Source organism: Anabrus simplex, chromosome 4 (genome assembly GCF_040414725.1).
Source record: "Anabrus simplex isolate iqAnaSimp1 chromosome 4, ASM4041472v1, whole genome shotgun sequence".
NCBI classification, from domain to species: Eukaryota; Metazoa; Arthropoda; class Insecta; order Orthoptera; family Tettigoniidae; genus Anabrus; species Anabrus simplex.
In genome coordinates this window covers 152,921,799-153,210,156 of record NC_090268.1, presented here as the reverse complement: position 1 = coordinate 153,210,156, position 288,358 = coordinate 152,921,799, and the positions used below count along the sequence as shown (strand labels likewise).

Here is a 288,358-nt window from a genome sequence, read left to right as displayed (position 1 = left end):
AGCCAATGCTCCAGATGTTGAGGAGAGACCCGGCAGACCTCTGCATGTTCGAAGATCTCCACACTACCTCGAAGACTATGATTGTGCTTAATAAGTGGAGGAAATTGTTATGACATCATGAACTTCTGTTTTCTTTGTAATATTTGATCTCTTTGTACCTATGCTATCTATATATTGTTCTTATGTTCTTTGTACAAAAGTTAATACATTATGAGTCCTACCTTTATATTAGCAATTCAATAACTCAAAATTCCTTAGATCACAACAGTTAATATTTTACAACAATCAACAAAGTTAACATAACCTCAGCAAAATGTTTCAAGGCCATTGAGGCAACAAGGTACTGTATATGATGTACTAGTAGATCCAATCCAAATCGATCAGATACATTTCTTCTGAAAAATTATGAGTGTTGAATTAAGGAGCTTAACTGCATGATTATCAGCCTATGTTATGGAAGTGGTAATGGAGAATAATTCTTAAAGTACAAAGAAATATAGAAGAATCGAAATGATCCCACGTGAAGAGAAGAGGGCCTGAGTAAGAGAAGACAACAAAGTGAAGGCATGATAATAGAAAGAGATGGATTGGTGGTAGATAGCATTTTTTTCATTGTTGGGAATAAATCAATGAGATAATCAGCACTTTATAACTTTTAGTGAAGGAGAAAAAGGAAGTTATTTAGTCCCTAGAAAATGAGTGTAGGTCTATGAATTGAAAAGAAAGACAGGTACAATAATAGAAAATCTGACTGTAACAAATATTATACTATAGACACTATACTATATAAACTGAGCATCGTTAGGTTCAGAAAATAACCTATATCGACCAGAAGTTGACAGGCAAGAAAGAAGAATGGATATGAGACTGGCACAACTGCCAGAGTTTATTTAAGAACTCCCTCTGCAGCAATCGCATTTTCGTTCAGTGTTGTATTCTTTTTGGAAAACGTCAACACATTATTTGAAGTTGATGCACTTTGAACATTAGCTTTATGTTTGCCCGTTGTAATGTGACTTTCAAAATCCATAGCTCCACGATTAGCCACAGAAACGTATATTCCTGGTTTACATACTAGACACATGGCTTCTTCATCGGTGCGGCCCTTTTTGAAGCATTTATATCTTTTCTCCAGTTCAGCAGTGAACTTACACTTTCTTTTCCCCATAATACATTTAATGTACCAACAGGTCACAACAGATATTGTAGAGTAGATCACAAGGATTGTGGCACAACTAAGCAGCAATATGGACAAAACTTATTTGTCTTTAGCTTTTGTTTCCATATGCTATCGCCAACTTCGACTATATTAGTCAAAGACTACAGGAATTTAAAAAGTTCAAGCTGCAGCTGAAGTCAAAGGTTATGGAATAAGCGAGTCTAAGTTTATGAAAATGGGTTTCCAGTTGGAAAAAGTTCATTTTAACATTATTAGACGAAAATACGGACAATCAGCAAATAATTAAAAAATAAATACGGACGCCAAGACAGATGCTAAAAATAAGGCCATGTCCTGGTAAATACGGATGTCTAGTAACCCTAAGTCTGGTACAAGTAAGAGCAATGAAGTTTTGGGCTCCTGGGTTCCATAATTGGCCATATGGAGACATATACACTGCACCAAAGGCACAGCTCATTCTTGCAAAGAATGTCCTAGAATAAAATTCTGATACTACCGGTACTGTTGTCTTATGATGACCAAATATAAGATCATCTTTATACAAATGTTTTGAACAACTAATGTAGGCCTACAGAACCCTGGTTAAATGAAACTGATTCTGACAGAGATATAGTGATAGATAGTGATCATGCTTATTGTTTTAAGAAAACAAATAGACCTTCTTAAATGTTAACTGAAAGAGGAAGAGGTGTGACACATCAAGAAATGAAGGTTTCGGCTTAAAAACATATTGGCAATAAAAGGCAAAGAATTGAAAGATATCCTACATATCACAAACCTAATATAGATGGTATTAGGAACAGAAAAGTTGAAATATAGGAGTCTTGTACATGTAAGTGTAATTTACATCAGACTCTGTTGGGACCCTGTGAGTGCTATACACATTGCACATGATGCAAGGCCATAGGGAAGGGGAAGAAGTTTGAAAAATGGCACAATATGAGAGGTATAAGAATATTACAAACTATCCACTTCATTGCCATATTGATAATGTAATCTAGTCAATATATGAAAAATGTTTCCACCTAATCGATTACATAAGGTCGAGGACAGCAGAATCAGACCCACACCCATAATTACAGGAAGTAAAGGAAGTAAACTGGACAGGGATCATACAACAAGCTATCCGACTTGACGAATTTATGAATACAAAAATTGTTTAATTCAACCAACAGCGGACACACCCTTTCCACTTAGAAAAAGGATAAGCAAGAGAATCACACTTCATAGTACAGTACAAAAGTGACGCAGAAGAAACAAGAAGTCAAGTAAAGAAGAAACAGATTCTAGCAAAAAAAAAATTTCTTCAGGATCAAAATACTACAAAATCTTTGAGTTTTTTAAACAACAAGTGATTTTATTAAGCCTTCGGGACTTAAAATGAAACCAAGACATTCTAGTCCATAGATAGGATTTTGTAATTTAGTTTAAGTTTAACGTAGTAGTAACAACCGCCCCCTCCACACAATACCTCCCGCCCCCCATCTCCAACCCATACGTCCCTTACTAACACCAGTTTTTTAATGTCAGGTATGTGATTGTTGTATGCTGTTTTTATCTAAGCTTTTATGTAAGCAGCTGTTGATGATCGCAAAGCGATTGAAACATGTCCTGATATTATTAATGTTTTTATAAGTAGCCAAAGGCTAAATAAAAAGAAAGGTGTCAATTAGGTGGAAACATTTTTCATATATTGAGTAGGTATAAGAGTGTTATAATCTAAAGAGGTGACCAAGAGAGAGCAATTAAAAGAGGATGGTCTGGTGCTAGTAAGAGGTAGAAATGAGCACCATGGAGATATACAGTCACTCCCATAAATATTCAGCCACTGATAAAATGCGAAAAAGTTATGACAATAACGCAACCATGAGCAGAATGTGAAACCAAATGTGTCCAAGTAATGGAACTACATGTGGTTGCTTATGCCGAAGAGGAATCACGGAGTATTGATGTACAGTATTCTGTAAAAGAAAGGACATTGCGCATATGGGTGAAATGACATGCCTCAAAAATATTCGGTTATCCAGAAAGGCTGCGACTGCCGTTGTGTTCATTGACAGAGACAGGGCAGATAGCGTCGTAAAACATTCAGTTCAGGAGTGCGGGGCCGCAAGACACGTGCCGAAGTCATTTGCTGTAGTGTTTGCGGATTGATATCAAATGGGGTGCAAAAGACAACACAATACCACATTTGAAGAACGCCAGCTCGTGATATTACATCATGCTCGAGATAAATCGCATAGAAAGATATCGCAGATGCTTAACATAAGCAGAAAAACAGTTGGATATATAATAAGACGATTCAAAAATGAAGACTGAATTGACTCAGTTCACCATACAGGCAGACAAAGAAAACTGACAAAATGAGAGGAGCAGTTTGTGCTTCGGAATGTGAAACGAAATCCAAAATTTAGTGCTCCAAAACTGGCAGCAGCTGTTTTAGAGGAGTGTGAAAAGAAAGTGGGTAGTGAAATGGTGCGAAAAGCACTGCGAAGGAATGAGTTCTTTGGGAGAAGAGCTAGGAGGAAACCAGAAATTAGTCCGGTAAATGAAAAGAAGCGGCTATAGTTCGCAAAAATCTACATAAGCAAACCCAGTCTTTGGTGGGAGGATGTGTTTTTTGTTGATGAGTTAAAGTTCAACGTCTTCGGGTCCGATGGAAAACAATTGGTGTGGCGGAAACCTCACGAGGAACTGAAAACAAGCAATTTACAAGCAATGGTAAAATATGGTGGAGGAAGTCTGATGTGGGGATGTGTTGCATCGAACGGGTTTGCTGCACTAAGTTTCATTGAACATACTTTGGCAAAAGAGGGCTATTTGTCTACCATCAAAAAAATTTTTGCGACAATTTGCGGAACAACTTGGCCAAGCAGGCATCAATTTTTGGTAAAGAGACAAAGTCTCTCATAGTGTATTGGCACTGCCAGTGGCTACTAGTAGCCTATGCAGTGGCCTCCACGGTATGCACTAGCCAGCGTATTGGTAGGTGAGCTAGGTACCAACTGATGAGCCCAACCTAGATCACGAGGGCAAAACGCTGGCAATCAGGAATGAGTTAGCTGGAAAATTTATAATGTCCAATAACGGACCATTTATATTGGTATTACTTTCAAGTTCTACCAAGCACAAGTCGTAACTTGTCAGGGAGTGGCTGCTGTACAACTGCCCGAAAGTTTTCGAGACTCCACCACAATCACCCTGCCTGAACCCCATCGAGAATGTGTGGAGTCAAATGAAGGCAGCTCTACGATTGTGGCCAGCAAGTTCCCTCACAGACTTAAAGAGGAGACTGCTACAAGAATGGGCGGCATTAAGCCCTGAATTATATCAAGAAAGTTATCACCAGTGCCAAATCAAACTGGAAGAGGCCATAAAACATCAAGGTGAACCTACAAAGTACTGTATGTGTAACAGGGTTGTGAATTATGCGAGTTTATGTTGCTTTTTGTATAGTGGCCGAATATTTTTGATGCGGCACTAGAATTATTGCTTTTATTTATTGGTCGACAGATGCTGTACCAGTGACAGTCAGAAGAGTTTGACGTACATCACAATGTTTGTATAATATGTTGTTATGTTTTCCTACATGTTTTGTTTTATTATACCTTATTGTTGTAGTGCAGGCATAACTACTCAATAAAAGTGTCTCAAAAATCAGAGTGACCGAATATTTATGGGAGTATCTGTATACACTGCAATAAAGGTCATCCACGAACTGTTTAGTTCCTTCTTGCAAAGTATGTCCTAGAATAAATGATTGAAAGTATGTTGCTCATATTGTGTCTATCCTTAATATTGTCTTAAGTGCAAAAACTGGCATACAGAGCCCTGTTTAAATGAAGTTGATTCTAAAGATGGAATACCAAGATAGCTACTGGTGGTGCTCATTGTTTTAAGGATAAAATAGCCCTTCTTAATATTAACTGAAAGAGAAGGAGAGGTGTCCAACTAAAAACTGAGGATATTTATAACTTAATGGCTACAGAGGGGAAGATACTGAAAGACTCCCATAACCTCACAAACCTAACACAGATGGTGTGAGGAAATGTAAAGAGTTGGTAAAGGGAGTTCAGACAGGAAAATTGAAATACAAGGGTGTGGTACAAGTAAGTAGAATATGGGTTTGACTCCATTGGGACCCTATGAGTGCTATACAGTACAGGTCACACATGATGCAAGACTATGGGGGGCAAAAGGAAATCTGAAAATTGCAGAATATGAGAGATACATTGTTCAGGTCATAAATGATGAACTGACTGTGAGAGATCAGGGAAGAAAGAGTTGAAAGAGAAGAGTCTGATACAAATAAGAAATAACAATGATAGTTTGAACTGGTGGGCACCTAAATGAGCCACATGGAAAGATATACATTGCAACAAAGGTCAGTCACTAATTGCTTAAGTTACTCTTGCAAAAAAAAAAAAATGTGCTAGAAGAAACTTTTGGCACAACTATTGCCATATGATGAGTGAAGTTAAGTGTCTTTTAATCAGTCTAACAACTAGTGTATAGATCTCTGGCTAAATTAAGATATTTCTGAAGATGAAGTTCAGCGATATATATGGTGGCGGTACTTATTGTTTCAACTGAAGGGAAAGGGAGGTGATCAATCTAAAACGAGGATATTGTATTAAGTACATAATGGCCATAGAAGAAAAGTTTTTGTTAGACCTCACAAACCTAGTACAGAGAGTGAGAAATGACAAGAAGTTGGTAAAGCAAGTGCAGACTGGAAAGTTGAAATGCAAGTGTCTGGTACAAGTACAGTAAATGGAATCTATGTTGGACTCCATTGGGACCCCATGAATGCTATACATTACATGTCACACTTGGTGCAAGTCTTTGGAGGGGCAAAAATTAAATCTGAAAAGGGCAGAATATGAGAGATCAGGTCACAAATGATGAAAAACTGACCAGGAGAGATCAGAGGAGAAAGACTTAAAAGAGAAGAGTCTGATAAAAATAAGAGATAGCAATGATAATTTAAGCTCGTGGACTCCTTAATCAGCCACATGGAGACATACAAGCTGCAACAAAGGTCAGCCATTAACTGCTCAGGCTATTGTTGCAAAGAATGTCCTAGAATAAAGATTTGGCAGTACTCAGCTCCTATGATGTCTATAAGATCGCCCTCAGACATGGGTTTTAATGAGTGTAACAACTTGTATATAAATTCCTTCTGAAGATGAAATTCCAAGATGATAGTAATGGTACTTATTGTAATGTAGAAATCAAAAGATTAGCATGGGACAGGGTGGCATGGAGAACAGCATCAAATCAGTGTATGGACTGATTATGCAAAACATCAACAGCATTAAGTTTTAAAAAAAAGAAGAATGACCTATCAAATAATGAGTATTGGCTTAAGAAATTGATGGGTGTAAATGCCAGGATATTGAAAGATGTCCACACCTATGTTTCTCAATCTTTTAACAGAGTGGCCCCACTTTCTTTTACATTACAAGCCCCTGAAGTGGAATCTATGTCAGATTCCATTGTGATCCCATGACTGACTTCACATCTCAGAATGTGTAAAATCCAAAAAGGGTTGAAAATGAGAGGTGTACTGTTAAAGTTCAAAAAATCCATGTTAAAAATTATTGTAGCTTGATCTTTATTGCTTTGGTAACCTACAACAGGCCAGGGTCCTCCAGTTAGGAAATATTGTACTAGGTCACACAAACCTCACAAAGAAATTCCTAGAATAAATCTCTTGCACTACTCTGCTCGCATGGTGTATATCTTTAGGAATGTCCTCCGACAAATGTGTTTTAATAAGTTTATCAAATAGTGTATGGACACTGGTTCAAATAAGTTGATTATAAACATGAAATTATTTTAGGAATAGAAATAGGTAATGATGGTGCTTATTGTTTTAAATAAAAATATAAAAATATATATATAATGTTAAAACATTAACTGAATGAGGAAGAGTGTGACCCAACAAAAGATATGAGACTACTTGCTTAAGGAAATAATGGGTAAGATACTATAGATACTGAAAAATGTTCCAGACCTCACAAACCTACTAACTTACAGAAAGTGTGAGGAAAGGTAGTTCAGACAAGAAAGTTGAAATAGAGGAGTCTGGTACAGTAAGTGGAATCTATGTCAGACTCCACTGGGATCCCATGAGTGGTATTCACATCTCACAAGATGCAAGACTTCAGTGGAGGAGGAGTAAAAAGAAAGCCAATAAGGAAAAAAGTGAGAGTTGTGGAACTTATTAGTGGACCTACAAGATTTTGAAGGGAAGAAGAAATCCTAATAAGGGCAGAAAGTGAGAGTAGGGTTGTTAAATTTATAAAAGAAGAAGAAAGAGCTCAAAGAGGTGAGTCTTGTACAAGTACGATGCAACAGTGATGCCTTGGGCTCCCTTCGTGGGCCAAATGGAGACACATATATTGCAACAAAGGTCAGCCATTAACTGCTTAAATTATTCCTAGAATAAATGTTTGGCAGAACTCTGGTGTTCCTCTTTAAGATGAAGAGCTGACCAAGAGAGATCAGAGAGAGAAAAAAAAGAAAAGTTTAAAGAGGAGAATCTGGTTCAAGTAAGAGGTAGAAACGGGTCACATGGAGATATGCACACTGCAATAAAGGTCATCTATTTACTGTTTAGTTTATTCTTGCAAAGAAAGTCCTAGAATAAATGTTTGGCAGTACTCTGCTCCTATGGTGTCTATCGTTAACCCTAAATGAATTGAGCAGCTGAAAAGCAACATACTTCATTTTACTGGATATCTTAGATAGAGTTAAATCTTTTTGATAAACATGTAGTGTTGCTACTTAATTATGTTGTTCTGCTGTCACTTAAACAAGAGAAACCAAGCAATGAAATGGAAAAACAGGTCCAAGTTAAGACGATTAACTGACCTGCAGTCTATGACCCTCCACAAGATGTAAGGTAGGACCAAGTATGCTACCTACCATCATTTTTTGGAGTGACACAATGATGCAAAGGGCTTTCCTGCAGTGGCGTATTCTAAGGGCTACCAAGGCTATCAGTGAAGCCCTAGCCTCAAATAAGAATGATGGAAATCCAAAGCACATTATATTGTAAGCATGTGGAACATTGTTCCGTTTACCAAACTTGAACACAGTGAGATAAAACGTCACTCGCATTTCTGAGTGCAAGGCATCGGAGAAAGATATTGCAGTCCAGGCACTGCGTCCCTCTCCCCTCGCCTCAGTTCCCACGGCTTGCTGCTAAGTGCCTGCCAGGTGTAGGGACCAGAGGGATAGGTGTGCTAGGCTTCGGTCCGTCAGATCACCACTGCTAGCCAAGAAGAGATAGCTTAAAGGCTCGAAGTTCTCCAGAAGTTTCCGAAATTGACACATGCATTCCTCATCGTATATCCTTCCTCACCTCATACTTCTGATTTAATTATATAGATAAGAGAGTGCTGGTATTTCACTCCTGTTTGCTTCTACATCTGTCCAGGAGGACACTGCAAGGCTATTATTGAAGGAGTAGTATAGTTTTCTTTTTATAGGTAGATCTGCTAAAATGAAATGCACTCTTTCAGGTTTAGTGTTCTCTTTGGTTGGTTGGAATCGAACCTGTGATGATGGGTCGGACACCACCACTGATCTCCCGAGGAAGCTAATAAATCAGTGAATGTTGGGTACAAGTGCTAGTAATGCTCTAAAATCCAAACATTTAATAATAATAATAATAATAATAATAATAATAATAATAATAATAATAATAATAATAATAATAATAATAATAATAATAATAATAATAATAATAATAATGGTGTATGGCATCTGTATAGATTTGGTGGCGACCTAATGAGGATGAAATGAATGGCGAAGATGTCAAACATCCAGTCCCCAACCCAGGAAAATTAAGAATATGAGGGGGTTGATTCTGAGAATTGAACCGGGCCTATGGGAGCAAAGGCAAGCATTCTATCCTTTTCGCCACAATGCCGGACTTTAATTTGCTAAACCTTAGGCTACCATCTCCACTGATCAGATGTTGATTATTGACAGTAGCAGAGGCCAGGGCTTGTGAAACAGCACTGAAAACACAACTGGCTACTCTGCTGGCTATTGGCTGCAGCTCAGAATGCTTAGGGCTTGACATTCACTAAACCAACTATCAAAAAGGGGTAACCTAAATCTAGTGGTAGCCCGCATCTTGATCCCAGCATATGCTATTGCTTTCCTGGGTGAAATTTTACAAGTGATTGGTTGAATGATGTTTTCACAAGAACAAGAAATGCTTGAGAACATTCTATTTTTGTGTCAGTCAAATGAATGTAAGGAATGTGCAAGTTCCTTTCACTACAGAGTGAATAAAAAGTTCTGTGTGTGTCTTCAATGCCTTTCTTGATATTAGTGTCTATTTATTTTGATTTTCAACTGTTTTAGTATAATTTGCCGGAATTTGCCGGTTGTACCTGTTTGTAAATGGACAGTTTCAAGATTTATGTTGTGGCACCAATGAAACAATGTAGGGCATGTCTTAGTTATGCAGATGTTGCTGTTGGGCCACATAAAATTAATTGTTAATTACACTTTAAATTTAAATTCAAATTTATATTTAGCTGTGAAGGCCCTTCAGGAACTCTGAAAAGTGGTGGCAAAAGGGGCTCTGGTTAAGGCGGAGCAGGTCGTTATGCTACTTAGGTTCCAAAATGGGTAAAAAATAAATAAATAAATGCAATGTAAATTTTAATCTTATACCAGTTGTATAGCGTTATTTGAAGTAATTCTGCATACTGTATATGAGTTGACTATGTTTGTAAGTACAGGAGATATTATAAGTAGAATTTTGTAAACAATATAAATTTATTAAGAATGAGCTGTGTGTTTAATAGAAAAAATTGTTAGCATAAATTGTATAATATTGTATTCTAGGAAAATTTTCTTCTTCTCTTGTTAATTTAAAATTCAGTGCTTGAAAATAACGTATTTTGGTGTACCATTTGCCACTGAGGTAGCATGCCTGAAAAAAGGAGAAAATTCTGATCCTTCAAAAAATGAAGCAATCAGATGATGAAACAATCTTAGAAAATGCGGAAAATATGATTCCTAAATCCAGTATTGACGCAAGTGCTGGCAATGAACAAGAATTTTTTTAAAAAGCAATTTGCTTCATGTCACACAGACACAGATTGGTCTTAAGGTGACGAATGAACAAGAATTGACCAAGGTAGATAAGAGAGAAAAGGTGAGAAAGAAGTAAGTGTACCAGATTAGTCAGAGCCAGGTAGTTGTCAGACATGTCTCATAAATATAAGGCCCTGAAAATTGGGAAAATAAGAATGTCAGGGATTAGAAAAGTGGGGCATGATAGACCCGCTAGGAGTCAGATATTGTCTTTGGGGTCAGGGGAGAGTACTAGCAGACCAAATAAAAATGTTACAAGAGAACATTCTGACACAAACTAGTGAATATGGATCCATCCTAAGGTCATATGATTGTAATTTATGCCTCCAAACCTAATACCATCAGAGAACAAAAAAGGACCAAGAGAAGTCAAGTAGGAGAGATTCTATCCCCTATTTACAGTCATGTAGACATAAAAGATGTTGGAGTTGCAATTGCAAGAAGCAAAACAAAAGGATTATCAGTCCTTTACAATATTAAACATATGAGGAAAAGTTCCAACCCTCTGAAGGAAAAGTATATCAGCCAGAGAAATAAAAGACAGCCTTCATGAAGACAGGAAAAATAATCACTTCTTAGTCCTCAGAAACCTCAGCCTGGAAGAGAACAAGAGGGGACCAGAAGACATATGCTTGCAGAGATAAAAGAAAAATGACTTCTACATACAAGTGGAAGAAATGTCAGACTCCATTTAGGATCTTTTGTTAGTCGCATCAACATATAGAAAATTGTTGCTCAGAGGAAAGAAACGTATTACAGAATGCATCCCTTACTTTCACTAGATAATACTCTGGTGGTACTCTGGTTATTGTTTTAATATAAACTTATTCTTTCATAATATAAATCATAGGAGAAAGAGGGAATGGCCCAACACATCAAAGATTGAAGATATTAGCAAATGGAAGAGACTGAAAAGGCCAGAAAATGTAACAATCCCAGATCTTGCAAACCCAATACCAATAAGGGCGCCATGAAAGACTCTCTTTGCCTTAGAAATCTAATAACATCAGGTTGGAAGAAAATAACAGGTGACTGAGGGAGGGAGCGATGAAGAGTTAAAAGAAGTGAAAGTGTTATATATAGCCTAGTGGAAGCAAGGTCAATCTCCGTCACATACATATCTCACAAATTCTTGAAAATAGAAAAGAAACATATTAGAGGTTATTTCCCTTACTCATGCTAGTTGGTGGTGGTCGTGGTGATGGTGTTATCGCTTAAAGGGAAAATATGACAAATATTATCCCCTCCTAATATGAATTGTGCGATAAAGAAGAATTCAGACATTTCAAAGAATGAAGGTATCAGCAAAAGAATTAGAAATCCCAGGGCCCCACAAACTTGACATTGTTGGGGTCAGACAAGTAGAATACTTTTCGGCAAAGCGCAGTCAGATAGGAAACATAAAAGTTAGAAATCTGGACCAAGTCAGCAGATGCAATGCCCGAGCAATTAAGGTCCCATGATGTTTGCCATCCACAGGGGTGTAAAGTTGTTTTGGTGGTAACTGGGTTACCATCTTCTAATAACATCAATCAGAGAGAAAATTGGAAGTGGTCTGACACTTCAAAAATGATGGTATCTGTAAAAGAAAGGAAAAAGCCAGGAAAGAATGAAAATTAAAGACTTCCCAGGGGGTGGTGATGGTGTTTATTATTTTAAGAGGAAGTACAACTAGGCAACCATCCTGTACATAACACTAGTCAGAGAGAAAAAAATGGAAGGGATCCCACACTTTCAAAAATGAAGCTATCGGCCAAAGGAAGACAAGGGCTATGAAGGACTTGAAAATGAAAGACTCCCTAGATCTTGAGTGCTCTAATACCGTTGGGGTCAGAAAAGCACAAAAGTTGACCAAGGGAGGTCGGATAGGATAGATGAAAGTGAGGAGCCTGGCACAAGTATGTGGAAGCAATGCCAGGACTCAGCTAAGGGCCTTGTAGTCACCAACCCATGCTCCCCATGTTGAGAGTCCCAGGGGCCAGAATCTCCAAGCCTCAAAAACATAATAACATTGGGATGGGAATAAAACAAGAGTTGACCAAGGGAGGTCATATGGGAAAGATGAAGGTGAGGAACCTGAGACAATTATGTGGAAACCAGGTCAGACTCAGCTCAGGGAACCATGGTTGCCAACCCAGCTTCCAAACTGAGGGACAACTGAAGGGAATAGCGTTGATGTTATTCTACCATCCCAACCCAAAAGAGCCCACAAGGGTATAGAGATAAAAGGGCTAGTCCTTCTGTAGAAGGAGTAAAACAATATGGGATTGCTATTTTAAGGAGCAAAATAATAGACATATCAATCCTTTACAACACTAATTATACAAGAGGCACCAGCCTCTAAGAGAATGAAAGTAGCTTCTAAAGGAATGAAAGAATTGTGAAGATAGAAAAATCAAAGATTTCTTAGGCCTCAGAAAAATAAAATCAGAACAGAATAGTTGGGACAAAGTGAGACTTGATAGGAGAGCTCGACGTGAGAAACCTTTCATAGGTGAGTGGAAGCAATGCCAGAACCAGTTAGGGCTCCATACTTGTCAACCCACACTCCCAAATTGAAGCCTCTGAGGATACCCATTTCATCGTCTCTTATGATAAACAGGAGATACCTTGGATGTATTTTGTTCACCATCCACAGAAGTATAGAGACAAGAGAGTTAGTGATTGCTATTTTATTGAGCAAAACAACAGGATTATCAGTTCTGAACAACATAAACATAAAGGAAGAGGATCCAATACCCCTGAGAAGGAGAATATCACCTAAAGAAATGATAGGTACATGAAGACAGGAAAATAAAAGGTTTCTTTGGTCTCAAAATCCTCAAAGTTGGAAGAAATAACAAGTGATAAAGGGAGGTGAGGTTAGAGAGATACACAGAACTAGAAGCAATGTCAGATTTTAGATAGGGTTCCATGGCTGTCACATCAGTGTCTCACAGCTAGTTGCACAGAGGAAAGGAACATAATTAGAGAATGTATCCTTTACTTTCACTAGTTAATAATCTGGTGGCACTCTCATTATTGTTTTAAGAAAATACAATATAAAATTATTCCTTCTTAATATAAATCATATGAGAAACAGGGAATGGTCCAACACATCAAAGTGGAAGGGTGAGAAACTGCAACATTCCCTATGTCTCGCAAACATACCTTTATCAGGGTTGGAATAGAACGAGAGTTGACTAAGGAAGGTTGGACATCCATGCTCCCAAATTGAAGCTCCTGGGCATATTACTTTTAATTGTCTGTTATGACGTGCGGGGTATATCGTGGAGGTGTTGTGTTCACCATATACAAGGGGTGTAGAGCCAAGACCACTAATAACGGTACCGGTAACAAAACGATTACAGATATGTGTCATTACTATTTTACGTAGCAAGACAACAGGTTTATCAGTTCTTTACAATACTAATTGCATGAGAAAGGATGCTATGTAAGACTCCTTTGGCCTTAGAAATCTAAAAACATCAAGTTGGAAGAGGGTATTAGTAGAGGTAGGGATGAAATAAAAGAGATGAATGTGTAACACATAGCCTAGGTGGAAGCAAGTTCAGAACCACCTACATCAAATTCTCTCAAATTGTTGAAAGTAGGAAAGGAAGATATTAAGGATGTTTGTCTTGTTCTCACATGGTGGTGGTGGTTATTGTTTAAACAGAAAATACAACAAATATTGTCTCCTCATTATATGATAAGGAACAAGAGTTCCGAGACTTCAAACAATGAAGGTATATCGGCAAAAGACAAGGAAGATTCTGCAATGTAATAAAAAATCCCAGGGCCACACAAACTTGATGCTAGTGAGGTCAGAACAGAACAAGTATTGACTGCTGGTGGTCAGATAGGAAATATGAAACTATGTAACTAGGGCCAATTCACATACAGCTAAGGTCCCATAGTTACCAACCCTATGCTCTCAATATGATACCATCCAGAGATCACTTTTTCATTCACCTCTTAGGACAAGCAAATTATATCGTGGATATTCTGTTTGCCATTTATGGGGGTGTAGAGTGAAGAGTGCTAGTCCTCCTGTAAAAGGATTAAAATAAAGATGGATTTCTATTTTAAGGAGCAAAATAACAATATTATTGATTCTTTACAACACAAGCTTTCAAGAATTGGCACCAAACTCTCAGAGAATGAAAATATCTTCTACAGGAATAAAAGGTTCATGAAGATAGGGAAACTAAACCTTTCCGTCCTCAAAATCCTAACAACTTCAGGTTGGAAGAGAATAAGGACAGACTAATGGGACCAGGATGCAGAGATAAAAGACAGACCTGCCACTTGCAATCAGAAGCAATGTCAGACCCCAGCCACATTAATATCAAGCAAGTTGTACCACACAGGAAAGAAATACATCAGAGAATATATGCCTTACAACTCAGGTAGTAGTTGTGGTTTTTGATTTAAGGAATATACAAAATAAATTTATCCTTCTTCGTATATGAGTTTCATGAAGAAAATGAAGATGTCTGACACTTCAAAGAATGAAGGTATCAGCTAAAGGAAGAGAAGAATCAAAAAGGAAATGAAAATAAAAGTCTTCTAGGTCTCACAAATCTTAAATCATTGGAATCATGTAAGAGGAAGACTTAGAACCCAGTGAGGTTGGATAGGAGAGCCCAAAATGAGAAGCCTGGGACAAGTGAATGGTTGCAATGTCACACTCAGTAGGGCCCCATACTTGCCAACCCATACTCACAAATTTTAGCTTTTGGGGATCATCCTTTTTGTCGTCTTTCACGCCAGGCAGGAGATTCTGTGAATATATTTTGTCCACATAGATGTAGAGACAAGAAAGGAAGTGACTGCTATTTTAAACAGCAAAACAACAGAATTATCAGTTCTCAGCATAAAAGAACAGAATAAAACCTCTCTATGAATAAGGGGTAACAGATAAAGAAATGAAAGGTTTATGAAGACAGGAAAATTAAAGTTTCCTTAGGCATAAAAAACTCAAACTTAGAAGAGAGCAAGAGGTGAAAAATGGGCATCATTCAAGGGAGGTAAAAGAGACATTCCTGGCACATACAAGTAGATCCAATGTCAAACTCCAGCTAGGTTCCTGCGGTAATCATATCAGCATCTCACAAGTTGTTGCACAGAGGAAAGAAATGTATTTGAGAATGTAATCCTTACTGTCACTAGTTAATACACCTGCTGGTGCTTGTGACAGGGTTGATTATTGTTTTAAGATTATACAACATAAAATTATTAGGTACAAAATCATAGGAGAAAGAGGGAGATGTCCAACATTTCAATGAGTGAAGCTATCAGCAAAGGATGGGAAAAGGGAGAGAAAAGATAAAACCTACTAGTTCTTGCAAACCCAATACCATCAGAGTTAGGAGACTGGACCAAGAAAGATCAGGCAGGAAAAATGTAAATGAGTAGCCTGCCACAAGTAAGTGGAGTAAATACCAGATCCAATTACGGCCCCAAAATTGTCAACCAACAGTCTCGAATAGAGTGGTGATGGTAGTGGTGATTGTTGTTTTAAGATGAAGTACAACTGGGCAACCATCCTCTAGGTCCCAAACAGAAGCCTCTATGGATACCCATTTTAGTCACCTATTATGACAGGCAGGAGATAGCATAGATGTGTTCTGTTTACCATAGAGAAAGGGTGTAGAGACAAGAGCATTGATAATGGTAACAGTACGATAAAAACTGTGTGATTGCTATTTTAAAGAGTAAAACAACAGGGTTATCAGTCCCATACAACACTAACTGCACAAGAAAGGGTGCCATGAAAGACTCCCTTAACTTCAGAAATATAATAACATCAGGTTGGAAGAAAATATGAGGTGACTGAGGGAAGTAGAGTTTAAGAGAGAAAAGAGGTGAAAGTGTTATTATGTAGTCTAAGTGGAAGCAAGGTCAGACACAGCTGCATCAAATTCTCTCAAATTGTTGAAAATAGGAAATAAACATATTAGAGGATATTTCCCTTACTCTCACTTGGTGATGGTAGTTATCGCTTAATGGGAAAGTGCGACAAATATTGTCCCTTCCTAATATGAATTATAAGATAAAGAAGAGATTGGATACTGCAAAGAATGAAATTGTCAGCAAAAGAAATGGAAGTTTTGCAAGGGAATTAAAAATCCCATGGACCACAAACTTGATGCTATTGGGGTCAGAAAAGAACAATTGTTGACTAAGGGAGGTCAGATAGGTAACATGAAAGTGAGTAATCTGGACCACTTCAGACACAGTTGACATTAATTGTCAACCCATGCTCTCTTGGTGATAATATCTGGGAATCACTCCTTCAGTCACCTTTTACTCAAGCAGGGGATATCGTTGATATTCTGTTTGCCACTCATAGGGGTGTAGAGGTAATAGGGCTAGTTCTTCAATGTGAGACTGTTATTTTAAGGAGCAAAACAACATGATTATCAATTCTGTACAACAGTAATTATAGAAGAAATTGCATCGACCTCTTGAAGAATGAACATATCCTCTATAGGAATGAAAAGATCATGAAGATAAGAAAATAAAAGATTTCCTAATCTTCAGTAACCAAATAACGTCAGGTTGGAAGAGAATAAAGAGTGACTAACGGAACCAGGGTTGGGGAGATAAAAGATACAAACTTGTCACATACAATTTGAAGCAATGTCAGGCCCCAGCCACATCAATGTCTCACAATTTGTTGTGCTCAAGAAAGAAATACATCAGAGCATAAATCACTTAATACTCAGGTGATGAAAGTTATCATTTTAAGAGAAGATACAAAATAAATTTATCCCCCTTCATATGAATTGTAGGAGAACGAGTAAAGTTCTGACACTTTGAAGAATTAAGATATTGGCTACAGAAAGAAGAGTTTATAAGGGAATGAAAATAAAAGACTTCTTAGGCCTCACAAACCTAATATCATAGGAATCAGAAAAGAACTAGTGTTGGCATCAAGTGAGGTTGGATAGGAGAGCCTGCCACAGGCAAATGCAAGCATTGCCACAGTGAATGATGGTCCCATACTTGCCAGACCATGCTCCCAAATTGAAGCTTCTGGGGATCCCCTATTTTGTCATCTCTTACGGCAGGCAAGATAAACTGAGAATGTATTTTGTCCATGGGGGTGTAGAGACAAGACAGGAAGTGATTCCTATTTTAAGGAACAAAACAACAGGATTGTTACATAAACATAAAAAGAGAGGATCTGACCTCTCTATGAATGAGGGTAACAGCTGAAGTAATGAAAGGTCCATGAAGACAGGAAAATGAAATTTTTTTAGGTCTCATAAACCTCAAGCTTGGAACAGAGCAAGAGGTGACAAACGGGCTTATATTTACAGAAATAAAAGAGACATTCCAGGTGTACAGAAATGGATGCAATGTCAGACTCCAGCTAGGGTGCTGCTGGCAGTAACATCTGCATCTGAGAAGTTGCTGCACAGAAGAAAGAAACATATAAGGGAATGTATCCCTTAATTTCAATAGTTAAAGCTCTGATGCCGGTGATGGTTATCATTTTAAGAAAATACAGCATATAATGATTTGTTAGTATGAATCAGATAGGAATGCAAAAGAATTCCATCACTTCAAAGAGTGAAGATATCGGCAAATAAAAGAGGAGAGTTTGGAATAGTAAGAACATATAAGTCTCCCTAAAAGCATAGGGTTAGAGGTGAACGAGAGTTGACCCATAAAGGTCAGATAGGAATGGTGAATGTGAGTAGTATGCCACAAATACGTTGAAATAATACGAGATTCAATTATGTCCTCATATTTTCAACCCACGTTACCAAGTTGTAGCCCTGGGGATCCCCTTTCAGGCATGTCTTATGGCGGGCAGGAAATACTGTTGTTATGTTTTGTTCCCCATCCACAGGGATGTAGAGACAACAGAGTTAGTGATTGCTATTTTAAAGAGCAAAACAACAGGTTGAGCAGTCCTTTACATAATTAAGGATATGAGAAAATGTTCCAGTCCCTCGAACAATGAGAGTATCAGTTCATGGAAGTTGGGGAAATTAAATGATTCCTTTGGGCAAAAAGGCTGATAATTTGACGTTCAAAGAGAACAAGTTTTGACCGAGGGAGGTAGAATTTCAAAGGTTAAAGATAAAAAGCCTGGCACACACAAGTGAAAACAATATCGCATTCCAGGTAAAGTTCTGGGCTAGCCACATAATCTCACAAATTGTAACCCACTGTGGACAAGAAAGAAACTTTTAGAAAATATATCCTGTAGTCTTATGTGTTACTGCCAACACAATATGAATACAGGAAGAAGTCCAACACTTCAAAGAATAAAGGCATTGGTAAAAGAATGATGAGAGTGGTGGTGGTGGTGATTGTTGTTTTATGAGGAAATACAACTGAGCAGTCATCCTCTATCAACACAAATCAGAGGGAAAAGTTGGAAGAAGTCTGACACTTCGAAAAATGAAGGTATTGGTAAAAGGAAGGGAAGGAAGAAGTCCGGCACTTCGAAGAATGAAGGCCTCGGTAATAGAACGGGAAGAGAGGTGGTGATGTTGGTATTGGTGATGATTGTTGTCTGATGAGGAATACGACTGAGCAATCGTCTTCTATTAACACAAGTGAGTAATCTGGACCACTTCAGGCACAGTGGCATTAATTGTCAACCCATGCTCTCTTGGTGATAATATCTGGGAATCACTCCTTCAGTCACCTTTTACTCAAGCAGGGGATATCGTTGATATTCTGTTTGCCACTCATAGGGGTGTAGAGTAATAGGGCTAGTTCTTCAATGTGAGACTGTTATTTTAAGGAGCAAAACAACATGATTATCAATTCTGTATAACAGTAAATATAGAAGAAATTGCATCGACCTCTTGAAGAATGAACATATCCTCTATAGGAATGAAAAGATCATGAAGATAAGAAAATAAAAGATTTCCTAATCTTCAGTAACCAAATAACGTCAGGTTGGAAGAGAATAAAGAGTGACTAACGGAACCAGGGTTGGGGAGATAAAAGATACAAACTTGTCACATACAATTTGAAGCAATGTCAGGCCCCAGCCACATCAATGTCTCACAATTTGTTGTGCTCAAGAAAGAAATACATCAGAGCATAAATCACTTAATACTCAGGTGATGAAAGTTATCATTTTAAGAGAAGATACAAAATAAATTTATCCCCCTTCATATGAATTGTAGGAGAATGAGTAAAAGTCTGACACTTTGAAGAATTAAGATATTGGCTACAGAAAGAAGAGTTTATAAGGGAATGAAAATAAAAGACTTCTTAGGCCTCACAAACCTAATATCATAGGAATCAGAAAAGAACTAGTGTTGGCATCAAGTGAGGTTGGATAGGAGAGCCTGCCACAGGCAAATGCAAGCATTGCCACAGTGAATGATGGTCCCATACTTGCCAGACCATGCTCCCAAATTGAAGCTTCTGGGGATCCCCCATTTTGTCATCTCTTACGGCAGGCAAGATAAACTGAGAATGTATTTTGTCCGTGGGGGTGTAGAGACAAGACAGGAAGTGATTCCTATTTTAAGGAACAAAACAACAGGATTGTTACATAAACATAAAAGGAGAGGATCTGACCTCTCTATGAATGAGGGTAACAGCTGAAGTAATGAAAGGTCCATGAAGACAGGAAAATGAAATTTTTTTAGGTCTCATAAACTTCAAGCTTGGAACAGAGCAAGAGGTGACAAAAGGGCTTATATTTACAGAAATAAAAGAGACATTCCAGGTGTACAGAAATGGATGCAATGTCAGACTCCAGCTAGGGTGCTGCTGGCAGTAACATCTGCATCTGACAAGTTGCTGCACAGAAGAAAGAAACATATAAGGGAATGTATCCCTTAATTTCAATAGTTAAAGCTCTGATGCCGGTGATGGTTATCATTTTAAGAAAATACAGCATATAATGATTTGTTAGTATGAATCATATAGGAATGCAAAAGAATTCCATCACTTCAAAGAGTGAAGATACCGGCAAATAAAAGGGGAGAATTTGGAATAGTGATAAATATCAGTCTCCCTAAAAGCATAGGGTTAGAGGTGAACGAGTGTGGACCAAGAAAGGTCAGATAGGAATGGTGAATGTGAGTAGTATGCCACAAGTACGTTGAAATAATACGAGATTCAATTATGTCCTCATATTTTCAACCCACGTTACCAAGTTGTAGCCCTGGGGATCCCCTTTCAGGCATGTCTTAAGACGGGCAGGAAATACTGTTGTTATGTTTTGTTCCCCATCCACAGGGATGTAGAGACAACAGAGTTAGTGATTGCTATTTTAAAGAGCAAAACAACAGGTTGAGCAGTCCTTTACATAATTAAGGATATGAGAAAATGTTCCAGTCCCTCGAACAATGAGAGTATCAGTTCATGGAAGTTGGGGAAATGAAATGATTCCTTTGGGCAAAGATGCTGATAATTTGACGTTCAAAGAGAACAAGTTTTGACCGAGGGAGGTAGAATTTCAAAGGTTAAAGATAAAAAGCCTGGCACACACAAGTGAAAACAATATCGCATTCCAGGTAAAGTTCTAGGCTAGCCACATAATCTCACAAGTTGTAACCCACTGTGGACAAGAAAGAAACTTTTAGAAAATATATCCTGTAGTCTTATGTGTTACTGCCAACACAATATGAATACAGGAAGAAGTCCGACACTTCGAAAAATAAAGGCATTGGTAAAAGAATGGGAAGAGTGGTGGTGGTGGTGGTGGCTGTTGTTTCATGAGGAAATTCAACTGAGCAGTCATCCTCTATCAACACAAATCAGAGGGTAAAATGGAAAGAGGTCCGACACATCGAGAAATGAAGGTACCAGTAAAAGGGAAGGAAGAAGTCCGACACTTCGAAGAATGAAGGCATCGGTAAAAGAATGGGAAGAGTGGTGGTGGTGGTGCTGGTGATTATTGTTTTATAAGGAAATACAACTGAGCAATCTTCCTCTACTAACACAAATTAGGGGGGAAAATGTGAAGAGGTCCGACACTTCGAAAAATGAAGGTATCGGTAAAAGTGAAGGAAGATGTCAGACACTTCAAAAAGATGAAGGCATTGGTAAAAGAATGAGAAGAGTCGTGGTGGTGGTATTGATGGTGGTGATTGTTTTTTATGAGGAAATACAACTGAGCAATCATCCTCTACTAACACAAATAAGAGGGAAAAAAGGAAGAGGTCTGACACTTCGAAAAACGAAGGTATCTGTAAAAGGGAAGGAAGAAGTCCGACACTTCGAAGAATGAAGGCATCGGTAAAACGAAGGGAAGGAATATGTCCGACACTTCAAAAATGAAGGTATCGGTAAAAGGAAGGGAAGGAAGAAGTCCGACACTTCGAAAATTGTATCATTAAAAGGAAGGTAAGGAAGAGGTCCGACACTTCGAAGAATGAAGGCATCGGTAAAAGAATAGGAAGAGTGGTGGTGGTGGTGGTGGTGGTGGTGGTGGTGGTGGTGGTGGTGGTGGTGATTATTGTTTGATGAGGAAATACAACTGAGCAATCATCCTCTACTTACACGAATCAGAGGGGAAAATGGGAAGAGGTCCGACACTTCAAAAAATGAAGGTATTGGTAAAAGGAAGGGAAGGAAGAAATCTGACACTTCGAAGAATGAAGGCATCTGTAAAAGGAAGGGAAGGAAGAAGTCCGACACTTCGAAGAATGAAGGTGTCGGTAAAACGAAGGGAAGGAATATGTCCGACACTTCGAAAAATGAAGGTATCGATAAAAAGAAGGGAAGGAAGAAGTCCGACACTTCGAAAAATGAAGGTATCGTTAAAAGGAAGGTAAGGAAGAAGTCCGACACTTCGAAGAATGAAGGCCTCGGTAACAGAAGGGGAAGAGTGGTATGATTGTTGTTTGATGAGGAAATACAACTGAGCAATCGTCTTCTATTAACACGAATCAGAGGAAAAAATTGTCCGACACTTCGAAAAATGAAGGTATCGGTAAATGAAAAGGAAGGAAGAAGTCCGACACTTCGAATAACGAAGGTATTGGTAAAAGGACGGGGAGGAAGAGGTCCGACACCTCGAAAAATGAAGGTATCGGAAAAAGGAAGGGAAGGAAGGAGTCCGACACTTCGAAGAATGAAGGCATCGCTGGTGGTGGAGATTGTTGTTTTAAGAGGAAATACAACTGTATTAACACAATCAGAGAGAAAAACGGAAGGGATCCGATACTTCGAAAAATGAAGGTATCGGCCAAATGAAGACAAGGGCCACGAAGGCGTGAAAATGAAAGACTCCCTAGGCCTCCATACGTAATACCATCGGGGTCGGAAAAGAACAGGAGTTGACCAAGAGAGGTCGGATAGGATAGATGAAAGTAAGGAGCCTGGCACAAGTAAGTGGAAGCAATGCCAGGACTCAGCTAAGGGCCCCGTGGTCGCCAACCCACGCTCCGAAGTTCAGAGCCCCTGGGGCCCCTTTTAGTCGCCTCTTACGACAGGCAGGGGATACCGTGGATGTTAATCTACCGCCCCTACCCACAGGGGGAGTCTGGCATAAGTAAGCTCTCCTTAATTCTCTGGATTGGCTGGATCGGTGCGATGATCCCTCTCGGGTTTGCTTGTGCTGAAGATGATGCAGTCTGATGATACATAGTGTTAGCTGGCCTAAGACGTACAGTATTCACATCTGAAGGCTGATTTCTTCCACAGATGTAGATAAGGAAATAATTCATTGAACCATTTGTCTGAGTCCAAAACCTCCTTGCATTGATACCAGTGGGTAGCAGTATCTTTCGGTTCAGCATAACACAGCAAGGCTGCTGGCTTATTGCAGCTTCATCCCATATAGTTCCTGCAACACAAACATTAAATCCTATCATGATTTTTGAACATTTCCTTTATACCAGGATAATAGCACTGAACAATAACAATATACATATAAGACGCCTCTAATATCAATCACTGTACCATGCTTCTCTTTATACTAATGGGAAACAGTTCATAGGTGTCCACTTTTGATTTTGTTGCTGAGTCACTGATATTCTTCCTCAGGGTGGCAAATACGTAAATGCCTGCAGTATTCCTGAATGTATATTCCACTACAGTGCGTAATACAGTTTCATTATGGAAAGGGAAGAATTTATACACTCTCTTTCTTCCACCCAGTTCCATCCACCAGTTAGTAACCAAACTCGTATGCTACTTACAAACTATTAATACCAGTAGTTGGTCTAAGAACAAACAAACCTAATTCTACTGGGATAACATCTGTCGTATGTAGGCCTATTCGTTAGTGTTTCCGTTTAACTTTAACTATTTGATAGTCATTTGATACTCTGCCACCGACGCACTTCACTGCACGAAGTAAAAGCTTACAGTGCTTATATTCTGTATGACCTACCGGTACTGTAATTTATTGAAATCCGCAAATAAGTCACGCCTTGATAACCACTAATGAATTTTAGTAGGTACATACTGAGACAATGGACCCGTAGGTCCTTAGTCTATTATTAAACCTCACTTCCGGCTCCAATCACTGCACAGTAGGTAGGCTAAACTACTTGCTGGGAATCACACACACACTTTGATACTGGCAAGTTGTACGTTAGATACACCGCACACATTTCCACAGTAATACAAGAGAATATGTCACGTGCTGAAACTGAAGGGTACTTTACTGTGCGTTACGCTCTCCGATTACATAGCCCGCTGGGGTCAGCGATTCCTGACGACAGCAAAATTGTCAACATGTTTCACCGAAATGCGAATAATTTCAAGTGATATAAAAAGGTTATGAAAAGTCTATACACTCCAGAATAACGTTTTAGTTAATTTCAAAGACAGGAGACCTCTAGAAAGAACAAGTATTTATGAATCACAACCTCCACTCACCCCAGGCAAAATGGCTGACTCATCAGGAAGAAAACAACCGATGATTTCGAACGATACCGGTGTAGTTTATTGAAAAAGTATGTTATTCACTGCTTGAACGATGTTTAATACACGGTGAGAGTAGTAAACGACCGAACAACATCTTATGAATGCGCACTTCACGAGTTAGGTATAGTCGCGACAGGGCGTTGGTTGGGAATCACAACTTTCAAGTACTGACAACTTAAATTCGATTAGGTTGTCACAATCTGCATGAAGCATTTCGAACTATTATAACACATATAATATTTTTACATTCCTGATTTTCTTCAAAAGTGAAATATTAAATCCTACCTTTAGCAGTTTGAAGACCGTCTTCTTCGCACGTCTACCTCTGGCGAGAGCTACTGAGCGAGAGGCGGAGCCAAGTTTTTTTACGAGGGCTGCAAGGAGTTGAATCCAAGGAGAAAACAAAAGGTAGGTGCTTTTCATTGAGCACCATTTCTATGTGAAGATTACTGGAGCTGTTCATTCCCATAGTGTGGCATTCTGTTAAGGCTCCAATTGATAACGCCTTAAATGGTAGCCTAATTAAACTTCAGTTAGGTTTTTAGTAAACAGTATGAATGCACAAAGTACAAGTTAAAATAGTCTAAAAAATAAAAGAAATTGAAGGACGCTGTTGGCTCGTGGCAAAGATTCTCCTTTTACTCCTAGAGAATGGAATCAGAGGTAGCTGAAACAAATGACAAGTGCAGAAACGGGCTCAGCCTGAACTCAATATAAATCAAAGGGCGAAACACTCCCTGATACAGTGGCGAATATAGAATATATTTTTTTTGAGGGGGGGGGGGGCAAGATTGATGTAAGGTTAGATTAAGTAATTTTTAAGAGGTCAGACGATTTCAAACACTTTAGAAAGGAAAAAGGAAACATTGATTTGGGCTGATACATACATACATACATACATACATACATACATACATACATACATACATACATACACCAACCGTTACAAAACGAAGTCCAGGTTTCTTGGTACACTTGCAAACTTATCAAAGACTTCTTCATCACTAACTATAATGTCTCTGTGGATAGAGAGTAAAGCAAGCCCGTTAAGCCTCCTTTCAGATGTGCTGTTCCTTAAGTAAGTCGTCAGTCTCCTTAGGCTAGAGAAAGTTCTTTCTATGGTTGCGATAGAAATAGGAAGAACGGCGAGTAATTTGAGAAGGGTATAAATGTTGGGGAAGAAAGTCTTGTCACATTTTTCTAGAGAACTTACAGCCATTCTGGGAAGATTTGAAGGATTTTCCTGACTCCACTTTTCTTTCCACAACATAAACTCACTTTGCACAATCTCTTTATGTGACCGATTTCCTTCGTAGAAACTAAAAGCAGCCTCCAATGAACCGAAATCTGTTACGATACACAATTGTAGAAGGATGTTTTGTAAGGATGCAACTATTTCCTTGTGAGATTCAAAGCATTATTTTAGTGAGTTACAAAAATCGTCCAGGTATGGCACATAAACTGCTAACTGTTGGCTCGGAATCTCAACAACGATCGAAAATTCCCATCATTTTGGTCCGGTTCTTCAAGACTTATACATTTTTTCGGGGGGGGGGGGGCAGGCCCCCTGCCCCCCCCCCTTATATACGCCCCTGCCCTGATATCAAATGATATCTCTGAAAAAAAGAAAAAACCGTTACAGGCTTGTCTATTTTCTAAATGATTCTATTGTATATCTTTAGAGTATTAATATTAATACATTCTGTTTTCTCTAATTATAGGCTGTCAGAGATAAAGCATACGGTACATAACATACGTTAAGATATACATTCCACAGAAACAAGCTCAAAACTGAATTTATATGCCTACCTACACTAAAGTTTACAACATGCATTACAACTTTAAAATGTATAACAAAGTTCTCAAAGAATCGAAGTATTTTCTCCTGTATATCAACCGTCAGTCCAACCACCGTTTATCTTTCCCTTCAATGAGGAATATGAATTATATTAATGAACTCTCAAAATAAATCAACTAGAAGTGTTGAGTGACTGTTGATGTCCTAATCATTGCCACCGAATTGCAGGTTAGAAAAAATGTATTTTATCCTGAATAAAATCTATTGGCAAGCCAGACATGTTGTTTGGAGGAAAGATCGTGATAATTCGGCTCACTTACTTCGATCGTATTAACACATTCAGATTCCCTGGATGAGACAATGGTGCTTAGGGTGGTCAGTGAAATAAGAAGATCAGGCCCCCTAAGGTCACGTTGAGTGGGCATAATCAATGCAGACACGGGCATAAGCATGGAACAACTGAAGGAGGAAATTTGGAACGTTAGGAAAAGCACAGTTCTGACCCATAACATCGCCGAATGTTGAGCGCATCTAAAACTGATGGCACCACAACCATCTAAATCTACAGCGCACCTGAAATACTGGTGTGTTACCGTCTGAAATAAAACGCATACAGCAGCAGTCTTTAAACAAGTGGTCAGCGTATGTCAGTTGTTTCACGACAAAGTACCTAATGGAATGAAATATCGTATGGCTTTTAGTGCCGGGATATCCCAGGACGGGTTTGGCTCGCCAGGTGCAGGTCTTTCTACTTGACTCCCGTAGGCGACCTGCGCGTCGTGATGAGGATGAAATGATGATGAAGACAACATATACACCCAGCCCCCGTGCCATTGGAATTAACCAATTAAGGTTAAAATCCCCGACCCGGCCGGGAAGGGAACCCGGGACCCTCTGAACCGAAGGCCAATACGCTGACCGTTCAGCCAACGAGTCGGACACGACAAAGTAATGTAACGTTTCCAATACGCCAGCCTCGTGTCGGTAGATTTACGGCCACATAAAAGAACTCCTGAAGGATAAAAATTCCAGCACCTTGGCGTCCCTGAAAACCGTAAAGTTGTTAGAGGGACGTGAAATAATGTTTGTTTGTTTGTTTGTTTGTTTGCTTGTTTGTTTGTCCCTTGTCCCGTTTCTCTACGGAGTCAGGTATGAGGTGAGATGAATCTGTTGTGGCGGTTTTTTTGAATGACCGGACGCCCTTCCTAGCGTCAAGCCCATCAGACGAGCTAATGAGATGAAATGAATGACGTGATATATGATAGTAGGAAAAGAGAGGGTGAAACTCAATGCCGGCACACAGCCTACTCCTGTCGAATAGCACCAAGGGGTCTGCTCAAGGCTTAACGACGCCATCCGACGGACGAATCACCATCACAGCGTCATATGCCCTAATTCCATATGAACACTGCGGAGAGGTTTGGAATTTAATCCAGGCATTTGGCACGCAATCTAGTGATTATACAGTAAATTGTATACCACCACCTCCCCTACCCTACCGGCCAACATTCTAATGGTGAAAATGTTTTCGACCAAAGAGACTCGAACCGGCTAACCACGGTGTCAGACTCTTTAGACTTCCTACTGAATGCCTTAACGATCATGGCCACCAGGCGGCTGGGACGTAAAATAATATATTTTTAATTTTTTTAATAGGTTGCTTTACGTCGTACCGACACGGATAGGTCTTATTGCGACGATGGGATAGGAAAGGACTAGGAGTGGAAAAGAAGCGGCCGTGGCCTTAATTAACCCATATATGCCCAACTTTTTTTTTCGTTTTGAATATCTTCCATCTTCACATAAAATGGTCAAATGGATGCACTGATGTTGTAAAAAATGAAAAATAAATTGTTTCCTATTCCAGTCGTGAGGAAAGTGCCGCCCCATAAATGGGGCGGTGGGCATGGGAGGGTACATGTAAAGCAAATTACTTTCCCTTTTGACTAGAAGTTTACTACGTTCACACATTCAATTACATCACAAGAAATACAAATACAAAATATAAAACTCGTCAAATAAACAAAGAATAATGTTCCAAGTTAGAGAGATTGTTAAATTATTTCCATTTGTTACCATTATACACGTAAAAACATAAGATCGTTTGATGGAAATCACTTGCTTTATGTCACTTAACAATGGAACTTCTCAAAGCAATTAGCATGGCAGCCCACATCACATTTTCTATATTTCTTGGTAGTGTTCTTATGGCATTCTGCGCATCGAATCTGGGTTGGGTTTGATATTATTACATGCCCAACCCCATCCAACCGCACTTCATTTTGCACGCGCCGTTTCACAGATTTCAGAGGTCTACCAATTGCAGGACAATTGGTGTATTTTCCTAGGTAACATTGGACAATATAACGTATGAAGCCCAAAAAATCACAAGTGCCTTTATCCATTCCTGCAGGAGTCATCCTATACAGCTGGTATGCATTATTGATACTGCAGCTCAACGGGAACAGTATAAGCTGCCAGTACCATTTTTTCATCCTTATACCAGGCCGATAAGCTGACACATTTTGGTCCAGCCGGTCCACTCCTCCCATATATAGATTATACTGAGCAGCAAGCGCTACCTGTTTTACGGATATCCTCTTTCTTTCCTTGGAACTCCAACGACTGCATGTGCCCATTGGCGAAACACCTGTTCTGTTGGATGCCAGAGTTACAATATTATTGTCGTTAAACCTTACGAGAGTTATTCCTGAGTTTACATCTATGACTTGGTCATAAGCACCTCGTGGAAGCTTTTTCATTACAGCAGGGTCCTGGAGAGGGGCATTTTCAATACAATTATTACGAATCGTGCCAGTGCAGTCATGACCACTTCTTCCTAGTTTTGATAAGAGAGGCAGGGATGTAAAGTAGTTATCAGTAAATATACTATATGCCGAACCTTGAGGCAGTTTATTCACCATGTCTACAACTACTGATCCTCCAACACCAAGGTCAGGGTTTGTGTTACCTGTAGAGGCACCTTGATAAGGCTCAGCTTGAACAAGATACCCTAATCGCGAACACATAGACCACACTTTGAAGCCGAACCTTACCGGTTTATTTTGGATGTGCTGTTTGGTTCCATGTCTTCTAAAGTATGGGACCATGGTTTCATCAATGCTCAAGTACGCGTCTTTAGGAAAGAATTTTAACCATTTCCCATTTACATGATCCCAAAGTGGGCGCACTTTTGCGAATTTATCATTTGGATTTAGAGTGTTATTATCAGAAATGTGTAAGTAGCGAAGTAATTCTTCAAATCTATTCCTTGAAATAGCACCTGTGACCGCGGGATGTAAGTATCAGCACCTGAATCCCAGTAGAGACGATGCCTAGCAACAGTACAAAATCCACTCAAAAGTAATATGGCAATAAGTAACCTGATTTCATTAACGTCAACATAAAAATGATGGTTACCTTTGAACATGGCATAGGATAGGGAATCTGTAACTCGTGTATATCTACATATCATAACACAAATTATTTTAGTCAGTAGAACATATGCTGCCGTAATGATTGTACTATAAAATAAGGTGTACCCGCCCATGCCCATTGCCCCATTTTTGGGGCATTGAAAGAAATGACTGGAAACAGTACTCAAATTACAAATAACCAGCTATATTCTATTACAGCAACATTATGCAAGTTATATACCATAAGGAATCACACAAACATACTAATAATTATCAATAATAATTAAAATAATTACTTGTTCTGAGAGGTCATGTTGCATGTTCACAATGAGCTGTAGTCAACAATGAATAACTGTTATGTTGAAGCAGCTGTGTGTTGGCAGGGACCCAGGTCTTATCCACCAATGCCAACCCTCTTGAAATATAACATCAAACTTACCTCAGGAAGAAATTCCTTGAAATATAAAAATAAAATTCCAGCTGCCCCAAAAATGGGGCGGTGGGCATATATGGGTTAAGATACAGCCCCAGCATTTGCCCGGGGTTAAAATGAAAAACCACGGAATCATTTGCAGGGCTGCCGAGAGCGTGGTTCGAACCAACTTTCTCCCGAATACAAGCTCACAGCTGAGCGCTCCTAACCGCAACGCCAACTCGCTCAGTATTATTATTATTATTATTATTATTATTATTATTATTATTATTATTATTATTATTATTATTCCGGGGTAATCTGCGGAACGCAGAGATAAAAGAAGGTGCGGGCTGGACTGGGTCTATCTTCGATAGTCAAAAATTAATTTAAAACTTTAAAATAAAGGTTATATTTCTTTTCAGATCTTAAATTTTAACAAACAATTTGCTAGGCAAAAGAAGAAAACAAGATGTCAGGTACAGGGGTAGTTTGTACAAAATAGAAAATAGAAAAACCTAGAAAGGTTAGTTACAATTGAGCTCCCTATTTACAGAAGTCCTTTCATCACCAATCTAGCGTTCAGACAGAGAGTCCAGGAGACGAATCTCCCCATTTCTTTTGCATGATATTATTTAAAATACAATTATCAAGAACGGTTAAAGGTTACGGCCTTCCAAATTCACTACTCAATCTTTACACAAATGAATTTTACATTTGAAGAAAAGAGCCTCAATGGTCTACAATTCAACCACGGAGCCTGCACTCCCAAACCCTTACAGCCTACTCAAGGCGTCCTTTAAGTTTTGCTCACTAAAATTCAGAATTTTCAGGCCTTTCCAAGGGCGCCCATACCCGGGGGTAAGCTCCCAGCTCTCAGGGAAAGGAGAAAATCTAATGTAGTCAGGTGTTTTTCTTTCAAGAAAATGATTTAAAAGTCGGTATTTCGTAAACGTGGTAGGGGATACCGTGGGCGGTATTCTACCGTGGAATAGAAGTCGCCATTCATCTTCCAAAATATTAAAATTACTACATACCCCCAGGTCTAGGCCCCCTCCCCTACAAACTTTCCTACGGGCGCCCTTGGGCCTCTCTAGGCACAACCTACAATTTGCAATACCATATCAATGACCTTTAAAGTTTACACAGAGGTATCGAGTACTCATACTACCGTGCCTTCGAGAAAAAGAACAGGTTAAATTACTGGCCCAAAGACAAAAATGTAGGCCTATGGAGGCGTACACTTGCGCTCCTCGAAATCAGAAATTAAAACCCTACTTGGGCTTGTGGCCCGATGATGCAGAGGCTAACCCCAAGCTATTGAGGTGACTAAATGGACAAGTTAATTTAAAATTTACAAGAGAAAAGCAGTTACAAAATCGTAGTCGCCTCAAGATTAATTGAAGGGGAATTCGAGAGAGTAGCGCACTCTCTATCCTCAATTTACAGTTGAAGTCCTTAGGACTTACATGACATTTTACATGAGAAGGAAGAAAGTTTACATTTTAGGAAATTGACTGTTATATAGTTAACGATTGGAACCTTCCCCTCGAGTTCAGCTTGCGGAGATAACTACTGAGATAGAAAACTGGTGGCCATTACCTTGGCTGGTGTTCTGCCTGCCCAAGAATGAGGACCCCGCCTCCTCTCTTAAAACGCACTCAGTAATACGACGATCAATAAAACAAGTTAGCTCCAAAAGGCGTCATTTTTTATACCCGAGAGAAAGTTTCGAGAAGGCTCTGGACTAAATCCGGACTCATTTTATTGGACAGACAAAAGTTACAAGAAGCCCATGCTTGGCTAAAAACTAAATACACAAAATTTCTGATTGGTCAGAAACTAACGCTGGCGGGATGAGTAAGAAGTGTTACAAACCTTGAAGTATCAGACACAAAGAAGGTAAATTCAGTTCAGAAAACCTAAAACACAAATTTTTCTTTACATTCCTAGTTATTCCACTTTGCACCAGAGTTCATGACCTCAGTTTTTGAATCGAGACCTCTATGGAGAAAAGTCCAAACTTCTTGAAATATTAGTTACACACACACACACACACACACACACACACACACACACACACACACACACACACACACACACACACAAATCAGTCAGTTTATAAAACCTTAAAAGAACACATTACTCAATCACTTTAGTAGTGACATCTGGTGACTAACGTCCCAACTTCTTGTACTAGCTGTTTCAAGTAAATAGAGAGCGTTCTTCAAGGTGCTTCTTTTAAATGCGCGAGGTTGAGGTGTACCTCCCGGTACTATTATTATTATTATTATTATTATTATTATTATTATTATTATTATTATTATTATTATTATTATTATTATTATTACCGTGGTTGGTGGATCAGCAGAGGTGAAAGAAGGTGCCGGGATGAATGGGTCTAACTACAGAGTCAAAGTTAATTTAAACCAAGGTTATATTTTCCAGAAAACAATAGAAATTTGATAGCTTTTCACTTTAGGGAAATTACAAAGACATAGCAATCTAAAAACAAAACTTAGAAGGATCCAACAATTTTAACTCTCTTGGGCTACAAGCCCCTAGTTTTACAATTTCGAGCTCCTAGCTCATCGCACACATTTGTTCAAGGGCAGAAATCCCCTAATAACATGGAGCACTTGCTCCCACCTTACATTGTCAAGCCTCCCAGAGACCTTCTTACAACACTAGAAAAGAGCTGACACGATCTCAGTTTTGCAAGCCTGTTCAAGGCAATATCAGACTTTACAATAACTTGCCATCAAGGCACAACTTACACAAATGAAACGGGGGTATCTCGTACCCAACCTACTGGGTCTTAGCAGAAAAAGATCAGGTTAAGTAAATGGCCCGGAACACAAAGTTGAATGGAGGCGTGTACTTGCACTCCTAAATATGCATTCATAAAACCTAAAAGGCGCTAGGCCGATGAAACAGGGGCTATTCCCAAACTATGGAGGTGACTCGTATAATTTAAGACATTACAGAAAGGAAGAAAAGCAGTTATAAAACGTAGTCACCTCAAACCAATATGAAGGGGAGCTCGAGAGGGTAAATCACTCTCTATCCCCGAATTACAGTTGCAGATTTTATGAAGTTTTTACATAAGCCGGCAGAAAATTACATGTTTAGAAAAGTAGGTTACATGGTAAAGTTTCGGACCTTTCCCGCGGGTTAACCTGCTGAGCTAGCAAGAAATAAAGATGTTAAACGGCCATTACCTTGCTGAAGAACTGCTGCCTGATGAAAGAAGCACCACCCGCCTCCTGCTTCACGTACACACACACTTAGATGTTGATCAAATGGCCAAGCGCCATGAAAATCCGCAGTTTATAAACCCTCGGGGAAAGTTCGAGACCTTTCATGAATAATCAAGCCACACCCTCTTACTTTATTGGCGGATACAAGGTTGCACACAAAATCGAAGAAGAAACCCGTGATTGGTTAGAAATTAATTACAGAAATTAGGGATTGGCTGAATTCAAAACTGGCGGAAAGAAGAGATCAATATTGCCAACCCAAAAATGAATGAATATAGTTTAGTAAAGAACAAACTTATGAATACAAAATTTCTTCAAATAAAGTTCCTTCACTTCGCACCAGGGTGCATGATCATAGTTTTTGTAGTGACATCTGTTGCAGAAAGCCCAAACTTATTGATAAATGGTAAACAAAACGCGTAGAATTGTGTACAGTACTGGACACTTCACAATCACCAAATTAAGGTAGTGACATCTTGTGAGTAAAAGTTTAAGTAGATCTAATTCCAAATTCAGTGTTTCTCCTGTAGAGGAGTTCAAACTGGCGCAAGATTTAAATGTGCGGCGTAGAGGTGTACCGCCCGGTACAATTATTATTATTATTATTATTATTATTATTATTATTATTATTATTATTATTATTATAACTTAGCCGTTCTTTTCTGGTGATTTAAAAATGATTTTTCACTTAACGGTAGTGTTAAATACCCACATGCTATATTCGTGGTAAATTTATTGAATTAAATTTTATGATTTTTGTTATTTGCATTTCACGAGCGATGGATATTCCATATAGGACACCCCACGTATTCTGGTGGGGATACTTACTTTTGCGTTGGAGGAATAACACACAGAATTAAACAAAGAAATCCCTTGAATCTTTGACGTGTCACAAATAGAATATCACATTTTTCGGATTTCGTTGAAGACGAGGTGTCAGAATTTTGTCCCGCAGGATTTATTTGACGACACGATGCTGGCATATTCGAACATCTTCAAATACCAGTATATTAAGCCAGGATCAGACCATCAATTTGGGCTCAGAAAGTCAGTTCTCTACCGTCTGAGCCACGCAGCGCGACCCCTCGAATCTTATTTCCTGTAATCTCCTTTCGGAAAAAATCTATTTTAGTAAGACTTGCATATTTGACTGATTATGTTGATTTATTAGATATCTTATTTAAAGGTTTAGGACAGGGGTGTACCGTGCCGTCTGGAATGAAGCTGTCGCACAACTATTTGTAGTAATACAACGAACTGAGCCAGAATCAAACCCACCAGCTTAAGCTAAGAGGCTGCCGCCTGAGATACCCAGCCCGGCGATTTCCCTTCCAATAATAATAATAATAATAATAATAATAATAATAATAATAATAATAATAATAATAATAATGTTATAGCTGCCTCTGTGGATCCGTGGTAGAGTGTGGGCCTCCGGATCCCAAGATAGCGGGTTCAAACCTGGCAGAGGTAGTCGGATGTTTGAAGGGCGGAAAAAATTCCATTCCATACTCCATGTAGTACGATGTCGGCATGTAAAAGATCTCTGGTGATACATTTGGTATTTACCCGACAAAATTCATTAAATCTCAGCCATAGACGCCGAAGAGAGATCCGGTTTACTCGGTCTGCCATCTAGTGGGCCTAGAGTAAAACGGAACGTCGAAATTGACGAGCAGACAGCCAGATGGCGTCAAATCGAAATGTCTGCACACGGTAGCTGAGGCCATACGATTATTATTATTATTATTATTATTTATAATAATGTTATTGTTTTTACATCCCACTAACTACTTTTACGCTTTTAGGAGATGCCGAGGTGCCAGAATTTAGTCCCGCGGGAGTTCTTTTACGTAAATCTACTGACACGAGGCTGAATGTATCTGAACACCTTCAAATACAACCGGACTGAGCCAGGAAGAACCTGCCAAGTTGGGATCAGAAGGCCAGCGCCTTAACAGTCTGAGCCTGTCAGCCCGGCGGATTTCTTTCCGGACGCCAACCCTATGTGGAGGGTTGTAATGACTATTGCGTGTTTCTGTGGAGGTTGGTAGGGTGGTGTGTTGTGTTTAAGTGAAGTATATATTAAGACGAACACAAACATCCAGTCCACGAGACAAAATGTTAATCAGACGCGACTAAAATCCCCTACCTGGTTGGGTGGTGGATTATTGTTTTAAGAGGAAGCACAACTAGACAACCATCCTCTATATAACACTAATCAGAGAGAAAAATGGAAGGGGTCCAACACTTCGAAAAATATGAAGCTATCGGCCAAAGAATGAGAAGGGCCATGAAGAGCGTGAAAATAAAAAGACTCGCTAGGCCTCGGAAACCTAATACCGTCGGGGTCGGAAAATAACAAGAATCGACCAAGGGAGGTCGGATAGGACAGATTTAAGTGGGACAAGTAAGTGAAAATAAAGCCAGGACTCAGCTAAGGACCCCGTGGTCGCAACCCACGGTCCTAAGAGCCCCTGCGCCACTTTTAGTCGTCACTTACGACAGGCAGGGGTTACCACGGGTGTTACTTTACAACCCCTACCCACAGGGAGACCAACCCGGTTGGGAATCGAACCCAGGGCCCTCTGAACCCTGTAGAGAGAGTCAACGGAAATATTAGTGCACGTAGTATAACTGATATTGGTTTGAAATGTAAGTAACCTGCTGTTATGAACTTAGTCGCACTTTGCACGGTTATGGAGGAAAGTGGAAAGTACACTGCAACACTGGATTGTATTCACTATAGTAGCATCAACAGATGATTGGCTGACTACAAACCTGCGTGGAGCCATAATCTTGGAGGGGAAGGAAGTTAGAGGACGGGGTAGCTACTGCTGTGACGTTCACTTTAGATTAGAGGCGGCAAACTATCGATAGTAATCGCCATCGATATTTTCCGATATTATGAACTCTACTATCGATAGTAATCGATAGTTTTCAAAAAGTGGAACGAATAATATCATTATGCTTGAAAATAGAATATTTATTGAACACAATACACAAAAAATCAATAGAAAGCACAACTATTTCATTGCTATGAAATTTCTGAAATTCAAATCGGAATCACTCATAAATCTCTCCAGTGACACGCGCGAGAAATTCTCGTTCAGCTGCAGTGTTCATTTTGCGATCGCCCGACATTTTCTCAGGTATTGTAATATATTTGGAAAACTGTTTTACAGCAATGGCAGGAGAGTTTTCAGTTGCTTTCATGATGTCTGTGACCTAAAATGTGCCTTATATTCTCTCGCCTACATACAATCTCTGACAACATATAATATTAGGTTTTGTCCCGTATTTTCACCAACTCAACTAAGGTTAGGTTGAATGGAGAATCCCACCTTCCAAAATGCTAAATAGTATTTCTGCCGGCACTAGGTACACAGAGATTTTTAAATGCAAACCTATGAATTGGAACAAACTCCTCACCAGTTAATTGCAAACAGCTGCACAATTTCTGTTAGCGCGAGAAATAAGCCAATGAAGAAAAAAAAAAAAAAAAAAAAAAAAAATCTATCGTTGACTATCGATAGTAGACAACTGACTATCGATGCCAGATGATAGTGATCGCTATCGATAACTATCGATAGAACTATCGATAGTTTTCAGCCTCTACTTTAGATCTTAACCCGCAATACAGTTACGAGAGGCCGAAGTGAACACACTCGTAGCAAGTAGGATGGTGAACGTTCCTTCCCTCTCACTCACGCTGCAGCACAGTAGCGGCGATTGGGAATTAAAAATGAGGGGGCACAAAAATATGTAGACAACAGGAACTACCCGGTCCAATGGATATAGCCGGGGGGTTGGGGGGTAGACATCAAAATTGAAAAAAAGAAAAAAAATTGATGCTCTCCTAGCGAATTTCGATAGAGACGTAAAGGTTGACAGTCTTCTAACTTAAGTGCGGTAATAAAAGTACTCTACAATAAAACTTTCACCAAAGGAACAATAATTACGCATATATTACAATTAAATAGAAGTACGGCGTGATTATATAACAGTAAAAAAGTAATTTTGTATGTGGCTACACACCAATAAGGTAACAGACACATTGACTAAGTGAGACTGCCAGATTGACGATCGCGGGTAACCTTGGTAAAAAATATACCCCTGCTATCCTTCGTCGCAGAACATGGTACACAATGCTCCGCGGGTCTCCACTACTTGCTGTAATGCTGTACAATTCGCTTAGCCGCGACGAACGACGTTTTGTGCCCGTTTCCGCTAAATATTTTTCTTAATAATAAAAGAAATTAAAGGAAAGAGTTAGCTGAAAAGAAAACAGGGTTTACATACATATATTACCGTTATAGACTGTTATGCCTTTCACCGTACAGTCTGCAAGCCTCTGTGAATTTACTAAACGTCGCCACAATCCTCTATTTGCAACTAGTGCTGTGGCCTCATTTAGTTTTATACCTCTTATCTTTAAATCGTTAGAAACTGAGTCTAAACATCGTCGTCTTGGTCTCCCTCCACTTCTCTTACCCTCCATAACAGAGTCCATTACTCTCCTACGTAACCTATCCTCCTCCATTCGCCTCACATGTCCCCACCGCCGAAGCCGGTTTATGCGTAGAGCTTCATCCATTGAGTTCATTCCTAAATTAGCCTTTATCTCCTCATTCCGAGTACCCTCCTGCCATTGTTCCTCCCTGTTTGTACCAGCAGTCATTCTCGCTACTTTCATGTCTGTTACTTCTAACTTATGAATAAGATATCCTGAGTCCACCCAGCTTTCGCTCCGTAAAGCGAAGTTGGTCTGAAAACAGACCGATGTAAAAATAGCTTCGTCGAGGAGCTGACTTCCTCCTTACAGAATACTGTTGATGAGGGACACTTGACAACACTTTGTTCGATCTCGAATTGCAGAGGCTTTAAAAGAGGCGCAGTGGGAAGTATAAGAATAGTTCTATTGCCTGGCGGAGGAAGGCAGCAATAGAAGTGCATATTGTAGTGCATAGACCATTGAAGAGAGCAATGATTCTGGACCCCTCAATTCGATTTGAGAAGGATATTCAACAGGCTACAGAAGTTGATGACGATAAGCAGGCCACTATCCCCCATGTATTCCTCACTTAAGTGAGAGTTATAATGCAACTGATTATACACTACATGGGAAGTAAGAGGTCTCCTCTTCGGTGCACGTGGGACATAAGTTTCTTCGGACAAAGACCTTGAACGACTTGTTTTGTGTGTCCAGCAATATACAAAAATTGTCAAGGGTATTCCATACATCATTCACATCTCTATTTATATAAAAATGTATGAAATTTCCTATTGTTTTGTTTCGTTATATTATAATTATATCTTAATTTAACGCTTATTGTTTTATAGTACAGTACCTCAATGGTCAACTTATTTGTACGGCAGGCGCCGATTTTAGCTTATAATAAAATACTATGCAGTATGCATAGAAAGGTATTTTGGGCTCGGAAAAGCGGGCTTTAAAATGGCTTTGAAAATTGTAAAGTAATTTAATCATTGTTCAGTTATTTTAATTTCTTTCTCGGAGAGCTAAACTTGTTTGTTTTAAAAAACAATATATTGTTATAGTGTTATAATAAATATCTGCATTTTGTAATAAAGTGAAACGAATCATCGTAATGTTTTAGCTGCATTATATACATTAACGAAACTATTAACCTTGGAAATACCATTTCTTCAACGTAAAGAACAAGCGTATACAATATGTACTCAAGTTACGTCTTCTACGTATGATTACATGATCTATCGAGACTATTTCATTTGGAAAGAATGTTACACAAATTGAAAAGATGGGAGAGTTATTTTGTTATCTGATGAATGTGATAGAACTGATATACTATGATTATCTGCTATAAAACAAATATAATTAAGATGTAGTTTTTATCACAAATTAATCCAATTCAGGGAATTCAATTTCGACGTTAACCTATTTAAAGTCATCCTCAGCCTACAAATACAACAGAAGCACATGCTTCGATTGTGTTACGTAAGTACAGACTCCACAGTGGTGGTGGTGATTATTGTTTTAAAAGAAAGGACAACTAGGCAACCATCCTCTATATGGCACTAATCAGAGTGAAAAAATGGAAGAGGTCCGACACTTCGAAAAATGAAGGTATCGGCCAAAGAAAGACAAGGGCCGTGAAGGGCGTGAAAATGAAAGACTCCCTAACCCTCGGAAACCTAATAGCGTCGGGGTCGGGAAAGAACAAGAGTTGACCAAGGAAGGTGGGATAGGATAGATGCAAGTGAGAAGCCTGGCACAAGTAAGTGGAAGCAATGTCAAGACTCAGCTAAGGGCCCCATGCTCGCCAATCCACGCTCCAACGTTCATAATCCCTGGGGCTCCTTTCAGTCCCCTCTTACGAAAGACAGGGGATACCGTAGGTGTCATTCTACTGCCCCCATCCTCAGACTCCACATATTTAGTTTTTCAAACGAAGGTACATTAATAGTTATTTCTGTCTCTAAGTACAGCCGTGACGTTATTCTATGTTAAGGTCCTCCTAGTTCTAACATATGGATTAGAGCTAATTTGAGAACACCTAACTCTATCTGACCTCAGAATTATTAAGAATGTCAAGGCTAGATTCTTGAAAAGAACCTTACGGATCTCCAAAATGTCACCCTCAAGACTAGCATATGAACTAGCCAGAGAAACCTTACTACAGAAGAGATAAGAATCCGAATGCAAATTGCCTTCTACACGATAAGAAATGGAAATACGTCAGATGAGACAAACGAAGCGAGCGGAAATCGACTAGAATTTTATAGAACAGATGCGATGATTAATCGAAGCTTGACTGAACCGAGCAAAGAAATGAGGAGTGCTCTGAACAGACTGGGACTGGCTATACACGGTTTCCATCACAAACTGTGCATGCAACCTGGCTTTCGCGACCCATCTGTGCAGTGCGTGTGCGTGTTATGTGATAAGCGGAGTGAACAATACCATTTTAGAGAACAATGTCCTATTGGATTACTCCAAAATGTAAAGCACATTTGTGCGCACTTCTCCTATTCTTCTTCTTCTTCTTCTTCTTCTTCTTATTATTATTATTATTTGCAAAAGCCACGGAAATTGATCCTTTACGTTACGAGTAAGATGTTTACGCCGAACCGCAGACGAGGGCGGAATTTCGAAACGAGTAACATAAACTTCTCACTTTAGTGGCTGTTGCGTACAATATTTCATACTATGGTGAATTTATATACTTTGAATTTAATTATAAATAATTTTGATACTTCGCGACGCATCTCGTCCATGTTTGATCCATCCATTGACGTTTTCTTGTTTTATTGTTCGTGTCTTGCTAACAGAGTGGTGGTGATTATTGTTTTAAGAGTAAGTACAGCTAGGCAACCATCCTCTATATAACACAAATCAGAGAGTAAACATGGAAGGGATCCGACACTTCGGAAAATGAAGGTATCGGCCAAAGAAAGACAAAGGCCCTCGGAAACCTAATAGCGTCGGGGTCGGAAAATAACAAGAGTTGACCAAGGAAGGTCGGATAGGATAGATGAAAGTGAGGAGGCTGGCACAAGTAAGTGAAAGCAATGCCAGGATCCAAGGGCCCCGTGCTCGCCAACCCACGCTTCAAAGTTCAGAGCCCCTGGGGCCCCTTTTAGTCACCTCTTACGACATGTAGGGGATACCGTGTGTGTTATTCTACCGCCCCCACACACAGGGTATTTGCTATGAGTGATACGTGTGTACTTGGGCTTATGCGGTAATAAAAAAATCAAGATTAATGTTATTTGAAGCAGCGAACAGTCCACAAAGCTACCAGAGTCGTAAACATGGTCATCCGGTCCTGGATTAATGAAGGTAATATATATATATTATACTGTAATATATGTGATATTTATCGGAAATGGATTAACACATTCGTCAAAAATATGATAGTGGCAGATTACTTGAGTTGGGAATACACAGACGGTATTTTTGGTTTAGGTAGATGATCTCTGATTCATAATTACTCTGACTCTTTGTATTTACATAACTGTGACTATCCGTGTACACGACATGGCGGTCATCTCTGTTGCCTGCATAGCTCATTGGAAGCAAAATAAAACACACACGGCCTAAAAGACCGTGTGCGACTAGTTAATCACCTCCTACCACTGGACTGAGTTCGAGCTTAGAAGACCAGCGCTCTACCATCTGCCCTACTCAGCCCGGCACCGTAATTTCTGAATTTGGCCTGATAGGAGAGAAATTTGGATTAATGTGTCTTCTAGCATAACCTGAACGTTATGTCCTTTAATCGATGACTGCCTTTTTGTTTATGTTTAGGGTCAGTCTCAACTTAGTGGGTACCTGAACTTCTGGCTCTTCTGATATGGCTGGTCTTCATTTTAGAGGTTAAATCTTTAGCATTTATCTTTTCAGAAGATAAGTTATCTGTAATCCTATTTTTTTTGTAGTTTTCTGGACTTCTGTTTGTTTGGTTGCAGTCTACTTGTAAAGAATAGTATGTCGTATGCAAAAGTGAAATAAAATGTTAGACCAATCTTTCGGTGGCCTAATCTGATTCCATTTGCGATGTTGTGCTAACTCGTTTAGTTCCTCCATTCCCTGATCACTGATGATCTTCTCTATTATACAGTTGAACGGAACCGGGGAGAGACTGTCTCCTTGTCCCACACCTGTTTCGATTTCAAAAAGGTTCTGATAGTTCTCCTAAGAACGTAAAATATAATTGGATGGTCGTTTGTATTATTATTATTACCACTATATGAGCGACACCGTGGGTCTGCGTTGCCTGTAATTAGTACCCACCATATGAGGAACACCACTGGAATACCGGCACCCGTGATTAATACACCTAGGTGAGGAACACCATGGATTTGCGTTGCCTATGAGTGGTGCCATTATGTGAGAAACACCAGATGTCTGCGTTACCTGTACGACGTACAATACTTGTGAGTAGTACCATAATGTGTGGAACACCGTGAGTGTACGCTACTTTTGATTAATACGGCAACATGACAAATACCATGGTTCTACTTTACTAGGGATAAGTACCATTATGAGGGGCCGTTGCCCAGGATTTTGGACCCCGTTAGACAACAAGCATCCACGATTCAGGACTGTGCTTTAGAAGCAGTCCCTTGGTCAGTAATGCTATTGTTTATGTTGGTTTCTGGGCCAGATCCACTGATTGTTTTAAATTCATACCCATCCATTCATTCTTCATCACATTTTTTATTCTGGTCAGTGGAAGATTTTGAACTTTACAATTGTCATTACATTTCGTACCATTAGGGGCCGATGACCTAGATGTTAGGCCATTTTAAACAACAAGCGTCATCATCGTCGTCATTATTATTATTATTATTATTATTATTATTATTATTATTATTATTATTATTATTGCCAAGTTATATGTTACGACCTGTTGCCATTTTCTAATGGATTCAGTATCTTGCATCTGGCTCTTAGCACAGAATAGAGCAAAGTGTAGCATCCACCGAAATCCCAGACTCATCCATGGCTGTGACAATATGGAAAATACTGAGATATCGGTGGTGCTGAGTACGACATTCGGAGCACGTCCAGTGCGTCTGAGGGTTATGAACAGTGTTGCTCATAGGGTCAGTTATGCTGCAATAGCGCTGGACAGATGAACAGAGGCAGATAGACAAGTTATGTCCAACTCCTATATGAAAAAATGAACCACTACCACTCGCATACATACCTACGAAGATCGGACTGAAAATCAAATTACCCCAACTCTGAAATCACACAATCACGACCGTAAAATAGAGTCACAACAGTTCATTCTGCATACCAGAACCAACTTTGTACACTGTGCCTAACATTAAGGAGAACATCTTGTGACTGCTTTAGTGTGAGGAACCACGCAGAGTGGAGCAATGGTGCCCTCCGCATACCAAACATTGGAATTAGCCGGGCCGCCTTCAACCGGTGTTATTTACTCTCATCTTCCTGTCGAAACTAAAAAAAAACTTCCAGACTTCTCCACCACCCTCAGAAGAAGCGTATGATGCACGTGCTTTTTGTCTGCTCCGTTAAAAGTGAGAAGAAATCTCCTATCCTCTAGAGTTAAGACGCTCAGGTATTCATTGTTCGATAGTAAACACACTTTATCGGTTTGGAAAGGAATTTTCGGAAGTTGCCGACAAAAACATGCCCTGGAGAGTAGACCAGACCACCCATCATATTAAGGTAAGGTGAAAGATGTTAAGAAAATAAAGTAGGCTGTAATGAAATGTGTAAACGTGTCGAAATGAAGGCTTTTCAGCCACGCAGGTTAGGGTTCACATGCCTAGACGCGACAGCCATTCCATTCCGCGGAGTCATCTCTCTGCAAACACAGCGTTGCCATATTTCGTACAATGGTGTTAGTAGAATGTAGCATCAAAGCGTTAGCACCCAACCTTAATCCACATTATACTGTACATAAAAGGCAATGTGCTCACTGATTGTGAATCAGCGCCAAGGCAAAACTATTGGACATAAAGACATGCAATTTTGGGGATACATTTCTACTACAGTGTAGATGCTCACTAAGGAAGTAATTTAAAAAAAATCCACCCCTAAGGAGATGAAATGTGAGTAAACCCTAAAAAACCAAAGTATTCATTCCTCCGAAACCATTCAACGGACAAAGTTGAAAGTTCACTCATTGATTGCTCTTTTATGTACTAGATGTTAAATAAGACAAGTTTAGAAAAAATCAGCTCTTAAGGGTAAAATGAGGGTAATATTGTAAAATAAAAATATTGATTTCTCTGAAACTGTTTGACACACGAGGTTGAAATTTCCCACGATGGTTGCTCCTCTGTGTTTACATTTTAAATAAGAAGTTGTTTTAAAACAATACACCCTTAAGGTGTTTTGACTGGGAGGTGAAGCATGATGACAAAAGTATTTCTCTGAAACCGTTTGACATTAGAGGCTGACATTTTAGATGATGCTTGTTTTTATATGTTTTAAATTTTAAGTAAGAAGTGATTAAACATACACCCCAAAGGGTTTTGACTGGAATGAGCGTTGAGATCTGATGAAGAAGATTTAATTCCTCCAAAGCCCATTAACGTACAAAATCAAAATTCCAAATGACAGAAAATGTTTTAAAACCTAGCCTTAAGGGGTTGAATGGAGTTTGCTCTGGAAACGAAAAATGTATTTTTTACCCCCCCCCCCCCCCGGCCCCTCCAAATCGTTCAACATACGAAATTGTAATTTTACAAGAAGGTTGTTCTTTTATACGCTAGGTGTTAAATGGGCCTATCGTATACTTTAATATATCTATACCCTGGGGGAATTATATGGGGCTTGACTCTGAAAATCACCAAATTATTTCTTCCTAAACAGATTCACGTACGAATTTATTGTACATGAGGGTTGGTCTTCTCTGTCCTAGATGTTTGTTTGTACAACCCTTGTCCCGTTTTCTCTACTTGGTCGAGTATGAGGTGAGATGAATCTGTCGTGGCGGGTTTTTATGACCGGATGCTCTACCTGACGTCAACTCCATCAGAGGAGTTAATGAGATGAAATAAATGACGTGGCATATGATACTAAGAAGGGAGAGGGTGAAGCCCGGTGTCGGCAGATAGCCTACTCCTGTCGAATAGCATCAAGGCTTTTGGCACGCGATCTAGTGATTAGAAAGTGTATACCACCACCTCCTCTAATTATTTTGACCAACGGGACTCGAACCGGATAACCACGGTGTCAGACCTTTTAGACTGCAATAAGCCCAGGCGGGCTTCTATGTCCTAGATGTTAAATAAGAAATATTTTAAAACTATTATATCCGTAAACCAAAACATTCCTCCATTAGTATTCGACGTGCGAAGTCAAAATTTCATAGGTTGGTCACTTTTACGACCTAGATGTTAAATGATGTAGGGTTCTAAAACATCAAATCCTATGGGATTCAAATGAGTGTTAGATCCGAAAATAAATAAGTATTCCTCTAAAATCCTTTGACGTATCAACCGAGGGTGCACTTTACAGGCACAGCCAACACCCTTCAAAAATTAAAAATTTGAAAGATAAATTTAAGCTTAAAACCGTAGCAAAGCACGGGTATCTTGCTAGTATATTATAGTTTGCGTTCCACTAACGATTAGCAAAAAGCGATATAATTATAATAATAATAATAATAATAATAATAATAATAATAATAATAATAATAATAATAATAATAATAATAATAATAATAATAATAATAATAATAATAATAATAATCGTAATAATAATCCAACGAAATTAGACAATACAAAACAATAAATGTATTTAAAGACAAACACTTTATACTCTATAGTAGGACAATTAAACCACAATATCTCTACGGATCGGAAACCTTAATTTTGAACAAGAAAAGCATACATCGAAAACATTGCGAAGAAGAAGAGCGAAGTCACGAGGCTCCAAACTCACAGGAGAACAGTACAGACTGAGAAACAAAGAGGAAATCAAACGATACACAGATATTCACAGTGTGCATGTCCAATCCTTGTCCCGTTTCCCTACGGGGTCGGGAATGAAGTGAGGTGAATCTTCGGAACGGGTTTTTACGACCGGATGCCCTTCCTGGCATCAACCTAATGATAGCAATTAATGAGATAAAATGAAAATTGTGATATATTATAGTACAGGGAGAGGGAAAGGGTGAAACCCGGTGCCGGCACATAGCCTACTCCCGTCGAATAACACCAAAGTGTCTGCTTAAGGCTTAACATTGTCATCCGATGGACGGATCATCATCAACAGCGTCATATGCCCTCACTCCATATGAACACTGCGGAGAGGTTTGGAATTGAATCCAGGCTTTTGGCACGCAAATTAGCGATTGGAAATTGAGTACTACCACCTTTCCGATCCTGCCGGCCAAAATTCTGGTGGTGAAATTTTTCGACCAACGTGACTCGAATCGGCTAACCACGGTGTCAGACCATATCTACTTGGCGCAATCAGTTAATCAGGGGATGCCTCGCCCAGGTAGCAAAGGCGTGCTCGGTTCGCCCGGAAGGACATGGGTTCGAATCCCCGTCAGGAAGTCGTAAAATTTAAGAAACGAGATTTCCACTTCCGGAGGTGCATATGGCCCCGAGGTTCACTCAGCCTACACCAAAAATGAGTATCAGGTTAATTCCTGGGGGCAAAGGTGGACGGGCGTAACCACTACCGACTCTACCCCATCAAGTGCCGAGGTTACGGATAGTGGAAGCCTTTACTTTCCATCCCTCCAAGAGCCTTCATGGTCTGTACGAAGATGACTTTGCTTTGCTTTTTGCAATCAGTTAATGGTCACTTATCTGCATTTAAGGCTGTCGTCCACGAAGCAGGCTCCCTATCGTTTGTTTGCCTATTCTTGTCTTAAATGATATCAAAGAAGTTGGAAATTTATTCAACATCTCCCTTGGAAAGTTATTCCAATCCCTAATCCCTCATCCTACAGACGAGCACGGTTTTTTCCCCAATTTGTTCTCCTGAATTCTAACATTATCTTCATATTATTATTACTATAAAATGTGTTGGATGACGGATGAAAGCCAACTGTTATATCGTACAAGCTTCTAAGGAGCCTCCTTTGTAATTCTTAATCAATGATTCTGTAAACAGATGCTGATTCCTGCAGGGGAGCAAAACATGGAAGAAAGCTATTCATCAGAACTCAGAATGACGTTTTGTGAGAGAAGCAACTTATTCCCTCTCTCTTCTCCTTCCGCAGTGACACTTTACTGGGACAAAATATGGCAGTAGCTTATTTCTCTTCGCATCTGTTGATACCCCAAACAGAGATGCGTACGTTTACCCAGACGCTTGTAGATTACCACGTATTTTCTCTATTGAGTGATTCACTGCGGGATATCAGTGGATCCCATGGAGTCTTTCATCCTTTGCAGGACCACAATAGTCATCGTTATATCGGCTGTGCGTCCTATTGTAATGAATACAGTCACAAGATGGCTTTTGTAATTTATATCAGATACAAGGTAGATAAATTTGTGAGCCATTCAAGTCGCAACATATTTTCACTCGTATTTATTGGTTTTTTAGGAAGCTGATTGCTATTTCTTGATGGGTGCAGTACTTTGACATCTGTTTCTTGGCACAGGCCATATTTTGCTCCACCCAAGTCTCTGTTTTCTTAAACAATTCGTTTTACGTCGCACCGACACCATTGGGTCTAATGGCGACGAAGGGGCCTGGAGTGCTGGTGGTGATTATTTTTTAACAGGAAATGCAACTAGGCAACCATTCTCTATGTAACACTAATAAGGTAGAAAGAACGGAAGGGATCTGACATTTAGGAAAAGGAAGGTATCGTCAAAAAAAGACAAGAGACACGAAGAGTGTGAAAATGAAAGACTCCCTAGGCCTCGAATGCTCTAATACCGCCGGGATCTGAAAAGAACAAGAGTTGACCAAGGGAGGTCGGATAGGATAGTCGAAAGTGAGGAGCCTGGCACAAGTGGAAGCAATGCCAGAACTCAGGTGATTGACCTGTGGTCGCCAACCCCATGGTCGCTCACAAGTTAAGAGCTACTGGGGCCCCTTTCAGTCGCCTTTTATGACAGGCAGGGGATACCATGGGTGTTATTCTACCGCCCCATCAACAGGGGGACTGGGGGAGGCTAGCAGTGGGAAGGAAGCGGCCGTAGCCTTTATTAAGGTACGGCTCCAGCATTCGTCTGGTATAAAAATGGGAAACGACGGAAAAACCATCTTCAGGGCTGTCGACAGTGGAGTTCGAACCCACTATTTCCCGAATGCAAGCTCACAGCTGCGCGCTCCTAGCCGCGCTGCTATCTTGCTCGCTCAACCCACAATCTCCCGACTGGAAGGTCTCACTTGTTAGTCTTATTTATGGCTGTGACTGTAGAGAAACTGCTGAGGAATGGGTGGTGCTGAAGAGCACGACTACAGGGTCTGGATGTAATGAAAGGTGCTACTCATAGGGTCAGTCGTGCTGCAGTAGCACTTTCTGGTTCAATGAGAAAAACAGTCACAAACTACCACGCTCCTCATCATGCTTTCTCTGTAACATTGGTGGAGCTCTTTCAGAATCCAACAAACCTCCACGCTGAAGAGGTAACAGACAGACAGACAGACAGACAGACAGACAGACAGACAGACAGACAGACAGACAGACAGACAGACAGACAGACAGACAGACAGACAGACAGACAGACAGACAGACAGGAAACTGATAGGAGGTATAGATGTTTTATTCCGTGACGAGCTAGTATTTTTGATCGAGTTGTAGGGAACAAATTTGAAGTCCCCTATGGGTGGGGGCGGTGGAACACATCTGCCTGTGTTGAGACCTCCTTCGATCAACTCCTATTCCCTCCCAATCCCGACGGTATCAGGTTCGTGAGGGCTATGGAGTCTTATTCTCATGCTCTTCATGGACATTCGCTTTCTTTTACCGATATCTTCATTCTTAGAAGAATTGGACTTCTTCCTTTTTTCAATTCTGATTACTACTACGAGAGGTTGGTTACCCAGTTGTACTTCCTCTTAAAACGATAATCACCATCACCGCTTCTCTATGTATGGCGCTTGAAACTTTCTGTGAGATCTTTAGATGCGCAATCGGACTGAATCCCCAGGCAATACTATCACCAAGGAGCAATCATCCCATATGAGTAGGTATGCATAAAGCTACTCCACTTTGTCTTTCCCTTGGGAATGTGTTCGTGAGACTGAATGATCTTCGTCCTGGACCCTCTCAGCAGTCTTGATGATGATGATGACGATGATGATGATGACGACGATAGTTGTTGTTGTTGATTACAAGGGCCTATCGTCTAATCCCTAATCCCTAACGGGATGTGAACTCTGATCAATTGTGCCACGTCAATGGACTAACACAAAACGACAAGTACACGTTCCTTTAATTCATTCGTTCATTCATTCATTCATTCATTCATTCATTCATTAAAATCTACTTTCGACAGAGTTGGACCACTCTGAGTGTAGAATAGAATAGATCCACATTATCCCCTTCCTATCGTAAAAGACAACTAAAAGGAAAAATCACTTGGAGTTAGCATTGGTCGTATTGTAGGGTGCATAATGAAAGTTCCTCTCAAAGTACGGCACTTGACACGTTTTGCGAGATGTTGGTAGCAGCTCAATCGACCTGAAATCCCAGGCAACCCCATTGCTAGGACACTTTCACAAAATCCCACATGAGTATGGCATGCGGAACGTTCCTCATTTTATCTCTTCATTTCGTATGTGTACGTGAGATTGAATGAACCTAAGTCTTAAATTCGTAGCATAAATTGTAATTATGCAATGGACTCACGTAAAGCGACTAATTTATTATTATTTTTTATTTATTTATTTATTTTAATTAACCTACCTTATTTATAAGAAACTACTCTCCACATAAGTTAGTCGGATCAATCTAGGTGGGGAATGGAATAAGTTCACTTTAACTCTTGTCTGTCATAAGATGTGACTTAAAGGGAGAGTCACCTGCCTAACGCACGCGTTCCAAAGCGAATAATATATTCTCAGTCGAAGGATCGTCAACGTTGTCAAGGACAGCAGAATCAATACAATATCTGTACATCGGAAGTAAAGGGCACAATGTTCCGTCTTTACAAAACTGAGTAGTTGACATTGTTGTATTGTATTTTTCGCGTTCGTTCCTAGGGTGCAAAGCACTATGTCCTGCACTTAATAACAAGCACTTTAGCCGGTAGGAGAAAGCACTACGCGGCATCATAGCATGTAGTCAAAGAATTCTAAGTGGACTTTGTATCCCTTTACAAGTTTTTGCCAACGTAATATCATCCCTTTTACAGACGCCTACGACACACGAGTTGTGACACACTTTCCAGTCGAAGAGGACGAACGTTGATATTTTCATTTTGTGTAATGTGTAATAAAGCATTAACATCAGAAGTAATCAAATAGCAAAGATGTTAAAATTTCATTGTCCATTATTGTATTCTGTTGTCCATTGGTAAAGTAATTTTTGAATTTTAAAAAAATTAACGACACAATTTTATATGATTGTTATTATACTTCGAGGATTGTATTTCGTATCATGTGCGTATGCTTTTAATTTTTTTTATTGTTTTTGTTCATTGGTTCTTTTAATTGTGCACTTCTACGGTGTCTTTCAGTGTAAAGAATGTTTCTGAATCTGTTTTCATTACGGTGTACAAAGTCTTCTTTCGGTAATAGAAAATAATCATAATAATAACAATAATACCGGGCGAGTTAGCCGTGCGGTTAGGGGCGCGCAGCTGTGAGCTTGCATCCGGGAGATAGTGGATTCGAACCCCGCTGTCGGAAGCCCTGAAGATGGTTTTCTGTGGTTTCCCATTTTTACACCAGACTGTGCCTTAATTAAGGTCTCCTTCCTACTCCTAGGCCTTCCCTATCCCATTGTCGCCATAAGACCCATCTATGTCAGTGCGATGTAAAGCAAAATTGTAAATCATAATAATGATAACTAGAGGACCCTCGCTGCTCCGCAACATTCCTTATAAATAGGGTCTTGATATGCCTGTTGTAGTGATATTGTTTTGCTTGCCCTTTTCAATGGTTTTATGAACATTGAATGAGAAACGCGTTATGGTATGCCGCATTCCGTAGTCAGAATTCATCCGTTCTGACGTCATCATGTCGTCTGTTTGGAAAAAGATCTATCCACATATTCGCTTTTTTTATCCTGCAGTTCTTGATGTAAAGCTTGGTATTGTTCGTAGAAAGCAATGTTATTTTTAATCGCAGTTCTTCTATATAGAACGGTCGTCTTGTGAACACATAGGTTAGTCTCGAAGGAGCGTTTTTTGCCAGGTGGAGAACTTTTTAAAAGATACATTGCCTTCACTCCTTCTAGTGTAGCTAGGTTATCCTTCAATAGGTGTTCCCAGATAATGTCGAAGGCGTATGTCGTGATGGGATGTTTGTACGTAGACTTTCTCCTCTTAACGGCATCTAAGTTATTAGGAACGCTCTGCCATCTGTTGAACACATGTGGAAGCTGGGAAAGGTTAGAGAATCAAAGAGTGTATAGCAGAGAATAGCATTTTTCTGTAATAAGAGGAAGTGTATGCTCTTGGCTTGACGGGTAGTAACCAAATATGGCTATACGCAATGCCATTACTAAGGATGAAAATCACATATAGGCTATCAGAATATTAATGAAAACGTTAGTCGCTACGTACAGAATGTATTGCGGGTTAGGGTAAGCCTTCGCCTGCAATTATTGGAGTGATAATTTAATGATTTGATTTTATGATTTCTCAAAGTTGGCCGAACTCAAAGACCTATCAATGTCCCGCGATTCACCGCCAAGTAATTCCGGAGGGAATAAAACAAAACTGAAGCAAATTGGTCCAGTAGAAGGGACGGACGGATTTGCCAAAACTGTTTTTGGTATATTTTAATATATAGATAATAACAATATATCAATATAAAATCAACAGTTGCATGCAGGCAGAAAGCAGTTTTAATTTTAGCCTGAAGTTCTCATGAGCTCCATAACAAGCCGAATATTTTACGGCTGTGATAATCCAGTAATGAGAAAAAGGTGTTTCATAATATTTACAAGAACCTTGTTCACACATCAGATGAAATTAAAACTTGATGCACAGACCAACAGTAAGTTTCTTTAAATTGCATTAAAGTTTACTAACGATCAAATTAATACTTTTAAACTTATGAATTTTCTAAGTGAGCGCTGATTTGGAAATGGAAAAAATACTGGCAATTTTTTTGTTCAGCTTGCGTTAAAATGTTAATTAGTTACGTTAAAAACATATTATCCACATAATTAAACGTAGAATAAAGTAAGCTAAATTTAATTTTAATTTTGGTGTATTAATTCAGGTGCGTACAAGTTTTTACCACGACAGTAGATCACAATAAAACATGACAAAAATGCTAGGTCATTAAAGTACACACACGAGCATTCCTACTCAGTCACACATCACATGTAAAGAGTTGTATGTATTTTCCGCTGTTGTGACGTCTCTGAAACAGTGTTTCTTCTTACGAAAAATAAAAAAGTGTTGCAAAGTATACCCATTGTACGGGCCTAAACTTAAGTAGGTTAAGAAAATCCTTGACACACACACCGACGAGTTTTAAATTTGCGTTGGAGATCGTCACTTCAGCTGGTTCGCTCTTCAATTGTAAGCAACCTATCAGAAACTTGTAAATATTTTCTCTAGCCACTTTAAAATTGGGAGTATGTACAGGAATCCAGCCTATCAGTAAAGAGTTCTGGAAGCTTCCTCTTAAAAATACTATAAAAGTAGGGTGCTTTAGGACCGTATTGTCTTAATTACTCCAGTGATTTGAGTGCTGCGTGTCCTAAGGGAGGCAGGGGCGTGGCCTGCGTGAGGAAGGCCCATCGACTCAAGGTAATGACAGAATTTTCATAGATGTGATAGCTCCTGCGCATAATGTGAGGGGAAGATTTCAACCTCGTTTATTGAATGTACATTTATAAATTACCGAGCTCGATAGCTGCAGTCGCTTAAGTGCGGCCAGTATCCAGTATTCGGGAGATAGTAGGTTCGAACCCCACTGTCGGCAGCCCTGAAGATGCCTTTCCGTGGTTTCCCATTCTCATACCAGGCAAATGCTGGGGCTGTACCTTAATTAAGGCCACGGCCGCTTCCTTCCCACTCCTAGCCCTTCCCTGTCCCATCGTCGCCATAAGACCTATCTGTGTCGGTGCGACGTAAAGCAAGTAGCAACATTTATAAATTTGATGGTTTAAGTGTAGAATTTGAGAACTCTGTTCTATTTCCTACTGGGAAATATGTAATATAAGGGAACAAAGAGTGATTACCCTCTGTTGGTTCCCATCCAACTTGTATGGGGTGACTAAAGTGTCAAACCTCTAAATTTCAGAAAACTGATTTGGCATTAACGTTTTGCATGTGGTCACCCCTGTGTAGTATAGGTCTAGTCTCCATATCTTTGGACCATAAGCCCACTTAGGATTTTAACTATTTCTAGAAGGAGTGCAGGTGTTTCGCCTCCTTGTATTTTGTTTATGGCCAGTTACAACCAACCTTTATTTCTTTTGTCATTAAGGCCACTTAGTATGGGCAATCGTGCCCCTGTTTATTCGGTAATTGTTTCTGGTGTTAGTTCATTTTGGGAACCGTGAATTATATAACTGTTGAACAAAAGATAAGCCCACATAGGGCAACTGTGAACAAATACTTTAATTGAGACCGACCGATAAGTTATAAGGCGGAATTGGAGTGCGCCATAAAAAACTACTGCCTCTGCGAGGCGGAACTATGGTATATTTGTAGCGCAGACTCCTATGTTGTGTAAATGATCGGAGCAAAACACGCTCTTGTAAAATATTGTTCCTGTCAAGGGCAATAAGGCTTTTTCCTATGTAAGTCAACAAATTGATAATGATCGCAAGTTTTGTGTCTGATGTTCGGACTTCTAAGTCCCCTATATTGTTAGAGCTGACGAGCTCATTAATATTGTTGTTATTCATTCAGATTTTATATTTTTCAAATTTTAAATTGGGAAAAAGGAAAGAAATAAAATTTCAAAATTTGTTGTGTTAATTGTGTTAATTCCTTGTCGACCCATTCAACCCTCACGCTTCTTATCCATCTGCGAGCCACGATATTCCCTTAATAATAATAATAATAATAATAATAATAATAATAATAATAATAATAATTTCGTGTGACTATTGCTAGTCTGGATCAGACCGTCCCGACGTGGGTGAGTGACGTCTGTATTGTACAGTACTTTCACTTTGCGAGGAAATTTTGCTTTATTCTGCCGCCGGCCGACTTTCCGCTTTCCCGAACACGGCATGGAAAACCAGGTGTACAGAACATCCTAACCATTAGTTGTTCTAGCCCACCTGGTGACATGTCCTCGGACACTCCCATCACTGCGAAGAGACATTACGCTGAATAGCCTACATAAGTTGCTTCGGAAAATTGTACCGGAATGTGTGTGACTTGCTTGTGTATTATGAAATCGATTGGAAAATGAAATATACAGGTTAACAGTGGATTTATTTGGTGGTATGTTACTTGAAGGCCGGAGGCCCCGGGTTCGATTCCCGGCCAGGTCAGCGATTTTTCTCTCGACCTGAAGGCTGGTTCGTGGTTCACTCAGCCTACGTGATTAGAATTGAGGAGCTATCTGACGGTGAGATGGTGGCCCCGGTCTCGAAAGCCCAGAATAACGGCTGACATGATGCGTCGTGCTGACCACACGACCCCTCGTAATCTGTAGGCCTTCGGGCTGAGTAGCGGTGGCTGGGCATCCCAAGGCCCTTTCAAGGGCGTTAAGTGCCGTGGGCTTTGGTTGGTATGTTACTAGAAGAAAAAAGAAAAGGTAACTATAGAAGAAGTGATTCGCTCGTAGATATCCTGACCAGCATTCCTAACAAAAGCTTGCGTTTCGAAGTTTATGAAAATGGGGCTTGAAGCAGGTACAGTACTTTTAATAATAATATTTAATGAATATTGAATTTTCACGACCGCATTTTAATTAGCTCGTGTTACGTACATTTAGTACGTGTAGATAAGATGTTATATATAGAAAAATGGCCAACCGGACACCGGTGGGATCCGACCCACAAGAGAATTAAACATTTAAAAATAAAATCCATGACCCGACCGGAAGTTGAACCTGGGACCCTCTGAACTGATACTCTGATCATTCAACGTAGGAGCTGGAAAACTGAAGGATCAAAACATTAAAACAAAGAAACACTCTACATGCGTTCCCCTTACGAAAGGAAGTGAAATGCAGCTCGCAGGTGGGCTGTTCACAGCAGACGCGTTATGAAAGTATACTGTAGGTACAGAATGTGCGTTGAACAGCCCCTGTCTGGACCTGGCCTTATTTTCTCTGCTCATACCAGGCACCTCACACAAAGTATGTATTATTTACACTGGAAAGTTCTTCTGAATTTTGTTATGTTCAGGGAAACACATTTTGATGGGATCCACTTGGAAATTTTCGCTCACCAAATGCTTCTGCACCTTTAGAGGTTAGGGGGCCATTCCCATACAAACTTATAGCTTCTTAGGCCTTCTAGTCTTTGAGAATAAATATGCTTTCCTAGGCCCCCACCCCATTCTTCCCCTTTTCGTTGTTGCCCCTTTGACCGGATGTGCTAGAATACATCCACGGTATCAGTTGCCTGTCGTATGAGGCGACTGAAAGTGGACCCAGGGGCGTAGGGGTAGCGTAGGTTGGCGTCCACGGGTGCCTTAGCTGAGTCTAGCATTGTTTTCACTTTATTGTATCAGGCTTCACACTTTCATCTTTTCTGTCCGGCTTCCCTTAGTCAACTCTTGTTCTCTTCTTACACCGGTGGTAGGTATTCGGTTTGCGAGACCTAGGGCATCTTTCATTTTCTCACCCTTCGTGGCCCGTCGCTTTCTTTTGCTCATACCTTCATTTATCCAAGTATCGGAACTCTTCCATTTACATGTTTGATTAGTGGAAAGAGAGCATGGTTGCCCAGCTGCGAAACAGTAATCACACCGTCCTTCCCCCCAGCGAAATTTTTTATTCAAACTGCTGAGGTGTTTTTTTTAAAAGGAAGGCAATGAATACTAAGTGCAAACAATTTGCGGTAACGGAGAGGACTTCTTTTGCAATTTTAAATTTATTTCGGACCCTCCCACTGCGTTTTGAAACCTCACAGGAATTTTCGGTCAGCAAATATTCCTACATCCTTTATGGTTAGCGGCTAAGACCGGGGAACTTGCAGCTTATTATCTTTCTACTTGATATTGTACCTGACAGGGACATGAACTAAGGACTAGGGATCAAGTGAACGCGCATTTCTTTGTCTGGGAGCGAGTTCGTGAGATCTCGAAGCTTGGAACGCCACGGGCGAGGCTAGAATGTATTTTCCCCAAGCAGAGCTAGGGAATCCCTGGATGAAAAGAAGGGAAAAGTCATCCCCACCACAAGTCGTTGGTGAGTAGGAGAGGTAAAAATTTTAGCATCGTAATTTTAGAACCATTTTTAAAACAGCTTGGCCAACTTCGTCTTCTACATTAAAGGAATTAACGATTTTGAAAACACTGCACTGTATAAAGATTCAAAAGAGCAGTTCGTGATTTGTGAATTTATTTAGGGTGTGTAACGTCCTTTAGGGCAATAATCTCCTGTTAACGGAAGGAATATATGATTACATAACAGTGGAAAGTTACAGAGGCCATGTGTTAAATGTCTTCATACCCACTTGACAAGGGGAGTCCCATGAGCGAGATGAAAATTGAATACAGTTATCTATTCATTACCGGGGATTCTGCGATCAGATTTCGTACGGGCGAGTCTTAACCAAAATATAAGACCACTGGTCACCTGATTATTGCACTATTGCGCCTCTAAGATACCAATAATATGGTGTATGGGAAATTTGAGAGGGGGAAACTTTTCAGCTAATATAAGGTTTGGGAAGCGTCATCCCTAGTCTGTCTGCATTTTGGTCTCACAAGAAAAAGACGCCTGAGCGTCTCGAGTAACAGTATCCTTTGTATGTGAACTTTTATTTTAAAGAACAATAGTTAGTGTCTTAAACAATTTGTGTATGAGAAGAAGTGATATCGGTGATATATGAGAGTGCGCATTCGGGTTATTCTGTCACAATAAGCAACGATAATATGAAGGCCGTGAAGGCAGATTAAAGATATATTTCAGAGTGAAGTTATGCGCCCGAGTTAAGATATGTGTCGGCTGACCGACTTGAGCAGCGATATATTTGTGTGACAGGGACACGCCCACCAGAGGGACTCATGCAGAAGGAAGAGTAAGCGTTGTGCGGCGAAACATAGCCAGGGTTGTAGATAGTTGGGTCCCGTTTCCAAGACATGTGATTTATGTGTTACGTGACTCATTAAGAAGGTTACCTTTTCTTTAAAGTACTTTTATCAGAGATAGACTCAATTAGCTAGAATAATGCAGCCATTTTTGACTGAATATGATAGTTAGGGTTTTCAGTGCCCATCTGTGGAGTCCAGTGATCACTTGTTCGAACCTCACACTGTGGAGATCCGTGTTCATTTGTATCCATTGTATTATGTTTTGTTTCATTGTGGCGAGTGCATTTTATTTTGATTTGTCAACACAGGTTCCAATCCTGGGGTTGAGTGTGTGTATGCTGTGTTTGATTCCGAAACAGAGCATTTCGTGTTGAAGTATCCTGTGTGTTTAGTACGTATTATTTTAAATGGGTTTATTTTATCAAGTTGGATCTAGGTTAGGATTCACTCAGACTTGTTATGTAAACATACCCCAGTGTTAATGGGGATAGTTTGAATGATTTTATTTGTTTAGGATTCCGTATATGCGAGGTCATGTTTATATTTCGTATCGATGATACTTAGTCTCGTCCTCAAAACATATTTAAACAACCCTCAACATGTTAGCTGCGAAGTTTGTAATTATTTATGTACGGTATATTCATACGATTATTTTGCATCGGATTTCGCAATCATCAGGAGGATAATAAACCATTTGGTATTAATATTTTAAAATAGTGTTCTCATTTGATTTTAGTTATATGACACCCGTATTCTCCTACACTTTATGCCGCTAAGTTATTTTTGTATACATTTATGATACCTACTTGTTTTTAACCCAGATAACGACCCTGTAGATTTATCGCCGGAGGGGTGGGTGCAATATATTTTTGTTTAGACAGAGGAATAATAACGACAAGAATTAAGTGAATGTATATACTGTATTATAAGTAGGCCAAGTGCGTGGCGTATGGAGTCCATATTCACATCCTTCATGGCCCTTCTTTCTTTTGCCGTTATCTTCAATCTCCGAAAGGTCAGGATATCGACCACTTACATTTTTTCCTCTGATTAAAGTTAAGAAGGGATGATTATGATTTTGTATTTCCCCTAATTAATAATCACTACCATCATCACCTGCAATTAGAATTAAGTTAGAATTAGGAGGGGATGAGTATTTAGTTGTCTTGCCTCTTAAAACAATATCACAACCTCCAAAATCACAATTTAATATTGGAAATACTTGCACTGGAAAGTTACATTTTCGCTTTCTCACAGTTACGAGGAACGCTGTCATCAGATTCTGTAAAAGTTGTGTAGGCGGAACGATTGCAAGAGATCTCGAGTTCTAGCTAGATGCGTTGAATCTAGTGTTAGATTTACATTTGTTTAGCTTGTATGGATGTATTTCACATATATTATCCAGTACACAACCTGTGACAGTTACTTTTTTAGTTCATGGTTGTTGTCTGAACTACAGTATGCAAGAAGTTTCACGGTTACAAAGGATGTTCCCGTTCGCTATGGGCTTTACGTCGCACCGACACAGATAGGTCTTATGGCGACGATGGGATAGGAAAGGCCTAGGAGTTGGAAGGAAGCGGCCGTGGCCTTAATTAAGGTACAGCCCCAGCATTTGCCTGGTGTGAAAATGGGAAACCACGGAAAACCATCTTCAGGGCTGCCGATAGTGGGATTCGAACCTACTATCTCCCGGATGCAAGCTCACAGCCGCGGGCCTCTACGCGCACGGCCAACTCGCCCGGTACAAAGGATGTTAACAAGAAACATATGTTATTAACATTTCATGATAAAATAGGTTCTTATTTCAAAGGAGGGATTTTAGGCTTCATAAAAGCTACGCTACAATTTTCAAAAATATATTAAACGTATTAATATAATTTAACTTAAAATTATTTTCTTATGAACCTAATTTTTAATGAAAACCGATATATATACAACGAATTAACTTAACCGCAGAGAACTAAGTACACATACATTCCTCCAGATGAAATACATCTGACAAGAGAAGTAATTTTTCTGTTCTACTTTATCTCTTTTCTTGCATCTAAAACTAACAGTGAATATCTTCCTAAGTAAGCTTTTTAAATGTTTTAAAGGAAGATAGATAGCTCGTTTGCATTTGTACGCCTGGACCACTGTTTAGTAAAATTACAGTGGAGAAAGAACGAGAGAGGAAAGTAACTTGTCCTGCCAGGAGGCCATCCTTCCTGAATCTTCTCTTACTTAGTGGTAAGAGTCCCTTAACTCCTCAAACGCGTCGTAATTAGCAGAACAGTGAAGTTAAGAAAACGGTAATGCAAGCATATGAAGAAATTGTCCTTGTTCTTTTGTGTTTTCATGTTTTTCCTTATCTCTTTCTGCAGCTTCCTATTCCCACTCTGACCTGCGACTGTGTTTATCCTGTTGTGTGCTCATATTCACATTCCTCTTTTCCTATTTATGACTTGATTATTCACTCGTTTGCCGGCCCCGTGGTGTAGGGGTAGCGTGCCAGCCTCTTATCCGGAAACCCCGGGTTCGATTCCCGGCGAGGCCAGGGATTTTTACCTGGACCTGAGGGCTGGTTCGAGGTCTACTCAGCCTACGTGATTAGAATTGAGGAGCTATCTGACGGTGAGATAGCGGCCCCGGTCTAGAAAGCCAAGAATAACGACCGAGAGGATCCGTCGTGGTGACCACACAACACCTCGTAATCTGTAGGCCTTCGGGCTGAGCAGCGGTCACTTGTTAGGCCAAAGCCCTTCAAGGGCTGTAGTTTGGTTTGGTTAGTCATTTGTTTGTTCCTTACTATTGGTTACGCATACGGACCGGGCTAGTCTAACATGGAACGTTCAAAGGCTGTGGTCAGGCACGTGTCAGCTACAGCTGTTCGTTGGGGTGAGAGTACATGAGTTGGTGGTTGAGAGCGAGAAACTTTGCACAACTGCGTATGAAAGACCATCCCGCTGCGGTTAATTCCCTCTCATCGTATTGATTAGCACATATGTGTCGTTGGTCTGCTTAAAACGTACTTCTCATTACTCTAAGATCGTTTTCCGTAATTATAAACCAGCAGCTTTACGTCGCACCGACACACATATGTCTTATGGTGACGATGGGACAGGAAAGGGCTAGGAGTGGGAAGGAAGCGGCCGTGGCCTTAATTAAGGTACAGCCCCAGCATTTGCCTCGTGTGGAAATGGGAAACTACGGAAAACCATTTTCAGGGCTGCCGACAGTGGGGTTCGAACCTACTATCTCCCGAATACTGGATACTGGCCGCACTTAAGCGACTGCAACTATCGAGCTCGGTAATTATAAACCAAACCAGACAGTATCTTAGAACTCTTTAAACGATAACGTCACTGGTTTTAAATCGTTTATTTCAGAAACTATCTAAGTGACTCTTTTATCAAAATTGAGTTTTTGACGGGATGTTACTATTCGGAGATAAATACATTGTTTTTTCAGAAATAACCTATTTTCCTTATAAGCAATGCTGTTAGGCAGCTGTGTAAATAATCTGTTTATTTCAGAAAGAACCCAAGCGCCGTTGCTTAGGTTCTTTCTGCGGTAAATTCATTCTTCCACTCAGGACGGTTGTGGCCCTGTTAGGTTAACCTGTTTTGTGACTGTTGTTTTGTTTTCACTGAGTTTGTTGTTGTGACAGTAAGTACGGAGTGGTCGAGTGTGTGTTTGTAATGGAAATAATAGTGTATTTAGTGATTATTAAGTAGTGTTTAGTTCTTAAACCATGTCTGACAGTTCAGAAGAAGAACCTAATCCTAAGCGTAAACGTGGAGTGAGACATGAAGAAACATACAAGTGGATCGTTGTCCGGAGAGCTAGAGTACAAGGACTGAGATACGTGTCCCATAAAGGAAAAGAGGTCCCCCAGAAAGCCCCGCCGAACAATATAAACTGTATGTGTAACTTTAAATGTCATTTAAAACTTACTGACAAATCTATACACGATCTCTGGAATAAGTTTTGTTGTTTGGACAAACTTTGCTTGAGGTTATGTTAGTAAAACGTAGGCGTAAAAGAACCTAACGTAAAGGAACAAGCTCAAGATGAAATTCAACAAAACCCTGACATGCCTATTGATGAATTGCCTAACAACAAAAAATTACACTCTTTATTATTACAACTTAACACTGAGTGGTGTTCTAACTCAAGTACTGTATTTAGAAATATTTTCTTGGAGGTTTTAGGCATTTCGACAACAGAATTAAGAGAATCAATAAATGTTCTCTTCTTCATAAAATCCCAGTGGACATGAGGGACGAGTCAAAAAGTGGGAACTGTGTTCCAGGTGAAATATGTGATGATGATGATGATGATGATGATGATGCTTGTTGTTTAAAGGGGCCTAACATCGAGGTCATCGGTCCCTAATGGTACGAAATGAAATAACAAAAATTCAGATTCATCCACTGACCAAAATGAAATTAAAAATGTCATGAAGAATGAATGGATGGACATGAACCCTACAAAAAAAGCAAAAACAAACAAACAAACAAACAAACAAACAAACAAACAAACAAAAACAGTGGATCAGACACAAAGAAAGATCGTAAATAATAGTATTACTGACCAAGGGACCACTTATAAAGCACAATGATGCTTGATGTCAATAGGGGTGCAAAATCCACGACTAAGGCCCCACAGAATGGTACATGTCGCAAGTAAAGTAGAACCATGGTATTTGTCATTTTGGGGTACTAATCAAAAGTTGCAAAGACTCACGGTGTTCCACACAAGATGGTACTACTCACAAGTATTGTACTTCGTACAGGGAACGCAGACATATGGTGTTTCGCACACAATGGCGCCACTTACAGCCAACGCAAACCGATGAGTTTCCTCACCTAGGTGTACTAGTCACGGGTGCCGGTCCCAAGGGCCCCGTGGTGTTCCTCACATAGTGAGTACTAATCACAGGCAACGCAGACCCACGGTGTCGCTCATATAGTGGTACAACTCACAGGCTCTGCCCAGACCCGCGGTGTTGCGCACATGGGTACAACGCACGGGTACTGGAATCCACCAGGCCAGGCTTTTTACTGCAACTAATCACAAACCTATTTCGTACCAAGTTAGTGATACTACTCGCAAGTACATGCAACCCATGGTATTCCCCGCATGATGGTACGAATCAAGAGTAGTTTCATGGTTCTAATTCAGTCATCCCTTGGTCGCCCCTTGTAGTCGCCTCTTACGACAGGCAGGGGATACCGCGGGTGTATTCTACATGTGCGTCCCCCACCCGCAGGGGGTAGTGTGTTTGGTCCGCGAGAGGTATTTTATTCCCCTCAAGTCCGCTGGCAAGCCGGTTAGGACCCCCCTATCCGCTACCTGGGACGCGCCACGTGGGAGTATCACCTCTCCCCCTGCTACGCCTGCGCAGCAGGTTCGTGGGGTGAAATATGTGTACGCATTCATATACGTATTGAGAAGTTTGATGTGAAAGTAACCCATTATGGGGGAAAAGCCAAACAATGCCATTGATGCACGACTTGATGTAAAAATACACAATATGTTTATTCTATATAACCCTGATCTAAAAGACAAAGTTAAGTAGTTTCTACCAAAAATACTTCAAAGGTAACTTTTCATATTCTTCTCGTCAGCCACAACTCGACGTTTGCTCAACTTATGAGAGATTATCTGTAAAATTGAAAGACAAAGGTTTAAGTAGAAACGCTAAGCAGAATGTAGCAGCTGAAATGGTTGTGCATAACAGAAGATCCAAAAAAATATTATTCAGTTATGAAAGAAGCGACACAGAACAAAGACGCTGACACTGTGGGTTTGGCATTTGACTTTATGGAAAACCTACCTTTGCCTAATATACCTGTACAGGAGGTGTTTTATATGAGGGAGCTCTGGTTAAATGTTCTTTTCAATACATGACTTAAACACTAATCGTTCGAAACTGTATGTATACCATGAGGGAGAAGCGAACAAAAGACCAAATGAAGTCTGTTCTATGCTGCTACATTATTTTGACACTGAAATTCCATCTAATTTCAAGCACCTCATATTGATTTGTGATAGGCTAACGGGCCAAAATAAGAATCATACAGTTGTGCGTTTATTACTGAATATCTGTGACAGAGGTCGGTTTGAGACGATTACGCGACATTCCTACTGACGTCATTGTAATGACCTATGTTGATTTCAGTTGGGAAAACAACTAAAGCAGTCTTCCTGAGGATGTAAAAAGGCAGGTGGAGAGTGAGTGTCTCCCATTATAATGAAAAATCCCCAACTTGATTATCTGTTTAGTTGTAACGAACATCTATACCATTACAGTATACTATTCTCATGAAGGATTGTTTTGAGTGCAGTAAACATCGAAGTATATCATTACCGTGATTGTGTTGTTATAAAATATCTGGTTTCGCGACACTCTTTCTTAAGCTGTGATCGATACTATGCTCAAATTGGAAAACGTATACGTAAATCAGGTACCATTATATCTAGTGAAAGTTATTTTCTCAAGAAATTCCCATCAATTTGTTGTAAGTATAATGGATCCATCTGACTTCTATGACTTTAAAACTGCTTCTAAATAAACTCTTTTAACAGCTAAACATCACATCTCAAAGCCTCAGTAGATCAGAATGACTAAGGACAAACCTGGAATAGTGATGACTCCCACAACTTTGGGCCGAGAATGATTTTTTAAGTCAATTTGAAAAATATTGCCTCCTTTCTGCAGCCTCTGTATTGCATGAGCAAACTTTCAACTGAGAAGAAAAGGGACTTGCAACATAAGATGAATTACCTGAAGGAAGAAAGTAAAATTTTTACGAACACTTTTTGCAATAATATTACTCCAGTTATAGTACTTTTGTCAGAATAATGGTGCAGTAGAAAACTTGACTGCATGTTATTTGCTTTATTTGCTTTTATAAACAGTTTAATATTGATTAATTAAAAGTATAGTTTGTTAAGTGTTGCATTGTACGTAGCAGGCTGGCCCCGTGGTTTAGGGGTTCTTGCCCAGAGGCCCCGGGTTCGATTCCCGGCCAGGTCGTGGATTTTTACCTGGATCTGAGGGCTTGTTCGAGGTCCACTCAGCCTACGTGATTAGAATTGAGGAGTTATCTGACGGTGGGATAGCGGACCCGGTCCAGAAATCCAAGAATAACGGCTGAGAGGATTCGTCGTGCTGACCACACGACATCTCGTAATCTGCAGGCATTCAAGCTGAGCAGCGGTCGCTTGGTAGGCCAAGACTCTTCAAGGGCTGTAGTGCCAAGGGGTTAGGCTTTTTTGTACGTAGGAGAAAATAATGTTTCTATTATTATTCATTTCCATCCAATGTTCTAATCATGACATAGCCATATTTCGGAGTCCTGTAGCACAAAAACACATTTCATACTATTTGGTGTTAGATAGTATGTTTCATGGTTTTGTATGTGTGCTGAATAAAAACTAACATGATAAATATGTCAAATATTTAATAAAATTTTGAAAATTATATCCTGAGAGTATAAAACGTGTTACACAGAAAGGCTCATTCTTTTCAATAACTTCTTTTGTCGCTTCAAATAATCTGCTAGCACATTGTTTTCGCCATTCAGAAGTGAAGAAACTTCCGTTCGAACTTCAAGTAAACAGGTCAACGCTTTACCTCATGACAATCGTCGTACTTCTGTGTGTAACAAAAATGACTTATGTATACTTCTCATACTATTACACAATATTTTTAGCAGCCTACACCGCAAAGCTCGTGCCGTAAAAAATGGATAAATTTGACGGCTTTGTCCGGAACCTGCTTTAATAAAGCTGGCATTTTTTAATTCGTTGCAAGGGAGTGTCTGTGTAGTACACAATAACTGTACTGTACTTGTGCAATTTTTGGAAGCTTTCTTTATTCTTCTAACAACGCCAGCAACGTGATCGACCCTGACATTTTGCCATCTGTGCACACATCAATGTAATTGCCCCATGGTATCGAGATTTCAGTGAAGAAGGTATCAAATAGGGAAACCATTTCATTACTGCTTGTAAAGAATGGAAATGGTTTAAAGAACAGAATATCTACACGAAAAGAATATGAAAAATTGAACCGCAGATACGTTATAAACACAGCTTACCCGGCAACTTCCGTGGATTCATCCGGTTATAGCGAAAATTTCGTTCGACGGATACGGGAAATTATGATATCTTTAACATCGTTTGATGGATACAGAATTCGATTACGTTCAGTGCTGTCTTTTAAGGGCACGATGGAGATCAAATTTAAAGTTTTTGTCCTCCATGCACTTCACTACCTTCACTAACAGTGGTTTCTTACATGTTTTAGCAAGGATGTGAGGTTTGCCTACAAGAGCAAGGTCATGACTTACCAATTACGATGCTTTTGGTGCTTTATCGTAATTTGTCTTGGCATGAGATACAAATTGTGTCTGAACTGCATGGAGTGCCTCACTTTTTATTTTGAAATAGATCTACCTATTATTACTGCTATCATTTTGCGACAAGAACGCCGACTATTCTGAGAAAATACTTTTCGCTTGATGGAAGTAGTTTCGTATTTCCCGCGAGAGGCAAACCGCAATTTCATTTTTGTCATCTTCATTACAGCCGTGGTCGGAGCCCTAAGGGATCCGCAGGGCATAGTTTGGGAAACGCTGGTTTCATTGGCTACATTAGGGACAAAATGTGGTCTGTCTGCTGTGCTGGATTGTATGCAATATGTCTTGATTCCTCTAAATTATTTCTACAGCCAAATACGAGCTCCAAATGGATGTGCATAATTTATGCATGTTGGTTCTAAAGGGCTTAATACCATTTCATAGCTATGCAGCCTTCATTTGTCCTGTACAGATCCCTTCAAGTGAACTAATATACCTTGTTCTTCTTTCTTATAGTTCAACCTCTACTTAATGACACAGCATTTCCCATTGCCATTTTCTTTTTTGCCGGCTGTTTAACGTCGCACTAACACATTACACTGATTCTGGCATTGTTTCCACTTACTTGTACCATGCTCCTAAGGATTTTATATTTCCTATCCGACCTTCCTTGATGAAATTGTTCTCTTTCAACCATGCCGGTATTAGGTTTGCAAGGCCTGGGGAGTCTCTCATTTTCACGCGCTTTGCCCATACCTTCATTAATTGGAAAGTGGGACTTTTTTCTCTCAACATGTATATATTTTTTGGCTTGGAGTCTCTCTGGAATTAGCGTCATCAATTTCCCCGACACCAATGTAACCATGACAACTAGTGTTCATCTATGTATACTAGGCCAGTAGCGTCATCTAAGCGGGTGGGAAGTAACTCCCTATTGTAATATGCTAATAAATCTCTTAATATTTATTTTATTTGACCACAACAAGTTTTGCTGTTTAGTTTGACATCAGAGAAATCCTATGGATTAACACTTAACACTTAAAACTAAAAATTAAAATTTCACATTGAACCCATAATGCTACGATGAAAAATAATTGCAGATATATATTTCAGCTACAAATAACTTTTTTGAGAGTAGCCGTGTTTTATTTCGAGATTATCGCTCCCTCCCGGTTCGATGCTTTTTGTTAAAATGGTGGAGGTTTCTGACAAAATATGGAACGCACACCGATCGCCATATCCGAAAGCGATGTCCAACCATGCATTTTCGGACATGGGCCCCAAGTTGAAAAATTATCAGTTTGCCTTCTCGCACAGCATACTAAGCGTTGTCGCATTCATTCCGAATCACTTTGAATGATTTACTTCACCGAGTAATTTTTGTTTTGATGTAAATGGAACGATATTTTTGTGACTCCTGCTCATGGTGTAAATCAGGCTGTCAAGGACATTGGCCAGTACGAGAAGGTTTCGGAAAGCTTAGCAGTCATGAGAAATGACTGATGGTGACCTGATCTTCCCTGAGCCAGTGTGCTGTACACATAGACATTTCTAAAGTATAAACAGATCTCTATAAGTAGTGACTGTAGCGTCAAGATTCAAGGAGAAAGAATAATCACGCTTCGCTTTGCAGACGATATCGCAGTCCTGGCAGAAAAACGAAGAATACCTGAATGATGCCTTAGCAGAAATCCGCCTTTAGCACGTATAACATGAAGATGAGGAAACAAAAGCCTAATTCCTTCTCGGCAGCCGATGGAACGCACTGCCTCACTCTACTTTAAAATAATCAACAGTTGGAAAGTGTACAAGAGTTCACTTGTTTCGGCAGCAAAATAACAACAGATAGAAGAAGTAGAAGAGAATGCCAGTAGCATCAATCAAGCCAAAATAGCTTTCAACAAGGAAAGATAGCTCTTTACATCCAATAGCATCAGCACGAGTCTCAGGAAATGCCCGGTGAAGATATATGTATGTGGAGTGCACTGCTGTATTTAAGCGGAACCTGGACCCGTGGGTGATAAGAGACGGGTGGATGTTTTCGAAATGTACTGCTACAGGAGCATAGAGAAAATTTCATGGGCGGATAAAATTACAAACAAAGGAGCGCTGTAAATGATTGAAGAGAAGCCATGCTTGCGGGATAAACATTCATAGAACAGAGAGTTGGATCAGGCATATCTTGAAGAGCGAAAGGCTTTTGTACACGATACTGGTGGGCAGTGTGAAAGGAAGAAGTACAAGAGGCAGACCACGACTATCGAATATCAACCAAATAATGCAGGACAAAGATTGTCATAATTATTGAAGAGATAAGCTCCAGAACGGAATTTTTGGAAAGCAGTTACAAACCTATCTATGGATTGAACACCGCAGAAGAATAACCCTGGAAAACTTAAAAATGATTGCTCTTACGTTCGAAAAATGTTGCATGCAAAACTAAAAACAATGTGTTCGTTCATGTTTAAATATATTACACATAACGGAGAAACTGTGTAATAGACATTCTTGTTGCATAAATAATTTCCCCCAAAACAATTACGAATACGTATAAATAATAAATAATTGTCATATTTTTGTGGAAAGAGAGTTGGGGAGGGGAGAACTTGTGTACATCGATACCGGAACATTTTTAAGTAATTGAAATTACGTATTGATCGTACATCAGTAACATACATATTTTACTTAACGTACATTCATAAGAGAATATTTGACATTTCCCGATGCTTCTCCTGATAATAAATCCCATTTATGCCCAGTATTTTTTATTTACGATTTTGATAATTTTTTAAAGTTTGAATACTTAGTTAAGGATAAATATAAATAACTCAAAATTAGACAGTAATATTCCATGTGTTCAAAATGACATGTTGTGGAAACGAAACACTGGGCAGATCCAGAACCTCAATGATGTTCATGTATGGAATATAAAATTAACATTTTACACGCAATCAACTATTAGTAAAACTGACATTTTCAGTGAAAATGATGAAAAATGTCTGTGTGGAGATTTTTACAAAACAATGAATATGTATATTCACAAATAAATACAAACAATGCCAAAAACTTGCTGGAAGGGAGTGATTTTTTTTACTGTCCCTTCTGGAAGTGAAATTCTCTAAAACAAATTATTGTGAAGAGCTACCCTGCATTTCACAAATCGATTGTTAGTAGTTGACTTGCAAAAGGCACACCGCGTACTCTTGCAGTGACTCTCCCTTGGAAGACTTTCGGTGAATTTTAGAAGTACACTGCCACCTAAACCGAAATTTTTCTAGTAACAGTTTTCAGGTTCTTTTGCTCAGATATCCCAGGGGTTGACTGGGGCAGCAAACTTTATACCCAAAGCGGATGGGTTTGATTTTTATATGCTGCTTCAAACCGTAGCGCCTGTAATAGAGAATCATTGCTTCATCACATCTAGATTCATTTTGCCAAATGGTGTACGCTAGAAATGAGGTTGTAAGTTAGTCTAGGTATTGCCTGAGTTTTCATATTTTGTCCCTCAGCGCAATTGCATTAAGTAAGTTAAAAATACAATTTTAAAACATGTTGGAATGTTCGCTGGAGAATGGTCGTGGGTACTACCCAAAGATCGACGACTGAGTTACGTATGTATGTATGAAGCTGGACGTATTGTCATTCAATTGGAGATAACGCATAACCTCCTCAAACCGATTTCGTCTCATAGGATTAATCACAGCGTCGTTTCTTGTGTCGGGCCGTTCATCCTAATACTGTACATCCTCCTTCGAGGTGCCTATACATAACCGCTCAGAATTAAAATCCCAAAACACACTTTAAGTTCCTCAATGGAAAGCCGAAAGTTTGTCTTTCCCTTCTGACAGCATACTTCACACTTTCATTTACAATAATGTCAAGAAGTTCGTCTGTAAAAAGTAACTGGAACATTTCGAGTAGAGTATATGGCTGATCAATAAACTGGGGTCTGTGAATTAGAGGTTCATTTTGTAGAACTTTATTTCTTATGCAATTCTGATGTGGCAGGTACTCATTCTGCCATTTCCGATAATTGCTCGTAGTCTCAACTGTCTTTATTTCTTTGCGGTTTCGTGATCAAAGTAAGAGTATTATTATAATTAGCAGAAGCATGAAATTTAGGAATTTCTCTGTCATTGTTTACCTTTCCGCTCATGGCACTAGAATCACTGTACGACAGTTTGAACACATTGTCCCTGCACTCATCACCTATAACAATGGCCTCATCTGCATCTCTAAGAATAGTTTCGGTCTCTGCAGTTAGCTGTCTTCCAGTAAGTTTATCGCATGTCCCACCAAAGTCTTCGCCGCCGCTATCTTCATTGGTATCTTCATTTACGCCAGGTGGAGCAATTAACATATCAGTGCTATAAGCCTTGTCAACATCTTCATTTTCTTCCAATAGGGAGGTAATTTCATGGACACTCAAATTTCTATGAAATAAAAAAATATATATTTAGTTTAAAATGAGTATCGTATCAGCCCAGTGTTGTGCAAACGCAACGCTCGTGTTCTAAGCAAATTTGTGAGCAGAAGAATACAAATACAAATCTCACAAGCTGTATATATGTTAACTTAAATTTCGTTATACACTACAGAGGGGTCCAGAAAAATGTAGACACTCTTTGATAGTCAATATTAATGGAACAAAATGACATGCCGTTACAATTCTTGCACGGGCGGGGGGGAGGTTATTTTATGTATTCAACGTGACCCCCTTTAGCAGCCAAACAACTTCAATGCCGTTGAACTGCTGACCGAACAAAGGCTGTCAGTGTTGCCGGTGTGATAGCCGCACAGGGCGCCTCGATCTTTTCTCGCAGCACGTTCAGTGTAGCTGGCTTCTGTCGATAAACTTCATTTTTCAAGGTCCCCCACAGGTAGAAGTCAAGAGGTATAAGGTCTGGAGACCGTGGTGGGTATTCAACAGCTCCTCTTCGATCTATCCCTCGTCCAGGTGGATTTTCATCCAAGTAGGCTCTGACATCTCTGTGGTAGTAAGGCGGAGCGCCATCTTGTTGGAGGTAAAACATTTCTTTTCCAAACATCTCTCAGATGGTAGGTACAATCGATGTTTGCAGCATATGAAGATACACCTCATCAGTTACGGTACCTTCAAAGAAGAATGGGCTAATTAAACCGCGTGATGACAGTCCACACCACACATTAACACCGGGTAGATTAACATGTTTGTCTACGTGAACGTGAGGATTTTCAGGAGCCCAGTACACTCAGTTGTGGCGATTGACAGTACGATTCAGTTTGAATTGAACCTCGTCAGACCAGATAGCCATCCCTGAAAACCGCTCATCCTCGCGAAGCATGCCCTCATACCACTCGCAGTACTCCATCCTTCGATCCGGGTCGTCCTCGTTCATAACGTGCGGCGATCTTGGAATTCCACTTCTTACCCTTCAGAATTCGTCGTACGGTTGATCGGTTTAGCGCGCTTTTACCTGCACCCTGATTCACAGATTTTTGAGGTGACCTAGTAAAATGTTGCAACACAGCAGCGCTGGAAGCTGGACTTGTTGATGTTTTTGGTCGGCCAGACCTTTTCTAATGTGCGCCCTGAGCAGTACCGTCGGCTTCAAATTTATCCCGAATGCGATAAATTGTTCTACATGTTGGTGGCTGAGTTCCGTACACATTACGCCATTGTCGTTTTACCTCCATCAGGTTTTCGTACTTTCAGTACCACTTCAATTCGGCCTTGCGTTGCTGAAACGACAATCTTACTTCACTCATTGCTGCACTGTCATCTGCTGGAAAATGCGCGCCAAGATTGTCGCGCCATTCACGTGAACTTCATCTGTTGGAAAAACAATGGACTAAGTTACCGCGCAAGATTGCAACGATATGTCATTTTGTTCCAAAGATATTAACTATCAAAAAAGTCCACATTTTTCTGGACCCCTCTGTATTTGTGAATTTCAACGAATTACTTACGTTTATAAGGAGATAACTTACCGTTTTTTTTTAACAGCGCGCGCTTACTACCTTCCATCTTCTTATACACCTGTTACAACAGTCCACTGCCACTTCGATTGTTACACTGGATTCCCAATTCACTGCCTGCAATGTTGAATCGACATTCAAATTGTAGTTGGAACGGATAGATCCTATTTTTCTTTATTATATTACTGGCTACATGCTGTCACACGGACATAATGGCATAAATGGGATAAATTAATAATACATAAATAGGACCCTCTGTGGATCAGTGGTAAAATGTCGGTATTTGGATCCCAAGATGGTGGGTTGTTTCGATTGTTTTGACTCCAAATTTCTTTGAATTTTTGGCTCTATATTGATTTAAATACAGCTACCACAACATACAATCTTCTTATAGTACTTCTCACTATGTTGTGCAGTTTACCTACCATCCAGACACACTTGAAGGGCAGAAAAAAGTCCAATTGGCACTCCATATTGTCGGCATGCAAAAGATCTAGAGTGATACATTTGGCGTTTATCCAATAAAATTAATTAAAATTCAGCTATAGATCGCCCAAGAGAGATCCAGTTTGCTCTGTCAATTGATTAGAGTAAGAAGCGCAGGTAGTCTGGATGGCGACACATTAAAATGCCTGCTCACCGTAGTTAATGCCTTACGATTGCCATTATTAATAAAAGACTTTCCAAAACCAAACCAAAACCCCATGGCACAACAGCCTCGAAGGGCCATGGCTTACTAGGCAACCACTACTCAGCCCGAAGGCCGGCAGATTACGAGGTGACGTGTGGTCAGCATGATGAATCCTCTAAGCCGTTATTCTTGGCTTTATAGACCGGGGCCGCTATCTCACAGTCAGATAGCTCCTCAATAGAAATCACGTATGCTGAATGAACCTCAAATCAGCCCTCAGATCCAGGTAAAAATTCCTGACCTGGCCGGGATTCGAATCCGGGGCCTCGGGGTAAGAGGCAGGCACGTTGCGGTACCCTTACACCGCGGGACCGGCTACAAATGGCCTTCAGTTATCTGGCCCGATTTTGCATCCGAATGCCCTTCCCGACGCCAATCCCATGTGGAGGGGTGTATTTATTAACTATTACGTGTATCTGTCGTGTTGATAGTGTGGTGCGTTTTGTTAATATGAAGAGGAAAGTGTTGGGATAAAAATATAGAACATAATATTATGTATTGTGAGACCGAGTGGACCAGCCGTGCGTGTCCTATGGAGCCAAGATCTGCATTCGGGAGACGAGTGGGTTCGAATCCCACCTTCGGATGTCCTGAGAATGGTTTTCTATGGTTTTCTTATTTTCGCTTCGAGGCAAATGTCGGGACAGTTCCTATTATCGGCTACAGCCAACTTCTCCCACCTCCTTTTCCGATTTCATTCACCATGATTTAATTTTATCTCCATTACCTCCAGGACTGAGGTTAGCGTCAGGAAGGGAATCCGGCCGTAAACATCTACAACCCCGTATCATGAAAAAGTACCAAGGGGGGGGGGGCATACATTGCGAGAATGAAAAAGAAAAAGAAAACCACAAAACTCTTCCCTTGTGTGTATTTTAAATGTACTCTTCTTCTTATTTATCTGTTAATCCTCCAGGGTCGGTTTTCCTTCGGACTTAGTGAGGGATCCCATCTCTACCGCCTCAAGGGCAGTGTCCTGGAGCTTCAGACTCTGGGTCGGGGATACAACTGGGGAGGTGACTACTACCTCGCTCAGGCGGCCTCACCTGCTATGCTGAACAGGGGCCTTGCGGGGGGATGGGAAGATTGGAAGGGATAGACAAGGAAGAGGAAAGAAAGTGGCCGTGGCCTTAAGTTAGGTACCATCCCGGCATTTACCTGGAGGAGAAATGGGAAACCACTGAAAACCACCCCCAGGATGGCTGAGATGGGAATCGAACCCACCTCTACTCAGTTGACCTCCCGAGGCTGAGTGGACCCCGTTCCAGCCACCGTACCACTTTTCAAATTTCGTGGGAATCGAACCCGGGCCTCCGGGGGTGGCAGCTAATCACACTAACCACTACACCACAGAGACGGCGTAAATGTACTAATTGTGTTTCAATTGTTTTGATTCCACAGTCTTTTAAATATTTGATTCTTCTTCTTTTCTATGTCGCGGGTGCAAACTGTGACCTACATGTGCATCTGGCCCTATTTTACGTCCGAATGCCCTTCCTGACACCAATCCCATGTGGAGGGATGTATTTATTAACTTACTATTACATATACATGTCGTGTTGGTAGTGTGTTGCGGTTTTTTAATATGAAGAGGAAAGTGTTGGGATAAACAAAAATACCCAGTCGCCGAGCCATAGGAATTAACCATAAAACCCGAAGGGCCTTGGCCACAAAGCGACAGCTGCTCAGCTCGAACGTCTGCAGATTAGGAGGAGTCATGTGGTCGGCACGACGAATCCATTCGGCCGTTATTCGTCGCTTTCTAGACCGGGGCCGCTACCTCACCGTCATATTTCCTGAACTGTAATCACGTAGGCTGAGTGGACCCGGAACCAACCCTCAGTTCCAGGTAAAATTCCTTGACCTGGCCAAGGAATCGAACCCCGGATCTCCATGGTAAGAGGCAGGCACGCTACCCCTACACTGCGGAGGAATTAACCACACGCAGTTAAAAATCTTCGGCCCGGCCTGGAATCGAACCCGGGATTTTTTGAACCGAAAGCTAGTAGGATGACTATTCTGCTTTGGAGCCGGACTTGGTTCTATATTGATTCAAACGCAGCCATCACAACATGCGACCTTCTTATCCCACATTTCACTGTGGTGTGCACGTTATGGCGTATCACCCAGCCACTGTAGAACAGTCTGGTCACGACTGTCACAAGCTAACATGCTCATGGGTCAGATTCAATCATTAAATTTGATCATACTATCATATTCTGTTTTACTAAAATTACATAAGCATACTCGCAATCTTTTACAACTTGACCACAGTTGGATCATGAGAAAACACGATGTGGAAACTACAACTCTCGGCACTTATTAGGTTGCGAACACGTAAGCCTATGTAACATTTTAAAAGAGGCTTTTCTTTATTATTTACGTGCTCGAAACTTGCTGACTTTAAATTTCTTTGGAGTCTACAACGACGCCCAAATTATCGGACAAATTCTTGAAGAAGCGTAGCATAAACCTAACAAATTGATGATGAACACAACATAATATTCGTTTCAACCTCTGGATCGTCCTACTCCATGGTTAAATGGTTAGTGTGCTGGCTTTTGGTCCTGTGGGTCCCGGGTTCGATTCCCGTCCGGATCGGGGATTTTAACCTTCTTTGGTTAATTCCAATGGCTCGATGGTTGGGTGTAGGTAGGGCCCCATCCTCATAGACGCGCAGGTCGCCTATACGGCGTCAACTCGAAAGACCTGCACCAGACCACTTCGGAGGGCACACCACGCCATTATTATTATTATTATTATTATTATTATTATTATTATTATTATTATTATTATTATTATTATTATTATTATTGTTGTACCGGCTGGTACACCTTTACGCCGCACATTTGAATTTTCCGCCTTAAAGTACTCCTCTACAGGATAAACTCTGAACTTTAAAAACTGGATCAACTCATTAGTTTCTCAGAAGATGTCACTACAGTAAATTTTGTGATCACGAAGTTGTCAATACTGTGTGGAGTTCAACTTGTTTTGTTTTCCATTGATCAAGAAGTGTGGACATTCTCTTATAGATGTCTCTACAAAAAAACTATGATCATGCACCCTGGTGCGAAGTGAAGGAACTTTTCTTGAAGATATTTTGTACTCATAAGTTTTCCTATAACTAAATTTCGTTCTTTCATTTGTGGGTTGGTAGTATTAATATTTTCTTTCCGCCAGTTTTGAAGTTAGCCAATCAATTATTTCTGTAATTAATTTTTGGCCAATCGTGTCTTTCTTCTTCAATTTTGATGTGTAACTTTCAGCCAGCCAATAAAAGCCTGTGGGTGTAGCTCTTTTATTCATGAAAGGTTTCTAATTTTCCTCGAGGGTATAAAAACTGCTGATTTTCTTGTCTCTGGGCCACATCATCAGCAGTTAACTTAGTGTCTGGACGTGTAGCAGGAGGCGGGAAGCGCCTCTTTCTTCAGGCAGCAGTCTTCAGTAAGGTAATGGCCACTTAACATCTTTATTTCTTGCTAGCTCAGCAGTTTAACCCGCGGGGAAGGTCTGAAACCTTTAGCATGTAACCTATCGCTTAAACATGTAGAATTCTGTAAAAACTTCATTTATCTTTAACTGTAAATAGGGGATAGAGAGTGCTTTACCCTCTCGAGCTCCCCTTCATTTTGGATTTGAGGTGACTACGTTTTCGTAACCGTTTTTCTACTCTTCCTTAGTGTGTTAAATTTATTCTGTATACGAGTCACCTCCATTGTTTGGGAATAGCCCCTGTTTCATCGGCCTAGTGCCTCGTAAGTTTTAAGAAGTTTCATGTAGGAGTGCAAATTCTCGCCTCCATTAATTTTGAATTTTGGGCCATTAACTTAACCTGTTGTTTTTCTACTAAGGCCCAGTAGGTTGGGTACAAGATACCCCTGCTTCTTTCTAAGTGTGCCTTGAGGGCAGTTAATGGTAAAGTCTGTTGTGGTCTTTGATAGGCTCAGGACATTGAGAGCGGGTCAGCTCTTTTATTTGTGGTAAAAGTGCCTCAGAAAGGCTTGATATTCAAAGGTTCGAGCAAGTGCTCCATGTTACTAGGGGTTTTCTGCCCTTTGGTAAATATGTGGTTGTGAGCTGAGAGCTCAGAAATTGTAAAAATTAGGGCTTGAGGCCCAGATTGTTAAATTGTCACTAAATCTTGGCTTTCCTGGTCTTGTATCTGATTTGACTTGTTGTTATTTGTTGAAATTTTATGTGAAAATTGTTAAGTTTTGATATTTTCGAAAATATAACCTTTAATGCAATTTTAATTCATATCTCAGCTTTGTGGATAGACCCATTCTAGCCTGCACCTTCTTTCACCTCTGCATTCCACGGGTAACCCGTAAGAATTATTATTATTATTATTATTATTATTATTATTATTATTATTATTATTATTATTCCTATAATAATAATAATAATAATAATAATAATAATAATAATAATAATAATATCATTTGCTTTACGTCCCACTAACTAATTTTACGGTTTCTGGAGACACCGAGGTGCAGGAATTTAGTCCAGTAAATCTACCGACACGAGGCTGACGTATTTGAGCACGTTCAAATACCATCGGACTAAGCCAAGATCGAACTTGTGTAGTTGGGGGTCAGAAGGCCAGCGCCTCAACCATCTGAACTACTCAACCCGGCCTCCGCTCTTATATTCTAAGAAATCCCTTAATGCCATTTATTACCATATGTACTTCCGTCGTTTGATTTTGTCAATGCAGGTACGAAGGGTTGGTAGATTTATAACGGCATTCTGGTTCAGGTAAGATAAATAAAGTGACCATAGAATCAGTGGCAAAGATGGGGTAATCAACGACTCTCGCGGTGCTATGTTATCTTTCACAAAGTAAAGAATGAATGCAATAGCGTAATCTTTATCACGTAGTTTAATATGTTATATTAATTAGGACTATAATAAAGGAATAACGAACGATTATCCTTTTACCCTCCAGGGTTGCTTTCTCCCACGGACTCAGCGAGGGATCCCACCTCTACCACCTCAAGGTCAGTGCCCTGGAGTGTGAGACATTGGATAGGAGAATACAACTCGGGAGAAGGACCAGTACTCTCCCAGGCGGCCTCACCTTGCTACGCTGAACAGAGACCTTGTAGTGGGGGGGGGGGAGATCGGAAGGGTAGATAAGGAAGAGGGAAGGAAGTGGCCGTGGCCTTAAGCTAGGTACCATCCCGGCATTTGCCTGGAGGAGAAATGGGAAACCACTGAAAACCACTTCGAGGATGGCTGAGGAGGGAATCGAACCCCACTCTACTCAGTTGACCTCCGAGGCTGAGTGGATTCCGTTCGAGCCCTCGTACAACTTTTCAAATTTCGTGGCAGAGTCGAGAATCGAACTCAGTCCTCCCGGGGTGGCAGCTAATCACACTAATCACTAGACCACAGAGGCGGACGATCTACATTTCACATAAATAATTCACAAATCACACTAATGAACCTTTTTCATGAAATTCAAGTGATGGAGCAAGATCTATTTCGCGAAATAAAACGACATATTGTTTCCCTTTCGTGAATTCATACATGAATGTATATGAAAAATATCATGCCTTTACCTATATGTATCAATCAGCTAACACTGTCCTGACCCCAGTCTGTCTACAGCTCACTAATTCTTTATTCCAGTTTATGACAAATTCTTCATTCACATTAATGATTAAATAGCATACATATCTGATGCATGAGGGTGTAGTGTGTTTCATGCAATGTCAATTATTTTCTGTAATGGATGCTGTTATTGCTATTAAAGTGAATGTAATGGAAAAGGGGTGAGCGAGCTGGCGCAAGCGTGGTGCTTGCTACCTTGGTGGAGACGCGTCTTGTATTCATTCACCCGCAGTTCTGTTGACCTTTTCAGAGGGAGGAGACTGCAGCCCCGCTGTTGACGATCAGAAAGGTAAGTATTGAATGTGGATCTAGTTTCCATTAGTTAAGAGTGTGGAATTAAGTAAATCGAGACCGCGGTGGCATTATCCTGTCTTGAAAATGAATGTCACATACATGATGAACAAGACTAATTTGGTTTCAAAACACGTACCCTATCAAGGGAAATATTTTAAATACCTATGTTACAAAATGTTTCTTGACATTCAGATGAGTACTGAAGAAACTTGATATTAAATGTGATGTATGTGCAAAGCAGGTATAAAATGGTTTCAGTAATGAACTCGATAGATCGCAGATTTAAAAAAAGAATATTGGGCCAGTTTTACCGTACCCAAGTGAATAAATAAATACATAAATAAATAAATAAATAAATAAATAAATAAATAAATAAATAAATAAATAAATAAATAAATAAATAAATAAATAAATAAATAAATAAATAAATCGTACCTCTCCATGAAGTCAGGTTTGACGTCATAACCTCTAAGTCACCCTGTAAATACTGACACGTGCTCTTGACAAGTTCTATATACTCGTAGACCACTATTCATTGTCCTTTACCTCTGGTAATTGTCCTAGCGCACAGTACTTTCCGACCTAAACTCGTTCCTATTATACTTAAAAGTACCTACAGTAAAAGTAAATTGGCAATGATCGAGTTCTTTATGGGCACCTGAACATTTATACTACCAAGCCTTGAAAAGATGTTTCTAGGTCCAATTCTCGGTTCTAGTAATTGGATTATTCTTCAGGAGTCTTTCTATGTTTGGGATTTTAAGCAAAGTGTTTGGCATAGTACCTGTTTCTAACCGATTATGATAAAAATGAGCGTGCTAATTATTGGTATTATCACTGGCTTCTCACCTGGCGGCTGCAGGATTATTGAAATGCCATATATTTGGGTTGCACATAATGACGTTGTCAAAAGTCACATGTACTGTAGCGTCAAACTTGTTCCTTTTGTGTGTTGACTGTTAGTGAATTGTATCTGTATGATGCGTATATGTGTTAATCGGGAAAGGAACAGAATAGAATAGATTAGAATGGACATGACTAGGACGTTGAGAAATAATGTCTCGACTTTATCATTCTGTAGTTGAAATAGGGTCAGATGAAGAGTCCTCTCAAAGTTTAATGCTACAAGGCTTACTTATCCTAATAGGCATGATGGTGTTGTGACAATGTGTCTATCTTCTCGTAATTATCCACTGATCGAATTCTTGTCAATGTCAGTTAAATTTTCAAAGTGACAGGTCGCTATTCTGTGATACAGATTCCACATAACGTTGTAATTCTCATGATTTACGATTTTAGGATTAACTGTTGCGTTAGACATTTATAGTGTGCTTCCTTCTTTCTTACGAGATGCTGGTGGTGGTGACTGCTTTAAGAGGAAGTGCGATCGGGCAAACATTCCCTCTTAACTTTAATGAGAAGAAAACAATGGAGGAACGAAGGTAGCCCATCTGCAAAAGAAAGTATGAGAGTAATGGTTCGTTTACTACTTGTTTTAACGTCGTACTAACACATCGAAGGTTTTCGGTGACGGTAGGATGGGCCAGGGCTAGGATTGGGAAGGTAACTTGCAATTTGTTTTACTGGCACAGACAGGTCTTATGGCGACGATGGGATAGGAAAGGGCTAGGAGTGGAAAGGACGCGACCGTGACCTTAATTAAGCTACAGTGGCTCAAAAAAGTATTGATCTGTCGAGATATGCTATATATGAGGACGAGGAATCTAAGAGAATGATGATAAAAATTGACATATACTAGAATCCCTGATTATTTATCATCTTGTGTAACATGTACATTGTAAGAAAAACACATTTTTTCCATGTCCATATAACTAAAAAGCTTAACTTAAAACAATCATTTTCACTTGGCACCAAAAAAGTATTGGTCTGAATTAACACAACGAAATTTCTTGATCCTTATTGAACGTTTCAGTAGTTGGTAGGTCCTCCTTTCCTCTTTATAATCTCAGCTAACCTATTTGGCATCGATCGTACCGATTTTTCCGTAGTTTTCGTTGGTATGTTATTCCATTCGGTGAATAAGGCTTCTTTCAGGTCAGCTTTGTTTGGTAGTGCATGCTTCCTCATGTTTTGCTCCAAATTGTGCCACAAATTCTCGATGGGATAGATGTCGGGAGATTGTGGTGGAGTTTCCATCCAATGCGGTGTATTATATAGCAGCCATAGCTTCGTATTCAGGCCGGTGTGTTTGGGGTCGTTATCTTGCGTAAACGTGTACTTTGCTGAGAGTCCCATTTTTTGTACACTTGGTGGAAGATGTGTCTTAAGGATGTTAATGTATGCTTTGTGATCCATACTTCCTTCAGAAAAGGCTAATTCACCTACACCATTCGCACTCATGCAACCCCACACCATCAGGGAACCACCTCCATGTTTCACAGTAGCTATCAGGGTCCTCTCTTCAAGTTCAGAATTCGTCTTCCTCCACACATTCACTCGTCTGTCTGACCTGAAGAGGGTAAATTTACTCTCATCAGTAAAAACGAGTCTTCCAATCCTTATAGCTGTCATTTCTGTGCTCTTTAGCGTACGCAAGTCTCTTCTTTTTGTTAATAATAATAATAATGTTATTTGTTTTACTCCCACTAACTACTCTTTTACGGTTTTCGGAGACGCCGAGGTGCCGGAATTTAGTCCCGTAGGAGTTCTTTTACGTGCCAGTAAATCTACCGACACGAGGCTGACGTATTTGAGCACCTTCAAATACCACCGGACTGTGCCCGGATCGAACCTGCCAAGTTGGGGCCAGAAGGCCAGCGCTTAACCGTCTGAGCCACTCAGCCCGGCTCTTCTTTCTGTTAGCCTTGCTGATGTACGGCTTTCTACGGGCTGTTGTGCCCTCATATCCTCTTTCGCGTAGCACATTTCGGACGGTTTAAGATGACACTTGCACTCCTACATATTGTTGTAACGCAACTGCTATCTTGGCGCACTTAGCTGAGGATTTTGGGCCACTTCATGTACAACTTGCCGTTTGTCTTGTACTGATAACTTTGAGGGACGGCCACTTGTTAGTCTATTTTCTATTGACTTTTCTTTTGTACCTGTACACAATATTTTTAACAGTTGTAACAGCTCTTCCACTAATTTAATTTATGCTCTTCAAAGATTTACCTTCCTGAAATAGTCGCACTACAATCCTCCTTTCTTCCACGGTTGTTTCTTTCATTTTCCTTCCCATTGCTAGCTGAAGACGGAAACAGTGCTGAATATTACCTTCCGACATTTCAGCACAGACACAATGAGCCAGATGCAGCAGACAGCACGATGTCACGATGATATTGTGTACTAGACCAATACTTGTTTGGCGTGTAATGACGCACGCCGTTGTATTATTGGTCCGTTTGCAAACAGCGTGAATCTCCTTGGCTCTACATTCAACCTACTGATGTACTTGACTGTCTTACATATCTGCATATGTATAATTCCATTGTATGCACCATTATTTGTACCATACAGTTCCGTTCATACCACGGCTATGGGCAGACCAATACTTTTTTGAGCCACTGTATATCCCCAATGTTTGCCTGGTGTGAAAATGGGAAACCATGGAAAATCATCTTTAGGGCTGCCGACGGTGGGATTCGAACCCACTATTTCACTAATGCAAGCTCACACCTGCGCCACCCTAACCGCACGGCCAACTCACTCAGTATTTTTTTCTACTAGTAGTTCAACATCGTACTAACTCATCGATGTTTGGCAACGGAAGGATAGGAAAAGGTTACGATTGGGAAGGTAGCGGCCACGCTTTTAGTTAAAGAATAATCCCACCATTTGTCTGGTGTGAACAGATAACCACAGCAACAATCTTCAGGGTTGTCGACAGTGGAATCCGAAACCACCCTTTCCCGAATGTAAGCTCACTGTGAAACGACTCGAACCGCGCAGCCAGGTTGCTCGGTACTAGCACAAGTGAGCGGAAGAAATGTCAGACTCGGCTATGGGCCAACCCACGCTCTAAAGTTGAGGGCCCCTGAGAGTTGCCCCTTTTGTTCATCTCGTATGACAGACAGACAGGATACCGTGGAGATTTTCTACCACCCTTTCCCAGTGGGAATTCTGGCGAGACTATGGATTGTTCTTTGTGATCTGTTTCCTTTTCTGTTCAGCTTATTCCGATCGTGGAAACTGGCAACATTGTGGATGTATTATTCACATTTTCATCGTAACATCTGGGCTGCCGTCGTTCAGTTGATTGAACTAACTCGTGGCTGCTACCTTTACGGATTTCTTTCTTATACGTCAAAGTTCGTGTATCAAGAATAAGAGTTTATTAAATGTCACGTTAAAGAAACCCTCGAGGACAAAAACTGACAAATCCGGAGACCTGTATCCTTTTAAGGACAAGTTTTAAAACATCTGAAATTCTCCCAACTCCTGAAATACTTTTTCCATGTTTTGTGAAACTCATTTCTCTGCGTCTAAACATCTTGCAATCAATTTGGTCCCAATATCTGTATTCTGAAAGACACAAAATTAGAATTTCGGTCGCCGGCTGAGTACTGTAGCTCGGACAGTAGAGTGCTGGCCTTCTGAGCACGTCTTGGCAGGTTCACTCCTGGCTCAGTCCAGTGGTATTTGAAGGTGCTCAAATATGTCAGGCTCGTGTCGATACATTTAATGGCACCCAAAATAATTCATGCGGGACAAAATTCCGGCACCTCAGCGTCTCCGAAACCATAAAAATGTAGTTAGTGGGACTTAAAACTATTATAATCTTAATAATAATAATAGATATTAATATTATGTCTGACTCGTTGACTGAAAGGTCAGCGTACTGGCCTTCGGTTCAGAGGGTCCAGGATTCGATTCCCGACTGGGTGGGTGATTTTAACCTTCATTGGTTAACTCGAATGGCCCGTTGGCTGGGTGTTTGTGCTGTCCCCAACATCCCTGCAACTCACACACCAAATATAACACTATCCTTCATCACAATAATCCGCAGTTACCTACTCATGGCAGATGCAGCCCACCCTCATCGGAGGGTCTGCTCTACAAGGGCTGCGCTCGGCTAGAAATAGCCACACGAAATTATTATTATTATTATTATTATTCTTGTTTTCGAATAGGTCTACTATGGACCACGTTAAGTATCATTCATTTACGGTTCTTCCTCTTTCGATCGGCCCAGTACTTCTTCATCCTTTCGGAGTGGGCTTCTTTACGTTCTCGTGACCAGTTGTTGCCGGTCCGTTTTTTTCTACTTTGATCTTTGAATCCCTTAATTTTGTTGATGATTTTTCTGTATTCCTGTCTGTTGTACACTGCCTGCTGTGATATATTATTTTCCTCCATATCCTCCTTGACCCCTTTAAGCCAGCTAGTTTGTGTCTTCCTGTTCTCCATGTATTCCAGAATTCGCTTGGCTGTTCTCTCTGGTGGCATTCTTTTAATGTGTCCGTAGAAGCAGAGTCTTCTCTTCTTGAAGGATGTTGTGATTTTTTCGGTCCTTTTGTATAGTTCCTCATTTGGTCGCAGTCTAAATTCTTGACCCACTTTCCTGGGCCCTAGTATCTTCCTCAAGATCTTCCTTTCTGTCTTTTCAATGTTTTCTAGTAAGCCCTTCCTGTTCAGTGGAATACATTCGATCGCATATAGACTCTCTGGTTTGATGACAGTGTTGTAATGTCTGATTTTTGCAGTGAATGAAACTGATTTTTTATTGTAGACATTTCGACATAACTGGTATGCTGCTTCCATCTTTCTTGCCCTTTCCTGTAATGCTATTCCTGGTAGTCCTGTTGGGGTTATCCATTCCCCTAGATATTTAAACTTCTGTACTCTTTTAATTGTTCCATATTTGGTGACAATATTTTGTGTCGGATCCTTTTTGTCCTGAATCATTAGTTCCGTCTTTTCGAAGGATATCTGAAGTCCCGTCTTTACAGCAGTCTCTTGAAGTGTTTCAATTTGTACCTTGGCTGTTTCAGTGTCTTCTGCCAGTATTGCCATATCATCTGCGAATGCTAGACAGTCAATTTTGACTCCAGATCTTCCCAGTGATATTCCATTTTTCACCCCTAATTCCATCAGTCTCTTCCTCCACTCTCTGACCACTTTTTCAAGTATAACATTAAACAGAAGTGGTGACATCCCGTCCCCTTGTCGGACACCTGTTTCGATCTTGAATGGTTTTGACAACATACCCATAAACTTAACCTGTGATGTAGTGTCAGTGATGGTTTCTTTGATTAAATTTCTAGTTTTTTTATCTATCCCAAACTCTTCTAACGTGCTTATCAAGGTTGCTCTGTCGACTGAATCATAGGCTTTCTTAAAATCCACAAATATAATCACTAGATTTTTGGCTGTGAGTGCACGTAGTTGTATTATGGAGATTAGGTTGAAAATTTGCTCGCTGCATGATCTCCCTTTCCGGAATCCTGCCTGGTATTCACCAAGTTCTTTTTCTATTATCCCTTCAGTCCTGTTTTGTAGTGCCTTGGATAGAATTTTAGAGGCAACTGGTGGCAATGATATTCCTCTGTAATTGTTAACGTTTGTTCTGTCTCCTTTTTTGTGCAGCGGGTGTATTAATGATGTCTTCCATTCCTTTGGGATGCTCTCCGTTTGCCAAATCTCCTCAAACAGTGCTTCTAGCTGAGTCACTAAGTGTTCTCCAGCATATTTCAATAACTCTGCAACTATTGAATCTTCACCTGACGTCTTATTGTTCTTCAGTCCTGTTATTATTCCCCTGATTTCTTCTTTATTAGGTGGTTCTGAGTCCGGTGTCTGGTTCTTGGGTTTCTCAAACATTAGAGTTTCCTCAGGTTTTTTACAGTTCAGTAGTTTCTGGAAATAATTTGCAAGGTGTTGGCAATTCTGTTCATTTCCAGTGATTAGATTTCCTTCGTCATCTTTGAAGCATAGGGTTGGCGGTTTGTATCTTGTTAAGTTCCTCCTGAATGTCTGGTAGAAATTACGTGTATTGTTTTTCACGAAATCTTCTTCTAGTTTCTTTAGTTGCTGTGTGTCATAATGTTTTCGTTCACCTCTTATGGTTTTAGCTGTTGTTTTCCTTTGTGCTTTGAATGACTCCCAGTCTTCTGGTTTCTTAGTTGAGTTCCATTTCTTCCATGTCTGAGCCCTTCTTTGTAGTGCTTCTTCGCAAACTTCATTCCACCACGGATGTTTCTTCTTTTTACTTCGTAGGATTGTTTGTTCCGCTGCTTGTTGTATTGATGTTGCCATCTCAGTCCAACTGTGACTTTGAATCTTATTTATCCTGTTCTGGTATTCATTCACAGTCTGCTGATTGAACTTCATATCTTCTATTCTGTATCTTGTAATTTTTGTACCACTACTTTTTCTCCTTTCTGGTGTTAATTTCATCTTAATTTTTGTCAGATAGTGGTCAGAGTCGAAGTTTGCTCCCCTAGCTACATGTACATCTTGAATTTCTCTGGAGTTTTCATAACTGATTGCAACATGGTCAATCTGAAATTCGCCCAATAACTTGTTAGGTGATATCCATGTTGTTTGTTTCTTTGGCTTCTTCTGGAACTTGGTGGTCATGATGTTCAAATTGAATTTTTCACACAACTCTATCAACCTCTTACCATTCATGTTTGTCTTGCTGTGAGCCGTGAATTTTCCTGTGGTTCTTGATGGTTCATTCCTTCCAATTTGTGCATTGAAGTCTCCTAGCAGAATTACAACATTTTTCTCTGGAGTATTTCCTAGAATTTTTTCCAGACCTTCCCAAAATTTTTCTACTTTCTGTGGATTTTGTTGGTTGTCCTTATTTATTGGTGCATGTGCATTTATTATTGTGTATTTCTTGTTCTTGTTTTTGAAAGTTAGTGTTGACATCCTTGGTGAGGTGGATTTGAATTCCGTTATCTTGTCTGCCATTGAATTGTGTACTACAAATGCTGTTCCAAACATCCAGAGACCTTTAGTGTTTTGTATTTTCTCTGCTGGTTTACCTTTATAAATCCTGTAGTTGTGTGTTTGTACCGTATTTTCATCTTGGTATCTTGTTTCTTGTATAGCTAATATTTTCATCTCTTGTTCATCCATCATTTTAGTCAGTTCCATTTGTTTCCCTATTTTCAACATCGAGTTTACATTCAGTGTCCCAATGAACGTTCTGTGTGTACATTTGTGATTTGTCTTTGGGATTCTAAGACCCTCCGACTGGTCTTGACTTGCGCAATGCTGCTGGACCCCCGGATCCGAATGCCCAGCTTCGGTAGCTTCGCCACCACGAGGATATGAGTTACTCATTGCACCTTTCATGACTGATACTTGTTTAGAGCTTGTGCTTCTAGAAATTTGCATTTCCATCTGCTACGACTTGGTTCGCTGCACCAAGAAGTTTTCCAGGCCGCCCCTAACATGGGGAACAGACGCTACGGGAATGGCAGAGTGCTTTTTAGGCGGCACTCACTCGCCTTGTCACATTGCCGTCACTGGATATATGTGGCATTTTTTAGAGACTATGGTGCCCTCCATAGTCCCACCACATCCTGGTGGCAATGCCGCTGTTGGTCCGGGACTGCTTATTTGTCAGGTTTCCCTGCTTATATCGCAGCTGCCCTCCATATCTGGAGGGATGCCCACTATCCGCCACCTGTGGACCCGCCTGGTCGCAGTCAGCTCTGCGTCCCATACACTGGGCAGGATTATTATTATTATTATTATTATTATTATTATTATTATTATTATTATTATTATTATTATTTCCAGTATACCGTCCAAAATTTCACCACTGTTTGCTGACAGAGTCATTGTCTAATACTCTGCGGTCATTTTCATCGATATCTGACTCGGCACGTAATAACTCGTAATATTTCTTCTTCATTCAGCGAACGACTTTACCCCAACCTTATTGTTTACAAAACACGATACTCAAAAAATAGGGTTGTTTTTTTTACAAAAAGTGACAAATTACGGATTGTATGTTATTTAGAAGAAATATACTTTCAATACCGACTGGCTTATCTTTTCTATGCTATTTACCTTTTACTTGTTATTGATTTACATTAACGTGTTAAAAGGTGCCTACAAGTGATACCAATTATTTTCATAGAGTATTCTAGACAAGGTCTTAACGGAACTGTGTTTCAATCTGTCTCTGTGCTCGAGACATTAGAACCTGCAAGGTGTTTTGCATTTACTGTTGTACTTTCTTCAACTCCTTTAGTTGTTATAAAGGACTTACATAAACACCGCATGCTTCGTTGACTCGGAGAGCAGCCAGTTTCCATCTTGTTCTCTTGAAGTGTGTGCGATAAAGATCCTTTTCCAGCTTCCAGTCAGTATTCACTATAAAATGGACGGTGTGTCCAATTATCCAGAGTGTAGAACTGTCTGTTGTCGTTGCGGTAATAGGATAATCTGGTCTTATAAAAATATCCTGTCTATTAATTGTGAAGTTTATCTGTTTATCTGTTGAAGGCATGTTTTTGCTTACATATATACCGGTCGGACCCTCAGACAAGTGGTCAGTGGCGGCGGTACTGGTGGTGATTACTGTTTCAAGAGGAAGCATAACTTAACAACCATTCTCTATGAGAAAATGAAAGGGATCCGACACTGCAGAAATGAAGGTATCGGTCAAAGAAAGACGAGGGACAGCAAGGTTGTAAAAATGAAAGACTCCCTAGGCCTCGAATGCCGTAATACCGCTGGGGTCGGAAAAGAACAAGAGTTGACCAAGGGAGGTCGGATAGGACAGATGAAATTGAGAAGCCTGGCATAAGTAGGTGGAAGATATGACAGGACACAGCTAAGGGCCCCATGGTCGCCAGCACACGCTCCCAAGTTCAGAGACACCTTTTAGTCACCTCTTACGTCAGGCAGGGGTACCATGGGTGTTATTCTTCCGCCTCCACCCACGGGGCGTTAGACAAGAGGTCAGTCTGTGAAGTATAAAGTCACCTTGAGCACAACATGAGCAAGAATCCGAATAACTCATTCGTATTCGATATAGCCGCTGTTTGGTTGGTAAAATGTCATGGACTACCCTATACTATGTAGATCGCAGTTTGGCTGGTAAGTGAGGACCACTCATGTTTTCCCAGAGTTGTTGAAAGTCAGTGTTTGGAGGGGCTTGTTGAAATAAACGCATATGCGGTGAAGCGGTTGAATGCAATAGATCAGCATAAACCCGTCGTGTTAATTGTCCTTCTGGTTTTAAGTCCACCTTTTCCAATCATGTTTCCGCTGCATGCCGGCACAACGGTGAGAAGATGCCTCAATTTAGCCCCGTAAGATAAAAACTTTTTGTTGTAGGTGTTCCTTGTCAGGTGAATTGCCATTTCAATTTTTCTCGCCCGCTCCTTAATGGCATTCTTTTCCGACCCATTCTCTTGTAATGTTTTTTGTCTCCTAACCTCAACAATTGAGGGGCCTTCTTAATGTTAGTCATGAACGCAGTCTTCTCAAAAAGAAATTGGAAGCCCAGGCTTCTTTGCTATCATTTGGAGTTCTTCAGTCCTTTTCTTACTATATCGTTGGAGAGTACGATTAAATCACCAGCGAATGCCAGACAATCTATATTTATACTCTCCTTATCTATCCCAATCTCGAAAGTTTTTGTTAGGAATTTCATTTTTCCATTCCCTAACGCAGTTGAAGTTGATTGGTGGGACTCCATCTCCTTCCCTTACGCCAGTTCTGATTTCGGAGGGTCCAGATATCTCCACTCTATACTTTAGTTTGGAGTAAGTGTTTCTGTTTGTCTGCCTGATTAAATTTCCTTTTTCTTTTTTTTTTTTTTTTTTGCTAGGGGCTTTACGTCGCACCGACACAGATAGGTCTTATGGCGACGATGGGATAGGAAAGGCCTAGGAGTTGGAAGGAAGCGGCCGTGGCCTTAATTAAGGTACAGCCCCAGCATTTGCCTGGTGTGAAAATAGGAAACCACGGAAAACCATTTTCATGGCTGCCGATAGTGGGATTCGAACCTACTATCTCCCGGATGCAAGCTCACAGCCGCGCGCCTCTACGCGCAAGGCCAACTCGCCCGGTGATTAAATTTCTTGTCACGTTGACTACTCCAAACTCTTCTAGAACTCCCATCAAGGTTTTCCTGTCAATGGAATTTTATGCCTTTCTGAAGTCCACAAAAACTGCCACATATTTGTTCTGCCCAAGCATCTTGTATTTTATGATACTCTTAGGTTAAAGATTTGTTCCGCGTATGATCTGCCTTTTCGGAAGCCTGCTTGATATTCACCCAATTCTTAATCCAGTATACCTTCTACCCTATTTAGCAATGATTTTGAAAAAAATATTGTATGGGACCGAAACTATAGATATTCCTTTGTAATTATTAACATCCAATTATCACCTTTCTTATGCAGCGGATGTATCAGAGCCATCTGCCAGTCTTTAGGGATCCTCTTCGTTTCCCATATGTTCCTAAGTAAGAGGTTTTATGACTTCAGTAGGCCCCTTTCTCACCCGCGCTTTGTTGTTCTCTTTTGAATAATCTGGGTCACTTCTTTTTCCTCAGGTGGTACTGAGTTAGATGTTGTCTTCGGTGACTCCATTTCCAACCATTCCCCCGGACCAGCACAGTTCAGCAGGTTTTTGAAATATCTAGCGAGAATTTCACAAGTTTCCAAGTCTCCATGTTGTTCATCCCTTATTTCCCTTCTTCATCTCTGAAGCAGAATCCTGGTGCCTGATAGCCTTTTAATTGTGATTTGAAGGTCTGATAGACGTTTCCGGCGTTATTCTTCTGGAAATCACCTTGCGTTTTCTTCAACTGATCATTTCGTATTGTCTCTTGATCCTTCGAAATACCCGGGCTATTAGTTTCGTCCGGGTTCTGAAGGACAATAGGTCTTCTTCCTTTCTGGCTGTGCTCCATTTCTTCTACGCCTCTATCCTATGTCTGAGTGCCCCATAGCACTCTTCATTCCACCACTCCCGTCTCCTTTGCTTTGCCTCTCAGTTGCACCATTGATCTTGTCTCGGATTTCCACGAACCTACTACGCTGGCGTAGCAGGGAGAGAGGTGATACTCCCACGTGGCGCGTCCAAGGTGGCGGATAGCGGGGTCCTAACCGGCTTGGCGGCGGACTTGAGCGAAATAAAAAATAACTCTCGCGGACCAAACACACAAATCCCTGGGGGTGGGGAACGCAGACGAAGAATACACCCACGATATTCAAAGCTGACGAAAGAGGCGACTGAAAGGGGCGACCAAGGGATGATTGAATTAGGACCATGAGACTACTTGTAAATAGTACCATCACGCAGGGAACACCATGGGTCGCCTTAACTTGCGAGTAGTACCACTATGTTAGGTACACAATAGGTTTGTGATTAGTAGCAACAGTGCGTGAATTAGGATGGGTTTTACAGTACCCTGTTTAGTACTGTTACGGAAATGTTGTGGATCACAGAGGTCTAAGAAGGTGTTGGAGTGAAGAGGCGGACAAGGAATTGACCGGAGCATAAGTTAATGCACTAAATTTTAAAATATTAGTGCTTATGCTTTCCTTCCTTTTAAAAAAATCTGATAGATAGAAAATCTGAATAAACAATAACAATTTGATAATGAGCCCGTCAGCTCCAACAACAATGACTTAAAGTCCAAAAATCAGATACAAAACTAGAGAGAATGATCAACATGATAATATACGAAGGGATGAGCATTGCAGCTCTGAAACAGGTACACTATTTTATAAGAGCATATTTGCTCCATTGACTTATAGAACCTTGGAGTCTGAGCTCCAAAATTAATACAGTCCAGCCTCCAGAGGCATAATTTCTTATAGCACACAAGGTTATACCTGACAAGCTTCAAATAAGATATTTACAGTCACTTAGCCCTATTTTGGACTTATCTTCTACTCAACAGTTTTTGACTTTCTGTTCCAAAACATAAACAGGGGGAATGAGTACCCATACTACATGGCCTTAATGTAAGAAGAAAAGGGTTGAACATGATTGGCCATGAACAAAAGGGTAGGAGGTGAAACTTTTGCACCCTTTCTAGAAGAAATTTTAGAACCCTAAGTGCGCTTATGGCCCAAAGATACAGGGCCGGGGTGACTAAAAGAGAAACATTTAAGACCGAAAGAGTGTTAAGACTTACAGTTGATTTGAAACTTTAGTCACCCCATACCAAATTGAATGGGAATCAACAGAGAGTAATCACTCTTTGTTCCCTTACAATACATGTTTCCCAGCAGGGATTTGAACAGAGTCCTCAGACTAGCCGAAAATCTACATTTAAACCACGAAATTAGAACTTTACATGTATAAAAGAAGTTTGAAACCTTCGCTTCAAGCTATCTGCCGGAGCTATCACATGTTAAAAAAATTCTACCATTACCTTGAGTTGCTGGGCCTTCCGAACACCGATCTGCAGCCCCCTTTAGTACACGCCCCACACGAACTGGAGCGATGGAGATGACGATACAGCCCTAAAGTGCCCAGATTTTATATTATTTTTAATGGATGTTTCCAGAACTCTTTACAGATAGGCTGGATGCCTGTACACAGTCCCAGTTTTAATTGGCTAGAGAAAATATTCACATAATTTCTGAATGGTTGATAGCTACAGGAGTTGGAGAGGGCCGAAGTGTTGACAAACTTGACACAAAACAAAAGAATCTTCATAAACTAAAGTTAGCTAACTGTGAAAATCAATTTTCCCTTAAGAATTAATTGTCCTTAATCCCGCCAGAGTGGAGACTTAGGCCGATGGTAGAGACATCTAACAGTTGAAAACCCAAGTATCTTGCATAACATGAGTCCCTGTAATTAGTGCACCTATGTGAGGAACACCCTAGGTTTGCGTTGCCTGTAAGTGGCGCTGCAATATAAGAAACACCATAGGTCTGCGTTACATGTGCGTATTACATTACTCTTGAGTAGTACCATAATGTGTGGAATACCGCGAGTCTACGCTACTTTTGATTAGTGCCGCACCATGACAAGTACCATGGTTCTACTTTACTAGCGATAAGTGCCATTATAAGGGGCCGATGACCTGGCTTTTGGAGCTCTTTAAACAACAAGCAGCATCGATTCAGAATTGTGCTTTAGAAGCGGTCCCTTGGTCAGTAATACTGTTGTTTTACACTGGTTTCTGGGAATGTGGGGCATTGCGGGTGGGATCCACTGATTGTTTTATATTCATGTTCATTCATTCTTTATCATCACGTTTTGAATTCTGGTCAGTGGATGGTTTTGGACTTCTAAATTGTCATTACATTTCGTCTCAATTCGTACCATTAGGGGCCGATGACCTAGATGATAGGCCCCTTTAAACAACAAGCATCGTCAACAATGTTGTCTCGGATTTCGTCCCATTTTCGTGATTCGAGATTATTTTTTCTTTGCATCCTCGGTGGAATTTTATTTGCCTACGTCATATCTTGGGAATGTTTGTCTTCTCGCTTGTTTTTTGGTTGGAAGAAACTTCATTTAAAATTTTGTCAGGCAGTCTGAGTCGATTTCTGCTACCCTTGCTACTTTCACATTCATGATTTCTTTCTTTGCTGACCTAGACATTGATACGTGATCAATCTGAAACTCTCCCAAGATTAGATTCGGAGATCTCAAAGTCTGTTTTCTTGGTAAATGCTTAAAATTTGTTGACATCAATCGAAGTTCAAAGGCACGACTCAGTTCAGTAAGTCTCTCACAAACCTAATTTGTCCATTTATGCGCTGGATATTCTCTTAGTATCTTTCTGTATTTCCTTTCTTTGCCAATCTGTGCGTTGAACTTGCCCATCAGTACCTTGGTATTCCACTCTGGAATCTTCGACAACTGGTATTCTATTTCTTCCCAGAACTTTTCAACTTTGCCTGGATCCTAGCGATTACTGTATCTTCATTTATCGGGCCATGGGCATTTATTAGAGTGTATATCTTGTTTCCACATCGTAAGTGCAGAAGTGAGAGTCTTTCCGAAGAACTTCCAAAGCCTATTACAGACTCTATTTAAACATTTGTCTACTACAAAAGCCGTCCTAAGAAGTGAGAGTGAATTTGTTCTAGCCACTCAGATAGCTGCTTTCCCTTTGTATAGCCTATACTTTCCACTCTCAAATTGATCCTCGTCTCTGTACCTTGTTTCATGGATGGCGAAAATCTTTATATTTTGTTCTTCCAATGTTCTTGTTAGCTCTTTGTGTTTCCCAACCCAAGCGAGTTCACATTCAGGGTCCTGACCAGTATCGTAGTTTCGCCTTGAGTTTGTGGTTTCCGGGGTACTCCGACTTTCCCTTGCGTTGTGGTGCAGGTTCTCCAGGACACTTAGGCCTGCTTGCGCCACTGGTTGTGGCGGTGAATTCCTCATTTGAGCTGCCACCTGGAGTAGTTTCATTCTCGAATTGGCTTTCCATAATGCATCTACTGTCTAATTATTAGATGGGGAAAGCATAATCATGTTTTGCTAACTCAGAACTAGGATTATAAGTCCTAGAGCCTTCACCCAGCCGTCTCTCACATGGGGAAACAGACGATGACCAGAATGCCGCCTGATGCGGAACACATGCATCTGAAATTTGAGAATCTTCCGCCTTGTCCACCATTAGTAATTTCTTTCTCATCCATTTTCTTGGCCGTTGCCCGTTTTCCCATTTGGGATGATACACTTATTGTCTGAACAATTATAGTAGACCAAGAGCCACGTTGTTGAACGGAAAGCATTTATTTACATAATAAATAAAGTTATTTTTGTGGCCTACAAGCGACCATAATGTTGGCCGTAAATACCTTTTGAAAATTAGTGAGGTGCAGGTGAAACGAAGATAACTAGTAGCCGTGTTCTTGGCTGTAAAACCTTAATTGACAAGTACATAATTGATATAGAAATATAATTACTGTATGAGGATACAACACTTTCCAGATGATGTTATTATGTTCTCTAACACTTCAACTAATAAATTTTGTTTGGTTAAAAATGTGACCAAATAGTTGAAATTAATAAACACGAATCTTTCAGGCGCTATCTTCTAACTTCTATGATGACTTGATTTTTCTCAATGAGGGAACGGAATACCAAATTACGGAACAAGCGAGAATCACACACAAAGCCACATATAAAAGTTAACCTCACTAACTCCTAACAGGAGTTTACACTACAAAACAAAGAAATAGAATAATTACACACACTTCCAGATGTTGAAAACAGCCGCACTCCACAAGCAAAAATCCGTAGAAGACATGTAAGAACAACACACTAAGCATACCTATACATATTTCCAGGAGCTCCCTCCATCACCACTTGGTCAAATTACTATTATTATCATTAATATGCCCTCATTCAATAATATATGAATTTCCGTTGCATTGCTATCACTTTCACTCTTATCAAAAAAGCAAAAAAAAAGCGAAGTCATCTCCGTACAGACCGTGAAGGCCCTTGGAGGGGTGGAAGGTAAAGGCTTCCACTATCCGTAACCTCGGCACTTGATGGGGTTGAGTGGTTAGCTCTACGCGCGGCCGCCTTTGCCCCCAGGAATTAACGTCGTACTCATTTTTGGTGTAAGGTGAATGAACCCCAGGGCCATGTGCACCTCCGGAAATGGAAATCTCGTTTCCTAAACTTTGCGACTTCCTGACGGGGATTAGAACCCACGCCTTTACCGCCTCGGCCAGGCAGCCCCTTTCACTCTTATCAGTAAATACATGGTATAAATTACGCTGAAGACATCCATACTAATATTTCCCCAAGTAAACCATGGTATAACTTATTGCCAGTAATAATAATAATAATAATAATAATAATAATAATAATAATAATAATAATAATAATAATAATAATAATAATAATAATAATTGACCGGGCGAATTGGCCGTGCGCGTAGAGGCGCGCGGCTGTGAGCTTTCATCCGGGAGATAGTAGGTTCGAATCCCGCTATCGGCAGCCCTGAAGATGGTTTTCCGTGGTTTCCCATTTTCACACCAGGCAAATGCTGGGGCTGTACCTTAATTAATGCCACGGCCGCTTCCTTCCAACTCCTAGGCCTTTCCTATCCCATCGTCGCCATAAGACCTATCTGTGTCGGTGTGATGTAAAACCCCTAGCAAAAAAAAAAAAAATAATAAATGGATTGGCGAAGTCAAAACTGATCTGAAACAGGCAGGAATTACACCAGCAGATGTCCAGAACCGGGTAATATTCAGATCCAAAATTCACAGTTATTATTATTATTATATTATTATTATTATTATTATTATTATTATTATTATTATTATTATTATTCGTGTGTATGCCCAATCGTTCTCCCGTTTCTGTACGGAATCGGGTATGAAACGAGATGAATCTTCGTAGCGAGATGCCCTTCCTGTAAAGGAAGAGGCATAAAAGGCTAAGGTAAGACCCCAGTTAGAGTATGGTTCCAACGTATGGGACCTTCACCTGCAATACTTCATTCGAGAAGTAGAAAAATCCAAAGAAAGGCAGATCGCTTTGTTCTGGGTGCTTTCCGACAAAAGAGTAGCGGTACGAAAATGTTGCAAAATTTGGGCTGGGAAGACCTGGAAGAAAGGAGCGGTATGTTCAGAGCTGTCAGTGGAGAGATGGCGTGGAATAGCATTAGCAGACGAATCAGTTTGAGTGATGTTTTAAAAGTAGGAAATATCACATTATGAAGATGAAGTCTGAAGAGGACAAACTAGGGCAAATATTCGTTTATAGCAGAGGAGTTAAGGATTGGAACAATTTACCAAGGGAAGTGTTCGTTATTTCCAAATCTTTGAAATTCTCTAAGAAAAGACTAAGTAAACAACTGATAGAAAATCTACCATCTGAGAGACTGATCTAAATGCTGATCAGTGGTGATTGGTTGATTGGTGATTGATCCGTCAAAGCCAATGTTGTTTTCAATGCATTAAATGCAAACAGTCAACTCTACAGCGGTCATGCAGAGTTTTAATGACTGCTGCTACAAGCTCTGGCCCTCAGGAGTACCAAAAGCAAAGTATTCTCCATACAGGCAATGGAGGCCCTTGGAGGGGTGGAAGGTAAGGGCTCCCACTATCCGTAACCTCGGCACTTGATGGGATAGAGTGGTTAGCTCTACGTCCAACCGCCTTTGGCCCCAGGAATTAATCTGGTACTCATTTTTGGTGTAGGCTGAATGAACCTCAAGGCCACATGCACCTCCGGAAGTGGAAATCTCATTTCTTAAATTTTACGACTTCCTCACGGGGATTCGAACCCACGTACTTCCGGGCGAACCGAGCACGCCTTTACCGCCTCGGTCACGCAGCCCCTCCTCAGGAGTACCGTACAAGAAAATATGACAAGCTTTTAGTGAGCAGGCACCATCCCATGGACTCCGCATTTGGACAGCTGAAACCTCTATATCGCAATCTCCATCTCGTAACCTGTCTGTTGCTCACCTCGTCAGAGGAGTTAATGAGACGAAATGAATGACGTGATATATGCAGGTAGGAAGAGGGAAGGTTGAAAGTCGATGCCAGCACATAGCCTACTCTCATATTGGCGAGCAGTAGTGATTAGAAATTCTATACCACTATCTCTCCTAACCTATCAAGCAACATTCTGAAGGTAATATTTTCAACCAACGGGATTCGAACCGGCTAACCGCGGTGTCAGGTCTTACAAACTTGATCCTTTAACGATTGTGTTTTTTGGGATTTCAAGTTCGGACTACCGTTTCCACAGTGACGTTTTGGAGAATCTGAGAACATGCTGCACATGTTTCCTGTCCTGTGGTTGGTTATCCTGTCCTCGACTTATCCTTAAATTGGTCCTGTCGGAAATAGCTTGTGTTTCCACCGCAGTAATGTCCTTTCAGGAGGCATTACTTTCTTAAATCTTCTCGTATTTATTTAATCATGTGATTACACAGAATAGATTAAACTAATAACATCGACACATTCAAAAGCCATCTGATAGCGTCGTTTGCTAGTTGCTTTACGTCGCACCGACACAGATAGGTCTTGTGGCGACGATGGGACAGGGAAGGGCTAGGAGTGGGAAGGAAGCGGCCGTGGCCTTAATTAAGGTACAGCCCCAGCATTTGCCTGGTGTGAAAATGGGAAACCACGGAAAACCATTTTCAGAGCTGCCGACAGTGGGGTTCGAACCTACTATCTCCCGAATATTGGATACTGGCCGCACTTAAGCGACTGCAGCTATCGACTGATAGCGTCGGAGGTGAGGGTTTCCAGAATAAGAACGCAGAGGGCAACGATGTATGAGGTGCTCGATAGTTTGCTTCTCCGGACCTCTCTGGAGTGTTCATATGGAGAGAGGTAATATGACGCTGTTGATAGTGATTCGCCTGTCAGATGGAAACGTTAAGCCTTGAATAGACCCCTTGGTGTTATTCTACTGGAGTAGGTTTCAACCTGTCCCTACATCAGCGTCATCACCATCATCACACCGGCGCGGAAACTAGAAAGACCTATACGAGGACTCTCCGGAGGCAAGGAATCAATCAATCAATCAATCAATCAATCAATCAATCAATCAATCAATCAATCAATCAATCAATCAATCAATCAATCAATCAATTTCGGAGATGATAAGTCATACACTGTACAGTAATTTTGACAGTAAACGAAATGTAAAATATCTTCAATAGGTTATGTGTAAAATTGCAGTCATAGTTTCATGAAATATAACAGACATTAGTAATATTTCAGCAAACCGGGAGCAGACGAATATTCGTAATTGAGTTTACGACATGCATATGTTGGGTAATTGTATCAATAAATACAAGAGTTTCATTGTATTTAAAACTACAATTTATACCATGTTCAAAAATATCGTGAATGTAACCAGTGACGCTACTTATAAATTTGACTTCCATAAATGTAGATGTTGTAAATTTCTTCGTGTAAAAGCCTTATACGACTTGACTGCTTTTAGCAGTGGATGAATTCCTAGATAAGCGGTTGAAAGCGCATTTCTTTTTCATATCATTGGTTTTTCTACTACCCTAGTAACAATATTTAAGTACCTACTTCCTTCGTTTTCTTATCAGATATTTGGTGCACCGTCCCAGTTCGTTTCACTGACGTGACAGATATCGAGGGTAGGCTCATCCTGAGGACACAAGTCTCGTTACCATGGCTACAAGCCCCTCACGTGGTGATAGTCACTTGTTTCTTAGCACGTAAGAAGCTTTCTCCTTTAAGGTTCAGCCTGTTGAAGCTGTGTACAGTACAATATAAGATACGTTGGTTCTGAGGGAACTAACTGCAGAGATAAGGCCGCGAAGTGAGTGAGTAACTCACTGTAACTTCCACATTTTGTCACGGAGGGAAGGTGAATGACAACTGGCAAGTTTAGTACTTCACAGAAATTGGAATTGCGAGGTGTTCTATTACAACTCCTCAAATAATATATATTCGTGTGCACCGTGTGAGGCAGGGTATACGAATTCATGATGTGGTGCACATAATTTGTTGTATCTGCACCAATTGGACCCAATTCCTGATTACGTATCTGCAACTATTAATGTGTACTTTTCACCGAATGATCATGTATTGTCCTTCTTTTTGTTGGTTCACTAACCTCCTGTTCTTCAGTTTTTCTGATAACTTGTGCCGATGTAATTTATGTATATTTGTTATTAACTGGGGATGTCATTGGTAGTAAATATAGAATAAATATTCTGGGCTTGTACACCGTGGATTAATTTTGATTTAGGAATGCGATCGGAATGCAGCCCTCTTCCTGACTTTCCCAATACTATCGACAGAGAGCTAGGTACAGTGTTATCAATATAATTAAAATGAAGCTCCAGACTTAGATAAATCTCTCTATATAAAATCCCAATTCAGTCTGTCATTCACAGCGATTGAGAAAACGAGAATGAACACATGAATTTCGTACCAGTTATAGGTTGTTACCCTTCTTTACAAGAAAAGCACAATGAACGTCTCATGATCAGAATTTTTGTACTTAAAAATAACGTTTTTTAAGCGAATTGATTGTCATATTCGCTATGATGGTGTACACAGCTATATCTATCACCAGCAGTTCGAACTACGTACATCCTAACATCTGTTGCCTATATCCCATGTGGACGAGGGACGCAGGTGAAGAATACACTCACGGTATCCTCTGCCTGTCGTAAGAGGTGACTGAAAGGGGCCCCAGGGGTTCTCAGTGAGTTGGTGACTAAGCGGCCCTTAGCGGAGTTCTGGCATTGCTTCCGCTTACTTGTGCCAGGCTCCTCACTTTCATCTATCCTGTCCGACCTCCCTTGGTCAACTCTTGTTCTTTTCCGACGCTGATGGTATTAGAGCATTCGAGGTCTAGGGAGTCTTTCCTTTTCATGCCCTTCGTGGCCCTTGTCTTTCTTTGTCCGGTACTTTACTTTTCGAAGGATCGGATCCCTTCTTTTCTTTCCTCTCTCTCTCTACGCCCTGTGGGACGCAGACGTAGAATACACCCACGGTATCTCCTTCCTGTCGTAGGAGGCTACTAAAAGGGGCGATCAAGTGATGATGCCATTAGAACTATGAGACTGCTTGTGATAAGTACCAGCAGGAGTGGAACACCATGGGTCGACGTTGCTTGCGACTAGCACTACCTTGCGAGGAAAAACCATTGGTCTACGTTATATAGGAGCAGTATCATTTTGCAAGAAACACTACGAGTTTTTTTTTCTAGTTGTTTTACGTCGCACCGACACAGATAGGTCTTACGGCGACGATGGGACAGGAAAGGGCTAGGAGTGGGAAAGAAGCGGCCGTGGCCTTAATTAAGGTACAACCCCAGCATTTGCCTGGTGTGAAAATGGGAAACCACGGAAAACCATTTTCAGGGCTGCCGGCAGTGGGGTTTGAACCTACTATCTCCCGAATACTGGACACTGGCCGCACTTAAGCGACTGCAGCTATCGAGCTCGGTCACTACGAGTTTGGGATTTGTTAGTGATAAGTGTCATCGTGTGTATTCCACCGGTCAGTTCCACTGTATTCAGAATGGGTCTGTGTTACCTATGAACAGTACCACTTTATGAGAAACACCAGGGGTCTACGTTGCCTGTACTTAGTGCAACTATGTGAGAAACACCACGGGTTAGGCTGGCGCCCGTGATTAGTACCACTATGTTAGTAAAACCATGGATCTGCGCTGCCAGAGAGTAGTACTAAAATGTGAGGAACACCATGGGTCTTTGTTGCCTGTGGGTGATACACCGTGGGTCTACATTTCCTATGATTAGTAGCACTATGTCGTCGCCGTAAGACCTATCTGTGTCGGTGCGACGTAAAGCAAATAGCAAAAAAAAGAAAAGTAGCACTATGTGAGTAACAACATGAGTCTTTTTTTTTGCTAGTTGTTTTACGTCGCACCGACACAGATAGGTCTTACGGCGACGATGGGACAGGAAAGGGCTAGGAGTGGGAAGGAAGCGGCCGTGGCCTTAATTAAGGTACAGCTCCAGCATTTGCCTGGTGTGAAAATGGGAAACCACGGAAAACCATTTTCAGGGCTGCCGACAGTGGGGTTCGAACGTACTATCTCCCGAATACTGGATACTGGCCGCACTTAAGCGACTGCAGCTATCGAGCTCGGTAACATGAGTCTACCACGTTACCTGTGATTAGTACCACTATAGGAGGAACACCACGGTTCTGCTTTACCAATTATTAGTACCATTATGAGGGGCCGGTGACCTGGAATTTGGACTACTTTAGATACGAAGTATCATCTCAGTAATTAAGGAATTGTGAATTGGATCCACAATTGTTTTTGTTTTACGATCATTTTTTCATCATCATTCGTTAGGGGCCGACTCGTTGGCTGAACGGTCAGCGTACTGGCCTTCGGTTCAGAGGGCCCCGGGTTCGATTCCCGGCCGGATCGGGGATTTTAACCTTAATTGGTTAATTCCTACGGCACGGGGGCTGGGTGTATGTGTTGTCTACATCATGATTTCATCCTCATCACGACGCGCAGGTCACCTACGGGAGTCAAATAGAAAGACCTGCACCTGGCGAGCCGAACCCGTCCTGGGATATCCCGGCACTAAAAGCCATACGACATTTCATTTCATTCGTTAGGGGATACATTTTGAAGTTTTAATTTTTGTTTCGTTCACCTCGTACCATTAGTGGCCTATGACCTCGCTGTTAGGCCCCTTTAAACAACAAACATCACCATCAACACATGTTGCCTATCACAGATATATTGAGAAAACGCGAGGGTGTGAAAAATTATCTACCGAGTAAGTTGGCCGTGCGGTTAGGGTTGCTTAGCTGTGAGCTTGCATTCGTGTTGTCGGCAGCCCTGAAGATGGCTTTCAGTGGTTTCCCATTTTCACACCAAGCAAATGCTGGTGTTGTACATTACTTAAGGCCACGGCCGCTTCCATCCCACTCCTAGCCCTTTCCTATCCCATCGTCACCATAATACTGTGACCGTTCACAACGTCACCTATGGTATGTCATGATATCCAGGAGATGAAATATGCCGTTTTCCGCGTCATTCTACGATAAAAACTGCCCAAGATAGAATTTTTCTGCCCGCACCAGGACTCTATTTGCAGTATCCAGAGTCGCGCGACCGAGCTCTAGTTGCTCTAGCAGCAAGGCGGTGCAAGAGCGCTTGTACTTGAAGTTTTCTCACTCCAACCACGAGCGAGATGAAAGGAGACGCGTTGTCACGTGACAGAGAATCTAGGTCACTAGCTGAGCCCAGAGAGTATATCCAACGTGAAAACTAACATTATACCCTGTTTTCCTTGCTCATCCACCACTGCCAACTTATCACGTTCAGCTGTTTTATTTCTGTTAATTTTTATAAATCGCAAAATACCCAATGGATAATTAAGCGCAAACATTCATTTGAATCAGGGAATTTTACGCATAATTATGAGACCGAGAAGTGCTCTACTTAACTGACAGAGCGGTAACTAAGCTGTAAACAAGGGCGCGTCTTAAATGACTAACAGATGTTGGACCCTAACCGTGACAGCGAACACAAGGAATCCCCTGTGCTCGTCATCATTCACCGCCAGAGACAAAAGGACGCTTTTGAGATTGCTTGAGAATCTACGAAGCTATTTCAAAAACATTCACTCAGTGGAAATGAGAATGCAAGAGCTACAATTTGATATCCTGTTCGTCACTATACGTTGCGTATTAACGGACCAACGTGTGAGAAAGGGTTGCATTTTTTCCCCCACCTTCAGCATTCGGGTCTCTAGCGTAGCTCGTCTATATATTCAAGAGCTGAGGGGGAGACACTACCCAGTGCATTTTCAGTGTAACGCCAGTACGGTAGTATTTCGTCGTGGTTTGTGTGTGAGTCGTTTGTGGAGAAATAATTTTTATAAAGTGAGCAGTGAAACGCAATGATTTATTAAAGCCTGTGAACATCTGCGAAAATACCCACAATCTAAGTAAGCTTTTGCGAGTACAGTGTGTCGCTAATTAATATAGTGGGAGCAGCACGAAACCGTAATGACCGCTGTCCGTGTGTCGAAGAGGTCGTGCGTCGATCCTCATATGTGCCTAAACTAATACGGCTCAATTAACCTCAATAGCCAGGTATCTCAGTGCGTGGAGTTGCGTGTGTGTTCTCGATATAAATGAGAGATACAAAGAAAGTGCGTGAACGGCTCAGTGTCGGCATAATTAAGGGTAGTGGCACGTCTATAAATCCATAATGCAGTTGAGAGCCTGACTTACGCATGACTAGGTGAAATAGAATATGCATGAAGTGCGGTCGTGTGAGGCGAGAAATTTTAATCCAGTAGTGGCCTAACCAGTGACATTTTTTATTCAGGACCTAGAATAGCTGTATGCTGTTTATAAAAGAATAGGTACATGAGAAGGGAGCAGTGTCGGGCTACAGAGACAATACCGGCATTGGGTTGGAGTGCTCGTGCTATTGAGCAGATCCAACCATATATTCAAATTGTGATGTGTATTAAACTAACGCATTCATATGAGATAACTTTCTCTCATTTACATGTCTATGAGAACGTCGACATCCAACTGAATGCCAGAGTTTTGCCTGTGTACCGGAGTGAACGAGTCATCTAGCTGTTTTCCGGAATTTCGCCTGGTAGCCGAGAACGTCTGGAACATCGCTGTCATGTGTATGACCTGCCAGGAAGTCATCATGGGTCTTCACATCGCCGATGACGTGATGCAAGCAGCTTAAGCCCATGGTGTGCCCTCCTGTAAAGCTGTGAACGTGGTATCCAGAAGGCTGAGTACATTTCCAAGTATTTATATCTTTGAAGGTCGTGTCTCATTGTAAATATGTAGATTTTTCACTTAGACGTAACGTAGACTGCAAGCACGCCATTTCAGAGGGATAATAATTATAATTTCATTTTTATTTGAGTCTTTATAGAATACTTTCATCATGGTTTTGGGACGACCATATTTTACTTCCATCCTTGTATAAGGGTTCGATAATGCATGACGTAATTATAAGGACCTTGGCTTAATTAAGTGTGAAGCGCTGTCAAGTAGAGAAGGCTTAAATATTCTGTAAAAATGACTCCAGTTATCGTCTTTCCATAGCATATACGAGTCATCAAGATTTTTCAGTAATTCATTTTTTTTTGGTGCGCTTCACCTGGTAGAGATCCCTCCTAATTAGTAACTAAGGCACCTGGAACAAGGCATCGAGACAGTGGGTATCTTACATCGTTAATTAATTAGTTCGCGAATGCGCAAGTTAATTTGGACCCTGGTGGCAGGAGATCATCATTAAATCTGCATCGTGGTCAATGTACCGAGAGGAAACGAGACGGCTGGACAGGCTGTAGCCATAATATATATTATGTAATGAAAATGTGAAGTTCCCGTGGAATCTGTTATTAAGATACGCGATATGGATATCGCGATATGAATGTGCCGAGTATGGCTGAATATAAAGCCGGGATTTGTTGTGATGCCATTGTGGGCAGTATTGGAAGAAGTGAATAGATTATTTGCCGTGAAATAACTGTCTGGGAAGTGCTTGGCAGGCCGCCCCTTGAAAGTGTGTCACGGGCAGCTAACAGCTGGAGTTTTATGAGCCCCTTTAAACGGGGGAGTGAAGGCGTTTTCTTCAGTGAAATAGAACAGATACAAGTGGCGAGTTTCTTTTCTTTCGGCACAGAGATTACATGTGTTAATTTAAATAGAGCCAACGTCGCAGAGATTCCAGATGAGCATTAAATGAAGGACCCCTCCAATTTATTTCTTTAATTATTCACAGCGTGTAGGGAATTCCAGGTCAGATATACCCTGTCTCAAAAGGTCCTGAGTTCATTGCAGGAGATAGTAAAGCTTACTGTCACAAGCGGCAGGTGATTAAGGCCACCTGTAATTCATTGTGTGTATGTGAAATATATTTGTTCTTGCCCCTTTTCTTGCAGGAAGTGTTATAATGATATGTTTATAATGTTTTGGTATTGAAGTCGCTAAGTGCTTGTCCATAGGTAGCAACGTTGTGTGAATACTGTCGTGTCATAGGTATTGATAAAAATCCTAATGAAATGAGCGTGTTTATTATACTGCATATTTGGCAACGTTTAACTTAAGGAAGGGTTGTAACGCGACTTTCAAAGGATTGGGAGTGTAAATTGCCTATTTCAGTTCATACGATACTAGCAAACTTATATCATAATTTGATGCAAATTGAATATATTAATTCTTGGCAGGTAAACAGATTTACAGCGGGGTGTGTCCATAATGATTAAATATGTGTGTGATTTAATATAAGTGTAGAGTGAAATAATTAGAGAGAAAACGCCTCTCTAAGTCTGAGGTAGTGTAATAGTTCGAGAGGGAACGCCTTCTTAAGTTTGAATATTTAAACGTATAATGAAGTGTAGAAAAAGACTACCGAACATTTAAACGTCAAAATCACCCAAGTTACTGTATGTAAGGTGTTTGTATGGCATACCCATGTAAATAATGTGTTTCACTAGTATAAGTAAAAATTTGTTATACAAGATATTGTCTCTCTTCTCATTAGTAATGAAATGGTATTCCTCTCATAATTAACTTTTCCCCCTACTATAGAGACTATTACTAAAGAACTTACCGCCCCATCGGACAGTCCACAGACCCGAAAATGCGATACCGGCTCGGCTAGCGAATTATTCTAGTAGGGGAGGGTGAGGCTTCGACAAACCGGGCTGAGTTCGAGGCTCACCGATGGTGCTCCATTCTAACGTCATATTTATGAACAATGGTAACTGGTTCATGTACTGATGCCTTGGAACGGTACAATACATATCTGCATCGGAGCGATGTAAGGCAAATTGTAAAATATATATATCCATCGATAAGCACGAAGAGGTCCGTCTTCCTCTGAGTTTAAGGAATAACATCTTAACAAATGATGGTTATGGCTGCTTCGTTGTAGGTGTTTCCATGTTACAGATATGATTAAGGTGAAATGGGGATTCTTAGGCTTGTTTCTTTCCCACTACAGTACCTCTCATTCAGCGAGGTGAGATTGTCATTTTCTTGCACGTAATAATATTAACATCCTCTATTGGCATAATACTTTACCAATACCTACAGTCTGCTTTGACATTTTTGCGTATTGAAAGCGATAGCTGACACAAGGCAATCGTTAATGCTTCTCATTCAGTGTAGTGTCATTTTAGAGCAAGTAGCAATATTAACATCATCCACTGGTATCAGACTGAACTAAGTCTCGCTGCCTTTTTTTGTTGTGTTCGGATTACAAGGAGAGATAATAGAAAATGACAATTCAGAATCCAATATATTTTATGTTTTGTGCCTTTAAGTGTGTGGGTAGTAGATATAGTCTCTATTTGCTTACACTATAACGACACATTTAATGAGTGGACTAGAAACTGGTGACTACTTTTTGGGACATTTTGTTAATTATTTGTTCCACGAGGTTGTCCCCAGAGGAACAAATTTTAGTGCACAAAATGCTTTTTATTTTCTTTGGAGATTGGAGCTCTGGAATTAACTTTAATCGGCTATATGTCCACACTAATAAATAGTTAGAGGAAATGTCAAAAACATTGGTAATATCACGCACTGTATAGGTATGTGTTTATCATGATGGCTTCAACATGAATATTTACGGTAGTTTAAATACTAATATTTTGTTGCAAGGACAGAAGGATTTTATATTTAGGCTGTTCCCGACTCCTGTCCCAATGATTATCACCTACCAGCTCATAAGCCTAATATTATCTATTGTGAAGGCCGGGCTGACTGGTTAAGCCGGTTGAGGCACTGGTCTCCCGATTCCAACTTGGTAGGTTCGATCGTAGCTCAGTCCGGTGGTATTTAAAATTGCTAAAATACGTCAGCCTCGTGTCGGTAGATTTACTGACAAGTAACAAGAACTCCTGCGGGGCTAAATTCCGGCATCTCAGCGTCTCCGAACTCCTTAAATGTACTCATTAGGACGTAAAGCAAGTAATATAAAAATAAAATAAGTAATATATCTATTATGGTGTTTACGCCATCGCTTTTGGCAAATCTGACATCTTCAGCAGAAATCCGTCGAGAGAACATTGCGTGCATAACATATATTTGGTTCACTGGCTGAAACAAAAAGTCTTGTCCTAAATCCACATTCCTATAAAAGTAACTGCACTATATCATCTGGTGTGGGCTAGAACGAAGGTTTCCAAATGGCATCCCGCGGCCGCACGTGGCCCACGAAGCCATATTTTGCGGCCCGCGAGAGCATTTTAAGAAATAATGTGAACAAACATTATAAAAAATATTTTATATCTCGTTCAAAAATACACTGACTGACAGAGCAAATGCAACACCAAGAAGGAGTGGTCAGAACTTTATGCCAATTGCAGGGTAGACTGACGTCACTGAGGTATGCTCATCATGTGAAATGCGCCGCTGTGCTGCGCACGTAGCGAACGATAAATGGGACACGGCGTTGGCGAATGGCCCACTTCGTACCGTGATTTCTCAGCCGACAGTCATCGTAGAACGTGTTGTCGTGTGCCACAGGACACGTGTATAGCTAAGAATGCCAGGCCGCCGTCAACGGAGGCATTTCCCGCAGACAGACGACTTTACGAGGGGTATGGTGATCGGGCTGAGAAGGGCAGGTTGGTCGCTTCGTCAAATCGCAGCCGATACCCATAGGGATGTGTCCACGGTGCAGCGCCTGTGGCGAAGATGGTTGGCGCAGGGACATGTGGCACGTGCGAGGGGTCCAGGCGCAGCCCGAGTGACGTCAGCATGCGAGGATCGGCGCATCCGCCGCCAAGCGGTGGCAGCCCCGCACGCCACGTCAACCGCCATTCTTCAGCATGTGCAAGACACCCTGGCTGTTCCAATATCGACCAGAACAATTTCCCGTCGATTGGTTGAAGGAGGCCTGCACTCCCGGCGTCCGCTCAGAAGACTACCATTGACTCCACAGCATAGACGTGCACGCCTGGCATGGTGCCGGGCTAGAGCGACTTGGATGAGGGAATGGCGGAACGTCGTGTTCTCCGATGAGTCACGCTTCTGTTCTGTCAGTGATAGTCACCGCAGACGAGTGTGGCGTCGGCGTGGAGAAAGGTCAAATCCGGCAGTAACTGTGGAGCGCCCTACCGCTAGACAACGCGGCATCATGGTTTGTGGCGCTATTGCGTATGATTCCACGTCATCTCTAGTGCGTATTCAAGGCACGTTAAATGCCCACCGCTACGTGCAGCATGTGCTGCGGCCGGTGGCACTCCCGTACCTTCAGGGGCTGCCCAATGCTCTGTTTCAGCAGGATAATGCCCGCCCACACACTGCTCGCATCTCCCAACAGGCTCTACGAGGTGTACAGATGCTTCCGTGGCCAGCGTACTCTCCGGATCTCTCACCAATCGAACACGTGTGGGATCTCATTGGACGCCGTTTGCAAACTCTGCCCCAGCCTAGTACGGACGACCAACTGTGGCAAATGGTTGACAGAGAATGGAGAACCATCCCTCAGGACACCATCCGCACTCTTATTGACTCTGTACCTCGACGTGTTTCTGCGTGCATCGCCGCTCGCGGTGGTCCTACATCCTACTGAGTCGATGCCGTGCGCATTGTGTAACCTGCATATCGGTTTGAAATAAACATCAATTATTCGTCCGTGCCGTCTCTGTTTTTTCCCCAACTTTCATCCCTTTCGAACCACTCCTCCTAGGTGTTGCATTGTCACTGTCAGTCAGTGTATATTAATTTCTATACCTCTTATAGACCCAAGTCAGAAGTAATTCATTATTTAATATTATTTCCTCTTTTGATTATTCACTTGATGTAAATGTACTATTTTGATTAAAAAATTAAAATCCAAATTTCACTCTTTTATGCAATTGTAAAATAGCGTTGTAAGCAATTACAGTGATCAAACCTTCATTTCAATTTTGTAAAATTTAATTTCGTGTGGCTATTTCTAGCCGAGTGCAGCCCTTGTAAGGCAGATCCTCCGATGAGGGTGGGCGGCATCTGCCATCTGTAGGTAACTGCGTGTTGTTGTGGTGGAGGATAGTGTTATGTGTAGTGTGTGAGTTTCAGGGATGTTGGGGACAGCACAAACACCCAGCCCCCGGGCCACTGGACTTAACCAATGAAGGTTAAAATCGCCGACCCGGCCGGGAATCGAACCCGGGACCCTCTGAACAGAAGGCCAGTACGCTGACCATTCAGCCAACGAGTCGGACTTCATTTCAATTGAACGAAGCATATTATTTCATACTGGTCTCCTGTTCTATTTGCAGAATGTTACGAAAATTGGCCTATAATCAAGTGCGGCTCGCGATCATGACTAAGGTTTCCAATTTGGCTCTCGAGCCCTTACAAATTGGCAACCCCTGGGCTAGAACATATGTTTCTTTTATTGATTTGACTTCGACAATATGAACGTGTCCAACATGTGGAATTCTATAGTGCTTCCTTATGGAGCAAATCCTTGTTACGAATGTGAATGTGTCTCTTTCAGGGTAGGTTTATGTATGCATTTCAGTGGGCCGACTAAAAGGTAATGACATCCACTGGATTTAGCTCAGTCTGGCTCAGTGAGAGGAAACTACTTCACTTATTACGCATGCACGCCTCCTCAGCGACGCCTAGGTTATCTGTGCTAGCTGATGGTGGAACTGTAGGCGATTCACCCAGTCTTCGGGTTGAGGAATCTACATACATACAACACACCTTGATGGAGATATGGAAAGCTTTACCAAGTGAATTTTACAATAGTTTTCTCTCTTCTACCATCCATTTTGCGTGTGAAACATCAAAGCAGGGAGTGAGCATGGCCGAGGTTGCAATGAACACGCGGTTTCCTCTCATTATACCCTTGACACGTAAACAAACAGCGAGATGTACGCTCAGGTCTGTGTTTCAGTGTAGCACGCCCTGCATGACTTACATGGATGAATACAATATATCTTCCAAATCATTACAGGTAGTTTATTTTTGTGATTGATAGGATACGCGAAGGTCACGGTGCAGTATCATTTTTTCTTGACTGTCCGCAGCATGTGATTCTATGTTTAAAAACGTCTTGAATTTTATATCTCAAGCTTTTATAAATTTCATTTTTACTGTAAATTATGTGGTTGGCGGTTGCAGAGTAGGCTTCCGTTTACAAGTGGCTATGGCTGGTCCGTGGTCCGTGATCCAACCGAGCAGAGGAGAGGTGGCCGTGGCTCTGAGTGGCTGTATGCCTCTGCATGCCCCCCACGGTCGGCTGTCCTGAGAATGGTTTTCCGTTGTTTTCCATTCTCCTACACTAAGGCGAATGCCGGGACAGTTCCTAGGGTAGGCCACGGCCGCCAACCCTTCACCTTCACCGCATCACATCTTCCTGGCCTGAGTGACGGCGTTACCGTTACTACATTTTAGTAGTAGTAAATTATGTTCGATCGACTGGAAAATTTTTCGCATTCTCAGTGCCATCAAGCGGACGCTGAAAAGTAGGGCTTCCAGTCAGTCAACATTTACAAAGAGATCAACACACATTTCGTCGATACTTGAGCACTTTTATAGAACGGAACTTGTAAGACGTTCCATTACAGCCACTGAAAAACTGGATTACAAGCGTACTTTAAGTCCAACAGACGAACTGTAGAGGAACGGGACAGGAATCGATCTGCTCTGATGTCATTTGACTTTGACTTTACCCTATCCACTGTCCTGCATCTTAATGGTCCTTGTGAGGAAAAGAACAAAGAAGTGTAGGCAAGAAAAGGGAAACGTATAGTCAGAACCTAAGAAAAAGGGTCACAACGAATTGCGTCTTATATCGACCGACCCACCCAGCGTTAGTCAGGAAGCTCGGCTTTATTTCATGCAAAAGTCTCGTCCGTAGACGTTCTGGTAACAGCTGATGCATCTATCTCTCCATACTTCTTTCTTTATCCATCGCTTTTACCGTCTTGTGGATTTGGAGGTGTGATCTGTGTCGTATTTATGGGCTTGACCCAGTTTTTCGGCCCGATACCCTTTCTATAATAATATTACCAGAGGACCCGTGTTACTCCGCAACATTCGTTATAAACAGGTAAGGAAACTCGTCTTGATATGCCTGAGTTCGTAGTCAGAATTCATCCATTCTGTCATAATAATGCCCCCTGTTCGGTAAAAATCTATCCATTTATTCACTCTTTTATCTTGCAGTTCTTGATGTAAAGCTTGGTATTGTGTCGTAGAAGGCAAATTTATTTTTAATCGCAGTTCTTCTATACAGAAATGTCTTGTGAGCTCATAGGTTTGTCTCGAAGGAGCGTTTCTTGCCAGACAGAGAACTTTTTTTAAGATACATGGCCTTCACTCTTTCTAGTGTAGCGATAGGTGTTCCCAGATAATGTCTCAGGTGTATGTCACGATGGGGCCTGTTCGTACGTAGACTTTCTTCTCTTAACTCTATATAAGTTATTAGGAACGTTCAGCCATCTGAATATATTTTCAAGCTGGGAAAGGTTAGATAATCAGAATATCTAGCAGGGAATAGTATTCTTTCGGGATCAGAGGAAGTGTACCGTACGCGCACCTTTTAACGATACAAGGACACCCTAGTGCTGAATAGGTCGACCTCGGGTATCTTCGAGATTCGTTTTGGCAACCTTTGAAACACAAACTATGAATCGCTTATGCATCGCTGTGAGACATCTGGCGTACACTTTACGTACTAGCACTGTTATTGTTTACACACCAAAGCCAAACTATAGAATTCATGCTGGGAACAAGATTCGCATCGAGAAATGTTATATAATGTTACATAAAGTGTGTATGACACAGTTGTTGGCTTAAGATATTAAAGGTTTAGAAAATTCATATCGATCGATCGTATTATCGATTCAATTCAGATTTCATTTTCATTCAGTTGGCAGTATAACCGGAGCCGTGAGAGCTCCCTCCTTCCTCCACCCCCCATACAAAGAAATATCGCTAAAAGGTGCGCGGACTATATACTTTCTGGCTTGTGCGGGTAGTAATCAAACATGGCTGTATGCAATGACATTACAGTACTAAGGATGAACATCACAGTATCATAATATTAATGAAAGTGTTAGTCGTTTAGCAACCTGTGGGGTAAACCTTCGGCTGCAATTATTGGAGTGATCATTTAATGATTTGATTGTGTGATTACTCAAAATTGGCTAAACTAGGGACGTATCAATGTCTCATGATTCCGGAGAGAGCAAAACAAAAATGAAGCAAATGGGTTCAATAAAACGGACGGACGGATTTGCCAAATCTAGTTTTTAGTACTCTTTTAATATATAGATTGGTTTTACGTCCTACTAACTATTTTTTACGGTTTTCGAAGACGCCGAGGTGCCGGAATTTAGTCCCGTAGTCAGTCAATCGACGATATGAGGCTAACGTATTTGAGCACCTTCAAGTACCACCGAACTGAGGCAGAATCGAACTTGCTAAGTTTTGGTCAGAAGGCACCCGTTTCAACCGCCTGAGCCATTCAGCCCGGCGATACCCTTCCTCATGCCAACCTTATGTGGAGGGTAAATAGCATTATTACTTGTTTCTATGACTGTTGCAAGTGTAATGTACTGTGTGCAAATTAAGAAAAATACTTAGTTTCCGAGCTACACATTGACGAATTCCATGCACGCTTATGATCTGGTGACTGTATTGGCGACGTCAGGAATAGGACGGCCGCCTTCCCACATCCCCGCATTCTGTTCTCTAGTTATCATTGTGCGCAATGATAAAAGTCTCACTGAACATTTCTCTGTCCTCATATCACAACCTTTAATAATTATCACACGCCTCCTTTTGCCGTAGAGTATTGTACCTGTTACGGAGTTGTCCGTGGTAGTTAGAGGTGAAAGAAGGTGCTGGGATGAATAGGTCTCAACTTACGAAATTAAAATTAATTAAAAATTTAACAAAGGTTATATTTTCTTTTCGAGATCAAGAAATAACAAGTATAACAGGAACTCTGTTGTATATCAACAAGTTAAGAATGTACAATTACAGTTTATTAACGGATTTTGGGCTTCGAGCCCCCGATTCACAATCCCTGAGCAATGAGCCCAACTTTACCTATACACAAGGTTCAACAAAGGGGCAGAAAACCCCATTCATGCCAAGGAGCATTTGCTCCCAATTACCCAGTTAAGCCTGCTCGAGGCACACAGAAAATACAATTTAAGAAAGAGCAACCCGCTCTCAAAGTTCAAGCCTATTCAAAGGCCACACCAAACTCTACCTTCAAGCTGCCCTCCAGGCACACAAGAACAGGGGTAAAAATACCCAACCTACTGAGGCCTATTCACTAAAGAAACAGGACAATAACATGGCCCCAAAATACCAACTTGAGTGGAGTCGTAACTTGCACTCCTAATACACCTTTTTAAAACCTATTTGGCTCTTACGCCGTTTATGCAAGGGCTAATCCCATACTATGGAGGTGACACGATAGGAAAATTTATTACATTATGAAGCGAAGAAAAACGGTTATGAAAACGTGGTCACCTCAAAAACAATATGAGAGGGAGCTCGAGAGGGTTAGGCACTATCCCGATTTGTAGTTAAAGAGACGGAATTTATAGCAAATGTCTTTTACATTTTAAAGGAAAGTTACATGATAAAGGTTTCGGACCTGCCCCGAGTGTTAAACTGCTGAGCTAGCAAGAAATGAAGTTATTAAAAGGCCATTTACCTTATGGAAGAACTGCTGCCCGGAGGAAGAGGCGCTTCCCGCCCCCTGCTACATAATCACACGAGGAAAGATGTTACTAAAGTGGCCCGGAGACCGGAAAATCAGCAGTTTAAACACCCTCGTGGAACATTCGAGACCTTTCAAGAATGAGAACCCACACCTCCCTCAACTTTATTGGCTAGGATCAAGCAACATATCCATATCGGAGAAGACGTACGTTATTGGTGAAAAATTAATTAGAGAAATTCGGGATTGGCTAAATTCAAAAGAAGCGGAAAGAGGAGGGTTATACTGCCAACCCAAAAAATGACTGAAAGAAATTTAACAAAGAACAAACTTATGAACACAAAATTTCTCAAAAAACAGTTCCTTCACTTCGCGCTAGGGTGCACAATTGTAGTTCTTAAGTAGTGCCATCTAGAAGAGAATGTTCACACTTCTCACTACAGAGAAAACAAATATAAATCGAAAAAGACACAGTTCAGAACTCTTCAAAATTTACAATAGCGACATTTTCTGAGAAACTTTAGAATTAACATGGTTGTTAAAGTTCAGGCTTCCTCCAGTAGAGGAGTTTCAACTGGCGCAATGTTTGAATTAGCGGCGTGGAGGTGTACCGCCCGGTACAGTACCCATTGCTCCCTAAGGGTACATTCTATTATATTTATTTTATTTCGACTTCCCACAACTGGAGATTTCCCCAGAGGACAAAGTGTACAAAACACAAAGATAGATTTTAAAAGTTAATTGTTATTGATTACTGTTGTATACAAGGAACTTGGTATACAGTGACACAACATAAAGTTTATTGTTTCAATGATTTGATACAGTATACATAAGAAATCAAACTGAATTCTTCTTGAAACTTGTTTGAATGCCTGTTGCATATGTACAATTATACAATACGAGAGTTCTATATACACTTAGTTCTATCTTGAGGAGATAGTCTGTTTCACTAATAAATTGTCCTGATAGTCGAAAACTATCTCCTGTGAAATTACAAGCGTAACTTGCAGAGAGAGGCAGAATGCTGGTACTACGTTTATACTTACAAGGAACTTGCATTAATTTATTCAAATAGCAGAATGCTAAGGTGAATGTCGGAGCGCTGGTGAGGACTAAAAGGAGTAGCAGAATGCTATACTCCGGGCTCGACGTGGCTACGGGGATCAGGATAATGAGGCAATGTTCAGAGGTGAAACCTCACGGCCAGCAATTTGTCCACCTGTTCGAAACACGTTTTCAAGAGGAATGCCTCCGTGTCTGACTTGCGGTGTGTTCTGGTCGTCGAACATTGGGGTAGTCCTGGAGAGGCTCGGAACGAAGCTCCTTATATATCGCTGGTTGACATCATCGGTGAGCGTGCCAGGCGCAGTAATGACACCTCGTAGCTGCTAGAAACTTCGGTGCTGCGGCGGGTTTCGGAGCTTGTAGGCGCAGAGCTTGCGATGCGGAGGACACACACAACAATTACATAATGGTTGGTAAGCACATTTGACATGCTGCTGCATTACAATGTTTGGGAGATAAAGTTCTTCAGGATTTGGATCGAATACTTCAAGGCGGTCACTAAAACTTCTCTATTAATGCCTGGTGGAGGTTAAAAGATTTGCAGAACCTGACAAAAAAGAGAGGAATGGCTCCTCTAATGCCAACCATTAATCCAATGACTTCGATTTCCAAGTGTTATTCTTGTTGATAGAATGGAATGGTTGGTTTATATATTGTTTTCTTTTCCTTATGCAGCTCACTGGGTTATGTGCTATAGATGACTGTGGAACGCATAGAACAATTTCAAACTGACTTTGTACACATAGGATATACTACCTGGGAAACGTACAATGAGGGTAAGACACCTCTAGGCTTGGGGTGCGAGCGGGAGTGACATGTAAAAAATTAATCGAAAACGACCAAGTTTAGCCCTTAACTGCCCAAATTACTTTTAACTTCTGGTTATTTTAATTTATAGTAAATATATTTCATGAGCGTACACAATAATCTTGAAAAGCAAGATTTTATTTCTCTCTCTCATACTGGGTCTTAAAAACACGCTGGGTAGTAACGGAGACAAACCGTTTCAACGGACATCAAACGAGTTTTCACACACGATACAAATTACAATCATATGCTTCATAAATCTTATTCACTGGTGCAGACGGCACAGTTTAAAACACTCAACCACAGTCTTACGTCACATTTTCCACATTTAGTGCGTACTGCTGATGTTTCCTGCACATCTCCTTTTCTTTTCCATTTTCTGTACATTCTGCTTGTAGCCATCGTATCTCACAAAACTTGGGACACGCGACTTAGGTGTTGGTATACTAGTGGATGGTCTCCCTGCTCCTTTACTGGAACAAGTGTATTGTATCGGGTACACTTGGACAATTTCTCGTCGGAAATCTAACTGCTTGAGCTTTACACCTGATCCTGCTTCAGCTGCCATGCATTGAGGATAGAGGTAACAATAAGGCATGAGAGCTACACCCAGTACCTTTTCTTGTTTCGAACATTGATCCTGTAAATAGCAAGAGTTTTCTTTCATTCATTCTGTCTGCTCCTCTCATCTTCTTCTTCTTCTTTTCCTACCGCTTTTCCGACACCTGTGGGGTCGCGGGTGCGATCTGTGTCGCACATGTGGATTTGGCCCTGTTTAACGGCCGGATGCCCTTCCTGACGCCAACCCTATATGGAGGGATGTAATCACTATGGCGTGTTTCTGTGGTGGTTGGTAGTGTAGTGTGTTGTGTGAATATGAAGAGGAGAGTGTTGGGACGGACACAAACACCCAGTCCCCGAGCCAGAAGAATTAATCAGAAGCGATTAAAATCCCCGACCCGGCCGGGAATCGAACCCGGGACCCTCTGAACCGAAGGTCAGTACGCTGACCATTCAGCCAACGAGTCGGACTGTCTACTCCTCTCATACCCCCGTTATATTCGCCAATGTTGCGAGGACGATGAATTTGAATGGATATTTGCCTCCTTTATTGAATACCTTTTACCATGGACACAGGGTGTAAACCAACAGGGACTGATGCTGCGGTAACAATTGAGTTAGGTTTCCACTTTGTCACACTAATGCATCATGTTTACACAGTGATTGTTTAAAATACCTACTTTGACTCATCTTCTGTCCATATTCTATCCCTACTTTTGTTCAGTCTGTGTAGTTTTCTATGCTCGGTCTTAGTTTCTTTATTTACTAGACTGAATTCTGCATTTACCGGGCGAGTTGGCCGTGCTCGTAGAGGCGCGCGGCTGTGAGCTTGCATCCGGGAGATAGTAGGTTCGAATCCCACTATCGGCAGCCCTGAAGATGGTTTTCCGTGGTTTCCCATTTTCTCACCAGGCAAATGCTGGGGCTGTACCTTAATTAAGGCCACGGCCGCTTCCTTCCAACTCCTAGGCCTTTCCTATCCCATCGTCGCCATAAGACCTATCTGTGTCGGTGCGACGTAAAGCCCCTAGCAAAAAAAGACAAAAACATAAAAAAAACAGAATTCTGCATCAGCTAGAACCTGGCGTGTGTTTAGGTTTAGATACCTGCAACATCTTCACCACCTGAATCTTCGTCTGTCAAAATAACTGAATTTCGTGTTACTATATAAACTACATCTGACACGAGACCACTACTATCATCTCACAAGAGTGCCCAGGGTATCATTAACACTCATATCAGGAGGTAATGATCTTGGAAAGGCTTTAAAATAAGAGAACCATTACGTCCGAAGAATACAATAAAAAGAGTGCATAAAATTAACCTGACTCCATAACAGCTCAGCGTGTCCATATGGATACACGGCAAGACATGAGGTCATAAACACATATCTGACTGGCTCTAAGTGTTACTTTATGATGTTCTGTCCATTGATTATACTGTTCTGTGGCTTAAAAAGCCGAAACTCATCTAAAAAATGCAATATGACTATACAAAAATGTACTTACTGGACAACCATGCCCATCACTTTTGTGATGAAAACAACTACCAAGAATCACACTATTACAACAGCGTGCCAAGCAGAACTAGCACTTCTTTATGCGTCTGACGCAAAGTTCACAGTTTCCTCAAATATATACAGACATGCCAACGTAAAATTTTATGTCACAAAATTTCACAGGAGCAACTGAAATAAACCTTTCATACGTGTCCATGTGGACACGCTGGGTTGTTAAGAGTTAGTGTTGAATCCGCAATTTTTGGGGCCGCTGAGATGAATAGTGGCACACGGATGCCAGATGCCACTTAACTCCAAGTTCAGCCCCTGATGGCATAGGGGTGAGAAGTGGTGAAAAGAAAATGGTTTCCCATTTTCACACCAGGCAAATGATGGGGCTGTACCTTAATTAAGGCCACAGCCGCTTCTTTCCAACTCCTAGGACTTTCCTCTCTTATCGTCGTCATAAGACCTATCTGTGCCGGTGCGACGTAAAGCCACTAGCGCGAAAATGGGAAACCGCGGGAAACCTTCTTCAGGACTTCCGACAGTGGTGTTCCAAGACACTATACCCCGAATCCAACCTGACAGCTACGCGACCCTAACCGCACGGCCAACGTGCTGGGTAATTTTTTTCCACACCATACCAGACCACCCACAATATTACCAACATCTTGCTTCAATGAAAAACAGGACGACAAATTTTCAAATTAAGTGAGGCAAAAGTAACTGTGTCAGGCTGAGTGGCTCAGACGGTTGAGGCGCTGGCCTTCTGAACCCAACGTGGCAGGTTCGATCCTGGCTCAGTCCGGTGGTATTTGAAGGTGCTCAAATACGTCAGCCTCGTGTCAGTAGATTTATTGACATGTAAAAGAACTCCGGCACCTCGGCGTATCCCAAAACCGTAAATAGTCGTTAGTGGGAAGTAAATCCAATAATGTTACTATTAAGAGAAACTGTAGTTACAGTGTATAATTAGCTTCTTATTTTCCGGGTTGTAATTGCCAGATATATTACAGTTTTAGTAGGAATGTAGTTCATTACTTAACGATAACAGTTTCTTGTTATTTCTGAAAGCTCTGAAAATGTGACACTGGAAATGGTGGTGCAACACCTAGCTTCAGATACCACCAGCCACCACTGGTAGATTAATTAAAGGAAAGGGTGATAGACATAAAACTGAACATTACAGGCCAGTAAGTTTGACATGTATTGTATGTAAGCTTTGGGAAGGCATTCTTTCTGATTATATTAGACATGTTTGTGAAATTAATAACTGGTTCGATACAAGGCAATTCGGTTTCAGGAAAGGTTATTTCACTGAAGCTCAACTTGTAGGATTCCAGCAAGATATAGCAGATATCTTGGATTCAGGAGGGCAAATGGACTGTGTCGCGATTGACCTGTCTAAAGCATTTCATAGGGTGGATCATGGAAGACTACAGGAAAAAATGAGTGCAATTGGACTAGACAAAAGAGTGACTGAATGGGTTGCTATATTTCTAGAAAATAGATCTCAGAGAATTAGAGTAGGTAAAGCTTTATCTGACCCTGTAATAATTAAGAGGGGAATTCCTCAAGGTAGTATTATTGGACCTTTATGTTTTCTTATATATATAAATGATACGAGTAAAGGAGTAGAATCAGAGGTAAGGCTTTTTGCGGATGATGTTATTCTCTATAGAGTAATAAATAAGTTACAAGATTGTGAGCAACTGCGACGTGACCTCGATGATGTAAGATGGACAGCAGGCAATGGTATGTTGATAAACGGGGTTAAAAGTCAGGTTGTGAGTTTCACAAATAGGAAAAGTTCTCTCAGTTTTAATTACTGCGTTGATGGGGTGAAAGTTCCTTTTGGGGATCATTGTAAGTATCTAGGTGTTAATATAAGGAAAGGGCCGATGACCTTCGATGTTAGGCCCCTTTAAACAACAAGCAAGCATCAATATAAGGAAAGATTTTCATTGGGGTAATCACATAAATGGGATTGTAAATAAAGGGTACAGATCTCTGCACATGGATATAAGGGTGTTTAGGGGTTGTAGTAAGGATGTAAAGGAGAGGGCATATAAGTCTCTGGTAAGACCCCAACTCGAGTATGGTTCCAGTGTATGGGACTCTCACCAGGATTACCTGATTCAAGAACTGAAAAAAAAATCCAAAGAAAAGCAGCTCGATTTGTTCTGGGTGATTTCCGACAAAAGAGTAGCGTTACAAAAATGTTGCAAAGTTTGGGCTGGGAAGAACTAAGAAAAAGAAGAAGAGCTGCTCGATTAAGTGGTATGTTCCGAGCTGTCAGCGGAGAAATGGCGTGGAATGACATTAGTAGACGAATAAGTTTGGGTGGTGTTTATAAAAGTAGGAAAGATCACAATATGAAGATAAAGTTGGAATTCAAGAGGACAAACTCGGGAAAATATTCATTTATAGGAAAGGGAGTTAGGGATTGGAATAACTTACCAAGAGAGATGTTCAATAAATTTCCAATTTCTTTGAAATAATTTAGGAAAAAGGCTAGGAAAACAACAGATAGGGAATCTGCCACCAGGGCGACAGCCCTAAATGCAGATCAATATTGATTGATTGATTGATGATTGATTGAATCTCTCTATGTATCTGTCTTTACATTACTGCGAAGCAGCGTTCAACCAACCAGAGATTGGCAGGAAATGACGTGTAAAAATCATCGTAAACGACCACTATTAGTGTCGAATATATACTCTCTTGGGTCACTGAGATTTTCCGCACTCGAAAGAAGGTAATTATGTCATAGTATGATATAAAATAAACATGGCCAGCAGAATAGTTGGTTTATTATTTCACACCCAGTTAACCACTTATGTTATTCATACAGCTTAGTATTTAAATGAACCCTTTCTTATTACTGCATATCAAATGTGCTGATTTAGACACTTGGCTATGCCGAGGAAGTATAATTTACCTTTTCTCAAAGTTTAAACGGTTTTCATTTTAGTTTGCCTGTATCACACTGACACTGTTCGTTACTATCATTCATTATCACAGTGCTTCATAAACTACTAAATTAATTTTCTCACTGAAAACACTGCACACTTCACAAAGCATCCGTCAACGCGTCTGTCAATGAAGGTTGGGAATCCAATTCATTCTGATTACTCGCGAAAGAGCGAATTGAATTATTTCAATAGAAGTTCGTCCATACCCGGAGTTCAAGGATTTCCTAGTTGGTCTTCCTTCCTACCCAGGATATTCGAAGCATTCTTTTGTACATTTTTAAAGCTTCAATCCGCCTCTCCAGTAAAGGACTGAGCGCCTAGCCTTTGAAACCGTGCAGAAGGATAGGGAAAATATAGCATCGCCTCATCCGAGCTCGGAGCTGAAGCTTGGGATCTTTTCTTCTTTCTTTTATTTTTGCTAGTGGCTTTACGGAAAAGGCATTTGCGGAAAAGGCTAGGAAAGCAACAGATAGGGAATCTGCCACCTGGGCGACTGCCCTAAATGCAGATCAGTATTGACTGATTGATTTTTGATACGTCCCACCGACACGGATAGGTCTTATGGTGACTATGGGATAGGAAATGCCTAGGGGTGGGAAGGAAGCGGCCGTGGCCTTAATTAAGGTACAGCCCCAGCATTTTCCTGGTGTGAAAATGGGAAACCATGGGAAACCACCTTCAGGGCTGCCGATAGTGGGATTCGAACCCACTATCTCCCGAACGTAAACTCACAGCTGCGCGCTTCTAACCGCACGGTCAACTCGCCCGGTAGGTTGAGATCGTTCCTGGCCCAACACTCATTCACAATAGTGCCAAAAACTTTATTAGGTGACAATGATACCAGAAACGCATTGGTTATTAATTCGTTCGATTGTTATTGCTTGAACTTACACATGCAATTAATTACCGTCGACAGCCTTGGTGAACTATGGCGAATGCGGTGTGATGCGGTTTCGTCCTGAGGTGGCCCTCCGTTAGTGGCGGTGATCTCTGCGCCAGAAAACCAGAAAACAAAAGAACAATAAATAAAAACTGTTACGTATGTACGAACATACACTCCAACATTTAATAAATCAACAATACTTCCCTTTCGATGTCCCAAGAGCCAATGGTGTAGGAATAGAAATAACTTGGTTCACTTCGCTTCGCTTCGCCCTGGTGAGTTATTAAACAGAGTAACACTGTTTCAACACGATTACCTCAAACATTTTATACTATTATTTTATGATGGGTCATTGGCGCAAAAGCCATCACAATACGGATGAAGATAAATTTGTTGATATTAATAAGCAGCGGAGATGTACATGTTCTGGTTCAGTTGATACTCGATTGCGATGATTATCTGCTGTACGGATTTGCGCCTTCAGTTCAGGTGTCAACTTACGTTAGCAATCTCAGTCTGTTGTTTTTGACGTTTATTCGAACGAAAAAGTGAAACCTACTATACTTTGTACGAAGCCTGAAACAGGGCATCCGTCTCGTTCTGGTAAATCATAGGATTAAAAAAGTGAACAAACAAGGAATGTGATCGAAATAAATTGCATCGAAAAGAAGTAATGAAGCGCGAACCTTGTAAGATGTCTCAAATTAAGTGTCATTTTAAGGCTTTAAATACGGTATACAGTTTACATTGACTGTATTTTGTTAAATATAACAGGAATATCACTACTCATATTCATTTAATATTAACCCCAAAATTTAACCTTTCTGACTCCAACTTGGCAAGTTCGATCCTGGTTCAGTCCGGCGGTATTTGAAGGTGCTCAGATACGTCAGCCTCGTGCCGGTAGATTTACTGGCAAGTAAAAGGACTCCTGATGGACGAAATTCCAGCATCTTGGCGTCTCCGAAAAGCGTAAAATTAGACAGTGGGACGTAAAGGAAATAATATGAATATTATTAAAATTTAACCTATTAATTATTCCACTGACGACTTTGAAAGGGTTAGCTAAATATTGAGCTAAGAAAGGAGGATCCGTCGTGCTAATAAATTAGACGACCACGGCACTAACATTTTCACAACTTACAACCACAAGTTTTGAAATTTTTCACATCTCTCTTTGCAGGTGCTACAAAAATACGTTAAGAAGCCGGGCTGAGTGACCCAAATAGTAGACCGCTATCTTCTGAGCCCAATTTGGTGGGTTCGATCCTGACTCAGTCAAATAGTACGCGAAGAAGCTAAAGTACGCCAGCCTTGTGTCGGTAGGTTTATTGGCCCGGAATAAAACTCTTGCGGGACAAAATTCCGGTATCTCGGCTTCTCCGAAAAACTCTAACGTAGATAGCGCGACGTAAAATCAATAAGATTATTATTTCAGGAATGAATATTTCAAAAGGGAACCATAATTTTCACTCATTGCGAATATTAAAGTAATTAAATTCTTTAGACCTTTTCAATCGTGATATAACTGTCAGTGCATTGTTCTACGAAGGAGGCTTGCAGTGGTGTCTCAGCGGTGCGCTATCCAGCGTCTTTGAAAGGTGTGGCAATCCAACTGACGAACCTGCTGCTGCCACTCTGGGGTGAAACGCTGGTGATTTCATGATTGGTGAGGATTAAATAACTTGGATATTTAAAAAATTCATGGCACTACAGCCCTTGAAGGGAATTGCCCTGCCAAGTGATCGCTGTTCAGGCTGAAGGCCTGCATATTACTAGGTGTCGTGTGGTCAGCACGACGAATTATCTCGGCCATTATTCTTGGCTTTTGTAGACCGGGGCCGCTATCCCACCGTCAGGTTCAGGTGAAAATCCCTGACGTGGCCGGGAATCGAACCCGGAGCCAACGAGTGAGAGGTAGACACGCTACCCCTACACCACGGGGCCGGGTTTGGATATTTTAACGTTATTAATAAAAACTAGACGACCACTGCTGCTCCGCAGATAAAATGTCTTGATATAAAATTGCTCCATGCGCTGTCCGGGTACATTTTTGAACGTTTATTCTTGGGATTTGTAATACCTGTTCATTATGTGTCAAGTGGAGTTTTGTAGATTTCTTTATTGTGACGATGATAAATATTGTGTAGTTTTAGAGTTATAGTTGTGTGTTTAATTTGTGCGTTTAGTTTTAGAATATTGAGTTTCGCGTGGAACTTCGTCCTTGTGGCAGCCCATATTGTGTGGGAAGTAGCTGAACCTTTCAAATAAGCAATACATGTAAATAATTTTGTGTATTCACGCGTCTCGCTGTGGTCATGATTTACACGATTCTTACTGTCACTGGGCCTGTCACCTATTAGCCTTGCGAACCCAAAAACTATGAATTCAGTATTAATCTCGGTCATTTTGGACATTTCCTTCCTCACCCTCTCTGACCCACATGCCGATGGAGGATGAAACTGAACATAAAACAGCATCCAGGTTGTCACAGTTCAACTCAATGACCCCAAAAAGTATGTATTCGACACTAATATTGGTCGTTTACGATGCTTTTTACATGCCATTCCCTGCTAGGGGTGTCTCACCCCCACAGTATTTTGCTGCAGATAGTACGTGTAAGTCATATGTATACCAAGTTTGGTTGAGATCTGTGCTGGAACACACATACATACACAATCTCTGTCATTTTGGACATTTTCTTTTTCACCCCCCTCTTTCCCATGACGATGGTGCCTGAACTTGGAGTTAAATGTCATACGGAGTGTCACTATTTATCTCAGCAACCCCGAAAAATTTGGATTCAATACTAATATAGGTCGTTTTCGATACTTTTACTAGTCACTCTCTCCTAAGCGTGTTTAGGTGTGACTTACTCGCACGGTAATTCTCTTTAGATAAGTCATATGTGTACCAAGTTTGGTTGACATTGCATTTTGCCTATAGGCACCGCCATTTTTCATCGTTTAGCTTCGCAAATTAATTATTCCTTACCTGTATGCAACCCGCTAGTGCTGAATGTATTGCGGGCTAGGATAAGTCTTCGCCTCCAATTATTCGAATTATCATTTCAATGATTTGTTTTTATGATTACTCAAAGTTGACTGAACTTAAAGACCTTTCAATGCCCACGAACCTACTACGCTGACGTAGCAGGGGCAGAGGTGATACTCCCACGTGGCGCGTCCCAGATGGCGGATAGGGGCGTCCTAACCGGCTAGCCAGCGGACTTGAGGGAAATAAAATACCTCTCGCGGACCAAACACACAACCCCCTGTGGTTGGGGAACGCAGACGAGGAATACACCCACGGTATCCCCTGCCTGTCGTAAGGGGCGACCAAGGAATGATCAAATTAGAACCATGAAACTACTTGTGATTAGTACCAGCACGCGGGGAACACCATGGGTCGCTTGTACTTGCGCGCAGTACCACTATGTTAGGTACCAAATCGGTTTGGGATTAGTAAGTAGCACACAGGAACACTGTGAGGTCAGCCTCCCACTTAGAGTGTACTGTCGGCTTTTACAGTACCTGTGATTAGTACCACTATATGAGCGACACCATGGTTCTGGCTTACCTATGATTAGTACCCATTGTATGAGGAACACGACGGGATAGTACGAGTCCCTGTAGTTAGTACACTTAGGTGATGAACACCATAGGTTTGCGTTGCCGCAATGTGCGGAACACCGTAGGTTTGTATTGCATGTGCGAATTTCATTACCTGTGAGTGCTACCATAATGTATGGAATCCCGCGAGTCTACGCTACTTTTGACTAGAACCGCAACATGACAAATACCACGGTTCTTCTTTTCTAGCGTTAAGTACCATTATGAGGAATGGATGACTTGGATTTTGGACCCCTTTAGAATGCAAGCATCATCGATTCAGTATTGTGCTTTAGAAGCAGTTCCTTGGTAAGTAATACTCTTATTTTACGTCAGTTTCTGTGAATGTGAGGCACTGCGGGTCAGATCCACTGATTGTTTTACATTCAAATCTGTCCATTTATTCTTCGTCCTCACGTTTTGAATTCTTGGACTTTTAATTTGTCATTACATTTCGTCTCATTTCGTAGGATTAGGGGCCGATGACCTCGATGTTAGGTCCCTTTAAACAACAACAACAACAACAATAATAATAATAATAATAATAATAATAATAATAATAATAATAATAATAATAATAATAATAATAATAATAATAATAATTGTACCGGGCGGTACACCTCCACTCCGCTAATTTAAAATGTGCGCCAGTTGAAACTCCTCTGCTGGAGGAAGTCTGAACTTTATCTACGCTATTAATTCTCTACTTTCTCTGAAGATGTCACCACATGGAAAACTTTGAGTTTTTGAACTGTGTCATTTGTGATGTGTTTTTGTTTCGCTTGAAGTAAGAAGTGTGAACTTTCTCTTCTAGAGGACACTACTGAAGATCAACAATAGTGCAACCTAGTGCGAAGTCAAAGAACTATTTTGTTGGAGAAATTTTTATTTCAAATGTTTGTCTTTGCTAAATTTTTTTTCAGTTATTGTTTAAGTTGGCTGTATACCCCTCTCTTTCCCCTTGTTTTGCATTTAACCAATCCTGAATTTCTTTGAGTTATTTCCGACCAATCCGATGTATCTTCCCCCAACTTGGATATGTTTCTGTACCCGAGCCAATAAAAAGTTTGTGGGAGGGTGTTTTCATTCCCCTAACGCCTAGAACCTTCCGCGAGAGGATTTAAACTGCTGATTTTAGGGTCTCCGGGCCACTTCTGTTCCATCTTTCAGTGTATAAAGTACATAGCAGGAGGCGGGAAGCGCCTCTTTCCTCGGCAGCGGTCATCAATAAGGTAATGGCCGATTAATAAATTATTTCTTTGCTAGCTCAGCAGTTTAACTCTCGGGGCGGGTGCGAAGCGTTCCTCCATGTAACCTTTTCCTAAAATGTAACGATCTTTTCTTCTATTCTCTTTTAAGCTGCATATTGGGATAGAGAGTGCTAACCCTCTCGAGCTCCCACTCACATTGTCTTGAGGTGAACTTATTTTCTCAACCTATTCTTCGTTAATGTAAAACAAATTGCTCTTTTCTAAAGTCACCTCGGTAGTATGGGATTAGCCCTTGCATTAGTGGCCTAGAGCCAGATTAGGTTTTTTAAAAACAAGTGTATTAGGAGTGCAAGATCGCCTCCTCTCAAATTGTTATTTTAGAGGTCATGTAATTGCCCATTTTTATTTAATAGACCTCAGTAGGTTGGGTATTTTACCCCTGTGTCTATGTCCAGTGAGGACAACTTGAAGGTGGAGTTTGGTGTGGCCTGGGAGAGGCTTAAATTTTGAGAGCGAGTGGCTCTTTTGAAAATTGAGTGTTGTATGCCTCGTGGAGGCTTTTCTGTGTAATTTGGAGCAAGGGCTCCTAGGTATGAATGGGGTTTTCTGCCCCTCTGTTAAAACTCGTGTTTGGGGTAAAACTGAGCTGATTGCCCAAGCAGTGTAAAATCAGGGCGCGAAGCCCAATTCCTGTAAATATTGTAACTACCCTTTTTGATTTGCTACTTTGTACCTGCCATGCTTGTTAGTTCTTTGTTTTTGAAAAGAAAATATAACCTTGTTAAATTTTAAATTAATTTTGCTTTCGTAGCTGGAGACCTATTCACACCCGCACCTTCTTTCACCTCTACCTACCACGGAAAACTCCGTAACAATAATAATAATAATAATAATAATCTAATAATAATAATAATCATCATCATCATCATCTGTCAATGCCTGTTGATTCACCGGCAAGCCCGGAGAGAATAAAACAGAACGGACGGACTGGACAACGCTGTTTGTAGTGAACCTTTTAAATATATAGATAATAATAATAATCATATTAAACACAAAATTCAATGCAATAGACACTTCTGTCTACCTGACATACCCTTGTAAATCACTATGGCTAGGATACCACCGTAACATGCTTTTTCTAGGCTTTTACTCCATGTTACATACAATATTTTAAAATCAGTATCGCAAGCTATTTGGAAATGAACAAATGGAAGAGATAAGAGAAAAGAAAAGAACGAACATAAGACAACTCAGTTATTCAATAGATGCGAATGCTGATGAACACATTCAAGCGTTTCCATCACCAAAGACTCGCCTGAGTAAGCAAATTCCTTGCGAGCGTGTAATGTGGCATGAGCGGAGATAACGAGTTCAACAGGTAATATTTCAAAGGACAAGAATTAATGAACATTCCTAGGGGACACGTTAGGTCTTCGAGGTATGAAATATTAAACTGAAGTACGCGATATTTATGCTGATCTTCATTAGTGAAGAGGGAGATGGATGGTGGCAAGGGAAGTGTCAGGAAGGAAGGATTTGTTCAGCAGTCTTAGTATTATTGATTTTTGATTTGGCTTATGGACCCGTTAACCATACAGTCAGAAAATTATCGAGCATTTACATAACAGAATATCAACGTACAGATATAACATACACCTATAAGAAAAGGAGTGTATTATAATAATTTTGTTGAAGAGAGAGTAAACTGAGAATGTCACATGGGGCAGTCTTTCCAAAACATTTTCTTTCAGTGGATGTTCTAATATTCTATTCTCTCGTGTCAGAAAATCGGCACAATACAAATTTTGTTTAAATGAAACAAATGAACATTCTGAAAAATAGAAATATTTAAAGTCACTATTTCAGATAAATTCAGCTAAAACTGAGTGTACACTGTGGTTGAAAGGAGAAGGTAAAACAGCCACGTTTCTAGGAAGTGAAGTTCCGATTTGTATAAATTTTGTGATTGATTTTATTCGTAAGGGGCCAGTTCATCCTATCTCCAAGTGTGAGTGAGATGAGGCTTACCACTGAAATTAGATTTCCGAATCACTAGACACGACATGATTTAATTAACTGTATTTTCGACTTTCATCTTTGAATTTACATTTAATTAGTTCTTCCTCCTTGCGTGGATTTATATTCCTTTGGAGGATTAAACATTATTTGGTAGATTTAACAATTTAATTATGCATTAAAGGAACTCTAGAGAAACTATGCACAGGCACGCAATGATAATGAATTGACATTTAGTGAAGCTATAGATACCTCAGCACGGGTTCGATTCCCGGTCGGCCCGATGACTTAAACTGCATGTGGTTAATTCCTCCCGGTGTTTGTGTTAATCTTAATGAACTTAGCTTCATCTGTATACGATTCACCATATATCGCGAACTACTACACAAACACGCAATAGTGAACACATTATTCCACATCAGATTGGCGCCAGGAAGGACATTCGGCCGTAAAACTGGGCCTCAATAAAATGCTCCAGTTGGAGATGAGCATATCGATGGCCTAGACTGAATACCTCGTATCTCATACAGTTCTTCCTATCCATTATATCCCTTAAGACTGGTCACGCCTTCCAGCTAAATTTGGGTACACAGTCCATCACAACAATGTTCGTTGGGTTTATTTTCCTATGCTTGCGAGTAAGGAAAATGAACCTTATAAAAATTACACTCTAGGAATTAGTAAATACGTCAAGCAAACATACCTTCCTATAGATGATGATGATGATGCTTGTTATTTAGATGGACCTAACATCTAGGTATGCCTTTGCTGGCAGGACCTAGTGTTTACAGTGCACTATGTCTTCTGGTATAGGCTAGAGCAATTTTGTTACTTTCGTAGATCTGTCTCTGTCTTATCCTCGGCTTTGACAATATGAAAGTGACTGAGGCATGAGTGATGCTAGTAATGCCATTCCTTGTGCAGCCAGTCCCTGCTTTGAATGGTGTGAAAATGTTGCTCATAGGGTCGGTTGGTGTATGCATTTCAGTGGGCTTGGCAGACTGATATGTAATAGCAACTCCGGCTCGGTGAGGAAAGCAACGGGAAACTACCTCACTCCTCATTTCCCTAGTACGCCTCTTCAGTGATGCCTAGGCCATCTATGACAGCTGATGGCAGAGCTGTTGAGGATCCCACCAGCGGAATCGCTGACGGACTGAACATACATACATACAACATCTAGGTCATCGGCCCCTATGTTTCGAAATGAGACGAAATGCGATTACAATTTAAAAATAATAAAAAATTCATCCACTGACCAGAATTCAAAACTTGATGATGAGGAATGAACTGATGAATATGAATTTAAAACAATCAGTGGATAAGACGCGCAATGCCTCACATTCCCAGAAACAATATTACTGACCAAGGGACTGCTTCCGAAGCCCAATCCTGAATCGATGATGCTTGTGTGAATGGGTCAATATCTACGACAACGATTCCGCATAAAGGCACTTATCGCTAGTAAAGGAGAACCACGGTATTTATCAAGTTGCGGTACTAATCAAAGGTATCGTAAACTCACGGTGTTCCAAACATTATGGTACTACTCACAAGTATTGTACCTCGTATAGGTAACGCAGACCTATGGTGTTTCTCACACAATGGCGCCACTCATAGCCAACGCAAACCGATGAGGTTCCTTACCTAGATGTACTAATCACGGGCGGCGATATTCCCGTGATGTTCCTCACATAGTGGGTACCAATCACAGGCAACGCAGACCCACGGTGCCGCTAATATAGTGGTACAACTCACAGGCTACGTCCAGACCCGTGGTGTTGCTCACATGGATACGACTCACGGGTACTGGAAACCCACAGTCCACACACACTGCTGCTACGAATCACAAACCTATTGTGTATCTAATATAGTGGCACTATTCGTAAGTAAAGGCGACCCATGGTGTTCCCCGCGTGATGGTACTAATCAAAAGTAGTTTAATGGTTCTAAGGCAATAATCCCTTCGTCGCCCCTTTTAGTCACCCCGCATGTCAGGCAGGGGATACCGTGGGTGTATTTTTCGTCTGCGTCCCCCACCTACAAGGGTTAGAGAGAGAGAAAAAAGAAGAAAGAAGGGATCCGTCACTTCGAAAAATGAAGTAACGGACGAAGAAAGGCAAGGGCCACGAAGGGAGTGAAAATGAAAGACTCCCTAGGCCTCGAATGCTCTAATACCGTCGGGGTCGGAAGAGAACAAGAATTGACCAAGGGAGGTCGGACAGGATAGACGAAAGTGAGGAGCCTGGCACAAGTAAGTGGAAGCAATGGAAAGATTCAGCTAAGGGCCCCGTGGTTAGCAATTCACACTCCCAAGTTGAGAGCCCCTTGGCCCCCTTTTAGTCGCCTCTTACGACAGGCAGGGGATACCACGGGTGTATTCTACATGTGCGTCCCCCACCCGTAGGGCGTACTTTCCTATAGTACGGTACGGTAAGGTTCATTTTCATTTACACATCGGCGTAGGAAAAAAGAACACAACGAACATTGTTCTGATGGACTGCATATTCACGTGTGGCTGGGAGGCGTAACCAGTCTTAAGGGAAATAATGGATGGGAAGACCGTTGTGGGATACGAGGTATTCAAACTAGGCCATTGATATGCAGCCTTTCTCTTAGCAACTAATTCAAAATTGTTATCGTCAATCAGTCGAAGGAGGATGACGTTCATAGGCCTCCTGGTCTCAATAAATAACATTGGCTGTACATATATATACAAAATAAACGGAGCGGGTTGGCACCCGGTTAGGGTCGCATAGCTGTCAGCTTGCATTGCGGAGATAGTAGGTTCGAATCATACCGTCAGCAGCCATGGTTTCCAATTTTCGCACAGGGGCTTGTCCCAATCCTAGACTGTTCCCATCCCTGCACCACCAAAAACTTTCGATGTGTTTAGTGCGACTTTAGACAACCACCAAAAAGAAACCTTGTAACATACTATGTTGGGAGGAATATATAAACGTTGAAAGGATTTTACTTTGAAACCGTTTACATATGCATACCCTGAGTACATACAACTGCGAATCAGCTTATTACATGGATACACGTTTGTTCATAATAAAGAGCCCTAAATGATACCTCTCGATGTGGTTCGAAGTTCTATGAAACTGAAGTTTATTTTTGTTGTATTGGTGATATTTCCAGTTAGTACCGGTGAGATTAATCTTGTTTGGAAAGCTTTGGAGATCATCGGCATTGTTGCTTACAAGTACTGTGCCATCTGCAATACGTGATCGAGTTGATGTGAACTCCATTGATTTTTACTCTTATTTCTGAATCTTTGAGAGTTTCTTTGAATTTTCTTTCTGAACATAATCTAAACAAAAGAGGAGACAGTATACATCCTTGTATACTCATCTTAATTTTTTAATCGGATTTGGTAGTTTTGTAAGTTTAAATGAATTTGTGATGGAATCCAAGTCCTGTTAATCTATGAGCTTTGATAATTCTGTTGGAAAGCCACAAAGTCCAAACTCTATTACGCAAGTCGCTGCATATCCTGGTGCTGAGATTAGTTCCGACCAAAAGCAGTCGGTTGCCGACATGAGATTGAATTTAATATTAATCTGCGGAGACCCTCATAAGATGTCAACGGATGTCGTGATATTGAAAGACCCCGCCATCTTGATTCGTATAAAATTAGTAAAGGCCAAATGTCTCACCGGGCATATTTTACATGATTGAATTAGCTTGCATATTTTTATAGTACGGAAAGGAGGAGGAAGTGGACGTGAATACCTCAGGGGCTTAACTGCTGTATTTTCATCCAGAAGACAAGTTCGAATTCCGGTCGATACTGGGCTGAGACTTTCATCTCAAAATTCATGTAGCGTCAGGAAAGGGATCCGGCGTTAAAACCCCGGGCAAACCCAAAATTAGCCTGGGTGATTCCAGCGATTCCAGAAATAATGGGGATGAGCTGGCGAAAGTTATTTAGTAGAGAAAGCTTAGTCACCTCTGTACAGGTCGTGAAGACCTTTGGAGACGTGGAAGGTAAAGGCTGCTACTATCCGTAAACTGGGCACTTCGTGGGGCAGAGTTGTCAGCTCTACGCCCGGCAGTTTTTGCCCTCAGAAATTAGTCCTCATTTTAGGTGTAGGCAAGGCATGTCAAGGTAGCAAGCTCACGGACAGTTCTGAGTGCATGAAAAACAGTTGCTCCGAGCGCTAGTCCAGGAAGTTATCGGATGCCGTAGCGCAAACCTGGAGGGGTGTACAATACGTGTATATATCCTTTCATGCAATGACATACATAGTGTTCAATACGGCGTTTATATAAAATGTGCGAAACTACACGCTTTGTAATAATCGTTAACTAAGTTGTCATAAACAATGAAGTGTGCAATAAAAAGACATTCATTTTTTACAGGCCCGAGCAAGTGGTTGCGCGTTAAATGGTTTCCCATTTTCACCAGGAAAGTGGAAGCGGCTGTGCCTTAAGGCCACGGTCGATTCCTTCCCAATCCTAGCCCTTTCCTACTCCGTCGTCTCCATAAGACCCACCTGTGTAGAGGCGATGTAAAGCATGAAAAAATATACCTTTTTATGGTCTTAACAATCTCCACTCTCCCATAAAAAATTATGAATCAGAATAATGCCGAATTATATGTTGCTACTATATTGCTTCTGTAGAAAAACCACGAACCTGCTACGCAGGCGTAGCAGGGGAAGAGGTGACACTCCCACGTGGCGCGTCTCAGGTGGCGGATAGGGGGGTCCTAACCGGCTTGCCGGCGGACTTGAGGGAAATAAAATACCTCTCGCGGACCAAACATACACCCCCTGTGGGTGGGGGACGCAGACGAATAATACACCCACGGTATCCCCTGCCTGTCGTGAGAAGCGACTAAAAGGGGCGACCAAGGGATGATTGAATTAGAACCATGAAACCACTTTTGATTCGTACCATCACGCGGGAAACACCATAGGTTGCCTGTACTTGCGAGTTGTACCACTATATTCGGTACGAAATGGGTTTGTGATTAGTAGCAGCCTGGCCAGGGGGGTTTTCAGTACCCGTACCCATGTGAGCAACACCGCGGGTCTGGGCGTTGCCTGTGAGTTGTACCACTATATGAGCGACACTGTGGGTCTGCGTTGCCTGTGATTAGTTCTCACTATGTGAGGAAAACCACGGGGCCCGCGAGACCGGCACACGTGACTAGTACACCTAGGTGAGGAAACTCATCGGTTTACGTTGGCTCTGAGTGGCGCCATTGTGTGAGAAACACCATAGGTCTGTGTTACCTGCACGAAGTACAATACTTGTGAGTAGTGAGGTGTGGAACACCGTGAGTTTCGCTACTTTTGATTAGTACCCCAACATGACAAATACCATGGTTCTACTTTACTCGCGACATGTACCATTCTGTGGGGCCTTAGACATGGATTTTGCACCCCTTTAGACATTAAGCATCATTGTGCTTTATGCGTAGTCCCTTGGTCAGTAATTATATTATTTACGATCTTTTCTTTTGAGTCTGATCCACTGTTATTTGTTTTTTGTTTTATTTGATGGGTTCATGTCCATCCATTCATTTTTCATGAATTTTTAATTTTGGTCAGTGGATTTTTTGTACTTTTTGTTGTCATTTCATTTCGTACCATTAGGGGCCGATGACCTCGATGTTAGGCCCCTTTAAACAACAAGCATCATCATCATCATCATCATCTGTAGAAAAACGTCATCTATATCTTATTTATATATATATAAAGCTTTTTGGCTCACTCACTGACATAAATTTATACCCACTTAAAAAATTAATGTTTGTATGTATGTCTCGAGTGGACTCATAAACTACTGGAGCGACCGGCTGAAAATTTCACAATTTGTTCTTGTTACTCCTGGAGGGATTGGGGGGGGGGGCGTTGAAGGAAATCTGATGGTTAGTTCGGCATAGGGGGCGAGAAGGGTGGAAAAAAACAGGGGACGGTAAGTTAACCGCATGACAAGTCTGATCAGTTGGTTGCCTAACCAACAGTATGTGAAGATTATGATGTGTTTCTTAAAACTGGTCTTCTTCTTCTTCTTTTCTTCTTCTTCTATAAACGGTATATAAAAATTAAAAGTCCTAGTTCAGTCCCCATTGCATAGGTGGTGAGTGAATGTGTGTGTGTATATTTCAGTATAGCTCTCAACCAAACTAGATACACATATAATTTACTATCTGGAAAAATTACTGTAGGGCCAAGAAACGCCTAGCACCCGTAAAGAAAGGGGTGAAATGTAAAAATTCGAAAAATGACCGATATTAGTGGCGTGTTCGTAGTATTTGGGGTAGCTGAGATAAACCATGACATTCTAGACGCCGTTTGAGCAAAAGATCATTCCCAATCGGATGGGGGTTAGAAGGGGTAAAAGGAATGTCCGAGATCATGGATGTACGTGTGCATGTTCCAGCGTAGCTCTCAACCAAACATGATACTCATATGACTTACTGTATGGGAAAGGAAAGTGTAAGATAAGACACCCCTACAGTCAGGGGTGGACAGGGGGTGAAATATTAACATAATAGGAAACGACCAACATTAAAAGTGAAAACGATATATGTTAATAAATATAGTTTTTCTTTTACTGCTAATGAAACATTTTAGAAACATCTAACGTGGTTGAATTAATAAACGGGGGCGAATCCGCGGGCGCATGCTAGTGTTTTATAAATTTAAACAAAATAAAAATAGGTTACGATAAAAGTAGCATCTCTTCAAGCAACCGTATGTTGGGTATTCAGCTCGAAGGCTGGTTTGATCCTCTGCAGCTCCGCCAACAGCTGTCATAAATAGCCTAGGCGTCACTGAAGTGGCGTACTAGGTAAATGAGGAGTGAGGTAGTTTCCCGTTGCTTTCCTCACCGAGGCAGGCGTTGCTATTACATATAAGTCTGCCAAGCCCACTGAAATGCATGCACCAACCGACCCTATGAGTGATATTTTCACACCGTTCATAACAGGGACTGGCTGCATAAGCAATGGTATTACTAACATCACTCATACCTCAGTCACTTTCATATTGTCAAAGGCAAGGATGAGACTGAGGCAGGTCAATGAAAGTAACAAATTTGATATAGCCCATACCAGAAGACATAGTGAACTGTAAACACTACATCTCGCCAGCAAAGGAACCGTGTCAGTACAAAAGTTGACAAATACAAACACGCACTAACAAATTACTGTGTCAATTCTTATGCCACAGTCTATATACCTGTATGTTTCAATCATTAGGTCTACTTGGAGACCAAAACAGGTGGGCGTGCACAGCACTACGTCAGCAACGTGGGGAAGTACAAGCCGACTGAGGGGAAGAAATTTGCGCCCGCATGCACAGATATTTCTAGTACGGGACTGCGCTTACGGAGGGCAAGGTTTGATACTCGTGGTGTAGGCTGAGTGAACCTCAGTGCCATGTGCACCTCCGGAAGTGGAAATCTCGTTTCTTAAATTCTTCGACTTCCTGACGGGGAATCGAACCGCCTCTTCCAGGTAGTCCCATATTCTTATGGTACGGAATTGATTAAACGAGAACTTAAATACGAGAGATGCCAAGTCCGTAACAGGCAGCCTAAATTACGTCAAATAGAAATGCTTGACCTTCGAAAAGCCAACTCAGGTGACCTGGCTATTACAGCCGGAACGAGTCCTTGTACTCCGGTGATAGTGGGTGGCATTTGTCGTGTGTGGAAAAATTGTGTTATTGTAGTAGAGGATAGTCTTATGTGTGATGTGTGAGTTGCAGGAATATTGAGGACAGCGCAAACAACCAGTCCTGGAACAAAGAGAATTGAATTGACCGTTTACGATTCTGCTACCACGACCCATCCAGAAATCGAATCTGGGACCCCGGAACCTGATATTTAAGACCCTGACCACTCAGCCATAGAGCAATGCATAATGATATATTGTAGTACAGAATGCATACTGAATGCAGTTCTTAGGCTGAATGGTCACGCCAGAATATTGACCTTCTGTTCAGAGGAACCTGGTTTCGGTTCCCGGCTGGTCCGAGGATTTTAACAACGTGTGGACTGGCAGTACACATTCTCTCCGTGTGTGTGAAGTTCACCGGCCTGCCCAGAAAGTGGAAACTGTTTGATGCCACATATTGCGTGATGACTAGCAGTTAGTAGACCGCGCCGTCGACTGTATGATGGACTAGCAAAAGTACCCGTGCTTCGCTACGGTATTCTGCATTGTATACGGATATCGAAGTAAATTACTGTACATGCATAGAATAAGATTTTTAAAATTGCATGTCTCTTAACATTATCCAGAAACAGCAGGGGGAGGTACCCATATGTTGTTTCCAATGTAAAGCACGAATTGCGGAGTTGTGAAGATAACGGCAGGCTCACTTACCTACTGACATTCACAATTATAGTGGGAGGCCCCGTTACCTACTGCGCGGTCACAATCGATTTGGGGAGTTTTCGTTACAATGGCAGTCACCCTTTCCTACTTCCAGACAGATTACTGTTGGGGAGTTTTCATTATAATAGCAGGCGCCTTCCCTAATGTCCAGTCAAAATTGAGTTGTGCCGTTATCATTAAAATGACAGGCCCCTTTTCTTAATGACAGTCACACAGAGTTGGTGAGTTTCCATTGTAATAGGCAAGGCCACTATGGCAAGTGACATTCACATTTTAGATGGGTAAATCTGTTTATAATGGCGGGCACACTTGCCTACTTCCAAACATAATCGGTTAGAGGAGTCTTGAACAAAATTTCATGCTCCCTTTATTTCTGCCAGTCAAATCGAGAAGGGAATTATTAATTACAATGGTAGTCCCTCCTTACTAATGCTAGTTACAAAGGAGTTGGAGAAGGATCCCATTCCTACTGCCAGTCAATGTCGATTTGGAGAATAATGATTACAATAGCAGACGCCCTCCTGCTGAGAGTCACTATCGATGCTAAATATTAATTATAATGGCAAACACACGCTTTCTACATCGCTACAAATCGACTTCAATGAATATATATAGATCGACATACGAAGTACTTTATATACATGTTTACAATATTGGAAACCTTCATTTACAGATTAACTGCTGCTAAACGATCCATCACATCGAAAAACGGATTTACCATAAGACGCGTCATTTAGCGGTCTAAATGGCTGATCTTAAGATATTTTCTCCTGTCTCATCTATTTATGGGTAAATTTTTGTTACGAACGTTGAATAGCGTGAAATTCAGGTAATGTTTTCTCACAGTACATTACTTTTGGGTACTAATGTGACAGCTACAATCATAGAATTTGGCTCACGTATGGATACTGTGTGGGCCAATGTTGGTGTAGAATTAGATGATTCTATCTAGCGTACAAGTAATTCGAACTACGAATTATACGTGTACAAAGAGAAAAATGTAGGTGTAATCGAAAAATAGAGACAAATATAACATGTAAGGAATAGAGATACGATGCAACGTCATAGAACCAAAGTTGTAGATCACTCCAAATTGAACTGAGATTGTGCCATCCGTTCTGTGATACGACTTACCGTTTAGTCGCGAAATACCTCGAAACGAAGGTCTGCACCAACCTTAAAATTGCTTCTTTGTTCTGATATTTTTCGCGGGTAAGAAAGGAAATATTTAAAGATCTTGGGAGCTTTCCATCGATTACAGGCTAAGATATCTAATTTTTCCAAATTTCAATTTTCTAGCTCGTCTGGCAGATTGTGCCTCAATCTTGCTTTGGGAGAGGAGGGGGGGGGGGGGGGGGTTAAAATGAGGACTTTCAGGAAACTAAAGCTAACAAATATGCAGATGGTCATTATTACACCTGAAACGGATAACTGTCCGAAAATTTCACAAAATAGTCAATGTAGAGACACACGGTCGTTACAATTTTATTTACATAGGTGAGGAATCTGCTCTATGAACAACACCTTTTGGCTATGTCCACTGAACTTAGCCTGCAAAACCGACCGTTCGTTATACCTCCGTTATTAACCCTCCTATCGACAAAATGCACATAAGAAAAAAATTAGAAATGGATTTCCATTAAGATTAGTCTATTTACAGTTAGGCTGGTCTTGTATATATTGTGGGAGAGTAAAATCACTGTTTCCGTCCATTCCGGAAATTTGAAATGGTATGGACCTAAAAGCTACCTTTGGACAGGTGGATGCTAAATATGAAGTTTGGTTGAAATATCTCCATTAGTTTTCAAGTGACAAGAAATAAGCTTTACACGCACCCGCTCTTGAGTTGAGTCCGGTGGGATTTGTAACGAAAAACGGTCCGTTAATGTTATCTCCCTTATTAATCCTCGTAGCGAAAAGATGCGTATGAGAAAAAAGGTTTAGAAATTGATTTCCATTAAGGCAGGTATATTTCCATTAAGTTTGATTGTGTATATTTTGTGGGAGTGCAAAATCACTGTTTCGATTTCGTATAAACCCCCAGTCAGTTCAGGGATTTAGAAACAATATTGACCCTGAAACCTACCCAAGGACAGGTTGATTCTCTATATGAAGTTTGGTAGAAATATATCCGGTAGTTTTCAGACAAACAAACAGGCACCAAAGTTAAAATTATGAACATGGCCATTATTACACCTCAAACGGAAAACCGTACGAAAATTTCGCCAAAATAGGCAATGTGCAGACACATGATCGTTGCGATTTAATTTTATAGATAGTGGTCTCAAGTTTTTTTTTTCTAATTGTTTTACGTCGCACCGACACAGATAGGTCTTACGGCGACGATGGACAGGAAAGGGCTAGGAGTGGGAAGGAAGCGACCTTGGCCTTAATAAGGTACAGCCCCAGCATTTGCCTGGTGTGAAAATGGGAAACTACGGAAAACCATTTTCAGGGCTGCCGACAGTGGGGTACAATCCTACTATCTTCCGAATACTGGATACTGGCCGCACTTAAGCGACTGCAGCTATCGAGCTCGGTAAGTTTAATTTTAGCATAGATTAGTGTTTCTTAAAGTTTTAATTAGTAATATCTAATAGCATAAATTTTAAAACTGATTATTTTAATGTATACTTGATTGAGAGGACGTATATTGGTTTTATTATTGAATGGTAATATTTTAACTGGTTAAATGCTAACTAATTATAACCTACATATTTTAAACTAGATTTATATCCTATGTTTTATATTATTCTGTTATTGAAATAAGACATTGATTTTATCTATCCTTCTGACTATGTTACATTCGTTATATGTTTATTTCAGTCAGTCGATAATTTTTATTTCATCCATTTTAATTTCATTGCATTAGGGACCGATGACCTTGAATTTCAGCCCTTAAAATAATAATAATAATAATAATAATAATAATAATAATAATAATAATAATAATAATAATAACAATATGGTTGGCGTCAGAAAGGATATTCTGCCGTAAAACTGGGCTTAATCAAGCTCAAGTGCTGACCCCAATAAACTGCGAAAGAGACGAGGTAGAAGAAGAAAAAGTGCATTCAAATTTACGAGACACATAGGGAAGAAAAATAGAAAGATAGGTCTTATGGCGACGATGGATAGGAAAGAGCTAGAAGTGGGAAGAAAGCGACCGTGGTGTCAATTAAGGAACAACACCAATATTTAATTGGTGTGAAAATGAGAAACCACGGAAAAGCAGGGATGCTGACAGAGGGGTTCGAACCCACGTGACTCAAACCACGCAGTCACTCGCTTGGTGGCATGATTAAAAAAGGAAGCATTCAACTTTTAAGTTTTACATGACTGTTGATGTCGTGATTATAGTCACAGGACTTATAGTTTTCCGTAGAATCCGAATCACAGGGATGTGACGTTTTATTTCAAAAACCTCTCGCTCACTCGCCGGAATTCGAACCATGACCACTGTGATGGAAAGCCACTCAGTTACCATGCTCCAGCTGAGAATGCGACTGGACTACGGTGTCACAAAGCTGTCATATGCCCATTTGTTTATTATGTCCATATAATTGAATCGAGTTCAACCTGTTCTAACACCGTTACCTATCATCTGCAACTGATTTCTTTCTTTCAGAGCACTTCCATCTAATTTCTGTGAAGTCGATGTTTTCCATCTCGTGTACTGAAAATCCGTAGTGCAGAGTGGGCAGGAATTTATCGTACCCCTATGTTTAAGTTAATTAAATCCCTTTGTACTGACAGATGGTAGATGTAATGGATCTGTATGTTCATCGTTAAGCTCCATATGCAAACAGATCCGTTTCCATGCCCGCTTTGAAATACATCTCATCACTTCTACATGACAGCTTTTGATACGATAGCGCATGAGAGAGTACTGACGAAAATGAGGTATGTTGGACTATACAAACGAGTGATTGAATGGATGGCTACATTTCTAGAAAATAGAACTCAGGCAATTAGAGTAGGTGAAGCATTATCTGATCGTGTGCTGATTAAGAAGGGGTTTCTACAAGGCATTATCATTTGACACGTATGTTTCCTTATATATACTGAATAAATGAGGTGGGGAAACAACTGGATTAACACATAAAGGCTTTTTGAGGATGATATTATATTCTATAGAGTGATAAGTTAAAGGTCACTGAGTGACTACAAAAAAGACCTCGACAGTGTGATGTTGAAAAGTCAGGCCGCAAGTTTCACCAAGAGGAAAATCCTCGCAGTTTTAATTACTGTCGGATGGGGTGAAAATACCTCGCGGGGATCACTTTAAGTACCCTTCTTCTTCTTCTCCTTCTTAATCTGTTTACCCTCCAGGGTCGGCTTTTCCTTCGGACTCAGCGAGGGATCCCACCTCTACCGTCTCAAGGGCAGTATCCTGGAGTTTCAGACTTTGGGTCGGGGATACAACTGGGGAGAATTACCAGTACCTCGCCCAGGAGGCCTAACCTGCTATGCTGAACAGGGGAATTTGCCTGGAGGAGAAGTAGGAAACCACGGAAAACCACTTCCAGGATGGCTGTGGTGGGAATCGAACCCACCTCTACTCAGTTGACCTCCCGAGGCTGAGTGGACCCCGTTCCAGCCCTCGTACCATTTTTCAAATTTTCGTAGCAGTGCCGGGAATCGAACCCGGACCTCCGGGGGTGGCAGCTAATCACGCTAACGACTACATCACAGAGGCGGACACACTTAAAGTACCCAAGCGTTAATATCGTAGAGTCCCTCAAACTTGACCTAATGTTGACTGATAGGGTGCAGAGTTTACGAAGTGTCGAGTTTTACAAAATACGTATGTGGGTTATTCACAACTCAAAACATATTACTCTACTGAAAGTATCCAACGGCCGTAGCCGTGTTGAAACACCGGATCCCGTGAGATCTCCGAAGTTAAGCAACATTGGGCGTGGTCAAGATTTGGATGGGTTGCCATGCGCTGTTGGTGGGGGATAACGGAATGGAGGAGCGGAAAGGAACTGGCCACCCTACCGTACGTAAACTCCGGCCTAGGCACACCTCTGCGGAGGTTCGGACCTGCCTCCTGGCAGAATACATCCTTACCTTACCTACTGAAAGTTATAGCCCAATACAGTACAGCACCCTAAATTAATTGTTAAAAATGGAAAATAAACTTAACGTACAATAATGAACAAATCGAAGCCTTCGTGGCTCAGGCGGCAGCGCGCCGGCCTCTCACCGCTGGATACCGTGGTTCGAATCCCGGTTACTCCATGTGAGATTTGAACTGGACAAAGCGGAGGCGGGACAGGCTTTCTCCGGGTTCTCCAGATTTTCCTGTCATCTTTCATTCCAGCGACACACTTTATTCACATTTCATTTCATCTGCCACCCATTTATCATTGCCCCAGAGGAGTGCGACAGGCTTCGGCAGCCGGCACATTTCCTATCATCGCCGTAAAATGGGGGCTTCATTCTTTCCATTCCTGATCCGGTAGAATGACTGGAAACAGGCTGTAGATTCTAATTTTCAATGAACAAATTACTAGTTTTTGTAGGAAAAAACGTCGTGATACTTGATTGTCTCTCGCACTCACTTCGGCTTACGTGACGAAGCTGCACAAAATATCCATAATGCACCTATACTCTTTGTACTATTTAGGCGATGTTAGAAATGATATTATTGCAGTCTAACTCTTACTAGATCGCATTGTTTGAAAAATAATCTTCTGCTTGACTAGAGGAAATCATTTAGAGATTAAAAGAAGGAAAAAAACCCTCAGATATCCGCGGTACACGAGAGTCAATCCTGAACATGAGACAGATAATCGAGAAAAGTCGTTAATTTTGTGCCCCTGCTTTTGTTTTGCTTCCTTAACTACAGAAATACCTTTGATTGTGTTATGTGGGATATGTTATGGCAGGTGCTAAAGGAATTTGGGGTTCCACTGCATTTAATATCGTTATTTAATGGTCTCTATAAAAACCATGCAGCAACTATCAATGTAGATGGTGATCTCTCAGAAAGAGTAAGGCAAGGTTGTATATTATCACCTTTACAACATCTATGCAGAGAGTGTTTTCAAGAGAGCCTTCGATGGTTGGAATGGTGGAATTTCTATTGGCGGCAGAAAAGTTAGCAACCTGCGCTTTGCAGATGACACTTCCCTTTCGATGGTTGGAATGGTGGAATTTCTATTGGCAGCAGAAAAGTTAGCAACCTGTGCTTTGCAGATGACACTTCCCTTATCGCTGGAAGTGAAGAGGAACTTACTGACCTGTTTAGAGGAGTGAAGAATATTAGCCTTCGCTATGGTCTAGAGATAAACATGACCAAATTAACAGTAGATTATCGGCAAGGTCAAATCCAACTTAGTATCTATAAAGGACCTGGAGGTAGTAAAGGAATTTGTATACCTTGGGTCTGTCATCAATGATACGGGAAGCTGTGAAAAAGAGATCAAAAGACATATTTTTTTTTGCTAGGGGCTTTACGTCGCACCGACACAGATAGGTCTTATGGCGACGATGGGATGGGAAAGGCCTAGGAGTTGGAAGGAAGCGGCCGTGGCCTTAATTAAGGTACAGCCCCAGCATTTGCCTGGTGTGAAAATGGGAAACCACGGAAAAAAGACATATTGTTGTAGGTCATGCTGCAATGGTTAAACTCACTAAGATCTGGAACAACCGGCCAATATCAAAAGCTACGAGGATGCGCTTGGTGGAATCACTAGTGTTCTCAGTCTTTTCGTACGGCTATGAGACCTGGACCGTGAATGCTAGAGACAAATATCGAATTGATGCCTTTGAGATGTGATGTTAGCAGAAAATGCTGCGTGTAACCTGGACGGAAAGAAGAGCTGATGTTTCCATTCTGAACGAACTGAGTATCAAGATACGTCCATCTTCCCGTGTGAGTGAGTGTTACCTCCAGTCCCTTGGCCACATTTTCAGGAAAGATGGAGAGAACTTGGAAAAGACCATTTTGCAAGGCCAAGTTGAAGGCAGTAGACCACGAGGAAGAACAGCAAGTAGATCGTTAGATGAGGAGGAGAAGATCACTGGTCTACCTCTTCAGATCATGTTAAGGGAAAGCTGAAAAACCGCTCTGGATGGAGGCATCTCATCAAGGCCACAACGCGGAAAGGATAGAGTTATGAAGTCTCGATGCTCAGCAATGAGCAAAAGACTAATGATGACGATGATGATGATTATGATGATGTAAAGAAGGGATATTTATCTAACCCCCCCCCCCTGCCACTCCAAACGTCTAATTTCAAGGAAACTGTCAATGAGCTCATATCGAATCTACCTTCAAATTTTGCTACAATCATTTACGCTCTATAGGAAGTTCACTCACTAATCAGAGACAAGGTCATTTTCAGATGATTTTGTACTGTATACAGTAATAAATAAGTTACAGGATTGTGAACGATTGCAAAAAGACCTCGACGGTGTTATGAGATGAACAACAGGCAGTGGTGTGATGATAAACGCGATGACAGTCAGATTGTGAGTTTTACCAACAGGAGAAGTCCTATCAGCTTTAATTACTTTGTTGATGGGGGTAAGTACATCATGGAGATAACTGTAAGTACTTGGGTGTTAATATAAGGGAGGATCTTCATTAAGGTATTCACGACAAGGGGATTGTAAAAGAAAGTTACAGATCTCTCCATATGGCTAGGAGGGTATTTTTATAATAATACTACGAATAATAATAATAATTATTATTATGAATGTTATTTGCTTTACGTCCCACTAACTACTTCCTTTCCAGTTTTCGGAGACGCCGAGGTGCCTGAATTTTGTCCCGAAGGAGTTCTTTTACGTGCCAGTAAATCTGCCGACACAAGGCAGACGAATCTGAGCACCGTCAAATACCACCGGACTGAGCCAGGATCGAACCTGCCAAGTTGGGGTCAGAGGGCCAGCGCTTCTACCGTCTGAGCCACTCAGCACGGCTAAAGGGTATTTTTAGGGGTTATAATAAAGATATAAAGGAAATGGCATATAAGTCACGGGTAAGAATCCCAATTTTAGAGTATGGTTCCAGAGTGTTGGACACTCACCAGAATCACTTGATTCGAGAACTGGAAAAAAATCCAAATAAAAGCATCACGATTTGTTTTGGGTGATTTGGGCTGGTCAGAATTTGGAGTAAGGAGACAAGCTGCCTGACTAATCGGTATATTCTGAGCTATCAGTGAAGAGATGGCGTGAAATGACACTAGGAGACAAATAAGGTTGAGCGGTGTTTTTAAAGCCGGCCCCGTGGTGTAGAGATAGCGTGCCTACCTCTTACCCGGAGACTCAAGGTCCTATTCCCGGCCAGGTTAGGGATTTTTACCTGGATCTGATGGCTGTTTTGAGGTCCAGTCAGCCTATGTGATTACAGTTGAGGAGGTCTCTGACGGTGAAATTGCGGTCCGGTCCAGAAAGCCAAGAATAACGGCCGAGAGGATCCGTTGTGCCGACCACACAGCACCACTTAGTCTGAAGGTCTTCGGGATTTAGTTGTGATCACTTTGTAGGTCATGGCCCTTCGGGACTGTTGCACCATGGGATTTTGGCTTCGGTGTTCTTAAAAGTAGAAAAAATGACGATATGATGATTAAATTGGAATTCAAAGGGACAAAATCTGTGATTTTAGTCTGGTAATAGATTATATTAGCATATCAATGCCTAGATCTGGTGTTGGTAAGTTCGAATCCCACCGTCGGTAGCCCTGAAAATGGTTTTCCGTGGTTTCCCAATTACACACCAGGCAAAAGCTGGGGCTGTACCTTAATACCTTTTCCCACCCTTGCATCACCGAAAACCTTTTATGTGTTAGTGCGACGTTAAACGTCTTCTACTGCAGCTTTTTCCACACCTGTGGGGTCGTGGGTGCGAAATATGGCACACATGTGCAATTGGCTCTGTTTTGCGGCCGGATGCCCTTTCTGAAGCCAACGCTATGGGAAGGGATGTATTTACTATTACGTGTTTCTGTGGTGGTTGGTAGTGTGGTGTGCTGTCTTAATATGGAGGGAAGAGTCTTGCGATAAACACAAACACCCAGTCCCTGAGTCAGAGGAATTAATCAGACACGATGGAAGTTCACTATAGTCCAGTAAACGAACCCGGGGCCCTCTGAACCGAAGGCCTCAACTCTGACCATTCAGCCAAGGAATCGGACTTAGTGCGACGTTAAACCACTAGGGAAAATGATAGTGTATGGCAGAAACAACTTTTTCTTTTTATAACTGCGAGATTGTTTAGTTTATCGAAACTGATTAAGGATAATATAAATTTAGGAAATATCTGAAAAGGAAGCCGTTTAATAACAGATCCGAATTCCTTCCGAGGTATCACCAGAAAAAGAAATTCAAAATATTTTCAAATTTGATCACGGGCAAAGTAGTAAAAGAGCTCGACCATCTACAGTAATTCCAGAACAGCAGTATAGCTTCAAACAACAAAGGAATACAACCCAGGGGATTAGGAATCTGTTAGGGGTGAAATAAAACAAACACTGAGACATTAAAAAGGGCAATACTTTGCAGTCTTTATTGGTTATGGAAAAGCGTTTGACCTCCTAAACAGAAGAAAAGTATTAGAGAAATTAATTCGAATGATCGGAAAATCACACAGTACCTATCACTATTCAATTAAATAATTTTTAACATTTTATCATCGGATATTACAAAAATCTAATCTGACCAGCCTACAAGAAGTAGTAAATAATATTGTGGTCTGGACTAAAGAAAACTGTCATCATCATCATCATCATCATCGTCATCATCATCGATTTTCCGCTCCAGCAAGTTGGATGCGGGTTTATATGAGCCGTTAACAGTTCGTCCTGTCCATCCACCTTTTGCTGCCAATTCACATCACGTTTGGCAAGGTCTTTGAAAACTTGCTTTTCTCAACTATCTCCCGGCCTCCCTTTGTGCCTCTTACCAACAACATTCCTAATTGCAGCCATCCTTCTCGTATGCCCATACCATCGTAATCTGCTTAATTCTAAAGTTTCCAACAGGCTCCTGTCCAATCCAAGTTGTTGCCGAATACTTTCATTCCTTATTTTGTCTCTCCTTGTCTTTTGGAGACATGACCGAAGGAACTATCTAAAACATAAAAATTATAGTAATACGATGCAGATGACATTTAGAAATGGCGGAAGACTAGCAGAAAATGAAATAATAGAGTTCGAATGGAAATACCTCGAAATAGCCCACGGTTACAGGTATCTGGGAATTACTCTTCAGACAACAGATTTCAGATTACATATCAATGAAAAGGCGGCTGCAGCCATCAGAGCTATTTACAGAATTCAGGACCTACACAGACTTTCACTTTATTCAGCAATGAGGATATTCCACGCAGCTATAAGCCCTATCATTTCTTATGGGGTTCATTGTATATGGAAAAATATATCACTAACTTATTTAAGGAATATTGAAAAAATCAAAGCAAGATATCTGAAGAGAGTACTGTGTCTACCAATAAATACACAGTCCAGATTAATGTACTGGCTAAGGAATCTTACTTCATCTAAGATTTAAAGTTCAAGTTTTTTTCTCCCAACTAAAAGACAAAGTCTTTAAGAAGGAAGAAGAAAAATGAAGAATTCTGGCTTGAATTTTATTCACCTGACGCTATGATGGAGAGGAAATTGACGGATCCAAACTAAGAACTCCGACATGTCCAAACAAGTGTAGCTGTACCGGTTTCATCATAAATGATATGCGACCACGCGGTACCCATACAGTGAAAGACGACTGCATGAGTACCCTATGCGGTGAAGGATGTGAAAGATATCGCATCGAAAGATACAAGTAAAGAATCAAAGCTTTGAATACAGCAAAGCATCTTCAATGACTACAGTACAGAAATTAATTTTATTGTAGTAGCTACTGTAAAATTCTAAGTAGGATTGAATGTGTTTATATATTTAATTGGCCATGTCTGCAATACACGTTTCAAATATTTCTTTTTCATTTATTTTCTAAATTTATTTTATCCTGAATTAGTTTAGACAGACTGAAGAACTAAGTCGAAACTGAAAAGATAAGATTCAAAGACACGTGGCAACATGCGCTGGAATGGCAGGATGTTTACAAGAAAGGCGAGATTGGGCCAGACTTGGCGACACAAAGCCAGACGTAAACAATAAAAGAATGGTCAGCGTATTTGGTAATGCTTCTAGCGAGCGTATGAGGAGAGATTCCTTTCAACTGTTTGCCAATTAATTAACAGAACTGAGGGCAAACCACGGGTATCCTACTAGTCCTCTATAAGGCTAGAGGTGGAAAATGTTTCAAATCCGTATACATCATGTTATTTTAAGCTCAAAACAATAAAATGTTAGTTTGTAAACGAGGCAATTTTCTGCTTCACTTTCGAAATCAGATACATCTACGCGTGGAGTTCTACTGTGAAAGTCCTTCTTCCGCCTATCTCCACTGCTCTGTCGATGCGCGTAGGTAGTATCATCTGACCCCACTCAGTTTTTAGTTGTGCGTTTGTGGGTCAAATGGAACGACATCCAGCTGAAAGTCATATACTGTATCATTTCAGGGTTGATATAGGACGCGACAGAGTGGCGCACAAATATTTGACATCTTTGATACTTTGCCAATAACTTTGTTTTATTAAAGAAAGCATTTATTCTACACCCACAGGTACACTGGTCCTTGAGAATGCAGATCACTATATCACGAGTTCCGCATGATCTTCATTGCGGCGTATAACTCTTAAGGGAGGGCGGACAAATTCCTCATGAATTCATGACACGTATGCTCAATATCTCACCGCATAACTGTACAATCTAAACACACATATATCCATAGCCGTTTGAGGTATTTAAGGCTAGAGTATCTCCGTACTGGATTTTCGGAGGGGTCTAATCGGTTGTCGTGTGATCGTGTCTCACTGTTGCCCACAGCTAAATCATGACGGATTATTTTGGGCGTCACTTAAGAAGCCCGCATCTGGCCGTAAACCAGGGTCAAACCCACATGTGCCACACAGTTCGCATCCGCGATCCCACAGGTGTGGGAAACGGGAAAAGAATTATTATTATTATTATTATTATTATTATTATTATTATTATTATTATTATTGTTGTTACGGGATTTCCGTGGTTCACAGAGGTATGAGAAGGTGCTAGTGTGAATGGGTGGACAGAGAATTGACCAGAGCATAAGTTAAAGTATTAAATTTTGCAATTTATATTTCTTTTCATTTTTTAGTTTAAAATTTGATATATAATCTGAATTAGCAACAAAAAATAACAGTTAAAGAGATCGACAGCTCCCACGATAACAATGACTTAAAGTCAAAAATCAAGTACAATGAAGAGGATTACCGACACAATAGTTTACAAGGAATGAGCGTTGTAGCTCTTAAAGGTACATTATTTTACAAGAGCATATTTGCTCCACTCACTTACATTCTAGGAGACTATAGCCCGGCCTCTCAGAGGCACAAACTTCTAACAAAATTACATCTTATAAACTTCAAAAACTGTGTTTACTGTAATTTCTGCTCGACAGTCTTTACACACTCGTCTATAAATAATGACAATTTAAACAGGGGCAATAAGTGCCCATTCTAAATGGATTTAATGACAAAATAAAAGGTTTGACTGGCTGAGTGGCTGAGACGGTTGAGACATTGGCCTTCTGACCCCAACTTGGCAGGTTCGATCCTGGATCAGTCCGGTGGTATTTGAAGGTGCTCAAATACGTCAGCCTCGTGTCGGTAGATTTACTGGCACGTAAAATAACTCCTGCGGGACAAAATTCCGGCAACTCGGCGTCTCCGAAAACCGTAAAAGTAGTTAGTGGGACGTAAAGCCAATAACATAATTATAAAATAAAATGTTTGAGACGTTCGGTGAACAAAATGCTAGGAGGCGAAACAGTTGCACTCCTTTTGAAAGACACTTAAAATCCTAAATTGGCTTATGGCCCGAAGTTTGCGGAGGCTAACACTATACTACAGAGGGGTGACTCGATGCGAAATATTAAGTACCAAAGCAGAGTGAAGAATTTAAAGGTTTAGACAATCTTAGTCACCCCCATACCAAGTTGAATGGGAATTAACAGACGATGAACACTCTTTCTTCCCGAAATTACACGTTTCTCAGCAGGGATTTGAACAGAGTCCTCAGGCTTGCCGAAACTGAGACTTTAGAATTTTACATTAATAAAAGAATTTTGAAACCTTCCTCTCAAGCTCTCTGCCTGGATCTAACACATGTTAAGGGATGTCTGCTATTACCTTGAGTTAATGGGCCTTCCGAATGCGGGCCTACAGCCCCTTCCTCCTATTATGCCGTGCACACACTAGAATGGAGCGATGGAGATGAGAACACGGCCGTAAAGCGCCCAGTTTTTATAGTATCTCAGAGGGGAATGTTCCAGAACTCTCTTGACCTAGGCATAATGCCTGTACACACCCTCTATTTTAATTGGATAGAGAAAAATACATAAAAATTCCTGATTGGTTAATAACTTAAGGAAGAAGGAAGCCGTATGGGTGCTGACAATAATCAAATATGTTTAAAAAACTACAAAACTTAATGTTTACAAACATTGAAAATTGAACGTTTCCTTAAAAGGCAATTGTCCATAATCCCGCCACAGGGGGCACATAGGCCGATAGTAGAGACATCAAAAGGTTAAAGGTCCAAGTATCTTGTTTAGGATTCACAGCACAGATGGCCTTCTAGAAGGCGCGCAGTTGAACGGGACGGAGAAGGTGTACCCCAGGCATAATAATTATTATTCAATCCTGTTCATTCCCCTGCTGGAGCAAAAGTCTCTCTTAACTCCGTAGAAATTATTAGGGTCACATCCGGTCCTCATTCAAATTGGTCCCGCAACTCCTTTCAGAACATCAGACCATTCGTTTTAAGAACGTCCCCTGCCTTGCTGGTAATCTCTGGGGTACCCTTAAGTTGCTCCCCTTATCCACTTCTTGAAATCCATTCTACCTCTACAACTCCATTTTTACTTCAGTTCTCCTTATGGATGGGGGCGTAGGTATTCTACACCCGTAGTATCCTCTGCCTGTTGGAAAAGAGGGAGAGAGAGAGAGACCTAGGGGTTTTCAACTTGGCCGATTGGATGGGTGCCCACGGACCTCCTTCCTCAGTCCGACGTTGCTTACACTTGTGCCAGGTTCCTCATATTGGTGAAATTGTGTTCCATTCCAAACCCGACGCTATTAGGTTCGCGAGGCCATTTTCATGCCCTCAGTGCCCCTTCCCTTCTTTGCCGATCTTTATCCTTCCAGTTGTTGGACATTTTCCTTTTCTAGTTAGTATTAAGAGAGTGTGGTTGTGTAGTAATACTTGCCCTCAAAGCAACAATCTTAAAGTCCATCACAAAGTACTTAGTACGACCCAACAAAAAACAACTGTCCTAGTCCGTCTAAGACCTAACGCTTTGTAGCAAATGGTCGGAGATTTCGTTAGTACCTAGGAGAAAACAAGTCTCAGGTCTGTGTGAGATCATCTCCCGCTGTCGTTTCATTTATTATTGATGTCCCACTCGCGTCATTTATCTTGATTTCCCTAGAGTCTTGTTTCTGGGAGCTTTGTTTAACATTAATGGCCAGTGACAAGGCGTGCAGTCACGAGTGGCAAAATCAATGACGTATGCTACGGATTTACGACGACAGGCTGACGAACGGGCATGAAGGCATTCAGTGTGATTCCACATCTATTTTTACTTGTGAGAGCCTGCACTTTTAAATGAACTACCTTTATGTCGTCTTAGCAGTTGGTCAGGTTTAAAACAGTTCCTTCTCAAAACCTTTTTATTAACCAGAAGAGAAAATGAAAGCGGTCCAACTCGTCGAGGAATGAATGCGTCACGAAGGGCGTGAATATAAAAGTCTCCCTTAGCTTTGAAATCTGAATACCATCGGGATTGGAGTGAAATGATAGTTGACTAAGGGAGATCGGACAGATACACGAAGGGGAGGAGCCTGCTTCCCATTTTGACAGCCTCTGGGAGCAGGACTTAAGATATCTGATCATCACTTCCAACTGCTGCTGTTTGGAAATACTGTCAGAATACTGTACTTGTTTACACACTGAGTCCTTTGTAATATGTTGTGACTGAAATCGTTTGGCGTCAGAAGGAATTTCTCTGAATTTACCCGTAATTGTTTCATGATTTGAAAATTTCCTTAAAGAAATGAACTCGTTCACTCATTACAGTATTTTGAAATAATATTATAAGTGAACGTTTTAATGTTTTACAGTATTTTAAGAAACGGTAATTGTATTATATTTTGGTGGTTATTAAGTGTCCAGTTCCGACGTGTATTAACGGTCGGGAATTGTTGGACAATTGGGAAGGAAGTAAGAATGAAAGGAAGGAAGGAAGGAAGGAAGGAAGGAAGGAAGGAAGGAAGGAAAAGCTCAATTAAGCTGAAAGAAGTTCGTTTAAACGACGAAGTGCAAGTTGCACAATTACCACAGAAATTCAATCCTCTGTGCTGATGATTTCTAGAAACGTACGACACTCCGAACAGTTTGCAAGAATGACAAGACGAGCATTGTATGCCATTTCACTATCCTGTACAGGAACGTATTCATAAAAAGGACTATATTCGCATCTTCTTATACACCAAGAAAAGCACAATTGTATCCAGTTCTGGCGTAAAAGTGGTAACGAAATATTGTGTGCCTCACAGCAGTGTTCATTTTTGTTATATTTACGCACGTAATATTTATTTTCAGACACAATCATTTCAGCGAAGATCGTCTGTATTAATTCATCGGTCTTCTTCTTTTGTTACGGCTTCTGTAGGACCACGGACAGCTTTGTCACGGTTTGAGCTTTCTTCTTCTCTTCCCAGAACTTTCTCATCCTCTCTCGTTTTTCAGCTGAGATTTTCGTTATCCTTTCCTTTTGTCTCTCCCATTGGTGCTTCTCTATCCTGTTTCGGTACCTTTTTCTACCCTTCTCCTACACTTCAAGCGTTCCGCTGCATGCTACAAGAGAGTACTAATGATTTTTTAAACAATGTTAATCTACCCGGCGACCAATTACTCGGCTATGTAATATTATGGAAGTTAGTTAGCAAGGTAGTGGCAATTAGCTCTTGGAAACTTTCCAGTATACCACTCAGACGCTGTAGGTCCTACATGTCTCTTCTTCCTCAGATCAGCAAGTATATTTAAAAAAAATTTGAACGTGTAACACAATATTGTGAGAAAACCGCAATACTAACGCCTATGTGTTATACATCAAAAGAAAGGTCTCAATCTCAGGATTACTACAAAATAGTACTTGTTTTATTAAGACCTTTATTTTCGTAAAGTTATCATTTATTGGAATAATACGATGCATTCGCCGGTAGATGGCTCTAAAAAGTTGTCTGCGCTGATTTTCTATGCCAACCCAATAGAATGCTCTGTGAAAGTTGTCTATGCAGATCTTTCTATGTTAGTCCGATAGATGGCTCTGTGAAATCAAATTCTCGCCTTGTTGATGTTGGTTCTAATAAGCGATGTATAACAAAATTATAAAATTAGAAGTTATTATCTTACATGTACTTCCAAGAATCAGGTAATTTACATACCTAGGATTGTTTTAGTGTCTACTGACAGTATCCTGCCTTTCAAATTTAAAAGGAGGCAATTCCTGTTCCGTCTTGCTTTCACAATGACAATTAACAAAGCACAGGGCCAACGTTTTGATAAAATAGGTATTTTCTTCAGCCATGGTCTGTTATATGTGGCATTTAGTAGCTTTAGCTGCGAGAGATATCAAAATTAAAGTTATAACTACACGATATAATGGTTAGTTCTCCAAAACGGAGAGGTATTTCGCAAAACAAAAAAAAAACAACCATATATTATACTAAAAACAGTCAGTGATTAGGACAGTCAAATGCAATCATTTATAGTGAGCTTCAGCCTTCTTTATTAAAATATGGCTGTTATTCATATATGGTTTTTGTTCGCAGCTATTGTTGCGACAGGCAACTGGTATATGTTTAAACATGTGTTGCCATTTGAGGAGTGATCACATTACCAACGTGTACTATACACCGAAAGCTGCTTTGAAATAACATTTTGAAATAGTTATAATATTTAACATTGACTTCTTGCATTCCGCATTAAAGAAACGAGTGTTATTTCCCAAGGCTAGCTCTTCTACATATATGTTTATTCAAAACAAGTGGTCAGAAGTGATCTGCTGTAGTAAAATATTTTCCATTTCTCTTACACCTGTTGTTCGTTGCAACAAAGAAAGTAAATGGCAGCCCTCCACAATGTGCACCATTTGCTTTCAAAATGCTTGATCTATTGTAACCTCGCCGGATGAAACTCGTGAATGAAGAGAAAATAGAGGAATAAATGGGCAAAAATAAAGGAAATACAGTAGTTCCACAATTCCGGGTCACTGAATGAAAGGAACTCTTTTCAATATTTTCGAACGATCAATGCGCTCTCAACTCACAATTTAACGAATAGAATGAACTTCTGAGAGAGACTTGCTTACGTTTTATGAGGGTGAGTGACTCAATTGTTGTGATACGCAGTTGTCCGGGGTCGTAAGAAAATTACCTGGTAGAGCACGAGTGTAAAGGACAGGACTCATTACACATAAAACCCGGTTTAGTAACTACAGACTTCAAATTAGGAATAAATATATAAAGACATCATACTTTTTGTTACTGTTTTCGTAAGTCCTGTAACACCATAACAAGCTTAGGTATTCTGAGTGGAGGGCTATAACAATATTTTGGGGCAAAGTTTCAGGATTGTAGAGATGTTATCAGACTATAAGGTATGATTTTATTGTACGTGAATACGCTGGAATTAAATCCGAGACACTGGCGTATTGTAATGTGAGTTAATATCTTGCAGCAAAGCCTTCTAGAGCTAATCGGATAATGTGAATCAGGCCAGGAATGCCGGAGCGTACTTCGAACTCAGTGAAGTACCAATTTGGGGCATGTAATCAGCAGAAACTAGATATTTTGAACATTAAATTTACGATAATTATGAAATTAACTTTACTGGAAGATGCTAAACTCATTCTTAAAAGATGGATACACAGAAATGAAACATTTCCGAATCCATGAAAATGAAACCTACAACCTGTTTTCCAGTCATTGACCGGGTCAGGGATGGAATGAATGAAGCAGATTTAGGCTAATAGTATGATGGGGTCGCCACTCCCAAAGTGATTTATTAATGAGTGATAGATGCTATGAAATGAGAACGGAGAGTGTTGCTGGACTGAAAGATGACAGGGAAAACCGGAGTACCCGGAGAAAAACCTGTCCCGCCTCCGCTTTGTCCAGCACATACCTCACATGGAGTGACCGGGATTTGAACCACGGTATCCAGCGGTGAGAGGCCGACGCGCTGCCGTCTGAGCCACGGAGGCTCTTCCGAATCCATGTTGATATAAATTATGTTTCTTCTATTTATGTAAACATCCCATTGTCGGTTTCATTTGCGTTGCACCCAAAAGGAGATGCACCACTTCCGGACGAGGAGAGAGGACAAGAGTTTCCTTTTTTTTAAACATTCTATTTTAGAAAGTTTACCTTATATTATGTTACACCACACATTCTTATAAAAATACTATTTTCTTTTCTTCTTTTTCGACCGTTTTTCCCATACCTGTGGGGTCGCGGGTGGGACATGTGTCACACACACACACACACACACACACACACACACACACACACACACACACACACACACACACACACACACACACATATATATATATATATGTATGTATGTATGTATGTATTGTACCAGGAAAAGTTTTCGGGCAAAGGGCATGAGTAGGACCTCAGGGAGTGGAACTTGGTTTTGGAGCCGATACAGAGTAGGATAGACTCGCAGAGCGAATAATAGATGGTTAAAAATTTTTTTAAAAAATAATTTATTAATTCTTCACCCTGCAATATGATTATTGGACTCAAAAAAAGTTTGAACGTAATCTTCCTGAATAAATATCACTGATTCCAAAGTCTTTCATATGTGAGAATATGAGGTATTGAATTTCCACCTAAAGTCTTTCCAAACCTAAGCACACACTTGTAATTGTAAGTTGATATGAGAAATTAAATTTCTGTTAAAAGTTTTCAGTTTTCAGTTTGTAAACCTTGATATATATAACACACTTGAAAAGCCTAAAGTCTTTCTGTGAGATATAAAAATGAAATTTGAAATTAAATTAATCACTTCTGAGAAATTATGAGAACTCTGAAATATTTGTTCACACGCGGCACTGAAGTTTCCACTGTTCAAAATTAATGAAGAAAAAATTTTAGTCAGTTTGTTACTACTCACTTACGGAAAGAAATGTTGCTACAAAATGTCGAAGGATGGACATCTGGAATGTTCCGTGGAGAATCAGGATCGGCGATGTTCCCTTAACACACCATGTTGACGTTCCCGATGAGGTGATGACGGCTGGAACTGGATCATGTAGAATTGCAGCTTGTTAGGGTGATTTTTCGCACACGAAAAATTCACTTAGTGCGAGTAGTTATCACTGACACTGTCATTTATTGTTGAACACTATTTATGGCGTAATTGAATTTCAAGACGTTACATAAAGAATCACAGTCCTTCCTGTATGAAATACTATTTAAAATCGTTACTGAAACGTTCATAATTACACAGTTCACACTTGAAAAGGCAAGTCGATAATCACAGTCTTTGAACACAGTCATTAAGTCACTAAGGATTATAACGTCATATTACCTCAGAAAAAGTTCTTAGTTTTCACTCAAATTACTACTGTAAGTCGTATACTGATGTGGCGTGAATAAAGAAATACAGTTCAATACTCGAAAAGAAATGAGTTCTGGTGATTCTACACATTAGTTTCTGTAGAAGTTCAATATCATTTGAAGTAACCTAAGTCTACACGTAATGACATATTCTGTGAACGTTAAATAGTTGATATTTGCACTTCAATAAGTTCACTCGTATTATATTCTTAAATGTCTTTAGGATTAGACTGTAGTCGCGACGCGATGTACTAAACACTGTGCGACGTCTTTTATAATTCTGTCGGCAATATAACTTCGTGTTCCGGAAACGCGACGGCAAGTACTTTCACCGTGACTGCGCGAACATACTGTACGCGGGTCGGTCTCTCCTCTGTCTCACTCACACACAGCTGTATACTCGTCCTTGTACTGGCTTGCTTGCTGGCTGGCCTTGACATATATAGATACCAGCGCTGGGAGGGGTAGCATCTCTTGGCCATGTGACCGTGAGTGCGTAATATCTTTGAAACTTTAAATTATTATAACTCAACAACCATGGGATGAATTAATTCGAAATTCACAGGGATTAACTTTTATGACGTCCGCTACGATTCAGCGTTTGTCCCGTTGAAATTGGTTAAGGCGTTGAAAAGCTGACAAAAGAAAATTCTTTTCGAGAAATATCTCTAGGGGAGGTGAGCTTCGAGCGACAGGTGGCGTCACTTGACTCCGCCTAGTGCACTCGTGGGGTCTGGCACATACTGGAACATTCTTTACATAGATGTTCGTACGTCGGTCGGATCTTTTTTGCTGGAATAACGTTTCTTTCGATTAATATGGACCAGGACCTAGGCTTTCCTGGTACAGTATGTATGTATGTATGTATGTATGTACGTACGTACGTACGTACATTTGGCCCTGTTTTACGGCCGGATGCCCTTCCTGACGCCAACCCTATGTGGAGGAATGTAATCACTATTGCGTATTTCTATAGTGGTCGGTAGTGTAGTGTGTTGTCTAAATATGAAGAGGAAAGTGTTGGGACAAACAAAAACACCCAGTCTCCGGGCCAGGAGAATTAATCAAAGGTGATTAAAATCCCCGACCCGGCCGTGAATCGAATCCGGGACCTTCTGAACTGAAGGTCTCAACGCTGACCATTCAGCCAATGAGTCGAACCTTCTAAAAATACTGTAATTGTTTAAAAGACTGTAACATTTCTTTTGATTTCCAATCTTCCCCATTTCCTGTATTTCAGGGTAACATTTATAAGTGTACAGTAGGCGCTTCCAATTGCCTGTGAATGGATATCCGCTGAGCGATTTTGTTACTCTGTACGGTTTGTCAAGCTGTAGGCCTGTATTCGGGAATTGGTAGGGGGTTCAAGTCCTACCCAAATCTTAATTAAAGTCACGGCCACTTCCTTCCCAGTCCTACTCCTTTCTGAAGACCTTTAGACGTCAGTGCGACTTATATTACTATTCTATAACATATTTTAAATAAAGATTATTACGGTACGATATAAAGCAGTAATGTACATTATACCCACATCTTAGAGTCCCGTTTCTTGATACTGATCGAGGATAAGATGGGATGAAATTATATGACGTGTTTACGGCTTAATGGCCTTAATGGTCCCAGTTGAGGAGCTAAAGCAAAGCAATCTCCGTACAGGCCATGAAGGCCCTAGTAAGGGTGGAAGGTAAAGGCTTCCATCATTCGTAACCTCGGCACTTGGTGGGGTAGAGTGGTTTAATATGGTCCAGACTCCACACATGTTTTGTTTTAAGTGAAGCACATTATTACTAGTGGAATGTTTTTATAACATACTAGCTGTAATACCCGGTGTTACCCGGATAGTTTTCTAATCTTTAAGATTTTTATTACCAGTTAGTTATGTGTGAAGTGTATTTTTATATAATTCCTTTTGGAGATGTTGATCGATATTTTACGGCCTATTATATAGCGAATTGACTGGGAAGTATTGCTACCTTTCAAAAAAAAAAGTGATAAATGTATGTAGGCCCACTTACCCCCTGCGCTATTGATATGCTGTAACGATTTCAGCTGTCATTGAGACTGTCACCAGCCTTGTGACCCCCGAATCAGTGGATTCAACACTAATATCGATCGTTTTAGACTATTGATTTTTAAGCCCCTCTCAGGCCCCCGTCTAAATCGAGGCTGAATGTGGACTTAATGGTATCCTGAGCATCACAATTCATCTCAGTGGCACATAAACATTGCATTTGTGGATTATCATTATTATTAACCGTTACACTATGGAGATAGACTCTTTTATATTGAACCCCCTGTGGAACGAAGTTGTAGAATATATAATCCGTATCACCTGCTTAATGTAAAAGGCGATTAAAAGGAGGTCCATGGGCTTTGAAGTTGGGTGCGTGTGTTGGAAACACGGGTCCTCTAACTGAGTCTAGCATTGCTTCCACCTACTTGTGCCTGGATCCTCGCCTTTACCTTTCCTATCCGATATCCCTTGGTCAACTCTTGTTTTCTTCTGACCATAACGGGATTAGGTTTGTGAGGCCGAGGTGTATTTCATATTCTCGCCTTTCCTGGCCCCCTTCTTTTGCCGACACCTTCATTTTTCGAAGTGTCGGACCTCTTCCATATTCCCTTCTGATTAGTATGAAAAGAGAATGGTTGCATAGTTGTACGTCCTCTTAAAACCACCACCACCACCACCACCACCACCACCACCACCACCACCACCACCACCGGACCCCGACGGTACTAGGTTTTGGAAGCCTAGGGAGGATTAAATTTCATGCCTTTCGTGGCCCCTGCCTTTTTTGCGGATACCTTCATTTTCGAAGTGTCAGCTTACTTCCATTTTGCTTCTGAATAGTGTTAATGAAGTTTGCCCAATTGTACTTCCTCTTAAAACGGTAATCACCACCGCCAGCTTTGTTCTGTTGAATAAATATTACATTCTATAGCATTACAAAACCTACTGTTATTTGCATCTTTTACGCATTTATTATCGCGAAGGATATTACGAATATGATTTATAAGCGCTACAAGAGAGGAGATTAGAAGACCCGTAACAGTACAAAGTAAAGCAAGTCCATCTTCGTACAAGTTATGAGGGTCGTTAGGTAAGCTGTGTCCAGCCACCTTTGCTTCCTACCGAGGAGTTAACGTGGTACTCATTTGTGACGTAGACTGATTGTGGGAGAAATCCAGGGCCATGTACCTTTCCAAACGTGGAAGTCTAGTTTCTAAATACTTCGACGTCCTAAAAGTGGCTGGAACAGGCCTCCTCCTAGGCGAACCGAATACGCCTTTACCGCCTCAGGTAGGCAGCCCGCCAAACGCACCTACTGCAGTGATTTAAGTCAATAAATAAAATAAGCCCATGACGCGTATAGGCCACCGAGGTCCTTGGCCTGCCTAGAGGACTATTGCCCAGTCAGATGATTTGCACATACTAGAGTGTCGCGTAGTCAGCGTAACGATTGTCCAGCTCTATGGCTGAATGGTTAGCATGCTGGCCTTTGGTCCAAGGAGTTCCGGGTTAGATTCCAATCTGATCGGGGATCTCAACTCTCATCAGTCTGTGTTTGTGACGTCTTCAGCATTAGATTTCATCTTAGGTACGGTTCCATCTTCACAGACGCGCAGGTCGCCTATGTGGCGTCAATTCGAAAGGCCTGCACCAGGCCTCTCCGGAGGCCACCTGTCATTATTAGAATAATAATATCCTTAGTCGTATTGCTTAGCTTCTGTCACCTGGTCTGCTACTTCCCATATCCGACAAATCCTCAGTTGATCTCATGAGGATAAGTAAACCTCGTTCCAACTCAGTTCAAAATTAAAATCTCCGGGTTGGACGGAAATCTAATCCGGGATATCCAATTGAGTGGCAGACACGCTACACCTGCACTAATAATAATAATAATCCACGGTCGTGGTATCTGAATGCATACTGCGACTCGAATGGTCCTACGTTCGATCCAGTTTTGGCCGAAAGTATTTGGAATGGAGTTCTCTGCTTTGCGACAACTCTCCACGATTCCAAGTTTTTCTTTCTTCAACTTCAACCAAAGGCGGGGTTTGGCGAGTTGGTCGTGCGGTTAGAAGCGCGCAGCTGTGAGCTTGCATCCGGGAGATAGTCGATTCGAACCCCACTGTCGGCAGCCTGAAGATGGTTTTCCGAGGTTTCCCATTTTTACACCAGGCAAATGCTGGGGCTGTACCTTAATTAAGGCCACGGCTGCTTCCTTCCCATTCCTAGGCCTTTCCTATCCCATCGTTGCCATAAGACCTATCTGTGTCGGTGCAACGTAAAACAAATAGCAAAAAGAAAAAAAAGCCTGAGTTTAAAAGAATGGCCCCTATCTCAGATAATAAGCTTTCTGAAACGGTGACATTTTTCGACATCCCGATTTGCTAGTATCTGCAGTAGCTGTGGAATGGAACTTTACTTCGATGATTACTAAGGCTGCCTTAAATTCGTCGGGGTGAACTCAAAGCGTGCGCCTAGGTGTCTTCATCATGCTAGCAGCTATAACATGGAATCCCAAGACTCCCCCCCCCCTCGTCATTCAAATATTCAAACATTCATAAACACCACTTGGTCTTGGCCAGGATCGATGTAGCTTCTTGGGAAACAAATTAATCGAGTGCGCTACTGAGATCTGCAATTATTATTATGTCCGGATCCATGGCTAAATGGTTAGCGTAACTGGCCTTTGGTCACAGGGGTCCCGTGTTCGATTCCTGGCAGGGTCTGGAATTTTAACCTTAAATGGTTAATTTCGCTGGCACGGGGGCTGGGGTGTGTATCGTCTTCATCATCATTTCACTCTCATCACGATGCGCAGGTCGCCTACGGGTGTCAAATCAAAAGACCTGCATGTGGCGAGCCGAACATGTCCTCGGACACTCCCGGCACTAAAAGCCATACGCCATTATTATTATTATTATTATTATTATTATTATTATTATTGTTACGGAGTTTTTCCGTGGTAGGTAGAGGTGAAAGAAGGTGCGGGTGTGAATGGGTTTCAAGCTACGAAAGCAAAATTAATTTAAAATTTAACAAGGTTATATTTTCTTTTCAAAAACAACAAATAACAAGCATGGCAGGTACAAAGTAGCAAGTCAAAAAGGGTAGTTACAATATTTAGAGGAATTGGGCTTCGCGCCCTGATTTTACACAGCTTGGGCAATCAGCTCAGTTTTACCCCAAACACGAGTTTTAACAGAGGGGCAGAAAACCCCATTCATACCTAGGAGCCCTTGCTCCAAATTACACAAAAAAGCCTCCACGAGGCATACAACACTTAATTTTCAAAAGAGCCACTCGCTCTCAAAATTTAAGCCTCTCCCAGGCCACACCAAACTCCACCTTCAAGTTGTCCTCACTGGACATAGACACAGGGGTACAATACCCAACCTACTGAGGTCTATTAAATGAAAAGGGGCAATTACATGACCTCTAAAATAACAATTTGAGAGGAGGCAATCTGCACTCCTAATACACTTGTTTTTAAAAAAACCTAATCTAGCTCTAGGCCACTAATGCAAGGGCTAATCCCATACTACCGAGGTGACTTTAGAAAAGAGCAATTTGTTTTACATTAACGAAGAATAGGTTGAGAAAATAAGTTCACCTCAAAACAATAAGAGTGGGAGCTCGAGAGGGTTAGCACTCTCTATCCCAATATGCAGCTTAAAAGAGAATAGAAGAAAAGATCGTTACATTTTAGGAAATGGTTACATGGAGGAACTCTTCGCACCCGCCCCGAGAGTTAAACTGCTGAGCTAGCAAAGAAAGAATTTATTAATCGGCCATTACCTTATTGATGACCGCTGCCGAGGAAAGAGGCGCTTCCCGCCTCCTGCTATGTACTTTATACACTGAAAGATGGAACAGAAGTGGCTCGGAGACCCTAAAATCAGCAGTTTATATCCTCTCGCGGAAGGTTCTAGGCGTTAGGGGAATGAAAACACCCTCCCACAAACTTTTTATTGGCTCGGGTACAGAAACATATCCAAGTTGGGGGAAAATACATCGGATTGTTCGGAAATTACTAAAAGAAATTCGGGATTGGATAAATCTAAAACAAGGGGGAAAAGAGGGGTATACAGCCAACTTAAACAATAACAGAAAGAAATTTAACAAGAAACAAACATTTGAAATAAAAATTTCTCCAACAAAATAGTTCTTTGACTCCGCACTAGGTTGCACTATTGTTGATCTTCAGTAGTGTCCTCTAGAAGAGAAAGTTCACACTTCTTACTTCAAGCGAAACAAAAACACATCAAAAATGACACAGTTCAAAAACTCAAAATTTTCCACGTGGTGACATCTTCTGAGAAGGTAAAGAATTAATAGCGTAGATAAAGTTCAGACTTCCTCCAGCAGAGGAGTTTCAACTGGCGCACATTTTAAATTAGCGGAGTGGAGGTGTACCTCCCGGTACAATTATTATTATTATTTCAGTCACCAGTCCATAGATAGATTATATGCGCTTCTCCTGGCCGCTCCTTCCTCTGCTAATTTCTTCGTTTTGACTTAACTATTGCACCCTACATCTTCTCTAATCTGTTCATGTCTTGCTCTGCCCCTATAGTTCTTATACCTTGCACTTCCCTCAAAAGGTTCAAGTGTTTGTGACCCACACCGGGATTACTTGATACCATAACTGGAAAAGATCCAAAGGAAAATAGCACGATTTGTTCTTGGGTATTTCCGAGAAAATATTGTAAACTTCGGGTTGTTGAGACCTGGGAGCAGGGAGACGAGCTGCTCGACTAAGCGGTATGTTCCAGGCTGTCAGAGCGGAGAACTAGCGTGGAATGACATCAATAGAAGAACAAGCTTTAGTGGAGCTTTTAAATTAGGATCATGATACGTAGATAAATTTGGAATTCAAGAGGACAAATTGGGCCAAACATTTATTTATAGGATGAGGGATAAGGGATTGCAACAATTTGCCAAAGGAAATGTTCGTTAAAACTCCAGGTTTATTTGAAATCATTGAAGAAAATGGTAGGTAAACAAATGATGGGGAATCTGCCACCTGGGAAGATCATTGATTGATTGATGATTGATTGAACTAATTAAACTAGTACTGGGTGTAGCAGGTGTGTTCTATCAATCCATCACTTCTTTGTCAAATCATCAAGTCTCCTCTCATCAGCTTGATTCGGTATACCTTTCCTTTTGCCATTTTATCTACCAAGATCACCTTCAAGATTCTTGTGTAACTCCACATTTCAGAGGCATATGTTCTATTTTTCTGCTTTAGTTTACATGTTCACTTCCATATAATATCACGTTCCACATGAAAGTCATCAGAAACAACTTTCTAATTTGCAATGATTATATGTTATTCTTATTCTTCTTTTTCTGCCGCTATTCCCACACCTGTGTGGTCGCGGGTACGAACTGTATCGCACATGTGGATTTGGCCCTGTTTTACGGCCGAATGCGCTTCCTGACGCCAACCCTGGGGGATGTAATCACTATTATGTGTTTCTGTGGTGGTTGGTAGTGTAGTGTAGTGTAGTGTATTGCGTGAATATGGAGAGGAAAGTGTTGGGACAAACACAATCACCCAGTCCCTGGACCAGAAGAACTAATCGGAGGCGATTAAAATCCCCGGCTCAGCCGCGAATCGAACCCGGGACCCTCTGACCGAAGGCCTCAACGCTGACCATTCAGCCAGTGAGTCGGACAGTGATTATCTATAATTGAAGTAAACAAATTAATTTTCTTAAGAGAAGGCTCTCTTGCTTGCAAAGTTCTTCATTCTATACCGTCCTTACTTCTGCCGTTGTTAGTTACTCTAATGCCCAAGTAAAAGATTTATAATACATACTTTAAGGGACTCCCTAACACATTTCTTGCATCCCCTGAATTTTTTTGCTGGTACCGGTATTTCATTACTTTTGTTTTGCATTTGTTTATTCCTTATTTATATGCTTTCATCGTATACTTCTTCTCGAAAACTGTATGCAAACCATACGACAATTCGTCCAGATCTTCAGCAGATGCAGATAAAATAACAGTATCATCAGCAAATCTGAGAGTTTACATTTCCGAGCCCTTGAACCATGATATATTTCCCAAATTCATTTCTTATTCACATTACGCATGTTCTATATAAACATCGAAAAGTAGGTGAAACAAACTGCAGCCTTGTTTGACTCATTTCTGAATAGTTGTATTTTTTCCGCAATGCTCGATTCTTATCATTCAAGTTAGATTATTGAACAGGCTGAACCATTTCCGCGGTATTTGATCCCGATCAACTTCAAAAGCTTTCTTCCAATCAAGGTAATAAATTATTATTATTATTATTATTATTATTATTATTATTATTATTATTACTGTAAAATGGTTGACATCAGTTTAAAGGGTTTTGCGGGCAGGAACATTCTAATATAATATTATGGTGTTTTGCACTATTTTGCTCAGTAGTTTGAACTGTGGGGCATACCGGAAGCATTCTGAAATTATGTACTTCTCAAGTTTTCTACAACAATATGTAAAAACACAGCTTTCACCATCTGTTTCCTTCTTTAATGCAACTAGGGTGTTTTTTCTTTTCTGTAGAGTCACGAGGAGCGCGACAAATGCTTGGAATCAAATTTTGACCATCTCAACGAATCATCCTGAATGGTCCCGTAGTTTTCCCCGAGTTTTTTGCGATGTAAAAAAAAATGCAGCTTTCACCACCTGTTGGCTACTTTAGTGAAGCTAGTGTTTTACCGTATGTTCACGGGGAGCGCCACTAATTATTGTAATCCAGTGTCTACCATCTCAACAAATCATCCTGCAGTTACTACCCGAATTTTTTACGATCTAAAAATACAGCTTTCACCATCTGTTGGCTACTTTAATGAAGCTAGTGCTTTAGCATATGTTCACGGGGAGCGCCACTAGTCAATTCCTGTAATGGAATATCTACCAACTCAGCGAATCAACGTGACGCGAACTTGCGCGTCATTGCAGTGCTGACTGCGTAGCGTCTCGGGTGGTGAGCTGCTGAGAAGAAATGTTAAAGTATTTATAATTTATTTTAGAATAGAAAAGGAGTGCTCTAAATGTGCTAAATCTGCCAAAGACTGAAGAAGAATGTGAATAATTTTGTTTTCGTAAGTGCTGAAGCTGAGTTAGTGAAATGTAAGTGTTAAAGGAAGAAGAAACAGGACATCACCTGCAAGAGAGGGAACGCCCTGATATTTTATTCATTAATACTGATAATATCCGCTTTCCACTCGCAGTATTTCTCCAATATTCACGGCAACATTACATACAACCATAAAACTCGCTAGAAGTTTTTATTTTCAAGAAGCTTTCACGATTCCTTTGTGCTGTGGGTTGTTGCGCAATCAACTTGGAATGTTACCAGCGTTTGTGCGTGCAAGCCCGGCAGATATATGATCCGATGTGGTGACGGGAAAAATGAACTTTACAACTTCAGTGACTTTGATATTAGAAGTATTTTCACAAGAGTCTGGCCAGAAAGAGATCAGCATTTATTGACCATAACTTTCGCTGTTAGTTACGACACGTAAGAGGCATCCAACTTGTGAACTTAGTACGGTGACCAAGGGGCGTCGCGGGGTCAAGTGCTACTTCAGCTCGTGCTTTTTATGTTTCAAGCTCCACGAGATGCAGGAAGAACTTTATCTCCCGGCGATACAGAAGAAGTAGTGATCATGGCTCCTTAGCTGAGTCTGACAATGTTTCTACTCTGAGGAAGACTCTTCTTGTTTATTATCTGGCGTGCTTTCGTCAAATTTTGTCCTCTTTCACTCCGGTGATACTAGAAATGTGAGGCGTCGAGAGTTTTTCATTTCGACGCCTTTTGAGCCTTTCCCTTTAACCGAGACCTTCATTCTTCGAAGTGTCTAAACTTCTAATCCTGCTTCGATTAATATAAGGAGGGGATATTTGTACCTTCCTGTATTTCCCCATAGAACACCTCCACTATTTCAACACTTGTAAACGTGGAGTTGTCGCTGTCGAGCGCAGTTAAGTTTACTTAGCTGTCGTAAGAGGCGACTAAAATGGCTCCGAACGGGGGAGCTGTACTATTCGACCTCACTTGGTCAACTCTTGTTCTTTTCGATCACAGCGGTATTAGGGTACGAATCCTAGGGAGTCATTTCCATGTCCTTCGTGGTCCTTGTTTTCCATTGACCGATATCTTCATTTTTCGAAGTGTCGGAACCCTTCCATTTTTATCTCTGATTGGTGTTAACAGAGGATGGTTGTCTAGTTGTACTTCCTCTTAAAACAATAAACACCACCACCACCACTGTCATTATCCTCACTCCCTTTTTTCCCATCATACCTTCCTTCCAAATTCTTATTGTCTTATCCCCCTGTGGGTGGGGGAGGTAGAATAACACCCACGGTATCCCCTGCCTGTCGTAAGAGGCGACTAAAAGGGGCCTCAGAGGCTCTGAACTTTGGAGCGCGGGTTGGCGACCGCGGGGCCCTCAGCTGAGTCCTAACATTGCTTCACTTACTTGTGCCAGGCTCTTCACTTTTATCTATCCTATCCGATCTCCCTTGGTCAACTCTTGTTCTTTTCAGACCCCGACGGTATTACGTATGGAGAACTAGGGACTCTTTCATTTTTACGCCCTACGCGGCCCTTGTCTTCCTTTAGCCGATACCTTCATTTTTCGAAGTGTCGGACCCCTTCCATTTTTTTCTCTCTGATTAGTGTTATATAGAGGATGGTTGCCTAGTTGTACTTCCTCTTAAAACAATAATCGCCACCACCACCACCACCATCTTATAGTCTTAGGTTGGCTGGGCCTAGGAACCCCCTGTGTGTGGGGGACGCAGATGAATAATACACCCATGGTATCCCCTGTCTGTCGTAAGAGGTAACTAAAAGGGTCCCAAGGGGCTCTCAACTTGGGAGCGTGGGTTGGCGACCACGGGGCCTTTAGCTGAGATCTGGCATTGCTTCCACTTACTTGTGCCAGGCTCCTCACTTTCATCTATTCTGTCCGACCTCCCTTGGTCAACTCTTGTTATTTTCCGATCCCGACGGTATTAGAGCAATCGAGGCCTCGGGAGTCTTTCATTTTCACGCCTTTCGTGACCCTTGTCTTTCACTGTCCGTTACTTCATTTTTCGAAGTGACGGATCCCTTCTTATTTTTCCCTTTTTCTCTCTCTACCCCCTGTGGGTGGGGGATGCAGACGAAGAATACACCCACGGTATCACCTGCCTGTCGTGAGAGGCGACTAAACGGGGTGACCAAGGGATCATTGTATTAGAACCATGAAACTACTTTTGATTAGTACCATCACACGGGGAACACCATGGGTTGCCTGTACTTGCGACTAGTACCACTATATTAGGTACGAAATAGGTTTGTGATTAGTAGCAACAGAGAGTTGGTTCGCCTGTGGGTTTCCAGTACCCGTGAGTCGTACCCTTGTGAGCAACACCACGGGTCTGGGCGTTGCCTGTGATTTGTATCACTATATGAGCGGCACCGTGAGTCTGCGTTGCCTGTGCTTAGTATCCACTATGTGAGGAACATCACGGGAATACCGGCACCCGTGATTAGTACACCTAGGTGCGGTTTGCGTTGCCTATGTGTGGCGCCATTATGTGAGAAACGCTGTAGGTCTGCGTTGTCTGTACGACGTCCAATACTTGTGAATAGTACCATCATGTGTGGAACACCGTGAGTCTAGGCTACTTTTGATTTGTACTCCAACAAGACAAATACCATGGTTCTCCTTTGCTAGGGATAAGTACCATTATGCGGGGCCGTTGACCTGTATTTTGAACCCCTTCAGACAAGCATCCTCGATTCAGGATTGTGTTTTAGAAGAGGTCTCTTGGTCAGTAATATTATTTTTAAATGGATTTTTTTTTGGGTAGGATCCACTGATTGTTTTAATTCATATCCATCCATTCATTCTTCATGCCATTTTTTTATTTTAGTCAGTGGATGATTAAAAAATTTTAATTTGTCATTTTATTTCGTACCATCAGGGGCCGATGACCTAGATATTAGGCCCCTTCAAACAACAAGCATCATCATCCACTTTCAGAATTATATCAGCGGTATCCCCTGCCTGTCGTAAAAGGCGACTAAAGAAGGGACCAGGGGCGTTCACGTGGGGAGTGTGGCGCGGCGACCACGGATCCCCAAGCTGAGTCTGGCATTGTTTCCTGTTATGCAATTATAACAGGCTCCTCGCCTTGAACTTTTCTATCTGACATCTCTTAGTGAGATATTGTTATTCTTCGAACCCAACGGCATTAGATTTGTGAGGCCTTTGGAGACTTCAATTTTCATGCCCTTGGTGGCTCTTGTCTCTCTTTGGCTGGTAGCTTTACTCTTGGAAATGTCGGACCTATTCCATTTTCCTTCCGATTAGAGTTAATGGATTATGGTTTCCCAATTGTACCTCGTCTTTAAGACGATAATCACCACAACCACTCCCACCACGACTCTTCCGATTAGTTTTATGGAGCCGGGCTGAGTGGCTCAGACGGCTGAGACGCTGGCCTTCTGATCCCAACTTGGCAGGTTCGATCCTGGCTCAGTCCGGTGGTATTTGAAGGTGCTCAAATACGTCAGCCTCGTGTCGGTAGATTTACTGGCACGTAAAAGAACTCCTGCGGGACTAAATTCCGGCACCTTGGAGTCTCCGAAAACCGTCAAAGAAGTTAGTGGGACGAAAAACAAATAGCATTATTATTATTAGTTTTATGGAGGATGGTTGTCCAGTTGAATTTCTTCCCCAAACAATAATCATCAACAACTCTCTTCGATTTTTCTCTGGCTTGTGTTAATAGTGGATGGATGTCCTGTTGTACTTCCTCTGAAAACAATCACCCCCACCACCACTCTCATCTCGAGAGAATAGCTTAGCAACCACGGCTTCCCTAGCTGAGTTTGGCATTGTGCCAGGCTCATCGATTTCAGCTTTCCCTTCCTACTTACCATGGTCATTTCTTTTTCTGCCCCGGCTGGATTGGATTTGTGAATACAAGGCTCTTTCAATTGCATGCCCTGCGTGGCCCTTTACTTTCTTTTACCGATAGCTTCATTCTTCGAATTAACTTCCATGGGAGGGGCATAATGTAAATCTACGGTATCTACTGCCTGAAGTAGGAGCCAACTAAAAGTGGCACCTCCAGAAGAACTTGGCTTAGCCATGCGAGTTCGTAACCACGGTGCCTTGATCTGTGTTAGGCATTTATTCGACTTGCTTGTCTTAGTGTCCCCAGTCGGATTTTCCCTCTCCGAGGGTATTCCATTTCTGTCCTGGTCCTTTTGTGTTCATTTACCGATACCTATATTCTTCCAGCGGTAATTCCTACGGATGGGTATGAAATAAATCTATGACAACCATCACCTACTTCCCGTAACAGCCGACTGTGAGATAGACACACAAGGCTCTCAACTTGGGTGTATGTCGGTGACCACGTGGGCCCTAGCTGAGTCTGTAAGGTTTTCAACTTACTTGTAACTTGAATCTTTCCCCTTAACCTCCGCTGGTGAACACGTATCCTTTCTCGTACCCGAAGGAATTAGGTTTGCTAGCTGTTGTATGTTCCCGCCTTGACTAGTGTTATTATTTCCTTTCCTTTCCCGATGCCCCTGTTAGTGGGGGAGGGGGAATACTTATGAGCGAGTGAAGGCGTCGATGGGATCCTCAACTGAATCTGGCATTGTTTCTACTTATTATTCCACTTACCTCTCCGACCTCCATTGCTCAACTCTTGTTCCCTTTCGATCCCCACGGTATTAGTTTTGCGAGGCCTAGAGAGACTTATTTGCACACCCTTTGTTACTCTTTGTTTTTTTGCCGATACCTTCATGCTTCGAAGTGTAGGTCTTCTTCCTTCTTTACTTCTGATTACAGTTAAGAGGGGACGACTGCTTAGTTGTACTTCCTCTTTAAAAATTCACCACCACCACCACCACCACCACCATTAGCACCAGTGGACCTAGGGGTGATTGCCTACTTGAACTTCCTGTGTAAAACAATAATCACCATCATCACGTCTAGTGATCTCTAGCTGAATCTACCGTGCCGTAAACTTACACGTGCAGACTACTTACCTTGTAATTTCATCTTCCATATTTGGCCTCACGTGCTGAATTCTATCTTCTAACGAGACTAACAACATTTGGTTAGCAAGAGCTGGGCTTCATCGTAATTCCCGCCCTGCGTAATGTTACTCTTTCCTTTTCGATGCCCCTGTTAGTACCCTTTTAGTGGAGGCGGGAGAATATATCCACGGTATTCCCTGCCTGTCGTACGAGGTTACTGAGAGGTAACCACACAGTTTCTCAAGTTTGGACAAGGGATTGCGTCCACGGAGTCCACAGCTAAGTCTGGCATTGTTTGCACTTACAGTATGCTACGTTCCCCACTTTCATCTTACCTGTACGACCTGCTTTGGTCAACTCTTGTTCTGTTCCGACGCCGACGGTATTAAGTTTGCGAGGCGTAGGGAGTCTTTCATTTTCACGCCCTTCGTGGCCCTTGCCTTTCTTTATCTATTACTTCATTTTTCGAAGTGATGGATCCCTTCTTTTTTTTACTTTTTCTCTCTCTATACACTCTGAGTGGGGGACGCGACGAAGAATACACCCACGGTATTCCCTGCCTGTTGTAAGAGGCGACTAAAGGGGGGACCAAGGGATGATTGAATTAGAACCATGAAACCACTTGTGATTAGTACCGCTATATGCGGAACGTCCCGGGCTTGCGCTGCCTGTGATTTGTACCATTATGTGAGAAACACCACGGGTCTAGGCGTTGCCTGTGATTAGTACTACTATATTGGCGACACGTACAATACTTGTGAGTAGTACCAAAATGTTTGGAACACCGTGAGTTTACGCTACTTTGGACTAGTACCGCAACTCGAGAAATACAATGGTTCAACTTTACTAGTGATAAGTGCCATTATGAGGGACTGTTGATCTGGATATTGAACTCCTTTAGACAACAATATCCTCGATTGAAGATAGTGCTTTGGAAGCAGTCCCATAGACACTAATATAGTTTCTGGGAAGGTGGGGCATTGTGCGTCGGATCCACTGATTTTTTAAATTCATATTCATCCATTCATTCATCATCATGTTTTGAATTCTGGTCAGTGGATGAATTTTGTACTTTTAAATTGTCATCGCATTTCGTCTCATTTCGTACCATTAGGGGTACCTAGTTGTTAGGCCCCTTTCAACAACAAGCATCATCATCATCACCACTTCTACGGTGGGGGGGGGGCATAAAAGAAATCTATAGTGTATTCTGTCTGAGGTAAGAACCAACTAAAAGGGGGACCTCGGGAGGAACTGAGCTTGGGAATGTGTGTTGATAGCCATGAGCTTAATGCTGTGTTTGACACTTCTTCGATTTACTTGTGCCAGTCTCCTCACTTGGAGTTTTCCCCTCCGAGGGTATTCCATTTCTATCGTGGTCTTTTTGCGTTCATTTCCCAATATCTTTATTGTTCCCCTACCTATCGTAACAGCCGACTAGTAGGTAGATCCTCAGGAGTTCTCAACTTGGATATGTGAGAATGCCACATGGTCCTTGGTAGCCCTTGAAAGTTCCCCCTGTGGGTGGGGCGATAGAAAACATCCATAGTATCCCCTGCTTATCGTAAGACCAGAAAAGCGTAAGCTGAGGTGATTTCCGTTTGGGAACACCAATTGGTGGCCACGGGGTCTCTACCTGGGTCTAGCGTTGCTGTCACTTACTCCAGGTTATTCACTTGAATCTCTTCTATGTGACCTTCCTCGGTCAGCTCATACACTCTTCTGACCCTGACGATATTAGTTTTGCGAGGCCTCGGGAGTGTTTCATTTTCACGACCTTGGTGGCCCTTCCCTTTCTTTTGTCGACACCTCCATTCTTCTGGTTACAGTTAAGAGAGGTCGGTTTTCCAAATATACTTCCCCTCGAAAACAATACAACAAAATCAGCTCAACTCCTCGGCCTATCCGGCCTCATCTGGTCTTCTCCGTGCGACTTTCAGCTTGGAAGTATATTGACCACAGTTACACCCGACCTTTGCCTGAGTTTAGCAATGCATCCATTTACTTGTGCAAGACTCCTCATAATCGTCTAACTTCCGTCCCCTGCGTTGGTCACCTCTTTTTCTCCACTGAACTCAGTTTGACTTTCATTCTTCGAAAGATTCCATCTCCTAATTTTCTCTTCTGAGTACAAATGTTGTTTGACTCCTTATCAAACAGCCTTTAATGTACCCCAAAGGGCGTTAAACAAGGCTGGCATTGCTTCCACCTATTTGTGATGGGCTCCTGAGTTTCAACTCAACTCATCCTCCCAAGGTACACTCCTTTTCTCTTGTGTCCTTGGGACTGTGTCATTATCATGTCCTTGTTATTTGTACCGATACCCTACTTTCCAAAGGGTATCCCCTGCCCGTCGTAAGAAGCGACTAAAAGAACCGCAGGGGCTCTCAACTTGGGAGCGTGGTTTAGCGACCACGGGGCCATTAGCTGAGTCCTGACAGTGTTTCCACTTACTTGTGCCAGGCTCCTCACTTTCATCTACGACCTCCCTTAGTCAACTGTTGTTCTTTTCCGACCCCGACGGTATTATAGCATTCAAGGCCTAGGGAGTCTTTCCACGCCCTTCGTGGCCCCTGCCTTTCTTATCATTTACTTCATTTTTCGAAGTGACGGATCCCTACATTTTTCTTCTTTTTGTCTCTGTCTTCGCTGTGGGTGGAGGACACACACGAAAAATACACACTCGGTATCCCCTGCCTGTCGTATGAGGCGACTGAAAGGGGCGACCAAGGGATGATGACACAAACCATGAAACTACTTGTGCTTAGTGCCATTACGTGAGGAACACCATGGGTTGACGTTACTTGCAGTTAGTACCACCATGTGAGGAACACCATGGATCCACGTTACCAAAGAGTAGTGCCTTTATTTGAGGAACACCACGGTTCTGTGATTAGTAGGGTCTACGATCGTGTGTATTCCACCGAAGCGCGGGAGCGGGCATTCGGCTGCGCGAACTAATGTCCAAGTGCTGTAACGCTGTGCCGGAATGTGTCTGTTCCTCTGGGTTAAGACTAGATCTGCGCTACCTATTAGTAGTATCACTTAACGAGAAACACCATAGGTGTACGTTGCCTTTGATTAGTAGCACTATGTGAGAAAAACCACGGGTTTGCCTGGCGCCCGTTGTAAGTACCACTATGTGTGAAAACCGTGGGTGTGCGTTACCTGAGAGTAGTTCCATTATGTGACGAATACCATTGGTTTGTATTACCTGTGGTTGTTACCATAATGTGTCATACACCGTGGGTCTACATCGCCTATGATTAGTAGCACTCTGTGAGCAACACCATGTATTCGTATGCACGTTGCCTGTGATTAGTTCCACTATAAGAGGAACACCGTGGTTCCACCTCCCAGTGATTAGTACCATTATGAGGGGCCGGTGACCTGGATATTGGACTCCTTTAGGTAATAATGCATCATTCCAGTAATTCAGGTTTAAGAATTAGGTCCACTGATTGTTTTTGTTCCACTATAATTTTTCCATCTTTCTCTTTTAGATTCTAGTCGGTGGATACATTTTGAAGTTTTAATTTTCGTTTCGTTCACTTCTTACCATTAGGGGCCGATGACCTAGCTGTTAGGCCCCATTAAACATCAAACATCATCGTCCAAATTGAGTTTCATTTACGCTAGTACCTCTTTGCAAACTACGTTTGTGGTATTGCCTTTTAGGGTCAAGATGACCAGGCTACTGTCAGAGTCTACTCTGGATCATGCGAGAAACAGCCCTCTCTCAAAACGAAAAAAAAAAAAAACTTCCCTTTTTTTGAAGGAGATTCCAAATACCAATTCCCACGTCTGTAACATCTGCAGTTTTTGAGATGTAAGGATCCTCACTTTTCAGCACCCTCCCCCTAAGTGGATTATCCGAAAACAAAAAAATACGTGTTTCTTTATTTTTAAAAGAGATTACAGATACCAATTTTCACATCTGAAACATATTCAGCTTTTGAGATATATCATCATGAAAGAATTCGACTCGTTTTTCACTTCTTTTCACCCCCTTTAGTGGATATTCCAAAAAGAAGATAAGGGTTTCTTTATTTTTAATGGGGATTCCAAAACCCAATTATCACGTCTGTAACATACATTTTTGAGATAGTTTCCCTATGAAAAGAATTCAATCTCTTTTCAGTCCTTTCCTCTTACGTGAATTTTCCGCAAACAAAAACATACGTCTTCCTTTAATTTTAAGAGATTCCCCATACCGATTTTCACGTGTGTAACATCTTCAGTTATTGAGTTATAAGTATCCTCTAAAAAATAATTCAATCATTTTCACTTCTTTTCACATCCCCCCTAAGTGGATTTTCCGAAAGCAAATATATGCGTGTTTATTTATTTTTTAAAATAATATTTCAAATACCAGTTATTACGTCTGTAACATACGTTTTGGAGAAATAAGTATCGGCACAAAAATAATTCAACCTCTTTTTCATTTGTTTTTAACACCTCCCCAACTTAAGTGGATCTTCCGAAAACAAAACGACACGTGTTTCTTTATTTTAAAAGGAGAATCCAATATCAATTTTAACGGCTGTAACACCTTCAGTTTTTGAGATATAATTACTCTCACAAGAATAATATAACCCATTTTTAATCCATTCCACCCCCACCTAGTTAGATGGATTTTCCGAAAATAATAAAAACATATATGTTAATAAAGGAGCTCCCAGATACCAATTTTTACGACTGTAGCATCTTCAGTTTTCGAGATATAAGTGTCCTATAAAAAGAATTCAACTCACTTTTGACCCCAAACTTAAGTTGATTTCCCCCGACAAAATGCGTTTTTCCTTATTTTTAAAGGAAATTCCAAATACCGATTTCCACATCTGTAACAGCTTTAGTTTATGAGAAGTAAGCGTCCTCATAAAAGAATCAACTCGTTTTTCAATTCTTTCACCCCCGTCCCATAAGTTGATTTTTCGAAAACAAAAGAATACGTGTTTCTTTATATTTAAAGATGATTCCAAATACTGTACTAATTTTCATGTCTATGACGTCTTCAGTTTTGAGACGCAAGTATCCTTAAAAAGAGAATCAACCCTTTCTTGAGTTTTTTTCTAATTCTCCTTAATTGGATTTACCGAAAACCAGGAAATGTGTTATTCATTATTTTTAAAACAGATTCTAAACGCCAATTTTCACGACTGTAACACATTCAGTATTTTGAGACATCAGTATCCTAATGAAAATAAATCAACAAATTTTTCAATCCGTATTACACCCGCCCCCTCCTTACGTTTTTCACGAAAACAAAAAGTATGTGAAAGTACCAAACTTCAAGTCTGTAACATGTTACGTTTTGGAGATATACTATATATACACTCATTTAAAAAAATCACCACATTTGCCACTCCCGTTCACGCACTTAAGTGGATTTTCCAAAAACAAAAAATACGTGTTTCTTTATTTTTAAAGGAGATTCCAAATACCTATTATTACATCTGTGACATCTTAAGTTTTTAGATATAAATATCCTCATAAAAAGTATTCAACCCCGTTTTTTAAACTTCCTTCACTCCCCATAAGAGGATTTTTCGGAAACAAGAAAATACGTTTTTATTATTTTTAAAGTGGATTACAAATACCAATTTTTACATCTACAAACTGTTTTTGAGATATACATATACTCGTTTTAACAATTCAGCTACCTTTTTACCCCTTTAGCGACGGAATATCCAAAAATCCTCCATTACTAGGACCCACGTTGTAATATAAATGTATCCGCAAAATTCCATTCCTTTATGTCCAGTAGTCCTGGCTCGCCGATGATGAATGAGTCAGTCAGTCAGTCAGTCAGTCAGTCAGTCAGTCAGGACATGTTATTATATATATTTACAAGTTGCTGAACGTCGCACCGATACAGATGGGTCTTATGACGACGATGGGATAGGAAAGGGCTAGGAGAGGGAAGGAAGCGGCCGTGACCTTAATTAAGGTAGAGCCAAAGCATTTGCCTGGTGTGAAAATGGGAAACCACTGAAAACCAACTTCAGGTTTGCCGACAGCGGAATTCGAACCCACTATCTCCCGAATGCAAGCTCACAGCTGCGCGCTCCTAACCGCAGAGTCAACTCGTCCGGTGTTTAGTGTTAATAAAGGAAGGCTGCCCAGTTGCAATTCCACTTGAAGATTGCCGAGATATACTTCTCCTTAACATTCCTCTTTGGGTGTGGGCGGTAGAATAACATCTACAGTATCCCCTGCCTGTCATAAGAGGCGACTAAAAGGAGACCGAGAGGCTCTGAATTTTGGAGCCTGGGTTGTCGACCACGGGGCCCTTAGCTGAGCCCTGGCATTGCTTCCACTTACTTGTGCCAGGCTACTCACTTTCATCTATCCTATCCCTTGGTCAACTCTTGTTCTTTTCTGACGCCGACATCGTTAGGTTTCCCTGGGCTAGACAGTCCTTTGTGTTTACGCCCTTGGTGGCCCTTGTCTTTCTTTGGCTGATACCTTCATTTTTCGAAGTGTCTAATCCCTTCCATTTTATTCTCTTTGATTAGTGTTATATAGAGGACGGTTGCCTAGTTGTACTTCCTCTTAAAACAATAATCACCACCACCACCTCTTAACACAATGACCACAACTACCATCACAACTCTAATCTTGAGAGGGTGGCTTAGCAACCACGCGTTCCCTTCGTACTAGCCATGGTCATTTCTTTTCTTACCGCCGATATATTAGATTTGTGAAGACAAGGTTCTTTCATTTTTTTTGCCATTAGTGACCCTTCACTTTCTTATGCCGGTACCTTCATTTTTGAAGACCCCTGTGGATGGGGGACGCAGATGTAGAATACACCCGCGGTAAGCCCTGCCTGTCGTAAGAGCTGACTAAAAAGGGCGACCTAGGCGCGGACATGGATTGCGGTTTGCTATAACGTGTTGGACCTTGTGGATGGGAGGGGCTGAATACATTCACAGGAAATCTCTGCCTGTTGTACAAGGCGACTAAAAGGGTCATGTGGCCGTTGTTCCCCTCTTTACTTTTTATTGTTTTTTGAGATTTAGTTGTAGACCGATTCAAAATTCTTGACGTGCGTGCTGCTCGGAAATGGGCCACTTACGTGTGCGATTACGCCCGGAAGCCTGCTTGTGACCACTCAGGGATCTTGAGGGTGGGAGCGTCATGTACCCGTGCAGTACTATCCGCCTGACAACACAGATCCCCGCTCAGCCGAATGCCAGGAGGACATATCATTATTATTAATTGTATTTATTTTTTCTATATGTATTACTCTGTATACGCTATGGGGTACATGCTCTTGCGGATGATTGGAGGAAGGGAGTCCTAGTGCTCATTGTGTCAGTGATTCCGTATTAGGTATTGTCCAACATCGGACCCCGGACAATACCGGCTACGACCAATTGGGTATTGCCTTGGTTGCCTGGTTCGGCTACAGAGGCCCCTGATCGGAGTGGGTGGCATTCGGGGAGGATGATTTCGGGCATGGCTTCTAAACATCTTCGACCTGCCCAAACGTAGTCCCCCACCGAAGTTTTTAAAATGTGATTCCTTGAGGGATTCAACCACCTAAGAATGGGATCCAGCTTCCCTAGGTTTATGGTTGCTACCAGAACGGGTGGGCACGATTTTAGGCTGGTAAAATCGATCCTTTTTAGTAGGCACATTGAGGGCATCTACAGCAAACTTGAGGATCTCAAGGAAATGAGCAACGGTAGTTTGCTTTTGAAGACTCGTACAGCACTGCAAGCCACTAAGTTGCTTACTTGCGACCACTTTGGCGAAATCTCCATCCAAGTGGAGGAGCACAAATCCTTGAGTCTGGTTCGCGGAGTCATCTTCCACCGTGACCTTATTTTGAACACTGACGATGAGTTGATGGAAGACATGAAGAACCATGGCGTGACACACGTCCGGCGCATTACGCGCAAAGCCAACTGTAAAGACGTTGCCACTGGTGCCTTCATTGTCTCCTTCAAGTTGTCAATGTTACCAGAAAAAGTCAAGGTAACAACTTATCATTGCGATGTGAGGCCGTACATCCCGCCCCCTATGCGATGCTATCAGTGCCAGAGGTTCGGACATATGGTATATCGTTGTTCGAATCTATCTGTGTGTGGTATATGTGGAAGAGCAGCTCACGGCACGGAAGAGTGCACAACTCCGTACTGGTGCACTAACTGCTCTGGTCTTCATACTCCTCGTGATCGTAACTGTCCGACATATCTGAGTGAGTAGAAGATCCAGGAGATCAAGAGCCTGGATGGTCTTTCCTACCAGAAAGCGCGCCGTAAGTTTAATTCCACGAATATACCTGCCAATAAACTAGACTACAGCATGATAGCTCAGAGTCTCAGTTTCGTCATTTACGACGTCGTTACCCGTGAAGATCGTTGCGCCCAAGGTGGCTGTTGCTCCTGAGAGCAAAGTCGCAAAGAGTAAAAGGTCGAAGTGGGGAGACCACCCAACTTTCGACCATCAAGAAGTTTGTGCCGACTGGGAGACCTAAGCCGGCAGAGCGGGGTGCAGGGCAATTCTTCTCCCCCCTCCCCCCAGAGGTAAGTGAAAGCCATGCCCAAGCCGGCGGAGGCGGCAACGTCCACCAGGGCTGGGAAATTATCTCCCAGCCCGTCTAAACTCGAAAAGAAGGCGGAGAAGGGAAGCGTCCTTATCGGGGCCTCCCGCACTTCTCCTGCGAAGGGAAAACCATGCTCTCCACCTGGAGGGTATGAGTCTGCGCCAGCAGGTACGCCTGCTCCAAAACCTGCGCGCTCCTCTCGTAGGGGGGCATCCCGCCCCCCGAAAGCGCCAAAGTTCTGGGCGTCAGTCCCACCGTCTTTCGATGACGGGATGGACGCCGAGCTGTCATCTACATCTGCCTTCCTGACGTGCGAGTTTATCTTAAGAGGTTCCATGATTATTTTCGTATGTTCTGACCAGCCTCCGACCCTGGTGCTAAGGATTCAAGTATACTTCCTTTATCCCTTTGATTTCTTTCTTCAGGATTGGGAATCATGATATCATCTGCAAGTGAGAGCTTCCATTTTTAAAACAAAGAAGCTCCCTTCGTCTCATTCGCAAGGATATTGGTTCATTTTTCATCCAGGACCTCCGGGAATTTAAGCATTAGGATAGAACCTGTTCAATGTGATAAATAAAAGTGTTGTAGTACAGATCTTGACCGTGAAACGTGGGTAAATGATGACATCAGGATGTAATAACCAATCAGGTATTTGCACCGGTACAATTATCTAGTATTTAATTCATTTTGTTAGATCTGTAATTCTTATTTTCTCTTGTTTCTGATTCTCTTTTACTTTGCTTCGCAAGGATATGGGTTCATTTCACAATCCTATACTCAAAAGACCTCAGTGAAAGTTTCAGCCAGTCAGAGCTCTCCATGGCATTTGCATACAGATGATCATTCGAATTCTATTCCAGCATGTTCTAGATTCATTTCGATGCGCCGAACTTATCAAATAGAAAGTCTTAATGACAAATGAATTGTACCTTTCACTTTGTCAGAAACAATTTTTTCTGCGCTTGTAGGAAGAGGGTTCAAGATTATGTTCACATTTCTTGGCAAACGTTCCTTGATTGACTCCTGTTGTCCTTAGACCTTGATGCTGAGGATCACTGTGTTCCATCTTCATTTCCAATTTAACTTCTAGCTTGATACCAATACCTTGATAGAAAGAGCAAACATGTTTATGTTCAGAAGCATCCACTGTCTCTTCCGCACGTAGTTTGGAACTCGGTGTATTTAGGCGTAAGAACAAACTGTATCTTTTCTTTTTCAGAGCAAGTTATATAAAATGAATAAATCGGCAAAATATTTAGACTACCACTTTGCCGTGGAAAGTAGTTAACAACAAAGACAAGATAACAGTCTCATAAATGATGAGGTCAGGATTTTTCAAACGATCCTTTATTTGAGCCTGGGTAATTGTCCTATATTTAACTACCTTAGTAAGGTCTGTACGTATTAGTTACGTTCGTTTAAGTTTCTCCTCGGGGATATGGATTCATCTGCCAAACATCTACTCCAAAACTTTAATTATAGGTTTCATCTAGTCATAGGTTTTGTGCGTGTTTCTCGATTTGTTTATTCCAGTTCTTATTCATTAGGTTGTGGGCACTTTTCGCGGTGTGGAACTCATGAGAATTAAAACCTTAAGAACTAGTGAATAGTAAGTACATTTCATCCTGTCAGAGCACGTTTATTCGTCGCTTGTGTTAAGATGTGACTAAAATGGAAAGCTCCTGAAGTCCGTCTCTTTTCCATGTGCAATTGGCACTGACGAATGTACCATAACCTGATCATATAAACAGGTAGCAGTTGACCAGCTTTAATATTCTACAGCAGAATTTTGGTGAGGCTGTCTCTCTCCCTCCCTCCCTCAATCTCTCTCTCTCTCTCACTCTCTTTCTCTCTCTCTTTCTTTCTTTCTTTCTTTCTTTCTTTCTTTCTTTTGCGTTTCTTGGTTTGAATTTGGTGGGAAACCCTGAAGTGCTGCCGTTATCTTTGATCAGCTCTGTTCTGTTTATGTTTTACTTCACCAGAATCATAATCAAATTTTAGGACCGATAGCTACGGAATTATGTGTACTAAATAAATCTTACCAGTGAAGGTACCATATTTATGTACCTTCCCTTTTTTTTTCTAAATGTGACAATTTTTGGTTACTTCGTGAACCACGGGCAACGTTTCAGGGTACTAAGAGTTAGGCAACAGTTTGCTGCGGAATAGGACTGATGAATTCGGTAGACTAGGACTATGAAGTTCATTGATGATATAATAGAGAGTAAATATATTTCCGTGTCAGAGTACGAGATATTCTTTTACTATAAGGAAGCAGAAATCCCCAAAACCCCGGGCAATTCGAACCGTGGCGTATAAGTTGGATCACTGTATTTTGCAAGTACTACATTAAATAGCTCTAGGTTCGCGAAGCCCAGTGGTTTTCAGTTCCAAGTCTTTCTACGCGCTTCCCCTTCACCATTTCAAAATGTATTCAACAATCCTTGATTCATTTCTTAATCCGGACTCCATTTCAGATCTTAGATGACGATCAGAGATCCGCTCTATACAGGGACACAATCCGTCAGTAGACTTGACAGAATTCATGGTTCGTGGCGGAAAATCTGAACAGTTTATCGGCCAGTATCTATACAACCTGTATAATTGCAACTTGATTTGAGAGTTAGATGAGAGTTGTCTAAACATAATGACGAGTATCATCCCGGCAGTAATATGACTGAGCTCTAACCTCAGTCATATATGTTGACTTCGCTTTAGTTCCAAAGTATTCACCTCATGTGCTGTTCTGCCTAAAGATTTACAGCGAGAATGGTTCATACCTGCAAAGGCGCTAAGCCACGTGCCAAAACTCAGGGGACTCTTTAGGGATGATCAAATTTCAAAACCCGGGGTTTGTTCCTAGAGAAACGTTCTGTCTCTTATTGTTTCCACGTACCAGACTCCTCTCTTTCATTTTCTTTCTTGAGTTGACTTGGTCACCTCAGTTTGACATTCTCTTATCTTACTCGTGCCTCGCTCATTAGCTGTACACTTTTTATCCCACTTCAGTTGGTGAATATTTATTCTATGTTGACACCGGTGGTGTTAGGATTCCCGCCTTTCAAGGCCCTCTCCTGGTTTTTGGTGATTACAGTATCTTAATTGTTCGAAGGTTCACACGTATTAAAGTTTAATTACAGTTGGCACGGCTCCATTATTTCACTATTTAATCACCTCAAGGGATCTTTCTTCATTCATGTTTGCCCCTGTCATTTGCCAAAAAATCTTATTCTTTTACACATCAGAATGTTTCATTTATTCTCTTGTAATGAACTGGTGTTACCTGGTTTTAAGATATCTTGATGAGATCGTCGTAAATACAAACCCACGAAGTAAGCTCTATTTGAGCGACCCCACGAACCTGCTACGCAGGCGTAGCAGGGGGAGAGGTGATAATCCCACGTGGCGCGTCCCAGGTGGCGGATAGGGGGGTCCTAACCGGCTTGCCGGAGGACTTGAGGGAAATAAAATACCTCTCACGGACCAAACACACTACCCCCTGTGGGTGGGGGACGCAGACGAATAATACACCCACAGTATCCCCTGCCTGTCGTGAGAGGTGGCTAAAAGGGGCAACCAAAGGACGATTGAATTAGAACCATGAAACTACTTTTGATTCGTACCATCATGCGGGGAACACCATGGGTTGCATGTACTTGCGAGTAGTATTACTAAATTGGTACGAAATAGGTTTATGATTAGTTGCAGTAAAAAGCCTGGCCTGGTGGATTCCAGTAGCCGTGCGTTGTACCCATGTGGCAACACCGCGGGTCTGGGCGTAGCCTGTGAGTTGTACCGCTATATGAGCGGCACCGTGGGTCAGCGTTGCCTGTGATTGGTACCCGCTATGTGAGGAACACCACGGGAATACCGGCGCCCGTGACAAGTACACCTAGGTGAGGGGCCTTACCGGTTTGCGTTGGCTATGAGTGCGCCATTGTGTGAGAAACACCATAAGTCTGCGTTCCCTGTACGAATTGCAATACTTGTGAGTAGTACCATTTTGTGGGGACCTCCGTGAGTCTTCGCTACTTTTGATCAGTACCCCAAAAAAACAAATACCATGGTTCTACTTTACTCGCGGCATGTACAATTCTGTGGAGCCTTAGACGTGAATTTAGCACCCCTTCAGACATCAAGCATCATTGTGCTTTATAAATGGTCCCTTGGTCAGTAATACTCTAACTACCTTCTTTTTGAGTCTGATCCACTGTTTTTGTTTGTTTGTTTGTTTGTTTGTTTGATTTTTTTGTAGGGTTCATGTCCATCCATTCATTCTTCATGACATTTTTTATTTTATTTTGGTCAGTGGATGAATTTGAATTTTTTGTTATTTCATTTCGTACCATTAGGGGCCGATAACCTAGATGTTAGGCCCCTTTAAACAACAAGCATCAACATCATCATCATCATCATTTGAGCTATGAAACACATCCCCATCAACATCAGGATATATATATTTCTGCACCATTTCAACAAGAACAAAATGATGTGCTAATTTCAGACTTATTTCAGTTCTTTCTGGAATAATATATCACTCTACAGTACACACAACTCGACAATGGAAATCTACACGAATGTACACGCTTCCTTTTTAATATTATAATTTTAGTAGAAGAAACGTGACACCCACAGAATACCTCAGGTGTTACTTCCTCTGTCCTTATCCATTTTGACGTCTTTTATGTGATCTCCGTTGGTTTGGTCTTCTTTTTTTCCAATTTTCAGTGTTTCTGAAGGACTGGAGAATCGTGCAGTTTCTAATTGTTGATGGCCTACTGTTTGTTTTAACGCTTCCCTCCTTCAAACGGCTTGTCCTCATATTATTCCCATTCAGGGCAGTGTTAAAGGTATGCATTCCACCATCGTGTTGAATCTATCGCAATGAACATTAAAGTCCAATACTTCGAAAAGCAAGTTCGATGTGTAAACTATGTTCAGTGTGTATAGATCATTTTAGGGGATTCCCAAGCAGGTATCTATTCATGACCACAACATAGATTCCTCAAGCTGCGAATCCGAGATGCGATTGATGCGATTAGTTCTGAGAGACACACTATTTTAAATAGAATTATATTCCCAGCATCCATTCTACAATATTTGTACCGAAGACTGAGGCTGAAGCTAAAGCGATTCATTCTCATTTCCAAACGTGTGACCTCGAATTGCTCCTCTCATTATATCGTAGACCAAGATCATTACTACAATATCTAAAAATGAGAATTTTTAGATTTAAGGTGGGAAATATAATACTGCATAGTTATTCTTCCATTTGATTCTGCTCCTGGATATCTTGAATCCCCACTCTGAGATGATGCCTTGATGTTACTCTGGTTTATCGGCTGACGAATATGATCACCGTAAGGACATACTAAGTTGTTTTAGTACTGAACTGAAGAGGGAAAAACACTATATGTGCTACACTAAGACATCGTGAAATGCCCTACATTTCCACATCATTCCAAGTTGGCACCACTGTACAGCTTTTGTCTCCATACTATGCTGGGAAAGCAATTACATTGTTACTGAAAAAGGAGTAAGTAAGGTAACATTGGACTGAAATAACTCCGTGAGGAAAGATTACTTCTATCCAATCTTGTATAAGACGAAATGGATGAAGGAATGCTCAAGCTGATGAACTACTTCCACTTTGCACAAGAAATCCACGCAATTTCCGGAAAGATAAAAGCAGATCTGCTTTCACATTATGGAAGTAATTTGAATTTAAAACCTCGCTGTTGTTTCCTCGAATCATTAAAAGCTTCTAACGTTGTTTAAGGTTAATGAGTGTTCTTTTATATTCTTGTTAAAGATGTGTAGATTATGTTCAAAATGTTGGGAGCATAGGACGACAACTACTGGGCTTAGCTTGGCATTGCTTCCATGTTCTCACTTTCTTATTCCCACGAACCTGCTACGCAGGTGTAGGAGGGGGAGAGGTGATACTCCCACGTGGTGCGTCCCAGTTGGCGGATAGGGGGGTCCTAACCGGCTTGCCGGCGGACTTGAGGGAAATAAAATACCTCTCACGGACCAAACACACTACCCCCTGCGAGTGGGGACGCACATGTAGAATACACCCGCGGTATCCCTTGCCTGTCGTAAGAGGCGACTACAAGGGGCGACCAAGGGACGATTGAATTAGGACCATGAAACTACTCTTGATTCGTACCATCATGCGGGGAACACCATGGGTTGCATGTACTTGCGAGTAGTATCACTAGATTGGTACGAAATAGGTTTGTGATTAGTAGCAGTACTGACCCTGGCCTGGTGGATTCCAGTACCCGTGCGTTGTACCCATGTGAGCAACACCGCGGGTCTGGGCGTAGCTTGTGAGTTGTACCGCTATATGAGCGGCACCGTGGGTCAGCGTTGCCTGTGATTGGTACCCACTATGTAAGGAACACCACGGGAATACCGGCGCCTGTGACTAGTACACCTAGGTGAGGAACCTTATCGGTTTGCGTTGGCTATGAGTGGCGCCATAGTGTGCAATACTTGTGAGTAGTACCATCTTGTGTGGACCACCGTGAGTCTTCCCTACGTTTGATTAGTACCCCAAGATGACAATTACCATTTTTCTACTTTTCTCGCGACATGTAGCATTCTGTGGGGCCTTAGTCGTGGATTTTGCACTCCTGTATACATCAAGCATCATTGTGCTTTATAAATGGTCCCTTGGTCAGTAATACTATTATTCACGACCTTCGTTTTGAGTCTGATCCGCTGTTTTTTGTAGGGTTCATGTCCATCCATTCATTTTTCATGACATTTTTTATTTTATTTTAGTCAGTGGATGAATTTGAATTTTTTGTTATTTCATTTCGTACCATTAGGGGCCGATGACCTCGATATTAGACCCTTTAAACAACAACCATCATCATCATTTTCTTATTCCTTATCTGAACTCAATGTAGCTTTAGTTTTGGAGTCCTCAGGATTCTTTCATTTTTAAATCTACGTGTCCTTCATTTATGTAGCCGAGCTTTGAGAGGCTTATCGCTTTCGTATTTCCCGTGGAAACTCCCTAGGTCAACTCATTTTCTCCCACGTTCTCAAGGATACTATGTTTTTGACGCCTACGGAGTGTTTTATTTTATATCTCTTTGCTATGCCATCGTCGTTACCGCAAAACTCTCCCCAAGTTAGTGCCATAAAGCTCATGTATCACCACCAGCTCCTGTGCTAGACTAAAGTTATGAAGGGCAGCTGGTTAGAAGGATGAGCGATAGGCCGGCTTCTTAAAGTTAGTCTAATATATCCAATGCACAGCGGCTATCTTGCCCCTGCCTCAGTTCCCAAAAGTTAGGTGATAAAACTAATAGGTCATAAGTTAAAAGTTGTGAGCCCCTAAAGTAGCTCTCTAGAGTTCGGTCCATCAGAATACAGTATAGCAGCCCTTGCCTGAGTTCCCGAAATTTTGGCCAGTAAAACTGATATGTCATAAGTAACAAGTTGTGAGTCCTTGAAGCAGCCCTCTAGTTAAGATCTATACGATAGTTATCTTGCATTGTAGTCCTTGCCTGAGTTCCCGAAATTTTGGCCAGTAAAACTGATATGTCATAAGTAACAAGTTGTGAGTCCTTGAGGCAGCCCTCTAGTTAAGATCTATACGATAGTTATCTTGCATTGTAGTCCTTGCCTCATTTCTCGTATTTCAGGCTGATAAAACTGATATGTCATAAGTAACAAGTTGTGAGTCCTTGAAGCAGCCCTCTAGTTAAGATCTATACGATAGTTATCTTGCTTAGTAGCCCTTGCCTCATTTCTCGTATTTCAGGCTGATAAAACTGATATGTCATAAGTAACAAGTTGTGAGTCCTTGAGGCAGCCCTCTACTTAAGATCTATACGATAGTTATCTTGCATTGTAGTCCTTGCCTCATTTCTCGTATTTCAGGCTGATAAAACTGATATGTCATAAGTAACAAGTTGTGAGTCCTTGAAGCAGCCCTCTAGTTAAGATCTATACGATAGTTATCTTGCATTGTAGTCCTTGCCTCATTTCTCGTATTTCAGGCTGATAAAACTGATATGTCATAAGTAACAAGTTGTGAGTCCTTGAAGCAGCCCTCTAGTTAAGATCTATACGATAGTTATCTTGCATTGTAGTCCTTGCCTCATTTCTCGTATTTCAGGCTGATAAAACTGATATGTCATAAGTAACAAGTTGTGAGTCCTTGAGGCAGCCCTCTAGTTAAGATCTATACGATAGTTATCTTGCATTGTAGTCCTTGCCTCATTTCTCGTATTTCAGGCTGATAAAACTGATATGTCATAAGTAACAAGTTGTGAGTCCTTGAAGCAGCCCTCTAGTTAAGATCTATACGATAGTTATCTTGCATTGTAGTCCTTGCCTCATTTCTCGTATTTCAGGCTGATAAAACTGATATGTCATAAGTAACAAGTTGTGAGTCCTTGAAGCAGCCCTCTAGTTAAGATCTATACGATAGTTATCTTGCATTGTAGTCCTTGCCTCATTTCTCGTATTTCAGGCTGATAAAACTGATATGTCATAAGTAACAAGTTGTGAGTCCTTGAGGCAGCCCTCTAGTTAAGATCTATACGATAGTTATCTTGCATTGTAGCCCTTGCCTCATTTCTCGTATTTCAGGCTGATAAAACTGATATGTCATAAGTAACAAGTTGTGAGTCCTTGAAGCAGCCCTCTAGTTAAGATCTATACGATAGTTATCTTGCATTGTAGTCCTTGCCTCATTTCTCGTATTTCAGGCTGATAAAACTGATATGTCATAAGTAACAAGTTGTGAGCCCCTGAGGCAGCCCTCTAGTTAAGATCTATACGATAGTTATCTTGCATTGTAGCCCTTGCCTCATTTCTCGTATTTCAGGCTGATAAAACTGATATGTCATAAGTAACAAGTTGTGAGTCCTTGAGGCAGCCCTCTAGTTAAGATCTATACGATAGTTATCTTGCATTGTAGCCCTTGCCTCATTTCTCGTATTTCAGGCTGATAAAACTGATATGTCATAAGTAACAAGTTGTGAGTCCTTGAAGCAGCCCTCTAGTTAAGATCTATACGATAGTTATCTTGCATTGTAGCCCTTGCCTCATTTCTCGTATTTCAGGCTGATAAAACTGATATGTCATAAGTAACAAGTTGTGAGTCCTTGAAGCAGCCCTCTAGTTAAGATCTATACGATAGTTATCTTGCATTGTAGTCCTTGCCTCATTTCTCGTATTTCAGGCTGATAAAACTGATATGTCATAAGTAACAAGTTGTGAGTCCTTGAGGCAGCCCTCTAGTTAAGATCTATACGATAGTTATCTTGCATTGTAGTCCTTGCCTCATTTCTCGTATTTCAGGCTGATAAAACTGATATGTCATAAGTAACAAGTTGTGAGTCCTTGAGGCAGCCCTCTAGTTAAGATCTATACGATAGTTATCTTGCATTGTAGTCCTTGCCTCATTTCTCGTATTTCAGGCTGATAAAACTGATATGTCATAAGTAACAAGTTGTGAGTCCTTGAGGCAGCCCTCTAGTTAAGATCTATACGATAGTTATCTTGCATAGTAGCCCTTGCCTCATTTCTCGTATTTCAGGCTGATAAAACTAATAGGTTATAAGTTACAAGTTATGAGCCCCTGAGGCGACCCTCCAGTTAAGGTCTATACGAATAGAGTATAGCAGCCATCTTGCATAGCAGCCCGTGCCTCAGTACTCGAATGTTAGGCTGATAAATCTAATAGGTCATAAGTTAAAAGTTGTGAGCCCCTCAGACAGCCCTCTTTTTAAGGTCTATACGAATACAGTATAGCCGCCATATTGCGCAATCGCCCTTAGGAAGTCTCCTTAAGTCCTATTTCTCCCCTGGGCCAGCTTTCTTCACAAGAACTTACGTATAGCCGCCATCTTGCCTCGAAGACTCTAGAATTAGGAAGTTGTACATGGTCGCCATCTTGCCCAATCGTTCCTAGTCCGTCTCCTTAAGTCCTATGTTTTTTTCCCTGGGCCAGCCTTCTCCATAAAAGCCTATGTATAGCCGCCATCTTTCACATTAGCCCCTGCGCCAGCTCCGGCTATTTTTCCCTACTCCCGTCAAGTGTGTAGCACGAATTTTTTTCGGTTCAGAACACAAAGTTTTAATCTCTAGTAATGTCAACATTACAGTAGGCAATTGAGTCTCTTAGAGTTCAAATCTATAACCATGAAATGTTAAAATAAAAAATGCAATGTTCCAAACACTCAAAATTATCAAGGAGGTACTGATTTCATTTTAAAAACCACTATGGTTTATGTGAGCAATACGTTGATATATTTCTGATGAAATCGAGCCTCCTGCGTCGATTGACAGTTTGATATAGAGTGTAGCTTCAATTGTTTAGAAGTTAACATTCTAGCACTTTGAAGACTGATAGCCTTGCCGTTATGGTTCATTTGGGCAATATGTTGACATATATCCGATGAAATAGAGTCTCCTTCATTGATTGACACCTTGATATTATACCGTAACACGGTTCTAAGTTAAAGTCTCCGATGTATGTGGAGTTATGTTACCCGCCGAGCACGCTTCCCCTGCGAGCATGTCAGCTGTGAGCGGCGGGGAAGTGAGACGTCACAACTGGAGAACTTGGTCAAAGTTGTATCACGTCAGACGCGGGAATGTTCTATTCTTTTCCATCATTAATTTCTTCTAAACGAATTAAGATATGAATTTTTTATAATCATGATTCCCAAGTTTCAAGGAGATCTGTCGAAAATTACGGAAGATATTAGCCAATACGATTTCTTGGGGATACGGAATAAATAGGCAGGCATTTCGCTTGTCAAGCCAGTTCACCTTGTACCACAGCCGAGATCGGACGACCGGCTGTTGGGTATTCTGTGGTCACAATGTAAGTCGTCAGTTCGACTCTCTACGAAAGTTTAAGTCCACGTATTACGACGCACTGCAAGACTTGGAATATTTTCAGTGCTGTGTATCTGGTGACAGAAACTGCGTCTCAAAGGAAACGTGAACGGTTGAGGAATATTATTATTTACGAGAACAGTGTGACTGAAACTTACATTTTGTCACCAATACGATGTTACGCTAATATAATTTGATGTTCGCATTTGAATGAGAGTGATTAACCTTACATTGAATACTGAGTGTTCAAACGTGATCATCAGTGATACGTCAAACTGTCCATTATTTTATATTTGATCTTGACAAATAATAAACTGTGCTAATAGTGGAATATAATCTAATATTTTCAGACTGTTCAGGTTATTAAATTTACGGTAGTGAAACATTACAATGCACAGTTGTTCTACCAAAAGTGTTGGGAACATTTTTCAAACTGTACGTCTATGTTACGAACGACTAATATAACTAATCATATTTAACAGTATCGTCGAACTTTGATTCTATTTTACAAGTGTCCAGATTATTAAGTGAGCATAAACTCAATACTGTATTTAAACGATCTAGTGCATTTAACATTCCATAAATATGCCGATAAGACTTGTGTCGAACCCAGGACGGTTCCAGGAAGGACAGTGTTTTCTTTTTCCATTTTGATAGTGAACGGGACTAATTTCACGGAACCTATTCTTTTCATTTGATGTGTGAAGTATTAAAATGGAATACCTTGCTTTCTACATCGTTATTCGAACAATATTATCATACTAAATTTTAAGAAAGTGACCTTTGTTTTACGTGATTAATACATCACAAGTTCAATTTTGAGTTCAATTTAATACATCAGCAATGACTGTGTTCTACTTACTAATCAGTGAAATCCCACTGTGAAGACAATTGAGTGCAGCTTGTGACTTGTTAAAGATCGCTACTAACTACAATCTCATTTGTGCAGACCAATTACTTTGAATCCATTTCATACCCCAGTGCCACGTTACAACTAATACTACGAGTGCTCCTAGACCATCCAGACCTCCGAGATATTCGAGACAGGCTCGGAAGATGTGGCACCATGAGCAAACATTGCTACCCCGCAATGTATCGGGACCAGTTCAACCCCAAGGAGAAGTTCTCATTGTAACTGCTGTGCTGAGGTGATGTTAAATTCTGACTTTATTTCATGAATAAACGTTTAAAAATAATTAGTGTTCCATTATACTTATCTTACTTCCCTCCCCTCTATAACAATTCAGATAAGGACCAGTCATCCCTGGGCCGAGTCTTGTGTTCAGCTAGCCATCGAAACAAACTTTTACGGTTACAATATAGGGTGTAGCTGTAATTGTTTAGAAGTTAACAATTTGGCACTTTGAAGGCTGCTAGCCTTGATGTTTATAAAAAATAATCAATCTGTTTTGATAGAAATTTCGAAGTGAGGATTGATCTTTCGAACGGCACCTTTATATTGATGATCTGATGATGGGAAAAGGGTAAACAATATTTTTGATGATAAACTTTCATGGCTGATAGCCTTGCCGTTATGGTTCATATAGTTAATATGCTGACATATTGCAGATTAAATCTAGCCTCCTGCGTTGACTGACACCTTGATCAATGGTGTAGCTACAATTGCTCGGCGTTAGTCCCATGAGAGTCCTTGTATAGCGGCCATCTCGCTCATTAGTCCCTGCGTCGGCCTTCTATTATGTGACGCCTCTATGCATAAAGTATACGTATTATGCCTTATAGCCGCCATCTTGTTCCAAGTTCATCTCCAAGACCTAAGAGGTAATGCGTGGTCAGCGTAACGTTAGGCCTGGAGTTAGCCCGGGTATCGAACTTGGAAGGTGGTTCGGGGACTTTATTCTTCATTGGGGAATTCTGATTATACGCGAAATCCTGCGGAGCTAAATTCCGGCACCACAGTATTTTTTCTTATTGTGCATGTATATATTGAGTATTCAGTACGAAGGTAGGTTAGGTTCTCCTGCGTGATTTTACCTAAGTCGCAAACTTGTGGAAACAATGAACTTTGTATTCTCTGTTTCAGAAAATAAGTTACTTTCGAACGCTAGTCAACTTGCTCATATAGTAATTGTTTTCCTGAAATGCATTTTCTGTCACGACGTGTTTCTCACTCATACTAAGTCAGTACTTAGTCTTCAAGGGGAAAGAAAAGCTTGGCATCGATTTTTTCTCTTGTAAACTTAAGCTCTTTAGTTTTGAATCCAAGTGAGGTCCAGTTTCGAATCCTAGTCGGGGTGGGAATTTCCCGCAGCACTGTCTCCCTAGTCCCGTGTGCAGCTGTCATATTAGTTCAGCTCTAAGCCCCCGAAGTCACCTTCCGTTATTACCCCCTATGACTAAAGCATACGCATTAAGCTCTTTAGCCGCCATTTTATTCCAAGTTCAACACTAAACTCCCTCAAGTCGCTTTCCAATGTTACGCCCCTATGAATAAAGCATACGTATTAAGCCCTTTAGCCACCATCTTGTTCCAAGTTCAGCTCCAAGCTACCCTAAGTCGCTTGCCAATGTTACGCCCTATGAATAAAGCATACGTCGTACTATGTCTTATAGCCGTCATCTTATTCCAAGTTCAGCTCGATGTTCTGGGAATTTAAGTTAGGTTAACGCCTGGTTAGTGTGAGCCTAAGCCTGCACAATTAACTAGGGTGTAATGTTACGTCCAAGCTGGTGTAAGGAAGGGTAACCGGTTAGGTTAACGCCTGGTCAGCGTGAATCTAAGCCTGCACAATTAGCTAGGGTGTAATGTTACGCACGAGCTGGTGTAAGGAATGGCAGCCAGTTAGGTTAACGCTTGCTCAGCGTGAGCTTAAGCCTACACTGTTATGCTGTTAGCCTCGGCTTCGAACTTATGTCTGCAAGGTTAACGCCCTTAGGCCTGGAGTCGGACCCCGTATTCTGCGAGGTTAAGTCTAGACACATCATGCCTGTTAGGTTAAGCTTACTCTCTCAGCCATAATTACGTTGGCTGTTAGGGTAAACTTGCACGTTTTGGCATCGAACTTAGGTCTTAGGCCTTTCAACCTGGTATCGAATCTCAAACTTGAGTCTGCAACGCCCTGATAAAGTTAAGTCTGGACATGTAGCCAGCGTAAGGTCACGTAAGGTTACGATCGCACTTTTAGCCAAACGCTCTAGTGAGGTCATGGGAGGTTAAGCATGCAATCTTAGTCAGCACATTCCGGGTGGTGGAGGCGAATTGTCAACTTTACACTACTTTGCTCTGACAACAGGCCTTTCTTGATCACTAATATTCTCCAAGGGCCTCTCAAACTGGGAGCATGGGTTCATTGTCAAGGGTCGTTAGCCTAGGCTAGCATTGCTTTCACTTATTTGTGGAAGGTTACTGAGTTTTAACTTTACAACCCTTCCTCCTCTCGTAAATTTCTATTATCGTGTGACAAAGAGAATCATTTATTTTCATGTCCTTCTTATTTAGGCGATACTCTCATCGAAGGTCTGGAACTCTTCCATTGTCTCCTGCACTATGGAAAAGGTGAAAAATATTTCGTTGTATTTTCCCCCAGAACAATAACAATCACCAATCACATGCAAGTCTCACAAAACAGAAGGCCACGTAGAGAATATATGTATAGAAATCACATTAATCTTAACCTAAATCCCTTCTATAATTTAGATAGTGCAAAGGAGAAATTTCTTCTACGAAAGCTATCTAACGCCTGTGGGTAGGGGAATGGCATAAAGTCTCACCATGAAAGGGTGAGTTGACAATCACTTGACTCCTAGCTGAGTAGAGAACTGTTCCCTCTTACTTGAATTATTGCCACCTCTTTTAACATTCTTATCCGATTTCTCTTGCTCTTTACTTGTTATCGTCCGACCCCGACAGAATTAGGGAATTTTTCATTTTCACGTACTTTGTAGCCCTTTACTTTCTTCCTCCAATACCTTCACTTACTTTGAAGGGTTGGGCCAATGTCTGTTTCCTTTTGATTATTAATAAGGGAGATTTCGATGCTTATGAGCTATATCGCAGTCACATTAGTTCCTGTGTATCATGTCGTACGATTTTGTCTCACGAAATTGTTCCTTAGTAAACCTTGTGATTGCGATATTTTTCTTTCCTGTGACCGTTTACGCAACTTAGGAGCTACTAACGTGCACATTTTGAAAGCATTGTATTGATTCACATAGTGGCCACTTTCCCATTTTGGGTTGGTCTCACAGTAGAGCCAAAATAAACAGAATAGGTTTTCCTGGGAACTTAAAAATTTCGGAGAAGCGCGACGCAAAACCGTGATTCAACGCTCTTTATAAGAGGCAAATAAATGGGTAAAACACCCCGTACCCCCACCCATCCACACACGCACACACACCTTTGCTGCTATTTGCTTTACGTCGCACCGACACAGATAGGTCTTATGGCGACGATGGGATGGGAAATGCCTAGGAAGTGGAAGGATGCGGCCGTGGCCTTAATTAAGGTACATCCCCGGCATTTACCTGGTGTGAAAATGGGAAACCACGGAAAACCATCTTCAGGGCTGCCGACAGTGGGGCTCGAACCCACGATCTCCCGATTACTGGATACTGGCCGCACTTAAGCGACTGCAGCTATCGAGCTCGGTCACACACCTTTGAAGTGTGGTGTGGCTTCCTTGGGGCCCCTACGGTACTGCTACTGTTTACTGGTGCAAACCACTACTGTAGGTTTATGGGTTGCAATACACCTACAGTATGGGTAAGCTCTGGGCTTTTGGCTGAGTCTACCTTTGTTTATAGGCTATTTGCTCTTAGTGAGTTCCTCTTTTTGCATCACCTTTTCTGTCCGACCTTTCTTGCTCTACTCTTATTCCTTTCTCCCGAACGGCATTAGATAGACATCTTAGGTCGGTTCGGCCTCCTTTGGTCGACTGTTGCGTCTGGCATTGTTTCCACTTACGCAACGCTTCTCACTTTCAAGTTTCTGTTCGGCCTCCATTGGTCAACTCTTCTTCAATTCCGACCCCGACGAGGCCAAGGGAGTCCTTCATTTCACTCCCTTCCGTGCCCTTTCCGTCCATTTCTCTATGCCTTCATTCGAAAGGACGGACCTCATCTGATTAGTGTTAAGTGAGGATGTTTATCCTGCTGGACTCCCCTTGCAACCACCACTATAACCTCCCTATCGGCCTTAGCGGTGTTAGTTTGGTATTACGGAGTTAACCGTTTACCAACCTTTCTGGACCATTCCCTTCATTTACACGATGTTCCCATTCATCGAGTGGAAGGAAGTAAGTTTCTTACGGGTATTCTTTTTTCAGGATGGTATACACCCTGCGGGTGGAGTATTCGACTATACCCTTCATCTCTGTTAGTAGTGTAGCAAGGGGCATTCTAAAACAATGGGTGCTGAATCAGCATTTTCCCACGAGGTCATTGAACCCTGGCAAGGTCACTGACCTCTAGTACCACGTGCTATTGTTTAAAAACAATACCACATGCTTTTGTTTACAAACATAAGCACGTGTAAGGCGCGGAATTTAAATAAGAGTGCAAGGCTAACCTCACGGACGAATTCTTGGAGGGGCATAACTAAACAGGGCCTAGTTTTTACGGCCAGATGCCCTTCGCGACGTCATATTCGAGGGGATTAACCTCACAGGGTGTTGAGGTGCCCTTCTCGACACCTTCTTGCCAGATCCCCTTCCCAACGCAATCTTGGAGGGGGCTAACCGTACAGCGCATAGTTTTATGGCTAGATGCCCTTACCGACGGCACCTTGCGAGATGCCCTTCCCAACGTCATCTTATTTGCTTGGTGTGAAAATGGGAGACTTTGGAACGCTATCTTGCAAGATGCCCTTCCCGACGCCATCTTGGAGGGGCCTAACCTTACAGCGCATAGTTTTACGGCTAGGTGCTTTTCCCAGCGCCATCTTGCGACATGCCATTCCCAATGCCATCTTATTTGCCTTGTGTGAAAATGGGAACTGTGTAACGCCATCTTGCAAGATGCCCTTCCCGACACCATGGTGGAGGGGTCTAAACTTATAGCGCATGGTTTTATGGCGAGATGCCCTCCCCGACGTTATCTTGTCCGACACCACTTGGAGGGGCACCCCTCCCGGCACCATTCTGGTGGGGCCTAAGCTCATGTCTCCATCCGAGACAAATAACGAGACGTTACAGCGTGAATGTCTTGAAGGAGGTCAGCTTAAGGCTTTACGTCTTCATCCGACGGAGAAATAACGTGACGTCACACCGTGACCTGCTCCTCCTCATGAACAAGTTTAAACATGAAGACAGGGCTCATGCAAACTGTGCAGGTTCTATCCTGTTACAGAGGACCGGAAATGCATTATGCTGTGACCTCTCAAGGCTGTGTATGTCCATAACTCAATACATACGCATATCCGACCATTGTTTCCCTACCTCAACATGATAGGTTGTGGACCCATTATCACCTGTTTCAGTTTGACCTAAAGGGTTTGAGACACTCTGTAGACGACAGAGGTCAGTTTACCCACGGGCGCCATGAACCCGCGCGAAGTTAGACCTAGCCCAATTTTTATAGATGTGGCTGTTGCTTTGTAGTACAGTACAATCCTTCAACGTACAAATTTAGGCCTAGTTCTATTTGTTGTAAATGCAGTTATTGCTTTGTTATATATGTACAACCTTGATCATACACCAATTTAATATGAAAATATTTATATTTTCGTCAGAATGTCAGTTTGATGACGTAAGAGATTTGTTCTCAAAAAGAATCAATGTCTCCAGTTTCCTCATATTTAGCTGTAGGCGTAGACCGTTTCATTCTTTCTACTAAAAACAAAATGCAATACGTGTGTCTTTTCTTCAAACCGTCCAGATTCATATCCACTGTGACTACATAAAAATCGGCTGATTCAGATGATACCAACTCCTAAAAGCGAGAATGAGACGGTTGACCTTAGAATTCCATCCTTCAATAGCATTGTTAGTTCGCTGTCGTCGTTTGCCATGATAATTCCATAGCTCAAGTGCATTTGTGGATGGTGTAGCCACAGGTCGTCGAAATAACCTGAAAACTTTCAAATAAAACGGAAAGAAGTAAAAATTCCTCCTCTCCGCTGCGAAATATGGCACCTAGCTAGTAAACTTAAAAAAAAGTTTGTTTTTAAAGTCCCTGTCACCCATGCAGCTACTTACACTTCTCGGATATTTTGAGACTCACTACCTTATTTATTTCGGCTACACATTTCTTGCGGATAATTTGATACTGTTTGTTGTCAATTTGCAGATCGAAAATTTTGAGACTGCACCGGAGTTGGGGGCTCTAAAACTGCCTGTGTGTCTTGAGGGAGTGACTAGAATGGGCTCCAAACCCAGAAATGTGAGTTAGCGATCACGATGGCTCTTCATTAGTCTGGCTTGGCTTCAACTCACTTGCGCCAGGCTCCTCTTTTTAATCTTCCCTACGCAACATCCCTCGGCGAACTCTGGTTTACTTCCAATCCCGAACTTATATTTGTGAGTGCTGAGATAGTCTTCCATTTTCTCGACGCTGGTGGTCGCTCCCTTTCTTTGACCGATATGTTCATTCATGGAAGCGTGGAACATCTTCTGAATTTTTCATTGTGTCATTGGTAAGACAAGATGGTTGCCCAGTTGTACTTCCTCTCGAGATAATCACCACCACACCATGGACACCTCCATTTATTTTGTCAGTACCCTCATGCTTCTAAGGAAGTGCATCTTCTTTTTCCTATTCTCGTGTAAATTTAGAAGGGTTGGTTATCTAATTATGACTCCTACTCTTCTACCTAAACTTTTCCCGAAGTATTTTCGTTTGTTGATGATCCTTAAACATAATTCCAAGAATTAATTAATACTTTACTGTTGACTAAACATATGTTTTTGTTCCTTTTTCAGATTCCTCGTAGCGATGTTGCAAATTCTCGACAGGTGAGTAGACGTGACATGGAGTAATACGATACTATCGTGCTATGATGATAAGAGAGTTTAACATTAATATAATCTTCTTTGCCTGTTATAATTTCATGTATACTTTTCTTTCGTTCCTTTTTAAATTTCCAATACGCATGAGCTCAAAGCCTGTGGTAGGTGTTTAGAAAATTTAGAGCAGGCAGGTGAGTCCATCACTTCTTCCACTTGTGTTATACTTCTGCAGTTATCAGTCTCATTTTCAGTTACTTGCTCTTCAGTTCTCCCCGCCAAACTTTCTTGGATCGCCCAACATGTGATTGTAGAGTGGCGACCAGAGCTTCGTTAAACATATGACGGATTCTTCCTGCTCTTCGTAACTGACCTCTTCTTTTTCTTCTCCCGCCTCGATGGTATTAGATTTATCACGTCCAGGGACGTTCCTATATACTCAAATATCGATGTATCATTCGATATCGACATTTAATTAGAGGAACATTTCACTGAGCCTGGAATTATTTCGTCTTGTGAAAGGTACCATATTTCCTATCCGACACCCTGCTGGTGGGGACACACATGTAGAATACACCCGCGGTATCCCATGCCTGTCGTAAGAGGCGACTAAGACGGACGACCTTGGCGCTGACAAGGATTGCGGTTTGATATAATGTGTTGGACCTCCTGTGGATGGGAGGGGCTGAATACATTCACAGGTAATCCCTGCCTGTCGTAGAAGGCGACTAAAAGGGTCATGAGACCATGGTCTCCTCTCTATATTTATTGTTTTCTAGAGGGTTACTTGTAGACCATTTCAAAATTTTTCATGTGCGTGCTGCTCGGACATGGGCCTCTTACGTGCGCGGTTGCGCCCAAAAGCCCACATTTGACCACCCAGGGATCTTGTGGGTGGGAGAGCCATGTTCCTTGGCAGTAGTATCCGCCTGAAACCACAAGTCCCCACACAGTCGAATGCCAGAAGGACATATTATTATTAATTATTTCTTATTTTTTCTCTATATTTAAAGCTCTGTGCACGCTATGGGGTACATGCTATTGCGGGTGATTGGAGGAAGGGAGTCCTAGTGCTCATTGCCTCAGTCATGCCGTATTAGGCATCGTTCAACATCGGACCCCGGGCAGTACCTGCTATGACCAGGTGGGTATTGCCTTGGCAGCTTGGTTCGGCTACAGAGACCCCTGATCGGAGTGGGTGGCATTCGGGGAGGACTATTTCGGGCATGGCTTCGAAACGAAGTCGCCCATCCCAAGGTGGTCTTGCCTCCCTGAGAGGTTTAACTCCCTGGGAACATGCGCAGTGTGCAGGAATGGGATCCAGCTTCCCTAGGTTTTTGGTTGCTACCAGAACCGATAGGCATGATTTTAAGCGGGTAAAATCTAAAACGTAGACACACTGAAGGCGTCTACGATGAGTTTGAAGATCACAAGAAAATGCGCAACGGTAGTTTGCTTTTGAAGACTCGTACTGCACTGCAAGCCGATCAGTTGCTTAAGTGCGACCACTTTGGCGAAACGCCCGTCAAAGTAGAGGGGTACAAATCTTGAACCTGGTTCGCGGAGTCACCTTTCACCGCACCCTTATTTTGTACACTGACGAAAAGTTGATGGAAGACATGAAGAACCGCGGCGTGACACACGTCCGGCGATTTACGCACAAAGTCAAAGGAGAAGACGTTGCCACTGGTGCCCATTGTCTCATCAAGTTGTCAGTGTCACCAGACACAAAGTCACGGTAATAACCTATCGTTGCGATGTGAGGCCGTACATCCCACCTTCTATGCGATGCTATCAATGCCAGAGATTCGGGCATCTCGCTGTTAGAACCAGTCTGTGTGTGGTACATCTGGAAAAGTAGCTTACGGTGCGGAGGAGTGCACAACTCCGTACAAGTGCGCTAACAACTCTGGCCTTCATTCCCCTCGAGATCGGAACTGTCCGGCGTACCTGAGTGAGAAGAAGATCCAGGAGATAAAGGCCCTGGATGGTCTTTCCTACCAAGAAGCGCGCCGTAAGTTTAATTCCACGATTAAACCTGCCAGTACACTAGACTACAGCAAGATATCTCAGTCTCTCCCAGGTTCGCCTTTTACGACATCGTTACCCGTGATGATCGCTGCGCCCAAGACGACTGTTGCTCCTGAGAACAAAGGCGCAAAGGCTCGAATATGGGGACAACCCAACCTGGGACCACAAGAAGTCTGTAGCGGCTGGCAGTTCTAAGCCGGCATAGCAAGGGGAGGGGGGGGGGAGGCTAAGTCTCCCCTGCGTAAGAGGTCGGCGAAAGCCGTGCCCCAGCCGGTGGAGGCGGCATCGTCGAGCAGGGCTTGGAAATCATCTCCTAGCCCGTCTAAACTCGAAAAGAAGGCAGCGAAGAAGAACGCTCATACCGGGCGCTCCCGCACTTCCCCTGCGAAAGGAGAATCTTGCTCTCCATCTTGAGGGTTTGAGTCTTCGCTAGCAGGTACTCCTGCTCCAAAACCTGTGCGTTTCCTTCATAGGGGAACTTCCCTCCCCCGAAAAGCGTCGAAGTTCTGGGCGTCAACCCCGACGTCTGTCGATGATGAGATGGGCGTCGAGCTGTCATCTACATCTACGGATGCAGATGTTCATAGTGTTTAGATTTACGAGCATCTCGTCGCTCACAACCTAACACTCTTTTTATAGTCCACACTATGGCACTGTTACAGTGGAATTGTAACTGTTATGACAGGCATCTTACTGAGCTGCGACAGCAAGTCATCCTTGCTGCTGCTGAGGAGTCCATTCCCTCCTTCTCAGGGACTCCTCGCCGAAAACTCGTTCATTTCGTTGGTGGAACGCAGAAATTGCAGCAGCCATCAAAGAACGCCGTCGGGCTCATAACCGTTATCGTAGGCAGCCTACTGTGGCCAACTTTATAACATTTAAACAACTCCGCGTAAGGAGCGAGTTCTTATTCGCCAAAGTAAGAAAGCTTCGTGGGAGAGATATGTGTCGTCTATAACGTCACATACACTGTCATCTCAAGTGTGGGCTAAACTCTGAAGTATTTCGGGTATACAAGGAACATCTTTAGTACTGGTACCGAGAAATTCAATTACAGGCAATATTGTCACAGACTCATCTTCTACTGCTAATCATCTTGCCAGCTATTTCGCGGATGTGTCTGGTTCCGGGAATTACCATCGTGATTACTTAGCTCTGAAGCGGGAGGCCGAACGTCATGAACTCAGTTTTGCCACTCAAGATTCAGAGGACTATTACGTGCTCTTTACGGATTGGGAACTCAGCAGCGCCTTGGAGCTCTGCAAGCACACGTCTCCTGAACCAGATGGTGTCCATAACCAGATGTTGAAACACCCTGGAGCGAGCTCGATAGCTACAGTCGCTTAAGTGCGGTAAGCACCCAGTATTCGGGAGATAGTAGGTTCGAATCCCACTATCGGCAGCCCTGAAGATGCTTTTCCGTGGTTTCCCATTTTTGCACCAGCCCAATGCGGGAGCTGTACCTTAATTAAGGCCACGGTCGCTCTCCTTCCCAGTCCTAGCCCTTTCCTGTACCATCGTCGCCGTAAGACCTATCTGTGTCGATGCGACGTAAAGCCAATAGCAATAGCAAGAATTGCCGACTTGTGTGATGCCTGGAGAAAAGAGGACTTTTGTCCCAATACCAATGTGGCTTTTGAGCCGCTCTTCGACCACTGACCACTAGGTAAGCCTGGAGAGTTCTATCCAGGACGCTTTTCTCCGAAGACAGCATTTGGTGGCTGTTGTCTTTGACATAAGGAAGGCCTATAACAGCACATGGCTGTAAGGCATCCTTTCAGTCCTGCAGAATACTTGCCGGTATTTATCAGGAATTTCTTGTCCTTCCGTCCATTCCGGGTCCGAGTAGGAAGGGCATATCCCCAATGCCACGTTCAGGAATATGGAGTCCCACAGGGATCGGTTCTTATTGTCACTCTGTTCGCGATTGCCATAATCGGTATTGTCGCTGCTGCTGCTTCAGCAGTAATACCGTCGCTATATATAGACGACTTTGCTCTGCTTTGTGCGACACTAACAGAAAGCTCTTAGAAGGTTGGAACAGTGGACCTTAGATCATGGCTTTCGATTTTCAACCGCAAGGACCTCTGTACACTTTTGCCGGAAGCGCACCCTTCATGCGATTCTTGAGCTTTTCTTAGGGAATGTCGTGAGAGCCACAGGTGCTGCAGTTAGAAGCGAAATGTGCTAAGAAGCTTAATATTTTGAAGTTTCTTAGCGCCACTACTTGGAGGCTGACCGCACGGTGCTCCTTCGATTTTATAAGGCACATATTTTTTCCAGGTTAGAATACGGCAGTGCAGCATATGGATTAGCAAGGCAAAGCGTCCAAGCCCAACTGAATAGCATACACCACAGCGGAGTTACTTTGGCAACGGGAGCTTTTCGTACAACCCCCAACGCTAGTCTGCTCGCTGAATGTGGTGTTCCGCCTTTACACCTGAGGCACCAGCAAATGCTTCTGTCCTATGCTGCAAATTTGAGACAGATGTCACTTCACCCAATCTATCCTTGCTTATTCGACCACGGAAACCGTCGGCTGTACGCTGCTTATCCTCGAACTAGTTGGAATACGCTTGGATAGCAGTCGCAGATGGTTTGATGTACCTTCAGTTTCTTGTATTGTCAGACGACCAAGTAACGTATCTGGGTGGTTAATACGACGATCTTAAATAATCTTGGATCTGCATACCACTTCAAATGAGAACACGGACCCTTCTATTTATCGTAGGCTCTTTCTGTCCATTGTTGGTCGGTATCCAGATTCAGTAGCTGTTTGCACAGATGTTTCGAGGGCAGAAGCGAAAGCAGACTGTATTTTCGTTGCCGATAATAACAGGTTGGTTTCTCCTCTACCAGAATCCTGTAGTATATACGCAGCAGTGCTCTATGCTGTCTGATGAATGCCGGCACTTACTGCTGTGTACCGACTCCTTGAGCTCACTACAGTCTACTGGTATACGAGTATGTTTCCCCCTGCACCCAATGGTTCAGCGGATAGAGGACCTTCTGGGCGTGTTTTGGAGTGGTAGCACCGGAGTCACGTTTATGTGGCTCCCAAACCACATGGGTGCAGAGGGGAACGAGTTAGCTGCCAAGGAGGCGATCACAATATCCTCGTTGCCTTAGAAGGTTCCAGCCAGTGATATTCGTTCTCAGCTGTTACATTTGGTGATGTCTCATTTTGAGGCGGAGTGGGAGGAACTTCGAAGGTATTGAAAACTTCTTGAGAAGACAAACCCCCCCTTCCCCCTCAGCCCCCGTGTATAATTGCGGCAGTTATTTTACCGTGGTACACGTCCTTACGGAGTGCGTGGGCCTGGCCGATTTGCGCTGTAGTCTGAAGCTTACGAATATCTACCATCTCCCTTTTCCTATGAGATGATGAGCAGTTAGCAGACCTCGTAATCCGTTTTACGAGGGATAGTGGCCTATTTTATCGTGTCTAAAAGTACATTTTTATTTGTTTTTATTTTATTTTTATCTACGTTATATTCCATTGTGTCAGTTTTAGTTTATGTTTGTGTATTTTTGTGTTATTTTAACTAATTTGAGTGATATACATGATTGTCCTGCAAGGCAATGCCTTATTATTCCTTAATCTATTTTTCTATCATAATCATTTTTTAGCATCATTCGTTTTGAATTCTAGTCGGTGGATACATTTCAAAATTGAAAGTATCATTAAATTTCGTTTCACCTCGTAGCATTTGGGGCCGATGATCTAGTTGTTACGCTCCTTTAAACAACAAGCATCATCATCATAATCGCCATAATCTCATTTCCTTGATAATACTTTCTTTTTCGAAGTGTCAGATATATTCCGTTTGAAACAGCAATCACTACCACCACAGCTTTGTAGGATAACGCGTTCTAAATAAACAAGTAGGTTCCGTTCTCCTGAGTGGTACAGTGCTTCTGTTGTATTAGTATTGATGTGTGTCCCTAGGGAAGATGTTCAAGTGGCAGATAGTAGAACAAGGATATATCAAAAAATTAGATCGAGTTGTGTAATATTTCCGTTGCACCGATCTTGAACAAACCTGACATTGATAAATTGACCCTTTTAACCCTTGGAATCAAAATAGACAGTTCCCGAATATGGAGGCACAAGAATTCTATGGATACAGTCTATGCTACATAAAACTATTTCACGGAAGTAATTGATTATTTATTTATACTTCGTACACAACAGTCCTTATTATGGGCTCAATTTTATTGTACCTGCAGTCTTTCTTGGTAATATGAATTTCAAATTAAATGGAATGTTTTTTCGAATTGGCATGTATTTGGTACATTATATATTTTGAATTAAATGCATAACTCTATTAAATGGAATTCAAGTTTGATTAACTCAATAGAACAACATTCAATTAAATAATTTCATTATGTATGTAATGGACCGTTAGATACTCGTACCTCACGGACTAAATAAGATGAGGATGTTTAGGGGTTGTAGTAAGGATGTAAAGGAGAGGGCATATAAGTCTGTGGTAAGACACCAACTAGAGTATGGTTCCAGTGTATGGGAACCTCACCAGGATTACCTGATTCATGAACTGGAAAAAATCCAAAGAAAAGCAGCTCGATTTGTTCTGGGTGATTTCCGACAAAAGAGTAGCGTTACAAAAATGTTGCAATGTTTGGGTTGGGAGTAATTGAGAGAAAGAAGAAGAGCCGCTCGACTAAGTGGTATGTTCCGAGCTGTCAGCGGAGAGATGGCGTGGAATGACATTAGTAGACGAATAAGTTTGAGTGGCGTTTATAAAAGTAGAAAAGATCACAATATGAAGATAAAGTTAGAATTCAAGAGGACAAATTGGGGCAAATATTCATTTATAGGAAGGGGAGTTAGGGACTGGAATCACTTACCAAGGGAGACGTTCAATACATTGCCAATTTCTTTGAAATCATTTTGGAAAAGGCTAGGAAAACAACACACAGGGAATCTGCCACTTGGGCGACTGCCCTAAATGCAGATCAGTATTGATTGATTGATTGATTGATTGATTGATTGATTGATTGATTGATTGATTGATTGATTGAAATACCAATTTACACAACACTACACGAGTCGTCTGTTGGTTTTCAACCTCAGTTTCAGAAAAAAGTAAGTTTAATGTCAGGAAATATCAATTTCGGAAAATGTAAGTTGTAATTTCAGGAAAAGTGTTTTCAACTTCAGAGAAAGGAACCTCAATTTCAGAATAAGTAACTTTAATTTCAGAATAAATGTAAGTGAAAATTACATTTCCTATGTAGTCCTGAAAAGTTCTGCGCAGAAATATAAATTAATGTTAATAATGAATAACTAAGCAACAGGTTTCTCACTTTCTACCATTTATTTCTTCGTTTTCCACAATCATGTCGTTCATTCGCATGACAGCAGGATAATGTATCTGCACATGGTTAACGGACCGTAGGCACAGCTGAGCAGCGGCGGCTTGTATTGCACCATCAGCGAGAATCTTCAGGTGGCGAAGTCTGAATTCAGTTTGAGTCATAGCTCGATCACCCTTCATTAAAATGTCATGGTCCGGCTCCATGAATAAATGGTTATCATGCTGGTCTTTGGTCACACGTGTCCGGCGTTCGATTCCCGGCAGGGTTGGGAATCTTAACCATCATTGGTTAATTTCGCTGATATAGGGGCTGGGTGTATGTGTCTTCATCATAATTTCATCCTCATCACGATGCGTCGGTCGCCTATGGGTGTCAAATCACCAGCACCTGGTGAGCCGAACATGTCCTCAGAAACTCCCGGCACTAAAAGCCATACGCCATTTAATTTCAAAATGTCATGGGTCTCACTCAGACTTTGCTTAATGTGTGCCTTTACAGCACTCCACACATGTTCAATTGTGTTCAGCATGAGACTGTAAAGTGCTAGCCGACAAAAGTGAAACCCATTAAACTCTAATTCTTGTTGAATTTCCGCACAACGAGAATGAACCGGAGAGTTGTCTAAAATAACGACAATGATTTTCATGTCGTGTCCATTATCTGCCACTACTCCATACACAGTGCCTCAAAAACTCGAGACCGGGTGAGTTGGCCGTGTGGTTACGGGCGCACAGCTGTGATATCGCATCCGGGAGACAGTGGGTTCGAATCCCACTGTCGGCAGCCCTGAAGATGGTTTTCCGTGCTTTCCCATTTTCACACCAGGCAAATCCTGGGGCTGTACCTTAATTAAGGCCACGGTCGCTCCCTTTCCATTCCTAGACCTTTCCTGTCCCATCGTCGCGATAAGACCTATCTGTGTCGGTGCGACGTAAAGCCACTAGCAAAAACTCGAGGGAGTGTTCTCTCCTGAATAGTTCTCGTTTGTGTTGCCAGAATTCTAAACCCGTGGATGATATGCAGCCTACAATATGAAGATTTGGTCGTTTACTGTTCGGTACCTTAACAATGGCGTTTTCTCCACCTCTTCTTCTGTTGGCCAACAAATTACAATATATCTTCTACGTTTTTTCTCCTTTTCGTCTTGTTTATTGAATTTACCCTATCAAGAAGGTTATTAAGCGTCCATCCCGAGTATTGCACACCGTCTACTGTGAAAAAATTAAGCCTTTCTCTTGTCTTAAATGTTCGCGTATACTTTTTAACGTATCCACTGAATAATTTTAATGGAATCTGATGATGATGATGATGATTGTTTGTTGTTTGTTGTTTAAAGGGGCATAACATCTAAGGTCGTCGGCCCATTAATGGAATCAACATCTTCGGAGAGTTTAGAATGCCGCTGACCACCACGTTGGTTTTGTTAAACACTGACTTTCTTGAGCCAGTTATAAGCAGTCTTGTACTTCACTGCATTAACTGTAGCATTCTGTTTCCAGTTTTCCTCTTTACACTATTTTCTCATGCATTTAGGTTTCTATTACGTCGGGTATCTTTTTATATTTTCCTCTTCGATGTCGAATAACTTCTCCTCTCTTTTCCATATTGCACAATTAAAATTATTATTATTATTATTATTATTATTATTATTATTATTATTATTATTATTATTATTATTATTATTATTATTACTTAAATGTTGTAATTAAATAATATGGAATGGTACGATCTGTTTACTCGTCACCAAGACACCTATAGCATTGCTTCGCCTCTGAATGTTGAGAAAAAAACACTAATACAGTAACGCTTTGTGGTTTCACATATTATGAGTTGAACTGTTTTTCTGAAATTAAATTAAATTTACTTTTTATGAAATGTAACTTACCTTTTCCCAAACTGAGGTTGATAAACAGTAGTTGTATAACTAGTCATGTCCAAAAAATTACGTAAAATATGAGGAACAGTTCCTTTGGCTCCATATGCTTGTTTCCCTCTATTACATAACACAGCAATGGATTTTCCTGTAAAAGCGGCTTATTCATTTTTCGATAGATATATTGGGTTTAGTTGGATATCCCGTAGTTGGCACTTCTCTGAGTGTTGCAAAAATGGTCATCTCTATTTAATGTAGGCCTTATGCACAAACTAAATAATGCAAGCAGAACATCATGAAAGGAATTCTGAAGAAACGTCCAATAAATCAACTTTGCCTCCTCTTAACTTAGTAATTCCTTATTTTAAATGCACTCACTTTTCTTGAACACCCCAGATAGGCAGAACATTTTTTTTACCTTTGGAGACCTCCTTGTGTTTGGAGGCCGCCGATACCTTTATTCTTCAAAGTGAACCTCTTCCTGTTTCCCTCCTGAATAGTGTTAATAGTGAATGGATTCCCAGTTGTTCTTCTTAAAACAAAAATTATGTTGTGCCATTTATAACGTTATTTGGATTCTCGTATTAGAAGCAGGTTCTGCAAGGGCCATGGGGCCACACATAAGTAATCGACTATTAATAATGGGAGAGATATGTACTCACTCTCCTCTGTGTTGCTTTATTTTTTACTGTCTGATTATGTATTTATTGAATCTATTCATTGTTATCTTTTTCTTTTCGCAGAGCGTGTGAGGGTGAGTTTTGGCACACCAATGCCTCCTGGATTCCTGAGCTGCCTTTTGCGACGGGTACTATCATATCCCTGGGACTCATCGGAAATCTGCTGAATCTGGTCGTGCTGGCGCGTCCCACTCTCTGGTCAGCCACGTACACATACTTCGGGAGTCTTTCCTCGGCAAACTTGGGCGTTCTGCTTTGCTCTATACCCTCGTCGCTACGCTTGCGCGGGTACCCCTTTATGGAACTGATGAGTGCTAACATCTTCGAGGCTGCCAGCGTGCTAATAATGTTGTGTATGACTGTGGAGAGGTACCTGATGATCTGCTGGCCGAACACCTGCAAGAATATTCACTCATCTCGCTATGCTGTGGTACTTACAGCAGTCTGTTACGTGTTAGCCGGTGCAATTAGCTATCCTGTGGCCATTGCTGCTTGTAGGTGGAAGTACTTCTCGGCTTTTGCCAGAATACAACCTACGATAATCTTAACATCTCTGAATATTCAGATCGTGATGAGATTCCAGAAGGTGTCGGACAAAAAGAAGAGATTCAGAGCAGCGTCCGACAAGTTCAGAACGAGACAGACTTCGCCAGTGACAGGAAGTGAGACGCATCAGGACAGTCTTCGGAAGAGTAGTTACTACGAACAGCGACGATTAGTAATATTGTTGATTTTATTATTAGTTTTGTACTCAGTGACAATATTTCCATCTTCTGTTGCAGTTCTGATGAACGATGAGACAGCATTAATGCGTGCGGTTGTGTACTGTTTAGAATTGGCAAATTTCTCTTTAACATTTTACCTTTACCTGTTGTGGAGCAAAGAAATAAGGAGGGAATTAGGTAAACTGTGTTGTAGACATCCAAACAACAATATACTTACCGAAGAGGACGCTTTGTACATGGAAGATTCGGCTAAGAATAGAGCAACGTCACTTCAGCATTCGAAGACATTGAGATCAGTGTCCTCTACTTCTTCAAAAGAAGAAGAGGATGTACAGCAAGGATGTCAGTAAAACTCAGAACAAAGTGCATTATATATCTCGTACTATTTTTTCGTTTTCCCATCTTTCTACACTAATAATAAAGTTTCCATAAAATTGATCTTCTTCGCGTGTTTGATATTTTAACCCCTTTGCAGTCTGTCTGTTTCCTGCAACACAGTTAATCCATGACCTTGCCAGGTCGTGTACAGTAATGCTGGCAACAGAATAAACTTCGCATGGTTTTCTAGTCATATTGTAATATACATAAATCGTTCGTCTGCTCGTCAGGCAATATGGCGCTCATTTGAAATAGCTTATCAACTAAGTTATACGCATAGATTTCACTTAAAGCTACCTCCCGCAGCAAACACCTGCCAGCTACAATGCCAATCCCTCTTTTAGACTGAGCTTTAGCCTTAACACAAAAATAATCAGTCGTAGTACATCTTGCAACCAAGAGAAAATCCTTTTCAACTAAATACACATCAACACCCGTTATTAGTGCCTTTGATCTGGATTTTGGACTCCTTTAGACATCAAGCATCCTCGATTCAGGATTGTGCTTTAGAAGTGGTCCCTTGGTCAGTAATACTATTATTTATGATAGTTTTTCTGATTCGGATCCACTGATTGTTTTAAATTCATGTCCATCAATTCATTCTTCACGACATTTTTTATTTTGGTCACTGGATGAGTTTGAACTTTTACTTTGTCATTTCATTTCGAACCAGTAGGGCCGATGACCTCGATGTTAGGCCCCTTTAAACAGCAAGCATCATCATCATCATCATCATCATCATCATCATCATCATCATCATCATCATCATCATCATCATCATCATGGATTCACTGATTGTTAGTTTCACGATCATTTTTTTCATCACTGTCCTAGTTAGTGGATACATTTTGAAGTTTTAATTTTCATTTCGTTACACCTCGTACCATTATGGGCCGATGACCTATCTGTTAGGTCCCTTTAAACAATCATCATCATCATCATGATCATCATGATCATCACCTACGCTGGCCTCCGCTATGATTAAGTCGCCCTCGACACATGACTAGACGACGCGTCGTTGTTTGACCATCATTGCACTACTTTCGACCCCCTATGGGTGGGGAACGCAGCCGAGGAATACACCCACGGTATCCCCTGGGTTGTCGACCACGGGACCCTTAGCTGAGTCCTGGCATTTCTTACACTTACTTGTGTGAGGCTCCTCACTTTCATCTATCATGACTGACCTCCGTTGGTCAACTCTTAATGTTTTCCGATCGGGACGGTATTAGAGCATTCGAGGCCTGCGGAGTCTATAATTTTCACGCCCTTCGTGCCCTTTGTCTTTCTTTGTCTGCTACTTCATTTTTCGAAGTGTCAGATCCCTTCTTTTTCCTTTTTCCCCTCTCTCTCTCTCTCTAAGCCCTGTGCGTGGGGACGTAGTCGTAGACTACACCCACGATATCCCCTGCCTATCGTAGGAGACGACTAAAAGGAGCGACCAAGGAATGATGGCGTTAGAACCATTAAATTACTTGAACCATTAAATTACTTGTGATTAGTACCATTACGTGCGGAACACCACAGGTCGACGTTACTTGCAACATCACCACCTTGCGAGGGTCTACGTTATATAGGAGCAGTACCATTCTGTGGGGAACATTATGGATGTGAGTTTTGCTTGTGAAAATCGTCCTCATGCGTATCACACTGATCCGTTCCATTGTGTTCAGGATGGTCCTCGTTACTTATGAGTAGTACCACTTTAATGCAACACCATGGGTCTACGTTGCCTGTGGTTAGTACTACAATGTGAGAAGCACCACGGGTTTGGCTGACGCCCGTGATTAGTACCACTATTTGAGGAAAACCATGGGATTGTGTTGCCTGTGGATGTTACTATAATATGTGATCCATCGTGGGTCTGCATTGCCTATAATTAGTACCACTATGTGAGTGACCACATGAGTATACGTGGTCTGTGATTAATTCCACCAAGTGAGGAACACGACGGGAATGCCGGCGCCCGTGATTAGTACACCTAGGCGAGGAACACCATGGGTCTGCGTTACTTGTGAATAGTGCCCTTATGTGCGAAACGCCATGGGTTTTTGCTACCTGCGAGTGGTACCATTGTGTTTGACGTACCATGGGTTTACTTTACCTGTAATTAGTACCGCCATGCGAGATACACCATGAGTGTATGTTACCTGTGATTAGTAACACTGTAGGAGAAACACCACGGTTCTGTTTTACTAGTAATTAGCATCATTGTGATGTGCCGGTGACCTGGAATTTGGATCCATTTAGATAGTAAGCATCATCCCAGTGATTAAGGCATTGGATCCATTGATTGTTTTTGTTTCACCATCTTTTTCTCATTACCATTCTTTTTAGCTTCTAGTCAGTGGATACATTTCGAAGTTTCAATTTCCATTTCGTTACAACTTGTACCATTAGGGGCCGATGACCTAGCTGTTAGGCCACTTTAAACAACAAACATCGTCATCATCATCATCATCATCATCATGAGATTGCTACTTCACTCTCAAAGGAGAAAATTCCCTGGTCTGCGAGTATCATAAGATACTCTCTAACCCTCAGATAACAATTCATGTCGATCTTCTGGACCGGAAGGTACAACATCATAGACTAACATCAAGAAACACCCCAGTATCTAGAAGATTCGTTCAGTCTGCAGGTGCTTTTAATTTGAAGTAGAAATATGAATAAAGAATTGTCCTCAAATTCACCTCCACAGTGGCACTCCTTCAAGAAGCAGGATTCAAGGCCCAATGGATTTGATCTACCCAATCATGTTTCGGATCGAACCAATCATGGATAGCGGCTGTGCTGCGTCGGCAGTGAACTGAGGTTTAGAGCCTTTAGCTGCTTGTGACTGTAGAAATGTGAAATCGATCATCAGACATATCGTATATGAATCTCCTGTCAGATCTCATTGTGGTGATGCTTCATTGATGTCACCATTGAGGTAGTTCACTGGCTGAAGAATCTTGATTGTCAGTTGTGAATGCTCCTGCGCTTAGGCTGATTAACTTCTCTGTTATTCATTTTTAAAGATTTTATCTAATTTAATTTTACTTTATCTATATGATTTGATGTGCATATTACATGCTAAATAAATAAATAAAACAAACACCACACTTTGGTCGATATCAAGTCCTTTTCCACTTTCATGTATAGTCTACTCTTTATGAATCTTTATTATTTTCCTCGAGATCTACAGTAAATTTCCCAATTGATCTGTTGAATGAGAAAAATAATGCCCAGCTTATAAGCCAGAATAAATTAAGATAAAATGAACAACTGACATGGTCATATGGTCCATGAACAACTCCTTTGTCGCCATGGCAATACGGCAAAAGGATAAACAACAAACAATAAAATGGAATAAAATGAAAGAACATCGGCTAATGCCACGCGTATTTTAAAAAACCTTCACATCTCTTCTGGTTGGGCTCGTAATCTAGCACATTCCAGACCGTACATTGTCCTCGCTGCTGATCTCCACAGGTTGCACACCCAGCTCTAGCATTACATCACTTGTCGAGTTGGTGTGCTACAAGCTCCTTACGTAACATTTCAATATGATCTACTTCCTAATTACTAAACGCCATTACTTAACTACCTCACCAAAATAAACTCTTCTCGTTCCAACATATAATTCGTCCTGGCATTAATCACTCAAAATTACCTTATATACTTGACACTGTATAGTCTAATATCTATCTCAATTCAGAATTGATTCCACTTAGGCATGTCAGGCTCCTCACTATTGCCCTTACTATCTGACCTCTTTTCTTCAATACTGCTTCTCTTTCCATCCCGAGGGAGATGTTCATTTTCATGCCTTTTCGGCTCCTCCGTAACTTCTACATATACAATAAAATTGCGTTTAACCGAACGTTGTTTAACCGCATACCCGCTTAACAGAAACGCTGCTTAAAGAAAGTTTATTTTCCGAACGTGACCTCCATATAGCAAGTACATAGGTGAAGTTTTCTTTTCAGTTCACAGCAGAGCTACAAATGCAAGGGTCCTTCCCAAAAAAATGTGAATGGCCGGTGTGGAATGCAAGAAATCTGCTTTCTACAACCTCAGTCTACTTCTTATGATTTGTGACCAGCTTTATGTAAGTTATTTTTGTTTCTACTTGACCTTGCTGTCCACCTACCATTTTCACCTGCGCTGAACTGCATTTTGTCCAAGAATTTTAGAGGCTGGTCTACGACAGAATTAAACACGAAAACATTTCCTCGTTTGCTGTTCAGACATTTCCGCGGTATTGTGGGTAGCGGTGCATTAATTTTGTGATTTTCGTACAAGATTTTTCGAATATTTCATGAAGTCGAAGGAAAGAGAACGCTTGATTATTACCATAAAATAAAAACTTGAATTAGTGTAACGAGTGGAAAATGGTGCGATTTTACGATACATTACAGCGAATTATGGAGTGGAGTTTCTATCGAAGTCAAAATTTCATAACTAAAAATACCTCCCGTGTATTATCCGGAAAAAAACATATTATCCGAAATAGTTCGGCCCCTTTACTTCGAGTAAAAATGCAAGTTATGCTAATTTTTGGAAGCGCGAACCCGTCCTCTGGTAGACTGCAGCAACCAGAGGCTCGATGTTCAGACGGGAGAAGTTCAACGACATTGGCCATGCTTGACATACTTCGGTTTTATTGTGAGAATTGTCTTGAAAGATGAGTGCAGTCGGTAGATAACTCTAAGAACACTGGCACTCATATAAAAATTCATAGATTTTTAGGTGTGTCATATCTTGTGTTTTTCATAATTCTCAACATTCTCAATTACCCTGATTGACTGTTCCCATCGTTTGTATAATTTCTTGCGTTTATTCTACCGGTTATTGTTTCAGTGGTTGTTTCATGTTCGTGATCCGCAAGTTTTTAATAAGAATTGTTGTTAATGTTTGTATTTTTGTCTTGTTGCCTACATTATAACCACTACCTGTTTCGTGTGGTGGGGTGTGTTGTTTGCAGAAATTGTTGTCCTGTTTGGTTGATGTGCAACTGGTATCAGGCGTTCTATTCAGTTCTCTTCACTAAGGGTGTATCTATCTGTCTTGACTGAGGGCACCCACGGTATCCCCTGCATGTCGTAAGAGGCGACTAAGGGATGATGACATAAGGACACGAGACTACTTGTGATAGCACTATTATGTGCGGAACATAATTGGTCGACGTTATTTGCGACTCGTACCACATTGCGAGGAAAAACATGAGTTTACGTTACGTAGGGGCAGTGCCATTATGCGAGAAACACTACGGGTGTTGCTTGTGATAAGTGTCATCGTGTGGTCATTCCGCCGTGTTCAGAATAGGCCTGCGTTATCTATGAGTTGTACCGCTTTATGAGAAATACCATGGGTCTACGTTGCCTGTGATTATTGTCACTATGTGACAAACTCCACGGGTTTGGCTGGCGCCGTGATTAGTACCACTATGTGAGTAAACCCATGGGTCTGCGTTGCTTGAGAGTAGTGCCGTTATGTGAGGAACACCATGGGTCTTTGTTGCTTGTAGACATAGCGGTATTGTGCGCGGGTCTACATTGTTAACGATTGGTAACGTTATGCGACTGACACCATGAGAATTTGTGGCCTCTGATTATTTCCACTAAGTGAGGAACACCACGGGAATACCGGCACCCGTTGGCTAACATGCAACCCTCGTGGAACTTCTGGGAATTACACAATTAATTTGGCTGAATTTACCATAAGAGATAATAATTTCGTGTGGCTATTGACAGACATTCCGACGAGCGCGGATGGTCTCTGCCCTGTACGGGACCTGTGTGCTATTTCAGTTGAGGATGGCATTCTGTGTAGTACGTAACTTATAGGGATGTTTGGGACAGTACAAACACCCAGTCTCAAGCCAGGGGAATTAAAACTTTTAAATTCTCTCACCCGACAGGGAATCGAACCCGGAATTCCTGTGAACCGATGGCGACTACGCTGACCATTCATCCAAGAAGCTGGACACTACAGGAGATTATTCTAGAGAAGTGGAAAAACTAAGGAGTGATATACAGTACCTGAAGTGATTGGGAAGACGGTATTGATCAATATTCGTCATCTGAAGGCGAGGTTGAGATTTCATAATCAAAGCTAGATCCAACTCTTTCGGTGGAGTAAATGTCAGTGATCAGGAACTCAGCAGTGTACAGTGAGAATTACTCCTGCTTGTGCTTTAGAATCTTCTTCTGTATTACCCACACCTTGATGAGAGTATTGCGCAATTGTGGAGTAATGCCGTGTTTAATGTCGGGTGACTTTCCTCACGCTAAATTTTGTAGTTGATTGTGTGATAATGAAAAGCTCTGTGTTGAGACATAAACAGGCACACCCAATTTTCGAGTCTGAGTAATCAACCAGACGCGACTGCAATCTCTGACTTGTCTTCGAATCAAACCAAACATTCTGAAATGAAGGCTCCATCGTTGACCATTCAGCCAAGATACCAGACTGCATTATGAATGTTTTATTTTTCTGAAAAGTACAGCGGTAATTATGTCTGTTATTTCATTATTACCTTCTCAAAGAGTGGCCGCTTCGTGCTCAATATATTGCATACCTCCCTATCATCAGAAACTTATTGCTGGCATCGGGTACTGTGAATTAAATATGTCCCTGGATTATAGATCAATGTTTTTATTCAAGAGAACTGCACAATATCAGTTGTAGCTGTGAATTTTTTATACCATCTCACAGAACGAAAGTTTTCCCCGCAATTCCGCATATACATATCCCAGGTAACGGTAGTTCATCTGCAACAAATATGAATTACTCTGGTGCCTGTTTAAGACAAGTATAAGTATTGTAATCAATAGAGCAGAGCAGAAGTAGTTGTAGCTGTCATCTAATCTTCACCTTATGCAACAACGTCACACCGATTTTCAATTCCTAACGCACCTTCCAGGGATCATGGTGCTCAGAATAAGAGAATAGCTACGAGAAAAATCCACCGTTCTTCATCATATTTTGATTATAATAAATTGTACCCAAGGAACGTGCTATGCCATAGAAAATAGTGTAAAACTGCGTACGTAAAAGGTAATACAAGCTGTGAAAATCTGTTAATATTCGCCTGTGAAACGACTGCAATGCTACCAATGAATGGTTGAGGAAGGGTTGAGGAATCATTGATTCGAGGATGGTAAATCGCCGACTTGTGTGGTGCTTGAGAATAGGGGGCTTTCGTCCGAGTACCAATCTGGTTTTCGATCCACTCGCTCGACCACTAACCATTTCGTACGCCTGGAGAATTTTATCCAGGACGCTTTTCTCCGCGAACAGCATTTGGTGGCTGTTTTCTTTGGCTTAGAAAAAGCCTATGACATCACATGGTGATTCGGTATCCTATCAGTCCTCCATCAATGGAATTTAGGAGTAACTTGCCGGTATTTATTGCGAATTTTTGTCCCTCCGTCTATTTCGTGTCCGTATAGGGAGGGCGTACTCGCAATACCACGTTCAGGAAAATGGAGTCCCACAGGGATCGGTTCTCAGTGCCAATCTGTTCGCGATGGCCATAAACGGTATTGTCGCTGCTGTTGGTTCAACAGTAATACTGCTGAGGTTTAAAAGTACAAGCAAATGCCACCTACTGGAAGGACTAGTAACTAAATGGAGTTTTACGCTTTTAGATTTTTTGTTTTATATGTTATAGTAATAACGAGTTGTGAGAAAGACGTACCGTAGTTATACGTTACAACTCAAGATATTGATGCCTAAAACTCGCTCAGGTTCAAATTACGTATCCCTGCATCACGAGACGACGTTCTTTGAACAGTCTTAGACGAAGTTACGAAGTTGAAAGTGAAGTGAAATGCAGATTACATTAAATAAGATGCGAGACTTCACGACACGAGACGCCAGCCAATGATATCTGACAAATACTTGATGAGTACAATATTTATTCATTCTGTGAAATCTATCAAGAATCGTTTAACATAGTATGATGGCAAAGGAATTCGCAACTACTGCATGGATTAAGTCGAAATTACTGAGGCATGCACGCATGATTGTCTCGTTGTGGACGGGTAGCCAATTTGAATAGCTATAGGAACGCAATCTGCCGCCCTCTAGTTCTCCACGATTAAGTACGTGACTTGTGTTGCCATCTGACAGCACCTACTGGAGTCAGAAGAGTGCATACTGCGCCATCTTTATGACTTCGCCATACTACATTGTCTTATAATTGACCACCCCATCCCTTAGTCACATTGCTACCCCGAAAAGCAATACAAATTACCTCACTTCTACTCGACCGGCACTTTCTGTTCGCAATGAGTGACAATGAACAGCAGTTCAAGAAGCTTAAACGGAAGCGAACAACTCAGCGTAATAATGCTACACGCTTCTTCACATTTTAAAAGGCAGTATTGACTCTACAGACCTCGGTGAGATCCAACATATCCATGATCGTCTTCAAGATACTTTACAACAGTTGCTAGCCTAGGATGACTCTATACACGACCTGTTACAAGATGCGGAGTACGACGCAGAAGCATACACTTGTGAAGAATATATAGATAGCTCGAAGCGCGCTATTCACGGAGTAAAATTACCAACGGTCAGGATCGAACCGTTCTCCGGTGACATAGAGACTTGGTCCACATTCTGGGAGCAGTTCCAGTCCTCAGTCGACAAGAAACCATCAATATCCGACATAAACAAGTACGTGTTCCTGCGAGGGTATCTCGACGGGGAGCCAAAGCGACTTGTAGATGGCATCACAGTACGCGCAGATACCTACGAACAACGAAGACAGTACTGATAGCACGCTACGGATACAATAACAGAATAATCCAGGCTCACCTGGACTCGCTGGAGAATTTAAAGCCCGCTTTCTCGGAGACCCCTGTGGAACTAAATATGACATACGTGGAGTGCCATCGAAGAGTTCAAGCCCTCAAGGTCCCAGGGGAAGATGTAAACCTATATGGTCGCGTGCTAGCGCCAAAAATCCTAAGAGCATTTCCAGCTGAGATCTGTAGAAGTTGGCTGACCCATGTCAAACGCGAAAATATCCCAGAAGGTCATTTGATAGCATTAATGGAATATCCAATGAAAGGACAGAAGCAACACTAAAACCACAGAAGATACGAGGAGAATTTAGCACGCCACCTCCATCACCCTATACCCCAGCAGCGGCTACTCTTCAAGTTACTACGGGAACAGAAAAATCCAAGACGAAAAGAAAGACGACAATAACCACCATTTGTGCCTTCTGTGAAAGTAGAGGTCACTGGGCGCAATAATGTAAAGAAACAATTAACCTTCAGGACAGAGTAGACAGATTTTCCAAAATATATTTCCTCTGCCTAAGTAGAGGACACAACGTCAGCTAGTGGTACAAGAAAGGGAACGTTTCTTGCATAAAGTGTAAGCAACTTCATCACATATCAATCTGTATCGCGAATTCTCAACCCACGTCTGTCAGTAAAATAGAAGTTACCACGTCCATTTTTCCTTTCCTGAAACTGCTCGAGTTTGCATCAATTAACCCACGAGAATATCTAAACTAACAAAATGTCTGCCAGACGCAGGAAGCCAGTCCAGCTTTATAGCCAAATCTTTTGTGCATGGTCTTCAACTATGCGTGACCGGTAGTCGAGAACATGCAGTGACAGCCTTCGAAGCGACATCGAGCAGCACCACGCCACGCCGACCTTTTCAGTTTGACATGATGGGATTTTCAACGAAGACAACCGTAACATTCATGGCCTTCAAACGTCAGATTACGTATTTCTCTCAACCAAGTGTCCCACACGATTTCCGGAAACTGACACTCGCAGATCCGCAAATTGACAACGAAGAACCACCTATTGAAATACTAATCGGCGCGGATCATTATTGGAAAATTCTAAAACTGGAACAGCCGATGTGAATCTTGCCTTCCCTCGTGCTGCTTCTTACAGTCTTCGGCTGAGTACTAACGGGAAACCGGTCTAGAGCTTCAGTAAATCAGGTTACGACGCACCACGTCTCAATCACTAATAGTGAGATATCTGCAGAAACCATGCGAAGATTCTGGGATCTGTAAACAATTGGCATTCGCGATACACAAGACAGGATACTGGTCGATACGGATACCGCTATCCTTCACAAATTTCATGAGACATATCGGATCCAAGACTTGCAGGAAGAAAGGGCATCGTCTTGTCTGATAACCGGTCAACAGCTGAGAAAAGATTTCAGCGTCTTGAAAAACGAATGGATCAGGATGCGGACTTCCAAATTGTGTATCACACGCGTATGTTGGTCTACATAACGAAGGAACAAGTGGAAATAGCTCCGACGTATGAGACTCCCGGAAACGTCCTCTATCACATCACACTGTCAAGAAGCAAAAGAGAGGGGGCATAAAATGGAGGATCGTGTTCGATGCCTCTTCTTATGAACAAGGCCAACCAGCATTAAACGATGCCCTGCTGTCTGAAATTCTAGCGACGTTGCTGCTTCGTTTTCGAATGTGTCGAACTGCCACTGTCTGCGATGGAAGTCAAGCATTCCTACAACCAGCCCTGGTTGAAAACGACGGAGATCTCACAAGATTTCCGTGGTACCGGCTCAAAACTATCACTGATGACACGAACCAAATGACTCGAGAAATCGTAACGTATCGCTTCACACGATTACCGTTTGGACTTACCAGCAGCTCATTCCTTTTGTCCGCTACTCTATGACAACTGGTTACACTGCGTCAGGAGAAATATTCCATTGCAGCAGCACTCCTGGATGGTTGTACTTTTATGGACGACATTGCAGACAGCGTCGGATAACTTGGCCGCCGTCGTCTATTATGAACTCACAGGCCTACTTCGATACATCAAACTTCCATTGTCGAAATGGTTTTCAAATTCAGAGCCATTAAGAGCCATCTGGAGAGCAGATGGTCGAGAGCTGAAATCGGAAACACGAGTCCTTGGTGTTCACTGGAATGCAGAATCGAACTACCTCTTCGGAACTCCCGACAATATGGCCACCAAACTATTTGAGCAGCCAGCAACTAAACGCCACCTTCTGCAAGTTACTGCCAGAATTTAAGACCCGCTGGACCTGTTTTTTCCCATCCTGTTCGCCGGCAAGATCCCCCTTCAAGACACTTGGTGCAAGGAACTGCAATGGGATGAAATCCTAACAACTGTTCTTAGCCCGAGATGGCATGCTTGGACATCTCATCTGCCGTATTTGTCTTCCCTCCGCATTCCAAGATGGATTGGTATATCTAAATTTAACGGCGATTTATCCGTGCACGTGTTCTGTGATGCTTCCGAAAGGGCGTATTGTGCTGTACTGTACATTCAGATAACCACCAGATAACACTTCCTCCATCGCCCATGAAGAAAGTAACACGTCCCAGACTGAAATTGCTTACAGCCTTGCTTGGATCCCGTCTTCTTCACTACTTTTTCCAAGAGACTGGAGTTGACTCCTCTTGTGCCACCTTATGGAGTGACTCGACCGTCACATTAGGATGGATCCGCAACAATCCAAACCGCCGAAAGGCCTTTACATACAACCGCGTGAGAGAGATTCAGACGCATACCTTTTCCAGTCAGTGGAGACACTGCCCCGGCATCGACAATCCTGCTGATTGTCTCTCCAGAGGAATTACAGCCCATGATCTAGCTTCGAGGGATTTATGGTTGCAAGGACCTTCCTGGCTTGCTGAACATCGAAACTCATTGGCCCCGTGACGTCACTGTTCCGGACATGACCCTGCCAGAAGTAAAGAAGACATCTCAAGTCCTAGTAATCACGGCTCCAGAACCATTGCTCCTCGCTTCTTATCTCAGTTCGTACTGGAAGTTGTTACACGTTACCGCATAGGTCGTTCGTTTTGTTACATGTTTGAATAACAAACAAACGGGCAACGGAAATTGTTTTTTAGTTAAATTATTAATCGAAAATGCAAATGCCAGGGTGTACTGGATACATCAGGTTCAAGACAAATGCATCCCTGCTGAACTGGCGGCCTTGAAGAAAATCATCAGTTGCCAAAATCATCCAAGATTTTGCGATTCAATCCCTTCTTACAAGATGGTGTTATTCGTCTCAGCGGTCGCCTAAAACTTGTGGACCTGACGAATGACAAGAAACACCCAGTGCTTTTGGATGGATCGCACACATTCACACACCAGCTAATTCGGCAGACCAATAACAGACTCCATCTGTTGGGCGTACGCATAATACTCACTGAACTTCGCAATGAATTCTGGATTCTACGAGTCCGCCAAATCATCAAAAAAGTTGTTGCACGGATGCCTGCTGTGCAAAATATCCCACAAGAAAAGGTGTGAGGAGATAGAAGCCCCATTGCCTGTAGATCGCGCCTGTCCTATTCGACCATTTGCTGTGGCCGGAATCGACTTCGCAGGTCCTCTCTATATCAGATCAGAGAACACACTCAAGAAGATTTATATCGTTTTGTTCACGTGTGAAGCCGTGAAAGCTATACACCTGGAACTCTCAACGGACTTAACTACCGACAGATTCTTAATGGCTTTTCAACGCTTCGTAGGACGGCGAGGTGTCCCACATACTATATACACCGACAATCCCCAAATATTTCTAGCAGCGAACAGAGAACTTCAACTCTCAGACGTGCTCAGCATTCGAAAGACTCATGGATACATGGCACTTCACAATGTGACGTGGAAGTTTATAGCACCACGGGCGGCTTGGTGGTGGGGATGATGGGAGAGAATGATTGGCTCTACTAAGTGCCGCCTTAGAAAGGTGCTAGGCCGCTCACAGGTCGATGAAGAGGGTCTCCGTACAGTTCTAATCAGCACTAAAGTCACCCTGAATTCACGCCCCATTGTTCAAGACGTAAGTAACTCTGAAATGTTAACACCTTCACATTTCCTCAACGGCGAGAAACTCACGATCATTCCAGTTGGAACGAATAAATAAGAAAGACCTTACGAGGGAATTTCGCCGTCATTTTTCTTTTAAGTAGAGAAGCTTTTCACGTACGGCTTCTTGTTGAATCTTCTCAGTCTGAAGTTTTCTCGTATGGATTCTTGTTGCAACTTCTCTGTTTGTTGTCTTAGCCTCTCAGTTTTTTTTTTTGCATTTACAGTAGTTGTATTTCATGGCTGATTTTTTCCTCTATTAAATGCTTTTTTTTCCGCAGAGAGCTGTCCTTCTCTCAGCAAGTGTAGCAATGTTGCTACGACAAAGACTGGCCTGTGAACAAAGGTGACCAAGGAAAATGTAGTAGTGCAGTAGTGTTTATGACTTTCACAGTGTGAAATAGCTGATGAGATACTGACCTTTTTTGAGCGAGTTGACTGATTGGTTGGGTTTTCTGCACAGATTTTATCTTTGATCTGAAAAAAAATTGTAAGGAAGGAAGATAAAAGTAGAAATTGCTGAAAACAGGTAAATGAACGCCTCTGACATTGGTGACTATGTTGTGTATGGTAGGCGATACAATTGTCTGTATTGCGTAGGTTGCAGCCTTTACACACACTGTGTTTGTCATGACAAATGGGAAAGGGAAGGTGAAGATGAATTGCCATACAAGCGTGTGTTAGTTGCTGGCCACCTTACACGCTTATTCAACTCGCACCCTCCTCTACATAACTCTAACCTACGACGTCGTTAATTTCTTGTCCGGTAACCCTAGTGTTTCTACAAGTGTTGATCAAATCCATCTATCGCAAGTACAACTCATTCTGTTTCTCTTGAAGGTACGCGATAACAAGTGGAGTGACTGGGTAACGGCTTTTGAGTAGCGCCCAAGAAATTCCAAAGAAGAAGAAGAAGAAGAAGAAGAAGAAGAATTTGCAGGCCAGTTCAATGGTAAGAGTTCTTTGTCCAGTGTACAGTGCCTATTGTGAATCTTCTATCATGTGTTGACGAGTGTCTATCGTCTACGTACTGTTACCAGTTGTCTCAGCTGATATCCTGTAGCCTATGTGTCGTTGAACTGCTGCAGTATACGACCTGATTTCAAGGCGTAGACGAGTCTTGTGTGAAAGACGTGCGCTTTTGAAAAGTGAACAGTATGATTATATTAGAGTTAAAATCAGTGTGTGGCTAAAAAGACACAATATAACAAAAGTGATCTGAATCACAATACCGTATGTCGGAGCAATCTCTGAAAACTGTGTATGTTGCTGTTATTATTGTTCACTGTTGTCTATACATGTACTACAGGTATTAGTAGGTCATAGCGATTGACTTTCTATGTTTTTATTTCAGCTTTAGGTTTATTTTTATGTTACTGTACAAAGGGGAAAAACTTCGGGGTTTTCCTTTTTTTTTTCAATTTGCTTACCGTTGCACTGACACAGACGGTGGGATAAGACAGGGGTAGCAGTGAAAAGGAATTGTCCATGACTTTAATTAAGGTTTTACCAGCATTTGCCTGGTGTGAAAAAGGGGAAACCACGGAAAACTATTTTCAGGGCTGCCAACAGTGAGGTTCGAACCAACTATCTCACAGGCTCACAGCTGCACGACCCTAACCGCACAACCACTTGCTCGATGAGAAATTTCTTTTTCATTTTATTATTAAATAGGAAAGCGCATAATGCACATGTGAAATATTATTACACTTTTTAAACTGTAATTCACTGCAAATTTACTGTAATGAAATAGTCCTTTTTTCTTACATTGTGGAGAATGGTGTTTGTCACATGGTCCCGCACACCATTCAGACTTGCAGTCTGAGGTCGGAGCGTGGAATTTCTTATTTCTCCACACTTTGAAGTGAAATCCATGCCCTGCAAAATGAATAAACGTGTCTCAATTCATAGTTTGTACTTCGCGATTATCCATATTATAGGTTTCGATGTTCAGTAATAGAGGGCTCAGTGGATGCCACTGAAATACGCCTACTGTTTGTAACAAAGGGCTGGAGGTCATGATATTATCGCCTATGATTAAATAGTTACAATATTATTGCACCTGTTAAAGTTATATTTGAAACAAACAAGTGGAACTAACGATTGCGAATGGATAGTTGTTGGAAGCAAAAAACACAATATGCCAATCTCACTGTGTGATTTCTTTTTCCAATTTATTTTTGTGCCGTTGGAGTAAGGAGAGAGCGATTCGAAAGAGAGCCATTTTACATTAAACATCTTGCATCTTCACTGAAGGTGAGCGCAAGCTGGCATTTCGGTTATTTGTGCTAAGTTGCGATGGAGACTTTAGGTGATGAACATTGTATCCATAGATTCTCTTGTCGTAATTGGATGTGATTGAGGCAGCCGGAAAAAGAGAACGTGGGGGAAATCCACAAGTTTTCACATTTTTCCAAGTATTATGTAAGTAAATAAGTGTGCCAGAAGACAGTTTTCACAGGGAAACAACAAAGAAAACCATTCATAAAAATATATAATTTTATTATAAAAATACCAGAAAAGAGTAGGCCTACAATGTGTGAAAAATAACCAAAAACACGCAAAGAAGTGACTTTCTTCCAATGAAGCTTATAAACAACTATTTGTTTTTCTATTTGTAAAATTTATTTTGTGTTGCGTGATGATGAAACCAGTCTCTATTTCTTTGTAAAAATGGTATAAATAAACAGGAAAGTAAAGGGGAAAAATTCTAAAAATAGAAGCGCTACTGAATGTTGCTACATATCAAGCAATGGGCAGGCTGTGATGATAAGAGTACGATCTGATATTTTTAAAAGTTTTCCAGTTCAGAATTTTGAAGAATTATGATTGGCTTGGCAGCCTTGACTCCTAAATTATGTGAAGTTGCTTTGTCGAAAAAGTGTTGCTAATTTTAATATTGTTGTGTAAAAATAGGGTAGTTTTAATGGTGTTAAAGAAATGCCACACGAGTTCGCTGCCATGAAAAGTCACCATTTTTTGTTACAGACTAGACGAATCACTTAGACGGGTAGGAGAAATGAAAAGGACTGTCCATTGATCAGACGATGGAAGAGATAGGATAATTTCATATCCAACCAGTGAATTACTTTTGACTTGTTTTTCTAAACTGGGTATTACCCTAGCAATTTCATAAGCCTTGTATTTGTATAATTTTTCAATATCTATGTGATATCATTACTGATGTACACACGTACATTAAAATTCCCCACCTTCAGGTTTTATCAGTCTGATTTTATACTTTTTACTGTTCGGGGAATCTTCAATTTGTTCTAATCACATGTGTAACAATTTGGAAAATATTTAAATTCAGATACAGTCATGGTGATTTTCACTCAGAACGAAAATATCTTGAATCTTTGAACAAAAAGTACATTGCAACAGGTTAAGCCTTAGCACTGAATCATTCACTTTGTCCTAGATGATGCCCCTGCCTTGTTCCTACTTTCAGAATTTTTATGAAACATTTGTCTTTTCATTTTGTATTTGCTTCCATTATATGTAAAATTATTACACAAACCAAGACTTATAGAAATGTATACTGCTGTTATACTGTGTTCATTTGAATGTATTAAAAGTTTTTCAGTCTGTGTTCGGTAGACAGGAAAGTTTTAACGTTGTTATTAGCGGCCTGCTAAGGTCACCACACAATGCTACCTCCTGTCTGTGTACAAACCAGTTTGCGAGGTGAAGCAAGGAATCAGGGGGTTAGAATTTGTTTGTCTGTCTAATTTACCACCATTCGTTTAGACATTTTGGTAACGAAACTGATAGTATTACGTGAAAAATAGATCACAGATCGAACATGGCGCTACTGGCACATCATTTGTTACAAAACTGATAGGATCAGGACAAGCAAAGGGGCCTGCGGCCATAAGTTCTACCTAACAAATTGAACCATAGCAAATTTCGTTTGACTGGTAGGAGAGCGATGCCAAGGGACAATTCGGACCACTGGTGTCAGAAGCCATATTCGATAGATATTCGATATGCCCCCTCCTCTTTCGATGCACGGTCCATAACGGCGTAATAGTGACTCTTTGACTCTATTCAGGATGTGTGATGTGTCGCGAACAACCTGGGAAACTGCCTGTATTCTTGATGCAGGTTAATCTTCTCTTTCTACAGGGTTCGTATAGTAGTCAATTTGTGCAGAACAAACTGCCTACTGGGACTGGGAAGTGATTATGCCAAACGATAAACTTGTGCATTCCCACCGAGCATTACCTCTGTCTCCTACTTCCCTCCTCTGCCGCACAGCAACAGGCAGCGGCTATAGCAAACACGCCAAGTTCGTCAATGTGTACAGGTATAGTTCTGATACACCTTGTATAATTCCTTCGGCATTGGGATACGGAAATCAGGGTTTCCTAGGCTGGAGCGTTTTATTGGCTCACTTCATGAAGTTGTCCATACAACTCCTTCACTAAGGTATCTGGTCCTGGGAGTCCAGTATTTAAGGCTACTTTAACTTGGAGAGGCTTCTTACTTTCACCTTCCCAATGTGAGCTCTCTTGTTCTCTTTGGACCCCGAAGTTATTAAGTTTGCAAGACGTATAGAGCCCTCCATTTTCATGATCTTTGCTGCCCTTACATTTCTTCAGCCGATAACTTCATCCCTCAATGGGTCGAATATTATTCCCTTCCAAATATAATAATTAATAATATAATTGTAGGTCGTAAGTCGCCTTATAACGGTATTCACTTCAACCACCACCGAACTTACTGGGAAATATGTACATAACAATAATAAATAATAATACAGTAACAGAAACTCACACATTCTTCTTCTTCTTCATGGTTTCCTGTTCCTTGTTGAATCTGCTTTATCACTACGTAAGATAGCTGGTATTTTCGTACTAGAGTCGCCCTAGCGAAATGATTCATTATATGTTTCCCTCTGGACATCCTGCAGAATCAGTACTTTCAGATGTTTATCTTTTCTCTTTATACCCTTCGGAAACCCCTGTTTGTTTAAAGTACTGACCAAAACGAACGACATTTGCAATTTTTGTGGCATGTTTAAGCACATTTGACTCCATGTACATATCCATCGATAGATAACACCCGTTTATTGTCTCTTGTGCTGTGTTATCTTTTCAAAAATATGGTTATCAGGTCCTGGCCAGATATTTATACTCAAGTTACTTTCGGGAGTCAGCTTTCTGTCAATCGCGTTCACTGAAGATATCTGTAACTAACAATGTTGTTCCTTCTTCACAAGTTCCTGTGAAATCCAACCAACTTGCTTGAAGAGAAGATCGGTTCTTTCTTTGACTAACTAAATGTTTGTATATGCAAAAGCTGCTTCATTGGAGCAGCTTGAACAGCTGCTGTCCTGTGCGACGTGTGTGCTCTCGATAAACATAGACTACTTCACCAGAAAAAAGACGAAATTATGTTACATTAGCGTGGAAGGTGGCCACTGGACCCTTAGCTGAGACTAAAATTGCTTCCACTTACTTGGCTCATACTTCTCCTTTAAATCTTTCCTATCCAATCTCCTTCGGTCTCTACCATGTGGATGAAATCACTCCAATATATCCACGGTATTCCTTGCATGCCATAAGATTCGACTAAAGCGGAGAACCTCCAGAGGCTCTGAACTTGCCGAACACGGGGCCCTTAGTTGATATAGCTGCACCAAATACGAATGTCAGTGGCTGCCTGGCCTAGACGATAAAGTCGTAATCGATCCACCCGGAAGGACGTAGAAAAATTCAAGAAACGAATTTCAACTTCCGGAAGTGCTCATGGCTCTGATGGTCACTCAGACTACGCGAAGAAATGAGTACCAGATTAATTCTTGTGGGCAAAGACGGCCGGGTGTAGAGCTAATCACTCAACTCACTAACTGCAGAGGTTACGGATAACTTAGCATTTTACTTTCGAAATACGAACGTCGACTGAAAATCCAACACTAGACCGAAGACGGAATCTTGTCACATTGGTCGCAGTGATTAAAAGTACGTGGTAAATTAAGATAGTACAGATTAGCCTTCCATTCATAACTATAAAGCCGCGTTTAGACTGTGTATCATTTTGTGCCTCCTCACATACAACACTGCTAGATTCAAGTCACGAGGTTGCATGCATCTTGACATATACGTGTTTCTGTTTACATGTGCTGATAGAAGGCGCATAGGAAATTGTAATCTAACTCCCTGGAATATGTGCGAGTTGCAGGAATTTCCATCATAATCATTGAAAGGGAAGGGAAACGTATTCCAAATCTAGTGAGATTTCCTCGGTTGGAAATTACAACTGTCAATATTTAAAAACTTCGCAACAATATCAGCAAGTGATTGCTTCTCATTCGACTCGTACAGGATTGTCGTGGTCTCTTACAGGCAATATCCACAGTTTATTAAACAGCCGTAACTGCACACACAGTACAAGAACACACTGTCATTAAGACACACTTGTCAGTCAAGGAATGCACCAAATCGTTTCTCTCTCGTCTGTTGGTCGCAGTAACGTTCTGTATTATTTAAAATGCTTGAATATGCAACGCTGCGCCCCAAGATCATGGGTTCCTTCACTCGCAACATTGCAAATGGAGTTCAATGCTGAATGAAGGATACAATATGCCCAACGGTTTGATTATAGTAGATACTCAATATGCCTCCCTCCTATTTCGATGCACGGTTCATAGCGGTGTTGTAGTGACTTTTTGACTCTGTTCAGGATGTGTGATGTGTCGCGAACAACCTGGAAAGCTGCCTACATTCTTTATACAAGTTCATCTTCTCTTTCTACGGGGTTCGTATAGTAGTCAATTTGTGCAGAACAAACTGCCCACTGGGGCTGTAAAGTGACTATGCGAAATGATAATCTTGTGCATTCGCAGCGAGCATTACCTCTGCCTCCTACTTCCCTCCTCTGTCGCACAGCAACAGGCAGCGGCTGTATCAAACACGGCCAGTTCGTCAATGTGTATCGATATAGTTCTGATACACCTTGTATAACTACTTCGGCATTGGGATAGGCAAATCAGTGTTTCCTAGGATGGAGCGCATTATTGGCTCACTTCATGAAGTAGTCCATACAACTCCTTCACCAAGGCATCTGTTCCTGGGCGTCCAGTATTTTAGGCTACTTTAACATGGGGAGGCTTCTTACTTTCACCTTCCCAATGTGACCTCTCTTGTTCTCATTGGACCCTAAAGTTATTAAGTTTGCAAGACCTAGAGAGCCCTCCGTTTTCAAGATCTTTGCTGCCGTTACATTTCTTCAGCCGATAACTTCATACCTCAATGGGTCGTATGTTACTCCCTTCAAAATATAATGAATATAATTAATAATCTTATTGTACGCATTAAGTCGCCTTATAACGGTATTCACTTCTACCACCACCGAAATTACTGGGAAATATGTAAATAACAATAATAAACAATAATAGAAAACAGAAACTCACACATTATAATTCTTCACGATTTCCTGTTCCTTGTTGAATCTGCTTTATCACTACGTAAGATACCTGGCATTTTCGTACTAACGTCCCCTTTGTGAAATGATTCGATATATGTTTTCCTTTGGGCATCCTTCAGAGTGTCAGACTTGTTGGCTGAATGGTCGGCGTACTGCCTTCGGTTCAGAGGGTCCCGGGTTCGATTTCCAGCATGGTCGGGGATTTTAACCTTCATTGGTTAATTCCAATGACCCGGGGGCCCGGGGTTTGAGCTGTCCCCAACATCCCTGCAACCCACACACCACACAAAACAATGCTCCACCTCAATAACACGCAGTTTTCTGCACATGGCAGATGCCACCCACCCTCATCGGAGGGTCTGTCTTACAATTGCTGCACTCGGCTGGAAATACCCACACGAAATTACTAATTATTATTATCCTGCAGAGTCAGTACCTACAGATGTTTAACTTGTCTATGTATACCCTTCGAAAACCCAAGTTTGTTTGTAGTGGTGACCAAAACGAACGACATTTGCAATTTTTGTGTATGGTTTTTGAAAATTTGACTCCATGTATATATCAATCGGTAGATAATACCTCTTTGTTGCCTCTTGTGTTGCGTTATCTTTTCAAAAATATGGTTCTCAGGTCCTGGCCAGATATTTATACTCAAGTTCCTTTTTGGAGTCAGCTTTGTGTTAATCGCGTTCACTGTCGATGTCTGTAACTAAAAATGTATTTTCTTCTTCACAAATTCCTGTGAAGAGAAGATCGGTTCCTTCTTTGACTAACTATAAGTTTGTATATGCAAAAGTTGCTTCATTGGAGCAGCTTGAACAGCCGCTGTCCTGTGTGACGTGTGTGCTCTCGATGAACATAACACAAACATAGACTACGTCACCAGAAAAAAGAGGAAATTATGTTACATTTGCGTGGAAGTTGCCACTTCACCTTTAGCTGAGTCTAAAATTGCTTCCACTTACTTGGCTCGTACTCTTCCTTTAAATCTTTCCTATCCAATCTCCTCCGATCTCTACCCTGTTGATGAGGTCAGTCCAATATATCCACGGTATTCCTTGCATGTGGTAAGAGCCGACTAAAGTGGATAACCTCCAGAGGCTCTGAACTGGCCGAACACGGGGCCCTTAGTTGATATAGCTGCACCAAATACGAATGTCAGTGGCTGCCTGGCCTAAGCGATAAAGTCGTAATAGGTTTACACGGAAAGGCGTAGAAAAATTCAGGAAACGAATTTCAACTTCCGGAAGTACACATGGCGCTGATGGTCACTCAGCCTACACGAAGAAATGAGTACCAAATTAATTCTTGGGGGCAAAGAAGGTCGGGTGTAGAGCTAATCACTCTACTCACTGACTGCAGATGTTAAGGATAGCTTAGCATTTTACTTTCCAAATACGAAATTCGCCTGAAAATCTAACACTAGACCGAAGACAGACTCTTGTCACATTGGTCGCAGTACGTGGTAAACTAGGACAGTACAGATTAGATTTCCATCCTTGACTATAAAGCCGCGTTTAGACTGTGTATCATTTTGTGTCTCCTCACATACAACTCTGCTTGATTCAAGTCACGAGGTTGCATGCACCTTGTCATATACGTCTTTTTTTTTTTACATGTGCTGATAGAAGGCGCATAGGAAATTGTAATCTAACTCACTCGAATATGTGCGAGTTGCAGGAATTTCCATCATAATAATTGAAACGGAAGGAAAACGTATTCCATATCTAGTGAGATTTCCTCGGTTGGACTTTACAACTGTCAATATTTAAAAACTTCGTAAGAATATCAGCAAGTGATTGCTTCTCATTCGGCTCGTACAGGATTGTCCTGGTCCCTTCCAGGCAATATCCACAGTTTATTAAACAGCCGTAACTGCACACATAGTACAAGAACACACTGTCATTAAGACAGACTTGTCAGTCAAGGAATGCAGCAAATCGTTTCTCTCTCGTCTGTTGGTCGCAGTAACGTTCTGTATTATTTAACATGTTCGAATATGCAACGCTGCGCCCCAAGATCATGGGTTCCTTCACTCGCAACAATGCAAATGGAGTTCAATGCTGAATGAAGGATACAATACGCCCAACGGTTTGAATACAGTAGATACTCAATATGCCCCCCTCCTATTTCGATGCACGGTTCATAATGGTGTAGTACTGACTCTTTGACTCTATTCAGGATGTGTGATGTGTCGCGAACAACCTGGAAAGCTGTCTACATTCTTTATACAAGTTCATCTTCTCTTTCTACGGGGTTCGTATAGTAGTCAATTTGTGCAGAACAAATGATAAACTTGTGCATTCGCAGCGAGCATTACCTCTGCCTCCCACTTTCCTCCTCTTCCGCACAGCAGCAGGCAGAGGCTGTAGCAAACACGGCCAGTTCGTCAATGTGTACCGATAAAGTTCTGATACACCTTGTATAACTCCTTCGGCATTGGGATACGGAAATCAGTGTTTCCTAGGATGGAGCGCATTATTGGCTCACTTCATGAAGTAGTCCATACAACTCCTTCACCAAGGTATCTGGTCCTGGGAGTCCAGTATTTTAGGCCACTTTCACTTGGGGAGGCTTCTTACTTTCACCTTCCCAATGTGACCTCTCTTGTTCTCTTTGGACCCCGAATTTATTAAGTTTGCAAGTACTAGAGTGACCTCCGTTTTCATGATCTTTGCTGCCGTTACATTTCTTCAGCCATTAACTTCATACCTCAATGTGTCGAATATTATTACCTTCCAAATATAATGAATATAACTATTAATAATCTTATTGAAGGTCTTAGGTCGCCTTATAACGGTATTCACTTCTACCACCACCAAAATTACTGGGAAATACGTACATAACAATAATAAATAATAATGCAGAAACAGAAACTCACACATTATAATTCTTCATGATTTCCTGTTCCTTGTTGAATCTGCTTTAACACTACGTAAGATACCTGGCATTTTCGTACTAACGTCCCCTTTGCGAAATGATTCGATATATGTTTTCCTTTGGGTATCCTTCAGAGTGTTCGGCTCGTTGGCTGAATGGTCGTCGTACTGGCCTTCGGTTCAGAGGGTCCCGGGTTCGATTCCCAGCTTGGTCGGGGATTGTAACCTTCATTGGTTAATTCCAATGGCCCGGGGTTTGAGCTGCCCCCAACATCCCTGCAACCCACACACCACACATAACACAATCCTCCACCACAATAACACGCAGTTTCCTGCAGATGGCAGATGCCGCCCACACTCATCGGAGGGTCTGCCTTACAATGGCTGCACTCGGCTAGAAATACCCACACGAAATTAATTATTATTATCCTGCAGAGTCAGTACCTACAGATGTTTAACTTTTCTATGTATACCCTTCGAAAACCCAAGTTTGTTTGTAGTGGTGACCAAAACGAACGACATTTGCAGTTTTTGTGGTATGGTTTTTGCAAATTTGACTCCATGTATATAACAATCGGTAGATAGTACCGGTTTGTTGCCTCTTGTGCTGCGTTATCTTGTCAAGAATATGATTTTCAGGTCCTGGCCAGATATTTATACTCAAGTTCCTTTTTGGAGTCAGCTTTGTGTTAATCGCGTTCACTGTCGATGTCTGTACTCCTTCTTTGACGAACTATACGTTTGTATATGCAAAAGTTGCTTCATTGGAGCAGCTTGAACAGCCGCTGTCCTGCGTGACATGTGTGCTCTCGATAAACATGGACTACGTCACCAGAAAAAAAGAGGAAATTATGATACATTTGCGTGGAATTTGGCCACTTCACCTTTAGGTGAGTCTAAAATTGCTTCCTCTTACTTGCCTCGTACTCCTCCTTTAAATCATTCCTATCCAATCTCCTCCGATCTCTACCTTGTTAATGAGGTCAGTCCTATATATCCACGGTATTCCTTGCATGTCGTAAGAGCCGACTAAAGTGGATAACCTCCAGAGGCTCTGAACTGGCCGAACACGGGGCCCTTAGTTGATATAGCTGCACCAAATACGAATGTCAGTGGCTGCCTGGCCTAAGCGATAAAGTCGTAATAGGTTTACCCGGAAGGGCGTAGAGAAATTCAAGAAACAAATTTCAACGTCCGGAAGTACACATGGCGCTGATGTTCACTCAGCCTACACGAAGAAATGAGTACCAGATTAATTCTTTGGGGCAAAGACGGTCGGGTGTAGAGCTAATCACTCTACTCACTGACTGCAGATGTTAAGGATAGCTTAGCATTTTACTTTCCAAATACGAACTTCGCCTGAAAATCCAACACTAGACCGAAGACCGACTCTTATCACAATGGTCTCAGTACGTGGCAAATTAGGATAGTACAGATTAGCTTCTTATCCCTGACTATAAATCCGCCTTTATACTGTGTGCCTCCTCACATACAACTCTGCTTGATTCACGTCGCGTGGTTACATGCACCTTGTCATATACATCTTTCTGTTTACATGTGCTGATAGAAGGCGCATAGGAAATTGTAATCTAACTCACTCGAATATGTGTGAGTTGCAGGAATTTCCATCATAATTATTGAAGGGGAAAGAAACATATTCCAAATCTAGTGAGATTTCCTCGGTCGGAATTTACAACTGTCAATATTTAAAAACTTCGCAACAATATCAGCAAGTGATTGCTTCTCATTCGACTGTCCTGGTCTCTTACAGGCAGTTTATCAAACGCCGTAACTGCACACACAGTACAAGAACACACTGTCATTAAGACACACTTGTCAGTCAAGGAATGCACCAAATCGTTTCTCTCTCGTCTGTTGGTCGCAGTAACGTTCTGTATTATTTAAAATGCTTGAATATGCAACGCTGTGCCCCAGGATCGTGTGTTCCTTCACTCACAACATTGCAAATGGAGTTCAATACTGAATGAAGTATACAATACGCCCAAAGATTTGACTACAGTAGATACTCAATATGCCCTCCTCCTCTTTCGATGCACGGTCCATAATGGTGTAGTAGTGACTCTTAGACTCTATTCAGGATGTGTGATGTGTCGCGAACAACCTGGAAAGCTGCCTACATTCTTTATTCAAGTTCATCTTCTCTTTCTACGGGATTCTTATAGTAGTCAATTTGTGCAGAACAAACTGCCTACTGGGGCTGGGAAGTGACTATGCGAAATGATAAACTTGTGCATTCCCACCGAGCATCCTCTGTCTCCTACTTCCCTCCTCTGTCGCACAGCAACAGGCAGCGGCTGTATCAAACACGGCCAGTTCGTCAATGTGTACAGGTATAGTTCTGATACACCTTGTATAACTCCTTCGGCATTGGAATACGGAAATCAGTGTTTCCTAGGCTGGAGCGTTTTATTGGCTCACTTCATGAAGTAGTCCATACAGCTCTTTCACTAAGGTATCTGGTCCTGAGACTCCAGTATTTTAGGCTACTTTAACTTTGGGAGGCTTCTCACTTTCACCTTCCCAGTGTGAGCTCTCTTGTTCTCTTTGGACCCCGAAGTTATTAAGTTTGCAAGACGTATAGAGCCCTCCATTTTCATGATCTTTGCTTCCCTTAAATTTCTTCAGCCGATAACTTCATACCTCAATGGGTCGAATATTATTACCTTCCAAATATAAGGAATATAATTAATAATCTTATTGTAGGCCTTAAATCACCTTACAACGGTTTTCACTTCTACCACTACCGAAATTACATAACAATAATAAATAATAATGAAGTAACAGAAACTCACACATCATAATTCTTCTTGATTTCCTGTTCCTTATTGAATCTGCTTTATCACTACTCCACCCCACCTGCGTCCGAGTCGGAGTATGGATAAATCCCGGTAGCATCTCAGGGAAAAATTCATCTCGTCATTATCATACTCGTTATTTATCGTAGGTTCCGAGAAAGATTATAGACAAGTCCTCTGATTATCTCTTATTAGACGGATTCTGCCGGTGGACGTCTCCATTCGACATTCGATGTGAAATAAACATTACCATAAGTGGCTATATTACCTTATCGATATACACCTTATTCTATTTTCAAAAATAATCATTCTAAAATAATTCTTATACTAGTTTATTAGCATGTTAATCTGAATAAAATGAAATTAAATTGTAATCTGGAGAGAAAATAAAGGGATGTTTAACACATAATCAACACATAGGATTGAACATATTTACATTTCTTTCCGGTAATGACATAACTGAGATGGTCTCTTCTTGTATGCTAATACATTCCTTAAATACCGAACGTCGTTTTTCTGAATTAATTTTCATCATCACACAACTTCCAAAATCATGATTTAACTCCTCTGTCGAAAAGTTTAAGCTTTGTGATGTGAACAACATCTTACTGAAAATATAATACGCACAAATTTATTAATTTGCACGTAAATTCATAACTGACCTTCCTCTTGTCCTTATACAAGGTTTACGTTTATTTATTGTGGGGAAAATAATCACATTAGGTCCCTTCTGTTATATTTTTACGTATGAGAGCCGAGATATTCGATAAGTTTCCTTAATATGGCTAACGATTGTTGCCATACCCTTAAAAATATCGTTAAAATATAATATTTAATTATCACTCCTACATTAACTCATTTGCAACACTAGCAATCATAAATAAGTCAAAAATGGCTTTCATTAAACATTCCATTAGTATATCGCACGGAAAGATGTGCCAAATATTCATATATTATTCTACCGTCAGTCATAGTTTAACCTTATTTCACATACCGCTGTGCAATTAATTCAAATTAACTCAATATATCAATCTAATGTTTGCTTGGAAAATAATTATTCTAAATACGACGATAATTCTTGACATAAATCCCTACATCTTCACCATTAAACATATGGAGTCTAACAACTACTCATATTCTGTCACAATATGGTCTCTTGCTAACACATTTCATCTCAACATGATCTAACTCTACAATAGCCATTACAAATACGACCGTCTATCAACATGTATCGTACGAATTTGTAACATCTTCTCGCTCATAACCTCTCGAAAAATAAGCATTAAATCTCAAATCCAATTCTTCTAATTATCATTCTTCTCATATAACATCTCCTTATAATATCACATTCGTTACGATACTACTTTCCCTCGACGATATTACTTCTACAATATTCTTATAATCTAAGTACGATCCATCTCTTCCTCTATTTCAAGTAGGTGAGGTCACGTTTGTCAATCTGATTTCCTCTTAAAGATCATCTTTGTTTTATAAAACATGCATTCTTCCCAACATCTCCAGGTTCATAACTGAATAGCCTTTCCGTGTAGATTGGTATGTTAAATCGATATACACTCATTACGGACATCAACATAACCATATAACTTGAATAGCCACTTTATCAGAGGTCCCGAGGGACCAGTGATGATTCTAGCCCGTCGACGTATAAAGGCCTTGAGTGCTATTTCTTAATAAATTTTGACTAGGACTGCATTATTATGCTAGTTTGTGGACTGTTGTTATGGGATCAAATTGACCAGGATATGGCCTGTACCCCGAGGGGTAAGATGGTATTAAATTACATTATGTGGGTTGTCCGTGGGACTGCGATAGCGAAGAACTTAGTTTGGTTTATTTAGGATGTCCTTAGGTCTACGGTATCGCAGCCCCTCGGTGTCATAATTCCCTAGGCTGGAGATGAGGGGGTTGGTGCTCAGATGGAGCTTATTGTAAAATTTGGTGGCTGCATGATAGATCCTACTGAGGATGGTGGTTAGCTGGTATCGATCATGCAGATCAGTATTCCTCTCAAACCATTGGGCACCTGATAAGGAGCGCAGGGCACGATTTTGTACACGTTGCACTGCTTCCAGGTGTGTCTTGGCTGCGATCCCCCCCCCCCCCAAATAGGACTGGCATACTCTAGGATGGACCTAACCATTGATTTATATAACAGGAGCCGGTTTTCTAATGTGAGCCCATTATCGGCTTTTATCATAGGAATAATTTGGAAAAGGCGGACTTTGCCATGTAACTTCACATTTGAGTATACACACATGTTACTTGAAATAATTAGTATTCGCGGTTATATGACCAAGACCTGCCACCAACGTTGAAAATTTGGCACATATAATTCATCTAATCTAAATATTTCACCAACATGAATTATTTCTACGAAATGTCATAAATACCTTTACACAGGAAACTTATCTTATATCTCGTCTCTCCTCTGGGGACTGTTGCCCTCTGTTCGGACGTTATGCGTGCACCATGCGCCTGAATTCCACCTTAGAGACGTCATCTGTGGTCCCAATGCATACTGCTGCTCAGCCTCGTTATGGTATCCCAGGTAAACTGCTTCCTCAGTTTAGGCAGATCTCATGATGTCACAGTCGCTCATGAAAGTAGAAATTAGTATACATAATTGAAATATTAATTTTAGCCTCTCAATATATACATATAATATTGTCTCTATGTGGAACTGTGTCTCTATTATTATGCAGATGTGGTTTCTTGTTTATAATATTTTTAAAATGTCTCAGGCTAATTACGGATTCCAATTGCTCCTTCGATTATTCTTCAGTGTACTAGGTTGCTTGTAGCACGGAATTTTGCCTTCTCGCCTCTTCTTTCGGCGGCTCCAATATCACCTTTCGTTAATATTTTAATTTTAAAGATCCCCGATCCTTTTTCGTATCTTGACTGCTGTCCTGCTATTATCCGACTCGGAATATTACTTCAATCTTCTTATTTAGATTGTTATTTTATTCCTGAACGACGACAGATTCCTTCTTCTTGCTTCTGCGATGACTTTTCCCGTACGATTTTTTTCTTAACGTAAAAAATTAATTAGTTTCAATTTAAGTTTTTTAAAACAATACCTGTTCCATCTTAAAGTTCCTTTGTATGGTCTTTATAACCCCGCTCCTTCTAGACTTAGATTGATCTGAGGTTCGATGACAATTTATACGTATTGGTTCTTCCTGAAGTTGCCGCGGGGTATTTTGTCTGCCCCTTTTCCTTTCCCATGAGCGCCTCGAATGTAACGTAATGGTACACTACGTAAGATAGCGGGTATTTTCGTACTAACGTCGCCTTTGCGAAATGATTCAATATATGTTTCCCTCTGGACATCCTGCAGAGTCAGTACCTTCAGATGTTTAACCCTTCTACGTATACCCTTCGAAAACCCCTGTTTGTCTGAAGTGGTGATCAAAGCGAACAACATTTGCAATTTTTGTGGCATGTTTTTGCAAATTTGACTCAATGTACATATCCATCGATAGATAATACCTGTACATGGTCTCTTGTGCTGTGTTATCTTTTCAAAATTATGGTTATCAGGTCCTGGCCAGATATTTAAGTTCCTTTTTTGGAGTCAGCTTTGTGTTAATCGCGTTCACTGAAGATATCTGTAACTAACAATGTTGTTTCTTCTTCACAAATTCCTGTGAAATCCTACTAACTTGCTTGAGGAGAAGATCGGTTCCTTCTTTGACGAACTAGAAGTTTGTACCTGCAAAAGCTGCTTCATTGGAGCAGCTTGAACAGCCGCTGTCCTGTGCGACGTGTGTGCTCTCGATAAACATAGACTACTTCACCAGAAAAAAGAGGAAATTATGTTACATTTGCGTGGAAGTTGGCCACTTCACCCTTAGCTGAGTCTAAAATTGCTTTCACTTACATGGCTCATACTCCTCCTTTAAATCTTTCCTATCCAATCTCCTTCGGTCTCTACCCTGTGGATGAGGTCAGTCCAATATATCCACGGTATTCCTCGCACGTCGTAAGAGCCGACTAAAGTGGATAACCTCCAGAGGCTCTGAACTTGCCGACCACGGGGCCCTTAGTTGAGTCTATAATTGCTTCCGTTTACTTGTGCCAGGCTCACATTCATTTCTGCTGTCCGATCTCTCTTGATCAACTATTGTTATCTTTCTACCTCGACGGTATTAGGTTTACGAATCAGAGGGAGACATGCACTTGCATGTCTTGAGTGATCCTTCTCTATTATTTCCAATTCCTTCATTAAAGGATCGGGCTTATTCCATTTAATTTTCTGACTAGTATTAAGAAAGGATGGTTGGCTAGTTTTACTTCCTTTTACAACAATATCACCGCCATCTCCCAAACCCAATAGTATTGGATTTGCAGGCCCTAAGGGGTCATACATATTTTAAAGTTGTTTTCCGTCACACCGACACAGATAGTTCTTATGGCGACAATGAGACAGGAACGGTTTAGGAGTGCGAAGAAAGTGGCCGTGGCCTTGCTTGGTATGAAAATGGGAAACGAAGGAAAACCACCTTCAAGGCTGCCGATCTTCCATTTTTATGTCCTTCGCGACATTGGAAGTTTTGGCTGAATCACGCTGTATATATAAATAGACTCTTGTGAGGTCTGTAATTCTTATCTTCTCGTGTTTACGACACTCTTTTACTTTGCTCCGCAAGTATATGAATTCATTTCACAATCCGATACTGGAAAGACTTCGTTGAAAGTTTAATCCGGTCACAGCTCTCGTGACATCCCATTAGTGGGTTGTTGGTTTACTTCAAAACGTGTAACTCATCAAATTTAACATGCTAAGAAGAAATTAATTGCAGCTTTCATTGTGTGTGAGAAAACTCATTCTTCGCCTGTTGTGAAAGGTTTCAGATTATTTTTTCTTTCATTGACATGCGTTCCTTGATAGAATCTTGTTCCCTTGGACCTTGATGGTAAGGATCACTGTGCTCTTTCTTTATCTCTCCTTCTTTTTCTAGCTTGGGACTCATAACTTGCCGCTCCACAAAAGCCTTCATTATAGTTTTCATACAGTCATATATTTTCTGTGTTTATTTATATTTGGTTATCCCAGTTCTTATTCATTAGGTTGTGGACGCTTTTCGCAGTGTGGGACTTATGAGAATTAAAGTCTTAAGAATTAGTGAAGAGTACATTTCACCCCGCCAGAACACTTTCGCTCGTCGCTTGTGTTAAGATGTGACTAAAGTGGAAAGCTCCTGAAGTCCGTCTCTTTTCCGTGTGCTGTAGGTAACGATGAACAAGAGATGTTGATACCTGATCAGATCAGCTGGTACCAGCTGACCAGTTTTAATATTCTACTGCAGATTATTGGTGAAGACTGTCTATCTTTCTTTCATTCGTTTTGTGTTTCTCGTTTTGAATATGGTGTGACAATCTAAAGTGGTGCCGTTATCTTTAGAATTATGCCTTGTACATCCTTTTTGCCACTGGAGATACCATAGTTTACCTTATCTAACAGTTGTTTATGAAGACGAAATGGAATAAAGCATATGTGAATAAATCTATACGGCGACAGCATGAATGCAATTCCTGCAACAGAGTGTATCTAACCGTAGATTCTTTACGTGGCATTTTTTACATACTTCACGAACCACGGGCAACGTCTCAGGGGTCCTAAGAGTTGGAAGATAGTTTGCTGCGTGATAGGAGTGATGAAATCAGGAAACTGGGACTATGCAATTTATCGTTGATCCCAAAATAGAGTAAATATTTCCGCAGGAACTCTGTGTACGTAAAGCAGCAATATGCTTCACAGATTTTTCATTTCATCTTATATCACCAGAAGTAAATGACCTTGATGTTTGTCCTCGAAAACAACAATAGTCATCAGGAATCATGATCATCCAAGAAGGAATATATGGTCACGTAGAGGAAATACATAAAACAGAGACAGGTGCGAGATATACTGTAAGAAGACGGGGGTAGATGTCAACGATAAGTGCAAATCACCCATTCCCACGTAATTTTAACCGTGGCGTGTAAGTTGGATCACTATATCTTGCAAGTTTTTAATGGCTCTAGGTTTGAGAATCCCAGGGGCTTTCAATTCGAAGTCTTTCTACGCCCTTCCCCTTCACCATTTCAAAATGTATCCAACAATCTTCGATTCATCTTTCTATTCTGGGCTCCATTTCAGATGTTACGATGACAATCAGAGTTGCGCTGTATACAGAGACACACTCCGTCAGTAGAATTCTACAGACTTCATGGTTAGTGTTAGTAAATCGGAAGAGTTCATCACCCAGTATCTATACAGTGTGTAAATCTGTAAATGATGTGAGAGTTCGATAGGAGTTTTCTTAACATAATGACGAGTATCATCCCGGAACAAATATGACTGAGCCCCGACCTCAATCGGATAAACAAATAGTGTATTGGTTAGAACGTTGACTTCGCTTCAGTTCCAAAATATTCAGCTGATGAGCTGCTCTGTCAGGATATTCACAGCGAGAGTGGTTTTATACCTTCAGAGGCGCTGAGCCACGAGCCAAAAGTCGCGACACTCTTTAGGGACGATCAGATTTTAAAACCCAGGGTTCGTTTCTCCAGAACCCTCCTGTATGATGTTGCTTCCATTTACAAGACTCCTCTCTTTCATTTCATTTCTTGAGCTGAATTGGTCGATTAATACTAATTCCGTCTGACACTACTTGTGCCTCACTCCTATCTATATACTTTCATATCCAAACTTAGTTGGTGAATATTTATTCTGTACCGAGCCAGTGGTGTTAGTTTTCACGCGTTTCGAGATCTTTCCCCGTCTTTTGGTGATTACGATACCTGTATAATTCGAAGAGTCAGACGTATACATATTTGCATACAGTTGCGAGGGGTTAATTATTCCACCACAAGGGCTCCTTTTCGTATTCATGTCTTTCCCTGTCAATTGCCAATAATCTTATTCTTTTAAACATCAGAATGTTTCCTTTACTCTGCTGTACTCCCCTGTGGGTGGGGGTCGCAGACGAAGAATAACCCACGGTATCCCCAGCATGCCGTAAGAGGTGACTAAAAGAGGCCACAGGGGCTCTCATCTTGGGAGCGTGGGTTGATGACCACGGGGCCCTTAGCTGAGTGCTGGCATTGCTTCCATTTACTTGTGCCAGGCTTGTCACGTTTATATGTCCTGTCTGACCTTCCTTGCTCAACACTTGTCCTTTTATGACCCTGATAGTATTAAAGCATTCGAGGCCAAGGGAGTCTTTTTAATTTTCACGCCCTTCGTGGCCCTTGTTTTACTTCGTCCGTTACTTCATTTTTCGAAGTGACGGATCCCTTATTTTCTTCCTTTTTCTCTTTCTCTACCCCCTGTGGGTGAGGGACGCAGATGAAAAATACACTCATGGTATCCCCTGCCTGTCGTAAGAGGCAACTAAAAGGGGCGACCAAAGCATGATTGTATGAGAACCATGAAACTACTTGTGATTGGTACCATCACACGGGGAACACCATGGGTCGCCTCTACTAGCGAGTAGTACCACTGTGTTAGGTACACAATAGTTTAGTGATTAGTAGCAACGGAGTGTGAATAAGTATGGGATTTACAGTACCCGTAATTAGTACCATTGTGAGAAAAAACACGGGTGTGGGAGTTGCCTGTGATTAGTACCACTATATAAGCGACACCGTGGGTCTGCGTTGCCTGTGGTTAGTGCCTACTATGTGAGGAGCACCACGGGATAACCGGTGCCCGTGATTAGTACACCTAGGTGAGGAACACCATGGGTTTGCGTTGCCTATGAGTCGCGCCATTATGTGAGAGACACCTTAGGTCTGCTTTACCTACTTATGACTAGTACCATAATGTGTGGAACACCGTGAGTTGTTTGAACATGAGAAACACTATGCTTCTACTTTACTGCCGATAAGTACCATTATGAGGGGCCGTTGACCTCGATTTTAGACGTCTTTAGACAACAAGCATCCTCGCCGGAGGCTTGTGATTCAGAAGCAGTCCGTTGGTCAGTAATACTGTTGTTCATGATAGTTTCTTGAACCACTGCAGGTGGGGGACACATATGACGAATACACACTTGGTATGCTCTGCCTGTCTTGAGAGGCGACTAAAACGGGTGACTAGGCGCGGAAAAGGCATGTGGATTGGTATCATGTGTTTGGACCCCCTGTGGATGGGAGGGGCTGAATACACTATTTGGTAAAAAGTACAAAAGTATCCGGACCACCTATCCGAAATTGCACCTTGACTTTACCCGCACCACGTTCCTTATTATTGGACATTAATATGAAGGGTGTCTACCTTTCGTCTTTATGACGGCTTTAACTCTGCTAGTGAACACTTTCAGTGAGATTTCTGAATGTCTATGGAAGGATGGCAGGTCATCCTTCCTCAAGAGACGAAACTAGACAAGGTAATGATGTTGAAGGCTGGGGTCTGCAGCGAAGTCGACGCTCTAACTCACCCCAGAGGTGTTCCACTGGGTTTAGGTGGGGTCTCTGGGAAGACTAGTGCATTACATGAATGTTATTGTCCACAAACTATTGCCTCACAGATGCAGCTTTATGACAGGGTGCATTGTCATGCTGATACCCACAATCATCGTCTCCGAACTGGTCCGCTACTGTACGCAGTACACATGGTTTAAAATATCCTTCCGCATTTAAAGTGTTGTTAATAGCAATACGGGGATCACATCCTAACCATGATAAACACCCCAATACCGTAACACCACCTCCTCCGTACTTTACTGGTGGCACTACACATGATTTCAGATAATGATCTCGAGGCATACGCCAAACCCAAACCCTCCCATCGTATTTCCACAGGGTATAGCGTGATTCATCACTCCAAATCATTCATTTCCAGTCATTCACTTGCCCAGGTGCGTCGCTCTTTACACCATCTCAAACGTCGCTTTGCATTGACTACAGAAATGTTTGGCTTATGAGTAGCAGCTTGATCATATTACTCCATTCTTTTTAACTCCCGACGCACAGCTATTGTGCTGGCTGGACTACTGGTAGCATTTTGGAATTCACAAGTGATTCCTTCCTATGATTTCTTGCGATTTTCCAGAACAACCCTCTGCAATGTTCGACTGTGCCTCTCCGTCATTAAATGAGGTCTGTCTGGTCTTGCTTTTGGTGGGTTGTTCTTTCGCATTACCACTTCACAATCACATCACCAACAGTCGATTTGGCACCAGACCAAAAGGCAGAACAATAAGTAGATGGTTAGACCAAGCAAAGAAGATCTACCTCTTCACAATATCTTAAGAAGAGCTGAAGACCGCTCAGGATGGAAAAATCTCGTTAAGGATGCTGTTACTAATGAAGTGAAGAGATGAGGTCACGACGCTCAGCAATGAGTAAACCGATTGATGATGATGATGATGATGATGATGAGAACGTTTGAAATATCCCTGACGGATTTGTCACTCAGGTCACATGCAGTGACTAGTCCACGTTTGAAGTCACTGATCTCTCCAGACCGACCCATTCTGCTGTTATTGACAACACAATACTCGCAGCCTCTCTTTACACTGGCGGGTTCACCTCTTGTGACATCTAAGGTTCAATTCCGCATTACGTAAGGGTGTCCGGTTACTATTGATCAGCTAGTGTATATACTTCTTCACCAGTTCAACAAGGATCCACTGATCTGCGAATTTCAGACTCCGTTTCGGTTCTTGCTGGGTTAACATACAGTTCACCGACTCTGTACACAATCCGATATTAGAAATCTACAAGAATGTGCCCGCCTCGATTTTAAAGGTACCCTTTTCGTAGACGGGAGTGACACTCAGCTTCTCATGAATCAGGAATTTTCCACCGACCTTTTGGACGCGAATTGGTTTTCGTTTCTTTTATGTGCTCTTCGTTGATTTAGTACATTTTTCCAATCGTGGCTATTTTACTGGGAGCGGAGAATCGTTCAGTTTATAATTTTTGATCTCCTGCCATTTGTTTTACCGCTTCCCTTGTCCTACAAGAGGCCTGATCACATACCATTCCCATTCAGAGCAATGTTTAAGATACCTATTCCGCTATCGTGTTCCTTCTACCACAATAAATAGGAAAGTCAAATACTTCGAGAAATAAGTTCTAAGTGTAAACTATATTTTTAGAGATCATTTTAGGGGATTCCCAAGCAGATATCTTTTTATGACCACAACATAGATTCCCTAAGCAGCGAATCCGAGATGTGGTTAGTTCTGACACAATCACTGTATTAAATACACCCCAAATTTTCAGTATTCATTCTAGGATATTTATGTTGTAGACCGAGGTTGAATCTAATACGAATTGTTCTTCACCATCTTCAGAAGTGTCACGTAGAGTTGTTCTTCTCGTTATACATTTGCCAAAATAAGGATTTTTATATTTAAGGTGGGACATAAAAATACTGTATAATAGTTCTTCTTCCATTTGATTTTGCCCCTATATATCTTCAATTCTCACTCTGTGAACGATGCTTTGAAGTTACTCTAGCTTGTCGGCTGACCAGTATGATCACTGTAAAGACATACTAAGTTGTTCTAGTATTGAGCTGAAGAGGGAAATACAGTATGGGTATTACAACAAGACATCGTAGAATACCCTACATTTCCTCATAAATCTAAGTTGGCACATCTGTACAGCTTTCGTTCCCATACTATGGTGCCACGAACCTGTTACGCAGGCGTAGCAGGGGGGAGAGGTGATACTTCCACGTGGAGCGTCCCAGGTGGCGGATAGGGGGGTCCTAACCGGCTTGCCGGCGGACTTGAGGGAAATAAAATACCTCTCGCGGACCAAACACACACCCCCTGTGGGTGGGGGAGGCTGACGAATAATACACCCACGGTAACCCCTGCCTGTCGTGAGAGGCGACTAAAAGGGGCGACCAACGAATGATTGTATTAGAACCATGAAACTACTTTTGATTAGTACCATCACGCGTGGAACACCATCAGTCGCTTTTACTTGCGAGTAGTACCACTCTGTTAGGTACTCCATAGTTTTGTGATTCATAGCACTCGAGTGGGGTTCAGTGTGGGGTTCCAGTACCCGTGAGTCGTGTCCATGTGTGCAACACCACAGGTCTGGGCGTTGCCTGTGAGTTGTACCCGTGTGAGCGACACCACGGGTCTGGGCGTAGCCTGTGAGTTGTACCACTATACGAGCGACACTGTAGGTCTGCGTTGCCAGTGATTAGTACCCACTATGTGAGGAACACCACGGGAATGCCGGCGCCCGTGATTAGTACACCTAGGTGAGGAACCTCATCGGATTGCGTTGGCTATGAGTGGCCCCATTGTGTGAGAAACACCATGGTCTGCGTTACCTTTACGACGTACAATACTTGTGAGTAGTACCTTAATGTTCGGAACACTGAGTTTACGCTACCTTTGATTAGTACCGCAGCTTGAGAGATATCATGGTTCTCCTATACTACCGATAAATGCCATTAGCATCATTGTGCTTTATAAGTGTTCCCTTGGTCACTAATACTATTATTTGCAATTTTTTTAAAGTCTGATCCACTGTTTTTTTGTTGTGTTCATGTCCATCCATTCATTCTTCATGACATTTTCTTAAAATTTATTTTGGTCAGTGGATTTTTTTCATTTTTTGTTGTTATCTCATTTCGTCCCATTAGGGGCCGATGACCTCGATGTTAGGCCCCTCTAACCAACAAGCATCATCATCATCATCATACTATGCTGAAAAACAATTACATTGTTACTGGAAAAGAGGAAAGGGCGCAAATATGTTCTTCAGGAAAAGTTAGTTCTGTCCAACCTTGTATAAGACGAAATGGAGGAGGCAATACTCTAGCTGATGAACGATTTCTGCTTTGCATAAGTAAACTATGCATTCCCGGAATGATAGAAGCAGAAATGCTGTCACATTATGGGAGTAATTTGAATTCCAAATCTCGTTATTGCTTTATCCAATCATTAAAAGTTTCTAACGTTGTTCGAGAATATTTAATGTTCATACATTTTCTTCTTAAGTTTGAGTCGAATATGCTCAATATTTAGGCAACATAGTAAGATAACTACTGGGCTTAGCTTGGCATTGCTTCCATGTTCGCATGACAGGCACCTCACTTTCTTATTCTCCATCGGTGTTCCATGTATCTTTAGTTTTCGAGGCCTACGCAACCTTCCGTTTTTATTTCTCCATGCTCTTCCCTCTTTCTGCACTTATAATTTCTCAGTATGCAGCCGAGCTTGGAGAGGGTTGTCACTTTTGTCTTTCCTATGGAACCTCCCTAGATCAACTCATTTTATCTCTTGGAGTCAAGGATATTGTGCTTTATTTCACATCATTTTGACTTTCTCCTTTGAAACGGTAGTTCATCGTTAACCCAGCTGAGCTTTGCATTAATTTTTCCAGGCCTTGAAAGTGATTCATTATCATGTCTTCTTTGTTACTTCAGTTTTCCTTCTATTCTTCGCAGGTTCTGGCAACTTCCTCTTTCTCTCCTAATCAGAAAAAAACGGAGGATACTTATATCTAGTAATTCCCATTAAGAAAATCACTACTATCAAATATTGTACTTCATCCCGGGCTTGCCCATAGTAGATAATTCCCAGAGTTCTTAATATTGTAATGAGGGTTTAACAACCCGGGTATTTGAGTGGAGCCTGGTATTGTGTACAATTCATTGAACAAGGCTCATCACCTTCATCTTTCCTGTCTGATCTCACTTAGTCAGTTCTTGTTCTCTTCCAAACCTGACAGTGTCAGGTATGCGAGGCCTAGTACGTCGTATATTTTCACACCTTTCGTGTCTCTTCCGTTCTTTTGCTGCTATACTCATTCCCAAAGTATCGACTTCAGTTTTCCTAACTGATTTGTGTTGAGGCAGAATGGTTTCCCAATTACTACGAGCGCGCGGCGAGATGACCGGGCGAGATGAGAGGAGCTTCCGCCAGTACACTACTAAACAGTACTAAAAGCATTGATCTGTTTACCCTATACCGCAAATAAAAGTTTTCACTTGTATCTGTTATCACCCGATGATCAAAGTAATCTATTTCTGCTTTCAAGGGCTCGGGTCGTGGCCGTTTCTCACTCGCCCTCGTCACTGTTACTAAGTTCATTTCTTGAAAAGGCCATATTGTTCTCTCTGAATTCGCAGCCCCAAGTATAGATTAGTTATAGGCACAGAGAAACATTTATTCTGACCTTCCACGAACCTACTACGCTGGCGTAGCAGGGGAAGAGGTGATACTCCCACGTGGCGCGTCCCGGGTGGCGGATACGGGGGTCCTAACCGGCTTGCCGGCGGACTTGAGGGAAATAAAATACCTCTCGCGGACCAAACACACTACCCCCTGTGGGTGGGGGACACACATGTAGAATACACCCGCAGTATCCCCTGCCTGTCTTGAGAGGCGACAAAAAGGGGCAACCAAGGGATGATTGAATTAGAACCATGAAACTACTTTTGATTCGTACCATCTTGCGTGGAACACAATGGGTTGCATGTACTTGCGAGTAGTATCACTAAATTGGTACGAAATAGGTTTGTGATTAGTTGCAGTAAAAAGCCTGGCCTGGGGGTTTTCCAGTACCCGTGCTTCGTACCCATGTGAGCAACACCGCGGGTCTGGGCGTTGCCTGTGAGTTGTACCACTATATGAGCGACACCGTGGGTCTACGTTGCCTGTGATTAGTACCCACTTTGTGAGGAACACCACGGGGCCCTTGGGATCGGCACCCGTGACCAGTACACCTAGATGAGGAAACTCATCGGTTTGCGTTGGCTATGAGTGGCGCCATTGTGTGAGAAACACCATAGGTCTGCGTTCCCTGTACGAAGTACAATACTTGAGAGTAGTACCATCTTGTGTGGAACACCGTGAGTCTTCGCTACTTTTGATCAGTACCCCAACATGACAAATACCATGGTTCTACTTTACTCACGACATGTACCATTCTGTGGGGCCTTAGTCGTGGATTTTGCACCCCTGTAGACATCAAGCTTCATTGTTCTTTGTGAGTGGTCCCTTGGTCAGTGATACTATTATTTACGATCTTTTTTGAGTTTGATCCACTGTTTTTGTTTGTCTGTTTGTTTGTGTTTTGTAGGGATCATGTCCATCCCTTCATTCTTCATGACATTTTATATTTTATTTTGGTCAGTGGATTAATTTGAAACTTTTGTTATTTAATTTCGTACCAAAATGGGCCGATGACCTCGATGTTAGGCCCCTTTAAACAACAAGCATCATCATCATCATCATCATCACACAAGGAACCTCGCTGGTATTACCTCAGACGGATATAATCCTTATTGAGAGGCTCGCCTTACTTCCACTTGCGTTCATAAGTTAGTCACCCCGTACACACAAAGTCCCACGCAGAGATTTGAAAACAGTGCTACTGACCCCCCCACAGCACACGATGACTGTTCATTGGTTCCACTACCGACTCCAGGGACGGTACAGTGATTCACACAATCAAATGCAGCGGGCTATGTAACACTGACAACCTTGCAGCAACAGTTTAACATTACTAGACAGCATGATAGTACTCCTCACAACAACGACCATTGACACTGTTCCAATTACACTCACGAAAACTGCTCCACACGCTAATTCTACGAAGGTCCTCAATCCGCGGACGGACACACTTACAGTACTCCAAAGCAGTTCACGCAGTTTTCCGTTCTGTATGCGAAGATGCTCTGACTCTGGCGGAGCACAGACGACAACCAACACTAATGCCGTCAAGATCCAGTCATTCAGATCACGTCCGTACACACGTGGTATTCCAAGGCAGTGCACACACAGTACGGCGTACACCAACTCTACGCTCGACACTCTGACACAACAACAACTCGTTGAGACTCCGGTGGGTCATTGGCTACAGCCAACACCGCTGTCGCCCGATCCCAGCCACCGAACTCCAGTACTCACTCCAACACATTGACTGTCTGTTCGCGGCTAGCCTCCTTTTTTATATCTCGAGTGATGAGTACTGGAATATTCACGATGTGGCTAGGACGGAACATTCTCGTTGAAAATCCCAGAAAGCGTTAGGGGAAACCAGACGAAGAGAACAATATACGGAAAGGCCGGTCACACCCTCAGTTGACTCACTAGAGCCTTCCAGGAAGTACTGAAGGGGAACGTAACAGTATGAGTCTCGGTACGTAAGTGGACTACCTCGACATTTCGAGCTGCCAAGCGTAAGTTGTCTTGCATTACCATGACCTTAATGGCCCTTTTCTTTCTTTAACCGATACCTTAATCAATCGAAGCACTATACTACTTATTACTGTAATACATATTGCGTGAACTTTTCTGATATGCAAATAAATTTTCTACTGCCTGGCACAATGTCCCTTATCATGCGTGGTGACGCGCACTCCACAGACATCGTCATCGGTTTTTGGAAGAACATTGGTCCCTTTCATCGATTTAAACTGGAATTTAAACATTCAGGTGGTATTTTAAGTAAAATTTAGTTTGTGCTGTTGCTATGAATTGCTATTTTTGATTTTATTACTTAATTTTTTCTTGTTGCATAGAATTCTTACAATATACGTATTTTAAGTTCAAATTTCATACAAATATACAAAATTATTAGATATTTACTAGGGGATGAGTGATTTATTTATTTGTAGCCAGATAGTGTTCAAAGCTCTGTTATTTTGAATATGATGTTCTTTCTACTATTTTTGTTTACTCTCTTGGTAAAGTTTAATCCCCCCCCCATGTTATTGCAATATATCTAGGGTCGATAACGTCACAGCTAGCTTCCTTTAAAAAGCGGTGGACCTGTTCGTCTTTTTTAAACGACTCCATGTGTGTGGGCTGATAGATTACATCCGTCGTATTACCTACCTGTCGTAACAAGTATGGTAATCCACAGTGACTCTCAACTTAGGAGCATGGATTGGTGACTATGGTTGGCCCTTCCCTATCTGCCGTTTATTAAACTGATGCCAGGTTCCTAACATTCATCTTTCCTGTCTGACCTTTTTTGGTAAAATGTGTCCTTCTCAGCACTTACGATATTAGATTCACGAGGGTCTTAGGTGTTCTTCATTTTCAAACCTTTCACGGATCTTCACTTTCCCTTGCTGAAGAATAATAATTCTTCCATTTTTACTGTGATTACAGTTAATTGACACTGGTTACCCAATTTTACTCATTCTTGAAACAATAGTTGTTGTTGCACCATATGATACCTCTGGTTACCGAAGTCATAATGTCCATGTACTTGGTACATCTGTGTCAATATTTGCTGCATATTCATTGTAGAAATTCTACAACTGATATGTGCATTTTTGCATTTTTAGCTTGGATTGCGAGGAGAAGGCTCATAACTTACGTGAATGGTATAATCCCGTCAAATAATGTAAAATAGCTAGATCGGTGCTGTGACCTGACCTGAATCCGATACAACAGGTTTATATTAATAAGAATGTTGACTTCACTCCAGACACCTATGACTGATATCACGAGTTTTTCTCTCCACAGATTTTGAGAAAACATGGACAGGTATTCCACACGAAAATTGTGAGAACCTGGTTGAAGTTCCCTGTTGTAGCGTTAGAAGTTTCCTCGGAAACTATCTTGCTGGAAGCTCGAATTTGGCTGCCACGAAACTCCAGCTGAGCCTGGGATTGCTGACACGTATTTCAGTATAGCTGCTTACTTTCATATTTCTCACTCACCTACAATTGTTCACTATTTTCTCTTCTGACCTCGATGTTGTGAAGTTAACAAAGCCCACCTTTTTGTATATTTTATGATCCTTCTCTTCAGTTTGCTAATTGTTTCTTCATTCTTTGAAGGAGTGCACGTATAATTTTGTTGTTCAGTTACACTTGAAACTGTCTGACACTGTGACTTTTTACGGCATGATACAACGTCTGTTTTTAGAGGAAGAGTATTATGCAAATATTTTGTTTTCTTTAAATACAAATAATCATTCAACTCAATTAAAGTGTGTGAAATAAGATAGTAATGATGTTTGTCTCTTGAATTATAATTTTTATTTTAGTTCAGTCTTTTGTATCATTCAGGACATGTTATGTTTGTACAATTAATGTAACATGGTTTCTATCTATGTAAAATAAGAGCTTTGTCTGTACATTGCCCAGAATTAAAAGCGAATTGTATTTCTTAATACCTCTAGTCTACTGTAAGAACAAATGTAATTTTTAATTTCACGTCATGTCTGTATTGTACCCATACTGGGTAATTTAGGGCAACTATTACATAATTTGGATTCACAAACAGATGTATAGATGGAATAGTTGGATGAGAACCTCCGGAAGTCACTTACCAGGTTTGAAGTCTCGTCCTTCCTACTTTCATACGGGCAATGAAATGTTCGAAAAAGAAAAAAATAGGCACTACATAAAACATAACGAAAGTAGGGTTCTCTATAATGTGAGAGGAATACACTAATATTATTAAATGAGAAGAATCTTCGTTGAAATATTATTTGCTAAACATTTTATTATACTGATAAAAATCACACGAGATGTTGCCATACTACAACACATGAACAAGAAACAGTCAAGAATAATGCAAAAATTATATATATAGTATGCTTTCGTGTCCCTGTAGTCTATTCATAGTTGTAGTTGGTCCTCGGCATACCTCAAATCATTTGGTTAATTATCATGGTTGTAGAAAGTATTCATTCCCATAAGTACATTTGCTTTAAACCACGAGATTGCATCGCCGTATATCAAACACATGGTCCATTTGACCACGACAATTATATATTTACACTGAACACATACGTGTATCCTGGGTTTACCTAACAAACTATATTCAAAGAAAAATCAGCCAACGCTGGAATCGAACCCACCACCACGGAACTCTTGGGAAATAATAAAACACATAAACACATTACATAAAAAAATCAAACATATATCACACAATACATCTCGAAGATTATGGTTTAACCAAGCCATAGTATCTGGTCAAATTCTTCGCTTCAACATGGGTCGAACTCAAGTACTCCAGCTCCCAAGGTAAAAAATTTAAAACTCCAATCACGAGCTAATTTAATGCACAAACATTAGAAGGGATATATCCTTCGCAAAATCAAAAAAATATCCGCATTACTTATAATGTATCATTAGAATGGAATTGAGACTGCTTTGGCGAATGAAATGGATCTCGCCTGTAAACCTTAAGCTTTGCTGGAAACTACGGAGTGTTCCTCGACCCTAAGTCGCACGAGTAAAACTGTCAATCATGACAACAGCTGTGTGACCAGCTCCATGGCTACAAAAACACATTGAACTCGTCATATCTTCTTTCTTTCTTTCTTTCTTTCTTTCTTTCTTTCTTTCTTTCTTTTATATATAACATCTCGCCATGTTCTCAAGTACGCATTCATTTGAGAGCCATTACCTCTTATTATTTATTATTTGGATATATATTCAGCCCAATTAAATATATCACAACAGCCATAATTATTATTATCCTTTATAATTCCAACAACATAACATGTTACAGCTTCACCCTTCCATATCATTCCACCGCATCTCAAATCCGTTCCATTAATTTACAGAGAAGACTCCATTCTTACAGGTTATTTAATTCTTCTCGCATATCTATATAATTCTCAAAATACCTCGGTTTGGGACATCTTCAATGATCATCTATTATCATACGGGATTTATAGTACCTGAATCACCTTGAAGCAAACATATAGTTTATATTCAAACTACTATGAAAATCTTTACCAGATAGTAACATTACGAAGAAATTGGAAGTTTAGCTGAATCGCTATTCTTCCCAAATATGTGCTTCATATAAACAAAGAATTTATGGGATCTATGTAATAATTCATGCAAATAAACCTACTAAATATCAATGATTATTCTTAAATCACTTGAAAATCCTAACTAAAACAATAAATCTTTTCCCAGTCACACGCGTATAGTATTCCCTACATTTAATATTGTTAATCATACAATTATAATATTTACAAAATAAAAATTGCTACTGACATGCAAATCTCGTGGTTTAATATATTCAAATATGTACTTATCAAATGCTGGGTATGGTTTGCCGTCATCTCGAGGTACACCTTAGGTCTTTACTCCGTCATGATGAGCGGTCTTCTCTCTGATAGTCTTTGGTTCCTCTTTGTACGACCACGATCCGTGTCTCGAACTCTGGTCTTCTTAGTTGAGTCTCTGTAGAAATGACTGCAGGCACGTAGGCGCGATTTTTGTAGGCTCCAGATCTCGGTTTCGACGACCACTCACGAACATACAGGCAGAAAGGGAAATCAGTTATTAAACACTGTTTATGTACTTTCAAAGGAATCTACTGTTGATAAAATCTACTCATAACTTTAAATAGATGAATGCAAATAGTGGCAAGTTTTTATTAATCACACAGTCTATCATCATGAGTGTCCATGGAGTATGCAAACGCTAATTTTGTCAGGAATAATTCTTTAATTTTACTCAACGTCACTCACTCTTAAAATGCTTTGGATCGGTTATTATTGATTACTGAATATGATTAACTGTCTCACTACCTCTAAACAACCTCACGCGTTTACTCTTTCACTGGCTATTGCATCATGAGCCGCAACTGACTGTTGTTCTTATTTGAAATATTGAATGGGGAGATAAGGCTTCTATTCACCAATACTGTACATTGTCTGGTACCACACGGCTTATTTCGCGATATTTTACATCGCACTAATGTGTTTTTCTTCTATGACACAACACTTCATAAACTGATATCCAAGTTCAATCCTAACGTGTTAGTACTGCAGCTACACACATTAAAATGAGATACTGTATCTACGTCCTGGCTCTACTTATAGCCACCGGACAAAATGATCGCATATAAAACTGAAACGATCAGTGGGTCATTTACAATCTCAAAAGCGCCCTTTTAGAAAATCACGCGTCATGATTCATCACGCAATATCTCCCACTTTTTTCCACACGTTGTCAGATCTCAGCAATCATCTTTACTCTGCGTACCATTCTATGACAGGCGTCATTACCGATCCACTATTCAAATATTGCATTTATATGCATCAACAATTCACATTAAATACATCGGTTCGAATGAGACCTGACTCATAAATTTCCAAAAAATATTTCTGATAAAGGTGTTCTTCTTCTTCCTCTTTTAAATAAATTATAGTGAAGTGGCACCAATAAATGCGGTGTTGAATTAGTAAAGGACATTTATTTCTCAGAGGTTAACACACCTTAACTCAGCCCACTCTCCGACAACCTACATTTCCACGCGTAGCCTCATCCTTCCATCTCGTTCACACGAAAAGAGAGCGCGTCAAGGTTCAGCAGTACTACGCTATCCCTTTCTCGTTACAGCGCAGAAAACTGCTCCCTTCGGGCTGGGATATCGCAAATCACATTCCGGTTCGGCATGTAGACTGCTAATTACTACATTATATGTCACAGAATGTTGCGGAAAACGGCATGTATAATTTATTAGACCTCCTAACATACCTACGACATGGTGATGAACGGTTATAGTATGTACTTAAATTGCCTGTAATCTGCACGCCCTTCAATGACCTTCCCTTCCATCAGCCAATACCATTCTTCCGTGAGGTGAAATGCTTCTCTTCTCTGTCTAATTAGTAGTCCACGAACCTGCTACGCAGGCGTAGCAGGGGGTGAAGTGATACTCCCACGTGGCGCGTCCCAGGTAGCGGATAGGGGGTCCTAACCGGCTTGCCGACGGACTTGAGGGAAATAAAATACCTCTCGCGGACCAAACACACTACCCCCTGCGGGTGGGGGACGCACATGTAGAATTTACCCGCGGCATCCCCTGCATGTCGTAAGAGGCGACTACAAGGGGCGACAAACGGATGATTGAATTAGAATCATGAAACTACTTTTGATTCGTACCATCACGCGGGGAACAGCATGGGTTTCCTGTACTTGCGAGTAGTACCACTATATTATGTACGAAATAGGTTTGTGATTAGTAGCAGCAAAGAGGCTGGTCTGTAGGTTTCCAGTACCCGTGCGGCGTACCCATGTGAGCAACACCGCGGGTCTGGGCGTTGCCTGTGAGTTGTACCGCTATATGAGCGACACCGTGGGTCTGCGTTGCCTGTGATTAGTACCCACTATGTGAGGAACACCACGGGAATACCGGCACCCGTGACTAGTACACCTAGGTGAGGAACCTCATCGGTTTGCGTTGGCTATGAGTGGCGCCATTGTGTGAGAAACACCATAGGTGTGCGTTACCTGTACGAATTGCAATACTTGTGAGTAGTACCATCTTTTGTGGACCACCGTGAGTATTCGCTACTTTTGATCAGTACCCCAAAAAGACAAATACCGTGGTTCTACTTTACTCGCGACATGTACTATTCTGTGGGGCCTTAGAAGTGAATTTAGCACCCCTTTAGGCATCAAGCATCATTGTGCTTAATAAATGGTCCCTTGGTCAGTAATACTCTAATTAACTACCTTCTTTATGAGTCTGATCTACTGTTTTCGTTTGTTTGTCTGTTTTTTTGAAGGGTTCATGTCCATCCATTCATTCTTCATGACATTTTTTATTTTATTTTGGTCAGTGGATGAATTTGATTTTTTTGTTATTTCATTTCGTACCATTCGGGACCGATGACCCGATGTTAGGTCCCTTTAAACAACAAGCATCATCTAATTAGTAGTTGTACTCTCCTTTAAGCAATACTGATCACTACGGTTCAGCAGGCCCTGCTGGACTGTATGAGTGAAGCTTTAGGTTGTGGGCCTTGAGCATTTTACTGTTACTTTTAATAGCGGATGATAGGAAACGTACATATGCTGTTATATCCTGCAGGTCACTCCCTTAAGTACTGATTGTTAGAGGTTATTCAGATAGGAGAAAATAGTAGAATAAGTGGTTGTGCTAACTTAACCAGGACAACCAAGAACAGAACTCACACAACATTACTGAAGATTCTTTTGTAACCTGAGCGGTTTCTTTTCTCCTCGCAACCAGATGACTGATGTCCGACATAATTTGTGCCAATTGGAGATGTCTAAATATTTCCCTGGAAAGTTTAAGACTTAAGATGCTGCCAGTAGTATCTTTATTTTTGCTTCACTTGCCACCCTACAGTAAATAAGATATGTCCAAAAAAACCTCTATGTGGGGTTCGGTAGGCGTCCATGGTATCTCCTTCCTGTTGTAAGAGGCGATGGGCTTTCGCTCTCATCTGTCAAGTCTAAATTAGGTACCATGGTGTCAACAACTAAGTCTGATGTTACTTACATTTATTTCTTACAGCTTCTTCATACTCATCATATTCATCTGTGACCTCCCTTCTTCTCTGATCCCAGCAGCAGTAGGTTTACGAGGCCTGGTGAGTACATTTATCGTGCATTTTGTGGCCATTCTCGATCCTTTACCGATTAAACTATCCCCCTTCACTTGTGTGTAGGGAGAGTTGCCTATTTAAAACTATACATACATTATCGCAGCGTGGCGAGCGTGCAGTGACAACCAAGGGGTTTTTAAATGAGTCCGGCTTGTTTTGCTGTACTTGATCTAGGTTCCTCACTATTATCTTTCCTATCCGGTCTGCCTGGGGTGGCTCTTTTCTCTTCCGACATCGAGACCTATTGAGATTATTATTTCACGTCCTTCGTTTCTCTTGCCTTTATTATGTCGATACGTTTCATTTACGTCCATTCTTATTAGAGTTAATTGAAGATCGTTATTTCGTTGTACTTAGCTGATGAAGTAATTCCTTAATATGCAGTGGCATTTCCTTGGTCAATTTCTTACAGTTGAAGTTCAGTGATGCAAGTCACGTGATACGCTTAAGAGTATCGTCGCGCTGAAATGCGACTGCAATATCTGCCGGATGGCAAGCAGTCACCTTGACAGTTCGAATTTTAAAAAATTGTGAAATAATATCTATTGTCTATGGTACTCTTTGTCCTTGTAGTAGTCTGAAAATGTTTTAGTACGATAACAATGACCTAACCGACAGAAAGGTTTCGAGAATGGACCAGCCAGCCCAAAGCTGTGATGTGAGTCCAGTAGGCCACATTTTAAAATTACTCTGAATGGCTGCTTTGCTGAAGGCTTCAACGACTTCCAATCAGAAATACCCTAACTACAGTTTTATGGGAAAAAAGTAGGTCTTTATTTCTTGAGAGTTGCGAGCATGGAGTGGTGACTAAACTTACACCTCCTGCTGTCTACTTCGAGAAATGGTTTGACGATCGCGGGTGCACCTAGATAAATTTGGAATAATCTCTCTTTGCGTCTGGCTCCTCGCTTCCTTAATTCTAATCGAGCTCTCTTCGTCAAAGGTCTTCGAAGTCTGACGCTATTTGGTTAAGATGTCTAGAGTCTCCCTGTCAACTAAGAGATCGCTGGCGGAGTGAAACATTGAATCATATGTTCCTTAAAATGGCAATAACGTAAGGTTGGACGAAAGTAGGTTTTTTTGTACGAGAACTGATTTTCTCGTCTGACCCCCATGATATTGGGTTCGTTCTTGACTGGGCGTCTTCAGTTTCATGCCGTTTCTTTTCTTGTTTGTTGATATTTATTACTCGTGGAACTGGACCGCTTCTTCCTTCGCCCGAGATTACCATAAAGAGAGAATGATTTACTTGTTCTTAAAATCACTACTCCCACTTTCACTGTAGAGTGTGTGAGGGTGGGTTTGTTTTACGGTTGTGTATTCCTCGTCATCTCATAATAAGAAAGATTATCTGGTCGCCGTGCTAAAAGGTCTTCCTATTCGTCCTCATCACTTTAGCTCTTCAGAATCCGCCAGTATCAGGTGCGCCCGAACCTTTTTGGGCGTTCCCCTTCTTTTGCCAATACTTGTTATTGCCTTCTCATTAGTATAGGGGGTTATGGTTGCCTTCTAGTACTCCCGTTCAAAAATATAATCACCACGATCCCATTTAAGACTAAATGATCCACTTGTGCAGGTTATAAGTTAAATGTTTCTACTATCTTTAATATCACCATTATTATCGTTAAGAATCTAGTTAGGTACAGAATTACGTTTTAGTGTGTAAGTTAACGTATTTCTTGTTCTTCACTGCAGATGAAATGCTAAAATTTGTTCTCCACTACTATCGTCAGAATAATAATCTTCACCTTCCAGCCTGTTACCACGAATGGGATTAAGTGTGATGGGGGCCGAAAGCTAAACTAGGATCGTCGTTGATAGGAGGGTTGAGGTAACACCTAGGTAGAGGTCCCACTAGTCCAATTTTCTTTTATGGTTTAGAAAGCCTGTGAGAGACATTCTCAGTCCAGGTCGTATGTGTTACCATATACATCATTATCTCAAGTGATCTGCTGTACTAGCTTCCTTAAGGATTTCAGCCCAGTCGAAAACGTGTGGGTTGAGACGAAGCGTGTAATGAGGGAGAACTGGACTGACGCCGACTTAAGATGCCAAGATGACATTATGGATCTAGCCCTTGATATTTGGGAGGAGGTTGCCAAGAGTTAACAATGTATTGGCTTCGATTTCCCGCAGACTTCAAGCTGCAATCGAAGCAGAAGGCCTTTGTACGTGTTAGTAGTCGATCTTCCGGTGTTGTTCGGTTTCCACGTGAAGATATAAGTTCCAACTGCTGTAAAAATAACGTTAACAATCCTTAACTCACTACAGTGAGATATTCGTACTATGCTAGGGGTAGGTTAACCAATTCCACCACGGCATCATGCGACGGCTACAAATGCCAGACATAATAATAACTTTGAACACACACAATGGTAGAGGTCTAGAGAAAGCATATGACAGGGTACCGAGGTAAAAGATGTTCGCCATACTGGAGGACTATGGAATTAAAGGTAGATTATTAAAATCAATCAAAGGCATTTATTTTGACAATTGGGCTTCAGTGAGAATTGATGGCAGAATGAGTTCTTGTTCCAGGGTACTTACTGGGGTTAGACAAGGCTGTATTCTTTCACCTTCGCTGTTTGTAGTTTGCATGGATCATCTGCTGAAAGGTATCAAGTGGCAGGGAGTGATTCAGTTGGCCTATGCTGACGACTTGGTCTTAATGGCAGATTGAGCCGAAAGCCTGTAGTCGAATACGTAGTATCTTGGAACTTGAAAATAGGTGCAATGTGTATGGTATGAAAATTAGCCATTCGAAGACCAAATTTATATCCGTAGGGAAGAATTTCAACAGAATTGAATGTCAGATTGGTGATACAAAGCTGAAACAGGGAGATAATTTCAAGTATTTAGGTTCTCCCAGGATGGTAATATAAGAAGTGAGATCGAATCAAGGTGTAGTAAAGCTAATGCAGTGAGATCGCAGTTGCGAACAATAGTATTCTGTAAGAAGGAAGTCAGCTCCCGGACGAAACTATCTTTACATCGGTCTGTTTTCAGACCACCTTTGCTTTACGGGAGCGAAAGCTGGGTAGACTCAGGATATCTTATTCATAAGTTAGAAGTAACAGACATGAAAGTAGCGAGAAAGATTACGGGTACAAACAGGTGGGAACAATGGAAGGATGGTACTCGGAAGGAGATAAAGGCTAAGTTAGGAATAAACTCGATGGATGAAGCTGTACGCATAAACCGGCTTCGGTCGTGGGGGCATGTGAGGCGAATGGAGGAGGATAGCTTACCTAGGAGAATAATGGACTTTGTTATGGAGGGTAAAAGGAGTTGAGGGAGACCAAGACAACGATGGTTAGACTCAGTTTCTAACGATTTAAATATAAGAGGTATAGAACTAAATGCGGCCACAGCACTGGTTGCAAATAGAGGATTGTGGCGACGTTTAGTAAATTTACAGAGGCTTGCAGTCCGGCTCCATGGCTAAATGGTTAGCGTGCTGGCCTTTGGCCTCAGGGGTCCCGGGTTCGATTCCCGACAGGGTCGGGAATTTTAACCTTAATTGGTTAATTTCGCTGGCACGGGGGCTGGGTGTATGTGTCGTCTTCATCATAATTTCATCCTCATCATGACGCGCAGGTCGCCTACGGGAGTTAAATCAAAAGACCTGCACCTGGCGAGCCGAACTTGTCCTCGGACACTCCCGGCACTAAAAGCCATACGCCATTTCATTTTTTACAGAGGCTTGCAGACTGATCGCTGAAAGGTATAACTGTCTATAATGAGGATGCATGTATTATTATTTTAATTATTACTGCCCACGTGGTTGCCTTGATAGTTAAGGCGTGCAGACCGTATGGTATGAGACCGTGGTTTACCGGTTCGTGTACCGTTGGTCTCAAACATTTTCACCATTAGAATGGTGACCGGCATCGTAGGTAAGGTGGTGGTATACAATTTCTAATCACGAGATCGCGTCCCAAAATCCTGAATTAAATTCCAAACATCTCCGCAGTGACCCTATGGAGTGAGGGCATGTGACGCTGTTGATGGTGATTCGACCGTCACCGAGCTCGATAGCTGCAGTCGCTTAAGTGCGGCCAGTATCCAGTAATCGGGAGATAGTGGATTCGAACCCCACTATCGGCAGCCCTGAGATGGCTTTCCGTGGCTTCCCATTTTAACACCAGGCAAATGCTGGGGCTGTAACGTAATTAATGCCACGACCGCTTCCTTCTCACTCCTAGCCCATTCCTGTCCCATCATCGCCATAAGACCTATCTATGTCGGTGCGACGTAAATAAATTGTTAAAAAAAAAGATTCGACCGCCGGATGGGGACGTGAAGCTTTGAGCAGACCCCTTGGAGCTACTCGACAGAAGTAGGCTATGTGCCAGCACCGGGTTTCGCCTTCTCCCTTCCTTCTATCATATAACACGCCATTCATTTCATCTCAATAATTCCTCTGATGAGGTTGACGTCAGGAAAGGCATCCGGCGTAAAAAGCGCTACGATGATTCATCTCGCTTCCCACTAACCTACTACCACGAACCTGCTACGCTCGAGGAGTGAGGTAGTTTGCCATTGCTTTCCTCACTGGGTCAGAAAGTGCTATTGCAGCACGACTGACCCTATGAGCAACACCTTCCATAACACTCAGATGCACTAGTCGTGCTCTGAATGCCATTACTCAGCACCACCCATACCCCAGCAGCTTCCATATTGTCACAGCCATGGATGAGACTGGGACTTCAGTGAAAGCTACACTTTACTCTGGCCCGTGCCAAGAGATGGATACAAAAGTACTGTATCCATCAAGAAATGGCTGCAGGCAAATTGAAAATAATAATAATAATAATAATAATAATAATAATAATAATAATAATAATAATAATAATAATAATTGTTACCGTGTTTTAGTGGTAGGTAGAGGTGAAAGAAGGTGCGGGCGTGAACGGGTCTCAAGCTACGGAATCAAAGTTAATGTAAAATTTAACAAGGTTATATTTTCTTTTCCAAAAACAAAGAAATAACAAGCATGGCAGGTACAAAGTAGCAAATCAAAAGGGGAGTTACAATATTTACAGGATTTGGGCTTCGCGCCCTGACTTTACACTGCTTGGGCAATCAGCTCAGTTTTACCCCAAACACAAGTTTCAACAGAGGGGCAGAAAACCCCATTCATGCCTAGGAGCCCTTGCTCCAAATTACACAGAAAAGCCTCCTCGAGGCATACCGGCTTGCCGGCGGACTTGAAGGAGATAAAATACCTCTCGCGGACCAAACACACAATCCCCACGGTATCCCCTGCCTGTCGTAACAGGCGACTAAAAGGGGCGACCAAGGGATGATAGTCTTGGAAACATGAAACTACTTGTGATTAGTACCACCAAGCGGAGAACATCATGGGTCGCTTTTACTTGCGCGTAGTACCACCATATTAGGTACCAAATAGGTCTGTGATCAGCAGCACACAGGAACACCGTACGGTCGGCTTTTGCAGTACCTGTGATTAGTACCACCGTATGAGCAGGACCATGGGATGATAGCTACCATGGTTCTGCCTTGCCTGTGATTAGTACCCACTATATGAGGAACACCACGGTATAGTGGAAGGTCCCTGTGGTTAGTACTCTAATGTGATGAACACCATAGGTTTGCGTTGCTTGTAAATGGCGCCGCAAAGTGAGAAAAACATAGGTCTGTATTATATGTCCAATTTCATAACCTGTGAGTAGTACAATAATGTGTGAAATACCGCAAGTCTCTGGTACTTTTGATTAGTACCGCAACAGGACAAATACCATGGTTTCCTAAAGATCAGTACCGTTATGAGGGGGCGATAACTTGGATTTTGGACCCCCTTTACACTGCAAGGATCATCGTTTCAATGTTATTCTGTAGCAGCAGTCCCTTGGTCAGTAATCCTATTCTTTTACGTCAGTTTGTGTGAATGTAAAGCATTGCGGGTCGCATCCACTGATTGTTATAATTCATGTCCATCCATTCATTCTTCGTTCTAACGTTTTGAATTCTGGTCAGTGGAGAATTTTAGACTTTTAATTTGTCATTCCATTTCGTCTTATTTCCTACCATTAGGGGCCGATGACCTCGATGTTAGGCCCCTTTAAACAACAAGCATCATCATCATCATCATCATCACTAACCTACTACGCTGGCGTAACAAGGGGAGAGGTGATACTCCCACGTGGCGCGTCCCAGGTGGCGGATAGGAGGTCCTGACCGACTTGCCGGCGTACTTGAGGGAAATAAAATACCTCTCGCGGACCAAACACACAGCCACCTGTGGTTGGGGGCTCAGACGAGGAATACGCTCACGGCACCCCTGCCTGTCGTAAGAGGCGATTAAGAAATGATGGAATTAGAACCATGAGACTACTTGTGATTGGTACCACCACGCAGTGAACACCATGGGTCGCTTTTACTTGCGCGTAGTACCACTATGTTAGGTACACAATAGGTTTGTGATTAGTGGCGACAATGTATGGCTCAGGATGCGTTTTACAGTACCTGTGATTCGTACACTATATGAGCGACACCATGGTTCTGCCTTGCCTACGATCAGTACCCACTCTGTGAGGAACACCAGGGGATAGTGCGAGTCCCTGTGGTCAGTCCACTTATGTGAAGAGCACCATAGGTTTGCGTTGTCTGAAAATAGCGACACAATGTGCGAAACACCATAGGTCTGTGTTAAATGTGCGCATTACATTACCTGTGAGTAGTACCATCATGTGGGGAATACCGCGAGTCTACGCTACTTTTGATTAGTACCGCAACATGACAAATACCATGATTCTACTTTCCTAGCGATAACCACCATTATGAGGGGCCGATGACCTGGCATTTGGACCCGTTTAGACTACAAGCATCATCGTTTCCGTATTGTGCTTTAGAAGCAGTTCCTTGGTCAGTAATATTATTGTTTAACGCTAGTATCTGGGAATGTGGGGCATTCCTGGTCTGATGCACTGATTGTTTTAACTTCACCATTCATTCTTCATTCTAACTTTTTGAATTCTGGTCAGTGGAGGATTATGGATAATTTATTGTCCTTACATTTCGTCTCATTTCGTGCCATTAGGGTCCGATGACCTACATGTTAGGCCCCTTTAAACAACAATCATCATCATCATCATCATCATCATCATCATCATCTCGCTCCATAACCGACCGCACAGAGAAACGGGACAAGGGCTGGACACAGATTATTATTATTATTATTATTATTATTATTATTATTATTATTATTATTATTATTATTATTATTATTATTATTATTGTACCGGGCGGTACACCTCCACTCCGCTAATTTAAAATGTGCGCCTGTTGAAACTCCTCTGTTGGAGGAAGTCTGAACTTTATCTACGCTACTAATTCTCTACTTTCTCTGAAGATGTCACCACATGGAAAACTTTGAGTTTTAGAACTGTGTCATTTTTGATGTGTTTTTGTTTCGCTTGAAGTAAGAAGTGTGAACTTTCTCTTCTAGAGGACACTACTGAAGATCACCAATAGTGCAACCTAGTGCGGAGTCAAAGAACTATTTTGTTGGAGAAATTTTTATTTCAAATGTTTGTTCTTTGCTAAATTTCTTTCTGTTATTGTTTAAGTTGGCTGTATACCCCTCTTTTTCCCCTTGTTTTAGATTTATCCAATCCCGAATTTCTTTGAGTTATTTCCGACCAATCCGATGTATCTTCCCCCAACTTGGATATGTTTCTGTACCCTAGCCAATAAAGAATTTGCGGGAGGGTGTTTTCATTCCCCTAACGCCTCGAAACTTCTGCGAGAGGATATAAACTGCTGATTTTTGGGTCTCCGGGCCACTTCTGTTCCATCTTTCAGTGTGTAAAGTACATAGCAGGGGGCGGGAAGCGCCTCTTTCTTCTCCAGCTGTTCAACACCAGGTAATGGCCTCTTAATAACTTCTTTTCTTGCTAGGTTGGCAGTTTAACTCTCGGAGCGGGTTCGAAGCGTTTCCACAATGTAACCTTTTCCTAAAATGTAACCAATCTTTTCATCTATTCTCTTTTAAGCGGCATATTGGGATAGAGAGTGCTAACCCTCTCGAGCTTCCACTCACATTGTTTTGAGGTGAACTTATTTTCTCAACCTATTCTTCGTTAATGTAAAACCAACTGCTCTTTTCTAAAGTCACCTCTGTAGTATGGGATTAGCCCTTGCATTAGTGGCCTAGAGCCAGATTAGGTTTTAAAAACAAGTGTATTAGGAGTGCAAGATCGCCTCCTCTCAAATTGTTATTTTAGAGGTCATGTAATTGCCCCTTTTCATTTAATAGTAGGTTGGGTATTTTACCCCTGTGTCTATGTCCAGTGAGGACAACTTGAAGGTGGAGTTTGGTGTGGCCTGGGAGAGGCTTAAATTTGAGAGCGAGTGGCTCTTTTGAAAATTGAGTGTTGTATGCCTCGAGGAGGCTTTTCTGTGTAATTTGGAGCAAGGGCTCCTAGGCATGAATGGGGTTTTCTGCCCCTCTGTTGAAACTTGTGTTTGGGGTAAAACTGAGCTGATTGCCCAAGCAGTGTAAAGTCAGGGCGCGAAGCCCAAATCCTGTAAATATTGTAACTCCCCTTTTGATTTGCTACTTTGTACCTGCCATGCTTGTTATTTCTTTGTTTTTGGAAAAGAAAATATAACCTTGTTAAATTTTACATTAACTTTGATTCCGTAGCTTGAGACCCGTTCACGCCCGCACCTTCTTTCACCTCTACCTACCACTAAAACACGGTAACAATTATTATTATTATTATTATTATTATTATTATTATTATTATTATTATTTTCAATTTGCCTGCAGCCATTTCTTGATGGATACAGTACTTTTGTATCCATCTCTTGGCACGGGCCAGAGTAAAGTGTAGCTTTCACTGAAGTCCCAGTCTCATCCATGGCTGTGACAATATGGAAGCTGCTGGGGTATGGGTGGTGCTGAGTAATGGCATTCAGAGCACGACTAGTGCATCTGAGTGTTATGGAAGGTGTTGCTCATAGGGTCAGTCGTGCTGCAATAGCACTTTCTGACCCAGTGAGGAAAGCAATGGCAAACTACCTCACTCCTCGTCTTGCCTAGTATGCCTCATTTTGGTGCTGCCATTGGTTTTTGCGGTTTCCTTTTAACCGCATAACCTTTGGTGGTGCTATTTGAGGATCCAACCAGCCTCTGGGCTGATGACCTAACAGACACAGATTATTTTCAATATAACATTGTTGATATCAGTTTGAATGGTTTAGTAACCAGGCAGAATATATGGTGTTTTGCACTATTTTGGTCATTAGTTATGGTGCAATCAACTGTGGGTCATAATTGAAGCATCCTGCAGTTACATCTGGAGTTTTCTACAACAATATATAAAACACAGCTTTCATCATTTATTGGCTACTTTGATGAAGCTAGTGTTTTCTCTGTAGGGGCACGCGGAGCGCCACAAATTCTTGTAATCGAATGTTCACCATCTCAATGCATCAGCCTGCAGTACCGAGCTCGATAGCTGCAGTCGCTTAAGTGCGGCCAGTATCCAGTATTCGGGAGATAGTAGGTTCGAACCCCACTGTCGGCAGCCCTGAAAATGGTTTTCCGAGGTTTCTCATTTTCACACCAGGCAAATGCTGGGGCTGTATCTTAATTAAGGCCACGGCCGCTTCCTTCCCACTCCTAGCCCTTCCCTGTCCCATCGTCGCCATAAGACCTATCTGTGTCGGTGCGACGTAAAGCAACTAGCAAAAAAAAAAAAAAAAAAAAAAATATCATCCTGCAGTTACTACCCGAAGTTTTTATGATCTGAAAATGCAGCTTTCATAATCTGTTGGCTACTTTAGTTAAGCTAGTGTTTTAACACATGTTCACGGGGAGCGCCACTGACTCACTTCCTGTAATCGAATGTCTCCCACCCCAGCGAATCACGTGACGCGAACTTGCCGCGTCGTGGCGTCATTGCAGTGCTGACTGCGTAGCTTCTCGGGTGGTGAATTGCTGAGAAGGAATGTTGAAGTCTTTGTAATGCATTTGATAAAGGAAAAGGAGTGTTCACACTGTGCTTTTATTACAAATGAAGAGGAATGTGAATAATTTTGTTTTGTAAGTGTTGAAGTTTAGTTAGTGGAGAGGCTAGCGAAAAAGGAAGAAGAGACAGATCACTCGCAGGAGAGGGAACGCGTCGATTATTTATTCATTAATATTGCTAATATCCGATTTCCACTCGGGTTATTTAGGCAATATTCATGACAGGATTGCATACAACCATAAAATTCGTCAGAATGTGCAGTTTTGAAGAAACGTTCACGGTTCCTTTGTTTCATGGGTTGTTACGCAACCAACTTGGAATGATCTCAGCATGGCTGAAGTATAATCTGATGTAGTGATAGGAGAAATGAACTTTACAACTTCAGTGACTTCGATATTAGACATTTTTTTCACAAGAGTCTGACCAGAACAAGAGCAGCATTTATTGTCCATAACTTTTGCTGTTAGTTACGACGCGCAAGAGGCATCCAACTTGCGAACTTAGTATGGTGACCATGGAGTGTAGTGGAGTCATCCAGCAACACGGAGGAAGTGGCGATCACGGCTCCTTAGCTGAGTCTGACAGTGTTTCTACATTATGGAAAACTCTTCTCTTTTATTATATGGTCTGTTTTTGGTCAAATTTGATCTTCTTTCACCCCTGTGACATTAGAAATGTGAATCGTCGGGAGTTTTTCATTTCGACGCCTTCCAACCCTTTCCTTCGGCCGAGACCTTCATTCTTCGAAGCGTCTGGTCTTTTCACCTATGTTCAGTGTTAACCTCCTTTTATGCAACAGTCCAGCGGAAACCTTACACATTGTGCCCGTTATGTTCACAATATCTTCGTTCTCGAAGTGCCTGAAGTAATCTTGTCCTGATTAATATAAGGAGGGGATACTTATACCTCCTTATATTTTCCCATAAAATACCTCTACCTCAACCATTTCAAGACTTGTAAACGTTGAGTTGTGACTGTCAAGCGCAGTTAAGTCTACTAACCTGTGTCTTACTCCTCACTACCTCCCTTGAACATTCTTAGGTTAGCAAGGCCTAGGGAGATTTTCCCTTTGCTTTCTTATACAATTTCCTCCACATTCTGAATAACATCCACGGCCTGTCGTCTGTCATTTCTTCCACTTACTTGTGTCGGGCTCCTCATTTTCATATTTCCTATCCGACCTACCTCGGTGAACTCTCTCTTCCGTCCCGACGGTATTAGGTTTGTGAGACGTAGGGAGTCTTCCTTTGAGAGGACTCCTGTTTAATCTTACCATTTTACCCTGTGGGTGGGGGCGGTAGAATAACACCCACGGTATCCCCTGTCAGTCGTAAGATGCGACTAAAAGGAGCCCCAGGGGCATTGGAGCGTGGCATGGCGACCACGGAGCCCATAGCTGAGTCCTGGGATTGCTTCCACTTCCCGAGGGCTAGGAAGTCTTTCATTTCCAAGCCCTTCGTGGCCCTTGCCTGTCTTTGGCCGATACCTTCATTTTTCGAAGTGTCGGAACGCTTTCACATTTCCTCTCTGGTTAGTGTTATATAGAGGATGGTTGCCTAGTTGTACTTCCTCTTTAAACAGTAATCATCACCAATCTTACCATTGGCCACTAAATTATAGGAATACAGACCGACAGATACTTATTTCTCTCTTTTAGGCCCGTCGGGCATCTTCGAAGGCAGATTTTATGTGGTCTTTTACTATCTTTTACCGATATCTTCATTTTCGCAGCCACCTCTATGGAACCCCTGTGGAAGGAGAACGGAAATGAAGAATACACCCACGGTATCCCCTACCGGTCGTACGAGGCAACTAAAAGGGACCGCAGGGGCTCCCAACATGGGAGCGTTAGTTGGCTACCACGGAGCCCTTAAGATGAGCCCTGGCATTGCTTCCTCTTACTTGTGCCAGGCTCCCGACTTTCACCTATCCTGTCTGGCCTCTCTTGGTCAACTCTTGTTCTTTTCCGACCCCGATGGTATTAGAGCATTCGAGGCCTAGGGAGTCTTTCATTTTCACGCCCTTCGTGGCCCTTGTCTGTCTTTGTCCAGTACTTCATTTTTCGAAGTGTCTGATCCCTTCTTTTCTTTTTTCCTCTCTCTATCCACTGTGGGTGGGGAACGCAGACGAAGAATACACCAACGACATCCCCTGCCTTAAGAGATGACTGAAAGTGGCGACCAAGTGATGATGATATTAGAACCATGAAACTACTTGTGATTAGTACCATTTCGTGCGGAACACTGTAGGTCGGCATGACTTGCGACTAGTACCACCTTGCGAGGAAAACCGTCGGTGTACTGTACATAGGTGCAGTACCATTATGTGAGGAACACTACGGATCTGGGCGTTGTTTTTGATAAGTGTCATCATGTACATTTCACCGGCCGGTTCCACTGTGTTCAGAATGTGTCTGCGTTACCTATGAGTAGTACCACTTTGAGAAACACCATAGGTCTACGTTGCCTGTGGTTAGTACCATTATGTGAGAAACAATACCTGTTTGGCTAGTGTCCGTGATTAGAAACCACCGTGTGAGTAAATCCATGGGTCTGCGTTGCCTGGGAGTAGTACCAATATGTAAGGAACACCATCGGTTTGTGTTGCCTGAGGGTTTTACGATAAAGTGTGGTACAACGTGGGTCTACTTTGATTATGATTAGTACCACTGTGTGAGCAACACTGAGTATACGTGGCCTGTGATTACTTCCACAATAAGAGGACTCTGTAATGTTTTCAACTTCCTTTTGCCATTATCGTAAAATCCATCTTTCGTCCTGACCTCCCCTGGTGAACACTTACCCTTACTCGAATCCGATGGTTTCCTAGCTATCGAAATTCCGCCTATGTGTGCGGGTGGTAGAACACATCCATGGTATCCCCTGCCTGTCGTAAGAACCAGCTGAAAGGCATTTTCCTTTGCGAGTGTAGTGCGGTTACCATGGGTCCCCTTGCTGGCTCTGGCATTGTATTTATGTACTTACGTCAAGATCCTCGCCTTCAGATTTCCTATCCTATCTTGTTCGTCAGATTTTGCTGACCCCCTGTGGGTGGGGGACGCAGATGAAGAATACACCCACGGTATCCCCTGCCTGGCGTAAGAGGCGCCTAAAAGGGGCCCAGGGGCTCTCAACTTGGGAGTGTGGGGTGGCGACCATGGGGCCCTTAGTTGAGCCCTGGCATTTCTTCCACTTACTTGTGCTAGGCTCCTCACATTCATCTTTCCTGTCCGACCTCCCTTGGTCAACTCTTGTTCTTTTCCGACCCCGACGGTATTAGAGCATTCGAGGCCTAGGGAGTCTTTCATTTTCACGCCCTTCGTGGCCCTTGCCTTTCTTCGTCCGTTACTTTATTTTTCGAAGTGACGGCTCCCTTCTTTATTCTACTTTTTTCTCTCTCTCTACCCTCTATGGGTGGGAAATGCAGACGAAGAATACCCCCCCCCCCCGGTATCTCCTGCCGGTCATGGGAGGCGACTAAAAGGGGCGACCAAGGGATGGTTGTACTAGAACCATGAAACTACCTGTGATTAGTACCATAACGAGGGGAACACCATGGGTCGCCTTAACTTGCGAGTAGTACCACTATATTAGGTACACAATTTTGTGATTAGTAGCAGCAGAGAGAGGTTCACTGTGGGTTTCCAGTACCCGCGATTAGTACCATTGTGAGAAACACCAAGGGTCTGGGCTTTGCCTGTGATTAGTACCCACTATATGAGGAACACCACGGGAATACCGGCGTCCGTGATTAGTACATGTAGGTGAGGAACGCCATCGGTGTGCGTTAACCTGTGCGACGTACAATACTTGTGAGTAGTACCATCATGTGTGGAAAACCGTGAGTCTACGCTACTTTTGATTAGCAGCCCAACATGACATATACCGTGGTTGTTCTTTACTAGCGACAAGTACCATTATGAGGGGCCGTTGACCTGGATTTTGATCCCTTTAGACAACAAGCATCCTCGATTCAGGATTGTGCTTTAGAAGTTGTCTCTTGGTCAGTAATACTATTTTTATGATAGTTTTTGGGTCGGATCCACTGATTGTTTTAAATTCATATCCAGCCATTCATTCTTCATGACAATTTTTATTTTAGTCAGTGGATGATTTTTAATTTTTCCTTTCATTTCGTACAATTAGGGGCCAATGACCTAGATGTTAGTCCCCTTTAAACAACAAGCATCATCATCATCATCATCAGATTTTGTTAATTTTCGACCCCTACGGCAGTAGAATTGCGAAGCCTAGGGAGACTTTCATTTTCACGCCCTTCGTGGTTCTTGTCATTCTTTGGCCGATACCTTCATTTCTCGAAGAATCGGACTTCATCCTTTTTCTCTTCTGATTAAAGTTAAGAGGTAGTGGTCACTCTCCAGCACCACATCCAGTGAACCCTAGCTGGGCCATGCTGCTCGCCTCCCGTGGTGAATTCTGTCTTCTAACGAGACTGACAAAATTTGGTTTATGAAACGTGGGGGTTTTAACTGATTCCCACCCTGCGTAGTGTTATACTTTCTTTTCCCGATCCCCTATTAGTAAGGCGGGTTGGAAAACCTTCTGTGGGTGGGGGCGGTAGAATAACACCCACGGTATCACCTGTCTATCGTAAGAGGCGTTTTAAAGGTGCCCCAGAGGCTCTCAACTTGAGAGCGTGGGTTGGCGACCACGGGGCTCTTAGCCGAATCCTGGCATTGCTTCCTCTTACTTGTGCCAGGCTCCTCATTTTCACATACCCTATCCGACCTTTCTTGGTCAACTCTTGTTCTTTTCCGACCCCGAGAGACCTAGGGAGTCTCTCATTTTCACGCTCTTCGTGGCCCTTGTCTTTCTTTGGCCGATAGCTTCATTTTTCGAAGTGTCGGATCCCTTCCATTTTTTCTCTCTGATGAATGTTATTTAGAGGATGGTTGTACAGTTGTACTTCCTCTTAAAACAGTAATCACCATCACCACCGGGTGAGAGAAACATTACGATATCACCTGCCTGTCGCAAGAGCTGGCTGGGAAGGTGCAACAGTGCTTCTCAAGTTTTGAGCGTGGGATGGCGTACACGAGGTCGACAGCTGAGTTTGGCACTTTCCCACTTATACTTCCTGTTATTCAACTTTCCTATTCGACCTCACTTGGTCAACTGTTGTTCCCTTCTGGCCCCGATAATATTAGGTTTGTGAGACCTAGGGATTCTCTCATTTTCACGCCCTTCATGCCTTTTGTCTTTGACCGCTACTTCATTTTTCGAAGTGTCGGGTCCTTTCATTTCTTCTCGCTCTCCGACCTCCCTGTCCACGAAACTACTACGCAGGCGTAGCAGGGGGAGAGGTGATACTCCCACGTGGCGCGTGCCAGGTGGCGGATAGGGGGGTCCTAACCGGCTTGCGGGCGGACTTGAGGGAAATAAAATACCTCTCGCGGACCAAACACACTACCCCCTGCGGGTGGGGGACGCTCATGCAGAATACACCCGCAGTATCCCCTGCCTGTCGTAAGAGGCGACTAAAAGGGGTGACCAAGGGATGATTGAATTAGGACCATGAAACTACTTTTGATTCGTACCATCATGCGGGGAACACCATGGGTTGCCTGTACTTGCGAGTAGTACCACTTCATGAGGTACGAAATAGGTTTGTGATTAGTAGCAGCAAGAGGGGGTTCTCCTGTGGGTTTCCAGTACCCGTGCGTCGTACCCATGTGAGCAACACCGCGGGTTTGGGCGTTGCCTGTGAGTTGTACCACTATATGAGCGACACCGTGGGTCTGTGTTGCCTGTGATTAGTACCCACTATGCGAGGAACACCACGAGATAGTGCGAGTCCCTGTGGTTAGTACACCTAGGTGAGGAACCTCATCGGTTTGCGTTGGCTATGAGTGGCGCCATTGTGTGAGAAACTCCATAGGTTTGCGTTACCTATACGAAGTACAATACTTGTGAGTAGTACCATCTTGTGTGGAACACCGTGAGTCTTCGCTACTTTTGATTAGTACCCCAACATGACAAATACCATGGTTCTACTTTACTCGCGACGTATACCATTCTGAGGGGCCTTAGACCTGATTTTTTGACCCCTTTAGACATCAAGCACCTTCGATTCAGGGCTGTGCTTTATAAGTGGTCCCTTGGTCAGTAATAGTGTTATTTATGACCTTTTTTGAGTCGGATCCACTGTTTTTTTGTTTATTTTTTTGGGGGTTATGTCCATCCATTCATTTTTCATGATTTTTTTTATTTTGGTCAGTTTTTTTTGAACTTTTGTTGTCATTTCATTTCGTACCATTAGGGGCCGATGACCTCGATGTTTGGCCTCTTAAGACAACAAGCATCATCATCATGACCTCCCTGTGAGTGGGGGACGCAGATGAAAATTACACCCACGGTATCCCTTGCCTGTCGTAAGATTCTACTGAAAGGGGTGACCATGGGATGATTGAATTAGAACCTACCACTTGTGAGTGGGGACGTAGAGGAAGAATACACACACGGTATCCCCTGCCTGTCCTAAAAGGCTACAAAGGGGCCCGAGGGGGTCTCAACTTGGGAGCGTGTGTTGGCGACCACGGGGCCCTTAGTTGAGTTCTGGCATTGTTTCCACTTACTTGTGCCAGGATCCTCGCTTTCAACTATACTGTCTGACGTCCCTTAGTCAACCCTTATTCTTTTCCGACCCCGATGGTAATAGAGCATACGAGCCCTAGGGAGTCTTTCATTTTCACGCCCTTCGTGGCCCTTGCCTTTCTTCGTCCGTTACTTCATTTTTCGAAGTGACGGATACCTTCTTATTTTCTCTTTTTTTCTCTCTGTCTACCCCTGTGTTTGGGGGACGCAGACGAAGTATACATCCGCGGTATCACCTGCCTGTCGTAAAAGGCTACTAAAAGGGGCGAACAAGGGATGACTTTATTAGAACCATGAATCTACTTGTGATTATTACTGTGCCGGGGGTACACTTTCTGCGTCCCGTTGAACTGCGCGCCTTGTAGAAGGCCAACTGTGCTATGAATCTTGAACTAATGTAATACAAGATACTTGTACCTTCAAACATTAGATGTCTCTATCATCGGCCTATGTGCCTCCTCTGGCGGGATGAAGGACAATCAATTCTTAAGGGAATTTCATTTTCAAAGTTTGTTAACCTTAGATTTTGTACATTGTTTTCTTTCATGTATCAAGGTTGTCAACACTCTTACTGCTCCCTTTTCTTTAGTTATTAACCAATCAGTATTTTTGTGTAGGAGTATATTTCTCTAGCCAATTAAAATTGGAGGTCTGTACAGGCATCCTGCCTGTCTGAATAGAGCTCTGAAAATTTCCCCTCGGAAATGCTATAATCGCTGGTCACCTTTGGGCCGTATTGTTATCTTCATCGCTCCGGTCTAATGAGTACGGCGAGTTATTAGGAATCAGGGGCTGTCCGTCGGCGTTCGGAAGGCACAGATAGCTCCAGGCAGATGACTTGAGGGGAAGGTTTCAAACTTCTTTTCTTAATGTAATGTTCTAAAGCCATAATTTAAATGTAAATTTTCGGCAAGTCTGAGTACTATGTATAAATCCCGACTGGGAAACATGTAAATTAAGGGAACAAAGAGTGATCACCCTCTGTTGATTCCCATTCAACTTGGTATCAGGTGACTAAAATTTTCTAAACATCTAAATTCCTAACACTCGTTCGGCATTTCATATTTCTCGTTTTTTTTGCTAGGGGCTTTACGTCGCACCGACACAGATAGGTCTTATGGCGACGATGGGATGGGAAAGGCCTAGGAGTTGGAAGGAAGCGGCCGTGGCCTTAATTAAGGTACAGCCCCAGCATTTGCCTGGTGTGAAAATGGGAAACCACGGAAAACCATCTTCAGGGCTGCCGATAGTGGGATTCGAACCTACTATCTCCCGGATGCAAGCTCACAGCCGCGCGCCTCTACGCGCACGGCCAACTCGCCCGGTTATTTCTCGTTTTGTCACCCCTCTGTAGTATAAGCTTAGTCTCTGCAGCTTCGCGCCATAAGCCCATTTGGGGTTTTAAGAAATTTCCCTAAAAGGAGTGCAAGTGTTTCTCTTCCTAGCCTTTTGTCCATGGCCGTTCGTATTAAACCTTTAATTTTACTTTATGGCCACTTAGAATCGGCACTCATTGCCTGTGTTTATTTGGTAATTGTTCATAGACGAGTGTGTGGCAGACTGTCGATCAGACTTTAAACAGAGTATTTGAAGTTTGTAAGACATAATTTTGTTGGTAGCATGTGCCTTTTAGTGGCTGGACTACAGCTACCTTTTGGACCTCAGTCTCCTAGAATGTAAACGAGTGGAGCAAGCATGATCTTGTAAAAAGGTCCCTGTGTGGAGCTGTATTGCTCATCCCTTGTAATTTATTGTGTCGATAATTTTCTCTACCTGATTTTTTTTACTTATATTCCGCTATTGTTATCAAAGCTGACGAGCTCATGGGATATACTATTTAACTGTTACTTATTCCAAATCACATTTTAAAATAATAAAAAAAGAAAAGAAGGGAAGAAATAAAATTTCTAAATTTAGTGCTTTAACTTATGCTCTGGTCATTTTCTTGTCCGCCCATTCACCCCGGCACCTTTCTTCATCACGCTGTTCCACGTCCCATCACGCGAAGAACACCACGGGTCGCCTTTACTTGCGAGAACTTCCACTTTGTTCCGTGATTAGTAGACCTAGGTGTGATTTGCGTTGCCTATGAGTGGCGCCATTATGTGAGACACACCATAGATCTGCGTTACCTGTACGACGTACAATACTTGTGAGTAGTACCATAATATGTGGAACCCCTTGAGTCTACGCTACTTTTGATTAGAACCGCAACATGCTAATACCATGGTTCTACTTTACTAGCGATAAGTACCATTATTAGGGGCCGTTGACCTGGATGTTGGACCTCGTTAGACAACAAGTATCCTCGGTTCAAGGATTGTGCTTTGTGGTCCCTTGGTCAGTATTACTATTCGTTATGATACTTTCTGGGAAGGCGGGGCATTGCTGGTCGGTTCCACTGCTTGTTTGAAATTCATTTTCATCCATTCATTCTTCATCATCACGTTTTTTTCTGGTCAGTGGATGAATTTTGGACATATAAATTGTCATTCCATTTCGTCTCATTTCGTATTATTACGGTCCGATAATCTTGATGTTAGCCCCCTTTAAGTAACAAACACCTTCATGATCATCATCATTATCATCAGTAGGTAGATGTGTCGTGATCTTGTAGTCTTTGATACTCCGATCGCTATTTTGATGTAGGTCTGTAGCGCTTTTACTGTTTCTAGTGCCGACATGTTCTTTTCTGTGGGGAATGGTCTTATGATGTCTATCTTATTAATTAGTGTACGTATGGTTTTAGTTCTGAATAGCACCATTGCTGTCTTTAAGCTAAGGATTCTGCTGTAGATTATTTCATACAGCGCTCGTACTGCTCGTGTTGTTTTCTCTGTCAGATGGTTTGTAGAGCATTTAGCGCTTGTTTGCAGCGTGATTACCAGGTATTAACATTTTTTACAATGTTTATCTTTATTCTCTTGATGAAGATGTCTGTCGAATTTGGAGCCTTCTCTCCTTGTCGAAATACCATCATTTCCGTCTTTAAATTGTTAATCTCTAACTTATGCTTGGAACACCATTCTTCCATGTCATGTATTGTGTTTTGGAGTTTTATTATGTCTTTTGATCCGATCACTTTATCGTCAGCGTACACGTATGAAACTATGCTCTCCTTCTGGTCTATTATCATAATTTCCTTTGTTTCCATGATGAAAAGTAAAGGGCTGATTGGGTCACTCTGCAGTACTCAGTTTGTTTAGAGTATCGGTTCCGAGAGTGAGAGTTTGCCTGAAAAACTTTATTCCATTTTAGTACCGGTACTGATTTCATAATTTGCCTCCATATATTATTTCTGTGTAGGGTTTCTTCTAGTTTCTGTATCAGAAGTTCCCTATTTATAAAATGAAACGTCTTGGCGAAGTCTATAAATACAACGTAGAACTTCTTTTCTTTCAAGGGCTCCCCATATGTTATTTAGTAGTAGTTCTAACGTGTTTAGAGTTGATTAACCTTTCCTGAACTCGAATTGAGTATCTTGAGTTGTTCGTCTATTACTTCTTTAATTCTCCCCGAAATTATTTTTGTGAATATTATGAAAGGGATATTTTCCTCTGTATTTATTGGTGTCCTTTGGATCTCCTTTACATTTGTGCAGCACATTTACTAAGGACTGTCTCAAATGAATTTAAATAATTTATTTTAAAGATTTGTCCACGTAGGTATTAGAATGTGTGCAGTATCCTTTATACATTCACTATAATATATGGCGGCTTTTCTGCTCTAGGTGCGTTCGATGACATTTTGTAACTCATTTGTATTCAGTGGAATCCATTCCATTGGTGGATGTAGGCTGGTTTCTCGGGCGTTTTCTGGCGTTTCCTTTATTTTTTCCTTGTTGAGTATCTTACCAAAGTCTGTCGTCCATTCTTCCATGCTTATATAGAGTGTCTGCGCTTGCTTCCTGGAACGTAGAGCTATACAGGGATCATTCCTAGCTTCTTCCACTATTCTTTTGCCTTCATCTTCCCAGTATGTTCTCTTCTTTTCTCTTAGAATTTTTTTGTAGAGCCTCCTCTTCTCATTGTACATCTGGAGAAGTGCATGGCTCTCAGCGTTAGTTTCTTTTTTTTAAGTTGACATAGGGTTTCCATGACATTTTTCCTTTGCAGAGAGCATTCTTGGTATCCCCTGTGGGTGGAGGACGCAGATGAAGAACACATCCACGGTATTCCCTGCTTGTCGTAAGAAGCGACTCAAAATGGGCTCCACGGACTCTCAAATTGGGAGCGTGGGTTGGCGATCACGGGGCTCTTAGCTGAATCCTGGCTTTCCTTTCACGTACTTGTACCAGGCTACTCACTTCCATCAGTCATGTCCGATCTCATTGGTTAAATCTTGTTCTTTCCCGACCCAGATGGAATTAGAGCATTCGAGACCTAGGGAGTCTTTTATTTTACCGCCCTTCTTGGCCCTTGCCTTTCTTCGTCCGTTACTTCATTTTACGAAGTGACGGATCCCTTCTTTTTTCGTTTCTCTCTCTCTTTCTCTCTCTACACCCCAGGGCTGGGAAAATATCTCCCCCACGAACCTGCTACGCAGGCGTAGCAGGGGGAGAGGTGATACTCCCACGTGGCGCGTCCCAGGTGGCGGATAGGGGGGTCCTAACCGGCTTGCCGGCGGACTTGAGGGAAATAAAATACCTCTCGCGGACCAAACACACACCCCCTGTGGGTGGGGGAGGCTGACGAATAATACACCCACGGTATCCCCTGCCTGTCGTGCGAGGCGACTAAAAGGGGCGACCAAGGGATGAATGAATTAGAACCATGAAACGACTCTTGATTCGTACCATCATGCGGGGAACACCATGGGTTGCATGTACTTGCGAGTAGTATCACCAACATGGTACGAAGTATGTTTGTGATTCGTTGCAGTAAAAAGCCTGGCCTGGTGGATTCCAGTACCCGTGCGTTGTACCCATGTGGGCAACACCGCGGGTCTGGGCGTAGCCTGTGAGTTGTACCACTATATGAGCGACATCGTGGGTCTGCGTTGCCTGTGATTAGTACTCACTATGTGCGGAACACCACGGGGCCCTTGGGACCGGCACCCGTGACTAGTACACCTAGGTGAGGAAACTCATCGGTTTGCGTTGGCTGTGGGTGGCGCCATTGTGTGCGAAACACCATAGGTCTGCGTTACCTGTACGAAGTACAATACTTGTGAGTAGTACCATCTTTTGTGGAACACCGTGAGTCTTCGCTACTTCTGATTAATACCCCAACGTGACACATACCATGGTTCTATTTTACTCGCGACATGTACCATTCTGTGGGGCCTCAGACGTGGATTTTGCACCCCCTTTAGACACCAAGCATCATTGTGCTTTATGAGTGGTTCCTTGGTCGGTAATAATGTTATTTTCGTTCTCTGTTGAATCCGATCCACTGGTTTTTGTTTTTGTTTGTTTGTTTTGTGTTTTGTTGGGTTCCTGTCCATCCATTCATTCTTCATGACATTCTTTATTTTTATTTTGGTCAGTGGCTGCCTTTGTAATTTTTGTTCTTTCATTTCGTACCATTAGGGGCCGATGACCTTCGATGTTAGGCCCCTTAAAACAACAAGCATCATCATCATCAAAATATCTCCCAGCCCGTTAAACACGAAAAGAAGGCGAAGAAGAGGAGCGCCCTTAACAGAAGCTCCCGCAATTCTCCAGCGAAAGGGAAATCATGCCCTCCATCTAGAGGGTATGAATGGGCGCCAGCAAGTACGCCTGCACCAAATCCTGCACGCTCCCCTTGTAGGAAGAAATCCCGCCCTGAAAACGCGTCAAAGTTCTGGTCGTCAGTCCCCTCGTCCGTTAACGACGGGATGGTCGTCGAGCTTTCATCTACATCTACGGATGTAGATTTTGATGTTAGTGCTTTCCTTTTAGCTCACACTACGGCACTGTTACAGTGGAATTGTAACGATTATGATAGGCATCTTGCTGAGCGGCGCCATCTTATCAGTGAGTATTCAGCCAGTATAGTCTGCATTCAAGAAACTAATCTCAGGCCAGGTCATCATACGGTCTTGAGAATTTTTCGACTATACTCGAGAGAACGACATTATGCTCACCGGGCTTACGCTGGCGTTGGCATTTTTGTCCGTTCTGATACCTACAGCGAAGAGGTTCCACTAAGAAACCGGCTGGAGGCTGTAGCAGTTCGCGTTCCGCTGCCTCTCATAGCAACAGCAACACTGTGTTTTCCACCAAGCCAGCCTCTTAATATAAATTATGTCACTGGTCTTATAGATCAGCTATCTCGTCCATTCCACTTATTGGACGATTTTAATGCCCATCACCCTATATGGGGCTCTAAAACGACTTACCCCAGGAGACGGGAGTTGGAAATATTAGTAAGAGAATTAGGTTTATGTATTTTGAATACAGGTGAACCAACACATTTCAGTGTCCGTTACGGGACATACTCTCGCATAGACGTTAGTCTATGCAGCCGAACGCTGGTTCCCTTGTTTCGGTGGAATACACACGATAATCATTGTGACAGTGAGCATTTTCCCAATGTTCTTACGTTGTTGAAACAGAAATCCGTCGAAGCTCCTCTTCGATGGATTCTTAAACACGCTATATGTTGACGGCGATATAACTTACATAATACAAGATTTTATTGCTGGTGCAGAGAAGTCCATTCCATTGTTCTCAGGGACCCGCTGTGGGTGGGGGATGCAGATAAAGAATACACCTACGGTACTCCCTGCCGATCGTAAGAGGCGACTAAAAGACACCCAAAGGCTCTCAACTTGGGAGCGTGTGTTCGCGACCATGGGGTCCTTAGCTGAGTCCTGGCATTGCTTCCACTTGCTTGTGTCAAACTCCTCACTTTCATCTATCCTATTTGATCTCCCATGGTCAATTCTTGTTCTTTTCCAACCCAGATGGTATTAGAGCTTTCGAGGCCTAGGGAGTCTTTTATTTTCACGCCCTCCGTGGCCCTTGCCTTCTTTGTCCGTTACTTAATTTTTCGAAGTGACGTATCCCTTCTCTCTCTCTCTCTCTCTCTCTCTATCTCTCTCTCTACCCCCTGTAGGTGGGGGACACAGACGAAGAATACACCCACGGCATCCTCTGCCTGTCATTTGAGGCGACTAAAAGGGGCGAATACTGACCATTTGGTACGCCTGGGGAGTTCTAAACAGGATGCATTTCTCTGAAAACAGCATTTGGTGGCTGTTTTCTTTGACATAGAAGAGGCCTATGACACCTCATGGCCATATGGTACATTTTAGTCCTGCATCAATGGTGATACCAAGGTAATTTGCCGGTATTTATTGCGAAGTTTTAGTCCCTCCGTCTATTCTGTATCCGTGTAGAGAGGGCATATTCGCAATACCACGTTCAGGAAAATTCAATCCCACAGGGATCGGTTGTTAGTGTCACTCTGTTCGCGATTGCCATAAACTGTATTGTCGCTGCTGCTGGTCCAGCAGTAATACCGTCGCTATATGTAGACGATTTTGCTCTGCACTATAGCTCGCGCAGTATGGCAGTCGCAGAGCGACACTTACGGATAAGCTGTTAGGAGAGTGGAGCAGTGGACTTTTGAATATGGCCTAGTTGACACTTACCGATTTTTTGGGCTCCTTTTTGAGAGTAAATTATCGTGGGAGCTACACGTGCGGGAGCTAAAAGTGCAATGCACCAAGAGGCTTAATCTCTTGAAGTTCCTTAGCAGCACTTCTTGGGGGGCTGACCGCACGGTGCTCCAACGATTCTATAGGGCAAATATTTTATCTCGGCTAGACAACGGCAGTGCAGCATATGGCTGAGCAAGACCAAACGTTCTTGCGAAGTTGAACAGCATCCACCACGGCGGGGTTAGGTTGGCGACGGGAGCTTTTCGTACAAGCACCATTGCCAGCCTGCTCGCTGAATCTGGTGTGCCGCCTTTACACCTAAGGCGCCGCCAAATGCTTTTTTCGTATGCTGCAAATTTGCGACAGATGCCACTTCATCCGAGCAATCCTTGCGTGTTTAACAATGGCAACCGTTTGCTGTACGCTGCTTGTTCTCGAGCGACGCGGCCGGTTGGGATACGCTTGGATAGCAGTTACGAATTGCTTCACGTACCTGCGGTTTCTTGCCTTATCAGTGGGATACCTCCGTGGGTAGTCCGACGACCTGAAATAATCCTGGATTTGCATACTGGCCCGAAAGGAAACACGGACCTTTCCATTTATCGGAGGCTCTTCCTGTCCGTTGTTGGCCGCTATCCAGGTTCAGTCGTCGTTTACACGGATGGTTCACGGACAGATACGAAGGTGGGCTGTGCGTTCGTTGTCGACAATGATCGGTTTCTTTTTGCTCTCCCGGATACCTGTAGTGTGTACACAGCAGAGCTCTATGCTATCTGTGAGGCTCTGCGGTACGCACTAGACAATGTACGCCGACACTTTCTCGTGTGTACTGACTCCTTGAGTTCGCTTCAGTCTATTGATACCTGTTTCCCTCGACACCCTCTGGTGCAGCGGATCCAGGACCTGCTGGCCGGGTGTTCGGATGCCGGCACCAGAATCACTTTTAGGTGGCTCCCAAGCCACATGTGTGTAGAGGGAAATGAATTAGCAGATAAGGCTGCCAAGAAGGCAGTTACACAGCCCCCGTTGCCTTTCAAGGTTCCAGCAAGTGATATTCGCTCTCAGCTGAGACATTTGGTTATGTCCCATTGGGAAATGTAGTGGCAGGCCACTCCTCTTGCGAATAAGCTGAGAGCGATAAAAGGTACAACGAAGATATGGAGGACTTCCCTTCGGGCTTCGCGGAGGGAAGCTGTGATAATATGTCGTCTTCGGATCGGCCACGTTATCCTGATTCACTCCCATCTATTGAAAAGAAAACACCCTCCGGTGTGTACAAGCGGCGATCATCTTACCGTGGTACACATCCTTACGGAGTGTGTGGACCTGGTCGATCTTCACCGTAGTTTTAACCTCTCGCGTACAATCTCCCTTATCCTGCGTGATGACGAGCAGTCAGCAGACCTCGTCATCCGCTTTATTAGGGATAGTGGTTTGTTTTATCGTGTGTAATGATGTCTTTTGTGCTAGTGTATTTGTGTCAATTGCGCTTTTATCCTATTGACTTCATTTTAATTTGTGTTGCGCATTTTAATGTGTTATTTTAACGTCTACAATGCCTTACTCCTTTGTCTCCTATATTTTCTCTTATTTTATTAGAAAATAAGGCATTGCGAATTAGATCCACTGATTGTTTTAATCTCATACTCATTTATCTTCATCACCATTTTTTTGAACTCTAGTCAGTGGATACGTTTTAAAATTTTAACGTCATATCTCATGTCGTCCATCTCGTTCCATTAGGGGCCCATGACCTTCGATGTTAGGCCCCTTAAAACAACAAGCATATTCTTCATCATTATCCTAGGCTCTAGAGACCGGAGCCACGCGTGCGGCAGTTAAAGTGAAGTGCACTTAGAAGCTGAATATTTTAAGTTTCTTTGCGGCGCTACTTGGTGGGCAGGCCGCACGCAGCTCCTACGATTTTATAGGGCATATATTTTATCCAGGTTAGACTACGGCAGTGTAGCATATGGATCAGCAAGGCATACAGTCCTTGCGAAACTGAATAGCATCCACCACAGCGGAGTTAGGTTGGCAACGGGAGCTTTTTGTACAAGCCCTATTGCTAGCCTGCTCGCTGAATCTGTTGTGCCACCTTTACACCTGGGCGCCAGCAAATGTTTCTGTCCTATGCTTAAATTTGCGACAGATGCCATTTCACCGAAGCTATCCTTGCGTATTCCATAATGGAAACCGTCTGCTCTACGCTACTTATTCTCGAGCCTCGCGCCCAGTTGGAATACGCTTGGATAGCAGTCACAGACTGTTTGATGTACATTTGTTTCCTTGCCTTGTCAGAAAATCAAGGCGGGTATCTTTCGCTGATAATACGGCAACCTGAAATCATTCTAATTTTGCACACGAAGGAGAACACGGACGCCTCGGTTTATCGGAGGCTCTTCCTGTCCGTTGTTGGCCGGTATCCAGATTCAGTCGTCGTTTACGCGGATCTTTCGAGAGCAGAAACAAAAGTGGTCTGTTCGTTCACTGTTGAAAATGATAGGTTTGTTTTTCCTATCCTGAAATCCTGTAGTTTGTACACAGCATAACTCTATGCTATCTGTAAAATTCTGCGGTTACACGCTGTCCGATGTGCACCGACGCTTTCTGCTATGTACCGACTCATTGAGCTCACTACACTCTATCGATACCTGTTTTCCTCGGCACCCTCGGGTGCGGCGGATCCAGCACTTGCTGGCCGGGTGTTTGGATGTCGGCGCCAGAATCAGGTTTACGTTGCTCCCAAGCCACATGGGTGTAGAGGGAAACAGGCTGTGGATTTTCATATCACGTCGTCCATCTCGTACCATTAGGGGCCGATGACCTATATGTTAGGCCCCTTTAAACAACAAGCATCATCAACAACGTCATCATCTCTCAACCTCCTGTGGGTTCGAGACGCAGACGAAGTATACACACACTGTATCCCCTGCTTGTCATAAGAGGCGACTAAAGGGTGCGACCAAGGGATGAATGAATTAGAACCATGAAACTACTCGTGGTTAGTACCATCACGTGAGAAACACCATGGATCGGCTTTACATGCGAGTAGTACCACTATGTTAGTTACACTACAGGTTTGTGATTAGTAGCAGCAGAGAGTGGTTCACTGTGGGTTTACAGTACCTGTGATTAGTACGATTATATGTGGAACACTACGGGCTTACGTTGCCTGTGATCATCATCGTATTACATTACATTACCTGTGAGTAGTGGTACAACGAGTGGAACACCGTAAGTGTACCTTACTCATGATTAGTACCGCTACATTTGACATATCATTGTTGTTACTCTGCTAGCGATATGTACCATTATGAGAGACCGTTGACCCGTATTTTGGACCTCTTAGGACAACAACCGTCATTGATTCAGGTTTGTGCTTTGGTTGGTCAGTAATAGTATTACTTTAAGATTGGTTGTGGGAATGTGGGGCATTGCGGGTCGGATCCACTGGTTGTTTTAAGTTCATATTCATCCATTCAATTTTAATCATCAGGTTTTAAATTCTGGTCAGTGGATTATTCTTTGAACTTTTAAATTTCCATTACATTTTGTACCATTAGGGGCCGATGACGTAGAAGTTAGGTCCCTTTAAACAACAAGCATCATCATTATCATCATCATCATCAGAGTATTTTTCTTTGTTATTTAATTATTTAATTTATTTTCCGGGTTGAACCGTGTTGTACTTGTACGCATATCACGTACAGTTTGCCTACAAGTACAAGTACAAGTACAACACGGTTCAACCCGGAAAATAAATTAAATAATTCTTCACACCGTGGAAGCTTCACTTCTAAGATATTTTTCTTTGTTGTTCGATCATACTCTCCTGCGCCATTTAACGATTTCCTTATAGTTTACATTTGGGTGATAAGTATTAATTCAAGTTGTATACATTTCTGTTTCGAAGCCTCCGTGGCTCAGGCAGCAGCGCGCCGGCCTCTCAACGCTGGACACCGTGGTTCAAATCCCGGTCATTCCATTTGAGATTTGTGCTGGACAAAGCGGAGGCAGGACAGGTTTTTCTCCGGGCACTCCGGTTTTCCCTGCCATGTTTCATTCTAGCATCACTCTCCATTAACATTTCATTCCATCTGTCAGTGGGGGACGCACATGTAGAATACACCCGCGGTATCCCCTGCCTGTCGTAAGAGGCGTCTAAAAGGGGCGACCAAGGGATGATTGAATTAGAACCATGAAACTACTCTTGATTCGTACCATCATGCGGGGAACACCATGGGTCGCTTTTACTTGCGAGTAGTACCACTCTGTTAGGTACTGAATAGTTTTGTGATTCGTAGCACTCAAATGGGGTTCAGTGTGGTTTTCCAGTACCTGTGAGTCGTACCCATGTGAGCAACACCACGGGTCTGGGCGTTGCCTGTGAGTTGTACCACTATATGAGCGACACCGTTGGTCTGCGTTGCCAGTGATCAGTACCCACTATGTGAGGAACACGACGGGAATGCCGGCGCCCGTGCTGAGTACACCTAGGTGAGGGACCTCATCGGTTTACGTTGGCTATGCGTGGCGCCACTGTGTGAGAAACACCATAGGTCTGCGTTACCTTTACGGCGTACAATACTTGTGAGTAGTACCTTAATGTTTGGAACACCGTGAGTTTACGCTACCTTCGATTATTACCGCAGCTTGAGAAATATCATGGTTCTACTTTACTCGCGACATGTACCATACTGAGGGGCTTTAAACCTGGTTTTTGGACCCCTTTAGACATCAAGCATAATCGATTCAGGACTGTGCTTTATAAGTGGTCCCTTGGTCATTAATACTATTATTTATGACCGTTTTTGAGTCGGATCCACTGTTTTTTTTTGTTTGTTTCTTGTTTTTTTTGGGGGGGGTTCATGTCCACTCATTCATTTTTCATGACATTTTTAATTTATTTTGGTCAGTGGATTTCTTGAACTTTTTGTTGTCATTTCATTTCGTACCATTAGGGGCCGATGACCTCGACGTTAGGCCCCTTTAAGCAACAATCATCATCATCATCATCATCATCATCATTTATCATTACCACGGGGGAGTGCGACAGGCTTCGGCAGCCGGCACATTTCCTATCCTCGCCGCTAGATCGGGGCTTCATTCATCCCATTCCTGACCCGGTCAGATGACTGGAAACAGGCTGTGGACTTTCACTTCATACATTTCTGTTCCAAGTGAGCCATACAAATGGGCCACTGCAGGTCTAATTATAATACTTTCTGAAGTGATGTAACAATAGCATGGAAGAATAAAGCAACTATAGACTCAAATTCACGTCATTTTCTTTGGCATTAATTACTGAATTCTGATAGTTGCGTATGTGAAGTGACCGACATTCCATCGTCTTCACGCAGAGAAGGGATTGGGCACCGCCCTGCACCCTCTGAACACCTTAGGAGAAGACGCATGGCAACGCATCAGAGGTTGGTAGCGCTGGTTTCGCGCGAGAGCTTGAAGTTGTGAATCATAAATACAGTACCGTGTCACGCTATGAGGGGTGACATACGATGTTTCGTATGAGCGGTTTCATTGTGTTAGGAAAGAATTCATAGTAATGTAATAAATACATGTTGAAAAGCATGTGAACACAAGGTTAAATTTTTGTTGACCGAAATCTGACCATTAGTTTTTGCCTTGATCTGGTCTTCTGTTGAGGGAATGGCTGGACACGCACCACATTGTTGGGCTGTAGTCTACGTTCTATGTGTAATCCATATTCTATGAGGTTTGTCCTACGTCTCGCGACACTCGAACACGTCTATTGAATGATCTCCAAGTACTACAATGCAAAAATTTATTTATAAATATATCATCACTGCATTGCGCTTCAGGTGGTATCTCAACGGCGCATTAGCTGGCAGCGTCTTGGAAAAGAGTCGCAATCCAACTGACGAGCCCACTGCCACATTGGGGCAAAACTCTAGTAATCTCAGGATTGAAAACTCCTAAACAGATTAAATGTTTTTAACATTGGTAATCGATTAAGTTAAATTATTGTTTCCCCCTAGGAACTTACTTTTTTTAAATTTAAAAGCCAAAGGGAGGTATTAATAGCAGTTGAGGTACTTACTTTCTCTAGCGCACCGTCACTGAATTGTCCCAGGTAGGTGGCTTGCATTGTATCTCAACGGCGCACGTCTTGGAAATGTGTGGCAATCCAATTGACGAGCCCACTGCCATACTGAGGAGAAGCGCTGGTAATTTCACGATTGAAAAGTAGTGAAGTGCTTGAATGTTTTTAAGTTATAAGACACCTCTGAATGCTATTTACTCCTTCTATCGGATACATTTGTAAAGAAAATCTACCCTTGAAAACAAAGCAATATATTGGAAGACACGGTAGTCTTTTGAAATCTATTCATTTTAATCGAAACGCCCATTATAAGGAAAAAAAAATCGACCACTCAGAGAGGTCCTAGAGAAGAAAAGTATTCATACGCTCTCCTAACTCTGAATTCCCTCGGCCGCACATCAACAGCCTTTTCATTATTTCACTTCCCTTTTTACGCGTTGCCATCCCATACGAAAACGATACCATTAGTATGTTCGTCAGAACAGGGTAGCTATGCTGTGTTCTTACAAAACTATTCTCTATCAATAAAATTGAAAATAAAATAAAATACCATATCTCGGCAATACCAGGCCACATGCTTTTAGTGACAAAATGATCAAGTTTCTAACCTAATGAAAACGTTTTAAAGAACTATTGGCTTGTACAAAAAAAAAGAACAAATGCGAAATAAGTATTCATTGTGTTACAGTAAGAATTTATTGGCTTATTATAATTTTTACAAAATGTATGTTGGGTTCCATGGTTCAAATCCCGGTCACTCCATGTGAGATTTGTGCTGGACAAAGCGGAGGCGGGACAGGTTTTTCTCCGGGTACTCCGGTTTTCCCTGTCATTTTTCATTCCAGCAGCACTCTCCAATATCGTTTTATTTCTTCTGTCAGTCATTAATCATTGCCCCAGAGGAGTGCGACAGGCCTCGGCACCCGGCACAATTCCTATCTTCGCCGCAAGATGGGGGCTTCATTCATTCCATCCCTGACCCGCCCAATGACTGGAAAACAGACTGTAGGTTTGTTATAGGGGAAGTTGCGCCAGTGCTGTACAACTAAGCTCTTTACTTATTTTAGGGAGAGGGTCTTCATGAATCCATACGAAATCAAGTTCCGAGCATGAAGAATAATATGAGTAATAAAGTGATACCAAAAAAGTTGATATATCTGGAATTTTAATAGTGTAATTTTGTGATCTTGAAAAGGGTTCAAATGTAGTCTTTCAAAAAAACTGTTCCCAGTGCCAACAGTGCAAAAATTATCAAGATATAAAATTTCAATCGAAATTATAATACAATTTCTCCTATATACTTCATATGAATCACATGAATCATTGCTTACAACGTTAACAGACAAAGTGATCTATGTTATCACCATCAGCACACGCAACGTGTGCTGAACCACTAGAGGTACCCAGTCCTCCTCAAAAATGAGAAACTCAGTCTTCTCGAAATCATTTTCCTATACATTCTTATTCAAATCTTCTTTTCCCAACTCAATTCTCCTTTGTGCGAAGTTATTATTTGGCACTGATTCCTTTTTGACCTCTCCCCAATGTTCTTCATGCCGTCGTTGCTCTGGTTTTTCTGTGTTTAGCCACTTCAATTCTTTCTCTTCCAGCATGATTTTGTAAGGCCTGGATGTCATAATATCGCCTTTTCCTCCTCACCATTTTCTTACAGTGATATTCCTCTTCACAACATCAGTTACAAGCGAGATCTGATCAGTGGCATTTTGAAGACTTTGGAAGTGGGAG

The 288,358-nt window shown here is 41.6% G+C and overlaps 1 protein-coding gene across 1 annotated transcript; it reads left to right on the top strand.

Annotated features, from left to right (window-relative positions):
- The first annotated feature begins 77,665 nt into the window (after positions 1-77,665).
- LOC136872524 (probable G-protein coupled receptor B0563.6) lies at positions 77,666-207,996 on the top strand. Its single transcript, XM_067146332.2, has 3 exons — positions 77,666-77,750; positions 196,948-196,980; positions 206,962-207,996. Exons 2-3 carry the CDS (start codon positions 196,961-196,963, stop codon positions 207,971-207,973), a joined length of 1,032 nt encoding a protein of 343 aa, XP_067002433.1. The 5' UTR covers positions 77,666-77,750; positions 196,948-196,960; the 3' UTR covers positions 207,974-207,996.
- The last annotated feature ends 80,362 nt before the right edge of the window (positions 207,997-288,358 follow it).

Coding starts and splice junctions, on each gene's coding strand:
- LOC136872524 (XM_067146332.2), top strand. CDS start 196,961: ATGTTGCAAATTCTCGACAG. Junction 196,981..206,961: donor ATGTTGCAAATTCTCGACAG/GTGAGTAGACGT, acceptor TTCTTTTCGCAG/AGCGTGTGAGGGTGAGTTTT.